This window comes from Rhamphochromis sp. 'chilingali' (genome assembly GCF_963969265.1).
Source record: "Rhamphochromis sp. 'chilingali' genome assembly, chromosome: 21".
Lineage (NCBI taxonomy): Eukaryota > Metazoa > Chordata > Actinopteri > Cichliformes > Cichlidae > Rhamphochromis > Rhamphochromis sp. 'chilingali'.
Window position 1 is genome coordinate 20,323,428 of NC_137949.1, and position 255,330 is coordinate 20,578,757.

Consider the following 255,330-nt stretch of genomic DNA (forward strand, 5'->3'; position numbering starts at 1 on the left):
GCAACTGATCGAGGGAATATTTGTCTGAAAACTTAAACTGAACTCCAAGGGTACCATTGCTCCAGCTTACCATCTTTACCTGAGTGAATCAGTTTGTTGAACAATCTAAATGATTCAGAAACTTCTGTGACATCAACTTAACTAAGGCTCATTACAAATTTCACAAAACACTGCTGAATACTTTTAATATTTTTTTATTAGTTATTTTTGTTTTTGTTGTTATTTTGATTTTAATCAAACAAAATAAAATAAAGAATTAAATCATTTCTTTGTTTTTTTAAATTTTATTTATTTTACAAATAAATTAATAATAACAACAAATTAGTGCTGTCAGCGTAAACGTCATTGGGTAAAATGACGTTAACACTGACAGCACTAATTTGTTGTTTCCAGAGAGCAAGCCAAACACTGGTCCAGAAAAGGACGATCTCTAGTAGTGCTGCACTACTAGTAGATTTTGTTTTAACCTCCTAGGACCTGGTGTCCACATATGTAGACATAACATTTTGGGTTGTCTAGACCAAAATACAAAATTTTGCTCTTCAAAAACCTGATATCCACTTATGAGGGAGGACATTACACTGCCACTGTTCAATCGAAATTTAAAATGAATGTCCTCATATGTGGATCTCATTCTTTTGAGAAACAAAAAAAAGATAGTCCGAATCTGATGTCTTTGTTTTTACATTCATCAGGTCCCAATCAACCCAAATGGCACAGAGAAATTAAAAATGCATGCCATGAAAGTTCAGGTCTTAGGAGGTTAAAAATGTCCCTGCTGATGAGACCAGTGAATGTGGGGCGACGGTGGCAAGAAAAAACTCCCTCCTGGAGGAAGAAATCTTGGGAGGACCAGGCTCTCTGGGAGGACCCTTCCTCCTGAGGGCAATACTTACCTATACTTGTCCTCCAGTGTGCGATGGTGGGCTGGGACGACTGCTTTTCCTTCTCAGCATGATGATGACCTTAACTTCCTTCCTTCCTTCCATTTCCTGTTTCAGAACTGAGAACGAAGACAAAACTGGTTAACAAGGTAACAGGACATTTAAAAATTCTCTCACTTCAGGATGAGATGCTGTGTCTTCTTACGTTTCTCTTGTAAAACAGGATGTAGGCCGATTGCTGCTGTTCCTCACAAACTGCAGATCCAGTTGTGTGGAGCACCTGTGCGTCATTATAGGTGAGCCAGCGATCTGATGTAGAGTGCTGACTCTCCTCAGGATGGACAGAACTACAGATGTAGTGTCCTGAAATCACATTAAGACAAATGAATCCAACTTCTGGAAGTCAACTGATTCAAGCAAACAGTGATTTTGACTTAGTGCTTCTTAGAACATCAAAAGCTTTTGTGTGTGAGTCCTTCACTGAAAAGTAGCAAGTTTTCATTTTCTGTTTGTCACAAGTCTGTTGTTTTACCTGACTCTGTGCCTCCATAATGACTGATGCTGCTGACAAGACTATAACAGCCACCACCCTGAGAAGGAACAAATCCAAAGAGTGTTAGTTTCATAAAGTCTCACATCAGTGCCATAATTAAGCTGATTTGCTGAGGCTACGTCCACACTCGTTTTCTCTCCACTTTGACCTCCCGTCCACACTGAGACGGCGTTTTCCTCAAGGAAAAACACAGCATCTTGAAAACGCTCTCGAAAACGCATACATTTCAAAACGGAGTTGTCCCGTCGCAGTGTGGACACTTGAAAACGCAGACTTTCTAAAACGATGACGCATTTTAGTCATGTGATGCAGTCATGTGAGCAATTAAACAAAGATAAACTGAGTGCATTATACAGCAGTTGTTTTGATTGCTCTCAACTTTGACAGCCCTAAAAAAGATTAATATCAGTTTGTACATGCTCCGGATAGCTTTTCTTCAAATTCTGTAATTCTCACTCACTTTTGCGCATGCGCAGGACTGGAACGTAAGCGTTTTCGGCCGTTTCAATGCAGACGCACAACTATTTGAAAATGACTGAAAACGCTAGTGTGGACACGGAGTTTTCAAATCTATCCGGGCTAGTGTGGACGTAGCCTGAGATGTTCTGCAGTCTGTTTTTACCTGATTGGATGACACCACCAAGTCCCTCTGCAGCCTGACGGGGTCATCCACCTTCTTAATGTTGTAGGTTTGTGTAAAGCCAAACCTCTTCAGATGCAAGATCAGGACTCTGGCAGAAAAGAAAAAAAAAACACAAACAAGGTAGAAAATAAGAAGAATGAGTGTCAAACACAAACAGAAGATGGGAGAAAACGACTGCTCAAATATTGTCTCGAAAAACTCTGATATTTGATGCGCCACAGTTTGGAAACCTGGTCAGTCGATCAATTCTGATGTGACCTTACTCACCTTGGCAGTGTATCAAAAGACGACTTCAGTTCTGAGGCCGTCCCTCCACAATCACAGCGAAATTCTATTTCTTGTTCCTGAACAACAGCACAGAGAAAACAGGCTTTATGGTAGAAAGAAATCTCAACATATGCACACACACACATACACACAAACACTAACAAAAAAGGTGTGTTAAGATCGCTGATACGACAACTCTATTGGAATTTGTGATCTTACCTTCAAGTATGTCTCTAACATGTTTATAATAGACCCCTCTGGAACAAGGTCAAGAGACAAGCTGGTGAATTCCTCTTGCTGTGTTGATTGGTGACCGCAGCTACACATTTCAGGAGTAACGTAGTTAAAGTAAAGATCAGGTACGTGGAAAAGAGGTATATGAAAATATTGCAACCAGCTCTGCGTTTCTGAAAGACAGGCTTACCTCTTGCATGTCCTCATGTTTTCCATTTTAAAAATGTGATGCTCTTCTACTGGGCAGGTATAACTTTGGCCCAGGAGAGCTGCGTTCCTCTCCAGGTGAGGTGTGAGCCTTTTGACCTCATTGAGGAACAATGTTAGGAATTCATGAGCGTCCTGAAAGAAAAGCAGAGAGATTTAAAACAGTACATCAAAATCAGAAGGTAAAGCAAAAAACGAAATGTCCAAATAGCTGACGCACTTTCTGTGCACTGCCGGTGTATTCAGGAGCTTGACTGCTGAATGCCTTCTTAAAAGCTCTTAGGTGGTGATCTTTAAGGCCATAATCTGTTGACTCATGACAGTCCCTGACATCAATAAGCCTTCTGTAGAAAGGAAGGGTAAACAGACATTTCTGCTGTTAGATCTCTTTGTTCTTCAGGTTTTTGAAGAAAGTAGAAGGTTGACGTAGCGCACCTTAAGAGCTGAGCTTCTGGATCTGTGCTCCACAAAACCCCCTGACGCCTGATGTCTCTTATGAACTCCTCAATGTTGAGGAGGCTCTGCAGGCAGGAGTTCATGTAGCAGGTGTTTCCGATGTTTGGAAACCTGACACACACGCGCAACGTTTACAGTATCAGTGTAAAATAATTCATTTTCTCCACTTTGACAAAGTGAGCTTTGGTCTTTGTGCACCACGTGTACTCACCCGAAGCAGTCTATAGTCCCAGTTTGACTTTCTATTTTTTTCCCACCGCATGCTACACTGCTCCAAAAAGGTAAAAACACAAACACAAAATTAGGAAAGATGTCAAGATTCTGAGCAGTGTATGTGCATGTATGCATGAGCTTTGAAGTTGAAACATTTTGGAGGACGTCCAAAAGTAGTAAAAAAGATGTAAATACACAAGGTGGAAGAAAAATGCCAATAAAAGGGAAATAAAACAGCTCCAACTAAACCACTGCTATAAATATCTCCAGCAGCATTAAAGAGTGGCGCATTTCTTTACCTCTGATGAGACGTAGAAGGAATTTCCTTCTCTGCCACATTTTGTTTGTGTAATTTCTGTTTAGAAACAAGAAAAGCAACATCAGTAATGGCATAAAACAAACATACCAAGGGAGTCTCTCCATGAAAAGTGTCCAGTTAGAAAATTTGGTATTATTTCATATTATTTATCACTTTAGTGAGCTGTCAGCTCATGAAGCAGATATATAGGAATATCTTTAAATAAAATAAAAACAATTTATTCATGCTTTAAATTGAGTTTTAAAGTTTGTCCTATGAAATACAAAATCCTTCATTTGGTTCTGATCAAAATTCAGTTTTTACAGAAATCATCCATGAAGCTTCATTAAAAGATTCAAAAATGCTTATTTACCATAAAAAATATTTAGAGAAACATCCTGCAAGTCTCTTCAAACTTACCTTTCTGTGAAAAAAAAAAAACGTTTAAACATCTTTGAACTTAATTTGAGGACATAGATGTGCTAAATTGCTCTTAATTCTTCGCATTTAACTGTGATGAGTAAATGCTTGATGACAGTGACTCTTTCCATAAAACATACCTTCCAGAATTTAAAAAGAAACCAGCGACACTTTTTTTGTGTCTTCACAGTGTTGCTCTCTGCCTCTGCATCGCTGTCAGTTTGCTGCAGAGGACGAACAAACATAAGTTTATTAAAAAAGTAAAGTCACTTTAAATTAACAAGTGCAATTTAAAGAGAATGTGCATTTCATATGTTTTGTGTAAAAGCAAACCGAGGAACAGCAGAGGTGTCTCCATTTTCTCTTCTTCTTTTGACCATTTTCAGCAACACAAGCATCCGGGATGCTGATGAGGACAAAAGTGTAAATGTTATTTTTCAAAGTGGAAATTTTTAACAAGGAGTACATGCTGAGATTGCAGATAAAAATTAATAACTGTAATGGAACAAAATCATGTATTTTGTACATTTACACTCTACATTTTCAAACGCTAATCTCTGAATCAATATAAATTATAGACAAGACTAGAAGTAGTAAAAAAGATGTAAATACAAAACACCAATAAAAGGGAAATAAAACAGCTCCAACTAAACCACTGCTATAAATATCTCCAGCAGCATTAAAGAGTGGCGCATTTCTTTACCTCTGATGAGACGTAGAAGGAATTTCCTTCTCTGCCACGTTTTGTTTGTGCGATTTCTGTTTAGAAACAAGAAAACCAACATCAGTAATGGCATAAAACAAAGTATATGGTAAGAAAATACAATATCCTTCATTTGGATTCAAAATTCAGTTTTTACAGAAATCATCCAAGAAGCTTCCTTAAAAGTTTCAAAAATGCTTATTTACCATAAGAAAATATTCAGAGAAATGTGCTGAGAGTCTCTTCAAACTTACCTTTCTGTGAAAAAGAAGTTTAAACATCTTTGGACTTGATGAGATCACAGCGAAAATCTCCTCAGCTTTGCAAAAGTTCAACTGAAAACAAGCAGTCAAAGGTTGTATATTTATAAACTTTCAGCATAGAACGTTCATACCCTGAACAGCAAACATCAGCATTATGATGTATGGGACTAATTTGCATATTTTGGAATGTATGCTCATTTGAACTGTATGGCACTCGTCTCCAAGCAACTGCTACAAAATACAGGTCAAGTCAAGTGGCTTTTATTGTCATTTTAACCACGTGCAGAGGTACTGTACAGAGTGAAATGAGACAGCGTTCCTCCGAGACCCTGGTGCTATATATGACATATACGGACAAACCCAGGACTACATAAAGTGCAGTGTGCATAAATTGCAAAAATAAACAAGACAAAACAGTGCAAAACTAGACAGAACAGGACGATACAGACACAAGACAATGGAAATGTGCAAAATGCTGCAAAAGTAACTTGGTGTCTGTATGTATGTGTATGAGTGTGAGATACTGCAGATAAGTGCTTGGTAGTGGCGTGTGTGAAGGTGTGCGTGTGCCAGTGCAGTCACGAGTGTTCAGGGGTCTGATGGCTTGTGGGAAGAAACTTTTCAGTAGTTTGGTAGTGAGGGCCCGGATGTTCTGGGACCTCTTTCCAGAAGGCAGCAGGGTGAAGAGTGTGTTTGAAGGCTGTGTGGGGTCCTCCAGCAAGCGGGTGTTATAAGGAGGGGAGAGGGACTCCAATGATCTTCTCAGCTGCTCTCACAATCCGTTGTAGGGTACTGCGATCTAATACGCTGCAGTTACCATACCAGACAGTGATGCAGCTACTTAGGATGCTCTTGTTAGTCCCACTGTAAAAGGTGGTGAGAATGGATGGTGGGAGATGGGCTTTCCTCAGCTTCTGCTTGAAGTAGAGACGCTGCTGGGCCTTCTTGGTTATGGAGCTGGTGTTGAGGGAGCAGGAGAGGTTCTCCGCCAGGTGGACACCAAGAAATCTGGTGCTCTTGACGACCTCCACAGAGGATCCATTCATGTTAAGTGGGCAGTGATCCCACTGTGCTCTGCTGAAGTCAACAATCTCTTTTGTTTTGTCCACATTCAGAGACAGGTTGTTGACTCTACACCTCTACAGATGGCCCGCAGTGCAACCCTTCAGCTTCCTAGGAGATTCACCTATATACAAATTTAAAGACCTAGGAGACTTACTTCTCGTCACGGAGTTGTAGCATTCACAAGATTTTCAGAAAACTTGAACTCAAGGTCAAGGTCACTGATATTCAAACTGACCCCAGAACTTTAGTAGATGCACCAATGGTATCAATTCAAAATCCTACGCTTCTCGTTCTTGAATTACTGTCTTGATCAAGCTGAGTATACAATTATGAACCAATCATTTTCCATTTTTATTTCACTATCTGTAACTAAGACAAATAAACAGTATTTGGGACACAAGTCACTATTAAAGTGGTTAGTGAGACTCCACATCTGATAACAGTATAACACACTGCTTATTTATGTAAAATTGTCATCAATAAATGTGTTCAAAACAGAAGCTACACTGGCTTTAAAAGTTTTTATTAACTCTGACTACCTGTCTGCTCTTACCAGTTTCTTTTGCTCTCTGCTGTCTTCATCCTCCATCCAACTCTACAGCTATTGTTAGGGATGACATGATGAAACTGAAGGGTGTCTGGGCACCGAAAAAAGAAAAAAAGAGAGAGACTGGATTAGGCTGCAGCTGGCGTGCCATTCTCTCACTTCAGGATGAGATGCTGTGTCTTCTTACGTTAATCTTGTAAAACAGGATGTAGGCTGAGTGCTGCTTTTCCTCACAAGCTGCAGATCCAGTTGTGTGCAGCACCTGTGCGTCATTATAGGTGAGCCAAGGATCTGATGTAGAGTGTGGACTCTCCTCGGGATGGACAGAATTACAGATGCAGCAGCTGTTTCCGATGTATGGAAACCTAACACACAAACAAAAGTTTACAGTATCAGTGTAAAATAATTCATTTTGTCCAGGTTGAGAAGGTGAACTTTGGTCCTTGTGCACCACGTGTACTCACCTGAAGCCGTCTGTAGTCTGAATTTTATTTTCCATTATTTATCCACCGCCCAAATGTTTCACTACGCTACTGCAAAAAGACAAACAAACACACAATTAGACACTGAGCACTGGATGTGCATGTATGCATGAGCTTTGAAGTTTAAACTTTTTTTTATCATCAACAATTTTTATTTATTTCATTTTAAACTTCAATAACAGAGCTTAAGGATAACTACATAAATAAATAGTTTAAAAACAAACAAACAAAAACAAAACAACAACAAAAAACTAAACAAAACAAAGGGAAGTTATCCTATTCTTTCTTCGCACACCAATTCCCACACCACCACTCTGTCATTACTGCTCTGTTCTTCAAGTTACAGAAAGCCAGCTTGTAAAGGGGGACCAAATACAATCATATTGATGCAATTTGTCTAATAAACCATAAGTCACTTTTTCGTAAGACGCCAACTTAGCCATTGTCTTTAGCCACTCTTCATAGGGAGGGGGGGTTCTTTTTCCGCCAATGTCTTAGCAGGACCCATTTGGCCGTAGTAAGAGCCAAAATAATCCATCTTTTTGTATAACTGGAAAAATCTACATCAGAAAGTTCTGTGGTTATACCAAGTATGGACAGTTTTGGTGAGATACCAAATCTCCTTTTTAAAACACTGAAAATTACCTCCATTATATTTTCCCACCAATCCCGAAGTGCCGAACAGCTCCATAAGATATGTAAAATCAAAGCATTTTGACCATCACATCTCCAACATTCGTCCGTAGAGGCCAGGTTCCATTTATACAATTGTTGCGGTGTTCGATGCCACCTATGGATTATCTTAAGTTGAATAAATCTACTGCCTTTTTCTTTATACATAGTATTAATATTTTGAAAACATGAATCCCATTCAACTGAAGATATGTCCAATGCCATGTCCTGGGCCCAGTAGCCCTTAACTTTAAGGAGAGGGTCAGCTGACCGTTCTTGCAATAAGTGATAAATTTTAGAGGTAATGCCTTTACCCAAGGGTGATCTTGAGAGCAGGACTTCCACAGGGCTGCTCACAGGACAACTCAAGGGGGTTCCCAGCCACTTTGATAACGAACTATGTATTTGGACATATCTCCAGAATTGATTACGCTGCAACTTATATAACTTTACAATTTTATCAAAGCTTAAAAAACATTTAGTCCCACAGTCAAATAAATCTGATACATTAAGGATGCCTGCTTTACGCCACTGTAACCAGTCAACCGATGTCCCTCCAATTAAAATTCTTTTATTACTCCATAAGGTTGCCGAAGGTGATTTAATAAAGTCCCAGCGACCTGCCCTATGTAATTTAAACCACAATGTCTTTGCAATTATAGGATGGGTAGTTTTATGACTGGTATCAAACAGCTCCCTCCAAGGAGAAATACCGCCATTAACTTCCGTCTCTATATGGGACCAGATGGGTTTAACTGGTGCAGTAGGTAACCAAGCTCTAAGTTGTTTCGCGTTCATCACCCAATAATACCATTGGAAATTAGGCAATGAAAAACCTCCTTGTTTTGCACTCGCTTGAAGTTTCTTAATACTTAAACGATGCGGTGAGCTATCCCCAAATACGTCAAACCATTCACGGACCACCGAAATTCCCACTGTTTAAATAAAGTATGGGGGCAGTGTCCTGACATAGGCATTGCCTCTGATTTATCCCAGTTGACGCGATACCCTGAAAGCAGCGTAAAGCTTTCTATACATTCTAATAGGGCTGGAATTGACTTCCCAGGCTGGGTCATAAGTAACAACATATCATCTGCATATAATAGAGGCTTATGTTGACTATTACCCATCGAAATTTCAAATATATTTACATTATTTCTCAGTTTTTGTGCCAGAGGCTCTATAGCAATTACAAAAAGACCGGGGCTAAGGGGACAACCCTGTCTTGTGGATCTCTGTAAAAGGAATAGGTCTGATATGAGCCCATTCGTCAATACTCGCGTTGAAGGCGAATCATATAATATCTTTATCCACCTAATAAAATTGTCACCAAAACCAAACTTTTATAATGTCTTAAACAGATAATCCCACTCAACACAATCAAAAGCTTTTGCAGCATCCAGCGATAGGGCCACTGTTGGATATACTGAATCATATACATAATTTTGCAAATTAACCAACCGCCTAATATTATCTGAACCATCGCGGTTTGGAACAAAACCAGATTGGTCTGCATGAATTATTTTCACCATTACTACTTTTAATCGACCCGCTAAGACCTTTGCCAAGATTTTTTGGTCAGAATTCAGCAAAGATATGGCGCGGTAACCACTTGGGTCTAAAGGGTCTTTCCCAGTTTTAAGAATAAATGTTATAAGTCCAGAGTGCATTGACTGAGGTAATGAGCCTACTTTGAACGCCTCATTATAAACATCGAGCAACAGGGGACTTAACATATCCTCAAATGCTCTATAGAAATCCAATGGTAACCCATCTAATCCTGGAGCTTTATTAAGTGGCATACTGTTAATTGCACGGGTAATCTCCTCCACTGTAATTGGAGCATCTATTATCTGCTGGTCAGTAGTAGAAAGCTGTGGCAGGTTTAAATCAGTAAAGAATGCTTCGAATTTCTGTTCATCTAAACTCCCTTGTGTAGAATAAAGATTATTGTAAAAGGCCCTGAATCCATCATTTATATGTCTAAAAGAAGTTAAAATAACCCCATCTGATTGTCGTATGCCTGGGATATGGTTCATACTGTCTTTCTGTTTAAGAGGGTATGCTAATAAACAGAGATGGGCAGTAACGCATTACTTGTAAAGCGTTACTGTAATCCAATTACTTTTCAAGTGACGAGTAAAGTAAGGCATTACCATTGCAAAAACGGTAATTAGATTACCGTTACTTCCCGCAGGAACGCTGCGTTACTACATTACTAAAACCGTGATTTTTTGCGAGAATGTCTCATGACAGTGACGTAAGCAAGTGCGACGTTCGTGACAACAGCTGTGTGCAGATCAACAATGGATGGACTGCAGGAGAGAGTATGAGCGTGTAGCGTTTAAAGCTTGGAAGTACTGACCTTACTTTAAGTTTGATTCCATAAAAAGTGACAAAAACATTAGTGTCCACTGTGCGTGGGAAGAAAACTTCTTTTTACAGCGAAAAAACCCCCTAAACTTCCAAGCAAGCACCGAGTGCGCTACAACGTAACGGGAAATTCACAGAGAAACTCGCGGATTCTTCCACTGACCGCTGCGGCACACCTGCACCAGGGTAAACCTACGCCTACGCCACTCCTGCTTTACAGGTGAAAATAGAGCAAAAGGACCGCTAGTCTTTGACTTTATTTATTTTCTGCTGTGTTTTACTTGCATTTATTTGAAAGACTGAGTGTAAACACACAAAAAATATATATTTTATGTGCTGGAATGTGCAGAAAATAGGTTTAAATAGGTTTAAAACAAATTTCTTCCAGTCAGAGAATGTTGCATATAATTACATTTTTGCTTGATGCATAAAGTTAAAAGATTAAAACTAATAAAACAAGTTTTAAAAAGAGACTTTTCCATTTGATTACATTTTGTATGATGGATTGTAGAAAAAGTAGAATTGGGCTGAAAGATCTATCGCTTTATCACCTATTCAGGTTGTAAATCGTGTTTTTAAAAAGTAACTAAGTAATTATAAGTAATCAGCAAAGTAACGGGATTACTTTTTGGGGGAAGTAATCAGTAATTAGTTACTGATTACTTTTTTCAAGTAACTTGACCAACACTGTCAGTTACACAGCTCCATTGAAGCCATTCACTGGTTAAATACAAATAACTGTGATTAACTGAAAAAAGCCACTTACGGGGCTGAGTGCTCAGAGAAGCCTGTGGGATAAGCTGCTCAGCCAGAGCACCAGTGAGCTTCAGTCGGGAGAGTGGTGACAGGAGAGATGGAGGTGGGAGTGAGGCATTTAATCCTGTCTGTAAAATAAATATAACAACACTTAAGTAACTTGCATAATAATTCAAAATGGCAATAATTTAATAGATTATTGAATTATTTGCTCATGCTAAAGTCAACATAGAAAGACTACATATTTCTACATATATCTGGTTTACTTTAATCTGCCAGACTGCGGAGGGCAGTAATGGGATGGGACTAACTTAGTTATTACTTAGAAGAAGAAGAGGGTCAGTCTGGAAGTGTTGGGTAGTCCATGCTCATGATTGTTTTCACCTAGCGGAGGAAGCTGTCAAAAATATTTACTTGTCAGGATTTATCCTCTGCTCTTTCAGTTGTTCTGTCACCGTCTGTATTTCTCAGCCACTGGATACAGACCCCTGAATATTGAAAATGGATCAACATGCCGATCCTCCGACGAGAGGTTTGTGACCTTTGTAACCTGTGGAAATTAAATTACTGTGTAAAATAAACTGAGAAGTGTTGGCAGATACTCAGCTCAACATAGCTGACCTTTTGACTTTTTTCCTTATCTCTGTCAAAAGTTTAACCGCAAACTTTATATTCTTTCAACTCAGCGTGGCCTAATCTCATTATTCATGTTTCTCTTCCCGTTTTCTCTTCAGATAACAACACAGATAACAACACCACAGCTGAATCAACAGATCCTCCTCACAGGTTCACAAGAAAAGAGATTCTCACCTTAATATCAGTGGCATCTGTCAACTTTGGCTCTATGATTTGCTACTCAATATTGGGCCCATTTTTTCCCACCGAGGTAAGCTCAAGGAAGCCAGCATCATAGGGTACAAATCACATGTTACAGCACAAGAGGTTAAAGGTTCAAGATAATAAAAACTTTAAAAAACTTAGCTTATGAATGCAGCTTTTGACTGAAGAAATAAAACACGTTCTCTCATACATGCAAGTCATATATCTGCAAACAAATCTTTTCTAGCCAGAGGAAACTGGGAACAAGCATCTCCTTCTACTAAAATGTATTTGTGCTCCCATGTAGTTGTACAGTTCACAGGTTAGACTATTGTTCACCTTAAGAACTCAGTAATGTCTTCTGAAGGGAATGAATGAGTAGTCATGCGCTACCAACAGACATCCTCCCTGAAGGCCAGTGAAGACTGGCTCTTTTGTAATCAGCCGTTCAACTTAAGGTCTGTCATGAGCTAGAAATGCAAATGTTGGAAAAGAGTGGCACAACAAGCTGGCTAGTTAAAAAGACATTATATTATCCTTGCTGTTTTTGTTGTTGTTATATAGATCCCCTAACTTTATCTGTTGTCCTGTTTTAATATTTAGGCAGTGAAGAAAGGAGCCAGTCAGACTGTAGTTGGTCTCATATTTGGGTGTTATGCTGTCTCCAATTTAATTAGTTCATTGATATTGGGAAAATATGTAAGTATACACTTTAACTTCATGCCATATGCATGGCAATTTGGAGCACAGGTGTAACCAAAGAGTCTGTAACAGTGCAACTGACCCATTCTTTGTGTATCAGATTGTCCAGATTGGTGCAAAGTTCATGCTTATTGCAGGACTTTTTGTATCATCGTGCTGCACTATTATATTTGGGTAAGTGATCTGTGTTTCGTGTTAACTATGATAATGATAAAATTGGAAAAAATCCAGAATCTCATTGTGACAAAAGGACCCAACAACTCCAAGGATCATGCTGACGTTCTGTCACTTTATTTGTTTTACACACACCTTTTCAGTGTGCTTTTGGAGTTCGCTTTTCAGCATGACTCAGCGAGTTGCTGCTGCTGCTTCTGCTCTCCGACTCTCCACACAGCGTGCTGCTTAAATAGGGGAGGCATGATTAAACAGTGGTTACCAGCTGTCAGCCATCCTCCCCTGGCACTGCCTCCTGAACCTGCTGCTCTATCCCTCTTCAGTAGCCGAAAAACAAACAACACCCCCGCCACACTCCCACAAATTTCCTGAAAATACCAAACTAACAATGAATTTATTCATGTAAAAAATAATGTTTTGTGCTAAATAAACAAAATTAAAACAGCTGTGTAGCAGGCAGATTGTGGAAACAAATACAAAACTTGGGAAGTAAGGCGTAAACTCAAAATATAGCTTTAATGTTGCCCACTCATAAGGACACAAAAGGTTCAAGATAAACCATGACAGAAAATATAACAAAGTTCATGGGGAAAGATGATACGACAACACAGAAAGAATAAGACAAGAAAGACAAGACTGGAGGAACAGAATCAAAAGGAGATGAATGAACTTGGAGAACTGAAGGTATATAAAAAAGGAACTTATATGAAGCGTCAGGACATAAACAGGACACATAAAAACAAAGAAATCACAATGTGAATAGAAAGCTAGATTCCATGAATACAGAACCCTAATCCAAACATAACCCATAATACAAAATGAGAAAGAACCCCTCTGGGGCCAAGGCCCAGAGACCATGGCACAATCACCTTTGTTTCAGATCACACGCAGTTCCTCTGAGCTTCTTTATTTCATCTGCATTTCCTTTAATCTTGGCTGGCTCTTGTCTTCTTTGCAGATTTCTTGATCGGGCTCCTGCAGGACCTATATTCATCAGTCTGTGCTTTGTTGTGAGGTCGCTTGATGCTGTCGGCTTTGGCGCTGCTACAATGTCTGCTTTCGCCATCACAGCACAAATATTCCCAAACAATGTGGCAACTGTTTTGGTGAGGGTGGACAAACTTGTCAGACTGGCATGCTGTTTAGACATTAGAATCACAAGAAAACAGAAACTATAGGTTTAAGTTGTTATGTATCTCTCACAAAACAACTGGCTCTTGGCTATGATGTAAGAAATTCCCACAGTATAGTAATCTGGGTCACTACTGTTTTAGGGTATTTTGGAGATTTTTGCAGGACTCGGCCTTATCCTGGGACCACCACTGGGAGGGTGGCTCTACCAGACTTTTGGATACAATGTCCCTTTTTTAAGTCTTGGATGCTTGCTGTTGATTATGGTTCCTTTCAACATTTACGTCCTGCCGTCCATTGGTATGTAACACTTGAGATTTAGGTGTATTGTTTGGGTTTATTATTTAAAAATTGCCATTTTGTGTTTTTTCATTTTTCTCACATTATAACTGAGCCGTATTTTGTGCTTCCCTCCTCTCAGAGGCAGTCCCATCGAAGGATTCATTCTTTCGACTACTCACCCACGTGAAAACAATCCTGGTTTGCTACGTGGTATTCACTCTCAGTGCAGGTGTGGGCTTTTTGGATGCCACTTTGTCACTGTTTGCTATTAACAGGGTAATGATATCCTTTATGATAAAGTCAGCTTACGTTTCCTAGAGTTTTTGTGCATTCCTTGAACAACTTTTTTTCCTATCCATCATCCTTAGTTTGGTCTCTCAAATGGCTACGTGGGACTAATAATGCTTGGTTTGCCTTTAGTGTATATTCTGGCATCACCGCTGATTGGGTATTTCACAGATAAATATCCTGTATGTATCCAAGAAATCAAAATCATTAAATGTGTATAATTATCTTTTTTCTTTTCTTTTTAAATAAAATTTGATCTTGTGCACCAGGCCACTAGGATCACTTTCTTGGTGACAGGCGGCATCGCTGCTACAATTGGCTTCTGTCTTCTTGGTCCCGCCCCTTTTCTTCACATCCAGAGGTTAGTGTGGGATTCAGGTAAAACTAACACTTCTGTATTTTAAAATGATGGACATTTTAAGAAATATGTCTATCCCCCTCTGAGCCAAGAGTCATATCTAACGTCATTTTTACAATGTCTAATTCCAGGAAATAATTGCACCTGCCAGGTAACAGTCACACTGTGAATAAGTGTCTTAAACCCTTAATATTTTTCACGGGTAGCAGGGAGCGACTCCTGTGGTAGCAAAAAAGAAAGCCCATTGTGAGGAATAAACTCTACTTTAAATGTTATTATATAACACTAAATATTGTGCTAATTACTTTAGGGTCTCAATTTCCAGGTTTAAGTTTAATATTGGTTACATGTCCCAGAGTAACTGGCACCTCGACCAGACACTTTTGGCAGCCATCAACAAGCTTTAGGCATATTTCAAGTTGCATATTTGACCAATATTTTGAAGGCGTTGATTTTGGAGCACGAGCTTCTTTCTAGGTGATTTAAAGCTTGTTTCACCGCAGATGCTGGTGTTTCAGGAGTTTCTAGTTAATGGCATGTTTGAGCCTTGGTTCCTGGGCTGTTCATGAACATCCTAACCAATTTCCTCTCAACTAAAGGTGACAGTTTGGGTCTTCTTCCAGACCTTGGCAAAGTGGTGACATATTTTGATAAGAGACCTTTCCACCTTGTGTAAATCTTCAACTCTCCTTGTTAGATGTCACTGAGTTCCTTGGACTTGCCATTGTTCTGAGTATTGGTCAGTGCTTCTCACCGCTCTCCTTCTGTCACAAATCACCCCCTAAAACTCCTTTCCACCACTCCCTCCTGTCTGTACTCTCTTCTTCATTGTGCATTGCTTTGGATGGTTGAATCCAGGTATTTAAATTCATTCACCTTCACTGCCTCTGCTCTTGGCAACTTCACTATTATGTCTGTCTTCCTATCATTGACACATAGGTCGGTTACTTTGGATGGTTAAGCCCTGGTATTTAAAATCTACACCGCTGCAAGGGGAGTGGGACATGTTGCCTCGACAAGTCATATACTGAATTAATCCCTTTGCCTTAAAAAGCCAAACTTCTGTATCCTTTTTTTGTTTGTTTTTTTACATTTAGTCAGCTGTGGTTGCTGGTCGTCATGCTTGGTCTAATTGGGCTTTCTCTGGCAATAAGTGTAATCCCCATATTCCCTGAGCTCATTTCATGTGCACAGTGAGTTGCTTCACATAATGCTCAACATTCATGAACTACAGTTTGTTTTTTGTGGGGTTTTTTTCATAAATATGGCTGGATGAAACAAATATTCTACAATTTAGTTTTTCCTCATAGTGAAATAGGATTTGAAGAGGGGCTAAGTACACTTGGAATGGTGTCTGGGTTATATGAAGCAGTGTGGTGCACTGGGTGAGTCCCTAATTTATCTCTTTTCTGGCATTTAGCTTTTTAGTGCCGTGATTTTTGCTCTAATTTTGTGCTCGTTTTTAAGGACGTTTTATGGCCCCATTGTGGGAGGAATTATTGTTCAACAGCTCTGCTTTGAATGGGCTGCTGTAGTTCAAGGAGCGTTGGCATTTTTGGGTGTAAGTATCAGTGGCTGCAGCGTTTAGATATTTTATGTCAATACAATGTTAATGATCACTCTGTCCTCAGGCATTTCTCATCTTCATGTATTCTCTCTGTCAACGGACAAAACGACAAAGGTAGGCCTAAACTTTAAATGAACATAATAAGTTCTTTCATAGTATTCATTTCGTTTCTCACTATGGGAACGCCTTCTATGTGACCTCATCAGAAGCTGAAATGCCATTACGTTAGCTCTTACAGGCTTTTTAAGTGACGCTCATGTCAGGAGGGGCTAGGGCCTCCCCATATAATAGACTGACATAGTGTCAGATGTCATTCAAAAACTCTTCTCACTTCTTACAGAAGTCTGTCGATAACTGTGCTGTTGGGTTTAAGCTAAACTGTCCACTGTCCTTGCAGCAGATTTTCTGTCCAGGGGCAACCCACTGAACGCAGACTAGAGGCTTCAACCCTCCGCTATACTTTCCCACCAGTGGCCCTCCTGACAGCCCTGTGCTGGGAAGAGAAACACTGACTGGCTGAGATTTTTTTAGCTGCTTTCCAGCCCATCTTGACCTCATCTTCATCCCAAAGGTTATCAGTACATGTTCCCCAATAGTATTGCCTGACTTTTACCAGCTGGCCTCCATGCACATTCCACTAGGGGCCTGGCTACCTTATAGGCTCTAAGGGAGTTTTATCCAGTAGGTGTGTGCAACTCCATGCTGGGCCTCATCTCACACATTTGTTAGGTTTTATAAGCTAGATGTGACAGCGCCTAACCTAGCGCATTCAGTCCTCAGTACAGGTTCTTTGTTCACCAAACAAATGCTTTGAAAAATAACTTAAGGTTATGTATATAACCCTGGTTCTCCAAGTAGCATGAGTGTCTCACCAGACCATTCTCTCTATAAAAAATGAAAAGGTGGGCTTGTTTTGAATGACATGTGACACTATTTCAGCCTATTATATATGGAGGCCATGGCCCCTCCTGACATAGGCAGGTGGCATTTGAGCTTCTGATGAGATTCTACAGGAGGCGTTCCCATAGTGGGACACTCATTTGTGCTACTCAGAGGTTATACATGTATAACCTCAAGATCTGTGATTTATTCTAAATAGATTTCTTTTTTTAACGTCTGCAACAACAGCAAAAATTGTACCTCTTTTTTTAACTTTTACATTTCAGGGTCCAAGAAAACAACCAACAAGCAGATGAAAGAACCCCTCTCCTATGATCCTGTGTTCCAGCTCCAAGTTACACAACTTTTTAAACATCTTATCAGTCATTATTTGTTATCAAGCTGATATTGTTTTAATGTTGTGTCTTTTAGTTATTTTTATCTGGTCCTAGGGCATGTGCTATAGTGGGAATTCCCTGAGAGGTATTTTAAGAAAAAAGCTAGATACATTCATGGAGTGGGTCCAGCTGCATTCCCAACGGGTTCCCAGATATATTTGAGCATTTATTTGGGGAGCAACATGCACATTAAAATTTAAACAATAAGTTAGGATCCCATGCAGGTATCCACAAACACCTGCCAAAGTACTTTAAACTGCCTTGTAATAGTTTCTCCAACACTGCCATGATGACTCACACAATAACACCAGCCACCCACAGTTTGGTTAGTAAGAATGAGTTTTTATGGCCAATGGCTTAAAAGTAAAGCAGTGCAAGTTATACAGGTCAATATGAACCTTTCATACTGTGCTAATTCTTCAAACAGGGAATTTATTGCAGATTTCACTGCAGTTAGAAATGTTGAATGTTTTACCTTCTTTTCTGCCTGCATTATAGATTTATTTAACACTGATATTGAGGTTTTTTCACTAATTTTTTGTACATTAGCATTCAAATGTGACAATGTAAGGGACTGCAAAGACTGCTTATTATAAAGATGGAAATAAAACTATAAAGGAATTTGTTTATGTTGTGAAGAAATATATATATATATATATATATATATATATATATATATATATATATATATATATATATATATATTAGGGGTGCAACGATACACAAAATTCACGGTTCGGTTCGGTTCGATACTTTGGTGTCACGGTTCGATATTTTTTCGATACAAAAAAAATGTTCATGCCTTCTTAATTTGTCATTTATTAAAATTATAAATATATATTTTAACTCAAAAGTACAGTTTTTAAATTTAACCCTAACCCTTGTACGTGTTTTTTATTTTGACAGCGAATGCGCACCTGCGGACCACTTATGTGCAGCCCTGGTTATTTAGCTCGTCATATTGCAGCCACAGAAATTCTTTTGTCCATGAAACCATAAAGCTGCACTTTCTTTTTGCCTTATAGTCTGATTCGTCATAACTTCTCCGTTTTGTGGTAAGCTTTTCTTTGGCTGTCACTTCTTCACCCTGACCTGTCTTATTTGGCTCAGCAGAACTGAAATGCTTTTACACACGCACTCACATAAGCTCAGCGATTCTCTGCGCGATCAACCTCTCACATGTTTAAGCTGCGGGAGATTTCACTTGTCATGTTTGCATAGTAAGCTAACGATTAATAAGACGATGTCAGAGGAATTGGTGCACAAATTATCATCACTCACAGATCAGTGCTGTCGCTCTCTATACACAGTTCGCACGATTGCAAAGTGAAAGCAAAAAAACAAGCGCAAATTCAAACGCGATTTCAATATGTCACATATTGACAGTGGCTCACCGATGCCAATGACATAATTACCCAGCTACATTTCCGAAAGAATGCAAAAGCATTGACATATATTTTTCTTCCTACAATAGCCCGACTGGAAAAATCGCTAGCTCCGGGACGTCGGGCTAGCGATATTGCAAGCCCTGTATCTGATTGAGGAATCACTCATCTTTGGAAAAGAGAGTTTATTACAGAGAAATGTCTCTTTCCAAAATAAAAGCTATACTATACGCTTCTTCTGGGCTATATTCTCAGCAGCATAAGGAGAATCATGTGCTAACAGCTGTCTAAATGACTCGGCTAAAGTTAGTAGCATGCTTGTTGTTTTTGTCTTTGCACTAGGATGATGTCGGCGTAAATGTGCAGTCATATTCGTTGTGTTCCCACTAGTGCTTTCAGGTTAATCTCGTTGAAATGACCTTAACGCCGCAACACGGCAAATCTCCGTTAACGAGCTACCGCCAATCGCCCCGTGCATGGGGCTAGACGGCCAACACGTTAACGAGCTAACTGTGCTAACACACTAGTTCCCACCCATGTAATTGAGCATTGTGTGGCACATCCAACATACTGTTTTACTTTAGTCCATGACTCGCTTACCTTCAGGGTCATACGCCACATGAAAACCAAAATAATTCCAAACACCACATCTGAATGAGGGTGGGGGAGGTGCCCTGCGCTCTTCCTTCTGACGATGCTGTCTGTGTTGAGCGCTCAGTGGATCTGCGCTCGACAGTGCAGCCTAGGCGGAGTAGTCGAACGCAGATTCACTGAGCGCTCAACACAGACAGCATCGTCAGAAGGAAAGTTGATAAAATAAACTAGAAAGTGCATTTTCTGAAGAAACTGCAGTGTGAATGCTTGAATCTGAATGTATGGACTGAAATGAATTAATTGCTGAATTTAAGTTAAAAATTTTGAATGAGATAAAAAAAAAAACCCGAATTTAACCTGAAAACAAAAGTGCTGAACTGCTAAAAGCTGAAGGTTACACAGAAGAAGGAGTTGGAAAAAAACTGAAAATGTTTTAAATGTAAATTAGAAAACCCTAAGAAATGAGAAAAGAACATTTAGAGTCAGAAAACATCTGAATGAATATTAAAAGGTCATATTCTTTGAATCACTGAATGACTCAAATGTGATCCCTCCACTTTGATCCACACAGTTTAAAAAGTTTAAATGCCTGAGCTTTGAAAGATACGGTGTTGGAAAGAGAACAATAATGGCGATGTTTTGAGGGTAAAATGATGGCTGTAACACTGTGGACACAGCAGCAGTTGAAAGAGAAGTGCTTAAGATGAATCTTGGTACAGTGGCAGGCAGAGCTTGTTAAGCAGGCAGGTGTGAGCCTGGTTGCTATAGTGACCGCACCCAATGGCTCCATACACACGTACACAGACATGCGCCTCACTTTTGCTGCTTAAAATGAACAGAAAAGTCAGGCCGAAACAAATCGTTCCCAAATGAAAAGTAAAAGTCGTATTGACAAAATTCTTTCACCGTGAGCGACAGCAATGTCTAGTCTACCAAATTCTCAGTTTTCATGCCTGTGGAGCTTATTATATGGACGTGGTGACAGTGGAAAGACACCATGCTCTTCTGATTTTCAAACGAACCTTCTGAGCCATTTTAACATTAGAGTCTATGGAAGAGTTGGAGGGAGGAGGCTGTGCATTGGTGACATTTACGAAAGAACCATAACACCTAGGACAATAGTAAACACATTGGATGAAAGAGGACAGCGATGGCTACGTTTTGAGGGTAAAATCATACCTGTAGAGCAAACGCTGCGGACACAGCAGCAGTTTTAAAAAAGATTTTAAGATTAATTTTTTTGCTCCTCTCACTCTAGCAGTTGAGCTGCCTCACTCTAGCCCCAACATTCCGTCCCATACACACCCATTATAAACTCTGAAACGGGTGAAAAAACATCATGAAACTTAAACTGGAACTGAAGAAAAAGTATAATAGATATTGAAAAGATAAATACAAGTTGAATAGTTGAATGTCTTGTCTTCGTTTTAAAGTTTGAATGGTGGCTCTATGTCAATGTATGTGGAAGTAGTAAGAGTTTAAAAATGAGTAAATTGAATGAGAATTTGAAGGGTCTCCCCATTGAAATACATGGGAAATTTTTGTTGAATAAAGTTGAATAAAATTAAAAATATAAATGTTAAAAATGAGAAAAATAGAAGCACACCATTCCAAAAGAAGAGGAATCTAATGGTGTTTGAATGGTTTTTCTAAGTTGAACGGTTTTGAAGGAGATAGTCGGCGAAAAATGTACGGAATAGGAAAAAATAATAATAAAGATTACAACAACAATACTGTGAATGCTTTTCAAGCATTCACACTAATTACAAATGTTGTATTGTTCGATACATATGCGTACCGAACCGAAAGCACTGTATCGAACGGTTCAATATCGATACGAATATCGTTGCACCCCTAATAAATATATATATATATATATATATATATATATATATATATATATATATATATATATATATATATATATATATATATATATATATATATATATATATATATATATATACACACACACACACACACACACACACACACATATATCTCTATATATATATATACACACACACACACATATATGTATATGTATATTACATACGTTTACACAGTATTATCTGTTTTCTTACATGGATAAGTTATTCAAAATATTCAATGTACAAAAAATATGTTTATCAGCATTATACAATTACAATATTTTTATAAACATATTTAACAAATTTAATCTGTATTAGGTGCAATATAAACTGTGACTTTTCAAAACTAAAAAAATATTTACAAACAAAAAAAAGTGAAAAATAGATCACAGCTGAAATAAAAATCAGAATAAAGCAGACATACGGTTGCTGTTTGTTTCCATGAGTTTATGGATCAGGCTCAAAGGCACTGTTTGTATTGTCTGTTGGCCTCTTTGGCAGAGGTCGCCCTGCTGATCTGCCTATCCTCCTGGTGCTACTGGTCGACGCTGATGCGTCTGCATCTGAAAACGTGGCTTGAGAGGAAGCTGCAGGGACTCGTGGCTTTTTCACCTTCTTTTTTCTTCTACTTCTATGTGGGAAACGTATTTCACAATCAGCACTTAATATCTCTCCACCACAATACAGCTTCATCAGCCTGTGTAGTTAGGAGTAGTTCAGAGTGAAGCAAAGAGAGCCACTTACCTAGTAACTGCCATCTCAGGTTCCGTGTCGGAAAGCGTCGGCTCGGAAAGAAACCTAAGTTCTCCAGAAGAACTAATGGCAGCAGACACCTTGGAGATACGAGTATAAAGAAAAAAGTGATGGCCCATGGGAACAGGAAAATCACGCATATATAAAACCAGACCACATTTGTGAATTTATGAAATGAAAAGCAATCAAAGTGACACTTGCCCACTGTAGGCTTTAAAATGACTCACGGTTTGTCATAGTTTCGCCAAAATAGCTGCTTACAGCAGAACATGGAAGTTGTAGCTACAGCTAGATTTGCATCAGAAGACTGAAAAATACAGAAACTGATATTTTGTTCCAAATCTCTTATTTTCATGCACAAAAGGTGGAATGACAAAGACCACTGCTGTTCAAAATATTGTTGTAGCTGTAGTATGTAAAAGGAGAACCAGGAACCACAGAGCAATATATTGATATTTTTCAGTCTTCTCTTCTTTTTTGTAACTGACATGAAATCAAGCTGACAATTTTTTTGACAAAAGGCCTACAGTGGGTATAAAAAGATTAATTAATGAGATGTGAACTCCACCCCCACTTCACCTTTTAGCCAAAATACATTAATGAACACGTCCCAGTCAGACGCCACTCTGATTTTTTTGTTCTCTTACCCTAGTAGGTGTTGACCTCTCATCAGGCTCTTTAGACAAAGGCATGTGAGTCCCCTCTTCATTGTAATCCCCTACAACAATAACATGTTTTTATCATTTTTATAAACAATTTTTTAAAAGCATATCTACCACAAGAAAAGATAATCCACCTACTCTGATCTGCTACGTAAGAAGCAAGAAAATATCCCTGCTGCCCATTTTCAAGGCGTCCAAACCACCAGTTCTCGTTGTCTTTGTACAGTACTTGGATGACATCACCACGGCGAATGGTCAATTCATCAGAGCGATTTGCTTTGTAATCATAAAGAGAAACAACCTATGAATGGAACAGAAAGGTAGGACAGTTGAATAAGTGTGAAATAAGGCTGCGGCTGAGCTTTAAATTACACTGGATACTTACTACTTGCTGAACAGGTGCAGAATCAGTTTCCACGTGGATCCCTGAAGAGACGTGGTCAAGAAGAGTCTGACAAGGAAAAAAGGAAATAATTTCATTCTTATAGCAACAAGCAGGCAGACACCACTGCAGTCCTTGCCTATCTCAGCAGCATTAAGATTAATTGGAAACATTACAAAATCTTACCGTCTGTAGTCTAAAAGACGAAGCACCTTTTAGAAAATGACCAACAGGATTGAACCCACCTAAAAGTATAAGAAAAAACATCAAGAATTGAAACTGCAGTAATATTTTATGTATTACCACGGTAAATATTGTACATTACTGCAGTAACTGCAATTTGCAGTAGTCACTTCAAGAGATGGGTAACAATTGCCAGCAGTCCATCTGTGTTTCTGTTCATAGCATACATGCTGCACAGTGCTGAAAAGACTTGGCCCAAGTTGTACGTAGCACAGTTATAATCTTCATAATCATTTGAATTCAGTTACACAGCTCCACTGGTTAAATACAAATAACTGTGTGATTAACTGAAAAAAGCCACTTACGGGCCTGAGTGCTCAGAGAAGCCTGTGGGATAAGCTGCTCTGCCAGAGCACCAGTGAGCTTCAGTCTGGAGTGTGGTGACAGGAGAGATGGAGGTGGGAGTGAGGCATTTAATCCTGTCTGTAAATAAAAGAAATAAATAAATACATAACAGCATTAAGGTGCAATAAATCAATTAATGCAATTTTCTGTTTTGTATTATAATAAAAGTAAAATTCACATTTGTGTATTTCATGTAAACCCTCTAATACAATTCTCACTGTCAGGAACACAGATTTAAAATCAAGGTTAAATAGAAATCCATACATTTCTTTGAAATATGAAAACATAAATTAACACAGAGCGGGATTGGCATATTACACAAAGGGGAAAAATGGCTGAGTTTACAATTAAAGTATATAAACCCGGTTCTATGCTGTTTCCCTTGTCAACACATTGAGGGCAACTGAGCAATAAAGCGATTGGAGGCAGATTACAGAAAACAAAATCAATATTGACAGAAAAGACTCATAAAGCTTGTTCACCATCTGTGACCTCAGCAATGCTTCAGTATATAAAGGTGTGTATTTTGATATAGTACTGATAAAAACTCACTGTGCCGACATCTGATGTGAAGCTCCGGCCTGTGTGAGTACTGCTTAATTTATCTGCAAACCAGAAAAATAGGTTAAAATACCAAATCTAATATAGCTAATTATATAAAGTCCTTCTCATCTAAACTGCTTAGAGTACCTTGCTCATAAATGAATCCAGTAGCAGAAGATCTTTGACGTGGTTCCTGAAAAAAATATGTAAAAGAATTTCAGTTAATTTAACTGCACACTTATTTCACTCTACATTTAAAAATTAACATGAGCATTTACCAGAACTGAGTCCAGTTGTTCCTTCACACACTGCATTTTCAGTGCAAGTCTTGTTGCTTGGGCAAACTGATCCATGGCTGCAGAAATAGATGTGTCCTGCAAAGCTAGAGGGTCAGGTGTGTTTAAAACAGTTTTGATATCTTCAGAAGCTGATCTGCTTGCTGCTTTCATACTGTGCACCTCCATCTGGGAAACTAGAAAAAATAAGAGAAAAATAAGGCAGATATGAAGCCGTGCAAGTCTGTACAATACTACTGACTAACTTCTTCTTTTGTCAAACAAAACACAAACCTTTGCGGTCATACAGGTACACGTGGACGGGCTGGCTCTGACCGAAGGCACAGAAAGCTACCATGTTCTCGTAGGGGTGAAATGACACGCCGTGGAGAGCCGTGGGGTAACAAAGCTCTGAATATACTGCAACTTGATCACCTGGGAAAAGAAACGGCTGGAGCAACTATGCAGAATACTGTCAAAAACATTAAGAACCGACTAGTGTCTTTGTTACGGGAAAAAATAAAAATTTCATGCTCACCTGTATCAGTATTCCAGACATACGCCATCCCATCCTCACTGCCAGAAAAGATGAAGTTCCCACATGGTGTAAAAGTACTGTAAATCCTCTCTCTGTAGTTAATGGCTCCAGTGTATTTCTTTACAGCCAGACTTAAAGAGGGAAAGCCAAACACATATTCAAACACACATACAATAATATAATAATCACTCCTCATTTATATGCAGAGTATAATACAATACTTTAATATTTGTCTTTGCTTTATTATAATTTCGTCTTACATTCTCAAATCCATCATCCTCAGCACACTGTCTTTGGCATGTATGAGCAGGCACCGCCCATTCGGATGGAGCTGCAGCATGTTGATGGGGATACCACTGAGATCACTCTCATCAATTTTCTGCCAAAAGAAAACATGGGATTTTAAAATGACCATAAACTAACATTAGCTAAATAAAGTGCAGTGAATAGTATCAATTCTTGTACCCTCTCTATACACCAGTGGCGACATGGCTGCTGCTGTTGCCTGCTGTCATTTACTGAGGTTTTCCACACAATGATGAGGCCCATGTTGTCTCCAGAAAACATTCGTCGACCTATTTACAATGAAAACAACATCAGATATGGCATAAGATATACAAGAGAACAAGCCTCACATTCATTATAAAAGACCAAACACAACACCCCTTCACAGAAAGGCACACATGTTCCTCATAGACACAAAACCAGAATTAGTTGGCTGGCTTTGAGTTTTTCTTTGCTTTAAAAAGAGCAGCTTTCCTTCTCTCTGAACTGGGCCTTGAAGTAAATGACAGTGACCGTAAACAGTCTAAGACAAATTTAAATCTCAGTTACTCTCTCTAATAATGGAAAAAAATAGTCCAAGGCAAGTCAAAGCAAATCAGTCAGTCTGGCATAAAGGTTATACTGGCAGGAATGTTTGGGGAAAAATTGGAGCCAGTGGATTTATAAAAACAGAGCTATACATAAAGTTCACATTAACCACCATTTTATTTACAGCTATTAATAACAAGATTCATTAAAACATATACAAGAGACATCATTCTTTAAGAGACTACATTTACTCTTATCTTGTTCCAAGTTTTCCTAACTCACAGTAGCTGACAACACAAACACACACACATCGGGGACATGTTTCCATAACAGGGCTTACAGTACCTTCGGAGTCAAAGCAAACTGTGTTAATGAAACTGCCGTGACCCTCAAACTCCTGCAGCAGCTGGCCATTCACATCACCGACATCAACTCTCCACACTCGTATCAGGCAGTCGTAGCCCCCAGTTACCACCAGGTTCTGGGCTGTAGGATGGTACCGAGCACTGTACACAAACGATGGATGAGGGAGCACCTTCTGGGCTGTTACTTGAAGCCTCTCTACATTCCACTCCCTGAGGGAAACAATGTAAAAATACAAAAACTATTTTATATAAAGAAAATGCGTTTGCTAGTTTTTAAATCAGAACATCACCAGTATTGTTGAGGCCGTTTCTCAAAAAAGCAATATATTACACACACTACAACTTAGGTAACTTTATTTAGAGCTAAAATATAATAGATTATACAAAAACTGAGTCACTACAAGAAACAGTGAAACCTCATTCACTTCTAATCACTTTTATTTAATCTTACATTGTACAATGACAAAGTTACCTGACAGTTCCATCAGAGGAGGCAGACAAAAGGCTGCAGTCATCTCTGGACCAGCAGAGATCATACACTATTTTGAGGTGACCATTGAAGGCAGCCAAAACCTTGCCAGAGGGAATCTCATACACTGAAATAAAAACAGCATTTTATTTTATTTATTTATTTTTTACCTGATTTTTTAAAAATATATATGCACAGACAAGGAAGAATCCAGATGTCATCAAAGAGGTGTTCGTGGCATACAAACAGCAAAGAAATTACCTGGTTGGAGTCAACAAAGCATTAGAAGGGGGACTTTTACACCGATGAGATGTGACCTACCTACAACAGGGAACGCATCTTTGTCAGCACAAGCAGCAGCCAGTATGGTTCCAGCGTGAGAAAAGAGTACTGTGAAACAGCCCATCTGACCACCACGAAATGCCAGCATTGGCTTGTTAGGAATTCGACAGATCTGCAACAGTAAAACTCTCTTTAGTTCTTTGACTGCCACTCTTTGCTACTTACCCATGTTCAGGCTAAAAATATGAACATGTATATTTGTATGTAATATTGATAGGAGCAGTTTAAACCCTTCTACAAACCTGACCAGGCAGCCTGCTCCATCTCAAGGTTAGAGGTTTGCTGTCTAGAGGTTGTGTCAGACTTCTCTTGGTGATCTCATTCTGCAGTTCACTATAGGAGGTGCTGCCTCTCTCCTCCTGCAGTGCCATCATAGACCGAATACTAGGGTCCACCTGAAGAACATAACCAGCTCAGCTACAACATACTCCATCCATGTACATATGAAGATTTATTAACCTTCCAACAACTAGACAGTAGCAGCTAACTTACATGCTCAGGGAGTTTAATGCCTTTTACTGTAACATAGAGGGTAGATGCATATTTGGTTCTTGGGTACTTTCTCCACCATTCAACCACCTCAACTGTTTTAGGTTGGCTCTTTGCCCGATGTGGAGGGCAAAAGAGCTGGAGACGAAGTTTACTGTCAATATTCAAGACACCATTTGTGCCAACAAGCTGAAAAATGGAGGGGCATACATATTAACAGGGGAGATTAAAATACAACCAGACTGATCTTTTCTTTCTAAATGATCAGATTAAACACATTACCTTCAGAAATGCCCAGGCAATCTTTCGGAAACCTCGATCATGCTTGTCAACATCAATGTTGGCTCTTGCTTCTTCCATAGTCACAAAATCAAGGATCTTTGCAAAACATTTCAATAAAGGAAATTACTGTCACAAATGTTAAAATATGGTTTATTAACTGTTATTGAAATAACTCTTACTTCAAAGAACAGTATGACTTTGGGGCCTTCGTCATGTTGTTGAACAAAGTAGCCAAAACGTTCATTGAAGATGATCTGCTCCTGCCACTCAGGGACAACTGATTTGTTCTTCTTGAAGTCATAAGGCTGGGTCATGATGGGGAGAACATGGTCAACGTTTTCCTGCTCATAAAATGAGGATACGGGGCGATGACTACAAAAAAGAAAAACAAATTTGAACTGAAGGCAAAATGTGTTATAATTCAAAGGTTTTGGCACAGTTAAGTGGCTTATAAATACAAATATCTATAGATCGTGCCTAAATTTAACTGAAAAACAAGTAACCATGGTCCAATTATTTTAAGGTAAAAATTTCTAAATAAAAAATGTGCCCAGAAATTGAAACACACCACTAAACTTAATAGCAGAAATGTCTCACCAGTCTTCTTTCTTCACATATTGCCCTGTGGCTTCATCAACAACGTGGATCTTCACCATGGGGTGTGAAATCATCAAGTCGGTCTTGAGGCGGTCTGTTCTGTGAATGTACACTCCAAGAACAAGGTTGTCATCAAAAACTGGTTTCTGAGGTGCTTCTGACTCCGCTTCACTCTGGTCTTTGACAACTACAAGGGGAGAAAACAAAATATGAAATGCATCACCATCAACACCTTTCTTCACCTTTAACTGGAACTTGGTGAATCCTGAGAATTATCGTGCAATCACCATGTTTTTTCTTCCTCTTTTTCTTCTTTCCCTTGGATTCTGTTTCATTTTCCACATCAGCATCCAGGTCTGTATCTTCATCTTGATCCCTGGAGGCAAAAAAAGAAGTAGAAAGAAATCAAACACTGTTGCTTTATCACTAAATATAACTCCATAGTACACTAATAGTTATACACACCCTGCATCTGAATCTGTGACTACAGATTTCATCTTTTTCTTTTTCTTCTTCCCCACATCATTACTAAGCGTAACACTTTGTGAGACAGCACTCTCATCTTCTCCTTTGACCCTTGTCCTCCTTGAAGTCCTCTGGTCCTCCTTTACTATCTTTTGCTGGTATTCATGCAATAGGTTATCTTCTGTGTCCTCCTCCTGGCTTGCTTCTTTAACCTCTGTATCACCTTTGCTTTTTCCCTTTTTATTTTTCTGCTTTGGGGCCTTTCCACCTACAGAATCATTTGGATCCAATGGAATTTCAGACTTTGATGCATTTGCATCCTCTTGGATGTGACTTCCGATGTCCTCGGGCATAGGAGGAGAGGGAAGGTCCCTCTTACTTTTTCTTTTAGATTTTGATGTTTTAATCCCCTCTTGGTTTCTATTGTTGTTAAAATTAACCTTCTCTGAAATTTCTCTCTCCCTTCTTTTATTCTTTGTGTAGCGAGGGCTGCCCTCTTCTGGGTCATATGTGTTCTGGAGGATGGTCTCATTGTCTTCTGTGTCCTTCTCAAGGTTGAGATTTTTTTTTAGATTCTGAAGCTAAAGAGGAAAAGGTAAAGAGGTGTCAGTACTTACAGTCTTTTTATTTTGTTATTTATTAAAACTTCCGCAATTAAAATATGTCCGACATGTTGTCTGTTTTGGAAGAAGGGCATCATGACAGCCTTGTTTACATAAAATGCAGAATCCACAAGGATTCGGAACTATTCAGAAATAGTTTTAAGACATGTCCTGCAAGTTCTATATGTTTTTGCCAACATATAGAGCATCTGATGTAAAATTATCAATAGAACACAAGAATGACATACCACAATAGTCTCCGGAGTTTCAGTGCTTTTCTTTTTCAACTTTTTCTTCTCAGATTCTGTGTACTTCTTGAAGACTTCATTAAATCTTTCCCGGGTTTTTGCCCGGTCTTCACTCTCACCTATAAAAGGGAACATTTTAAATAGATTACGTGACAATGCAGATTAGACTTTATAACATAAATAAGATTAACTACACGTTGTTGATAACACTTCTGTAGATTGATCAAATCTTTTTGCAAAACTTGTAACTGCATTTTTACGCTACTGCATCACACCAAGTAAGAGAAGTAAGAGTAGCAATGCAACAGACAGGGGGCAAGTGAGGTGAAGAAGAGAGTGCAGGCATGGTGGAGTGGGTGGAGATAAATATGAGAGGAAAGAAGGACACCAACAACATTTTGCAACATTTTAGTGAGACCTAATATGATGTATGGTTTGGAGATGGTGGCACCAAGAAAAAGACAGGAATCTGGGCTGGAGCTGGTGATGGAGTTGAAAATGTTAACAATGTTAAGGGAGTGACCAGAATGGACAGGATTAAAAATGAGTACATCATAGGGACAGCTCAAGTTTAAGAGTTTGGAAACGCTACCGAAGTTAACGAAACAAGACCGAGGGGGTTTGGGCATGTCCAGAGGAGGGGACAGCGGATAGATTGGAAATATGTTAAACATAAAGCTACCAAACAGGAGGAAAAGAGAAAGACTACAGAAAAGATCCGGGAATGTAGTGAAGGAGGAAATGCAGAGGGATAAGGAGAGATGCAGGCAGATGATGTACTGTGGCGACCCCAAATGGGAGCAGCCGATACAAAACGACATTGCTACTTTAATTTAAAGAACCTTCCACCATTGGAGTGAGGAGGGAACAGCAGGAAACGTACCTGCTGGCATTCTCAGACAGCGTGATGTTTCTCTTTCCGAGCGCAAAATGAGAATAATCCAGGACTTAAGACTCTCATTCTAAAAGAAATGCATGACAACGACGTTAAAGTTGCACAACAAAACCTCTACTGGGTTAGCTAGGTTTTGCTAGCCAAGCGTTTAATTATATAGTTTAGCACTCTAGTAAAATAAACCCGTATTAAGTCTCCCATGGTGTTTTTATTTGCTGAAGTCAGAGTATAGGAAAAAGTACAGTTTGTGTGAACCACTAACCTTAGCCACTTTAGCAGCTAGCTTGCTAAATGCTTCTGATAGCTCACTGACTTTACAGGGTTACTACATTTGGTAAGATAATATTTAGGAGCTTCAACGAACAGTCTGAGTATTAAAACAAACCTCGCCCCACAGAAGCAGTCCGTAAAAGTATGTATAAGAAGCAGAAGAGTTGGCCGAGGGTCAGCGCATGTATCTACTCTGCAGTGATTGTCCTGTCCTCCATCTTTAACAACAACGCTTCGACGGTTTCCAAGTCAACAAATCTGAAAAAGAGAGGCGGAGCCGGTCAAACGTAATCTGACGTAATACAAAAACAATAACCAATCAAGCTGAAGACAGAATTTCATAACAGAAATACATTTTCATGTTTTTTCTGTTATGATTAACTTCATTTTCTTCTTATTTTATGTCTACCTCTAAAAGCCTGATGTTTATCTGTCCATAATGTTAAAAATAGAAAAATAAGTTATTGCATTAATACAATTGCCACAAAAGAAGTATCCTATTAATTTATTCAAGTAATGTAATATTTTTACCCGTGTTGCACTTTTTTTGTAAGCTGATATATACTTTACGCAGTTCACATGGAATATCATACAATTCTACATCACAGTCACAAAGGCTTGCACACAAAGACAGAATACAATAAATTTGTAGCCTAGAACAAAAGAAACGCAAACGAAAATACGACCAACTTAATATGAAGGCTGCACAATTCCACAAACTTGCACAGCCACGAAACGCCTAAAATATTTAGATATTAATATTTATTAAGTGTCACAATAAGTTTTACTTTTAAAGTTGTGTCGAGATGCAAAAAAAAAAGAAGCTAGAAGAGCAAGATACTTTCCATAGTCTAAATTTACCTTGCAGTCACGTGACACAGCAGTAGGCGTGTCTACGTGCAGGTTGTGTAAAATAGACAGGTGTGGGGACCTTGTGCAAGATGCAGTCATGGCTTCAGGGTTTTGTAACACCTGCTCGCAGTTGTTGAAGGAATTTGCGGATCACTTGAGGAGCGCTTGGAGAGAGCTGGAGATCAAGATAAAGGAAGCTTTCAGAGAGATTGGACGGTGCAATTGCTTTAGGATTTCATCCGAGAGAAGGACGGCTTTTGATTTGCCTTCCTTACGCCTCAACTGTGGTAGGAAAATTGCAGCCATGCATATTTTTTTATGGAAATCGCAGTGGAAGAACAAAAACCGAGGCAGTGTGTTATTTGGAAAATTGAAAAGCATCAAAGTAAACGTTTAGACAGCAACTTCTTTAAACTTTCATACTGCATGTGCTATTACTCTTCAAAGTTGTACACAAGTTTATATGATCAATTCAATTAATCTCTTTCCCCCCTCCCAGACAACGAAACTCAACTTCTCAGCCAGGAAAGTCTGCAAACACTGAACAAACTTGCAACCTCAGAAAACACTGATCTACAAATGACTTCAGCCATGTATTATCTACACCTCAGTCATCATCGTGAGTATAAAGATTTCACGTTTTTGTTTCATCTGACAGTATTCCTGATAGCATTGGCTTGCAGATGATCAGCTGTTGTTTGCACTTCAGGTTTCTTCATAGGCCTCTATCAGTTACTGCAGAGATATTTTCTCTAACGGGTGTGACCAGCATGCAAATTTCCAACTGTATTTTTTCCCCAAGGTTGGCAGATAAAACGCCCACTTATGGACCCATGTGTTACAAAGAAGGAAGAATAAGAGGATTTTACTGTGGAATTCACAGTATGCTTTATTATAATCTGCCAACCAAGAGCCCTATCGTGCATATTAGGCTGAGGCTTCTTCTTTCAATACAGCATAGACAGTGTTCTGTAGTATGTAAATGGGTGACCAGGTGTTTTGTGTATAGGTGGCAGTTGACAGATTGCTGTGTTTAGATGCTTGAGATTATAGCACAACTCATGAGGGATATATCTTTTGAATTCATAATCAGCTACAAGTATGTAATTCAAATTTGTAACATTTAGCTCAACTCGAACATTGTTCATTCTGACAGCAAAAAATATGACTTAAGTTTCAAAATGTGTTATTTTTCCCTTGTTTGTGTGTTACAGTGAACTGTCCATTACCAGATGCCTTCATGGAGCCCATCGTGGCTCTACTTTTATCATCTGATCTCGATGTTCAAAAGACTGTCTCTCTCGCCCTTGTAAATCTGTTACTAAAGAATAATGGTAAGAGATAATAATAGTAAGATATTTACATTATTATAATTTTTTTTTTAATTAATCCAGAATTTTAGTGATTTTGATAGTATGATTCTAAAAACTCGTGTTCTTTTGGATCAAATGGCTTATTTATCATTTGCCATTCATAAAATTTGATTTCAGTGTGTAAAGAATTGGTGATAGAAATGGGGATGCTGGTGCCCATAATTGAGTTGTTCCGGTCAGGTGATCCCACTGCTCAGTGTCACTCCTGTGCCTGTGTTGCCATGTTGGCCTCCTCAGGTTTGTACAGACCTTAATTTTTAAAGTATTTTTCGACACGGTTTAGAAAGTACAAACACTTAATTTTAAAAACTTATTATGTATTGCAAAATAAATAGCAGGACTTTCAGGATGGCAAGAGAACTGAAGCCTTATGAGAAAAGTAGTTATTTTGTTCCATATGCTTCTTGAAATGACCTCTCCTCTGTCTTGCTGAAATTCTGCTAATTTGTTTTGGGCCACTAGCACTCCAAAATTGTCCCTGCATGCATGGTTGCTATTTCATCTTTCTTTCCAGAGTCAAATCGAGATTCTTTGATGGTTGATGGAATCATACCACTCTTGGCTTTAGCAAAATCTTTTGATCCAAAGGTCCAACGGAATGCAACTTGGGCTCTATTACACCTCACGCAGTCAGGTGGGACCATTTCATTTGAATGTCACTGTGCACTTACAGTTGTGTTTAGAAGTTTAGATACACTCATCATTGGCATCAATGCCATTGTAATTTAGGGATTACTTTGAACTGTTCTTTTTCTAGGAATGATTGTGCAGTATACATGTTTATTGAGTTTAAAAAAAAAACAAAACAAGGAGTCTGTGCACAGTTTTGAATTTATTTGGGGTTTTGTCTAATCGACCCAGGGTCAAAAGTATAGATACAGGCTCAGATATACACACATCCTTACATTAGTGGAGGTATTAATGTTTTGTTAGATGCCCTTTAGTAAGTTGCACCTCAACCAGATATTTTTAGTAACCATCAACAAGCTTCTGCAATAATTCTGGATGGATATTTTACCAATTCTGCCAAGAGAGGTAGTTGAGTTTTTATTTGTTTGATTTCTTGTGGGGTTTGTTTGTTTGTTCGTTTTTGTTTTTAAATAGGGTTGAGGTTTGGGAAACCCACTCCAGAACCTTAATCTTAGCCTCCTTCATCCTTTCCAAAAACCAGTTTTGATGTGTGTCTTTGAGATCATTGTCCCTTTGGAAGACCCAACTGACTCCAAGTTTCAATCATCTAGTTGTTAATTTTAGGTGAATTTGAAGGTAGTCCTCCCTTCTTTATTATTCCACCCACTTTGTGCCATGTACCAGTACCACTGGAAGCAAAACAGCCCCAGAGTATGGTGATACCACCACCACCATGCTTGACAGTTGAGTTGATAGCCTCACCTTTATTGCTCTAAGCACACCTCTTGTCTTTGTGGTATTCTCTTTCTTGGTCAGCACCCCCTCAGCCCAACTGATGTAAAACTTGCTTCACATGAGCAGTGATGCTGACGTTCCTGCGGTTTTCAGGCAGGCTTGAGCCTTGGTGGTTCCTGGGTTGCTGAACCAATTTCTTCTCATCTGAGGGTGATAGTTTAGGTCTTTTTGTTTTCCAGAGATGGGCAAAGTGGTGACAAATCCTAATAACTTGTACTTATGTACAGTTGTTTGAAGTAATGCTCTATAAACCCGCAGTTGACTCCAAGAGACCTTCCTAACTTGTGCAACAGTTCTCATTGTTTGTTCTTCACTGAGTTCCCAGGAGTTTCCATTGTTCTGAGTATTGGTCAGTCCAACATATGCTCTCAAACAAATGCTCCTTATGCAGGCAAAAAGAAACTGAGTTGTAGTCAATCATGATCACTAACAAGGAGTTAATTTGCCATGGCCTTAGGCCTAGAAGCTTGTTGATGGCTACTAAAACCATCTGGTCGATGTGTAACTTAGTAAGGGAGGATGTTTACCCATTACCAGGAAAGCAGCAGGACCAGACCTAAGCATTTCACTGCATATCGTACTGTGTATGACTGTGTACGTGACAAATAAAATTTGAATTTGATTTATTGGGGGTGTAATTATATATTTGAGACTTTATCTATACACTTTTTTCTTGGTGTGGATTAGAGAACTGCACCCAATTTGTGTGTTTTTTATTTATTTATTTATTTTTTTATATAAATCATTAAAGACGTATGCTGTACAGTCTTTCCACCCTGGAAAAGAACAGTTTAAAGAATTAAAAAGCCAAAATTCCCGTGACATCCATGCCGATGACGAGTGTATGTAAATTTTTAAGCACAACTGTATTTTCCAGAAACTTCTCAATTTCTTCCAGTGTTACATTTCCTTTTATTTTATGTTTTTACTCTTCAGATTGGTCAACAAGGCTGTTATGCCAAGCAGGAGCGATTCCTGTTTTGCTTCTTCTCCTACAGTCCTCAGATTCAGAGGTTCAGTTTTATAGCTGCACTGCTCTTTGCAACATTTCTGCTATCCACGAGCATCACCCAAGATTGCTCAGAATTGGGGGTCACTATTTATCAAGGTCTCTTTTGACTCTTATGTCTTCACCTGTGAAAAAGGTAACTCTGAACATGAGTTATTTTAACTTAGTTTAAAGAAAATATATTTTTAAAGAGGGGGGAAAAAAAACCAACTTCCTTTTCAGAATTCAGCCCAAGCGTGCCGGTGCCTGCAGACTCTTTCAAAGAATGGTAATAAAAATGGTATAAAAAGTAAATTCAAAAAAGGTATCATACCTCTGGCAGATGGTGTTTATTACTTTTATGTGTAGTTCTCATTCAGGACCAGCTGATGGAGCTTGACTGCGTGTTGCCTCTGAAGGCGCTGTTAAAAACCTCTACTTCAGTGTGGATTGAATCGGCACTAACGCTACTGTCTACACTGTCGGCACACCCGTCAAACACCGTATGTTAGCCTAAATAAATAATTAACAATAAAGCTGGGAGCAGTCCTGGTTTTATTATACAACTGCTTAGTGGTTGAGTATGGTTTTATTTTTGCATTGTGCCAATATTTATTGAAATTTTACTTTAGTGGCATTCAGTGTCACCTAAAGTAATTGCACAGTTTTTATTTAAATTCTAATATTGACAGTAGTTTTGTAATTTGATTCCAGGACATCCTGGTAAGTGAAGGACTATTGGAGGAAATTGGTCAGGTGCTTCATCATCCCAGATCAAACTCTGTTATAGTCACATACAGCTGCAAGATAATCACCAATCTGTGCACTTCCCACGTTGGTGAGCAGGTACTTGCAGACTACAATTCTTTTTTTTCTTTTTGTTTTCCTACCTCTGCTTTATTGATTTGTCCAAGACTGATAAAGTTATCCTAAATCCAACCATTGTAATCTAGGCTGTGATGGAAAGTCTGTGCTTACCAGGACTCCTCTGTGCGCTTGTGTCTAACACCCTGTCAGATGAGACATTGCTTCATGTGACATCATGCTTGCATCACCTGATGGCCTGTGGTGAGAGATCTTGACTTGAAATAATGACTTATTTATTTTGAATGTTTGCGGTGGAAAACTTTTTAATAATCTATTACAATTACTCACTGTTTCAGATGTACTCCGGACAAAATTGTCAGCAACCATAACATCAGAAAAAGTTTCAGGCTTAGTGAAGCTGTCAGAGCAAATCAGAAATTCCCAGCTGGCGTACAACTCTGCAGCTATCATAAGCGAATTAGAAATGACTGGTAATGCAATGTGGCAAGAGAAAAGAATACCTTCCTTTTGTGTTTTTACGCTGGATGTATTAAATGTTTCTGTTTTCATTACAGAAGAGATGATCCGTTTGTTGAAGCCACATTACACTTCCATATCCAAGTACCTGTTGGGATTCCTCAAAAAGAAAGATGTTAAATTCCAGCAGCTTAGCGTAGTTACCATATTTAACCTCAAGAAAGGTTTGCATTAATTGCACATTTATTTAAGAACTGAAAATACTGCATAAAATTTAAACAGTCTGTCATTGTAAGAGTTCAGAGTTTCTTCCTGTCTTCCTCTGCAGATGGAGACTTTTCATCTCTGTTGACTAACAGTGAGCTAAAGGTTCAGCTATTGAAGGTGCATGCACAGACGGAGGAAACTAGACAGCTGCTTCAAATGATTCAGCCCCTTTCTCCATCTCCTGTCAACTCTGGACTTTCTCAGTGAAGTTACAAAGAGACGCGCACAGACTTTGCATGAACATAACCACGTTGCATGTAAAAGCTACATTTTTATATAATGTGTTGTTTTTTTGTTTTTTAGCCTGGGGTTTTAAAATCCTTGGTAGTTTTTATTTTTACAGTTTATTTATGTTTTCAACTGGAAAAACAAGGCGAAGACGTGGCATAGTATTAACTTTAATCAAATATGGCATATAATAGGCTAACGTGATAGTCATAAGCAGTACTTGAACTATAAGATCAAATATTGTGGCTCAGATACATCTGGTTTTGTTTTATGCTTTTATATTAATAAACTCTTAAACTCTATGCATCAGACATTGCTTGTAAAGTGATTATGCAATATCAAACAAAGCAGTCAGTGCAAAAAAAAAAAAAAATACACTGTGCATTGTATCCTCTAAATTGGCACAAATACACACACACACACACAACAAAAATGAAGCACAGTCTTTGGAAACTATATTCCATAGCAGCTTTGAATTACATGATTGCTATACTTTACAAAATCCAAGGTTAAGGTACAGTGGGAATGCAGGAAGTCATCTTTTGCTAAGACATTAAACTCTTGTATTCTCTGAGCAAACTGCCACTTTTGCTATTCTAACTCCACAGTGACAAAACCGAGGAAGAAAAAGTGCAAGGGTGGCAAGAAATATCAGGAATAAGCAAAAAGCATACGGCATATTGTGACTGTTTAGAGTTCCTATTCCTAATATTTCAACAGAGGCAACACTCTCCTTAACTGATACACTACGTTTGCCAGCACAGTCTACATCTACTGCTTTTTGGATAGTTATTAGATCAGAAAACTGCTGTACTGAAAAAGCTCATATGCGATTCGCTTTATGCTTGTGCCACTGGTTACACACAGAAAAGTGACCAAATGCTGACATCCTCATCGGGAGGCAAGGTTATAATTTTACATGCTCTTTCAAAGTGCCGAAGGGGAGCAAAATAGCTGTGCAGCAGTAATTCTTGTGTATTCACCGGTCTCCAACAAAGGCTTTGAAAGTCATCCTGCAGGCATTCAGATGACCTCTAAAAAAAGCAAAGGAAGACGACGAATGATAGATATTAAATCAAAAACAGCAAATATAACATTTTGAAAGCAGCATTATGAGCATAGAACTGTTCACCATCAACCTGAATACGTTTTTTTCAAAGCTTGCATAACTTTCCCCCATTTATAACTGAGTTTTTATGAGTTGGTTGCTGCGGGCCTGCCTGCACAAATCACTGTGGATCATCAATCACGAGTGAGTGAGCCTGCCTGTGTGGGTAGTACAGCCAATTGGGAATTAATATGGCAAATTCTAACATGTAAATGAGTAACTGGTAACTTAAGGTGGGTGATTCTACAAACACACTCGCTGATTATTAGACTGATGGTTGGTTTCGCTTTCCCACCCTGAGGACAAGTGTTTTTAAATACTATGCTGGTTGTTTCTCACCTGCACGTTGGTGGGTCTGGATTTCCTCCAGGCCAGTGAGAGTTCTAAGAGACCTGCGTTCTTTGAAGGCCACAACAGGTAGCATATCCTCCTGACTGTTCAGGCCCAGCTGTGTGGTTTTATTTCCCACTGGCACCTTGGCTGTATCTTCTATCGTTCCATTGTGCACAGGCTGCGTGTTTTCCTTTGGTTGGGCATCATTTGACATAATCCTCACTGGAACAGATTTCTGTGATAAAAGACATTAATCATTTTAGTCAAGGACAAGTTGTGTGGCTTTTAAAAGTTAAACAGATTGTTTAATAGCTGATGCAGAATGTGCGTCATGACAGACCTGAGGCAGTAGACTTTTTAAAAAAACGAAACACTTAATCTCACCGTATCTGGAGAATCAGTCCTTCTGGTTCTCCGCATGATCTCCTCAAGTCGCTGCAAAAGAAAACAACATTCACTAAAATACTTTCACTCAGAGAATACATTCAGTGTCTTTCATAAAACAGATTTTTCAGCACATCTTGTTTCCATAATAAATTTAAAAATGCTTACAAGTTAAAGGTAAAATAGTAAAACATCCACTTTTAAAAATACTGTTTGTAATATTTTTTTTTTGACAACCGTGGCAATGGCTAAAAGCTAAAATGAGGCAACTTTTATTGCAGAGTCTCCTGATGTTCCAAGGAACAAGGGTACCGATTTTCAGCCTCGTCCCTTGTGTACAGAAATGTCTTCGGGCTCTGTAAAACTCTGAAAGATATTAGTGATCACAGTGGATGAAATCTCCAAATTATTTAGAATTAAAAAGGTTCTTCTTAAATGGCTGAAATATTCTGTCCATGCAGTCTTACACAGAGTGATGAACCCCTGTGCAGCTTTATTTCTCAAAGTTTCTTGCTCTTTTTATACTCATTGATTTTTCTTCTTAACTTTATAAGTTGTCAGATTTTGGTATTTCGTTTTTTTTTGGGGGGGGGGGGGGGGGGGGGGGGGGTTAGCATTATACAACAGTGCCATTTTCAACATGTTGCAGGAATCAAGTTCAAACAATGAATGGAAACAATAAAATCTCAGTTTTTTAAGTCTTTTAAATATTTTCAGTTGCACAGTGTCCATTTTTATCATTGTAACTTCTTTTGCTAAGTGGGGTGTATTATTATTTTTTGATTAATTCAGTTAATGTGTGGCCCGAGCTGTATACAGAAATGACGGCCGTACTTTAAAATCCTAGTTGTCACCTTTTTCCTTGCTTGGCGCTCTGCCTCCTCTTTCTGTGCGAGCATTTCCCGCTCTTGTTTCAACTGCTCTGCTCGTGCTTGCTCTTTGGCTAGTTCCTCCTCTCTCTGCACAGACGGGTAAAAAACATTAAGTAAGAACGTGAATAGAAAACCTATCTACGAATATAATGCATGATAACAACAAACTTTTCTGTTTCCCACCTGTTTCTGCAAGAGGGCAGCTTCCCTCATAGCCTGAGCTCTCTCTTCCTCAGCTCGTCTCTGCTCTTCTTGCTCCCTTCTCCTCTTCTCCTCTATGAGACGCTGAGCCTCAGCCTGCTGTCGTGCCCGCTCCTCTGCCCTCCTGCGCTCAAGTTCTTCATGGCTCTGCCTGGATGTTATTTCTAATGTTCTTAAAAGCTTGCTAATGAATATTGTTACCATATACTTGGATGTGCTTTTTTACCTTTCAGCCTCCTCCCTCTGTAAGCGCTCCTGCTCCTCTTTCTCCCGCTGTAGTCGGGCCTCTCGCCTCTTTTCAGCCAGGAGACGTGAGGCTTCCTCTGGGTCAGTAGTTCCAGCTGAGGGGCGGGACATGACTTCAGGAGTCTGTGGAGCTGGACAAGGAGGCATTTTGGAGAGACCTAAAGAGAAATAATTTACACTTCACTATAAATATCCCAGAAACACATTGACACACTTTGTGCTAGATACATTTTTCTAGCTTACCTCCATCTCCTGCTGTTCTCTTTGATGTCACTTTGTCTTTGTCAGGCAAGTTTGAACTTGGAGTCTCCTGTGGATTTTTACCCCTCAGTTTCTCTTGCTGAGATTCAACTGATTTCCTGACAGGCCTGGAGTTAGCAGGAGAGAGGGCAGAGTTGCAAGCAGCAGCATCTTCCTCAGGGAGTGATGGGAGCTCAGGCTGGAGCAGGGTTGGCTGTTTGATGACTGATCTTTGTGAGGTCCTTTAAGAAAAATTAAAAGGGAGCATTTTGTTCACATTACTGCCGCTCTGTCTCTGATGCACAGTTGTGGCACTTTACCTACCGTTCTGATGATGGAGAGGATGTTCTGCTCGGCATCAGAGCTGATTTTACACAGACGCTGATGGTATTTGATTGAACGTTAGAGAGAGTACTTGAGGTCCTCTTAACAATGTTTTGCTGCTTTGCTGCTTTTATCTAGATCAAAAGAAAATGTTATTTCCAATTCAAAACTGACTGAAAAAAGAGACAGCTGGCTGATCGTAAAGATTTCTAATGAAAAGAAACAGCTAGCTGTACCTGTGCCACACTGATGCTTCTGTGCTGGCTGTTGCGAGAACCAGAGGAAGCAGATGGCCTGTTGTGGACTGAACCAGAGTGATGCCGGGGTTTGTGAGTGGTGGTGGTATTCATGGAGTGGAATGAAACTGCACGGCGACAAACATGGACAACTGAGCCAGTGTTTTGCGCCATAATTATGGCAAATTGGAGAGCAATGCAGAAACGGTGGGAACAGTGAAAAGGGTGGAAATATGAAGTAGTGTATCAGCAGAGAGAAAAACAGCAGCGTTAGAGACCAGAGGGCCCTGAGATATTAGTTGTTGTAGCAACAGAAGTTCCTTAATGTTAAATTAAAATAAGTACATTCTTCTGTTATGGGGGAGAGTACCTTGTTCTCCTGACTGACAACCAGCACTCTTGCTCCTGGCCAGATAAGAGCATGTGGGGGTAAGGAGACGACTGACCAGGTTCTTCTCCCATGTGGTCAGTGGCAAGCGATGTGGAACTAGTGTATTAATCAGTGTAAAGTTTTAAATGCAGCAAAAACAGAAGATAGGGTTTGCCAAGAATTGTTGTGTTAAGATATCGTACAGAGACAACAGATACTGCAAGCAGGTTGTTATGAGTTTAGTAAGATTATGTTAGAAAAAAAGAAAGGAGAGAGAAATGAAAGCACATTCGCCTAGCTTACCATTTTTAGTGAGTTTCCTTCCTCTTGCATTTTGACTGAGGCTCTGCTGGGCCTTTTGGCTCTTCTTGAGTGTCCTACGCACTGCAGATTCATATCGTTCCTTAATTCAGAAACACCTTTGAGTTAATTTTACTGAATTTAGCCTGAACAGTGAACTCATCAGCATTGCTGGAAATAAAATACTCGATATCCACCATCAAAACTCACTCTCTCCTCTTTGAGCCTCTGCTTCCGCTTCTCTTCCACAGCAGCACGCCTCCTCTCCTCTTTGAGCCTCTGCTCCAGGAGTTTCTTCTTGCGCTCCTGCAGTTGTTGTTCATAGTAAAGCCTAGCCCGCTGCTCCCGCTCTAACCTGCTCAGTTCCCGAGAGGCTAAGAATGAACAAAGCAGTACAACATGGATTTTTGTTTATGTAAATATTATTAGAAATTGAGGTAAGTGTACTTGCAAGGACATGTGAATATTACCATCATGTAGGGGCCCACATACCAAGTAGCTTCTGGTGCTCTTCTCTTCTTTCTCGTGCGGCTTTCAGCCTCTCGTCAACATTTTGTCCATTACCTGCCAGGATGCAAGGATACGATATAATAGCAATTTTACTTACAGAAGTAAAAAAACATGGCCTGACATCCTAAAAATATGACAGCGGGGTGAGTGTGCTCTCAAAAACCTGCAGCAGCCCGAGGAGTAACTGTGTTGCAGATGTTGACAGAACAGGTTGCTTTCTTCACTGTCGCTGAAATCGGTTTGTGATAAGAGCCATTTTCTGTTAGAGAGAGGAAAAAAAACTTATTCTGTAGAATATTCCTTCATCAAGGCTTTATTTTTTGTAATAAAACTCATACTCATTACACAGATACTTGGAATTGTCTCCGTCTGTAAACAGACACAAGTTTATAAAACTAAATTGTTTGAGGTGGCCCTTGGACACAAACTCAAATCAAATCAGCTTTTAAGAAGCTGTCCCAAACAGTGGTGGTTCAGGACTGTTTGGCCCCAGGGTCAGCTCCACATGAAAGAGCCTTTATAAATTGCCTACATATAAAAGGCTAGCACCTGATCAGTCCTCATGAGTGCAGCTGAATCAAACACTGTAAAAGGTTAAGATAGAGTGGCACACGTAAGACTGAAGAGTAATTAGTTTAAACAAGGTGTTTCTTTAGGGCTGTACCGTGTACTGGTGTTGTTAGTTTATTTTGTAATATGTACAAACAGATGCCTTGTTATTTAGTTCACGGTAGTCATGTGCAAAGATTTCTTAAGAGAGATGCATAATCTATACGATCAACTAATAATCGATATGGTGCAATGATCCTATGGTTCTAATCTACAATCTCTGATTCAATGAAAAGGCAGGTTTGATAAGATAATCATAGAAAGCGCAGAAAAAGGCTACCAACCTTCTGTTTTTTCATATCTGTTTCTCTTCCTTTGGCTTTCGATGGTACGTGTAGAAAGAGGTCCCTGCGATGGAGGGATGACACACTGTTTCTTCTGCACAGCCATGCTATGTACTGAACCTGGCATACCAATGCTCTCCCTTAAAAACCCCCTTCCTTTCTCTCCTCCTCCTCCTCTTTTGAATTTCTATTTCAAGATGCCTCTGGGTCCTCGGTTAAGTGTGCTGTGCATGGAACTGCCTCCTGCATCAGCTGCTTGTCCATCTGTGCCTCACAAATAAACAGGGAGAGAAGCAAGAATACAAAGCCTTTAGTTATACCCGTGTCCAATGGATTGGAAAATATTAAGGCAGGGTTGTTCACATTGAAAATTTCCTCCAGTCTCGTTCAGGATTACGAAAGTCTGAAGAGATTCTGAGCCTCTGTGAGTCTCATCTATAAAAAGGCTACTCGCCCTTTAAAGATCTCACCCTTGTGAGCTGCTCTGCTTTACTTTCACATAATATAGCTGTGTCACTTTAATTCCCCCACCTCACTGCCTGTTTGCTGGATGGAAGCAGGCAAAGGGATGCAGCATTTCCTGGAGGCCGTAAAAAATTGAAGCAAACCTCAGAGCTTGCCATCATGCATAATTACCATTGCATCACGGCTGCAATATCCAATGACATATATTGCCTGGACATTAACAGGCAATATAGTGATGCAGTTAGTGTTCATAACAGATGAGACGAAAATTGCCTTTTTCCCTATGATTCATCCTTGGCGAATGAAATAGTCTGGCCACTAGATGGCGGGCTTTCTTTAAAGAAACAGATTCAGCTATAGCCACCCAGATTTGACACGTGACATTTTTACATGTGACATTTTTACTTAATGGTTTGTTGTTGTTAATTTATGTGCTTTACCACTTGGATTTGTAAACAGTGCATTATAACTTAGCTGACCAGCAGTCCCTGTGCTACACTTATTTTTAACCTTAACCTGTCACCTTAATTTTTCTTACAAGTTTAAAAGATAGCAATGCCATTCAATAAATTTTCAATCTACTTAGAAATCGACTGAAAACAGAAAGTGTGTATATCTCACATGGATATTTAATTTAAGGCTACAACATGATTTAAATGCAAAGTTTGATACCAGAGTGTTGTTTTCTAATATTCTTTGTAAAACTGTTATTTATGACAAAGCTAATCACAAATGTATGAAAGCTTAGTGGCATAAAAATTGCTTACACATTTTTATGCATTTAATCTTTGATTATTTTGCAAAGTTTATATGCTGATATGTAACTTTTTTAAAGTATTATTACAAAACAATAAATGAGTACAATCAAATGAATGCATTCATTTTACATTACAGCCTTGTGTTCAATAATCAATATTAGCTGAGAACAGGTTGTTTAACCTGCTCATTTCTTCCTTCCTAGTTGCCATCATAACATAAAACACCATTAAAGATGGAAATCATCTGCCAGCTTAAGCAAGAGATAATTCTCCATCCATGGTTAGCTACAAAAACACTAAGCTAGCATGCCTATTAGCTTACTTTCTTCATGAAGCTAAACTATCAGCTGAACTTTTTCTAAAAAGTATAAAACGTTTAGCTTTTTATTAGCAAATATCTACTGATAAATAGTTAGTTTTGAGAGAAAAGAAAACATTTTATAGGCATCTTACATACAACTGTTAGCATTAGATTTAGCTAAAATAAAGTCTATACTGTCTCTGAGTAAACTTAGAATGACCCAATCAGGAACCAGAAAAGAACTGTGCTGGTGCAGTTTGAGTTGAACTGTTAATACTACTACTACTACTACTACTACTACTACTACTACTACTACTACTACTACTACTACTACTACTAATAATAATAATAATAATAATAATAATAATGATATTGATAATAATAATAACTAGACAATGAAACTGTTTTTCACTAGGGTAAACTAATCCATATCTGTAGGAAATAATTACTAATAACACTAACAAGGCTGGCAATGTTGTGTTATGTGCATAATTACATGCAACTCCACTCTTTTAGCTAGAAGGAACGACTGCTACTAACAGCTGCAATGAAAACAACTTTACAGCTTCTCAAAATGTATTTTTCTTTTCAAGCCCTACATACTTTATGGTGAATGTGTCCCCGTCTGGCAGCTTAAACATATAAACTTTCTTTTGTGCTCACTATAGAGACACAAATGAGTCCAAATTATATGTTATCTTGTATAACATATCTTGATTTGGATCAGAAAACCTTGCCTTTTGACTCTCACTCCAAAGGCTTTTAAAAAAAAAGTCAGGTATGTTTAACAGTCCTTCTAAATTCGGTCTCCTCTGCACTGTGAGCAGTATTTTGGGTATCAGCTGACTGTTAAGAGTAGTGAAAGGATATTTGTTCCTTGTCTTTAGTTCCCTTCCAGGTATGGTCCTCTTTTTTTCAGCTGTGTAGTGAGCCAAACACAGTACAGCCAACTGCAGTGACAGTTCTTCGGCCACCAGGTGGTGTTTCCATTCCTTTCTTGGGGATTAAAGAGAGAAACATGGTAAGATGCAAAAATGTATAGACTCTCCAAGCACTGTCCATGATGTGCTCACACAATTTGACAACACAAACGCTCTCACATGATTTTTGTTTGCCCATTATATGATAATAGGGTGTTTTATTATATATAGTACACATTTCTATCCACAGACATTAAAAATAATCACTCAGATTCTGAGTATTTCTTTAGTTTCTGAGGTCATATAGGGTCAAATACACCCAGGCCCTACGTGCTGACTAGTTAGCACAATGCCAACTCAACACCACCACCAACAATGCCCTGTGGCTGTGTTTCACTGGTCAAGCTTGCCAGAGTCGTCATCCAAACAGTCTGAAATGTGCCCCAACGATATAGTACACCACAGTCAGCTGGTGTCCCCACAGAGTCAGTGGAGCATGAATAAGATGTTGATAACCAATCTACAACCAACAGCCAAAAGAGGTCTTTGGACACTGGACCTACATGGGATAAGGTTGCATGATTGGTATCAATTCATTCTGTGACTCATCTGTGACTCATCCTAGACGACATTGTCAAAGGTGTCACTTTCTCATGCATATTCATAAGTGTTACCTAAATATTCATCCATAATATAGATAATGCTTTCTTTTATTGCACAGATATTGTGTTTTGAAACTCTTATGTTGTATAAAGAAGTCCACTTCAATCTGATTTTATTCAAGGCGCTTAATATTGCAAGGTCAAAACCCTACAAAATTAGCGAGAAATGCCCAACAATCAGATGATCCCCTATGAGAAAGCAATTGTGACAGTGGGAAGGAAGAACTCCCTTATAACAGGAAGAGACACCCAGCAGCACCTGGATTAGCCCTCTGCTCTAACAAGCTAGAAGGTAAGAGGAAAAAGAAGAGAAAAAAAGAAGAGCACAGAGACACTAGAACAAAACAAAAACTATGGGAAATTATTAAGTCATGTTAATTTTTGTTCTTTGTCAAAACAGAAACACCAGCGATGGCAGACTGGTTTGGTCCCTAGAGTCATCTTCTGTGCTTAAAGTTGAATTTGATGACAACATCCATCAGAGAATGAGGTTAGTATATGAGACAGCAGGGGCAACCAGTAACTTTGCACTATTGGTGACACGGTTAGCTCTCCTGGAGGAACTAGGACATCTCCTCAACCCCTCTTAGCTGGTATTGAATCATGTAATTAACAGCAGAATCCCTCAACAGACACCAGTGACACCACAGGCTGGTGTCACTGAGCTGACACTTCCCACTGCGCAGGTGGGAAAAGAATATATCTGTTACGGATCTAGGTAAAAACAAGGAAGCTACTGCACAAAGTTAAAAACAGTGTTTTGTTTGAAATGCATTTACCCAAAATAGTTTCATACATGCATCACTTAAAATAGTCTTTGCATCATTTAATTAAGAGTGTTATCCATAGGCATTTTTCCCTATATGATAACAAAGATACTGTGTTTGTGTTATTTCCTGCAAGCAAATCTATTTCTTTTATTGTGAACAGCGATACTGCCTCTTAATGAGGTTGCCACATGCAACACTGACTGGGCCATCTAAATAATTTAGGGACTTGTTTCATCGGATACTAGGAACTTTAGACTTTGACGTATAGCTTACAGACTGGCTGTATGTGTAATTGATGAGATGATGAGTTGTACTTCAGCATGCAAGAGAAGTTGCATTGAATAGAAGTTGCTAAAGCATATCTCAGCTCGGCAAAATAATGCAACACAATCAAGGCTTTTGGCAAATACTTCTACTCCCCCTGTTAAAAACACATGCTGGTTCCTTAATCTTTCAAGTAAATAGCCCTAATGGTAAATGGCCTGTATTTATATAGCGCTTTACTAGTCCCTAAGGACCCCAAAGCGCTTTACATATCCAGTCATCCACCCATTCACGCACATTCACACACACTGGTGATGGCAAGCTACATTGTAGCCACAGCCACCCTGGGGCGCACTGACAGAGGCGAGGCTGCCGGACACTGGCGCCACCGGGCCCTCTGACCACCACCAGTAGGCAATGGGTGAAGTGTCTTGCCCAAGGACACAACGACCGAGACTGTCCAAGCCGGGGCTCAAACTGGCAACCTTCCGATTACAAGGCGAACTCCCAACTCTTGAGCCACGATCGCCCCAACAACAGAAATAACAACAGTGACTCAAAATTCAGGTCATCTTTGAAATTGCTCAAACTTAAATGGATTTGAAACGCAAGGCATTGCAAATATGGTTTGACATCATTTGGCAATTTCACGATGATGATAAAAGAAAATGCATGTGTGCCCCAGGACCAAATTGGGCGCAGCACCTTATTAATGATTAAAGGGCAGCATTCTTTCGGCTAGGATGGGCTGACATTTTGGTTACTTCCATGAAATCCTATCACTCGTTACACAGCAATATACTGATTACCCAAAGTTCACACAGTTTAAAGCACTTCCAGTAGATTTTTTTATACAACCCTAACTTATGGTAACACTATGAAAATCTTAGAATTGTCTTTATCTTCACATTGTAGCAAACTTGATTATTATTTAGTGCAACATACTTTCTAAATTGTACTTAAAACATACTTTCCAGTAGTGGTATTGAAGCTTTGCAGGCTATGTTAGGAAGATTCACTACAATAGAATGATCATGAACTATCTCGTTCATTTGAAATATTTTAGATATATTTATATATATATTTAAAAAAAGAAGCTTAATACATATATCCTTTGTAGCAGACAGAGCTTGTGTGGATTGGCAGACAGTGACGTCTCTCAGCGGTCCCTAGTTATAGTTACCAGTCTCGGGTTCAACACTCATGCACTATTCATTGGTGTATCACATCACTCCTGCCCAACTTTAGACTTAGACAAACCAAATTCTTTTCTGCGCAACTTTACTTTGTAGCCTTATTCTTTGTGCTGCGCAAATGTCTAAAATGTTTACGTAGTGTTTCTGCCATTTCCAGAGGGAAAAAAAGAGGAAAAAATAACAGCCTGCTTAGAGGAAGGACACAGGGGAATCATTCCTTCTGTATGGTATGTATGATCAGATTATTTGAAGTCCTTAGCAACACCAAGTTAAGTGAAAGATCAGCTGTACTGTGCAAATAACTTTGGCAATTAGGCCTCAGTGTTTTTGCAATATACTTGAAAGACTGTTTCTTTGATGAGGAACCCTTTCGTGGCTTGGTAGATTAGATTCAGTTGAGTTAAAAAAAAGTTATGTTTCAGAGCTGCAAAAATATTCATTCTTTTAGTTATTCTAAATTTTCTAAGTGTGCATCTCATAAGAGTGCTTAAGTTGGTATTGGTTTGAGCAGTTTGAAGCATTGATGCTTGTTTTATACATTCAACAGAAAGTGTTGTAATATATTGCTTTGTTTTTGGATATTAGTGAAAACTGAAAATATAAAAAAGCAAAATTCAAAACAGCTAGAAAAGGTGACACATGCTAGTTAATTGACACCACAGAAATCCAATTTTCCGTATATTTTTTTAAATCTCGGATAAATGAGGGGAAAATTGAATTTTCCATTGTCCAAGCTGTTAATCATGTCCTTACGTTTTCGTTTATCCTGGCACCTGCCCCACAGTGTGCCACTTCCAAAATTAATTATTTTAAGTGTATTATTTTTCACAATGCATGTGAAATGTATCCCCTCCAATTCATGTATTAAGGTCAGCCAATCTAAATAATTGAAAAGGCCCTTTTAAAGGGTAATCCGGGGTGTGGTAGTATGGTGACACCCTTCTTCTTACACACCTTCTGTGCTGTGTTCTGTCCTTACACTTGCTTTTTGTTTGCTGTTTGTTTTAGCATTTAATTTAAACAGTCCTAATAATTTAGCCTCTATCTGCAGCACAGGCCAATAGTAAAGTGCCATGGTTTATTCTGCTGTGGTTTTGCAGGTGTGTTACTGAAGAATGGGTTTGGTTGCTGTTTCTGGCAACAGAACATGCACAGAAAATATACAAAAAACAAAAAAACAAAAAACGCACAGACCATTAGTTCACTCATATTGATAAAAAGAAAAGTACAAAATTGTTATGAAATTTTTATTGTTTTATTTTTTTCACAGAGCACTCGATGATTGTCGTGAACCATGAAGCGCAGTAAGAACCGTGGACAAAAGGAGGACAGAAATGGAGGTATTGGCCATCATGGATGATTAGGTCAAAATAACTCAAAACCCAGCAACCACTCAAAATGTATTAGTATCCTGAATATAAAATACAAAATATCAGCTTTTATATGCCAATCTTGTTAACATTTCAATAGCCTAATAGCTATTTGGATATTAGATAATTAATCCTGCACTGTTGCTTCTAATTGGTAGATGTATCATATCAAAAGGTCAGCAGGATGGGTTTCAAATTATGTTCTATGGTTTCATCTCTCTGTGTCCTCTTGGTGAAAACAACTAGTATAATGTCGCTACTATTAATGGTGTAAGGAATTGGTATCAATCTGGGAAGGGTAGTATTTTGGCTTTATTTCCTGAAGTAAATACTGGACTGCCACTGTCACAGCAGTCAGGCTACCTGCTGTATTCTCTTTTGTCTCTGCTGGGAGAGGCTGAAGGTATTTTGGGGTCTTCTCTTGTAATGACATTCTTGGAATTAACGCTGCTACTAAAATAACACGTTTTCCTCACTCTGTGTCTTTTATTTGATCTACAGATGAGCCAGCAATTTTGGAGACAGAGGACCTGGATCGCCAGGGCATGTTCATGGGAGGAGGCGTGGACCCTGACACCATCTCACTGGCCTCAGTCACAGCTGTCACCACCAACGTGTCTAATAAGAGGCAAGAGTTCTGTAGTGCATGAACAGCAACAGAGATACACACCCTGGATCTCTGTTCAAACTGTTCAAACTGCTGCCAACCTGCAAAACCATTCAGAACAATAAAAATGAGAACGAGTGGACTGAGGAACAGTTTATCCTAGCATTTGCTTCCACTACTGAAGTTTCCACCTCACTACACACTTGACTATAAACACTTTACGCTAGCTAAGTTGTGTACAATGCCGCTGTGTTTATTTTTTATCTTTAGTTACTTACCTATTTGTATTAATTCTAATTATTTATTATTTTTATTTTAATTATACATTGTATAATGACAATGAAGATCATTTATTTGCGTCTGTCTCACTCTACATTAACCACGTTCACATTGCGATGCAGGTCAAAGCCAGACATCAAGATGGAGCCCAGCTCTGGAAGACCAGTAGACTATCAGGCAAGGGAAAGTTGTTATTGAGTGTATTTATGTTTTTATATTTAATGTAGTGCTTCTTAAACAATAGCAGACAAACATTTGATTATTTAATTCCAGGTCAGTGTGACAGTGATTGAAGCCAGACAGCTGGTGGGCTTGAACATGGATCCAATGGTTTGCGTGGAAATCGGAGAAGATAAAAAGTACACCTCAATGAAGGAATCAACCAACTGCCCATATTACAACGAAGTGAGTCTGTCATTACATCATGTATAATACTTTATTAAAGTTTATTAAAAGGGCAACTGTGCATCATTGTCATTAAAACTCTTTTAATCTCCAGTATTTTGTGTTCGACTTCCACGTCCCTCCAGATGTTATGTTTGACAAAATCCTGAAAGTGTCTGTGAGTCGTCCCGTTCCTTATAGTTAAACGTAAAAGTCACTGATAGCAGTTCCTTTTCACAAGCGCACTAAACCCTGTGTTGTTTACTTCCCTAAACCAAACTATAGGTAGTGCACTCCAAAAATCTTCTACGTAGTGGGACCCTGGTTGGAAGTTTTAAAATGGATGTAGGCACAATCTACTCCCAGCCTGGTAAAGAATTAATCGAGATCAGCTTTTTAAAAATATCACTACGTTAATGATACAAATGCATTAATAAATATGTCTCCCTTGACTTGTAGATCATCAGTTTTACCACAAATGGGCTCTCTTGTCTGACCCTGATGACATCACAGCTGGCTGTAAGGGCTACGTTAAATGTGATATTGCAGTTGTGGCTAAAGGGGACACTATAAAAACTCCACACAAGGCAAATGAATCTGAAGAAGATGACATAGATGGGTAAATAAAACACAGATGTATTCTTTTTTTTAACATTTGAAACTAGTGAAGAAAATATATTAACTCTCTATTTCAGGAATCTCTTATTACCTGAGGGGGTGCCTGCAGAGAGGCAATGGGCTCGTTATTACTTGAAGATCTACAGAGCTGAGGGGCTCCCCAGAATGAACACCAGCATCATGGCGAATGTGAAAAAGGCCTTCATAGGAGAAAATAAGGACCTGGTTGATCCTTATGTCCAAGTACAGTTTGCTGGGCAGAAGGTGAGTGCTAACAAAGCTGCCATGCGTTCGTTCCCCTATGTAGCATTTTTTTTTTCTCATCCAGCTCAAAATCTAAATCTCACTGACATAACATAAGTTTACAATGTGTGATTGCTACAGGGGAAAACATCAGTTCAGAAGAGCTGCTATGAGCCTATCTGGAACGAGCAAATTGTTTTCACTGAGATGTTTCCACCACTCTGCAAACGTATAAAGATCCAGCTCCGAGATTCGGATAAAGTGAATGATGTTGCGATAGGAACGCACTTCTTAGACCTGCGCAAGATTTCTAACGATGGGGACAAAGGTGATGCAACTTTAAATGTTTGAAGAAATATCTTCTCCACAAATTAACTGCAGAAGATTTTCTTTTGACATGTCAGTTAGTTTTGCTCTTGCAAATTATTAGATTAAAATCCCCTTTTCTCTTTGTTTTTCAGGCTTCCTTCCGACTCTTGGGCCTGCTTGGGTGAACATGTATGGCTCCACTCGTACCTACACCCTGATGGACGAATACCAGGAGTTAAATGATGGACTTGGAGAGGGCGTGTCCTTCAGAGCCCGTCTGCTCATCAGCCTTGGCATGGAGCTCCTGGACACCTCCTCCCCTGAAATTACCAGCTCCACGGACGTGCAGATGGAGGGAATACCCAACATCTCAGAGGTGAATGCCTGACTGGATGGGCAGTCATGCAGATGGAGCCAACTGTTTCTCCTACTGATGGGTTATGTGCCTGCAATTACTGTGAATTATTAATAGTACCTGGTGTATTATTAATAGCTGTTTGCATCAATGTGGCTAAACTCAGTGGTATCCCTCATAATATGGGATAAATTGATTGTTGTCAATATGTAATGAATTACAGTGCTTTAACCTTTTTTTTTTGTTTTACATTGATGCCACCTTTATATAAGTCTTTATTCTTAAACAGATGATTATACTTGTCCATTTTTTGATTTCACAGACCGCCACTGGAAAGGTTGAGGAATTTTTCCTCTTCAGTTCCTTCCTGGAGGCCACAATGGTTGATAGAAAGATTGGTGATAAGCCCATACACTTTGAGGTCACCATAGGTACTTTCCATCACCTCGTTGTCAGTTTTAGTGTTTAGCAGACTTTCTTTTGAGAAATTAGCATGCCTAATGACCTTTATTAAATATCTTTACACTGTTTTATCCTTTACTATATTAGAATAATAGCTGTGTTGCTGTAGTTTTTTAAAAATATAGAATCATATATATACTATTATTGTAGTAAGTACCGCATCTTTTATGGTTTAACTGTTAACATCATGGTTGTTGCCAGGTTATTATGGAAATGAGAACGATGGAGTTGTCAAACCAAAAACAAAGGGGAAGAAGGGTGATGGAGATGAAGAGGAAACTGAACTGATCAACAATTCCAGTGAAGAGGAGATGGACGACGATGGAGACCTGCAGTCAGTGGCAACAACCCCACCCATGAAACCTGTCATCACAGACCGGTCAGAGCAATAATATCACATACAATACAAAAGTTTTTAGTTCTTGCTTTGATTTAAAAGATTGTAAAAACAGTTTAGAAGTATTGATTTAGGTATTTTAAAAAACAACATGTTAGATACGCTCTAATTTTAATCCACAGAAATTATTTCCATCTGCCATATTTTGAGAGGAAGCCGTGCATTTACATCAAGAGCTGGTGGCAAGACCAGAGAAGGAGGCTGTATAATGCCAACATCATTGACAACATTGCTGATAAACTGGCAAGTCATGCATTAACTTAAAGCTAAGTTTGTCTAAGTCAACGCCAACATAATTTAAATCATTATCGTTATGTTGCTTTCATAGGAGGATGGGCTGAATGATGTGCAAGAGATCATTAAAACAGAGAAGGCCTATCCCGAGCGCAGGCTTAGAGGTGTTCTTGAGGAACTCAGCCAAGGATGCAGGTCCGTGGTTACAAACCTAAGCTGCACATGAAGTGTTTTTAATGATTGTAAACATTTGCACTCACCAAACCTTAACTCTTTCAGTCAGTTTCTTTCATTGGCAAACAAGGACCAGAGTCAGTCGGGCAGAACCAAACTTGACAAGGAGAGACTGAAGCTGTGCTTGTCGGAAGTGGTACGTAAACTCAAAAGAGTAATCTTTATTGTTCCCACCTATTGATTATATTTGTACTGTGCTAACTGCTGAACCTCTTCCTCCTTTTAGGAGGCCATTGGTCAGCAAGCTAAGACCATGAGGTCACAGGTGAAAAAAAGCACAGTGAGAGATAAGCTGAAGCTGGCTCAGAACTTCCTGTCGAAGCTGCGCTTTCTGGCTGAGGAAGTGAGATCTATGTCTATGTCTTTATTTACAAATAATCTTTTTTGGTGCATTTGTATGTTCTATAGTGGTTATTCAGTAACATATTTAAATGAGGACTCATTCTTATTGCAGCCTCAACACAGCGTTCCAGATGTTTTCATATGGATGATAAGCAATGGAAAGCGTATTGCTTATGCACGTGTCCCCTCTAAGGACATCCTTTATTCCAGCATATACGAGGAGAAGGGAAAAGACTGTGGGAAAGTCAAAACAATCTTTCTCAGGGCGAGTACCTAATCTATTCTGATACAAACTCCCAGTCTATAATGAAACTTTTCCTTATCTGTATTCTGTGTTCTTCAGCAGCTAAAGTGTTTTGTATTTTCCTCTTGTAAAGATTCCTGGTAAAAAGGGCTTTGGACCAGCTGGGTGGACAGTGCAATCCAAGATAGAGATTTATCTGTGGCTGGGTCTGAGCAGGCAGCGCAAAGACTACCTGAGTGGCTTACCTAATGGATTTGAGGAAAATAAGTTGTCCAGAGGACCCGGCTTGCCAGCCTCACCACCCATCAGCCTCACCTACATGAGTAAGGCCATTTTGCAGCTCACCTTACACCAGCTTTTCTCATAACAAATATCTACCATTCACACTGTGGCTAAAGGGACAAATTATACCCATTCACAGCTGTGTAAATTTATTCTTCAACTTTACTAGATTAGCTTTGTGAGAATCTCAGTTCAAAATTATCCTTTACCATATAGTTATATTTACTCTTTTTATGGCCTTCCTCGCTTTAAGCCAGCTTTCTTCTGATTGGCTGCAGGTGGGTGGACATGCTATGCTCACAAAATAGACTCTGTTTAGATTGTCATAGTCACTATGCTGTCACCCACTGGATAGTGAGGTCTTGTCATGAAGCCTTAGAGAGATTTGTATCTTGGTGTAAAACTGGTCTTTATGAGTGAGAGGTGGCTGTGACTGACATTAATCACCCATTCAATAGAAACTCATCAATCACAAAGTTTTCATTTCTTTAAGGTGGCCTTTATTGTCTTTCTGAACCTTAATAGTAACGAACAATCACACATAATTTCCAAACCATAACAGCACCTCCTGCTGGTCATTAGAGGGATTTGCTACTTGGCTTCTTTTTTTACACCTGGAAGCTGCAACCTGTCTTTTATATGGAGTGCATGGCAAAAAAAGAAAAAGTATATCTCTAAATCTAACGTAGGCAAGAATTACATATACTGTTATATACTTCTATAGTCACTTATGAGACTTTACTTCTCTGTAGTGAAACAAATCTTCCAGCTGAGGGTCCACATGTACCAGGCTCGCAGCCTGTTCGCCGCTGACAGCACAGGTCTGTCCGATCCATTTGCAAGAGTTTTCTTCTCATCGCAAAGCCAAGTCACTGAGGTGGGCAAGATCAAAAGTTGTTTTAATGAGATCACCTGTTAGCATGAAATTTTATGTACTTGAAAACCTGTCCTCGATCACTTTAAACGTTTTGTCTTCTTGCAGGTGCTGGCTGAGACCCTCTGCCCCACGTGGGACCAGCTGTTGGTTTTTGAGAATGTGGAGTTGTTTGGGGAGGCCAGTGAACTGAGAGATGACCCTCCTATTATTGTCATTGAGCTCTATGATCAAGACACAGTGGTAAGGGTTATTTTGATATACAGAGGCCTCTCTGTTTATAATAATGTGGGCAAAACCTCGACAGCAGTCTTACCATGATCCTTCATCTTTATATGTTGAAATGTATGACTAACCTAGTCACGAGAGACTAAAAGTAGCATGCGGTATACCCGCAATATTTTTATTTTTATGATTAAATTTTTTTTGCATAAATGGTTGTGGGTTGATTTCATTGAGTTTGTCTTTGTCTCCATAGCAACCTGACATGAATTATATCTGAAGGAATTTGTTTGCTGACTGACTATTTTATATTATCTCCTGACAAAAACACCATTGTTTTGGATGACCCTTTGGATAAGTAGAGTGTGGATTGGCTTGATGTACTGTAGCAGCACTGTCATGTGTGCAGAGTAGATTCCTTTGAAAGGCATGCAAGAGGAATAAGGACCTGATGGACCCTCGTGATTAACTTATCCCTGTTGCATTCCTTTAAGTAAAACTTGTGCTTTTGTATGTGACCAACAGGATTTTTGACTTTTTTATAACCACTAACTGCAAGAAAGATTAAGTTGCTTTTGTTCTTTTTTTTCTTTTTTTTTAGAAACAATGATTAGATATTCACTCATTTTCTGAATGTGCATAAATGCATATCTGTTTTGCAGTTCACTGGTTATTTTAGGGATCTTTCATTGTTTACTTTGTCTTTTATCTTCAGTCCTTTTTATCTAGTGTGAAACATGTGCACCTTGAGCCATGTTTCTTCCTGCTAATGGGACTACTTACTTCACAATCAGCTCTCTAATTGCTTTTTTAAATGCACTCATTGTAATATAAACACTAATACGGTAAGCCAAGAAGAGCATTTTTTAAAATAATCAGATTTTTCACTGCGTCTGGTCCTTTGCTTTCAGGGTAAAGCTGACTTCATGGGCAGAACCTTTGCTAAGCCTGTGGTCAAAATGGCTGATGAGCACTACGGTCCCCCACGTTTTCCTCCCCAACTGGAGTACTATCAGATCTACCGTGGAAACTGCACTGCTGGAGAAATGCTGGCAGCCTTTGAACTGCTGCAGGTTAGCTTTCCAAAGTACAGACAACATCAACCCGTGAGCTTATGCTTCCATCACTTCATTTGCTTCATAGTTCTTTATATCGTCCTTTAGATTGGCCCCAATGGAAAAGCTGACCTACCTCCCATAGATGGTCCTACAGATATAGACCGTGGCCCAATCCTCCCAGTACCACTGGGGATCAGACCAGTGCTCAGCAAGTACAGGATTGAAGTAAAGACTTCAGAATAGCTTTGACTGTTAACTGACGGACATTCACTGAAAGAAAGTAAAACATCTGTAATGTCAGCTAACCTTTCTTTTCTTTAGGTTTTGTTCTGGGGCTTGAGGGACCTGAAGAGGGTGAATCTCGCCCAGGTGGACCGGCCTCGTGTGGACATTGAATGTGCTGGAAAGGGAGTTCAGTCTGCCCTCATCTCCAACTACAGGAAAAACCCCAACTTCAGCACTCTTGTCAAGTGGTTTGAAGTGGTACCGTACTGGCACTATTGATATATTTTTCCGTTATGCATTTGCGTTCAAACATAGAACTGAAGCTTGGGTTGACTCATGTCAGCCACCACACCTGCTCTGCAAGAACTCACTCTGGATTTTGTGTGTCAGGACTTGCCTGAAAATGAGTTGCTTCACCCGCCGCTGAACATCCGAGTAGTGGACTGTAGAGCTTTTGGCCGCTACACTTTGGTTGGCTCTCATGCTGTCACCACTCTGCGGAAGTTCATCTACAGGGGAGCTGACAAGCAAGCCAACAACTGGTCCACTACAGGTATCAAATAACAGAAAAGTAGAATATATGTTTGCGCCACACAGTATTGTCTGACAGTTTGTGATGATGATTTTTTTTTTCTTTCAGAGGAAATTATTGTTGTCAGCATGGATTCTGAGCCTTCTTTTAAGAAAGTGGAAACTGTTGTCAAACTTGACTGTGTAAGTGTAACTTTTGAAAATTTGAAAATTATAGAGATAAAAAATACAAAGTAAACACAATCTGGTGTTCCTTTGTAGGGCTCTGATGCTGTGGTCAAAGTTGAGGTAAGTAGAGATCTGTACTTGCTTGATTTATAAATCAAACTGCATTATTTTATTTCACGGTGAATCAAGATGTCTCAAAGCCTTAATCAAAAGATCTGTGTTACTTTTATACAAAGGATGATGACAAGGATGGCAAAGGGAAGAAAAAGAAGAGGAAGAAGGGTGATGAGATGGAGGAGGAGGAACTTGACGAGAGCATGCTGGACTGGTGGTCCAAATATTTCGCTTCCATTGAAACTTTGACAGAGGTAACAAGCCTTCTTTTGACTGATTATATAATGTTAACAATGTTGCAAAGTATGATGATGCAGTACTACACGAAAGTTTTGAGTTGTGTCTCATTTCTTTATGTTTTGCTTACTGCCTGTCTTTTAAATTTTTTTTAAAGTGTTCTTGAGCAATAGTGCTCCAGGATTTCTGTGGGACTTTCAGAGTTTTTCTTTGGATATTGGCTGCTTTTTCACTTATTTAGAGTCCAGTTCTTCTATGTGACCATTTTCCGAGAAACTGCTTTTTCTTTATTTGGTATCAATGACCTATATAACATAAAAAGACCTAGGGTGGAACGAGGGATGAACAAGTGTTTTGAACGAAAAAGGCGTTTCCCAAAGAGTTATTAGCCAAAAACTTTGCATATATCGCCATTATGTGCAATGTGTCCTTTAAAAAATTAAAGAAACTGGTAAAAGTGGAGGACAAAATCAAAAGCAGCAGGCCTAAAGACTATCGTCATATCATTAAGAAGTAGGAAAAAAGGCCAGCAAGAAATCACACAGAATCTGCGAGATGCATCTCCTTAGGTCTATCTATCTACTGCTCATTCAAGCCTCATCAGAAATGCTCTCGGTGGAAGGATGGCTGTCAAGAAGCCATTCTTAAGGAAGAGAAACAGGGAGAAAAGGCTGCGGTGTGCCAAATAACACAAGACCTGAGCTGAAAATCAGTAATAATATGTCTAATAGGGTTATGAATTCTAATTTGAAGCTTTTGGATCAAATCATTGTCAGTATGGATCAAGGAGATCGGGAGAGAGGTACAACACTGAGACACTATCAGTCATGGACTGGCCTTCCCGGACCTCAACATTACTGATGCATTGTGGGATAATCTTTGCAAAGAATGGAACAAAAGGCAGTCAACATCCAGAGAAGAGCTTTGAATGTCCTTCATAAATCCAGGAGAACTATTCCTGAAAATGATTTAAAGAAATAACAAGAAATCTTGCCTAAGAGAGCTTTGGCTGTGTTGAAGAACAAAGGTGATCGTATCAAATATTAACTTTCAAGCTCATTCAATCTTTACAAACAGTTCTTTCTTTATATACAACATTTCTGTATTTGTTTTCATGTTTCAGTAAATCATTGCAACTATTTTCAAATTTCCTTTCAAAATAAAGGGCAGCTAAAGACTTTTGCACAGTGCTGTAGATTGAATTTTTCTTCAAGACATTTTTTTAGACTTAATGGATCTTAACCTTGATACTATAGCTGATAAGTAGGAGGTTTTGTTTGGTCTAGACAGTTAAGAAATAGAGCTTTACTCTTTCAGTCACTCAAGGCTCAAGAGGCAGCTCTCTCAGACTCAGAGGACAAAGATGACATGGACATTGCAGATGGTGGAGGTAAAAAAAAAAAAAAAAAAGAAACCTTAAATTTCTTCTTTTTGTCATCAGTTTTAAAATCCACTAATTGCATCTCCATATGTTTTTGTGTTTGCTGAATATTGTTTTTATGTGCTTTAATAAAAATCTGTGATGTTCATAGTTTGACACGTGTGCCTAAGTTTAAAATTCATCCTTTATTAGCTCACTAACTCTGTTGTTTTGTTCTACAGTGCAGTAGTGAACCTCATAGCCTTCATAGCCCAAGAATGCCTCCATGTAGATGCTGACATGAATCCAAATTTCCATTCGTAGGACAATTGCTTGTTTTCTTCTCCCGTACATGCATATTTGTCATATGCTAGCCATGAAAGTTGTCAATAACAAGACAGTGACTAAAAACACAAAGATGATGGAGCATGGCACACAATAAAGAATTAGCCAATACCTACAGCGTCACAATACCAAGCATTCTCACTGAACTCTATACTTCAGGAGTTCAATGGCATGCTTGCTTTGTACCGTAATGGCAACTTTCATGTGGAATTCATGTCTCGAGCGCTCTGCTCCTTCTCCCTGTCCCTGTGTCCTCACCACTAACCTGTACTCAGATATCAAACCTGATGACTCTCCTGTGAAAGGCACAAAGAAGGGAAAAGGAAAGAAAGATAAGAAGAAACCGGCAGTCGACCCTTATGAGAAGAAAAAGCCAAAGCTGGATGAGCTGAAGGTATACAGTTGTGACTGCGACATACAGACACGGTCTTAGAAAACAAGTCATTCCAAACCTAATTTATGTGTTTATATATACACTTATCTGTGTTCAGGTGTATCCTAAAGAACTGGAAAGCGACTTTGGTAACTTTGAGGACTGGCTGCACAGTTTTAACCTGTACAGGGGAAAAGCAGGTGATGATGATGATCAGAATGTGACAGATGAAGATAGGATTGTTGGAAAATTCAAAGTAAGAAATTGTCTCTTCTTTTTCATTGATGATGAAAGTCAAAGCTCTTTAAATAATTCTTTCATATTTTCCTCTGAATGCCCTTTCATTTGTATCGCTGTGTCAATTCAGGGTTCGCTGTGCATGTACAAAGTGTCGGATGATATGCCAAGAGACATGAACTTTGATTCCAACATGGGAATGTTTAATAACATTCCTAGCAATGATCCCATTAACGTCCTTGTTCGGATCTATGTCATCAGGGTAAGCTATGTGCTCTGCTGTGAATATTTATTTCAATATCCTGGGAAGAGGTCCTTTAGCTCCTTTGAGTGCTCATAGTCAGGTTCATACCAAGGGTGCTAGCTTGTGGATGGTTCTGAGCTCTGCATACGTTAGCTTTAGCCACTTTGCCTTTGAGAGTTTCTTTCAAATACCCACCCACATTTGGAAATGTTTAAGGCTGACTGGCTGGTTACCGGTCATAGCCGAGAATGCTAGACTTACTTATTATTATCATACTCAAATTTATCCTTTTTTTTTCGTAGGCAACTGATCTGCATCCAGCAGACATAAACGGTAAAGCCGACCCCTACATTGCAATAAAACTGGGAAAAACAGAGATAAAAGACAAAGAGAACTACATCTCAAAACAGCTGAACCCACTGTTTGGCAAGTAAGTAATTTTAGAGCATGGCCTTATCTATACGATCTTACAAGTTTTTATTTTTTGTGAATATACTGAATTTTAATTAAAACCTTAAAACTAAAATCTGTCTCTTATTAGATCTTTTGATGTGGAGGCCACATTCCCAATGGATTCCACATTAACTGTGTCAATTTATGACTGGGACTTGGTGGGAACTGATGATCTCATTGGAGAAACCAAAATTGACCTCGAGAACCGTTTCTACAGCAAACACAGAGCCACGTGTGGTATCACACGCGCCTACGCAATGTAAGGATCACACAATCTGTTTGACTCAAGTAGCATTAGCCAACATGAAAGCAAAAACAAAAAAAACCAGTACTTTAATTTGTTCATTTTCAATAGATGCACTGCTCTTCACCACAAACTTTACTACAAATTCAATCAAATGAAAGCGTTCAGCTAGCTAACATTATAGCTCACAGCCACCATTAATAGTTAACCTGTTGCTAGTCTGTCTCCATAGATGTCAAGAAAAACCTAGTTCCTGTTGTACTTAAAACTGCTTATGATAAAGTTTGGAGCAAAGACATCATGATTTCTCGAGAAGCCCAACTGGGTAACAAGGCAATTAAATTCATCTCCAGAACTGGGCAACTTACATCAAATCAGTCTGGATCAGGGGTGTCACAAGCCAAGGCTCGGGGCCCAGAATTGGCCTGGCAAAGGGTCCTAATCTGGGCCACTGGATGGGTTTGTAAAATGTGAAGGAGGCATACATTTTGTACTTTTACTTTCATACGTTTTACAGCTTTTTCTGCTGATAAAGACATCCACATGGCCAGTTGTACTTTACCAAAGTAGTTAAGTCACGGTTAATTAACATAAAAGTGGGCTGTGGCCCATGATGTAAAATGAGTTTGACGTCCTGGTCTAGATGAATTTGATTTGTGTTAAAGTCTTCCTTTAATATTAAACCCAACATATCTGTGTGTGTGTGTGTGTGTGTGTGTGTGTGTGTGTGTGTGTGTGTGTGTGTGTGTGTGTGTGTGTGTAGGTTTTTTACAGTTTTAAAATGTCACCATTTACTTTCATTTGATTCTAGTTTTAAAAATGTTGTTTTTTTTAACCCTTTTTTGTAGCCATGGTTACAATGTGTGGCGTGACCCGATGAAACCCACCCACATCCTGGCTAAGCTGTGTAAGGATGGCAAACTGGACGGGCCTCACTATGGTCCTGCAGGAAGAGTGAAGGTGGAGAATCGTGTCTTCATGGCGCCAACAGAGATAGAGGATGAAAATGGTATTCAATGACCTTCTGTTTCTTCCACTTCATTTTCTCAGTAACTTACTAAAGAAAGGCAATATTGCTGTAGTGGGACATACTCTCTCCAATACTTGTTGTGTGCTTGTTTTCATGCTGGTACTACTGACAAACTGGTCTGATAAATGCCAAAAAAGTTGATTCTGTTCATCAACTTTTTGGCATTTACTTACCTTGATGATTGAGCACGCATCAAGTCTGATAAATGCTTAAACAGTTTAAAGGGAAAGCTTAATTTCATTTGCTAGCATTCGCTTTAAAAAATACATATATTTTTGTGATGATGTTTGTCAGGTCTGAAGAAGCAGACAGATGAACACCTTGCCCTTACTGTGCTGAACCACTGGGAAGAAATTCCACGAGCTGGCTGCAAGCTCGTCCCAGAACACGTGGAGACCAGACCGCTGCTCCACCCTGATAAACCAGGAATTGAGCAAGTGTGTAAACTTATTTAAATATAAAAACTTTTGATGAAAAAGGCTTGTATGTTGGAATTATCTTCTACAGATTATTTGCATATTGAAAAAAAAATCTCATCCTGTACATTTTTTTAGGGAAGAATTGAGATGTGGGTGGATATGTTCCCTAAAGATATGACAGCACCTGGTCCTGCACTTGACATTTCACCAAGGAAACCAAAGAAGTATGATTTCAACAGTCATCTTGCAGCTTTAACACACACAGTATAAAGTTCAAAACCATCTTAATGTATTTGAATAAATTATGCAGTTTAATTTGAGGTTTTTACCAATCACTATTGATCATTGATTAGTGTTTTTGCGTTTGTACAGGTTTGAACTGAGGGTCATAATTTGGAACACAGATGAAGTCGTTCTGGAGGATGATGACATCTTCACTGGCGAGAAATCTAGTGATATATTTGTGCGAGGGTAATAATGTATCTTTTGTTTTTTGTTTACTTGTTTATGAGCAGAAATCAGTCAAATCAGATTCCCGATACGGAAACATTTACAAACCCTCCCCCTTTTCTCACAGTTGGTTAAAAGGGCAGCAGGAGGACAAACAGGACACTGATGTTCATTATCACTCCATCACTGGGGAGGGGAATTTCAACTGGCGCTTCATCTACCCGTTTGATTACCTCATGGCAGAGGAGAAGATCGTCATCTCAAAAAAAGAGTCCATGTTTGCTTGGGATGAGACTGAGTACAAGATCCCTGCTCGTCTTAACCTGCAAGTGTGGGATGCCGACCATTTCTCAGCAGATGATTTCCTGGGTATTGTCAAAAATCATTAAGCTAAAAAACATCGCTACTCATAAGAGATTGTTTGTGAAACACCACTAACACAGCAGGCAACATTGTAAATTTAGGCGTAATGACATTAAGATGGCTTAACCTTCGTACTTATTCGACATTTACTGTAGAAAAAATGTCTTCATAGGTGCAATTGAGCTGGACTTGAACCGTTTCCCACGTGGCGCCAAGACTCCCAAGCAGTGTACCATTGAAATGGTGACAAATGAAGGAGAGATGCCCATGGTCTCCATCTTCAAACAGAAGAGGATCAAAGGCTGGTGGCCCTTTGTGGCCAGGAATGAAGATGATGAGTTTGAGCTTACGGTCAGTCACACCAAAGCACCACCTGAAATTATGGTTCTAAATAGGGAATGACTCATTTTTGTAATGCTAATGCAAGCAGTAAAGCACACTGTTTCGTAACATATCTCCAGGATTAAATGTGTAGTTAAACCTTTGTATGCACTGGTTCATACTGGTCTCACCCACGTTATAAAATGAGTTTGACATCTTTGCTTTAGGTAATAGCGTGAATCCACATCACTCATACTGTTTTTTGTCTTTACAGGGAAAAGTGGAAGCAGAGCTGCACCTTCTGACAGGAGAGGAGGCAGAGAAAAGTCCAGTTGGTGAAGGACGAAATGAACCAGAACCACTGGAGAAACCCAAGTATGAAGGATGTTTTCCTATCATCCATTCTTTTGATCTAATTTTTTCAGCGGCATGGTCCAGTATATTCTTTTGGCTTCTACATAAACCCCTCCTATAAACAGAAGCAGTCACATACTAAATGTTGTGTCCATGTACACATACCTTACATGCACAGATACATGCAGGTTTAAAGGTTGACAGTCCGAACAAACATCATTCAACAGGTAAGCGGAAAAAAAGAAAAACAGAGAACATAATAGATATAGTGGTAAATTGAATTGTTAAATCAATTGTTGTAAAAACAACAACAACAAAAAACCCACCTGTTACACAGTCATTAAAAAAAACATAAAAAACAATATTAAACTTGCATAAAAAGCATTAAGAAATTTCATGAACTGAGGAAAGACAGTTGAAGGAATTTGCTTCAGTCAAACGCTGGACTTAGACCTAGGATCTTCTTTCTTTACATGGTAAGTTGCTGTTTCTTATCCTTATTTCTAACTAGAATTATTTTTCCCCATCCTGCTTTCTGCTTTATTGTTGTTTCAGGGAGTCCACTAACTTTCAAAGCATTAATTTAGTTTGTAGTAGAAAAACAGTAAAATGCTCCAAAGTCCTTAAAATCTGTAATACTGAACGTGCACATTTCTGTCCTTCTAGCCATCCTGACACCAGCCTTCTGTGGTTCCTCACTCACTAATGAGACCATTAAACAATTGTTCTGCACACAGTACAAGTGGCTGGTCATCAGGATTGTCACTGCTCTCCTGCTGCTGGCTGTGCTCACTCTTTTTCTCTACAGCATGCCCGGTTACATGGTGAAGAAAATGCTGGGAGCTTAAGATGTTCTGCACATGGTTCCAGCAGACTAATCTTAGAACTTCTGACTCACTCTCTCCTCCAAACTTCCTGTGCACTTTTTCTATTGAGCCAGCACTTTTAAACTAAATAAAAGCAATGAAGCAATACATTAAAATGTACAAAGTTATACCAAGAAAACAACATGCACTAAGAAAAGGATTCAGAAAACCATGTTCTTTAAGAAATCTACCAAATTAACTTTCACACACCCACGCTACAGTACTGTTTGGCCTGTTCATGCTGTTCATAAATCAATATCTTAATAATAGTGAAAAAAGTTGGTTGCCAGGTGGTTGCTAAGCATGTAAAATGCAATTTTTATGGATTTAAATGAGATGTTATTGTCATGAAAATAAAAGGATAGATTGGAGTTGCAGGCTTAATACACGTAAGTTTAGCTCATTGCTAGGTTAACAGGCAATGTGATGCGTCATACAGTAATATCTGGTGTAGATAAAAATCTGCAGGGGCACTTATGTAACAAATTTGGTTACTCGGCTCCTGATGATGTGTTTGTGGACAAAGAAAAACACACACACACGGATTTCTTTCAATATAGAGTTTTATTCCTAAAGTAGAGTTTTAATAAAAATGCTTTACAATGGAAAAGAAAAAAGAAGTATAGTCACTGGAAGAACGATAATCAAAAGCACCACCTCAACAGATGAAACAAGTTCATTTCTTCTGAGATATAAGAACTAAGCCTTGTGATGGATTGGCAGCCTGTTCAGAGTGTGGCAGCTGAAATTGGTTTCAGCAACGCTCACAACCTTAAACTGGACAAGCAAAGGAAAATGGATGAGTGGATCCATGGATAAGTACTAAACATATAATGCACCTGAAAAAATAAAACAGAGAGGTCAGCAGTCACTTCAGAAAAGCAGAAGCTCATTTCTGAAATAAAACCCCCCACCTAATACCTTTAGCAGTTGCTTAAGTATATTTTACTATGGTAAAAGTGGAAAGAAAAAGGCTGCTAAATACAATATGTTGAAAAGGTAGAAGAATTATTTTCTAGTGTTTCTATTGGTGGCTCAGGAGGTAGAGCAAGATGTTGACTAAGTAGAAGGTTGGTGGTTTATTCCCTGGTTGAATCTGTATGCCAATATATACTTGTGATACTGAAGCCCAAGTTACTCCTGATTCATTCATTGGAGTGTGAATTGCAGATGGCCCCTCCTCCCTGAGTCTGGTTCCTGTAAAAGAGAGTTCGTTAACAAACACCTGAATGCTCCAGACCAGCAAACTACCAAAATAATGCTTTTATAGAGGTGCTCACATTTGCTGATGATCAATTAGCCAAGTGCATTTTGACTAGCATCACCTGGCTGCTACTTAACTCTTAATTCCTATGGAATCAGTTATGGTGTTAAACAGGTAACCAGTAACATTTGCTTGTTATATCATGTGGGTATTTCCATCATGCAAGTAATCGATTATTTTGCATATATGTGGGCCACAATGGCTTTGGCTTCTTTAACGTCTTTTTACATCTCTGTACTCCACCAGCCGTCCAGATGTTGCCCTCCTCTGGTTCCTCATCCCCTTCAAAGCTGCGAAACACCTGATTTGTGACCAGTACAGGTGGCTTACCATCAAGATTGTCACTGCTCTTCTCCTGCTGGCCATCTTTGCTCTTTTCATATACAACATGCCTGGATACATGGTGAAGAAGATGCTGGGAGCTTAAGAGAAACAGCTGAGGTTTTTACCTTGTATTCTGTTGTGAATGGTTTCAGCTTTACAATATCATAAACTAACCACCGCATTGTTAAACAGGCGCTATCACAGTAACACTACTGATAATACTTATTACTTGAGTGTGTCTAATATTGTGTATTAATGTGTACAAATCATATTAGAGGGTTTTTTTGTTGTTGTTGCAGTTTTTCTTGTTTGTTGAAATAGTGTTTTCTGTATTTTTAGTGCTTGTTTTTAAAATAACTGAACATTAGTCACCTTCATATGTTGTACTGGTTTAAAAGTGAGTATATTGTGTTTGAATTCAGTTTTTTGCTTTGCATCTGTGTATGATATTTTAAATTTGTGAATAAACTGAGATCTGGACAATCCATTTATCAGAGGGTTATGTCATCTCTATATGAATGCCTTCTTTGTTTAGTGCTCAATAGAAAACAAAAAAGAGTGCAGTGTTGTTTTGTCATCAGTGAGTATGAGGTTCAAATATGTTGGTTTTTTCTCATTTATATTTTTAATGTAGTACAAGCCAATTGGTGACAACCTCTAGATGTTCGGAAAGAAAATTGGTTTGTCAGTTATTTGATGTTATTTGTCTAACGCAGTGTTTATAACTCTGTACTCCACCAGCCGTCCAGATGTTGCCCTCCTCTGGTTCCTCATCCCTCTCAAAGCTGTGAAACGCCTGGTTTGTGACCAGTACAGGTGGCTGACTATCAAGATTGTCACTGTTCTCCTGCTGCTTGCCATCATGGCTCTTTTCCTGTACAACATGCCAGGATACATGGTGAAGAAGATGCTGGGAGTTTAAAAATAAACAAATAAACACGGTACTGAGTCTGTAATCCAGTGTTTTTGTATTTGGACTCTCTGGATTCTCCTTTATTTAATATTCAAAGATTTAGTGTATACACCTGGTTTTGCTTTTAGTTGTTTTTCTGGTTTGTGTACTATTTGTAGTTTCTAGTCTTGGCCTTGTCTTCATTTTGTTTGGTGTTCTCTTTCTGTCTCCCCAGTCAGTCTTGTTTCCATGTCTGTTTCTCTGTGGTTATCGTACTTCCTGTTTTATTTTGAAAATATTTCACCTTGTGTTCAGTGTGCTCAGTTCCACTTCCCCTGTCATGTTAGTCTGTATTAGTTCCAGTGTGTTTCCTCCTGTTTCCCATCCTCTCGTTATCCTGTGTGTATTTAAGTCGTCTGTCTTCATCTGCTTGTTTTTGCGTTGTTCTCTCTCTCCCTGTGTCTTTTCTTGTGTGCTGTTTCCCTTGTAATCTAGTTGTTATCTCTTAATTTCTTAGTTCCCAATTCCTAGTAGTTCCCCTTTTGCTATTGGGTCCTACCTCCACCTGTCACACAGTAATACAATGACATTTGACATATTATAAAGTTTTGATTACAAGCATATATACTATATATCATCCCCTTTTGCAAAAATTATTCTCATACCATATAATCTAATCCATTACTGTGGTGTGGTGGTGTAAAATATCATTGTTTCACAATGACGGTTATATTTGCTGAAATGATTACCATTAGTTTTAGTGTTGTGATTGTTGCTTCTCCAAGGCAAGACTGTCACATTTGTTCTGATTTATTGTAATATGAAAAGCTTGTTAAAGTGTGCAGTAATTTGTGTAGTTACGAAACAACAATAAACATTATTATCATCATCTGTCAGCACTTCTTTCCCTGGAGGATTAACTCACCCTTTCAAGAAAACCCTCGAAGTTTCAGCATTTTCTTTCACTGCATATACTGACCTGCATGTGCATGATCCTTTCCAGTCTATAACATGTTAAAATCTAAAATCTTTATTGTAAAACACTTTAAAAGAGTTTAAAATCTCGCCACAATAGTGTTCCATAGCATGCAATGCGTGTCCAAGGAACTCTAAAATCATCAGTTGAGAGAGGATTCTGTATTATAAAGCTTCTGGCCTGTTTGCATCCATCCTGTAATGTGTGTAAATGCTCATATTTATTAATGGTTTCAATTCTTTCTGCCTTCTATTTCTATTCTTTTACCATATTTAGGGCAAATTTTTAGATCCAGGTCTTTATTTCCATTTTTCTTTCAGAATAAGAATCAGCACTTTATTCACATTTCATTTAACAGAACAGACAATCAATACCAAATTAATACCAACAATAACAAAATCACACAGATAATAAAAATACATAAAGCATATTTGTATTTCTTTGTATATAATCTAATTAATTAAACTACTTTGGCCATGTTGGTCCTCCATTTGACGTGTTCGCTCCTTATAATAAAAAAAATACACAAACCTACCTGAACACGTGGCTCTAAATACACGCTCATTTTAAACTAAATGAATATAGACAGAGGAGAGATCAATCGTTTATGAGTCTATGCTGCCATCTTCTGGTTTTCTGTGGAATTAACAGTAACAGTGCTATACACGTGCGACTGCTCCGCGTAATTCGCTGATCATTTGACACAGTTTGTTAAGAGGTCATCGGTTGCTTATAGTTAATGTATGAATGAAAATGAAAGAACAAATATTCAATAACAAAATTAAAAAAAAAAAAAAAACATTGGAGGATGCGGGCATCGATCCCGCTACCTCTCGCATGCTAAGCGAGCGCTCTACCATTTGAGCTAATCCCCCTGGCTGTACGAAACCTCACGTCACTTTCTTTTATCATTGCATCCACAGCCTCGTCTGCTTCCTGTTTTGAATCATCGGGTGTTTAACTCTTTATACAACACGTGAACGTTAGTAAACACCACAAGATAACTTCTGCAGAACTTCCTCACTACTCTTGTTATTATCTTACTTAAGTTTTCTGCATACCATCCTTTTTGGTCGTTTTTTCGTAGTCAAGACAAAAAATGCTAACAGTCACTTCAACTTTAGTTACATCTATGATTCATATTAACCGAGACACAAATCTTTAAGGCTCACCTTTATTATAATTTCTGCCGAAATTACACACGTTTTTACCGCATCAAGGATATGTTACAAGCAACGTTTCATTGTTTCCAGTCGTTGTCTAAACTTGAACTATGAAAAATGAGGTAGTAGAAGCCAATCGCAGCTGTTATTCCAATCACGCTAAAACAAACACTTTTTTTCCCCATTTTATTTCTAAATGATGCCTAACACAGGTCTGAGCATCTCAGGGTTCTCAATACATGATATGATTTTGAGGTAATATTTTATAATACGGCCATAATTTCTAATACTACAAGAAATTATATTTTCTAATACTATTATAAATTATATTTTCTAAATGAATACTTATATAGCAATTATATTTACCTACACATAGGCTACTAAGTTAACTACACTAGAATAAGAGGGTAACAAATCAGGCTTTTACAGGAGATTTTCAAAACGACATTGTTGGTCAGAAACAAAGAAATCATTGTAATGTAAGTAAATTTAACTATTTTGTAATGAATGAAAGAAGAAGTAGTGCATACATAATTTGAAGTGCTCCTTAAATTTCAAAGGGAAGGAGACTCAAATTACACGCTAAGTACTGCGTAACTTTTTTTTGTAATCGTTGCAGAAAAACTATATTTCCCCATCTGACACTGTAAGCACACTTTAGTTTTGGGCGTGTGAGCTAAATTATGAAGTGGCTTAACCTTGTTTAACATCCAGTCATTTTACAGGAAAGGAGACATGCCTTACACTACTTTTCAAAATTACGTTTGAACAGTTTTTGTGAGAAAAAAAAGACTTCATCATCGAGCTTACATAAGCCTGCAATTATTGATGGTATTTATTTTTTCTTGCAAGTTGGTAAGGGAGAACAGTTCTCATCACATGTATTTTGGTAAAATAAAAGGATAATAGAACATCCATCATGCAACATCAACATAATGAATATTAAATAAGGATGTAAAAAGGCAAGATTAATCCACTCTATAATACGGCCCCACCATGAAAAGTACGATGGGGAATCGCTGTTTGTCAAATTGCACACTGCCTAAACTTAATTATTTAACAATTTCTTTGTTTCTTGTAAAATTCTGACTGATTGCCCTCATATTCCAGCCTACCAAGCTATCTGGATCCAACTATAAGTATTTTTAGGTAAATAGAATTATATTGTAATTTCAAATAAAAAACACTAAAATTCCTTTTAATTACAGGTGAAAGACACCTTTAAATCGTGGGCCGTATTATATAGTGTTACTAATTTCTGAGCTCATAATTGCACAGTTCAGGAAACCAATGATGAGTTGATAAACAAGAAAAAAAAAATTCTGGAAAAAAAAAACCCCTGAAATGCTCTTCTGTTATGTTAGTTACAAATATAAAACAATGTACATACTAAAAGCTGTTCACAATACAAGACACTACACAAATATACAAAATGTAAAAATAAAAAAAATCCTCCAGTTTAACGCTGTCAAACAACTGCATACAGCATTTCTGTTGCACTACTACCAACAATAAGGCATCAATTAGAAAAGACAAAGAGAAACAAAGAAAAAATGACGACAAAGCTTTCTGAGAAAAAGTGTGGCTGAACTGATAAGCTAAAAAGTATTGGTGATGCAGTAAACAGTGTTCAGATCCATAATCTGTAGGAGATCCTGCAGATGTGTTTTCATGGCAAAGCTGTATGCGTAATTTTGTTTTTTGGTGCCTGCAATACCCCCAACTACCAACAGAGGGCCGAAACATGAAGTGTGGACATTATTCATCTTCCAATTTAAGATAATTAAAAAAAGCAGACTGCAAACAAAAATATATAACAAAGACCCGACTTTACTGGAATGGGAATATTTTCATTCAGATACAGTACACTGGACTTGTTTTTCACTCCATAAAGACTGCATTGTCCCATCCTCGGCCACAGTTTTAGCACACCATGATTTTTAAATGTCACATTTAAAAGTTTTGGATCCAGTTAGTCACAACGCACATGTGCAACCACAGCAGAAATAACCACAGAAACCAGCTGCATGGTCACATGGTAGAATGATAAACAAAACCATGTTGTGCTCCTGTCATAACACTGAGATCTAAAGAGAAGAAAATAATTTAAACGTGAAGCTCCTGGCATTTATTTTTCCATTTTAATTAGGATATGTCACTTTACTGACACAGTGTTCACAAATAAAAAGATCAATGTAAAGATAGCAATTTTATTAATTAAGCGTAAGGTTCACCTCTGTTCTGTTCTGGGCTTTTTAGTGGAACAAGTCGTAAACCAAGATTCTTTACGAATATGGCCCTCGGTGTCTAAATTAACAATGATAATGCATCGGTTATGCACAGATAACCAGTTTCAACATCACTTACATACAAACACAAAACAAATGGATAACATATTATGGCTATATGCAGCTTTAGAACAAGGCACAAAGGTAAGATAAATATCTGTGTGGAAACACCGGGAAGAGTGGAGCAGCATTTTATGCCCTTTTGGAAAAAAAATCATTAACACTAACACACTGCAGATAGTCGTCATATGTGGACCAGCAGGAGATGCTGGCTTGGAGTCTTTGCAGGCCAGGATTTAGCGATTGCTCCTGATGGCTTCCTTGGCTGCCAGGATGAGCGGGGTGAGGCTGGATAGAGGCTTCGCCACCTTCAGGAATGGATGCTGAATGGAAAAAAGTGGATATGTGAAATTTTATAAGTTAGGGGGTGAACTTAGATAACGGTGTACATAATTCACTGAGATGCATAAGAAAAAAAAAAAAAATCTAGATTCAACATTTAAAGACATCTTGAATTTGGGTCGGATGAATAGGTCTTTTCTACCTGCAGCAGCTGTCTGCCTGACCCTCGTTTCTCCACGTCCATCTCCAGACAAAGGTTAAGGAAAGATCTGAACACAGGAGACAGCTTCTCTGGGTTCTGTAGCTCAGGGGTCCCATTGGTGGCGATTAAATACAATGCCTAAAACCAGGATAATGGCAAAGTAAGAAATGTAGGGCAAAATATTTTTAAGCACTAGTCTTTAAACACAAATGTAATTTCTTATAAATTGGATTGGGACAGTCAAAACACCAGATTTTTACCTTCACGGTTATTGTGATAAATTTCACATTATTGAGGTTTTTTTAAAGCAATAATGCTATCAGTTCAGTTATTTCCTATCTTTGCTTACTGTGTGTAATCTTTTGTGGAAAATCAGTAAAAACTGCCATAACTGCACAGAGCTGGATTGGATAGAAGCCAGACTCCAGTCATTACAGCCCTGCTATGAGCTCTGTAAGCCTTTCATATTTGACCAAAACTGCAACAATAACATGCTTGCGCTGACACATGCTTAGTGATAAGAAGGTGTAATGTTCCCCATGTTCATCATCTTACTTTAGGAAAGATTTTCCCATAAATTACTGTGCAAACAAAGAGAATCATCAACCTCAAGGTGGTGCTATAGGAAAAGTCAGAATTCTTCATTAAGGAATTGTTTTAAAAAAAATGTTCCTGTCCATCTAGTAGATGCTGTCATATTTTTAGGTTTAAGTGAAGTGAAAAAGCGAACATCTATCCAAAAATAGAGGATCGCAAATGTCATCAGGGTTCAGCGTCTCAGCCACGAGGTTATAATGTAATGGTTTTCCATTCGGTAGTTGCTGAGGTATTTTAGCCTGGATCAACACGGTTGACGTACTGACCAGCAGAATGTGCACATTTCCATCCACAGAGCTGTGACACATGTTCTATTTCCAACATCTTAAATGTCAGGATTTTCTCCTTTTTCTGCATTATTTCATTCTGAAAAAAATAGACTAACATTTCCTTTTTTATGATTTTCAAGATAAAACTTTAACAAAAAACTTGCAGCTTAAATCTCAGGTTCACATATTGAACCTGTAGTGGAGGTATTAGTGTAGGTAACTGTACAAACATCACAACAGGCATTGCTGCTCCTAACACACACTCACCCTGAGAGGATTTTCATTTAGGTATGGAGGCTCTCCCTCCACCATCTCTATGGCCATAATCCCCAGAGACCAAATATCCACTTTGGGTCCATAGGCTTTCCGGGTTACTACCTCTGGAGCCATCCAGTAGGGTGTACCCACCATGGTGCTGCGCTTGCTCTGCTCTGGGGTAATCTGAGCACAGAAACCGAAGTCAGCTGCAAAGAGAGAGAAAAATAAATTGAGATTAGAAGAAAAAGCAGTGTGTTGTTCTGTTCGAAGTATATTATCAATCCGTGGATGTGTACACATCTGCGTGCGTTCTCACTCACTGAGTTTGACTGATCCGTCCATCCCAAGGAGAACGTTGTCACTCTTGATGTCCCTGTGGATGACCTGGTTTGCATGGAGAAACTCCAGGGCCTGAAGGACCTGAACGTATGTAGGTAGGAAGATTATAATCCACCAAAATTGCAATAGACAAACTGTTTTCATTAGCTCGGCTGTCTGAGAAAGATCCTACCTCTCTGCAGACAGCAGCAATTTGAGCTTCATCCATACAGGTCTCTGTCACAACATCGGTTAGCGACCCGCCGGCCAGGTATTCCATTACCACGAAAAGCTCGTCTCCAACAAGGAAACTATAAACACGCACAGACGGTCGGATTTACAGAGCGGTCCACTCACAGCTGGTGTTGTGAGGTGTATTGTATGTTTTTCTGTGCAGCATGTTACCTGTCTACGAAGTTGACAATGTTGGGGTTCTTCAGCTCCTTCATGACCAGGATCTCATTGATAATTAGCTCCTTCTTTGGCTGCTTCTGCAAGTTGATTTGTTTGATGGCAACCTGCAGAAGACAAGATATTGTACATTTGCTTCAAAACACACACAAAACCTATCTGAGCAATCACAAGGTGCAACTAATTTTTTCCTGAATTTGGACAGTCAAATCTAGGAGATGTAAAATTGTAAAAACAAAAGAAAAAATAAACTGCTTTGTCAGCCATAACTGCAATATGAAAAATGTATATTCTTCTGATAAGGACTAAATGCTGGGGTTTGAAGTCTTGGCACAGACCCGGTAGTGTACTTGTACTATTAAAACACAGATTAAACAAATTTCATTAGCGATGGCTCATTTTTATCAAATCTCTCAGCTAGCAATGAGTGCGACAGCCAGCACGCCCAAGACTCGGCAGCATAAACCGCTGTAGGCAAGGACAAGATTAAAAGTATGATAAGCTTTCTGGTTTCCAGCTGTAGTCTGAGATTGATTGATTAATCACAAGATTCACAAGTTGCAAATGTTATTTGCAACTTTTTACATCAGAAATCTCTATAAGCTAATTCAGCAGAATGCCAGAATCATGAAATTCGATATCGAAATTAAACAAACTAAGTTTAATACAGTCAGTGAAGTACCACGTGTGGCTTTTGTGATAAGGCATATCAAAGTGTGTGCTGTGAAAAAAAGCATTTTTTTCCACTGTGATCTCCTAATATCTTCTTGGGGAAAAACCTACAGGGTGACGGAAACAAAACAGCAATATTGCAACATAGTTTAGTGCTTCTAACATATTAAAACTAGTGCTGTCAAAATTATCGCGTTAATAGTTAAGATCAACGCGAAATGTTTAATGCATTAAAAAATTTTAACGCTGATTTTGTTTTTTTATTAATTTCCTGTAATCTAAGACCTTTAAATTCATGAGCACCTCTGGAGGAGGGGGCAACAGTGTGCTATGCTGGCGTTTGGCCTGACAGAAATGATTAGAAGAAGAAGAAGAAGAAGAAGAAGAAGAAGAAGAAGTGACACCATGCTACTATCTAGCTAACACTAGCTAACACACGCAAGCATGGACGAGGGCAGACTTTTGGGTGGAAAGTTTCTCTTTAAGAAGTTGCCTGATGGCTTGTTGGACAAAACGAGAGTAAGATGCACAATTTGCAACGCTGAATTCAAGTACCACAGAAGCAGTTCATCACTGGCGTATCACCTGAGAGCAAAACACCCAACTGAATCCACCTCTACGGGACCTCGCCAGTCTACGCTTCAGGAGTATGGTGCTTGTGGACGAATAACAAAAAATGTGAGAGAAAAGGTAACCAATTCCTTGGTTGTTTGGATAGCTAAAAACTGCCGACCAGTTAGCATAGTAGAAGATGATGGACTGAGAGAAGTCATTCGTGCTGCATCAGGAGATGAGTGTTACAATCTGCCCTCGAGAGGAACCATTGTGTCGAGACTGCACACTTTGTATGGGGACCAGAGGACTCAGCAGTCCAGCAAGCTTGTGCAAGTAAGGAATGTCGCTCTCACCGGAGACCACTGGACTTCGGTGAACAACGATAATTACTTAAAATATAAAGAATAAAAAAATGTAATTGGAGCCAGGCTATTAATAAAGTAATTGAGATTAATCGCAATTAATAACAGAAAATTGTGAGATTAGTTAGTTAATTTTTTTTAATCTATTGACAGCACTAATTAAAACCACTGAAACTAAAGTGAGTATGTGCTGCGATTGTGTTTCTCTCACCTCAAGTAACTTCATGAACTAAAAAAACCCCACCAGAATGTGTTTCATAATATATTAATAACTTGTAAATAAATAATTAAATAAATAAATCCCAATCCAACTTCATTCTGAAAACTGAGGTAAATGTGAGGTAGACATTTTGGTAGTGGCTCCAACACTTACCTCTTGCCCTGTGGCAACATCGATGGCTGTGTAAACTGTGCCAGACGCTCTAGAAGTGAAAATTTCAACAATTACTGTACATAATTTATTCTACTAAACTTGTCATTTTGAACCAGCAACTTGCTACACATTCTCACATTTTTCAGTATACACAGTGGCCAGAATTAAAACTCACCCCTGACCGATCTTGTCATAGCGAGTGTATTTCTTCTTAGGATCTCCAATGCTCACAATCGTTCCTGAGAATCAGGAAAAAATAAATAAAGTGAATAGTGCTTCACCAGAGCCAAAAATACTGTTGGGCTGTGATTCATGATTTTTAGTGTGTGGGTGCTTTGCATACTTAGTTTTTCCATGATTTCATCATCAGTCATCTTTCTTGGCGTATTGTTCTGCTTGTCAGCTGCCTTAGAGGTGGCATTTCCAACTGGAGCTGGGATTGGTTCAACTGTCTTCGTGTACATCTGACACACACACACAAAAAAATAAATAAATAAATAAAACAAACAAAAAAACCCCCATGAGTCCTGAATAAATACTAAACTTCGACTGAACCTGCTAGCAATTTTGACTATTAAATTCTTACAATATATTTATTTTAATTTACTGTCTAATTTTAGTTGTGAAAACAAAACATCAAACTCACTGATTTCGTGTGTTCTGGCCGTGGTGCCACGATTGGTGGCGGCGAATCAACTTCATCGTCGTCGTCGTCATCCTTGCCTGATGGGGAGGTTGCAGTACCCTGCTTGCCTGGCTGCAACAATAAACGCATAAATAGCACTTTAGTCTGAATTTGCTGATGCAAATAAAGGCAGTGAATAAAAGTAGGAAAAAAATGAATGGAGCTACTCACCGACTGTGATCCTTTGTCTGAAAGAGACAAAATAATTCAAAGTTTAAGAACAGAAAAGTGAGCCTGAACCAAACCGTGCTTTTATTTATCTGCTGAGAAAAAGAAAACTAACCCGCGCCAGAAAAACTGAGGTATTTCTGTTTTCCACTGGTGGAGTCGAAGAACTTGAGAACATCAAGGACGGCCTGAGGATTTTGTTTCTGTTCTGATTTACTGATGTTGGAAGTTTGAAGGAGACGGGCCCACTGCTCTGGCATGCCCTGCACAAAAAGACCCACAGATACAATTTTTTTACAGTGAAGAGTATTTCATGCAGCTGGACATCCATTCTTTTTTAGCCAGTAGTTCCTTTCTCTCACTCTTACTTCCTTTAGCTTATGTCAATAATCTCTTTTTGAATAAAACAAGAACAAAAAAAAAAAAAAAGTCACCCGTCTTCTGACTTCCAGTTTTCAAGGGTTAAAGAATATAATACTTATGCTGACTCCACACAGAGGAGGGCATGAAATATTGCACGCCTGACCAAGAAATCTTACAGCAGCACAACAGGAAATTCCTGGGACTTTCCATGGCTCGTCACAGTGGAATCACTGGATCAACTTCTCTGGAAGCTCAGCTCCAGCTCTAGTTACACATGAGTGCACCAACCACCAAAAAACATCTAGAACATTTCTGAGTGAAGCTCCATGTGCAGGGGTCTTACAGTCACAAATGCATGCTACAAATTCGTCTTCTTTTTTTAAAAATCTCAGACAGCTGCAGCGATCTCATCTTGTCCCAGCAAGCACTGCAGCTGACAATCTCACAAGTTATCTTATTTACAGCAAGTATTTCCTAAGTGGAGATTTACATGGTAAACAAAGCTAGTCCAAATAAACCAGATCTTACAGAGATTAACAGTAATAACTTTTGCATACCACACTGAACTAACTGACAAATCTGAAGTTAGATTGCTGACATACCTAACCTATAATGGACTGCAAGTAAAAGATGTAATGCGATAATTGCATCTTTTACACAGCGACAGTAACTTTTAACTGCTTGCCTAGTATAAATCAGATATCACTCCAATTATTAGATACTGAACCTGTAATTAACATGCTATAATAGGATTAATGCCTAAAATGTTTACATTAACAAAATGAATCAGGTAATTTAGTTTCTGCTCATACTACTGACTCTGAATCCACATAAGCACATATTAATAAACCAACTATGTTTAGAAATTATTTACTATTAAAATTTGCCTGTTCAACCTGCTCACGTCAAAATGCCTCTCGATGGAAAATCATAAACTGATAAACAATTAGACCAAATAAATATATGATGTGGCACTGAGGAATGTAAAAAGATGACAGCATGCAGAGATCTCAGCTGTCTAATTAAGGGCTTTTTGCAGTGCTGGTGAAACTGGCACTGCAAAACCCGTCTCGCTTTGTTAGCCCTGTGACTGACTGCTAAGTGCCAACGATGGACGGATGGATGAAAAAAAAAATTGACAACACAAACGTGTTTATTTTATTTTCATCTCATCATTTAACATTTTATCAATGAATAAGAAAAGTCATATTTTAATCAAGCCTGATGTTTACTCAAACATAAAAGAAGCATTCCCAGACTCTTCCTTAAAGATATGATTACAGTTCATTAATTTAACACTCGATGTACTCTGAAGATACCTTAAGCCAAGGTATCAGTGAGATCAGTGCATGAATTAAAATCTCATTTTGCAAGTGAACACTGGTCATTGTTTAAGGTACTTACCGTGAATTCTCCAGTAACAGCATCAAAACCCACATGGATGGTGTGTTCAAAGTCTGATGGGGAGGAGATTTCAGGTCTGTCCTTATCCCGGTCCTTTTTCTTGCCTGCTGCAGACAAAGGTCAGAGGTCAAAGTTACATTCTTCCATGGCCACTCGTGTGGTCTTTTATTGTGGTACTGTGCAGTATATTAAATGTCTGGGTTTACTTATGTGTGTGTGCTCCACGTCTCACCTTTCTCTCCAAAGATGGAGATGATCTTGTTTCTAGGCTTCTTCTCCTCTGGTGCAGACGGAAGTGGCCGAGAGTTGTGATTGGTCGATTGGGCGTCTTTGACTCCTCCTTGGCTGCTCATCCTGACAGGGGGGGCGGGGGGCTTATCCTCACACACTCCGCTGTCACACATCTACACTCACCTCGACCTGCAGAATCAGGGTCCACAAATTTAACAGACATCCAGAAAAATCCACAAATTTCACAAACATCCAAAAAGCGCAGTGCACACTAAAACTGCGGTCCTCTTCTTCCTGTTTTTTCACATGTCGCAATACTTCTATTGCACGTTAGGCCAAGCTGTTAGAGAGAAATGGTTGCTGCTTCGAATAAAGCTTAGCATACGCCACACACAGAAAAAGAAGTAGCCAAACAATACATTTAGAAAGAAAAAAAAAAAACTCACACAGACATAACTAATCCATCCATGCTGCAATGTGAGAATCGGCTCTGACTGTTGGAGCGAAGGGAACCAGCCAAATGTGAACAGGAAGCAACGCTGAACGGCAAAGTGACGTGCTGAGTCGGTTACAAATGAATGAGGAAGGAAAGCAGACAGAAAGAGAATAAGAGTGCGCAAATGAGTGTGACGCCAAATGGTATGACAAGTGTATAACAGGGGAAAAGACCAGCCCTAAAAAAGGGCCTGATCAGGGTAGTAGGGCCTAAAAACAGTGTTCAGACTGAACTTTAGAAGTTTGTTATTCCTTTCCTTATTTAGTTATATACTAGTCAAAAAAATAAATACATTTTATGTCATGAAATGTGTTTTCAACCTTTGTTTTGGTATGTCATTATAATCTCATAGAGAACCCAAACATATTCTGTTAGTTTGTTGTTTCAGTCAATTGGGTTTTTACTTTTTACCAAACACAAATGAACTCACTTGTGCAATTCAGAACTGGGTCAGTTTAGCACTTTATGTTGTCTTCAGTGCCACTGTGACTGACTCACATTAAAATCTGGTATTGGCATGTCGGCATGCTCAGACCGTTGCTGGTGGAATTCTGACTGGACAAAGCTACTGGGACGAGGTCTTCTAACCTATACTTCTGCCATTCATTCTGGATGACAAGCACATCCAGACACTTCCTGGCTAGCATTTAGTCCTGATATACCTCCTACTGAACACGCCTGAGATATGGCATGATGATATGTTCATTAGGGGCAGCCACGGCCCACGCCCACTGAACAGCTGCAGGTTGCATTCATCCAGTAATGGAGAGAAATTTGAGGAGTCCATGCACAGATAAAAGACAGTTTGGATCACATTCAGAAGAGGCTATACCATATATTTTCCATCATCAATATTTGAATAATATAGTGTCTATTTATAAAATCCATTTAAAACACAAACATGTTTCTTTTACATGTTGGATGGTCAAATTAACGACTGCCAAAGTCTCAAATGTTCAAGTACCTCCAGTGAGGCAAAAGCTCAGGATTCAGACTGTTCTAAGCACACCGTTTCAGACAGTTTCTGTACTCTTAGATCTGCATGATGTCAATGAAAGCACATGTCCTTATATGGTCATCTCAGACACACAAGTTGTCAGCACAGAAACCTTCTATTTGCAAGAAGCAGCCAATCAGAATAACGTTTAATGCTTCAGACAGAAGATGACCAAGGCTGTATATAATATAGATTAGCATTATTTTTAACTGTGAGTGATGCACTCAGAAAGTTATGCTGTTGAAGAATTCAAGAATATTAGTATTATAGAAAATGGGAGTAAGCAGAGGTACTGTACTTGTTAGGGCTGTTACGCTATGACAAAATATATCGGATGACGATATGGAAACATCCGTCGTTTCAAATTATACATTATCGTTTGCTTTGTTGTGTTGCAAAATACACTGTTTATGGCAATATTTTTTCACCAGGGCACAGAGAATACCAGCATAACCAGTGAAGAGGAGGCAGAACCAAGTAGCTCCAAACAGAAGGAACAGTGAAAACAAATCAAGGCCCTTATTCCTAAACGAGGGGCTACCTCTGTAGCATTGACATGGTTTGGTTATGAAAAGTCTGACACAAACCAGAAAACTCTACTATGCAAATTATGCCGCAAACCAGTCCCCACCAGACTCAAACATGACAAACCTCTTCTACCAGCTACGCAAGAATTACGTGAAAGACTATGGAGAGAGTTTACAGATGAGAAACAAAAAAGAGCCATCAGGTGCTCAAAATAAACCTTAGACTCAAATGTTAGAACAGGCTTTTCCTCGCAGCAGTTTCATGCATCGGTCAAAACACTCGACTCCGGGTACACGACGCCCAGCTGAAAACACTTCACACAAGTTGAGTTGCACGAGATGCACAGAATTTGGTCATATCGCACAGCCCTAGTACTTGTTTATACATCCATGTTTCAGTTTTCAGGGAACCTCAGAAAAAAATTAACTTTTCTTACACCACCACATCTGAAATGCACTGTTATTAGATACTTTTAAGATCAATATTTTGCATAAAAGACCATCTCTTTAGAAATAGTGTGCAATAACAAACAAACAGGGACTAGAAATTGATGTAAGAAACTTTGTTTTGCTTCTTTATTGGCATGTACAGCATGATCATTAATCATTAAGCATCTCTTAATCTGTTGCATGAATAAAGTCCCAAACTATATAAAGCAACAACCAATGTCCGTATTTAACATGTGGCAAGTGCAAATTGCAGCTGTATTTTCTGTCCACCCCCCAAGTACATCTGACACATTGGTGCATTCATGCGTGTACCTAAATAGTCTTTTCACTCACCCACACATGCACAGACACATGTATATCATGAGGAGGCACTCCTAACCATCTAACCATAAAGAAGTGGCAAAAAACTAGCCAATCCAAGGCACAGTAGTAGCCGGCGAGAAAAATGTTTGCTTGGAGAATCACAAAAGGTCATTTCAAACGCTGGCTACAAGAGTAAAAAGTTTCTTAGTCATCTCTGAATTGTATTAACAACATAAAATTGTCTTATATATTAAGATATTTATCGTAGGGCCAATCTTCTTATGCTCAAAATAGTCAATTATTTTGGTCCCAATTTAAACACTACCACTTCTTACTTCCCCATAGGTACACATACTTGGGTTTATCCTAATATGGTGAAAACTGAGATTGCAGACAGACACGCGCAAACACAGAAACCCTGAACCTCAAAAGCACCTTTTAGGCTCTTGCAAAGCAAGAAGTTCGATCGGCTCTGACCTGCTGCTTGCATTCTTGATGACATCACAGACAGGAAATAGGAAGCAAACAGAGGTTTCCTCACTTCCTGCGTCTGACCGCAGATGACACAGCTCGTACTAAAACAATATAACAAACGTGGCTCAGCTAGGTATACCTATGACCTCTTCTTTACACAGAAACCCTCCCCCTTGCCATAGAAGCTCTGCAGACTTGACTCGGTTGTAAAGTAAAATCAAAACACAGAAACTAAATCACTGGATTTCAACACTGATCCATTTCCATGATACATTAATCAGAGCCTTTGTGGGTATAAAATTAGTTCTATGTAACAGCCAAGCCCTCAGGCCCCAACATGGATACAGGCTAACATTTAACTGTCAAGGCTAAATACTTCCCTTTCTGCATAATGTCTGAATCACTGTACTGTAGGTGAGAGGCTTTCTCCTCTTCAGAGTGACTCAATGGATGGCTGTGTGTTAACTCTAGTTGGTTTTCACACTTTAGGTCAAGCTTTCTATTGTGGCAAGAGTAACATCAGCAACAAAGTCCACAAAAGTCCACCCACTCAAAATGAGGCACCCCCCTTATGCTCTTTAAGCCCTGAAATCTCTTTAAGCTGTGAGCACTAACCTGTTTTGTGCTTCTTCTGCCCCTCAGAGAAGACCAGGTAAACAATAAAAACTGCTGTACTCCTAGTGGATCTGTGCACCTCTTTCTCTGGTGCTCATTTATCTACTTAGCTCTCGCCCTTTTCCTTATACCCCTCTCTCTATCTTTTCACCCTCACAGGGCAGGTCTTAGCAGGCTGCCTCATTCCTCAGTTATCCTAAAGTGGACAAGTGTATTCTTGCCCAAGCGGGAAAAACTAGACTCCATCCATCGTTGATATCCAATTCCACAGAAAATGTGTGTGTGTGTGTGTGTGTGTGTGTGTGTGTGTGTGTGTGTGTGTGTGTGTGTGTGTGTGTGTGTGTGTGTGTGTTGGGATGAATTTTGGGAGCAGGCTGTTCAGGCTGAGACACGTTGTCTCTCTGTAGGAATTCCATAGCCTGCAGGGCTGCAGCAGGAGCTGGGTGTGTTGCCCTGTTCATCACAAACACACAAGCCTTGTGCATACCTCACACACACACATTCCCTGCCCTAAAACACACCCTCCTTCTGCCAATAGACGCTTCAATAGAGCATTTGATCGTGTTTCATGTAGCTTTGGGGTAAAACATAATAGGGTGGAGGTAAAATATCAATATGTCAGTATCACACTGCTTCCTCTTGCGGTACAATAATAAAACACAATGGTTAGGAAGGACAGCCACTATAAACCCAACAATCTGACGTACTAGAGTTACTGCTCATTCGTGGTGGAACTTCTCAAATGAAAAAGAAAGTGAAAAAGTGAAAAGAAGTTCTAGTACAAAAAACTCACAAGGGGAAAGATATCAGCGGAAAACAAATCAGCATACTAATAATCTGACATCTTTTCTTCCTGCCTAGCAGCTCCATTTTCAGCATTCCTTTATCCAGTATATCGCCTACCTTTGCACATGTATAAACCCTCTCACCCTTCCCTCTTTAACTTAATCTTCAAACCATTAAACCTGAGCTATACCTCTGATGCACTCATTTCTAATCCTGTCCATACCGGTCCCTCCCAGGAAAATTAGCATCTTTCGGTTAATCTCACCATCTCTAAGCAATCGTATTGATCGCATCATAGCAGGCCGCGCTACCATCTTGTAAATCAACCCTTTCACTCTTGCTTCTTTCCTTCTGTCATAAATCACTCTCAATTCTTGTCTCAACCTGCGCTTTCTTCTTCACTGTCCATTGCTTTGCATGGTTAAACCCAGGCATTTAAACTCACCCACCTTCACTACCTCTTCTGCTTGACCTCAACTGTCAACGTGTCCATCACCATCGCAAACAAGAAAGGGCTCAGTGCAGATCCCACCTCGACCTTAAACCCATCTGTCACTCCTCACCACTGTCTCGCTGTTCTCCTACATGTCCTGCACCACCCTCGCAAACTTCTCTGCCACTTCCTGATATAGTAATACAGTTCCTCTCTTGGCACCTTACCATATGCTTTCTCTAGCTCTATAAAGCGCAACCCCTGACCTTTTCTATACATTTCTATCAACACTTTCAAAGTAAACATTGAAGTTACAATCACAGAATGGCTGTATTACAATACCAACACTATTGTGGGCAACATGCAGTGACATTGTGGTGAGTCTCACTCCTAGCATAAACTGTGTTTGCATTTAGCTTTAAGCCTTTCAGCATAGCTTCAGGTAGCTGCTATTAGCATTTGCATTGTGCAGACTACTGAAACACACGGTGCACTTGTGTGTTTTTTACATGGCGGCATTGAGTACTGTAGAAATAATAATTTTAGACAACAGCCCAGGATCTAATGGTATTGAGCTTGCAATGATGTGAAACTGAAACAAAGAGAAAACTTTCACATTTAAGAAGCTAGACCCAATTGTTTTGCTTTTATGCTTTAAAAAAAAAAATACAAAATTATTAAAACTAGTCAGGTTTTCTTTCACCCAATCACCTAAGTTTTTAATTGAGCAGTTATTTCAGCTCTATTGAAATATGTTGCCTTTAAAATCCCGCCAAGCCAGCAACATGCCTGTGCCTATACCATTTCTATTCCTCATTCCCCACTCTCTCACTACATCAGGGTACTTTCTATTCTCTGTGGTTGGCTGTGATCAAGGGAAGCCTACTTCCTCATCCTGGAACTCCCTGAGCCACAAAGGGTCACAGGATCACTCTAGCCAACCAGAGAGCGGAGAACGCGGCCAGCAAGATGTTTACAGGAAGTGGACAACAAGTCTTTTGTATTCAGCTTCTATAAAAGGAAATTCTGTGGAGTACTTCCTGGAAGGAGTGATAATGAGTGATGGAAGGAGTGATGAAGCCATGCACACACACACAGCTTTCTTCCATCTTCCTTTCATTCAGTGACATAAATATGCAGAAACATACAGTTAGATGAGAAATCACACATTTATGTGCACCACACAGACAGACACACACACACACACACACACTGCATTTACGTTCTTCCTCTTCCCATTTACGTTCCTTCCCTGACCGTAAGTCTGACAGTAAATGAAGCATATACCCACATATGCCCAGCTGCACACCCACAATGAACACCTTATCCTGTTTTTCCAAACAGCTACTTCACCCCCGTGTCAACAGTTTAATGGCTCAAAATAATCAACCTGCAAGCAATCTGAGGGCTTTAGGCTTTGTATCAGGTACAGAACTAAACTCACAAATCAAAGTCGCAATGTTTTAGCTTCCTGCTCGACTACAAAAGTCAGTGTGGATGGAGAAATGACAGGCACAGATTTACAGATGTATAACACTTTTTGGCAAGCCCGGGTCACGTGACGCCCACATTGCTCCGATTTTCCAGGATGAAAGTTGTTTTGGCAAACACCTTTTAGAAAAAGTCATGTTTAGCTCTTGTTTTAAAAAAATGTCTAGAACTGACTATTTATAATTATCTGATTCATTTTTATACAGTCAGAATTGATCACGTGCTGGTTTACAGTGCAATGTCTACAAGTTTGTTAGAAAACTACTAAATTCGTGATTGTTCTTTATCAATTTTAATTAGAAACAACAACAAAAATACGTTTAAATGTCACAAAAATGCACTAATTAGGTTTAAATTTGACTTAAGTGTGTGATTTCTCTGCAAGTACAGGCTGTATTCATTTAAAGTAGGGCTGCCACAAACGATTATTTTGATAGTCGACTAGTCACCGATTATTTATGCGATTAGTCGACTAATCAGATCATCATCCACTGGACATAAAACTACAGCTTATTGCACCAGCAGCATCTGCTCTTATATAACTATCATTAGCTTACAGCTTTAAGCTTTTAAGGTGCTAACTAAAAATAAAGACAAGATGATAGTTTATTCAATTTTAATGAAATTTGCAGATTCTTTCGGTAAAGTTGAATAAACTCCTTGCTATCTAAAATATAACAGGACACCGGAGTATATTCTCCAGCATCTCACACTTCTGATAATCAGCTGTCTGCTTGACGTTTATTCAGCTGTGTAAAAACTATAACTTTAATCTCAGCCAAACCGATTTACTCAGGAACAAATAAAATACTAAAAAAAAAAAAAAAAAAAAAAAAAAGCCAAACAACAACATTTTTAATTTATCTAAGTGACTCATATATATTTAACCTGAGTCACGAAAGACGGCGGTGGGTTTGAAAACAATTTGCCGGGAGTCCGGTGTTCTCACGGCGCTAGTGACCTAGCCCCCGGCTAGCTATCGAGCTAGTGGGTAACAGACGTCTCCGAAAACGTCGGAGCGCTTTTGAAAATATGTGGTGTCCTGATAAACTGAGCCGATATTTGAGGTTTACACAGCTACATTCTCGCCTGAAAATATGTTAAACGTTTATTTTGTGACCCAGAAAGAATAATAAGAGTAATATTAAAACTAACTAGCTACCGCCATTGTTGGAAACTAAGCTGGGCCGCGCTATGAATTCTGGGACACAGCTGCTTCTTCTTCTTCTTCGGGGTTTAACGGCAGCTGGCATCCTTGTACATGCAGTGCTGCCATCTTCTGTTTCAGTCCGTTATTACACTCTTAAATCCTGCTATTATTCCTGCGTCTTTTGCGATCTTACAAAGCTTCAAACGACACGTCGACTATTAAATCAGTCGTCGACGATTTTGATAGTCGACGTAATCGTGACTAGTCGACAAATCGTGGCAGCCCTAATTTAAAGTCCATCTTACTTAAGTTAAAAATGTGGTCCTACAGATGTAAACCACATTCAAGAGTGCAACTTCAACACCTCACTCTCGGTACCGTCATTACTAAAGCAGGTTTTGCTTATTTATAGACTCATTTTTGTAGAATACATTCCAGCGGTTTGTGTGAACACAGTCCCTGTAGACTGACATCACTTGGGTTAATTATTATATTGCTCTGACAATATGACAATGTGGCGAAGCCAGCCACAAACCCAATTCACACTGGTATTTTGCCTCCTGTACTTTATTACAGTTTTTTTTTCAATCTCATCTAGTGATCAGTATGATCTAGTGCCTTCTCAGTAATTATGGAAGGAGATGCTATCCGGTTTGGGTGCTTCCTGTGCCAGAAAAAGATCTAACCGAAGCAAAAATGTTTAAGACAAGTGTTGCACTGACTAGTGAATGAAGAAGTCTTAACTTACCGGTTGCTCTCAACCGCAAAACTCAACCGCACTCCGGCCAAAACTACCGAAACTCTGCCCCGTGTCTGTTTGTTTTCAGTCCGTTTAAAGCCCCGATTTGACGCTGAGATTTCACGACAGTCCTCGCGGGTGCGAAAAACGAAGCCGTCTTTTATCACGCTACAGTTTGCCTTCTTTTCTCTCCCCGAGTGTTTTCAACTTGACTCCGTGCTCGGGCCGGGGAGGAACCTGACGGAGAGGAAGCGAAACAAACCGAGCAATCGGAACCACGCGGCTTCCGTAGTGTTTTTAGGGCAAAACTCAAAGGCGCGTAAACGCAGCTCCTGCGCAACATCCGTGGCAACCACACCGGAAACAACAGATCTTTAATTTTCAGAATAATACCAAAAAGGGCTGTTCTGATGATATAAACGTATTAATTTCTTTTTTTTAAAAAGGTGTTGATTAACTCATTCATAATTCTAAAACCTGGCACAATGATCAAAAACAAGAATTAGAATTTATTTTGTGGTTTTTGAAAAAAATGAACCCAAAATATACTGTCATTTGTTGTATTTTCTATGGTTAATAAAATATATTGGACTAAAATTATGATGAGATATTGAGCTGTCACATTAACAGTAAACGGATGTGTAAAGTAAAGTACTGTCTAGATCAAAGATTCAGGTTTTGATCCATCCCCCATTTTTTCATATTGTAAGAAAAAGGTGAAATGGTTTCTTTTAATTTCTTTAAAAATGCCATCAGGAATCGTTCTCCATGTTTCTTGAAGGACTTTCATGGCTCCTCTTTGGATAGTGGTAGATGATCCCACACTTTTTCAATAATGTTCTGGTCCAGGCTCTGGGGAGGCCAGCCCATGCTTTCTAGATGGTATTATTTGGTGGCTTAAAATCGGTTTGCACTTTTTTGTGTATCATAATTCTATAAATTTTGACAAGATCACCTGTACCACTGGGGACCAACACGCAGATCCTCCACTGTATTTTGCTGGTTTCGTTTCTGATTTCCTCTGTAGAAGTAGAGGGAAAAGAAAATATGTAGGCCCCAAAGCATGGTGGAACCTGTCAAGTGATGTGTATTATTTGGGTGTTTGGTTTTGGTGGTGGTAAAGCAGGATGTTGATACAGGATGAGAGGTGTCTTGAATAAGGTTATCGCTGTCTAATCGCTGTCTAATCTCTTTTTATTTTACAACTCATTTGATGACTAAACGTGAATGCTCTCATATAAAAATGTCTATTTATTGGGCGATCTTTTTAAACGAAATAATAATTTATTTTGAAAATTAGTACCGGATGTTATAGAGCAACTAAATCCGTTTTTACTTTTTGAATAAGCAGCGGATGAAAGTAGCTCAAACGTCAACAAAATACGTCAAAAACAACAAACTACAGTCTTCGCCGAGAAGAAGTTAAACAGTATGAACGATTTGTTTCATGTCGACACTCTGTAACAGTCTTTTATTTGTATGGACACACTACACATGCTAACTCTTAATAGCTTATAAGTCTGTGTGTAGGTATAGGTTGAGAAGCTAACTTTATTATATTGTTATTTATATTATAGTTTAATCCCACTGTTTACGTGCTATTTCTGCGTCTGCGTGTCTTCGAATTTAGAATGCGTATTTTCTGTCGTTACAGTCTGCAGCTTATCTTATCACATCAGTCCAGAGTACTCTGTTATCTAAACTCATGTTCTTTCATCTCTGCTGCAGTCATGCAGTTCAACCGCAGGTGGAAGTTTGGTTGGGGCAGGTTCAGTGAGGTGGACCTCTTCACAGATCGCCATGAATCCAATGCAGAGACTCTCTCACAGGCCATCAGAGCTGCAGCGTCTGAGGAGCCCGATGCAGACGGCAGCGTGCTGTTTGGTCAGCTCAAGGGAACCGTGGTCGGCCTCAGATATTACTCAGGGGTGGTGAGGATCAGTCAGGGTCTTTTTTTATTCCTCTAGTGGACAGAGGAGACAACACAGATCAGTTCTACCACACAGGTCAGAAACATGTGGAGAAACCTGAAAAGCAAAAGGTGTTTTTACTCTCTGGACAGGTGAACCAAGGGGAGATGGTCGGTTTAGTGCGGCAGCCTCAGAATCCATATGACCGCAACGCAGTGATGGTTGCCAACATTTACGGAAATCAAGTCGGACACATCAAGAAGGAGCTGGCAGCAGCAATGGCTTACATCATGGACAACAACTTAGCTAAAGTAGAAGGGTGAGCTGCTATGTGCCCGAAACTATTCTCCCTTTCAGAAAATAGGACTATCATTACTTGAACCCCTAAACAAAAGTACTCAGGTGTTGCAGACCACTAAAATCACATTATTAATCAAACCATTTACTCCTTTTTTTGTACATATATTCCTTATAGTGTACTGTTTTGGATAACAAATGTAGGATCCCTGGTTTGCTTCCAAGAGAAGAGACAAATCCCTTTGGGGTTGTGCAGGAAGGGCATCTTCCTGCAAAAATCTGCAAAACCAGACATGACATCGTCAAAGTGACATTGAGCTGAGGCGCATGTTCATTATTAGAGGATTAATGTTGGCAAATTGTAATTTCCTACATGTACTAGTACACTTCTCATTACTTTTTCAGGGTGGTATTCTCAGGGACGAAAAACACCTACACCATGCCGGTGATGCTGTCCTTCTGGGGGAAAGAAGAGAGTAAAAATTCTGTACTGGAACAAATGTCACGCCGAGGATATAAGCTGAACACAGAGGGAGGCAAACTGAAAGGTACGCCCTGCACAATCGCTGGACTTAATTTACTCAAATTTAATGTGTGTGTATGCTCGTGGTTCTTCATTTACCTGCATGCGTTGGATTTCAGGCGACAATCAGCAGTGGTATAATAGTCAAGATGCTCGGGCATTTTCATCCAAAAAAGGTGTGACCACTGCACTAACTGCCGACGAGGTAAATAAATTACATTAAACGTTTTAGTAGTACTCTGTAAGCCTTTATAGCTTATAATAAAATAATAATAATAATTATACATTTTATTTATAGGTCCGAAAACACTCAAGGACACCTTACAAGCAAATAAATAACAAACTCATGGGATGGACCAACATGTATCTGTGTTGAAAACAATGTTTTTTTACTTATATATTTTTTCCTTTCAGCTAAAAAATGCATTTGATAACCTTTTCGAAGGGTTGATGGAGAGTAAGGATGGAGAGAAAGAAGCTGCTGTGGTAGGTACTTAATCTGTTTATCTGTTTTTATTTATTACCTGCTTTTGTCTGCAATATGTTTGTTTTTAAACTTCATAAACAACAGTTAAATGCAATGATTGAGATCCATTTATTTTTTTTATACTGGAGTTAAGGAAAGAGTTTTGTATTTCTCTCCAAGCTGTCACTACATTTTGCTTTTCTTTATATGGGAGTGCAGCTTTAGTGTTTAACATACAACCGTCTCTCTTTCCAGTCTGTGGCTACTCCCCTCCTGCTCCATCAGAAGCAGGCGCTGTCCTGGATGTGCGCTCGGGAAAACAAAGCTGCCCTGCCGCCGTTCTGGGAGAAGAGAGGCGAGCTATACTACAACACCCTCACGTGTTTCTCTGCCAAAGAGCTACCAGAGAGGGTTCGTGGAGGCATACTGGCAGATGACATGGGGCTGGTAGGTGACACACAGATAGACATATTAAACTGCACACATCACATGATCATATTCTAACAGCATCCACAGTCAGCGTATATTGCACTGTTTCCTTTCTTTTAGGGTAAAACACTGACTGTAATTGCACTGATTCTCACCAATTTTCACAAAGGAAAGCCGCTGCCTGTGGAGAAATGTGTAAGTAGGCGTGTGTTGCAGTCTTTTCAGGCAATATGCTTCATGAGTAACTTGTTTTCACCAATTACAAAATGTGTGTTTATATGTGTGCAGGTTGAGAAGGTTTCGCCCATTAAAGCTAAAACGACGTCACAAATGGCCCTAACACTGGAAGGTACTGAAAACTTTTAACACATTTTATGATTTTGTCGAAATTAAATAAAAGATGTGGTGTGTTTGCTTCAGGAAGCAGCAGTGCAGTTGGAGCTGGAGTGAGTGGCACATCAAGTGGTTCTAACCTGTGAGTGTATTATTGATGTACATTTCACTCAAATTATACAACCTCAATTCCAAAAAAGTTGGGACTCAGCGTAAAATACATGTCTCAAAAATAAACTGGGACAGTGGGACAGGGCCATGTTTACCACTGTGGAGCATCCCCTCTACAGAACTGTAAACATCCATACACCTTTCAAATTAATGATGCCTTTCCCAATGTGCACGCTTCCAATTCCACAGGCACTAAATCTTACCCAAGTCCATGCATTGATTATAGTGGGAAAATAATGTCTGTTTTAATGCAGTGCCAGCTGAGGACCCAAAGATCACAGACTTCAATAACGATTTTTAGCCTGTGCACAGAGATTTCTCCAGATTCTCTGAATTTTTTGATGATATTATGTACTGCAGATAATGAGGTATTTAAAGTCTTCACAATTTTGCATTGAGGAACACTATTTTGAAGTTGTTCCACAATTTGTAGACAGTTTTTACAGATTGGTGACCCTCTGCCTCCCTAAGATGCTCTTTTTATGCCCAGTCATGTTACTGATGTTTTGCTAATTAACATAATTAGCTGCTAAATATTCCCCCAGCTTTCTTTTTAGTACCACTTGCTTTTCCAGAGATTTGCAAGTCATTGCATTGTGTTTTTATATACATTTTACACAGTGTCACAACCTTTTTGGAATTGGGAATCTATTTTCTGCACTATTATATTCTGTGTTAGCTCATGACCCAATTCCCCTGTGTGAATCAGTACCCAGGAGGAGGTGATCTGTGTTGATGAACCACATGCAGTGAAGGCAGCAGATAAGTCAGAGAAAAGTAAGAATTGTCATCTCCACATGTTTATTTTAAAACTTTTGTTTGTGCATTTGTGACTCACTTGCATTTTTAACCTGACTTAACCTTAACCTGACCACTTAACAGGTAAGAGCAAAGAGAAGATGAAAGCAACCAAGAGAAAACCAAGCAAAGGTATAACTGTAACCTGTAGAACTGTGTACTTGTGATGTGGCTCAGGAGGTATAGAACATCATCTGCTAATTGGAAAGTTGGTGGTTCGATCTATGGCTGCTCCAGTCTGCATGCAAAATTATCCTTGGTGTAGATACTGAACTCCAAGATACACAGATTTACAGACAGTGTATGTGAATCTGTGCAATGAGTGTGAATGTACGATAGAAAGAACTTTGGTAGAATGAATGGGCGAATGAGGCATGTTGTATAACTGTGAGTGCTCAGATAGAGTAGAAAAATGCTTTAAAAGAACCAGTCCATTTACTGGTGAGAAAGTAGATGCATGATTGCACTGAACTGATTTCTTGTTTTGCTTCTAAACACTCTTAATAATCATTTCTTGTGAGTAAAATTATTGACTTGTATGCTCTTGGTGCAGAGGGATCGGTGTTGTTTGAGGATCTGGACTTTGCTGCTGCTCTGAGTGGCTCAACATCTGGCACAGGCTCAAAGAAGAAGAAAACAGACAAGAAGTCCAGTCTCACTCAGAGTGAGTTCCAACAGTGCATTTTTATTGAGTGTTTTATGTTTCTGTTTCTGTTTAAAGAAATAGAACTTGGACAGTCATTTAATATTTGATTTGGGCTTCTTTTTTATTTTTTTACATGTGCAGTTGCTGAATCCTCCATCGCTGAAAGCCCAGATGACTTAAAAGCAAGAACAACTCTCATCATCTGCCCCCTCTCTGTGCTCAGTAACTGGCTGGTAAGAAGGCACACTTTGAAAGAACTGTATTTTTGCATGCCATAATAATTGGCTACAATTAAAGTTAAGAAATGTGTAGTTTTTTTCATCATTTTCCTCTCTTCTTTTATGCAGGACCAGTTTGAGCAGCACATGGACCCTAATGTGAAGCTGAATGTGTATTTGTATTACGGTCCAGAGAGAAACAGGAGTAAAAAGTTTCTGTCCTCTCAGGATGTGGTGATCACCACGTACAATGTCCTCTCTTCTGATTTTGGGGTGAGTATATACACAAATGTGTTGCAGTGTGGACTGAAATATTCACACAAATTAAAACTGAAGATAATCCAGCCATTGGGTACATTTTTTTAAATAATTCATAAGTAACTGGACTGGATTTTTCTCCTAGGAGATCCCTAATGTACTATAATGATTTCCTTTCAGAATAAGAGTCCCCTCCATGGGATCAGCTGGCTGAGGGTTGTGCTAGATGAGGGACACATCATAAGAAACCCAAATGCACAGATGAGTAAAGCTGTACTTGACCTGAAAGCTCAGAGACGCTGGATTCTTTCAGGTATCCCATGTCTAAATACACACACAGATTTCAATAGATGACAGCGATGGTATTGCAGGGTTTCTACCGGTCATTTAAAAGTCTGAAATGAAACTCAAGGAGATACAAGTTTTAAAATATTTAATATTTTCTGTAAATTTGTTATAGGTATAACATTTGAAGATGAACTGTTTCAGACTCATAAAAATATAAACTTTGTTAAACCAGTTTTTAAAGTGTCTACTTGCATTTATTTGTAATGCATTTATTTTAATGTGTATTTTTGTAGACTGGCACAGTAGACAGCTCTAAACTAATACCATAATTGTGACTATTCTGTGCTGTTTCATTAGCGTCTTCATCTACAGAATGAAAATAACAGAAATTATGGTAATTTCTGTTACATCACAGAATGATATTGGTTTGATAGATCTTAATACCACAACTGTAAATACCCAAATAAACAAATCCTCGACGACATCACAGTACGCCATTATGTTTTTTGAATATGTAGTAAACAGGCACACTCATTCCTCTTCCTCCTTCTCTTCAGGTACTCCCATCCAGAACAGTGTGAGGGATCTGTGGATGCTGGTGGCCTTCTTGGGTCTGAAGCCCTTTGATACGAGAGAGTGGTGGAACAGAGTGATCCAGAGACCCGTTACGCAAGGAGACAGGGCCGGCCTGCAGTGAGTGCTCAGAGAGCCTTTAACTTCTAGACTGCAGCACCGCATCAATCCTGCAGAGGGTGCCATTCACTTAAGAGTAGCAATAATCTTTCTGTTTAAAGCCTATTTGCTTTGCTTGCGTCTCCTTACTTTAATTTTAATATTGTTTGTGTTCCCTACTCCTTGCTCATTGTTGCATTTCTTGACTTTTAAAGTTTTTCTTTGTCTAAAAAAAAGCTTAAAGCTCAAGGGTCTAATCTCTTGTACAGAGAGCCTCGTATCCAAGTTTTTAATCAGAATCACTTTGCCAGAATCACTTTCACGTTACTGTGAAAGATCCACGACAGACCTGACCACTCGTTCATGCTTTTCAGCATACTTTTACTATAGCTCTGCAGCTCACTGCTGGACATATACCAACAACAGTCACTCAGCACAGACTTTAAGCCGGCCTGGCGTGATTGCGGTTGCCATGCAGGTGCGCCCGCCTCCCCTGCAGTGGCACCGCAGATCATGCCCCGCATTTTATGTGAGGGTATGATAAAGTTGTTTTTTGTTTTTTACAGTATTAGTCTGTGATACTTGCTACTGTGTGCAGACACCTTCAGACACTAGTGAAGTGCATCACCCTGAGACGGACCAAGAACAGTGAGGTGAACGGGCGGCCTCTGGTGTCACTGCCTGAGAAGAAAGTCTACGTGGAGCAGGTAGAGCTCAGCCAACCAGAAAGGGAGGAGTACGAGCTGGCACGCACTGAAGGAAAAAACACCATTGGCAGGTACGTGTGGAGCGTGTCAGTGTACTTGCGCAAGCATGCTTGAGAGTGACGAGTGTTTTTGCTAAGACAGAAAGTACCTGTGTGAGATTATTTGACGGGACATGTGACTGTTGATTCATCCATTCATGTCAAACGTTATAATAAAATACGATTTTACGTTCATTTTTGCAGATATGTAGCTGAAGGTACAGTCTTGAGGAATTATGCTGATGTGCTTGCCATTCTCATGAGGCTCCGACAGCACTGCTGCCACCCTGACCTGCTGGCAAAGATGTCCTCAGATTTAGGTAAAATCTGAAATTTGTGAATTAACGAGATCAAAACTTTTGAAAACACCCGATGATCAACCTTATCAATGAGGAAACTCATTAGTGGGGATTTTGTTGTTTTTTGCTTGATAATTAGGATGTTTTTTACTTTGTTCTGCTGCTATCTTGAGCTCTAACGTGTTGAGTTAAAATATAAAGATACTTTAGGCAAACAGTTGACTTTGCTGGTAAAACCTTTTTCTTAACACTACCTGTTCTGAGATAATCAGTCAAACAAGTACTTGTATAATACAAACATTAGAAATGTTTCTCCTTTTTCCAATTACTTCGTTTGCTTATTTCTTTCCCTCCTCATCACTTTCTGGCTTTAGGTGCTGCAGCAACACCGGCAGAGCTGCGGGAGCGTCTCATAGAAAAGCTGCGGTTGGTGCTGGCCAGCGGCTCTGATGAGGAGTGCTCCGTGTGTCTGGACTCGGTCCGTCTGCCCGTCATTACACACTGCGCCCACGTATACTGCCGGCCATGCATCGCACAGGTCATCAGCACTTCGGGACAGGTATATGTGCATCAGGCATTTGTAAATTAGCTGTCATTCTACATAAAACAAATACATATTCAGTTTAATTTAAATTCATATTCCTCTCTTTGCTGATGCTCCATATGTTGGCACAGGAGGTGGCGCACTGTCCTCTGTGTCGAGGTGAAATCAAGACCAGTGAACTGGTGGAGTTTCCACAAGAGGAAATGGAAGAAGAGAATATTACAAAGCCTGAGAGGTGGAGGACAAGCTCAAAGGTACTCACTTTAAGTAGGAGAAAATAACAAACGCACTCAGTAGACCCTAAAACAGGAGCCATCCCTTAAGCTTAATTTTCAACACATGGTAAAGCTTCAGCTAGTCTTCGCTTGCTTTTGGTACTGGGTACTTTTATATCAAACAGAACATGAACACAAACACTGGAATATAACCAAGGTTAAGGTTTTTCTGATTCTCAGCATGTGGCTGTTCATCACACCTTGTGTCATTAAGCCCATGGTGCACACATGGAAACTCAAGTGACTGCTAATCTCTAAGCAATCAGTGGTCTGATATTTTGTATATAATAGAGCAGATTAGTTCTCTTTCACAACTTTAGCTGAGGTGGTGCCAAAAACTTAAAGCAAGCAGGTAGCTCCACGGTTTTGATTTGGCAGGGGTGGAAAATGGGTTTGTTCTGTGCCGTGTGAAAATCTGTGTGTTTGCAGGTGCAAGCGCTCATGGGAAATCTGCTCAGGTTGCGATCTAAAGACAGCAGCATAAAGTGTTTGGTCGTCTCTCAGTTTACACGCTTCCTCACCATCCTGGAGACTCCACTCAGGTAAACAACACTAAGATCATAGATTCAGGATTTGCAGTGATTGCTGTGGCTTTGATGGAGGACGGCAAGACAATAATGACGTAAGCAGTATGAGTGACAGATGGGATTAAGTTGGAGAGGGGCTTACATCAGGGATCAGCACTGAGCGCCATCTTGTTTGTTTGGTGATGAGCAGGTTGACAGATGAGATCAGGCGGGAGTATCCGTGGACTATGATGTTTGGACATTGTGATCTTAAGTGAGAGCAGGTAGCTGGTGGATTGAAAGTCAATGGAAGCAAAAAAGAATACATGTTCGTATTCTCGTATTAGAGGGAGGCTGGAGGAATGGTGAAGATGCAAGGAGCAGAGGTAGTAAAGATGGATGAGTTTAAATACCTGGGATCAACCCTCCACATCAACGCACTGCACATAAGAGAGTGTAAGAGTGAAAACAGTAGTGAGACATGCTTTAATGTATGGTTTGGTGACATTGGTACTAACAAAAAGCAGTAGGCTGAGCTAAAAAATGCCAAGATTTATATTGGCAGTGACCATAATGAACAAGAAATGGTTATATGAGAGCAGTTTGGAGACAAAGTTAGAGAAGTACAGTTCAGGTACTTTGGACATGTAGCTTAGTGGAGGGTTAGTGGATAAATTAAACAAAGGATGATGGATATGGAAGCAGGAAGAAAAAAGGAAGACCTGCAGAGGACATGCAGAGAGTTGGTGTGACAGAAGAGGATGCTGGGGTAGGATGAAAATGAGGCGGATGATCTGCTGTGGCGACCCCTAAAGGGAGCAGCCGAAACAAAAAGGAGTAGGAGCAGCTGTGGCTTTGATGACCAGGGAAAAAATACAGTGCAATAAATAAAATTTATGAAGGAAGCTCTAAATGTGTCTTCTATTTCAGTAAAATTCAGCTAATCATTTCAGTTACTTTTACTATTATTAATGATTGCTTTAAAGCCTATTGATTTATCTGCTACAAGACAGAAACTAGCACTGAAAACATACAGACTGTGGTGTAAATGTAATTGATTGTATTAAATATTTTATTTGATTGGTCATCATGGAAGTGTTTCCTCCTCACCAGAGAGCATGGCTTCAGTTTTGTGCGTTTGGACGGCACCATGACCCAGAAGAAAAGGACTCAAGTCATCCAGGAGTTTCAGAGCTCAGCGGCCGACAGCCCCACCATCATGCTCCTGTCACTCAAAGCCGGAGGAGTGGGGCTTAACTTGACCGCTGCCTCTCACGTTTTTCTCATGGACCCCGTAAGTACAAAGCCTGGTGGAAGCAGACATTCAACCACATAGGTTGGTGGCCAAAGACTAAGTTATGTAACAAATTGATAACATCTAGGAATCATGTTATCAAAGATTGAGATTTTCTTTGGTGTATGTAGTGGAGGTAGACTGACTGGAATAGGCGAGGAACAGGTCTCTGAACATTAATTAAAGTTTGTTAATCTTTTTTTAATCATTAAAAAAAATGAAAGGAAAAAAGAAAACAACACAAATACCATACATGGCTGTGTGACTAGGTCAGGACTTGGGCTCTTATCTCATAACTAAACTGATAGAACTGGTATGCATCAGGATCTGGCTTGCTTTACCACCTAAGGATAATGTTGAGGTAATGCTCACCGGTCATTACTTGTGCAGATGCCAACACTGTGACACAATCATGTATATTCACACCGGATGGATGCTTGACTCACTGAAGTTTATTAATGATCAGTTCTGCTGCTTAAAATAATCATTAGTTAACTGAAATAAAGTGATGGTAGATTTTCTGCAGAACATCTGATCTTTTTCAGCTGTTGCAGCGGGGAATCCCTGTGGCTGCATTGATGTTTCACAGACTGACCTACTTGCACATTTGTACCTCCAGCCTAGCCCAGCAAGCTGCATTGGTTGCACCGATGTAGCTAGCAATGTCATGGGGGTTGCATCACAAGTCAAAATGGCATCAGAGTGCACCACTACTCAGCATTCATTACATCCCGTTAGATGTTTGTGCACAAGGATGACAAAGACGATCTCTAAGGATCTCGAATCTCGAAATCTATCTTGTCATAGAAGGTTTTCAGGAATAAATATTGCATATTTTCAGTTACCGTGAACTCTCTCTCTCTGTGTTTGTGTCTTAGGCATGGAACCCAGCTACTGAAGAGCAGTGCATTGACCGCTGCCACCGTTTAGGCCAGAAAAGGAAAGTTGTAGTCACTAAGGTCAGTAATTTGGCTCTCACTATTTATAGTATTGGAAAGACATATTTTGCTTTTTTCTGATTAGTGATTTTTTTTTTTTTTTAAATTTAAAAAAAGATGCTAGATTACTAGAGAACTAATCATGTGACCATGTTTGTGTTTTTTTTGCTGCAGTTCATTGTGAAGGATTCAGTGGAGGAGAATATGGTGAAGATCCAGAGGAAGAAACAGGACCTGATGGAGAAGGCATTCGGATCCACCAACACTGACAGGAAGACATCTCGCATCGATGACATCGTAGCTCTGATGGAGCTGTAGACGTCTGGTACTGGACTTGAACTGAAGCGTTAACACGAGTTACAAACAATGATTTGCATTTGAACCGTAACCATCAGTTATTGTGTATTCGTTCGCCATGGTCAGGCATAGTTTCTGTTGATGATAAATGTGCTCAACGGTTTTTAAGTCACCATTTTGATACAAAGATGCAGGACGTACCACTTGGCAAGCATTCATATTATTCAGCTGTGATGTTTAGCAACTGCTACTCTTGATTTACATGTTTTAACAAGCCAATACTGTGCTGATTACTGGAAGCGGCTGATAAAGAGATTAAGGTTAATAATTAAAGGAGGTGAAGGTTGGACAAACCTAACTACCTTGTAACAGTTAACTTTTCAGTTTTCCCCATGCAAAACTGAACAGTTGTGAGAGTGTTTTTTTTTATGACTCTAAAATTAAAGAAATGCACATGACTGATGTAGTACATCTGTATCTGCTATATATAACTAAATACAACAGCTTCCAGATGTTAAATGAAAACTTAAATGAAGAAAAAAGGATCTGTGACACATCTGTTGTCACACCACGTAAAAGAAAAGTAGAACAAATGACATGTTCAGTAAACGTCTGAACCATCTAACCAACCTCTAAAATGGATTGGTTTCCAAAATAAAATGCAGCTTTAAATAGTTTCCAAATCTCTTAGTCAATATAAAACCAGACATTTTGGCTGTTTACACTTGATTCTCCACAGCCTTGACATTTGACAGAAATCAAATAGCACAGTTGCAGCACGACATCCAATAACAAGTACAGTAAAAATTAAACAACACAAGAGGTGGATTAAAGGTGGGTTTTTTTTGTTTTTTTTTATTTGAGCTTTCAGAGGGATGTACAGCTAACAGCTGGGAAACAGGACAGATGTGCACTAACTCACAACCTAGAAAGCTACATATGGACTTCTCCCATAACCTTGCCAGCTTGTTTTAGGAGTGTTTTACAGCTGTGGGTAACAGTTTTGAGGGGCACTCGGCAGGATTGAAGCAAAGAGGGTATTGGCAACAGCAAGGGATGGAGTCAACGTTCAATCTGTTGTGCCACTAGCAGCAGTTACAGTAAGTGAGGTTTTGTAAACAGTGAACAGCAATAAGGCAGCTGGTTACACTACAGAAAGGAAGTAAAGAAGTTAAACCCAGTTAATGGCACAGACGCACTGATGCAAGTTTGACAGGGACGTACATGCAGGAGACGGATGGACGGTAACAGATGTCTGACGAGTGCGCTGTGGTTCAATCCCACGAAAACACAAGACAAACCTGACTGTTAACAAGATGTGGGTGGAAGCACCTCATTACTGATCCATGTTTTAACTCTGTGCCATGCAAATACAACACAACACGTCTTGCTCTAATACGATACCAGACAACACAAAGCTGAAGTCACAGGGAGCTGGTGAGTGTCAGAGGCACAGACAGGAACGCTCATCTGTGCACTCCAGTGAGGTGAACTGTCATGTAAAGCGGGATTTTAATAACTGTCTGCATATCTGCTTTAAAGTGGTTTAGACATAGAGGTTTATTGTCAGTAGGATAGATGGAAAAATCCTGAAGCGACTGCATTTCTGCTGAGCTGCTCAGATTTTCCAAAGATCAGGAAGACTCGGAACTGTGAGTCCGTTTTCAACAGGTGCACTTAAAAGGAACAGACATTTTAGGAAGTAGCTACAGCTTTTTTCTTTCTTGTCAAGAGTTTGGTGAGAGGATTTGCTCCACACAGCTGGATAACCTCGCTTAGCATGAAGACTCGAACTGCAGAAACAGCCAGAGCACAACTGACCAACCAGCACCTGGAGGTCCATCGATTGCAGTTCATTTTCTCATCATAAAATTCATCTGTGAACGCTAAAGAAAAAATAAAAATCAGCGTTTATGTATATATGTGGCTCAAGGTGCTTGGCCAAGAAAATTGATACGTTACAGGTTATAAAACAGAACCGTTGTTTCTTTACACTTCTGCTTTTGTAGGGAGTTTCCAATCAATCGCTAGTCTTTGTTAACTTTGGACACAGACTAGCAGCTTCCACTCAATATTTTTGACCTCGATACATCACTTGGCGATTGGGTCACATAACCTTGGGCAGGGAAATAGGATGGAAAAGAAAGTTAAAATTTAATTTAATTTTTTTTTTTAATTTCAGTTGTAAAAAGCATCTCCAAAGATATTTTATACAAATTAATACATGTTCAGTCTCTACCCAGACTTTTAAAATGTTTGCATGGGGTGAAGCTGATGTCCACAACCTCTGTCTTTCATTGCTAATGTAAGGGATTAGTGAAAATACTGGATTAAGCTTTGTTTTTTTCAACATAACAAATACTCCATTATACTACTATACTGTAATACTCCAGATAGACAATACACATCTCTAGGATTCTTTAAAATATCTCTCTCTACATATTTTTTGTACCGTTAGCAATGCAACTAAATTACATCTCAGAATATACACAGCACTTAATAACGGGATAATAACGACTATTTGCAGTCTCTGTGCTAAGGGAGTTAGTTGGTCAGCTGCTGCTATAGCTTCACACTTACTATAAAACCATGTGAATCTTCTCCCCTAACTCTCAGCAAGAAAGTAATTTATCCTAAAATGTCCAATTTTTCCTTTAAGAGGAAAAAAAAGTGGAAGGTGGAGTGCATGGGAATTTTGTTTTAGTCACACTTAACCCTCTGCACACTAACAGGATGCAGAGGTGGAGACCGAAATTTGCTCAAAAGCATTCATCCAGTCACCTGCCAATCAAGCCCCTGTGATTCACTGAGTGGTGGTTTACACTCCCACCTTCCACCCCCACCCAACCTCACAGAGCTTCAACTAGTGTCCGTCACGCTCCCTCGGTCGCCCACTACTTTAGGAAAGAGTTAAGTTTTTCCTCGATGTTGGCAAACGAGTCGTCACCCATGTAGTCGATCTGGCCCGCTTCCCAACGCTGCTTCCGCTCCGACGATGAAATCTTCTGAGGCACAGAAGGAGGAGAGGACACCGACTCCTCTCTTACATCCTCGTGAAGCTTACCCTGCATGACATGGAGAGTGAATGAATGAATCATCAAGTGAAACTAGAGCAATACTTTATAAGGACTGCTTTCCTCAAGCCCGGCCATGCTCCGCTGGAATTACCGCACAGAGGAATTTGCTCTTTTCTGGCCTTGAGACACGTTTGGTACGTGCAGGCATTTCTTAAGGACAGTAAAAATATAAACGAGACATTTTGCAGGAGATAAGAGTAGCACTATTTTCTGAGATAATTTATCATAACACTATAAAAATAAACAGTTCTAGATGCTGGATGTGCACTTAATAAACTGCATCAGGTGAAGAATCAGGTAGAATTTATAACTTAAACAAATATTTTAATACCAGAAGTTGTTTCCTGATTCACAACAGTCTCAAATCAGTTTATCCCCCTTAATTTAGTTTTTTTGTTTGTTTTTTTTACACATCATAATCCTTTCAGACTATCATACTCATAGATATACAATTATGAGTATGAAGAGAAAAATCTTCAAATATCAAACTTTAAACATGCATTCTAATCACTTTTTTAGTGAGATTTCTTGATACTGTCATTAATGCAGCTGGATCAAAAATTATGTCGAATTTCTACTCATCATTTAAAGTCTTCTATAAAAATGCCAAATAAAAGAGATCCGAGTCCAGATCTAAAGAACTACACCACTATAGTCTTAAAAAGTTAGTCATAGCAAATGGAAAATTACGTTTCTCCTCCTGCTTGTCTGTATAAACATGTAAGTGTGACACAACATGGCACAGTTTCAGGCTGTTAGGCAAAGCCACAGGCTTTTGGCAGCGCTCCTTTGTGACAGAGCTATTTCACTACAGTGCTGTGACTTACAGACTGCACGACAACTTCCTGCTATTCTGTGTTAAACAGTTGAAGGTCCCAGCACGGCTCACTGATGACGTAAGCTATTCATGCAGTTGTGGCACTGCTGAGAGGAATGACACTAGCGACAGACATCGTCTGTTGCTGAGGAATGTGGAACCAATCAGCTCTTATTTACTATCACTATTATGACTAAACCTAGCATTTTAAATGCAGCTTTACAAGAAATTGAAACAATTTAAAGATATGGTAATTGCTCAACATGACGGAATTTCACACTTAAAAGATATGTGCAATATAAAGAAGAGTTGCTATGCAATTAGAAGTTTTGAAACAGTCAGGAAATGCTGATTATGCAACATGCTACAACACCTAAAATCACATACATTCATAGTCATTAATGTTTCATCACATTCCCACCAGCCACACCCGAGACCCACAAACCGTTAACATACCTCATCGCTCTGCTCTATAAAGCCGCTGAGGAAGGGAGTGTCTCCGTAGGCCTTCTGCAGTAAAGGCAGCACAGATTTGGTGTACACCTGCCACCACATCAGCAGATAGTCAGGGTGCAGCACGCAGGGGTCAAGTGAGGACTGACCTTTGACCTCGCCACTCTGAGCATCGTAGGAGTAGTTCCACGGTTTCACTTTGCCCAGGAAGTGCACCACCTTCGCACCTTGGCCGTACCTGTGCAAACAAACAGAAGACCGTGAGAGGGGGAAAGGAGAGCGAGAGAAACATGCAGTGAGAGGGCTCTAAACACTTCATCCATCCATCCATTCTCTTCCACTTATTCTTGGGAGTGCTGGAGACTATCCCAGTTGGGATGGAGTGTTGTGAGAGATCAGTAGTCTAACACAGAGAGACAGACAACCGTTGACACTCACATTCACACCTATGTCCAAATTAGAATGTTGCACCAAATTTGCAACACACAAACTACAGTTTACAGCATGAGATTATTTCCTGTCAATTCTGGAAATGACCAGAATGCACAAGATTACAGATGAGTACATCAGAGGAACAGCTCGAAATTAGAGAGGCATGTGCAGATGAGGGATAGTGGCTATACTGGACAAAGGATGATGGATATGGAGCTGCAATGCAGGAGGTAAAGAGGAAAATCTAAAAAGGAGTTAATGGATATAGTGAAGGAGGACATGCAGAGAATTGGTGTGGGAGAAGAGGATGCTAGGGATAAGATGTGGTGAACATAGAAACTGTGGCTTTGCTGACAAAGAAGGGGGACAAGAAGAAGACATTTATTTTGAAGGGCTGAATTAAAATTATCACTGTACTTTTGTCCAGAGAATTTGTGAACTCCAGTAGGATTTTTTAAAAGTGGGAATGATCCAGTTTAGTCATACTGCAAACCAGTTTGAGACAACCTCCATTTCTTTCTTTCTTTCTTTCTTTCTTTCTTTCTTTCTTTCTTTCTTTCTTTCTAACTATTTGGACATGAACACAGCTTTGCTTCTGTGTATTGCTTCAACAGTGGTTTTGAAATGAAGCAATGAAGAAGTGACTTAAGGGTGCTCTTAATTCACTTTTCTTAAATTCAAGAGAAAAAAGTCCCTAATTATTTTCACAAGTTTAAAAGTCATTAAGCAACAGACTGACAGTTAGCTGTTCATGTAAACTCTCAACAGGGACCTAAAAAGTGAAAAAACATTATTGTAATCAGACCTCCTGATAGTGGAAACTCTAGAAGAGGAGAAAAAAATTGACTTGGATGAAAACAGGAGAAATATCAAGCAATGAGAGGGTTTACCCCAAGATTCAAACCAGCATGATGGAGTTATGTCGTGTTAGGACATCTATGGCTGCTAATAGAACTAGATGTTTATTGATGATGTGACTGCTGATCAAAGAATGACCAATGGATTCTAAAGTGTGTACTTAAAAAGCTGAATGACACACATCCTGCAACGGTTTCTTGCCACATTCCTATAAAACTCTACTAAACAGCAATTACATTTGTAAATCCAAAGATATGAATCATGACGACACACTACATCCACCGATCTCCTCCAAAAGGACACATACGGTTCCGATTTAAATAAAACGGCATATATAGCTGCTCTAGTTCCTCTTATTCGAGCCAGGTTTTGGTAAAACTAGCAATCTGTTTCAGTGGCTTCTTGTAATTTAACCCCCAACCACTGACACACACACAAACACAAGACCTTTGAACTGACCTTGATGAAGTTTTATGTCACCTTAACCACATAATGAGTGCATTGAGTATTTCCTCACATGTTCACATCTACTAGTTTCTGCAGTTTTCAAAGAGAAACTGTGCGCATGTGCTTGCATACTAACTGTTTGAAAGCCGGTAGGTAGGAGTAGATGGCAATGCTGCTGAGGTTGTAGATAAAGGGGAGGTGTTTGGAAATATCTGCCGTCGCCCAGGTGTTAAAGTAACTGTTGAGAACTCCCTGATCCCCACCTGAAGGCAAAGACAAGCAGACAAGCATTATCAAATACACTTCACGATATAACGCTTTTAATTTAGTGTCTTTCTAATAAAGGATAAAGATGTTATTCAGTTTCTGGCATTTTCACCTCATCTGACCGCTCTTCTCTCACTGCTGTAATACACACACACACACACACACACACACACACACACACACACACACACACACACACACACACACACACACACACACACACACACACACACACACTATGGTAGATACAAGAATACCCACCACCATTGCATTCTGTACATTCCCACAGGCTGTGTCCTATCTGACATGTAAAAATAGAAGCTGAAAGGGTGTGCTGACAACGCTGTGGGAAGATACAATGAGTAACAACATATGGCAAAAGCTTTTTTAGATTTCTATGATTTAGCTATTTACTGAGTCACAGAATCAATTCTGATCATAGAAGTAGCTTTGATCTTTCGTCCACTTGATTTCTTTTTGTTTTTAATTGATTTGGGAATTGCTTTGGTTGCTACCTTAGCTAAATCATTGATTTTGATATGGGACTTCCTGAAACGACATAGTAAAATAAAAGTAAAAAGGTTAACAAAAATCTCTTCGAACTTAAACTATTCTGGTGCCATTTTCCATCACGTTCATACACTGTCCAAATAGTGGACAGTGTACGCAAACAGTTTATTCAGATACTCAAACTTGTTTATTCAAAGAAACCCTCTGCAACGAGTCATTCTGCGGACAGATAAGTCTGAGTTCCTATTACTTTCGAGAGGTGAGAGTGTTTAGTGTTCACACTAAATACCACCAGCCATTCCCACAAAAGGCTGCCTACAAGGCCACTAAGGAGACATTTGGAAACCACTTTTCACTGAAAAATATAAATATTTTTCTCCATCATGGTGCCAGGAACAGTGATCTCAACCATATAAGTTGTTAACAGCTACTCGATATATTGCAGCAGTGATTTATACAGATATTCATGATTCCCAGAGATTTACTTCAGGAATGGCTTCCTTTTGCTTGATGAGCATATAACTACAGCAATGAGGAAATAGCTCTCGTCACCTTTACTGTTGTTATAATTTGCAGATGAGCAGGTTAAATAATGGAAATTGTAAACTTTTTATCTGCAGTTTAGCTGTTGGAGTTTAAGCACGATAAGACAAGAAGGACCACAGCTGGCCCTTACTTTTCACTGTAGACGATATTATGTTTGGATGTATTTACACAGATTCACTTGCCATCAAAGCTGCCATTTTCACCACAGAATGTGATGAGCTTCTCGTGGGTCTCATTGGATGGTCTGAAGACAAATACCCCAGAGTTGAAACAATCTGGCCAACCAGGATCTGGAGCAGCAGATAACTCCTCTCTCTCAAAGAGTTCATCTATGTTGGACAGCACCTGAATGCATAAATATAGATGTATTAAGAATCATTTATAAAAACGGGAGAGGTTCGACAAGGAAAGTATTTTAGATGTCCACTGTGTCTTTACATCGCTACAAAAAAGAGCCAGTGCTGTGTGGTTTTTGTGCTGTTAACAGATCTCTTTCTCACCAGTGTGTCAGCGTCCATGAACACACACTTGCTGTACTGCGTGAGCGTCCAGCAGTGCAGTTTGGTGAACGTCACCCCCAGGTCCGGACGCTTCATCAAGGCCAGATGAGCTGAATCGCCTGAATCCATCACGTCCACCATATGCACCTCATCAAAAATGGAGCGCAGCACATCTCTATAGAGCAGACGGTATGATTTACATCAGCATGTATGTCACCTCTTATCCTCCGGTAATGGCTAAACAGCTGATGCTGTTACCTGCAAGGTTCTGCAACATGTGGCCCCACGAGAGCGACCAGCTTCCTGGTTGTGTTGTGGCTTCGTAACGACTGGCCGAGGACCATCGCTCCCTTTGCATAGCTGTCATTTGTGGCCAGTGTCACAAAAGCTTGGTCTGTTTGCGGAAACACACACATTCACACACTGAGCCAGAAGAATAATGCATCATAACATTACTGCCATAACTTCATGTGTCTTTCAGTCACAGGCTAAAAACCTTTATACATTCCGACAACTTTAAATATGAATGTCTTAAATACCATCTTTCTGCAAAAAGACAGGAAAAAGTGCATTTTATTATGTCAACAGCAGGTCCCACAGGTCTTTTCATTCAACTCTGTATTAAATTAAGTAAGAGGTGAATTATCCTTGAAGACTGCATTTGATTTCGTTTTATTTTCTTTAGTTTCTTAAGATTCTGTTTTCTTTTTTAGTGAAGGCCTTAAAAAGCTGCCCTTTTCACCACAACATTTACATAAATGTATATAAAAAGTATTACTGCTAATAGAAGCAGTATTACTAATTTTGAGTAAAACCAACTAAACCCGTGGCCCCACTTCCACTTTTCCTCTAAAGCAGACATCAATTGAAGCCTCATGATCCCCTTCTGCAATTACGGTAATCTCCTGCATCAATACAATTCATTTTATCGAATTTTATTCATCCTAAAACCAGTTATGCAAAGGTCAGCGTATGATGAGTCCCTAGAGCATAAATTAGCAACCACAGGGGGCAAGCAATGTTGAGTGAAAGCAGGCCTGGAGCCAGCTGAGAGCATTTATCAAGCTGAACGTATGAGCTGTCGGGGGGCTTCTGGGAAACCTGACCCACGTGGCTGTGTTGTACAGTTGCTAAGATCTTATTCAAGGAATTCTAAGCGGACTGTTTCAGCGTACAAGAAAGGCTTCTCTCACCTACAGGGCAGTACAGGAAGCATGTGTTGCATTCTCACAGGGTTAAACGTGGCTACATGAAGCCTCGTGACCTCTAGGTATGATGTGAAGAATGGTGATTACCCAGTTCAAAATGTGAAGTCTGCTCAAAAGCCTCCTTTGTTTACGAAAATCACATTTGTCTTTATTTGATATAAACTAATCAGAACTGTTGCAATCAATGTGCAATGATTATATTAGATGAAAACAAGTATGGCTTTCTTTTAAAGAACACGTGATCCCAAACCTTTGTGTTGCAGTTGCTTGTTTCATGAGTAACCTGTACTGGAAGCAGACAATTGCATACATATGTAACTGTTAGTGTTACAGTGTTGTACACACATTATAATAGTAATTATATAACTATATGGTCCATATTAAATCGTTAGCCACATTAAGACTTTCACAGTAACACACAGAGAGACACTAAAGACGTTTTAGTGTACTGACAGGAAGGGGGAGGGGACAACTTCAAGCCTACATACAGCAGCGCACGTCCACATTGAGAGTTTACTGAACAAAAACAGGAAGTTAACAATGTATTTCTAAAAAAATAAAAGCACACGTAAGACGCTGAGGGATAAAGTCTAGAGAAAATTGTTACCTGTTTGAGTAGAGGGGAGGGCAAGCCACAAAACAATCAAAAACAGACTGAAAAGGTTTACACGGCTTCTAAACAAGTATTACATTTTGCTGTGCACACTGATTTTTACTGAAAAAGAAAAAAATATATCTAAAAATGCAAAAAGCAGATTTGCAGATCAAAACTTGTTCAGTTTTCTGGCTATAGACTAATCACTGCATGGATACAGCCTCATGCTTCTCTACAAGTAGTTGTACAAACTTTTGGTGAAAAATAAAATACCAAAACCACTCACATTTGTGTACTGTAAATATGCCACCAGCTGGCTTTCAGTCTTGGTCCTAGGCTCATCCAACTCACTACAGTTTGTATGATGAAATCATGACTGTGGGTGAGGTAACACAGGGAATTCCCACATGCCCACCCTGTGAAATCCAGATGTACTTATCAGCTATGGGCATACTAATTAACACTAATAAACATCCATGTAAGACTAAAAATGTTAGCTGATAGGGAGCAACTACAGTAGTAATTGTATTTAAGGCTATATTTTGGTCTAAGCACCTCACGTCTCAGTATTCAATATCCTTATATTTATGCTGCTTGTATATATAAAGTAGCATAACTTTGAAGACCGATTGTTTTTAAATGACTTTAAAATTACAGTAAAGCAATAATGAAAAAACTGCAGGTGTCTCATCTTTTTAAGAATCCTTTTCATGCCTTACTGAGGCATATGTACAAATTTATGTGGCGTTTGAATGAGTCAATAAATTCAACAGTAAGAGCTTTGACTGTTATAACACGTGGTGACACAAGGTACACCTCCCGCTTTTCTAAACATTGTAACAAGTGTCTGCATATTTTGTGATAGTTTCGTCTGCTTGAAGTTTTTGGGTTTTTTTTTTTTTATATGGACTAATGTTGCCTGAAATAAAGGTGAATTAAAAAAACAACAACAACAACAACGGTTTGTTAGATCCGTAGTTGTTTGTACGTTTGTACCTTTTTAATCGCTTAAAACTACTCCGATTTTGAAGCTTGTGACCGGATGTGCTGCTTTTCACCATCGCCAGCTTTACTTTGGTCCAAACCTCTGCAGAAACTCATCAAAGCAACTCTATGACTACACAACCATTTAAACCACTAAATCGCAACTTCTGTGCACCACATGAGCGTGGGAGCGGGTGCTGCAGCCACTCTAAAGCCCCAGAGTTTGACAAGTACGCGTTGATATTTCGGAGGATGCATGCAGTTCGTGCAGCTCAGCTCCGGACCGGTCCGATGCGGTGCGACCGGGTTCCGATGTCAGTGTAACGTCTGAGAGAGTCGGCCAGTCCCTTACCCGACATGGTGTGCTTAGGAGGGTCCACCCAAGGGTCGGGGGTCGTGATGGGGAAGACGAAGGGCTTGCACTGCGAAGGGCAGAAGCGCAGCAGCTGGGAGCAGTCCAACACAGGAATTAAGCCCCACATTTTCCGGGTCATGTGACCACTGACAGCCGACACGGCCCCCTACGTTTGTCTCTTTCCGTAAAACTTTATTTGTGATGGTCTTCATCACAGACAAAAGCCATCTTTTAAAAAAATTTTTAATCAGTTAGGTAATTAAGGATGGGTAAAAGCACAGCGCCATTAGTATAAAAATAGATTACAAATTAACAGATTAATAAAGACTAGATTAGTGTGTACTTAACAGTATTCTGTTGTTTAGGTCATTATAAGGGTCATATTTTATTTATTTTTTGTAAAAAATAAAAAATGTATGAACTATTAATATAATAATAATTAAACGGAAATGCGTTATTAGCTAAAGTACGAATACAGCACGCTGATTTTTCCCGATGTTGAGTTACGTTTTTTCATATGTTTAAAATAAAAATGAAATTAGAGAATTCATTTAAAAAAAATCAAATTAAATGGGGCAAACTATATAAAGTTTACAGTCTGACATTAATATGCAAAGGTGAAAGTGTAAGTCCCAAACATCATAAGTATTCCCATACGTCATCCTAAAGGAAAATTTAGCGTCCGTTGTCATGGAAACGATGACGCTGCAGTCCTTCGGGTGATGTCCATGGAAGAGCACCACTTTCACTTTGACATAATGACACCATTATACTCCCCTGCTGAGGTTATAAATGGGAACTGGCTTTAGTCGAAGGGCAGAGTTATTTCTGCCGAAATTCTCAGAGACAAAACTTCTGCTGAAATCAGGAAGTAACAGAGGTTTTTTTTGTTTGTTTGTTTGTTTGTTTGTTTTAGGTATTTTGTTCTGCAGCCTAAAACGTAGATGGCTGTGAATTTAAGCATGCATTAATTTTACGAATTTTGTGGGAAATTATGTATTTTGTGTGTTATAAGAGTATTCACCTATATATGCATTATAATATGCAATAATTATACCACTACACATTTCTTTTGTTGCTTTTAAATAAGTATATAAATATGTTCTCCACTTCAGTAATGCAGACAGACATTTGTTTTGCTGGAATTCTACCCTTGAGTATGACATGCTTAAGACTACACTCAAATGAGCAACATTTCATTACATTTCATACCTTAATAGAGTAACATTCATTAAGTTTATATATATATATATATATATATATATATATATATATATATATATATATATATATATATATATATATATATATATATATATATATATATATATATATATATATATATATATAAAAACACCCAGCACGCCCCTGCGGGCGGTTTATCCTTCAAGCTCGGGTCCTCTACCAGAGGCCTGGGAGCTTGAGGGTCCTGCGCAGTATCTTAGCTGTTCCCAGGACTGCGCTCTTCTGGACAGAGATCTCCGATGTTATTCCCGGGATCTGCTGGAGCCACTCGCCTAGCTTGGGAGTCACCGCACCTAGTGCTCCGATTACCACGGGGACCACCGTTACCTTCACCCTCCACATCCTCTCGAGCTCTTCTCTGAGCCCTTGGTATTTCTCCAGCTTCTCGTGTTCCTTATATATATATATATATATATATATATATATATATATATATATATATATATATATATATATATATATATATATATATATATATATATATATATATATATATATATATATATGTATACTCCAATGTTGTCAGGGCTAATCATGCCTGATTGAACAAATTGACTCTTAAGTACATTTTGGTGATAATAGTTTCCAACACACAGCTTTTACAGGAAAGAATATCTGCAGTAATCTTACCTTTGCAGGAAAATGATCTGGTGATTTATATAATTCAAGGACACAGGGTAGTAACACAACCTAATTTAGGCTAAACTTTAATTTTCCTTACAGTCCTGACTACAATCCAGATTTTGTTCGAGGCCTAATAAGCCTTAGAGTGTCAGAAATGACCTTCGCTATATTTGTCCATCTTTCCAACAAAAACAGGGAGATCCTTTGTACTTCAGCTGCTAAGTAGTTGAGTGTCAGATGTCAGATCATTAAGACTGAAGCAGCACTGCCTCACCGTGGTAACACATCCTCATTACAATGGAACAAAGCATGAAAGGCTCAAACGCACACCTTTAATGGCGCTACTACTGTAAAATGAACAAAGTAAAGTTTCTGTCTGTTTTGATGCAATACATGTCTGCAATACATTCAATAAACATAAGTAACTGTCTCTTCTTTGTACTGGCGTTTGGGTGTTTTTCTAAATTTCCTTTATTCTTGAGTGCTTGAAAAAAAGACAGCTGGACAGATTTTTGGCTGATGAAGACCGTCCACCTCCCTTTCACCTTCTAAGAGGCTTCTTCATTTCTAAAAACAGCTGATGCAGAGTCTCAGGCATTAGTGCAGTTGGCCCTTTAGAGGTGGTCCTGAGGGTTGTTGACCCACAACTAAGCACATGAGCTGTAACATGAGCCAAAGCCTTAAAACAAGTGTGGATCAGTGACCCCCAGGACATTATCCTAGTCAGGTACAAAATGCATTCGAATGAAACTGATAGGAGGCTTAAAATATTGTTCTAAGCATGAAATACGCTGTGTGTTTCACTTGATTCTGTTTTCATGCTGGGCTTCAGTTCAAGCACCAGTAGCAGTGAACAGACCATTTAGAAAATATCCACTTAAATAACTATTTCAAGCTTTGATCAGTTTGCCCCACTTTAATTAAAAAACTGTTTCTGTGTACAAGAGACAATTATGGGGAGAATGGTTGCTCTAATATGTCATATAATAGTCACACAAGTCAGTAAGCTGTCTCATTAGTGATACTTTCACAGCAACACATAAAAGTTAGTTACATTAACTATTATGAGCTAATAGTCCAAACATGTAAGAGTGCAGAATGTTGACTGCCAATGCACTAATTACTGAAGGGACATTTTCAAAATTTGGCCAAAGGGACTGAACTTGTTTGATATACACATTAACATGTGATAGATTGGCAACTATTTAAAAGAAAATGATGACAAATGATTAGACTAAGTCTACAAAAAGTGAGATTTGAATCTTTTAGTATTCTGATGAGCAAAAAATCTGGATTTTTATTGGATGTTGTCATGCCTGCATTCTGTGTAACAAATGAAAGTTTGATGATCTTTAAGAATTTGGGGCCTTAAAATCAAGTAATAATACACACGTAGCTCTTAATATCATTAGCAAAACAATAACAGCTGCTAAAGTAAAAGCAGCCTATAAGCCGCATGCTCAAATAATGCAAATAATTTGAATTTTAAATGTACCCTGTATTATAACTCCAAGCTATTTGAGTCTCTCTGTGTACTTTTGTATATCTGTGTGGCTTTTACTTGGTTCACCTTTTTGTGTATGTGCTTTTAGATAAAGTGAATAATGCAGGAGGCCCTTGAGAAAGTCTTTGATGGCTGGTACACTTTTACACTACCAACTAAACCAATACAGCAGCTCATACGTCAGCAGCTGACAGAGGAGTGCTTACCTGAGAGTAACCGGAGAGCACATCAGAGTCACCGAGTGAAAACAGGCCGATCAAGTGTCAGAGGAAGAAAAGACTCAAAGGGGAAACAGAATGATGGACTCCTTGGTCTGTGTGGATGCAGGGAGTAAATACTGTATCTTAGTGATCAGAGATAAAAATGCATTTAGTTCATCTTAGTCAAGAAGGGAAGATTTGTACAAACTTGTCTTTGTTCTGCCTGATTATGACACCGTATAAGTCTTTTTGACTGATACGATGGGAGAAATGGTAGAAGAACAAGCTCAGAGGTAAACAAAGAGAAAAGGAGAGAAGGAAAGTTTTTTTAAAAAAAAGGTTGCAAGGACAGAACGAAAAGGGTTAATAAAAAAAACAGAGGGTGAAAAAAAGTGGTGTGGAAAGGAGAACACGGAAGAAAGGAGTACAGAACTGACCCTCAGCAAGCTGATTTTCAACTCTGGCTTTGCTCAGGATCTTAAGCCCTTCAGCCTGCATGGGACTGGGAGTAAGCTCATTATTTTTGGTCTTTTCTCACATTATAATTACAATATGCGACAACATTCTCAAGTAGTAGTCTCAAGTGAATTTTACTGTTAAAGAAGTGCAATTATCTCCAACACTAGGCTCATTTGAAATGTGAAGCGAGGAACATGTTTTTAAAAATTTGCAAGTGACTGAAAACTTTTGTAAAGCTAAAAAAGCACCTAGTTGAACATGATCATTAAGACTGTTCGAGTCTCACTGTTTGAGAATCTTAAAACGGTTCCCTGTATAAGTTGTGGACGTCACTGCAAGGGATCCGAATCCTTTGTCAGTGAAAACAGTTCGGGGCTAAATCAAAAGTGATCCAGAATCAGTGCAGACTTCACTGAGCTGGGTCGTTTGACCTCTGACTAAATATTGGTGCTTCTTGAGGTTAAAGACACGATTAATCCTGAATGATATTTGGAGCAACATTTGCTGTTATCCAGTTATCTTGGTCAGACAATCATTTTCTCACCCAGTGAGAGTCAGGGTGCTAAACTGGCCTACATGTATAGTCCAGACTGATAAACCAGTGGAAATATGGGGTAAGCTCAGAAAAACAGAAAAAACTGAGCCCAGCTGAAATCATGAAGCAAGTAACAGTGGGAAGATTTGGCTTTCAGAACGCTTACAGTGTTGGTAGCACGATAAACACCTGTCCCAACTTTTTTGAAATGTCCTTTGACAAGACAATTAATTTTCTCAGTTTTAATGTAATGTATTTTGCAAATTATTTCATTCTTTTTTATATGTCATTTTTACACAGTGTCTCGGGATGAAAAAACATTGACTGGACTATAGCAGGTTAAATTTCACAAATTCTGCAGCAATTTATTAATATATAAAAAAGAAAGCAGAGATCTAAAAAGATATAGATAACGATAAAGGTGGAATAAAGTTGGAATGAGGAGGAGGTAGCAGTGTTGTTGTGACGTGGACCATTTTAATCTAGGTGATGCAGTTGGCTCCGTGCCTCAGGTTACAAGGCATTGTGTGGCAATGAAGCAAGCTGTGCGAGCCTCATGTTTTAAACATGTCTAACTTAAATGCTAAATGTGATCCTGCCTCCTTAAAAAACAGCTGCAAATGCAAAATATAGTCAACATTAGGCACACATGTTTCACATTCTTTTCTTTTTAAACATGTGTTACAATTCAGTTCATTGTGTGGCTTCATGCTTGGTGGCTTTGTAAAATAGCCTTTGGTAATAAATATGCTGATTTGTGCAGCTGTTTCAATGTGACTAAATTTAATGTTTATCTCCTCCTTGAATCGCTACCTTATTGTGGTAGAGGGGTTTGTGTGTCCCAGGGATCCCAGGGGCTATGTTGTCTGGGGGCTTTTGCCCCCTGGTAGGGTCTCCCATGGCAAATTGGTCCTGGGTGAGGGACCAGACAAAGAGCGATTCAGAAGACCCTAATGAAAAGAACATCGAGGGAACAGTTTACCTTGCCCGGGATAGGGTTACCGGGGCCCCGCCCTGGAGCCAGGCCCGGGGAGGGTGCCCGAGGGCGAGCGTCTGGTGGCCGGGCCTTAGTCCATGGGGCCCGGCCAGGCACAGCCCGAAGAGGAGACATGGGCCCATCCTCCCGCAGGAAGCGCCATAGGGGTCGGGTGCATTGTGTGCCGGGTGGCGGCCAGGAGCGGAGGCCCTGGCGGAATGACCCCCGGCTGCCAAGACTGGCAATAGGGACATGGAATGTCACCTCTCTGGTGGGGAAGGAGCCTGAGTTAGTGCATGAGGTTGAGAGAAACCGGCTAGATATAGTCGGGCTCACCTCTACGCATGGCTTGGGCTCTGGAACCTGTCTCCTGGAGAGGGGTTGGACTCTGTCTCAGTCTGGAGTTGCCCCTGGTGAGAGGCGGTGGGCGGTGGTGGGTATTCTATTATCCCCTCGGCTTGCTGCCGGTATGTTGGGGTTTTTCCCGGCGCCTTAGGGTCGGGGAACGGGTCCTGACTGTCATCTGCGCTTATGCGCCGAGTGGCAGTTCGGTGCTGGAAGGTGCTCCACCTGGAGACTCTGTTGTCCTGCTGGGAGACCTCAATGCTCACGTGGGTAACGACAGCGAGACCTGGAGACGTGATTGGGAGGAACGGCCTCTCTGATCTGAACCCGAGTGGTGTTTTGTTATTGGACTTCTGTGCAAATCACAGTTTGGCCATAACAAACACCTTGTTCGAACATAAGAGTGTCCATAAATGCACGTGGCACCAGGACGCTCTAGGCCATAGGTCGATGATCGATTTTGTAATCGTATCACCAGACCTGCGACCATATGTTCTGGACACTCGGGTAAAGAGAGGGGCTGAGCTGTCAACTGATCACCACCTGGTGGTGAGTTGGATCAGGTGGCGGGGGAGGACGCTGGACAGACCTGATGCACCTAAACGCGTAGTGAGGGTGTGCTGGGAACGTCTAGCAGAGGCCCCAGTCCGCGAGATCTTCAACGCACACCTCCGGCAGAGCTTCAACAGCATTCCGAGGGAGACTGGGGACATTGAGTCCAAATGGACCATGTTCAGCGTCTCCATTGCCGAAGCTGCTGCATTGAGCTGTGGCCGCAAGGTGGTTGGTGCCTGCCGTGGTGGTAATCCCCGAACCAAATGGTGGACACCAGAGGTGAAGGGAGACACCAGGCTGAAGAAGGAGTCCTATCGGGCTTGGTTAGCCTGTGGGACTCCGGAGGCAGCCAACAGGTATCGACAGGCCAAGCGGAATGCGGCTCGGGCAGTGGCTGAAGCAAAAACTCGGGTGTGGGAGGAGTTCGGAGAGACCATGGAAAAAGACTTTCGGACTGCCTCGAAGAGATTCTGGCAAACCGTCAGGCGTCTCAGGAGGGGAAAGCGGTGCTCTACCTGCACTGTGTATAGTGCTGGCGGAGCGCTGCTGACTTCGACTGAGAAAATTGTCAGGCGGTGGAAGGAATACTTCGAGGACCTCCTTAGTCCCACTGACACATCTTCCGAGGAGGAAGCAGAGTCTGGGGATGAGGGGAATGTCCCGCCAATTTCCGGGGGCGAGGTCACTGAGGCAGTTAAACAGTTCCTTGGTGGCAGAGCCCCTGGTGTTGATGAGGTCCACCCCGAGTTCCTGAAGGCTGATGAGAGTGATGTTGGGCTCTTCTGGTTGACACGCCTCTGCAATGTTGCGTGGAGATCAGGGGCAGTACCCGTGGACTGGCAGACCGGGGTGGTGGTCCCCATCTTTAAGAAGGGGACGCTGAGGTGGTTCGGGCATCTGACAAGGATGCCCCCTGGGCGCCTACTGGGTGAGGTGTTCCAGGCATGTCCTACCGGGAGGAGGCCCCGGGGCAGACCCAGGACACGCTGGAGAGATTATATCTCTCGGCTGGCCTGGGAACGCCTTGGTGTTCCCCCGGATAGGCTGGGGGAGGTGGCTGGGGAGAGGGAGGTCTGGGCCTCTTTGCTTAGGCTGCTGCCCCCACGACCCGGCCTTGGATAAAGCGGATGAAGATGGATGGATGGATGGATAACTAAAAATTATATACTATCCTACAACTAATGGCTGCTTATTAACCAAAGCATTAAAAAGTTAAATGTTTATTTTTAGTGATGTGAGCCACAATGGTAGCAGTCATAGTTTAGGCATAGCTGCTAAAAAAAAAGGCCAGCCAGCAATGTGTGAAAGATAAAATAAAACAGAGCTTCCAAGTTATTAAAAGTACTTGATATCACTCTAATCTGATCAATAAACTGAAGATGAAAAGTCCAAAGTATAAAAGCAACAAGTCATGGTTTTGCAAGGTGTGCGCCACATTATCTCTGTACTAGGATGAGCTGAAATGCTGGGCAACTGTGCCTGCATAAAGCCAAGCTAACTGTTTGCCCATGCGTCCTTTCTTCGTGCTTCATGCTACATTAAAAGTCTTGTGAATTGAGACTGGTATTCAATTTTATTCAGGTAATTTAAGCATGCTTATCTATCACTAAGCAAACGTCAGCTCTAACAGAGAAGTCAGGGTAAAAAAAAAAAGTAATATTTCTATTGTCAAACTGCAGGCTGTGCATTTGGAAAACATTTATTTATATATGCATGTGTTTACCTTTTTTCAGCTTCCACTACTCTGGGATGCACTGTAAGACAGGTGTGCGTTGACTGCAAATCAATGGCCCAGAAGGGGCAAACATTTGAGCTTCCACGACAGAGAATAACAGGATGAGGTGTTAAATGTTAACTGTCAGAAGACGCTTGTCTCAGGGTCCAGGCAGGCCAAAGGTCCATCGTGTGCCTCCACCTACTGACTCCTCCTAAAAGACATAATCAGCTCTCCGGTGACTCTACGATCCAGCTTCCTCTCTGTTCCGGTTTGAAACCTTGCAGAGCTCTGGAAGACTAGAGAGGCTTACTGCTCGAGACTCGACTGAGAGGGGAAACACAGGTAATGTGAAGGTAATTGTCCTTGACTTGTCTCACTTTGCCTTTTTAGTCCCTTAAGCAAAGACTCGGAGATTAATGAGGAATCTTTAACGTATTTTGGATGCTGATATAGTTATGGTTTGGACAAAGAGAGATGTTAGTTCAAATGAAACCTACTTTTTTTAAAATTTAGATTTAAAATGTATAGTAATTATATGTCTTTGCAGTAATAAAGTGTTACAACTCTCGTGTTAAGTTGTCAGGTTGATCAGACTTTGTGTCCGTTGCTGAAAACTGCCCTTGTTGTGTGTGTTTTGGGGTGGTGGGCGTGTATTTCAGGTGCACAAAGCTGCAGCTACTATGGACAGTCACATTATACAGATTTCCCGAGATGACTTGGAAGATCTAAAAGAAGCCTTCAACAAAATCGGTCAGTTTCGCACAGAGCCACGAACATGCATACACAAACACACAAACACAACACACACGCAAACTCTAACATGACCCTATAAAGGTACTGACAGTAATTCTGAACAAAGTAAGAGTTTTACTGCCATCATAAAATAAAAGACTCTTATGTAAGCCAGTTTTACTGCTTGTGTTGTACTTGTGTTTCACGTGTAATAAACGGTGCCAAATTTTATCAGTAACAATCACAGCTGCAGAGTTGCAAAGATCTTGATAATAATGAGTGGTGTAACAAAACAGACATTATCTTCCCATTTCTGCATGGCATAAAAATATCAAGCACAAAGGACAACAGGTCAAAGGCATCAAACAGCAATTTGGAGCAATTTAAAAATTATTTCTAACACCGTTCATCCTGGTCAAAGTTCATCTCTGACACTCATGTTTCTTGGAACCTTGAATGTCTGAACAAAACGTGAGAGAAATCCATCCAGTAGCTCCTTAGTTTTGACATCATCAGTGAAAACAACAAGCACCCATAAAGTGCCACAAATAGTTTTTGCCTCATTTTAGTAACAAACCAGAAGCCCAGGGGCCACTGACATGCAGCCCCAGTGCAATGAAATTTGTCCACATGAAACAATAAAGTTTAGAATCTATAGAAAAGAAAGTTTACAATAATAAACTTGTAATATGAATCTTTATTCTTAATGAAGGAAATGATTTGCCGTTTTTGTATTTTCTGTGTCTCTGTGTCCAGATATTGATAACAGCGGCTATGTGAGTGAATGGGAGCTTCAGGAGCTGTTCAAAGAGGCAAGCTTCTCCCTTCCAGGCTACAAGGTGCGAGAGATCGTCGAGACCTTCATTGCTGGAGATACAAACAAAGATGGAAAGATCAGCTTTGAGGAATTTGTCTCTGTAAGTTTTGGTACAGCCTGGGAGTAAATACACAAGTTTACATACCCGATTAGACATGAAGTAATGCATCATGTTTTGCTTTCAGATCTACCAAGACCTGAAGAGTAGACAGATCAGCGAGACATTTAAAAAAATTGTGTCACGGAGGGATGGGATTCGTTCTTTTGGAGGAACATCAGGAATCTCTAGCGAGGGAACCCAGCATTCCTACGCTGGTGAGGGACAGCAAGCTCTGTGTGTGTTTGCGTGCTTGTGCGTGTCCGTGTGTGTTAGTGATGAATTTTATCGCACCGGTGAACGATTTTTGTGTGCATGATTAGCTCCAGCTTGTAAAGCAAAGATGTTACTAAAAGCAAATACCTCAAATCTTAAATGACACCAACTGCTCTTCTGAAGGATATATTATATTATATTATATTATATTATATTATATTATATTATATTATATTATATTATATTATATTATATTATATTATATTATATTATATTATATTATATTACTGATGAAATCTCATTTTAGGGCCGTGTGAGCAGGTCTTTAAATCCACTTATAAGATATCCTTAATTGATCCTTAATTTAAAAGAATTATATAAAACATAATATATCAGTTATTACTGGATAAAAGGGTTTATAAATGTTAGCAACTGGACCTAATTTACTAGGAATTTATTTTCAGTATACGGATTATTTAATTTTTATTTATAGCTATTCTGTATCTCAAACCCTTGGTTAGTTAGTTAGTTAAATACAGCATATCAAAACAAAAACAAAAAAACTAAAGAGGAAGTCCTTGAAAAAAATTGAATTTTTGGCTGTAATGTAGATTATTAAATGAATTATAATTTAATGTAACAGCATGATAATGTTTATTTGAGGTGGCACAAAACAACTGTAGGCTTCCCTTCGATTTTCCTAGCTGTTTAATTATTATTTTTTGTCTATTAAATATCAGATAATAGTGGAAAAGGCTTCCCTGAGGCCTGTAGAGAGTTAATAGTCCATCTTTGTGATTTAACCGTTCAATCTAACACCATAATTTATTATAATAAACATCATAAACAGTCTACTAACCAGCTGAGCAGCTAATTGTTTACGCTCCTACATTACTTACTGCAGAAATTTATATGTGTGTTTAGATGAGGAGAAGGTGGCTTTTGTAAATTGGATCAACAAATCTTTGGCAAAAGATCCAGACTGCCAACATCTGCTGCCCATGGACCCTGATGATGAAAGCCTCTTTACCTCTGTCCGTGATGGAATCCTCTTATGGTATTAACACAAGCTCATGCACACAGGCAACCAAGAATAAGCGCCTCTATAAACATTTTTATTTTGCACTTTTATGTTGTAGCAAAGGTTAAAAGAGAAACGGTGTAATCTTGTTTTACTATTGTTTTATAGTGTTTCAGAGCGCCTTCCTGTTCACATTTTCTCAGTGGGTTTCTCTTTATTTTACACTTGTCTGCACAAGTATTTTACACTTGTCTTTATTTTACACTTTCACAGACGAAAGATAGCAAGTGAACTATCAGATGGCAGTCATAAACAGTAAATGCTGGATATAAAAAGGGGGAACTGGGAGCACTACAGGGTCAGGAATCAAACTTGTGACTACCCAGTGCCCAAATCTGGGTATCTTAGACTAGATTCAGAATCAATTCATTCTTTTACTTGTTTAAAAAACAAAAATCTCTTTCAGCAAGATGATCAACCATTCTCAGCCAGACACGATTGATGAAAGAGTCATCAACACTAGGAAACCCTCTACCTTTCATATGAGAGTAAGTAGCAGTTCTTAGTGAGTGGGTAAATACATATATTCATATCACCAATCCATGTTATTTGCAAAGAAAAAAATAGCTGCACAATTTCTGCCAAATTTTAGCTGAGAGCATCTGTAAAACTATATCATCAGCTTGTTAACTAAATGCGGACTCAGGTTGCCAGATTCTGTGCAGACTAAAAGAGTCTGCTGTTGTTTTTTTATAAGAGGCCAGCTTATGACCTTTGCTGCACCTAAAAAGTAAAAAGAAAGAAGAAGGTAGTAAAGGGAAATTCTCATTTAAGACACGACTACTTTAAAAGACCTGAATGTATTCGGTTAGATGTACTGTAGCTGGCACATGATAAGTCCTCTACTGAACATATGGATGTCAACTGAGATGACGATAGGTAGTAAATGTGTTATTGTGTTATTCTGAATATACTGATTCTCCCGGAATGTTGGACTTTGCAAAAAAGCCTGTAATATATTAACTTTTTACTGCATCGTCCTCTTCTTTTTCTTCTGCTGTGTTATATCTCATGAACACTTCTTCCTGGATGATATTTGTCCATCAGCAGTTCCATTTTCAGCTTCTGCTGATTTCTGCTTAGTTTCTTATTATTTGCAGGGTTCAATCTGTAGTCTTTATTTTCGCTGAGCTTTTAAAACAACAGAAACACTGCTGTATGACATGAGAGTGTTTCAGACTTTGAATTAAAAAATCTTGATGCAACGTGTGTTTGTAGGAGAATCTGGTCTTGGCCCTGAATTCAGCCTCAGCTATCGGGTGCACGGTGGTGAGCATGGATGCCCATGACTTGATGGCTGGAAAGCCCCACCTGGTTCTGGGATTGCTCTGGCAGGTTATCAAGATTGGCCTCTTCGCTGACATAGAAATCAGCAGGAACGAAGGTCAGCGCACACCTGCATGCAAACACACAACTTCACTTTTACAGCGCTCACCAATATGTGATGTAGTTCATGCAGGAGAGGTTTGAAATGTAAAGGTTTAGGCAAAACAGTGGAGCTTGTTAGGTTAAAACTGTATAACAGAGTGCCCATAACAGTGTTCATGATTATGTTTCTTTTCTCTAAGCATTCTGTAAGCATTTGGTGCTTTATTTGATTTTATTTTTATATGTCATATTATATTATCTGTAATCATACAGCCTCTAGGTACAAAAATATGTTACAAATTTTTGATTTTTTTGTGCTTTTTTTGTAACAAATTAGTGAATTCTTTTGCGCGTCTTCTTTACTTTGACCAGCATAACCACAACTGTATTACTTTTAATTGAGAGTATCTTGCTGCTTCTAGGTAAAAATGCAGTTTTTTATTAATTTCCTCTTTCTTGCTTTAACAGTTGATTAACTGCTGTTATGTGTTTTCAGGTCTGATTGCCCTCCTAGCAGATGGAGAATCACTGGAGCACCTAATGTCTCTCTCCCCTGACGAGCTGCTGCTCCGCTGGGTCAACTATCATCTACGCAACGCTGGAACGGAAACAATCAGCAACTTCAGCGAAGACATCAAGGTACCGTGCAGAATAAATACACACACACGTGAATACAGAGTCATCAGTAACCTCATCTTGTACTCTCCCACCGAAGGACTCACGGGCCTATTTCCACCTGATGGATCAGATCACTTCCTGTGAGGAGGATGAATTCCAAATGAGGATAAAAATTGACATGAGCGGTCTCAATGTGAGCCACAAACTTTTCACATAACAATGAGAAACTAATAAATAAAGCTAAATGTAAAGATAAACATTTCTGTTTGTCATTTTAACCTGTTTTCTTCACATTCTCATATTTACATAGCGTCTATACCGTTCTTCTATGCATACATGTCTCTGTGTGTGTTTGTTGTGAAGGAGTGGGATTTGGAGAAAAGGGCGGAGCTGATGCTGCAGCAGGCAGCCAGACTGGAATGCAGGCAGTTTGTTACTCCTCATGATGTCACATCTGGAAACAGCAAACTGAACATGGCCTTTGTGGCCAACCTGTTCAACATGCACCCCGGTCTGCAGAAGCTTCTGATGAACGGAGGCGATTTAGAGCACATAGAGAGTGAGATACATCCACCACTACATCTTGGCCTTACAATTACACGACAGAGTCATAAAATGCTGAAATGTACAGTACATAGAGGCATATTAGCCATAAAATGAGCATGGAGAAAACAGACGTAATGCTATGCTAGTTATACATGCCATAGACCAATAATAAGCCAGAGATGATAATAGGTGCTTGAGTTTGTGGCAGACGTCCAGACTATAGATGAAGTCAACTGTATGATAACATGTATGATGTCTTCATATCATTCTAGGGGAGACCAGAGAAGAAAAAACATTTCGCAACTGGATGAACTCTCTGGGTATTTCTCCACATGTGCACCATCTTTACCAGTATGTCATCAGTTATAAATAATCATGTTGACCATATCAGTTATTTAGGGTGAATGGAGCTGTAAATCAAGATCACGGCTTCATTTAATGAGGGTGAGAATGGATTAGCATGTGTCCTCATTTATCATTTCACTGAAGACTCCACAAGAGTAAGATATGGGCTTAGATATCCTAAATTTTAACGCTTTCCTCATGCAGACAGCATTGAAAATAATAAATCCCTTATTTAATTATAAGTGTAATTATTACTATTTGTTAGCTTTAAAGCACAGTAAAACATGAACTCCCCCTAAGGCTGCTAAAAGTCCATATTTCAACAAAAATAGAGATGACATGCTCTAAGTGTTCTCAGAGGTGGTCTTTTTTTTCCTTCTTCTTCTATTGAAATCCATTATCTGTGTCATTGTTTTTATCCAGTGACCTGTGTGACGGCTTGGTGATTCTGCAGCTTTATGATAAGGTCAATGTGTTTGTGAACTGGAAGAAAGTCAACCGCCCTCCTTATCCTGCTCTGGGGGCCAACATGAAGAAGGTACTAGACGCTAACAAGCAGAGCTGTCACAATGACAGGAAAAGCACAGCAGTGGGAAATATGAGAGATGTTTTTTTTTTTTTCCCTGTATCCCAGCTGGAAAACTGTAACTATGCTGTGGAGCTGGGCAGGGATGTCGCCCGCTTCTCCCTGGTTGGAATTGGAGGAGTAAATCTAAACGAGGGGAGTCGTGTACACACCTTAGGGCTGGTCTGGCAGCTGATGAGGAGGTATGTGCACGCAGAGCTGCAGGATGTTTTGCTTGCTGTAGTATATTGTTTGGTGAAAACAGATAGTCCATGCTTTGGCGACTGCTGCTCCTTGTATAGTTTCAGTTACCTGTACTTCTTACAATCCGCCAGGTACACAATTCAAGTTTTGTCTGATTTGGGTGATGGAGAGAGGGTGGTAGATCAAATCATCCTGGACTGGGTCAACAAGATGCTGAGTCAGAATAGAAAGGACACACAAATCACCAGCTTCAAGGTGTGTATCTTTGTTTGTGAAATGGTATGATATCAAAAGACTGTGTGCTTTAAACCCCTTTTTCCTGTTTTCTGCAGGACAAGCTGATCAGCACCAGCCTGCCAGTGATTGACCTGATTGATGTAATTGCTCCGGGGATGGTCAAGTTCCCCGTGGTGGCAAGAGGAGAAAATGGAGTGCTGAAGAAAGATGATAAAATCAACAATGCCAAGTAAGAAAAAAAAACGTTTTTAAACTCCCAACCTCTTTGGATTTTTCGCTCTTTTCTAATTTCCTTACTCCTCTCTCCTTTTTTGCTGCTCTTAGGTATGCAATTTCATTGGCTCGTAAGATTGGCGCTCGTGTCTACGCTCTGCCTGATGATTTGGTGGAGGTCAACCCCAAGATGGTGATGACTGTGTTTGCCTGCCTCATGGGGCATGGTATGAAGAAAGCCAAAAACTGAAGTAGGCACAAACAACACTGAATGAAGATGGAAAAATATATTTGTATTTTACTTTTAAAAATTTTCTTTAAGTTTTAACCTTGCCGTGCGTACAAAACAAAAACAGTCTAGCATTCTCTATTATTCGTTTGCAAGAAAAGAAAGCTGTAAATCTTTTTCCATCAATAAAGATTATTTTTTTTATACGTGATTTTATGGAAGATTGTTCTTTGCTTTAATAAACTTAACCAATTCTATTTACTTCTTCTGCAATATGAGCCAGAGATCCGGCAGAAGAAAAAGCAGAATTATACACACATCTGTTCTGTCAAATACATTTTATGTCTGTAAATGTTGTGCATTGAATATTGCTATTTAATTAATAAAGAGAATCTATCAAATGTACAAAGTACCTGTGAATTTTTTCTGTATCAAAACACAAGTAAAGAGCAAATTGGATATAACATGTATATTCAGAAGTGCATGAAATATAATTGAATCAAAAGCCATTAAAAGCAAAAATCTGGCTTTTCTACATAGCTTCTAAAATGAGCATAACTAAAAACTTTAAGGTTAAAAATACTTGAAAGATGGGAGGTGACAATAAACTGACATTACTTGATATTTATTTATTTATTTATTTATTTACTTATTACCCATTTTCAAATATGTTTCAGTCTCCCCTTTAGATAGGGGGAAGCATCTTATACATCTTAAGTGTTTTTAAAAAGCTGCATGGTGAATAAAGGGACTGAAACACTTGTGTTTCTCTTGTTCTGTTGTAGTTTCTTTACCTTACAATATAAAGTGTTTTAATGTGTCTTTTGTTGTGACTTTGTACTATATAAATGCCATTTAACTGATTTAAGGAATTCTACTGTAATTTTGAATTTAGCAACTTAATTAAAATATACATTAAATTCTAATCACAAAATACATACAAATGCCTCATGAATAGTTAAGTAACACATTTGTAGGTAGGCATACACAGTTTCACAAATATTTACATTGTACTATTTTGTATTATACCCTCTTGTTACATATTATTTACTACTGCAATTGCACTACTCTTTTGCACAGTCTCAATTAGATTTTTTATTTCACCTTTTTTACTTCTCCTTTAAAAAAATCACTGTTGTGTATATTTTTACCCTACCTACTTTTTAAGACCTTTACTATGGGCCTGTGGTACCTTTACTATTAACATTTTTTTAACAATTTTTAAAAACATTTTCCTGCCGTAAAACACATACTTTAACGTTACTTTAGCGACCAGAGGGAGCATTTACTAGTTTGCGTTTTGTTTGAGCTTATAGACCCTCGCTGGCTTCCGTATCAAAACAGAAACGTCATTTTGGAGCGAAAGTTTTGGAAAGACTTGACAGGCAGAAGGAGACGTGGAGATGTGTACTGGTTAAAATGATTAGACAGAGCTATATATTAATGTATTAAAGAGTTTTATCGAACAGCGACACAAAAAGTTTAAAAATGGAAGGTCTGGAAATGTCTGCGATGATACCGGCTCTTCAGGAGCTAGCTAGGTGAGTACACGGCTAAAGTTGGCTAAGAGCTAAGTAGTTAACAGTACCACTTATTTGGGCTAAAGTGAGTCCTCGTCTTTACTTATTGAAGTCGATAAAAACCTTTGCTTCGTCATGTCTCTGTGAATAACATCGTGCTGATATTTGCAGTGCGAGCGCTGCAGAGTACGGCCAGGTGGTACAGAAACCTCGACAGATTCTCTGCCAGTTCATCGACAGGATACTGACAGATGTGGATGTCGGTAAGCCGGGAATATCGACACATACTAGGGGTGGTCACCATAATAAAAGCCTCTGAAAGGACATCAATAAAAAACAAACAAACAGCTTTTTGGTGCACACTGTCAGACTTATCTGCTGAAACATTCCCTGAAGTTGTTGCTTACCATGACTACTATTCCCTCTTGTTAATATACTTCGCTGATTTCTTTTCCCTTTTTTTGTATATTTGTCAAACGTGCATGTTTTAGATCATTAGACAAATTTTAAAAATAGACAGAGATGGCCTAAGTAAATGTAACATGCAAATTATAAATTCCTGAAAAAATCCTGTTAAAAATAAATAAATAAAGATTGATGATGATGATGATAAAAATAGGAAAAAGAACCTATCTAAACCTGTGTGAAAAAGTAACTGCCCCCTAAACCCAATAACTGGTTGTGCCAACCTTAAAAGGAAGAACTGCAATCAAGTGTTGGTGATAAGTTGCAACAAGTCTTTCACATAACATCAGCCATAATGGAAGTTTTTCAAGCATGAGCGGTCTGTTTAAGGTCATGCCAAAGCATTTAAATTATATTTAAGCCTGTACTTTGACTAGGCCACTGCAGAACTTTCACTTTGATTTTTATGGGGTTTTTTTATGCATTTAAGACTTCCTGGTGGGTGTGGGATCACTGATCATTATTCGTGGTTCTTTTGTAACTTACTGGATGAGTTGTTGATACACTCTCTGAGCAATTTTGGTTGGCTGTCCACTCCTGGGAAGGTTTTCCACTGTTAAAAGCGTTCTCCATTTGTGGCTCATGGTTCTCGCTGTGGATCACTGGAGTCTCAAAGCCTTAGAAATGGTTTTGTAACCCTTTCAAGATCGATAGATGTCAATGACTTTCTCAGCAGATTCTTTAGATCTTGACATGATGTGTTGCTTTTTTAAGCTTTTTATCATTTAGTGACTTTTCAAGTTAATATTGCAAGAATATTTGACTTATCCTCTGTATGTGTACCAGCTCTTTTAACAAAGCAGTTGTCTTTTCTTCCAGTTGCTTTAGGGCTAAGTAAGAAGTCCACCTCAGAGCTAGCCTGTGTGATGCTGCTGGACTTTGTGCAGCACATAGTTAAATCTTCATCTCTGATGTTTGCCAACCCTGCCTGTCAGCCTGCTGAATACCCAGAAACAACACAGAGCTGCACTGGTAGGAAATTCTTCTCAAAATGCTGCCATAAGTGATTTCAGAAATTAGAGAAAATAAAGCTGAACATGTTTTGCCTTTTTAGTTTAGTCCTTTAATATCTTCTCATTCCTTGTCTTGATTTTAGACTTCAGTAAGTGGGTGGCGGTGCGTTTCCTTCGTGTGGCAGCAGCTCCAGGCTGTGATATCATCCATGGACGGGTCTCTGCTGTGTTGTGCTCTTTATTTCACACTCTGAGAGTCCGGGCACCATTTATCTTTAATTGCCTCATTCAGGAACTCATATTTCTGTCCCAGGAACTCAGCCATAACCTGTATGCACATATTTGCACACTTGCAGGACAGGGACATGTTTTGGACATTCACACAAAGAACCAGTGGCCTATAAACCTCAAGTGCTTCAGTTTATCCCCCCTCTGTGCCTCCTCATACCTCACCCCCTCTGCCCTTGTGCTCTCCTCACCTGCTGCCTTGGAGTCGCTGACACTCGTAACGATCAACATCATAACTGAGTCTCTGAGGGGAGTCATCTCCCGTCGTGACCTGAGTGTAGCCTGGGAAGCTGCATGCTTCATCCTGTCCAACGGGAACATCAGGCTGAGGAAAGCCTCCATGGTGATGCTGAGAACACTGGTGGAGCTCAGAGGATTTCCTGAGATGCAGGGCCACGAATTCTTTGCAGCCTACTTCCAGTTGCTGGAAACACATTCCTACTCTGCCACAGCAAACATAAATGAGAAGCAAGCTTACGAAGGAGAGCTGTTAAGCCTGACCCGCTGCGTGTTTCAGCAATCGTATGTTTCTCACTCACACTTTGAGCCCATCCACCTCTCACAGATGTTCGAGTGTGTTTGCACTCTTGCTGGAGCTGGTGTCAAGTTAGGTGTAGAAGTGACCGAGTCACTTTGCCTGCTGTTTAGCTTCTCGCTATCTGTAGCACCAGTTTATGAGAGCGCCGCGTTGCTTAGGAGGCAGCGGGTCACCGAAGTCTGCGGGACACTAGCATGCACCGTGGGGACAGCAAATCAAGCTGAAGTACAACTCTGTTCTTTGTGTTTCCTTTTAAATTATCCTTTTGATGTCCATACAGTGTTTCCCTCTTTACAATATGTGCTATGCTTGTTGTTCGCAGTGTGCAGAAGGGTTTCTCCGAGCTGCCCTGAAGGCTGAGACAGCTTTAGTGCTGCAGGAGTGTAAAGATGGAGCAACACCTGCCAAGAAGTCTTGCAAATCTGCCACCAGTTCAGTCGGTAAAACTACTAAAACATCCTCAAGGTGAGTGCATCAACATTTACTATTTGGCAATAACCATGAAAATCTCAAACAATTTTTTTTTAAAATGTCTCATATGTCGTATTGAAGTAATGTCTGTGTCTCTATCTTAAGCAAAGTGGACATGCGTGTTCACAGTAAGGTTTGGGCTGCGTTAAACAGTCGGCTGGAGGAGCTGCTGATGCTTTTGGACTCCAGTTCTGCTAAGCCTGAGACCACCCAGAGTGCGTCTGCTCTGCAGGGACTGGCCCTCATTCTCCATCAGGCAGCCCTCTGCTCCTCACCCGTTAGGTAATTCCCAAACATACACCCGTGCTCTTACACAAGCCCTCTCCTTTTTATCTTTTTTCTGCCTCTCAGAAAAACTTTTTCTCTAGTTTTTTATTTTAATAGTGTTTAATATTAGAGATTGCTTACTTTCCTGGCTCCAGTTTGACATATGTCGTTCACAGTGATTAATAGCATATTATTCACCTCAACATCTCTTTGTTATAGCAGCTTGTCACCTCTCCTTTGGGTTCCCACTGAGACGCTGAGCAGGGCCCTGAAGAGCTGTCAGTCAGTGTTAGAAGGAGGATCTCAGCCTGTGTCAAATCGGAGCTACTTTCAGTCTGCTGTCCAGATCACCGTCAGGGTCCTCGACTCTATACTTTACCTGACAAGTAAGGATCTAAATACAAAAATACCAGATGTTTTTGGTTTAGTTTGTTGTCAAAATAAAAGTTGATGTATTTTCCATATTTGTTTGTGTTTAATTTGAAGATAGAAATCAAGCCAGATACACATCCTTTATTATAATCATAATCTTCTTTTTTTTCTTTTTTTTTAGTGAGCAGCCAGAATGATGACAGGCTCCAACAACATGTGTGTGCTCTGTTGTCTCTTCCTTGGGTGTGTGAGAACAAGTCTGTCTCAGCCTATAAGACTTCAGGCTTCCCTTCCTGGTTGCTAGCCTTGGCGCAGAGACTCGGTTTCTGCTACTGTGAGTGTTCCTGTGTGCTTCTTTTTCTTTTAATGAAAACCTAAACGACTGCTTTAAAAGTCATTTAAAGACGTCTTTCTTTCCAGCACCTGAGGTCCAGGCCGATTGCGTGTCGCTGCTGGCCTTTTTACATGGTGGTGTGTGCGAGACGTGGCGCGTGTGTGTGTTTTCAAAGGCGCTGCAGAGTCAGGAGGAGGTGGTGAGAGTAGCAGCAGTCAAGGCTTTCCCTCTTCTTCTCCACCATCTGGGAAACATGCACTACAACCTCATTGGCACTACTTTGCTGTATGGAAACTCATACATTACTTAGTACTTGACCACTGATATTTTCTGTCTTTCTTTCATTGATATCATCAGTTACTTTGTTATATTTCATGGCGTATGTTTGATAATTGTAGTTCCAAGCTGGAGGACAGTTCGGAGCAGGTGAAGAAGGAACTTGCCAGGATCATTGGTCAGCTGAGCTGCCTCCAATCAGAGCTCTCCAGCCTTAGTGACATCCACACAGACTCTACTTGTCTTCCCAAAATCCTTTGCCTCTCTTGTAGTCTTGAAACAGATCATGCTGGGAAAGCAGTGCCATCCCTCAAGGCATCTGTTGTTAGACCCTTCCTACCATTGCTCAGACCACAAGCTCCAAGCACCGTGAAACAAGGTACCTTTTTACCATAAGTTTTTCACAACAGCTGATGCATTGAAATCAGTTCACAGCTGCTGTTTTCTTAAACATTTTATACATTTCACTGCCAGCTTTCCTAGAAGCTCTTCCCCACCTGTGCCAGCATGTGAATCTCACTGGTGCAGACAGCGATTCCCGAGCCGTACTCTGTACCCTGATTGGTCTAATGGAGGATTCCGATCCTGTGGTTAGAACACGCTTCAGCCAATCAGTGCGTTTCCTGCTAGCAGAGACCACTAGAAACTCTGAGCAGGGCTCTTTGAATGAGGTGAGCAATTCTGACTCCAGTTTTTCTTATATTTTTATTATTATAACCTAATTATATTTTTATCAGGGTAAAATTTCACCATATTCCCCTCAATCAATATAGTTTAATGTTGCATGTTTACTTGTTTTTTGATGTGGTGTGTGTCACCATCACAGCTCCTGGTTGCACGTCTTAAAGAGGCATTCAGCACTGCTAAACTTAACAGAGATGATGACCTGCGTAACACTCTGATCCTCACCACTGGAGAGATCGGCAGGTATATAAACAGCTTTTTTTTTTTATTCCACAAGCTGTATGAGTTATAGTAATTGTTTTTAATGAATAATATGTTATAAGATGGGAGATAAAATTATTGACCTTATATACAGAAATAAAATGTTGTGTTGCTAGTTGTTATTAGTTTGTATTATTTTCATATCCACTTAGATGTAGAAAACAGATGATTTCTTTTGTTAATACATTTAAAAAGACTACTTAATGAAGGAAATTTCTTCATTCCCCTTTCCTCTTCTGTCAGAGCCTCTCAGGGTAGTTTGGTGTCGTTCTCTCTGCTGCGTCTGCTCCACTGTCTCCTGTCCAAGTCGTCCCAGGTGTCTGTAGCTGCTTACACTCAAATTCGAGCCCTGGCCACCACTAAAGGCTTGAAACTGCAGACACTCTTCAGTCAGTACAAGAACCCTATCTGCCAGGTATCTAGTCTTTTGTTTAAATTGGACCAAACCCATCCTATTCACCTGCTTATTATGAGTTAGATGACTTGCTCTATAATACTGTTATTCATAGTATATATGTGGATTTAATGTTTGAAAATTGCATTGGTTTAGTTTTCATTTGGTCTGTTTTAGATACTGTTTTTTGTGGAAAATCTACAGTCCATTACTATATCTTCTTTGCCTTTTAGTTCCTGGTGGAGTCACTACATTCGCGCCATGCGTCAGCCCTGCGGAGCACACCAGATCAAGGAACCGAGTCAGCCAATCAGAGGGAGCTGGCTCTGGATATTCTTGCTCAGATCGCGCATGCTTTTGACTTTCCAGACCTCCACCGCTTCCTCACCGTATGTACAGTCATGCACACGCATCCACACACAGATAGTAAGCACTCTTTATGTGATGTACATTGGTGCTTTCTTGCATGTTTGTTAATGCAGCGGACCCTCCAGGTGTTGCTGCCTTACCTAGCAGCAAAAGCAAGCTCTACAGGCTCTGCTCTCATTCGAACTTTGGCCATTGAGTTGAAGGCAAACAGGAGAGAGATCCTGATCAACAACTTTAAGTACATCTTCAGCCATCTGGTCTGTTCTTGCACAAAGGAGGAGCTGGAGAGGGCCTTTCACTACCTACAAGTATGAACAACTTTACTTGCATTTTACAGCTGAAACATGATTTAGAGTCATGTACCTGAAGAGGTCATCTTAAAAACAAGTTTATTTTTCTTCTCCTTCATGTTCTTTCAGAGTGAGACAGAAATTGAACTGGGATCTCTGCTACGCCAAGACTTCCAGGGTCTTCATAATGAGCTGCTGCTGCGTCTTGGAGAGCACTACCAACAGGTTGACACACATATGTGGAAACAGATTTTCTAAACATTAAATCTATTTCAAAATATGTGGCTTTGAGGAAATTATTCTGCACAAGGCCTCCTCTTGAATAAAACTCACAAATGATCTAAAACACAGACTCTAGTTTCTGTTCTCATAAGTGTTTATTTCTTTGCAGGTATTCAATGGCTTGGCAATCCTGGCCTCCTTTGCATCCAGTGATGATCCGTACCAGGGACCCCGAGACATCACCACCTCAGAACTTATGGTACTTGGCATCCTCTGCATTTCATATCAGTGTTTTAGTTTCTTGTCTTTTTGACATTTGACTAGACAAAAATGCTTTATGAAACAATTTAGGCTTCAGAATCTGTGAGATATGTTTTATGTAATTAATTTAAAACAAAAATGTAATTTTTCTATGCAAAAAAAAAAAATTAAAGAGATAATAAGCAACTAATCATCTGCTAATTATCCATTAATGAATGTCTTGTTTTTATCTTTAGGCTGACTACTTACAGCCAAAGCTGCTGGGGATTCTTGCCTTTTTCAACATGCAGCTGCTTAGCTCCAGTGCAGGAGAAAAAAACCGCAAGAAACTGGTAATTGATCCTCTAAAATACCAGAATTTTAAATCTGATTGGTTAATTGTCCAATAAAGATCTCCTTGGCTCAAAGTGAACATGTCTGCCTGTTCTTCGTGCAGGTTTTGACAAGTGTGATGGCTCTGATGCGACTGATGGGCTCCAAACACATCAGCTCTGTCAGAGTGAAGATGATGACGACATTACGCACCGGCCTGCGATACAGAGAGGACTTCCCTCTCCTCTGCTGCCAGTCAGTACTTGTATACTTGCACATAAAGTCACATATTGTGATGCATTTATCTTTATTATTCGTTGGCATTTGCTCAGACATCTGTTTCTAATTCGTTTTTTTTTTTTTTATATACACTCCCTTTTCCTCTGGGTAGGACATGGGATTGTTTTGTGAGGAGTGTGGAGCCTGCACACCTGGGCCCCCTACTGAGTCACGTTATTGTTGCTTTGCTCCCCTTGATTCCACTGCAGCCCAAAGAAACTGCCGCCATCATCCGCTTCCTCATCCTGGACAACAGGTAGCAAACATAAGCACAAATGTGCACATTTGATCAGCGTGCAAACACAAAGACACATCTTTCGGTTACAGTTTTAACTTCCCTCATTAGTTAAACTGGTCAAAATGGTTTTAGAGTATGCAAAAGGATTGTGAATAATGTGGGAAAAGGATCTTATTCATTCCCATCTCATCCTCTTTTCAATCAACCAGATTTTTCTTGTGCACAACTGGTCTTATTTCCTTTTTGTGCTGAATGGACACTTGTGTAGACATACACAACAATGTGTAAAAGGGTACACATGGATGAGTATGTATGTATGCGTATGTAGGTACTTGAAAGAGTGTGTTTGTATATGTACATAGGTGTGGGTGTATGTGCGCTTTTAGATGCCTCACTTCTGTCATTTAATTACAGGGAAGAAGTCAGTGACTACCTCCATGAGATTTACTTTCTACCAGACCATCCAGAGCTAAAAGACATCCACACAGTAATGCAGGATTATAAAAAGGTCTGTATGAAGGGCACAACAGAAAGTAAAATGAATGTGAAACAAAAGGCTGGTTGACAGTGATCATACGTACAACACATTGTTGTGTTGTATTTTATCTTTTCTTCTTCCAGCTGGCGGCCAGCAGCAGTGACTTGGCTGCCGCACTGCAGCTCTCCATGAGAGCCGTCCAGCATGAGAACGTGGACGTGAGGATCCACGCGCTGACCAGTCTCAGGGACATGATGCACAGCAACCAGGTACACACTCAATGAAGTGCTACAGTGAAGTAACAGCTCCATGTTTGCAAAGAGAACTCAGAAAAGAATGCAAAATATATATAATGAAACCATTAGACTGCATCATTCCAAAATCACCGGCTGTGTTATCTTTTTCAAACGATTTGTTGTTGTGAAAGGTGTAAGCCTGAAAGTTGGGTCATTAGCATTAGGGCTGAACGATATATCGCATTTGCGATAATATCGCGACATGATCAAGTGCAATTTTCTAACCGCAAAGGCTGCGATTATACTCTGGACATGTCCAAATTCATGGGCTGCATCCTCCTGAGGCCGCATTTGTAGACCGATTACGTCACAGCGACGCGCCGAAGGCTGTCCAAATTACTACCATATCCCAGAATTCATAGCGCGGCCCAGCCAAACTCCAGTTTCCAGCAATGGCGGCCGCTACTAAGTTTTAAAATTACTCATACTAATCTTTCTGGGTCACAAAATAAACTTTTAACATATTTTCAGGCGAGAAAGTAGTTGTGTAAACATCAAATATCTGCTCGGTTTATCAAGATATCCCATATTTGCAAAAGTGCTTCGACGTTTTCAGAGGCGTCTGCTACCCACCAGCTCGACAGCTAGCCGGGAGCTCGAGGGTTACTGATGCGGCCGAGAACGGCACAACTCCCGGCACATCATTTTCAGATCACCGCGGAGTTTCGCTGCTCGGGTTAAACGTAATATATAAGTCACTTAGACAACCTAAAAATGTTATTGTTGGGCTTTTTTCAGTGTTTTGTTTGTTCGTGAGTAAATCGGTTTGGCTGAGATTAAAGTTATTAGATTAGATAAAATAAAACTTTATTAATCCCCCGGGTGGGTTCCTCCTTGGTTTTCACACAGCTGACTAAACGTCAAACAGAAAACTTATTAAACAGAAGTATGAGACAGTCGAGAATTTACACCAGTGTCTGGTTATATTTTAGATAGCAAGAAGCAGACGGCCGAGTTTATTAAACTCCACCGAGACAGCGGTGACGCTAATCAGAACTAGCCTTCTGATTAGCTAATCAGAAGGCTAGACCGTCCAATTTCACGCCTTTAAACTTTAAAGGCGTGTTTGTGTGTGTGTTTATACAATTGCTATTATGTTTGCACTTTATGTGTAATGTTACTGACTGCAGAGATCAGTAAGATGTGTGTATTTTTTATTTATTAGTTTTATTTATTTAATATTATTTTTTAATTGAATGACTGTCTAGTAGTTCACAGATGTCGAAAAACTGAGTGTGGTAAAGCCACTGATTTTTTTTATGTATATTTCTGCAATCTGCACATTGTACTGACTTTCATTTTAATGTTTACACCAGGGTTCCTTGTCAGCACTTTATGCTCAGATGTTTGTAAGCTAAAAATAAACTATTGTGTATGTTCAAATATACTGTTGTGATTGAAGAAGTTAAATAAAAATGTCAGTCATCAATTCATGCATCACCTCATGTCATCATAACAGAGGTCTGTCTTCCAGGAAAGAACAGTTTAAAATTAATGTAATATAGTATTGGCCATACTATATGATGTATTGCTTGTCTTTGTTTAATAATACAGAAGACAAAGACCTTAAAAAATAATCGCATATCGCATCGCAATCGCAATATTGGGGCAAAAAATCGCAATTAGATTATTTTCCATAATCGTTCAGCCCTAATTAGCATTAAGAATTATGTACAATGGATGTGTCCATAAATTAACATACTATAATACATCTTAGCACCTAAATTGGTGTTTCAGTTCTTAATTCTAATTCTTAGTTCAGTTCTTACTACACTTCTAGCATAGCCCATGTTAAATCCTCACCGTTACCCACAAATTTACTTTAACTTAACACATCTATAAATATGTTCCTCTGTTTTCTGGAGTGCAGGAGTGGCTGCTGCGGCAGGTTTGTGCGAGTGAAGCAGTGGAGCCGGTCATCTCCAACCTGGTATCAGTGCTGCTGAAAGGCTGCCAGGATTCATCCCCAGAGGCCAGGCTCCTCTGTGGGGAGTGTCTGGGGGAGCTGGGCGCCGTGGATCCGGGACGCTTGGATCTGTCGCAAACACACACCCACGGCAACCGCAACATCTTTGTGGTAAATAACTAACATAGATTGCAAATGTAATGATAATTATATGTGTGTGTGTGTGTGTGTTAGTTACTGTGTGTGAAGCAAAGATAACTGAACTGTATGTTTGTTTGTTTTTTCTCTGTGGCAGAGCGGAGTGGATGATCCTAACTTTGCCTATGATTTGCTGACCGAACTGACCAGAACATTTCTGGCGTACGCTGATGATGTGAGAGCCCAGGACTCTGCTGCTTATGCAATTCAGGTACGCAACAGCTTTAATTATTTGTGTTTGTTCCTCTATTGTATTTATTTATTTTTGCGGGGTTATGTTGAAATGTTTGTTTGTATTGGTGATTTTATATCCACTGTAGGAACTGCTTTCCATATTTGAGTGTCGCGAAGGTCGAACTGACTCAGCGGGCCGACGTCTGTGGAGAAGATTCCCCGAGCAAATTCAAGAAATACTGGAGCCTCACCTCAACAGCAGGTCTAAGTTTACACCTTCGTACACACATAGTCTCATTTGTAATGGTCTCAGAATTCAGGACTTAAAAATCCCTCAGACGACAGTTATTTTTCCTCTTCTCTCCTCCCTTCTCCAACATTTTATCTTCTTGCCTGCAATCTTTTAGTACTCACTAAGTCCTTCCATTTTTTTAACTTCTCTTTTTGTAAATCTGTTATTTTCTACTCTTACCTGCAGATATAAGAGCAGTCAGAAGGAGGTGAACTGGTCTAAGCTGAAGAAACCTGTGTACCTCAGCAACAGAGGCAGCAAATTCTCTGACTGGTCAGCCACCTGGGCTGGATACCTCATCAGCAAGGTTAACCCATCTCTTTTTGAAGTTTTTCCCCAGCTTTATCTTGTTTTCCAAGCCAGAAGTTAAGGGAAGTTTCTTTGCTCTCCAGGTGAGACACGAGTTGGCCAGCAAAGTGTTCAGATGCTGTAGTTTCATCATCAAACACGACTACAAGGTCACAATCTACCTGCTGCCTCATATTCTGCTCTACATGCTGCTGGGCTGCACTCCTGCAGAGCAACAAGAGGTGAGGACACATCTGAACCACCACAGTAGTTCAGTTGCCTCCATCTCACCTGATCCCTACCATCCTCCTCTGTCACACCAGCCCCTCTGCATGGCCTCATTCACTGCATCCATGAATCCTCTAATTTACTTCTTTCCTCCTGCCTGGCAGCTTCATATTCAGCATCCTTTGTCCAGTATATCCACTATCCCTCCTCTGCATATGTCCAAAACCACCTCAGCCTTGCTTGTCTAACTTTGTCTTCAAACCGTTCAACCTGAGCTGTCCCTCTGATGTCTTCAGTTCTAATCTTGTTCTAATTCTCATTCCTTGTTGTTCCATTCTTGTTTCTGTCAAAGGTTACAGAGGAAATGCTGGCTGTGCTGACAGAGGGAGATGGACAAGCCGAGGGGCTTGCCCAGAAGACGGCCTCCAGCCTGTCACAGCTGAGCACTCAGACTGTGTTCAGCATGCTGTCACACCTTACACAGTGGAGTCGCCACATCCTCTACTCCAAACCCAAACATGGTAAGAATTCAGTTCAGTTCAATTCAGTTTTATTTATCCATAACAACAGTCGCTTCAAGGCACTGTATATTGTAAGGTAGACCCTACAATAATCTACGGACTAATGAAAAGATGCATAGCTTCAGTCACTGTTGAAAAAGATGTATTTACTCAGTCAACTCTATAGCAATTTATATTGCTATTATTTACATGATAATATTGAGGCTTTTATGCATTATTTGCATTGAACTGTATAAGAAAATAACTAAATAAAATTCAGTTCTCCTCATTGTTCACTCACCTTGTTGCTTTAATAAAGTAAAGAATTATAACATGATATTGCAGAGAGTGGGGATTATCAGCGCGTGGTGGCCTTCCTGAAAGATATCCCGCAGGATGTCCTGGCCAAGGCCTCTCTACGATCCAAAGCGTACACTCGTGCCCTCATGCACTTTGAAGCTTACATCCTGGAAAATAAAGAGAACATACAAGACCATCTCTCATTCCTGCAGGTCAGAAAACAATTTGGTTATTAACCATTAAATAAAAGATTGACTCAGGACTTTTGACTGCATTATAAAAGTTATCTTGACAGCAACGAGTCCAATAGTACAAGTGCACTTGTCTTTTAACCACTCATCCAATTAATCTCTGTGGTGAACTTTAAGCTCTGTGATGTACGTGATTGCTTGCCACAGACGCTGTACGCTGCAATGCACGAGCCGGATGGAGTGAGAGGTGTCAACGCTCTGAGGAGGGAGGAGCCATCACTCCAGGAACAGATACTTGAGCATGAAAGCATCGGCCTGCTCCGTGACGCCACCGCGTGCTATGACAGAGCCATACAGCTGGAGTCAGACCAGGTACCCAAACACATGTAGTCCATAAACATGTACACCCAGTTGGTGCGACTGAGTATTTCAGTGGTGTGTTCAAAGCCACTTTAATCACCTTTCTCCTTGATTCTGATACTTGGTTGGGTTGAAATTGATCTTGTGTACCTGTCTAAATGCATTGAGCTGCTACCATGTGATTGACTGATTAGTTATTTGCATTTAAAATAACTGACATGCTTAATAAACCGGTATGTGTACATATACTATGCCAGTTTTATGTTTTCTTACAATATGTTATTTATGATATCGACATAAAAGATAATTAACTCACTGTTTTTTCTTTCTTGATCATTTCAATTATCGCTTTGTATAAAGATCGCTCACTATCATGGAGTGATGACCTCCATGCTCGGCCTGGGACAGCTGTCCACAGTCATCACGCAAGTCAATGGAGTACTGGCCAACAAGTAAGAAAAATACATATCAGTGTACATCTATTTCTTATTAAATGTAATTTTTAAAATTTAGGTTAATATAGGTTTGCCTAATGTAGCATTGTATGTCCATTTAGGCACCAGTGGAAGTCAGAACTCAACACCTACAGAGTAGAGGCAGCCTGGAAGCTTGGAAAATGGGACCTGCTGGAAGATTATTTGAGTTCAGGTAGTGCAGAAACACAGCATGTATTTGCAACATCTGAAATCACTGGTGACTACATGATGCATGGATCTGCTTAAAGCATAGTTTTCTATTCTGTGTCTCCAGACCAGCAGTCCAGCACATGGGGTGTGCGGCTCGGCCAGTTGCTGCTCTCAGCTAAGAAGCAGGATGCTGAAAATTTCTATGAGAAGCTGAAGCTGGTGAGGAAAGAACAGGTCGTCCCTCTGTCTGCTGCCAGTTATGAGTGTGGAACCTACCAGAGAGGATACGAGTATATTGTCAGGTCTGTGGATGTCAGCTCAGTTTGGAGTCAAGTGTGTTGTGTTTTAATAACTTTCTAAAAAAGCTTTTACGTGTGTTTAGACTCCACATGCTCAGTGAGTTGGAGCACACCTTCACTGAGCTGCTGAAACAGAGACAGGGATCCGGGTCCAACCTCAGCCAACTGCCTCCTCATTGGTCAGATCGGCTGGAGATGACGCAAAACTCTTTCAGGGCCAAGGAGCCAGTCCTGGCTCTCCGCCGTGCCCTGCTCAGTCTGGGAACGCAGTAAGGAAACATCACTTTTTAGTTGCACAGATTTTAACATGCTGTTTTTCTGAAACACACACATTAGAGAAATCAGTTTAAAATTTCTTCTTAATACAACATTTTCAAATCTTTCTGAACTCACATCTGCATGTATCATCTCACTCTGCAGACCTGTATGTCAGGAGCTGGTTGGGGAGTGCTGGTTACAAAGTGCCCGGGTTGCCAGGAAAGCAGGACACCATCAGACCGCCTTTAACGCCCTTCTCAATGCAGAAAATACAAATCTTGCTGAACTGGTCACAGAGAAGGCAAAGTGGCTTTGGTCTAAGGTATAACCAGGCTACAAATAAAACCAGCATTCAATATATGATGCAAAACTGTATGCAAATTATTCACATTTGTACAGGACCAGAAAACGTATTTTCTTTAGTGTCTTCCTATCTGCAAATTAGATTTTCATACATGTGCATAATCAAATTAAACTAATATAGCCTAATTTGTCTGCCTGAATGTCATCAGGGCGATGTCCACCAAGCCCTGATTGTCCTGCAGAAGGGTGTGGCTCAGTGTTTCCCTGAAGATCAGCCCCTGACAGATCCTCGCAGTCTCCAGACTAAAGGCAAAGCCATGCTGCTGGTGGGGCGCTTCATGGAGGAGACGGCCAACTTCGAGTCTAATGCCATCATGAAGACATACAGGGTTGATATATCTACACACTTTTAAACTAGATTCTGAAAATGTTTCATAAAAAGACAAAAAAGTGAAAAATGCAATGATGCAAATGTCAGAGATCACCCTCACAGTGATGTGGCACCAAAGCAGATTTCTGCATCACTTGTCTTTACCTTATGTGTTTTTTGTTTTGTTTTGTTTTTAGGATGTGACTAACCTCCTACCAGAGTGGGAGGATGGTAACTTCTACTTAGCCAAATACTATGACAAAGTCATGCCAATGGTGACAGATAACAAGCTGGAGAAACAGGGTAATCTGATCCGTTACATCGTCACATTCTTCGGGAAGTAAGTTCTTGTTCTTTCTGCTGATTTGCAGCCCTGTAGACCCAGAGTCTCCAACTCCAGTTCTCGGTCCTGCAGCTTTAATATGCATCTCTACTCCAACACAGCTGAATCAAATGGTTGGATTAATTCTTCAGCATGCCATCAAGTTTGCCAAAGGCCTGATAACAAGCCATTCATTGATGTGTCGGAACAAAGATGCATCTAAAAGCTGCAGGACAGTAGCTCTCGGGGACTGGAGTTGCACACCCCTGCTGTAGACTACAATCAGAGCTTCTATTAGCTACTTCACAGCTGTTAATTTCTTCATCAAACAACACACTTATCAACTTTCTCCCTCCTAGTGCTCTGCAGTTTGGAAACCAGTATATCTACCAGGCCATGCCTCGCATGCTGTCTCTTTGGCTGGACTATGGAGCTAAAGTGTGTGAATGTGAGAAAGGTGGGCAAATCACACAGGGCAGGGAGATATTTCTAGTTTCAGTCTAATTAATTTGCAAATTTTTAGCATTTCATTGGCTTTTCATTAACACTTGATATTATACCTATTCCTTCACCTCAGCTGGGCGAGCAGACAGACAGATGCGACAGGAGCTGAGTAAAATCAACACAGTAGTGAGCGAGCACTGTGCTAAGCTGGCGCCGTACCAGTTCCTGACCGCATTTTCCCAGCTGATCTCCAGGGTGTGTCACTCCAGCGATGAGGTCTTCAATGTCCTCATGACCATTGTGGCCAAAGTGTTCCTCACATACCCCCAGCAAGCTATGTGGCTAATGACTGCGGTGTGCAAGGTGAGAGAAATGAGCCACCCCTCATTTAAGGTTGATGGTGATTTCTATAAACATGGAAATATAGCCTTTGTAATCCTAATGAGCTTGAAAGTCAGTATTTGATATATCCACTTTTATTCTTCAACACAGCCTGAACTCTCTTAGGCAAGTTGTTTTGTCATTTCATTAGGTAGGATTAGGAATATTCAGGAATAGTTCTCCAGGCTTCTTGGAGGACATTCAAAGCTTTTCCTCGGATGTTGGCTGCCTTCCATAACAGATAATAAATGCATCTCTTCTTTTGTCATCCACTTATGTAGTAGCCACTGTCCAAACAAACCCTTTGAAATCCCTCCAGAAAGCCTGGGGAACTATTGCTCAAGACCACTTTAAGAAATTACTAGAAGGTCTGGGTCTTTGGAAGCAAAATATAAACAAATGAGGGGTGACTATAAAGTTTAACATTTGCAAGTCTGTTTATGTGGGGGGTTTTTTTTAATTTGAAATGTTATTTAGCAGATCAGTTCAAATCAAAATTACAATTTCTCTGTTAGTTTTTGTAATCAACTGCTTCTGCGTCCAAAATACAGCATTTATTTATGTCTGCTTTTCTTTTCTTTCCAGTCATCCTACCCCATGCGCATGAATCGCTGTAATCAGATCCTTAAGAAAGCCGTCAGTCTTAAACAGTCCCTGGAAAAATTCATTGGAGATGCCAACAGACTGACAGACAAGCTTTTGGAGCTTTGTAATAAACCGGTATACACGCCCATGCACAAATACACTTCAATAGTCTATGACTTCTCAATCCTTAAATCATCTTTAGGCAGGAGTAGAGATGTTTCTATATGTGTCTTACAGGTGAATGGTAACAGCACCACCCTCAGTATGAGCATTCACTTCAAGCAGCTAAAACGTTTGGTGGAGGAGCCGACATTCAGTCAGATCCTGATCCCTCTGCAGTCTGTCCTCATCCCAACGCTGCCCTCCACAGGCGGGGAAAACACACAGCATGATGCTTTTCCTGGACACTGGGCATACCTGGATGGTTTTGAAGACAGTGTAAGAGAAAGAGGGTGTTAACTATTCTGACCGGCCGCCACGGTATGTTTAACATTCGGCAGGAGTTGATTGACAGTTACAGAAAATAATCTTGTTTGTGTAGGTGGAGATCCTGGCCTCTTTGCAGAAGCCAAAGAAGATAAGCCTGAAGGGTTCGGATGGTCGGGGTTACACCATGATGTGTAAACCTAAAGATGACCTGAGGAAGGACTGCAGACTTATGGAGTTCAACTGTCTCATCAATAAGGTATCTGGGAGATTTCATTCAAACTAAATGGATATATAGTGAGTTCTGGCCATAGAGCGACTTGCATGTTAGGTCAGAATAAACAAACTTACTAACTTTTAGAGGTTCAATCTTATTTTATGTGTTGTTCTGGCCTCAAAGTTAAAATGAAATATTAGCCTCTTCTCATAATGTGAATAAAAACTGAACCTTTTTTTTTTTTCTTTGCAGTTAGGAGCTCATTATGTAGCAGAGCTGTACTAAATCAATCAATATGTGTGCAAATTACATGACAATACTTGAGAAAATGTGAGAAGAACAGCATTTATATGTGCTTGTTTGTACTGTGTGTGTACTGTTGTAGTGCCTCCGTAAAGATGCTGAGTCCAGACGGAGGGAGCTACACATCCGGACTTATGCTGTGATTCCCCTCAATGAGGAGTGTGGCATCATTGAATGGGTTAACAACACTGCCGGGCTGCGGCACATTCTCACAAAGCTGTACAAAGAGAGAGGTATCCCTTACTTATAACACCTACAATCAAAAACCTTTTCTTTTTTTTTTAAGTAAATGTTAGGAAGTAATTAAGTTGTTCACCTTTTCTGTGTTTTTAAGGTATCTACCTATCAGGTAAAGAGCTCAGGAAGCTTATTCTTCCCAAGACAGCTCCCTTTGAGGAAAAACTGCGAATCCACAAGGAGGTGCTGTGTGCTCGACACCCCCCTGTCTTCTATGAATGGTTCCTCCGGACCTTTCCTGACCCCACGTCATGGTATGACTTTCACTACAACACTGCTATAATTATACTCCTGGAAGTCACTGCTTTACCAGAAATGTTAGTCATTTTCATTTAACATCTTGACCACATTTGAAAGAAGTTATTTCAATTCAGAATTTTTCAAAAATCTGCTTCAAGTGTAACTTAAATCCAAGAATAAATCTTTGGAGTATTTGTGTGTTTACAGGTACAGCAGTCGTTCAGCATACTGCCGCTCCACTGCTGTGATGTCCATGGTGGGCTACATCCTGGGTCTGGGAGATCGCCACGGAGAAAACATCCTCTTTGATTCCTTCACTGGAGAATGTGTTCATGTAGACTTCAACTGCCTCTTTAACAAGGTTTTATTTTATTTTTTGCCTTAGATTCAATAAAATATTATTTAGGAATATTCATATATTTATTATTTATTATATGTATCCTTAACACCAGTGCATGTTGTTGCTTTTAAGTTTGCCTGTGCTTTTCTCTCCTTTTCCACTAGGGGGAGACATTTGACGTGCCAGAGGTTGTTCCCTTTCGTCTGACTCGAAACATGGTGCATGCTATGGGGCCCATGGGCATCGAGGGCCTCTTTAGGCAAGCCTGTGAGGTTACGATAAGACTAATGAGAGACCAGAGAGAGCCACTCATGAGGTACATTCACATAAAAAGTATTAATGTCAAATTCAACCATTCATAAATATTAAAAATCTGTTTTTGTTTTTAATTTTTCCTGCAAGCGTGCTGAAGACCTTCCTTCATGACCCACTGGTGGAGTGGAGCAAACAAGCCAAAGGACTATCAAAAGCTCAGGCCAATGAGACAGGAGAGATTGTTAATGAAAAGGTGGGCATGTTTCTTGAATTTTTACCTCTTAAATTATATTTACTTGCAAATCTAAACCAGAGAGACTTTATTAATCCCAGAGGAAAACTGGGCTAAATACAGCACATTCAGGTTCAATAAAACCTAATAATGTTTGTTCTTTACATTTCTCTGCTAGGCTAAAACCCACGTGTGTGACATTGAGCAGCGCCTGCAGGGAGTGATTAAGAGCAGGAATAAAGTGCTGGGTCTTCCTCTGTCAATTGAGGGGCACGTCCATTACCTCATACAGGAAGCCACGGATGATAAACTACTGTGTCAGATGTATTTAGGCTGGGGTCCTTACTTGTAGAAAGAAAAAGCACTCAATTCAGAAGATTATAATGCAATCCAAGCACTTTTGACTGTTTGTTCCTGAGCCTTTTTCCGTTTTGAAAACATTGAAAATGCAGCACTGTTGTACATTCCCTTGTAATAAATTATTTTGTTGGTTAAATGTGCTGTAGTGTGTATCTTCTAATCTCTTAACCCTCAAACTCTCAGAGCTAGACAGGCTTGTCAGCTGATTGTTTTAATCCCCTGTCTCCTGCTGCTTCTTCACTCCTGATTACAGCCAACTGGCCCAACTTTTTACATAAAAGCACCACTTAGAATTAAATGTCTGCTTAAAAAGCTGAAAGTGGACTGGGTGAAGGTGTGAGTAAGAAGTAGGTAGTAATTTGTTTTTGGCTAGCAATATTTTTCTTATCTAGTGATGAGTTCAGGTAGTCAGAAAATCACTGTATTTGTAATTATTACTTTTCTTTTTTGTTAATGCTTGGTTGTTGTTGCAGCTGGCTTTGGGATAGATCAGGATGAACTTGGTTGTATTTATGTATTTGCATATTTTTAGTGGGAAAACACTTTCCAAGATAATTGCATGAGAATATACTTTTATTCGGAATAATCTGAAATGGAAATGTATTTGTGATAATATTTATTATCACTTGTAATCTGTTGCTGTTGTCAGAGACGACCGGTTTAGCTCGACGATGCTGTTATTTTCCACGGTTCTGGAAACTCATATTAAAGACATCCAGCTCGACAGAAGAAGCGCTCGGGATTGTGAGGAGGATAAACTGTCAACAGACTCTAACCCTATATCAAATTCTACACTAATACATTAAAATACCAGTACTGATGACCAGAGTACACACCTGCAACACTTTTTTTTCTTTCGTGGTTAACATCAAGAACAGACAACAAAAGTCAACGTGTTTTTAATTTGGATTTTTTTTTTTTATTTCATTGTAATGACAATTAACTACAAAGTCTCCTGGAGGTGTTTTGAAATTTAAGGTGGAGGGCCTGCAGGACCTCTATCTTAAAGTTCAAAACACCAATTTTAGAAAATTCCAGCAATCAAATGATCCCTTATGAGCAAGCACAAGGCGACAGTGGGGAGGAAAAACTGCCATAAAAAGCAGAAACCTCCAGCAGAACCAGGCTCATGTAGGGGCAGCCATCTGCTGCGGCCGGCTGGACTCGATGGAAAACAAAAAGGAGACACAATGAAAATATAGTTTTTTAGGAAAACTATAAAGGAATTTGATTTGACACTATGATTGATGATTCAAGACCGTTTTTGGATCACTTCTGCTTCGAGATTTTGCGAGAAGCAAGGCAGTGGAAAAGTCAAGGTCTTTAGTCATCGCTGCCCATAAAACAGCATCTGAAGGGTTTCATTAAAGCTTTCTTCAATGCTGAAAAGAACCTGGCAACTCTGGACTTTTGGCGATAACTTGTGGGGACACCCAAATGGATTTTCAAGAGCTTCAAAATAGCCTCGTCAAATGAACTATCACATGCCAAAGCAGCATCCATGATCCTTTCTGGGGAGCCAAACTCCTTGATGAGTCCTTTAACCAGTTTTTTGGTCAATCCTCTCACGTCATTTTCCAGACGTGTTGTAGACTCCGCGCTGCTGATTTCTGGTTGCACCAAGTTTTTGAGACGCTCAATGATGTCAGCTAGTGTTATGCCATCTGGAGGAGTGAGACGGCCTTTTCGCCTGTTTTTGGACTTCTCGAGAAGTCCAATTAAAAGAAAGTAAACAAGGTTTTGGGATACTTCCTCCACTTGAGCAGATGACACTGACGCTTCTGAGAGATTTTCCTCTACGTTTTCTGAGGGTTTGTCTTCAGAAACTCTGTCCTCTGACTTTTCAGACACTTTCTCATCTGTGGAGGGTTTCTCCTCAGACTTCTCAGAGGGTATGTCCTCATGTTCTTTGGAGAATCTGTCCTCTGACTTGTCAGACAGTTCCTCCTCATCCTTTTTGGAGAATTTGGCCTCTGATTTTTCAGGCAGTTCTTCCTCCCTCCTCTCGGGAACAGGTGTTGAACTTAAACGAGAGGATGTTGAGCATTTCTCTGGAGACTTGGCCTGCGTTTCCAATGCTTAATTAGTGTGTAAGAATATTGCAGAATCTGCTGTGCTGTGTACTTTGGAAAAACCATGAGAAAAACAGCTGGCTGAAGAAGAAATGATAAATGTCCTTTTTTTTCAAGCCTTCTCTCGGCCTGGCTTGGGGGGCGGGGAGACGTGCACTCGCCTTTCCATTTTGCTTTTTCCTGCTCTTGCCAAGTCCTCTGCCGGCTCTACATCTCTCCTATTAGCTTTTATTAGGCTTGCACTCATGCCTTTGCCTTTCACCACTTCAAAAGTGCGCCTACTTGAATATTACCTTGATAGGCTCTCTTTGTTTTTGGCCTTCCTCACTACACCGTGAAGAGATGTTGAATAAAAAAAAGCAAAGAAAAGATGGTTTTGTTTTGTGTTTTATTGAAAGCACTTTCCAGAAAGTGTAATTGTTTAGAATGAAGACAGAAGTAGGTAGGTAGGTTTCCAATGCTTAATTAGTGTGTAAGAATATTGCAGAATCTGCTGTGCTGTGTACTTTGTAAAAACCATGAGAAGGGCTGGCTGGCTGGCTGGAGAAGAAATGATAAATGTCCTTTTTTTTCAAGCCTTCTCTCGGCCTGGCTTGGGGGGCGGGGAGACGTGCACTCGCCTTTCCATTTTGCTTTTTCCTGCTCTTGCCAAGTCCTCTGCCGGCTCTACATCTCTCCTATTAGCTTTTATTAGGCTTGCACTCATGCCTTTGCCTTTCACCACTTCAAAAGTGCGCCTACTTGAATATTACCTTGATAGGCTCTCTTTGTTTTTGGCCTTCCTCACTACACCGTGAAGAGATGTTGAATAAAAAAAAGCAAAGAAAAGATGGTTTTGTTTTGTGTTTTATTGAAAGCACTTTCCAGAAAGTGTAATTGTTTAGAATGAAGACAGAAGTAGGTAGGTAGGTTTCCATGTGTAATTGATGTGTAAGAATATTGCAGAATCTGCTGTGCTGTGTACTTTGTAAAAACCATGAGAAGGGCTGGCTGGCTGGCTGGAGAAGAAATGATAAATGTCCTTTTTTTTAACCGTTCTCTCGGCCGGCCGTTTGGCGTATGATGTGTGGCAGAGCACTCTGGTACAGAGCGCCGCCAGTTCGAACCCCCACGATCTCGCTGCCACGGCCCTAGCTTGGGGGGCGGGGATGCGCATTCGCGTTTCCCCTTTTGCCTTTTCCTGCTCCAGCCAAGTCCTCCGCCTGCTCGACATCTCTCCTATTACCTTTTATTACGCTTGCACTCATGCCTTTGCCTTTCACCACTTCAAAACTGCGCCTACTTCAATATTACCTTCATATGCTCTCTTTGCTTTTCGCCTTCCTCACTACACTAAGTACCATTTTTTAACGCTGTGTACTCACTCTTGCTAAGTACATGTGAACAGATCTTGAAGAAAAAAAACAAAACAAAACATACTTTTCTTTTCTCTTTAATTCAAACCACTTTACAGAAAGTACAATTGTTTACAATGAACAAAGAAGTAGGTAGGTTTCCAATGCTTAATTAGTGTGTAAGAATATTGCAGAATCTGCTGTGCTGTGTACTTTGGAAAAACCATGAGAAAAACAGCTGGCTGAAGAAGAAATGATAAATGTCCTTTTTTTTCAAGCCTTCTCTCGGCCTGGCTTGGGGGGCGGGGAGACGTGCACTCGCCTTTCCATTTTGCTTTTTCCTGCTCTTGCCAAGTCCTCTGCCGGCTCTACATCTCTCCTATTAGCTTTTATTAGGCTTGCACTCATGCCTTTGCCTTTCACCACTTCAAAAGTGCGCCTACTTGAATATTACCTTCATATGCTCTCTTTGCTTTTCGCCTTCCTCACTACACCGTGAAGAGATGTTGAATAAAAAAAAGCAAAGAAAAGATGGTTTTGTTTTGTGTTTTATTGAAAGCACTTTCCAGAAAGTGTAATTGTTTAGAATGAAGACAGAAGTAGGTAGGTAGGTTTCCATGTGTAATTGATGTGTAAGAATATTGCAGAATCTGCTGTGCTGTGTGTTAGGTATTTTAGTACCATGGTAGCATTTACTGGATATTGTTTTATAGTGACATTATGCAGGAAAACTCTGTCATTCAATAAGGCCCCTTTGTTTTAGTTATTTTTCTCTTTGACCCAAGAATTGATGTGTGAGAATCACAGGCTGGTACAAGGTTGAAATACCACAGAGATCACTCCCTCAGCTACATTAGTTTCTTAATCTTTTAGGAGACGCCTGTTGAGGCCAAATGGTTTGTTTCAGATTTCACTAATGTAAGAACTCTTTGTTTTGTGCCTTGAAAATATGTCGCTGAGATAATCACAATTGTAGCTGAACTGATAAACTACACAAAGGATGCTTCTTCACCCAAGGGCAGGAAGACGCTGCCTTATCTTGGTCTGTACTGGTTTAAACTGATAAATCTGCTGTCTCATGAATTTTACCCTCTATATAAACTGTTGTACTTGTGAATAAAGTTGAGTCACTTTGGGAAGACAATCTAAAGCAGTCTCTGTTTTCTTGTTCTCCCAAGCTGCTCCCGAGCTGCTCGTACTAACACGCTGAATGGCATGCTTGAATATTACTTGAGAATATATTTGACTGTGTTACAGACTAAGGGACATTCTCTGCTGATAGACGTCCACGCCTCGGAGGAAGCCGATCCACGGAGTAGGCCCTGGAAACAGTTTCCTTCACTGTGTACTTTGGAAAAACCATGAGAAGGGCTGGCTGGCTGGCTGGCTGGAGAAGAAATGATAAATGTCCTTGTTTTTAACCGTTCTCTCGGCCGGCCGTTTGGCGTATGATGTGTGGCAGAGCACTCTGGTACAGAGCGCCGCCAGTTCGAACCCCCACGATCTCGCTGCCACGGCCCTAGCTTGGGGGGCGGGGATGCGCATTCGCGTTTCCCCTTTTGCCTTTTCCTGCTCCAGCCAAGTCCTCCGCCTGCTCGACATCTCTCCTATTACCTTTTATTACGCTTGCACTCATGCCTTTGCCTTTCACCACTTCAAAACTGCGCCTACTTCAATATTACCTTCATATGCTCTCTTTGCTTTTCGCCTTCCTCACTACACTAAGTACCATTTTTTAACGCTGTGTACTCACTCTTGCTAAGTACATGTGAACAGATCTTGAAGAAAAAAAACAAAACAAAACATACTTTTCTTTTCTCTTTAATTCAAACCACTTTACAGAAAGTACAATTGTTTACAATGAACAAAGAAGTAGGTAGGTTTCCAATGCTTAATTAGTGTGTAAGAATATTGCAGAATCTGCTGTGCTGTGTACTTTGGAAAAACCATGAGAAAAACAGCTGGCTGAAGAAGAAATGATAAATGTCCTTTTTTTTTCAAGCCTTCTCTCGGCCTGGCTTGGGGGGCAGGGAGACGTGCACTCGCCTTTCCTTTTTGCTTTTTCCTGCTCTTGCCAAGTCCTCTGCCGGCTCTACATCTCTCCTATTAGCTTTTATTAGGCTTGCACTCATGCCTTTGCCTTTCACCACTTCAAAAGTGCGCCTACTTGAATATTACCTTGATAGGCTCTCTTTGTTTTTGGCCTTCCTCACTACACCGTGAAGAGATGTTGAATAAAAAAAAGCAAAGAAAAGATGGTTTTGTTTTGTGTTTTATTGAAAGCACTTTCCAGAAAGTGTAATTGTTTAGAATGAAGACAGAAGTAGGTAGGTAGGTTTCCATGTGTAATTGATGTGTAAGAATATTGCAGAATCTGCTGTGCTGTGTGTTAGGTATTTTAGTACCATGGTAGCATTTACTGGATATTGTTTTATAGTGACATTATGCAGGAAAACTCTGTCATTCAATAAGGCCCCTTTGTTTTAGTTATTTTTCTCTTTGACCCAAGAATTGATGTGTGAGAATCACAGGCTGGTACAAGGTTGAAATACCACAGAGATCACTCCCTCAGCTACATTAGTTTCTTAATCTTTTAGGAGACGCCTGTTGAGGCCAAATGGTTTGTTTCAGATTTCACTAATGTAAGAACTCTTTGTTTTGTGCCTTGAAAATATGTCGCTGAGATAATCACAATTGTAGCTGAACTGATAAACTACACAAAGGATGCTTCTTCACCCAAGGGCAGGAAGACGCTGCCTTATCTTGGTCTGTACTGGTTTAAACTGATAAATCTGCTGTCTCATGAATTTTACCCTCTATATAAACTGTTGTACTTGTGAATAAAGTTGAGTCACTTTGGGAAGACAATCTAAAGCAGTCTCTGTTTTCTTGTTCTCCCAAGCTGCTCCCGAGCTGCTCGTACTAACACGCTGAATGGCATGCTTGAATATTACTTGAGAATATATTTGACTGTGTTACAGACTAAGGGACATTCTCTGCTGATAGACGTCCACGCCTCGGAGGAAGCCGATCCACGGAGTAGGCCCTGGAAACAGTTTCCTTCACTGTGTACTTTGGAAAAACCATGAGAAGGGCTGGCTGGCTGGCTGGCTGGCTGGAGAAGAAATGATAAATGTCCTTGTTTTTAACCGTTCTCTCGGCCGGCCGTTTGGCGTATGATGTGTGGCAGAGCACTCTGGTACAGAGCGCCGCCAGTTCGAACCCCCACGATCTCGCTGCCACGGCCCTAGCTTGGGGGGCGGGGATGCGCATTCGCGTTTCCCCTTTTGCCTTTTCCTGCTCCAGCCAAGTCCTCCGCCTGCTCGACATCTCTCCTATTACCTTTTATTACGCTTGCACTCATGCCTTTGCCTTTCACCACTTCAAAACTGCGCCTACTTCAATATTACCTTCATATGCTCTCTTTGCTTTTCGCCTTCCTCACTACACTAAGTACCATTTTTTAACGCTGTGTACTCACTCTTGCTAAGTACATGTGAACAGATCTTGAAGAAAAAAAACAAAACAAAACATACTTTTCTTTTCTCTTTAATTCAAACCACTTTACAGAAAGTACAATTGTTTACAATGAACAAAGAAGTAGGTAGGTTTCCAATGCTTAATTAGTGTGTAAGAATATTGCAGAATCTGCTGTGCTGTGTACTTTGGAAAAACCATGAGAAAAACAGCTGGCTGAAGAAGAAATGATAAATGTCCTTTTTTTTTCAAGCCTTCTCTCGGCCTGGCTTGGGGGGCGGGGAGACGTGCACTCGCCTTTCCTTTTTGCTTTTTCCTGCTCTTGCCAAGTCCTCTGCCGGCTCTACATCTCTCCTATTAGCTTTTATTAGGCTTGCACTCATGCCTTTGCCTTTCACCACTTCAAAAGTGCGCCTACTTGAATATTACCTTGATAGGCTCTCTTTGTTTTTGGCCTTCCTCACTACACCGTGAAGAGATGTTGAATAAAAAAAAGCAAAGAAAAGATGGTTTTGTTTTGTGTTTTATTGAAAGCACTTTCCAGAAAGTGTAATTGTTTAGAATGAAGACAGAAGTAGGTAGGTAGGTTTCCATGTGTAATTGATGTGTAAGAATATTGCAGAATCTGCTGTGCTGTGTGTTAGGTATTTTAGTACCATGGTAGCATTTACTGGATATTGTTTTATAGTGACATTATGCAGGAAAACTCTGTCATTCAATAAGGCCCCTTTGTTTTAGTTATTTTTCTCTTTGACCCAAGAATTGATGTGTGAGAATCACAGGCTGGTACAAGGTTGAAATACCACAGAGATCACTCCCTCAGCTACATTAGTTTCTTAATCTTTTAGGAGACGCCTGTTGAGGCCAAATGGTTTGTTTCAGATTTCACTAATGTAAGAACTCTTTGTTTTGTGCCTTGAAAATATGTCGCTGAGATAATCACAATTGTAGCTGAACTGATAAACTACACAAAGGATGCTTCTTCACCCAAGGGCAGGAAGACGCTGCCTTATCTTGGTCTGTACTGGTTTAAACTGATAAATCTGCTGTCTCATGAATTTTACCCTCTATATAAACTGTTGTACTTGTGAATAAAGTTGAGTCACTTTGGGAAGACAATCTAAAGCAGTCTCTGTTTTCTTGTTCTCCCAAGCTGCTCCCGAGCTGCTCGTACTAACACGCTGAATGGCATGCTTGAATATTACTTGAGAATATATTTGACTGTGTTACAGACTAAGGGACATTCTCTGCTGATAGACGTCCACGCCTCGGAGGAAGCCGATCCACGGAGTAGGCCCTGGAAACAGTTTCCTTCACTGTGTACTTTGTAAAAACCATGAGAAGGGCTGGCTGGCTGGCTGGCTGGAGAAGAAATGATAAATGTCCTTGTTTTTAACCGTTCTCTCGGCCGGCCGTTTGGCGTATGATGTGTGGCAGAGCACTCTGGTACAGAGCGCCGCCAGTTCGAACCCCCACGATCTCGCTGCCACGGCCCTAGCTTGGGGGGCGGGGATGCGCATTCGCGTTTCCCCTTTTGCCTTTTCCTGCTCCAGCCAAGTCCTCCGCCTGCTCGACATCTCTCCTATTACCTTTTATTACGCTTGCACTCATGCCTTTGCCTTTCACCACTTCAAAACTGCGCCTACTTCAATATTACCTTCATATGCTCTCTTTGCTTTTCGCCTTCCTCACTACACTAAGTACCATTTTTTAACGCTGTGTACTCACTCTTGCTAAGTACATGTGAACAGATCTTGAAGAAAAAAAACAAAACAAAACATACTTTTCTTTTCTCTTTAATTCAAACCACTTTACAGAAAGTACAATTGTTTACAATGAACAAAGAAGTAGGTAGGTTTCCAATGCTTAATTAGTGTGTAAGAATATTGCAGAATCTGCTGTGCTGTGTACTTTGGAAAAACCATGAGAAAAACAGCTGGCTGAAGAAGAAATGATAAATGTCCTTTTTTTTCAAGCCTTCTCTCGGCCTGGCTTGGGGGGCGGGGAGACGTGCACTCGCCTTTCCATTTTGCTTTTTCCTGCTCTTGCCAAGTCCTCTGCCGGCTCTACATCTCTCCTATTAGCTTTTATTAGGCTTGCACTCATGCCTTTGCCTTTCACCACTTCAAAAGTGCGCCTACTTGAATATTACCTTGATAGGCTCTCTTTGTTTTTGGCCTTCCTCACTACACCGTGAAGAGATGTTGAATAAAAAAAAGCAAAGAAAAGATGGTTTTGTTTTGTGTTTTATTGAAAGCACTTTCCAGAAAGTGTAATTGTTTAGAATGAAGACAGAAGTAGGTAGGTAGGTTTCCAATGCTTAATTAGTGTGTAAGAATATTGCAGAATCTGCTGTGCTGTGTACTTTGTAAAAACCATGAGAAGGGCTGGCTGGCTGGCTGGAGAAGAAATGATAAATGTCCTTTTTTTTAACCGTTCTCTCGGCCGGCCGTTTGGCGTATGATGTGTGGCAGAGCACTCTGGTACAGAGCGCCGCCAGTTCGAACCCCCACGATCTCGCTGCCACGGCCCTAGCTTGGGGGGCGGGGATGCGCATTCGCGTTTCCCCTTTTGCCTTTTCCTGCTCCAGCCAAGTCCTCCGCCTGCTCGACATCTCTCCTATTTTATTACGCTTGCACTCATGCCTTTGCCTTTCACCACTTCAAAACTGCGCCTACTTCAATATTACCTTCATATGCTCTCTTTGCTTTTCGCCTTCCTCACTACACTAAGTACCATTTTTTAACGCTGTGTACTCACTCTTGCTAAGTACATGTGAACAGATCTTGAAGAAAAAAAACAAAACAAAACATACTTTTCTTTTCTCTTTAATTCAAACCACTTTACAGAAAGTACAATTGTTTACAATGAACAAAGAAGTAGGTAGGTTTCCAATGCTTAATTGTGTGTAAGAATATTGCAGAATCTGCTGTGCTGTGTACTTTGGAAAAACCATGAGAAAAACAGCTGGCTGAAGAAGAAATGATAAATGTCCTTTTTTTTCAAGCCTTCTCTCGGCCTGGCTTGGGGGGCGGGGAGACGTGCACTCGCCTTTCCATTTTGCTTTTTCCTGCTCTTGCCAAGTCCTCTGCCGGCTCTACATCTCTCCTATTAGCTTTTATTAGGCTTGCACTCATGCCTTTGCCTTTCACCACTTCAAAAGTGCGCCTACTTGAATATTACCTTGATAGGCTCTCTTTGTTTTTGGCCTTCCTCACTACACCGTGAAGAGATGTTGAATAAAAAAAAGCAAAGAAAAGATGGTTTTGTTTTGTGTTTTATTGAAAGCACTTTCCAGAAAGTGTAATTGTTTAGAATGAAGACAGAAGTAGGTAGGTAGGTTTCCATGTGTAATTGATGTGTAAGAATATTGCAGAATCTGCTGTGCTGTGTACTTTGTAAAAACCATGAGAAGGGCTGGCTGGCTGGCTGGCTGGAGAAGAAATGATAAATGTCCTTGTTTTTAACCGTTCTCTCGGCCGGCCGTTTGGCGTATGATGTGTGGCAGAGCACTCTGGTACAGAGCGCCGCCAGTTCGAACCCCCACGATCTCGCTGCCACGGCCCTAGCTTGGGGGGCGGGGATGCGCATTCGCGTTTCCCCTTTTGCCTTTTCCTGCTCCAGCCAAGTCCTCCGCCTGCTCGACATCTCTCCTATTACCTTTTATTACGCTTGCACTCATGCCTTTGCCTTTCACCACTTCAAAACTGCGCCTACTTCAATATTACCTTCATATGCTCTCTTTGCTTTTCGCCTTCCTCACTACACTAAGTACCATTTTTTAACGCTGTGTACTCACTCTTGCTAAGTACATGTGAACAGATCTTGAAGAAAAAAAACAAAACAAAACATACTTTTCTTTTCTCTTTAATTCAAACCACTTTACAGAAAGTACAATTGTTTACAATGAACAAAGAAGTAGGTAGGTTTCCAATGCTTAATTAGTGTGTAAGAATATTGCAGAATCTGCTGTGCTGTGTACTTTGGAAAAACCATGAGAAAAACAGCTGGCTGAAGAAGAAATGATAAATGTCCTTTTTTTTCAAGCCTTCTCTCGGCCTGGCTTGGGGGGCGGGGAGACGTGCACTCGCCTTTCCATTTTGCTTTTTCCTGCTCTTGCCAAGTCCTCTGCCGGCTCTACATCTCTCCTATTAGCTTTTATTAGGCTTGCACTCATGCCTTTGCCTTTCACCACTTCAAAAGTGCGCCTACTTGAATATTACCTTGATAGGCTCTCTTTGTTTTTGGCCTTCCTCACTACACCGTGAAGAGATGTTGAATAAAAAAAAGCAAAGAAAAGATGGTTTTGTTTTGTGTTTTATTGAAAGCACTTTCCAGAAAGTGTAATTGTTTAGAATGAAGACAGAAGTAGGTAGGTAGGTTTCCATGTGTAATTGATGTGTAAGAATATTGCAGAATCTGCTGTGCTGTGTACTTTGTAAAAACCATGAGAAGGGCTGGCTGGCTGGCTGGAGAAGAAATGATAAATGTCCTTTTTTTTAACCGTTCTCTCGGCCGGCCGTTTGGCGTATGATGTGTGGCAGAGCACTCTGGTACAGAGCGCCGCCAGTTCGAACCCCCACGATCTCGCTGCCACGGCCCTAGCTTGGGGGGCGGGGATGCGCATTCGCGTTTCCCCTTTTGCCTTTTCCTGCTCCAGCCAAGTCCTCCGCCTGCTCGACATCTCTCCTATTACCTTTTATTACGCTTGCACTCATGCCTTTGCCTTTCACCACTTCAAAACTGCGCCTACTTCAATATTACCTTCATATGCTCTCTTTGCTTTTCGCCTTCCTCACTACACTAAGTACCATTTTTTAACGCTGTGTACTCACTCTTGCTAAGTACATGTGAACAGATCTTGAAGAAAAAAAACAAAACAAAACATACTTTTCTTTTCTCTTTAATTCAAACCACTTTACAGAAAGTACAATTGTTTACAATGAACAAAGAAGTAGGTAGGTTTCCAATGCTTAATTAGTGTGTAAGAATATTGCAGAATCTGCTGTGCTGTGTACTTTGGAAAAACCATGAGAAAAACAGCTGGCTGAAGAAGAAATGATAAATGTCCTTTTTTTTCAAGCCTTCTCTCGGCCTGGCTTGGGGGGCGGGGAGACGTGCACTCGCCTTTCCATTTTGCTTTTTCCTGCTCTTGCCAAGTCCTCTGCCGGCTCTACATCTCTCCTATTAGCTTTTATTAGGCTTGCACTCATGCCTTTGCCTTTCACCACTTCAAAAGTGCGCCTACTTGAATATTACCTTGATAGGCTCTCTTTGTTTTTGGCCTTCCTCACTACACCGTGAAGAGATGTTGAATAAAAAAAAGCAAAGAAAAGATGGTTTTGTTTTGTGTTTTATTGAAAGCACTTTCCAGAAAGTGTAATTGTTTAGAATGAAGACAGAAGTAGGTAGGTAGGTTTCCATGTGTAATTGATGTGTAAGAATATTGCAGAATCTGCTGTGCTGTGTACTTTGTAAAAACCATGAGAAGGGCTGGCTGGCTGGCTGGCTGGCTGGAGAAGAAATGATAAATGTCCTTGTTTTTAACCGTTCTCTCGGCCTGCCGTTTGGCGTATGATGTGTGGCAGAGGACTCTGGTACAGAGCGCCGCCAGTTCGAACCCCCACGATCTCGCTGCCACGGCCCTAGCTTGGGGGGCGGGGATGCGCATTCGCGTTTCCCCTTTTGCCTTTTCCTGCTCCAGCCAAGTCCTCCGCCTGCTCGACATCTCTCCTATTTTATTACGCTTGCACTCATGCCTTTGCCTTTCACCACTTCAAAACTGCGCCTACTTCAATATTACCTTCATATGCTCTCTTTGCTTTTCGCCTTCCTCACTACACTAAGTACCATTTTTTAACGCTGTGTACTCACTCTTGCTAAGTACATGTGAACAGATCTTGAAGAAAAAAAACAAAACAAAACATACTTTTCTTTTCTCTTTAATTCAAACCACTTTACAGAAAGTACAATTGTTTACAATGAACAAAGAAGTAGGTAGGTTTCCAATGCTTAATTAGTGTGTAAGAATATTGCAGAATCTGCTGTGCTGTGTACTTTGGAAAAACCATGAGAAAAACAGCTGGCTGAAGAAGAAATGATAAATGTCCTTTTTTTTCAAGCCTTCTCTCGGCCTGGCTTGGGGGGCGGGGAGACGTGCACTCGCCTTTCCATTTTGCTTTTTCCTGCTCTTGCCAAGTCCTCTGCCGGCTCTACATCTCTCCTATTAGCTTTTATTAGGCTTGCACTCATGCCTTTGCCTTTCACCACTTCAAAAGTGCGCCTACTTGAATATTACCTTGATAGGCTCTCTTTGTTTTTGGCCTTCCTCACTACACCGTGAAGAGATGTTGAATAAAAAAAAGCAAAGAAAAGATGGTTTTGTTTTGTGTTTTATTGAAAGCACTTTCCAGAAAGTGTAATTGTTTAGAATGAAGACAGAAGTAGGTAGGTAGGTTTCCATGTGTAATTGATGTGTAAGAATATTGCAGAATCTGCTGTGCTGTGTACTTTGTAAAAACCATGAGAAGGGCTGGCTGGCTGGCTGGAGAAGAAATGATAAATGTCCTTTTTTTTAACCGTTCTCTCGGCCGGCCGTTTGGCGTATGATGTGTGGCAGAGCACTCTGGTACAGAGCGCCGCCAGTTCGAACCCCCACGATCTCGCTGCCACGGCCCTAGCTTGGGGGGCGGGGATGCGCATTCGCGTTTCCCCTTTTGCCTTTTCCTGCTCCAGCCAAGTCCTCCGCCTGCTCGACATCTCTCCTATTACCTTTTATTACGCTTGCACTCATGCCTTTGCCTTTCACCACTTCAAAACTGCGCCTACTTCAATATTACCTTCATATGCTCTCTTTGCTTTTCGCCTTCCTCACTACACTAAGTACCATTTTTTAACGCTGTGTACTCACTCTTGCTAAGTACATGTGAACAGATCTTGAAGAAAAAAAACAAAACAAAACATACTTTTCTTTTCTCTTTAATTCAAACCACTTTACAGAAAGTACAATTGTTTACAATGAACAAAGAAGTAGGTAGGTTTCCAATGCTTAATTGTGTGTAAGAATATTGCAGAATCTGCTGTGCTGTGTACTTTGGAAAAACCATGAGAAAAACAGCTGGCTGAAGAAGAAATGATAAATGTCCTTTTTTTTCAAGCCTTCTCTCGGCCTGGCTTGGGGGGCGGGGAGACGTGCACTCGCCTTTCCATTTTGCTTTTTCCTGCTCTTGCCAAGTCCTCTGCCGGCTCTACATCTCTCCTATTAGCTTTTATTAGGCTTGCACTCATGCCTTTGCCTTTCACCACTTCAAAAGTGCGCCTACTTGAATATTACCTTCATATGCTCTCTTTGCTTTTCGCCTTCCTCACTACACCGTGAAGAGATGTTGAATAAAAAAAAGCAAAGAAAAGATGGTTTTGTTTTGTGTTTTATTGAAAGCACTTTCCAGAAAGTGTAATTGTTTAGAATGAAGACAGAAGTAGGTAGGTAGGTTTCCATGTGTAATTGATGTGTAAGAATATTGCAGAATCTGCTGTGCTGTGTGTTAGGTATTTTAGTACCATGGTAGCATTTACTGGATATTGTTTTATAGTGACATTATGCAGGAAAACTCTGTCATTCAATAAGGCCCCTTTGTTTTAGTTATTTTTCTCTTTGACCCAAGAATTGATGTGTGAGAATCACAGGCTGGTACAAGGTTGAAATACCACAGAGATCACTCCCTCAGCTACATTAGTTTCTTAATCTTTTAGGAGACGCCTGTTGAGGCCAAATGGTTTGTTTCAGATTTCACTAATGTAAGAACTCTTTGTTTTGTGCCTTGAAAATATGTCGCTGAGATAATCACAATTGTAGCTGAACTGATAAACTACACAAAGGATGCTTCTTCACCCAAGGGCAGGAAGACGCTGCCTTATCTTGGTCTGTACTGGTTTAAACTGATAAATCTGCTGTCTCATGAATTTTACCCTCTATATAAACTGTTGTACTTGTGAATAAAGTTGAGTCACTTTGGGAAGACAATCTAAAGCAGTCTCTGTTTTCTTGTTCTCCCAAGCTGCTCCCGAGCTGCTCGTACTAACACGCTGAATGGCATGCTTGAATATTACTTGAGAATATATTTGACTGTGTTACAGACTAAGGGACATTCTCTGCTGATAGACGTCCACGCCTCGGAGGAAGCCGATCCACGGAGTAGGCCCTGGAAACAGTTTCCTTCACTGTGTACTTTGGAAAAACCATGAGAAGGGCTGGCTGGCTGGCTGGCTGGAGAAGAAATGATAAATGTCCTTGTTTTTAACCGTTCTCTCGGCCGGCCGTTTGGCGTATGATGTGTGGCAGAGCACTCTGGTACAGAGCGCCGCCAGTTCGAACCCCCACGATCTCGCTGCCACGGCCCTAGCTTGGGGGGCGGGGATGCGCATTCGCGTTTCCCCTTTTGCCTTTTCCTGCTCCAGCCAAGTCCTCCGCCTGCTCGACATCTCTCCTATTACCTTTTATTACGCTTGCACTCATGCCTTTGCCTTTCACCACTTCAAAACTGCGCCTACTTCAATATTACCTTCATATGCTCTCTTTGCTTTTCGCCTTCCTCACTACACTAAGTACCATTTTTTAACGCTGTGTACTCACTCTTGCTAAGTACATGTGAACAGATCTTGAAGAAAAAAAACAAAACAAAACATACTTTTCTTTTCTCTTTAATTCAAACCACTTTACAGAAAGTACAATTGTTTACAATGAACAAAGAAGTAGGTAGGTTTCCAATGCTTAATTAGTGTGTAAGAATATTGCAGAATCTGCTGTGCTGTGTACTTTGGAAAAACCATGAGAAAAACAGCTGGCTGAAGAAGAAATGATAAATGTCCTTTTTTTTTCAAGCCTTCTCTCGGCCTGGCTTGGGGGGCAGGGAGACGTGCACTCGCCTTTCCTTTTTGCTTTTTCCTGCTCTTGCCAAGTCCTCTGCCGGCTCTACATCTCTCCTATTAGCTTTTATTAGGCTTGCACTCATGCCTTTGCCTTTCACCACTTCAAAAGTGCGCCTACTTGAATATTACCTTGATAGGCTCTCTTTGTTTTTGGCCTTCCTCACTACACCGTGAAGAGATGTTGAATAAAAAAAAGCAAAGAAAAGATGGTTTTGTTTTGTGTTTTATTGAAAGCACTTTCCAGAAAGTGTAATTGTTTAGAATGAAGACAGAAGTAGGTAGGTAGGTTTCCATGTGTAATTGATGTGTAAGAATATTGCAGAATCTGCTGTGCTGTGTGTTAGGTATTTTAGTACCATGGTAGCATTTACTGGATATTGTTTTATAGTGACATTATGCAGGAAAACTCTGTCATTCAATAAGGCCCCTTTGTTTTAGTTATTTTTCTCTTTGACCCAAGAATTGATGTGTGAGAATCACAGGCTGGTACAAGGTTGAAATACCACAGAGATCACTCCCTCAGCTACATTAGTTTCTTAATCTTTTAGGAGACGCCTGTTGAGGCCAAATGGTTTGTTTCAGATTTCACTAATGTAAGAACTCTTTGTTTTGTGCCTTGAAAATATGTCGCTGAGATAATCACAATTGTAGCTGAACTGATAAACTACACAAAGGATGCTTCTTCACCCAAGGGCAGGAAGACGCTGCCTTATCTTGGTCTGTACTGGTTTAAACTGATAAATCTGCTGTCTCATGAATTTTACCCTCTATATAAACTGTTGTACTTGTGAATAAAGTTGAGTCACTTTGGGAAGACAATCTAAAGCAGTCTCTGTTTTCTTGTTCTCCCAAGCTGCTCCCGAGCTGCTCGTACTAACACGCTGAATGGCATGCTTGAATATTACTTGAGAATATATTTGACTGTGTTACAGACTAAGGGACATTCTCTGCTGATAGACGTCCACGCCTCGGAGGAAGCCGATCCACGGAGTAGGCCCTGGAAACAGTTTCCTTCACTGTGTACTTTGGAAAAACCATGAGAAGGGCTGGCTGGCTGGCTGGCTGGAGAAGAAATGATAAATGTCCTTGTTTTTAACCGTTCTCTCGGCCGGCCGTTTGGCGTATGATGTGTGGCAGAGCACTCTGGTACAGAGCGCCGCCAGTTCGAACCCCCACGATCTCGCTGCCACGGCCCTAGCTTGGGGGGCGGGGATGCGCATTCGCGTTTCCCCTTTTGCCTTTTCCTGCTCCAGCCAAGTCCTCCGCCTGCTCGACATCTCTCCTATTACCTTTTATTACGCTTGCACTCATGCCTTTGCCTTTCACCACTTCAAAACTGCGCCTACTTCAATATTACCTTCATATGCTCTCTTTGCTTTTCGCCTTCCTCACTACACTAAGTACCATTTTTTAACGCTGTGTACTCACTCTTGCTAAGTACATGTGAACAGATCTTGAAGAAAAAAAACAAAACAAAACATACTTTTCTTTTCTCTTTAATTCAAACCACTTTACAGAAAGTACAATTGTTTACAATGAACAAAGAAGTAGGTAGGTTTCCAATGCTTAATTAGTGTGTAAGAATATTGCAGAATCTGCTGTGCTGTGTACTTTGGAAAAACCATGAGAAAAACAGCTGGCTGAAGAAGAAATGATAAATGTCCTTTTTTTTTCAAGCCTTCTCTCGGCCTGGCTTGGGGGGCGGGGAGACGTGCACTCGCCTTTCCTTTTTGCTTTTTCCTGCTCTTGCCAAGTCCTCTGCCGGCTCTACATCTCTCCTATTAGCTTTTATTAGGCTTGCACTCATGCCTTTGCCTTTCACCACTTCAAAAGTGCGCCTACTTGAATATTACCTTGATAGGCTCTCTTTGTTTTTGGCCTTCCTCACTACACCGTGAAGAGATGTTGAATAAAAAAAAGCAAAGAAAAGATGGTTTTGTTTTGTGTTTTATTGAAAGCACTTTCCAGAAAGTGTAATTGTTTAGAATGAAGACAGAAGTAGGTAGGTAGGTTTCCATGTGTAATTGATGTGTAAGAATATTGCAGAATCTGCTGTGCTGTGTGTTAGGTATTTTAGTACCATGGTAGCATTTACTGGATATTGTTTTATAGTGACATTATGCAGGAAAACTCTGTCATTCAATAAGGCCCCTTTGTTTTAGTTATTTTTCTCTTTGACCCAAGAATTGATGTGTGAGAATCACAGGCTGGTACAAGGTTGAAATACCACAGAGATCACTCCCTCAGCTACATTAGTTTCTTAATCTTTTAGGAGACGCCTGTTGAGGCCAAATGGTTTGTTTCAGATTTCACTAATGTAAGAACTCTTTGTTTTGTGCCTTGAAAATATGTCGCTGAGATAATCACAATTGTAGCTGAACTGATAAACTACACAAAGGATGCTTCTTCACCCAAGGGCAGGAAGACGCTGCCTTATCTTGGTCTGTACTGGTTTAAACTGATAAATCTGCTGTCTCATGAATTTTACCCTCTATATAAACTGTTGTACTTGTGAATAAAGTTGAGTCACTTTGGGAAGACAATCTAAAGCAGTCTCTGTTTTCTTGTTCTCCCAAGCTGCTCCCGAGCTGCTCGTACTAACACGCTGAATGGCATGCTTGAATATTACTTGAGAATATATTTGACTGTGTTACAGACTAAGGGACATTCTCTGCTGATAGACGTCCACGCCTCGGAGGAAGCCGATCCACGGAGTAGGCCCTGGAAACAGTTTCCTTCACTGTGTACTTTGGAAAAACCATGAGAAGGGCTGGCTGGCTGGCTGGCTGGAGAAGAAATGATAAATGTCCTTGTTTTTAACCGTTCTCTCGGCCGGCCGTTTGGCGTATGATGTGTGGCAGAGCACTCTGGTACAGAGCGCCGCCAGTTCGAACCCCCACGATCTCGCTGCCACGGCCCTAGCTTGGGGGGCGGGGATGCGCATTCGCGTTTCCCCTTTTGCCTTTTCCTGCTCCAGCCAAGTCCTCCGCCTGCTCGACATCTCTCCTATTACCTTTTATTACGCTTGCACTCATGCCTTTGCCTTTCACCACTTCAAAACTGCGCCTACTTCAATATTACCTTCATATGCTCTCTTTGCTTTTCGCCTTCCTCACTACACTAAGTACCATTTTTTAACGCTGTGTACTCACTCTTGCTAAGTACATGTGAACAGATCTTGAAGAAAAAAAACAAAACAAAACATACTTTTCTTTTCTCTTTAATTCAAACCACTTTACAGAAAGTACAATTGTTTACAATGAACAAAGAAGTAGGTAGGTTTCCAATGCTTAATTAGTGTGTAAGAATATTGCAGAATCTGCTGTGCTGTGTACTTTGGAAAAACCATGAGAAAAACAGCTGGCTGAAGAAGAAATGATAAATGTCCTTTTTTTTCAAGCCTTCTCTCGGCCTGGCTTGGGGGGCGGGGAGACGTGCACTCGCCTTTCCATTTTGCTTTTTCCTGCTCTTGCCAAGTCCTCTGCCGGCTCTACATCTCTCCTATTAGCTTTTATTAGGCTTGCACTCATGCCTTTGCCTTTCACCACTTCAAAAGTGCGCCTACTTGAATATTACCTTGATAGGCTCTCTTTGTTTTTGGCCTTCCTCACTACACCGTGAAGAGATGTTGAATAAAAAAAAGCAAAGAAAAGATGGTTTTGTTTTGTGTTTTATTGAAAGCACTTTCCAGAAAGTGTAATTGTTTAGAATGAAGACAGAAGTAGGTAGGTAGGTTTCCAATGCTTAATTAGTGTGTAAGAATATTGCAGAATCTGCTGTGCTGTGTACTTTGTAAAAACCATGAGAAGGGCTGGCTGGCTGGCTGGCTGGAGAAGAAATGATAAATGTCCTTTTTTTTAACCGTTCTCTCGGCCGGCCGTTTGGCGTATGATGTGTGGCAGAGCACTCTGGTACAGAGCGCCGCCAGTTCGAACCCCCACGATCTCGCTGCCACGGCCCTAGCTTGGGGGGCGGGGATGCGCATTCGCGTTTCCCCTTTTGCCTTTTCCTGCTCCAGCCAAGTCCTCCGCCTGCTCGACATCTCTCCTATTACCTTTTATTACGCTTGCACTCATGCCTTTGCCTTTCACCACTTCAAAACTGCGCCTACTTCAATATTACCTTCATATGCTCTCTTTGCTTTTCGCCTTCCTCACTACACTAAGTACCATTTTTTAACGCTGTGTACTCACTCTTGCTAAGTACATGTGAACAGATCTTGAAGAAAAAAAACAAAACAAAACATACTTTTCTTTTCTCTTTAATTCAAACCACTTTACAGAAAGTACAATTGTTTACAATGAACAAAGAAGTAGGTAGGTTTCCAATGCTTAATTGTGTGTAAGAATATTGCAGAATCTGCTGTGCTGTGTACTTTGGAAAAACCATGAGAAAAACAGCTGGCTGAAGAAGAAATGATAAATGTCCTTTTTTTTCAAGCCTTCTCTCGGCCTGGCTTGGGGGGCGGGGAGACGTGCACTCGCCTTTCCATTTTGCTTTTTCCTGCTCTTGCCAAGTCCTCTGCCGGCTCTACATCTCTCCTATTAGCTTTTATTAGGCTTGCACTCATGCCTTTGCCTTTCACCACTTCAAAAGTGCGCCTACTTGAATATTACCTTGATAGGCTCTCTTTGTTTTTGGCCTTCCTCACTACACCGTGAAGAGATGTTGAATAAAAAAAAGCAAAGAAAAGATGGTTTTGTTTTGTGTTTTATTGAAAGCACTTTCCAGAAAGTGTAATTGTTTAGAATGAAGACAGAAGTAGGTAGGTAGGTTTCCATGTGTAATTGATGTGTAAGAATATTGCAGAATCTGCTGTGCTGTGTACTTTGTAAAAACCATGAGAAGGGCTGGCTGGCTGGCTGGAGAAGAAATGATAAATGTCCTTGTTTTTAACCGTTCTCTCGGCCGGCCGTTTGGCGTATGATGTGTGGCAGAGCACTCTGGTACAGAGCGCCGCCAGTTCGAACCCCCACGATCTCGCTGCCACGGCCCTAGCTTGGGGGGCGGGGATGCGCATTCGCGTTTCCCCTTTTGCCTTTTCCTGCTCCAGCCAAGTCCTCCGCCTGCTCGACATCTCTCCTATTACCTTTTATTACGCTTGCACTCATGCCTTTGCCTTTCACCACTTCAAAACTGCGCCTACTTCAATATTACCTTCATATGCTCTCTTTGCTTTTCGCCTTCCTCACTACACTAAGTACCATTTTTTAACGCTGTGTACTCACTCTTGCTAAGTACATGTGAACAGATCTTGAAGAAAAAAAACAAAACAAAACATACTTTTCTTTTCTCTTTAATTCAAACCACTTTACAGAAAGTACAATTGTTTACAATGAACAAAGAAGTAGGTAGGTTTCCAATGCTTAATTAGTGTGTAAGAATATTGCAGAATCTGCTGTGCTGTGTACTTTGGAAAAACCATGAGAAAAACAGCTGGCTGAAGAAGAAATGATAAATGTCCTTTTTTTTCAAGCCTTCTCTCGGCCTGGCTTGGGGGGCGGGGAGACGTGCACTCGCCTTTCCATTTTGCTTTTTCCTGCTCTTGCCAAGTCCTCTGCCGGCTCTACATCTCTCCTATTAGCTTTTATTAGGCTTGCACTCATGCCTTTGCCTTTCACCACTTCAAAAGTGCGCCTACTTGAATATTACCTTGATAGGCTCTCTTTGTTTTTGGCCTTCCTCACTACACCGTGAAGAGATGTTGAATAAAAAAAAGCAAAGAAAAGATGGTTTTGTTTTGTGTTTTATTGAAAGCACTTTCCAGAAAGTGTAATTGTTTAGAATGAAGACAGAAGTAGGTAGGTAGGTTTCCAATGCTTAATTAGTGTGTAAGAATATTGCAGAATCTGCTGTGCTGTGTACTTTGTAAAAACCATGAGAAGGGCTGGCTGGCTGGCTGGAGAAGAAATGATAAATGTCCTTTTTTTTAACCGTTCTCTCGGCCGGCCGTTTGGCGTATGATGTGTGGCAGAGCACTCTGGTACAGAGCGCCGCCAGTTCGAACCCCCACGATCTCGCTGCCACGGCCCTAGCTTGGGGGGCGGGGATGCGCATTCGCGTTTCCCCTTTTGCCTTTTCCTGCTCCAGCCAAGTCCTCCGCCTGCTCGACATCTCTCCTATTACCTTTTATTACGCTTGCACTCATGCCTTTGCCTTTCACCACTTCAAAACTGCGCCTACTTCAATATTACCTTGATAGGCTCTCTTTGTTTTTGGCCTTCCTCACTACACCGTGAAGAGATGTTGAATAAAAAAAAGCAAAGAAAAGATGGTTTTGTTTTGTGTTTTATTGAAAGCACTTTCCAGAAAGTGTAATTGTTTAGAATGAAGACAGAAGTAGGTAGGTAGGTTTCCATGTGTAATTGATGTGTAAGAATATTGCAGAATCTGCTGTGCTGTGTACTTTGTAAAAACCATGAGAAGGGCTGGCTGGCTGGCTGGAGAAGAAATGATAAATGTCCTTTTTTTTAACCGTTCTCTCGGCCGGCCGTTTGGCGTATGATGTGTGGCAGAGCACTCTGGTACAGAGCGCCGCCACTTCGAACCCCCACGATCTCGCTGCCACGGCCCTAGCTTGGGGGGCGGGGATGCGCATTCGCGTTTCCCCTTTTGCCTTTTCCTGCTCCAGCCAAGTCCTCCGCCTGCTCGACATCTCTCCTATTACCTTTTATTACGCTTGCACTCATGCCTTTGCCTTTCACCACTTCAAAACTGCGCCTACTTCAATATTACCTTCATATGCTCTCTTTGCTTTTCGCCTTCCTCACTACACTAAGTACCATTTTTTAACGCTGTGTACTCACTCTTGCTAAGTACATGTGAACAGATCTTGAAGAAAAAAAACAAAACAAAACATACTTTTCTTTTCTCTTTAATTCAAACCACTTTACAGAAAGTACAATTGTTTACAATGAACAAAGAAGTAGGTAGGTTTCCAATGCTTAATTAGTGTGTAAGAATATTGCAGAATCTGCTGTGCTGTGTACTTTGGAAAAACCATGAGAAAAACAGCTGGCTGAAGAAGAAATGATAAATGTCCTTTTTTTTCAAGCCTTCTCTCGGCCTGGCTTGGGGGGCGGGGAGACGTGCACTCGCCTTTCCATTTTGCTTTTTCCTGCTCTTGCCAAGTCCTCTGCCGGCTCTACATCTCTCCTATTAGCTTTTATTAGGCTTGCACTCATGCCTTTGCCTTTCACCACTTCAAAAGTGCGCCTACTTGAATATTACCTTGATAGGCTCTCTTTGTTTTTGGCCTTCCTCACTACACCGTGAAGAGATGTTGAATAAAAAAAAGCAAAGAAAAGATGGTTTTGTTTTGTGTTTTATTGAAAGCACTTTCCAGAAAGTGTAATTGTTTAGAATGAAGACAGAAGTAGGTAGGTAGGTTTCCATGTGTAATTGATGTGTAAGAATATTGCAGAATCTGCTGTGCTGTGTACTTTGTAAAAACCATGAGAAGGGCTGGCTGGCTGGCTGGCTGGCTGGAGAAGAAATGATAAATGTCCTTGTTTTTAACCGTTCTCTCGGCCTGCCGTTTGGCGTATGATGTGTGGCAGAGGACTCTGGTACAGAGCGCCGCCAGTTCGAACCCCCACGATCTCGCTGCCACGGCCCTAGCTTGGGGGGCGGGGATGCGCATTCGCGTTTCCCCTTTTGCCTTTTCCTGCTCCAGCCAAGTCCTCCGCCTGCTCGACATCTCTCCTATTTTATTACGCTTGCACTCATGCCTTTGCCTTTCACCACTTCAAAACTGCGCCTACTTCAATATTACCTTCATATGCTCTCTTTGCTTTTCGCCTTCCTCACTACACTAAGTACCATTTTTTAACGCTGTGTACTCACTCTTGCTAAGTACATGTGAACAGATCTTGAAGAAAAAAAACAAAACAAAACATACTTTTCTTTTCTCTTTAATTCAAACCACTTTACAGAAAGTACAATTGTTTACAATGAACAAAGAAGTAGGTAGGTTTCCAATGCTTAATTGTGTGTAAGAATATTGCAGAATCTGCTGTGCTGTGTACTTTGGAAAAACCATGAGAAAAACAGCTGGCTGAAGAAGAAATGATAAATGTCCTTTTTTTTCAAGCCTTCTCTCGGCCTGGCTTGGGGGGCGGGGAGACGTGCACTCGCCTTTCCATTTTGCTTTTTCCTGCTCTTGCCAAGTCCTCTGCCGGCTCTACATCTCTCCTATTAGCTTTTATTAGGCTTGCACTCATGCCTTTGCCTTTCACCACTTCAAAAGTGCGCCTACTTGAATATTACCTTGATAGGCTCTCTTTGTTTTTGGCCTTCCTCACTACACCGTGAAGAGATGTTGAATAAAAAAAAGCAAAGAAAAGATGGTTTTGTTTTGTGTTTTATTGAAAGCACTTTCCAGAAAGTGTAATTGTTTAGAATGAAGACAGAAGTAGGTAGGTAGGTTTCCATGTGTAATTGATGTGTAAGAATATTGCAGAATCTGCTGTGCTGTGTACTTTGTAAAAACCATGAGAAGGGCTGGCTGGCTGGCTGGAGAAGAAATGATAAATGTCCTTTTTTTTAACCGTTCTCTCGGCCGGCCGTTTGGCGTATGATGTGTGGCAGAGCACTCTGGTACAGAGCGCCGCCACTTCGAACCCCCACGATCTCGCTGCCACGGCCCTAGCTTGGGGGGCGGGGATGCGCATTCGCGTTTCCCCTTTTGCCTTTTCCTGCTCCAGCCAAGTCCTCCGCCTGCTCGACATCTCTCCTATTACCTTTTATTACGCTTGCACTCATGCCTTTGCCTTTCACCACTTCAAAACTGCGCCTACTTGAATATTACCTTGATAGGCTCTCTTTGTTTTTGGCCTTCCTCACTACACCGTGAAGAGATGTTGAATAAAAAAAAGCAAAGAAAAGATGGTTTTGTTTTGTGTTTTATTGAAAGCACTTTCCAGAAAGTGTAATTGTTTAGAATGAAGACAGAAGTAGGTAGGTAGGTTTCCATGTGTAATTGATGTGTAAGAATATTGCAGAATCTGCTGTGCTGTGTACTTTGTAAAAACCATGAGAAGGGCTGGCTGGCTGGCTGGAGAAGAAATGATAAATGTCCTTTTTTTTAACCGTTCTCTCGGCCGGCCGTTTGGCGTATGATGTGTGGCAGAGCACTCTGGTACAGAGCGCCGCCACTTCGAACCCCCACGATCTCGCTGCCACGGCCCTAGCTTGGGGGGCGGGGATGCGCATTCGCGTTTCCCCTTTTGCCTTTTCCTGCTCCAGCCAAGTCCTCCGCCTGCTCGACATCTCTCCTATTACCTTTTATTACGCTTGCACTCATGCCTTTGCCTTTCACCACTTCAAAACTGCGCCTACTTCAATATTACCTTCATATGCTCTCTTTGCTTTTCGCCTTCCTCACTACACTAAGTACCATTTTTTAACGCTGTGTACTCACTCTTGCTAAGTACATGTGAACAGATCTTGAAGAAAAAAAACAAAACAAAACATACTTTTCTTTTCTCTTTAATTCAAACCACTTTACAGAAAGTACAATTGTTTACAATGAACAAAGAAGTAGGTAGGTTTCCAATGCTTAATTAGTGTGTAAGAATATTGCAGAATCTGCTGTGCTGTGTACTTTGGAAAAACCATGAGAAAAACAGCTGGCTGAAGAAGAAATGATAAATGTCCTTTTTTTTCAAGCCTTCTCTCGGCCTGGCTTGGGGGGCGGGGAGACGTGCACTCGCCTTTCCATTTTGCTTTTTCCTGCTCTTGCCAAGTCCTCTGCCGGCTCTACATCTCTCCTATTAGCTTTTATTAGGCTTGCACTCATGCCTTTGCCTTTCACCACTTCAAAAGTGCGCCTACTTGAATATTACCTTCATATGCTCTCTTTGCTTTTCGCCTTCCTCACTACACCGTGAAGAGATGTTGAATAAAAAAAAGCAAAGAAAAGATGGTTTTGTTTTGTGTTTTATTGAAAGCACTTTCCAGAAAGTGTAATTGTTTAGAATGAAGACAGAAGTAGGTAGGTAGGTTTCCATGTGTAATTGATGTGTAAGAATATTGCAGAATCTGCTGTGCTGTGTACTTTGTAAAAACCATGAGAAGGGCTGGCTGGCTGGCTGGAGAAGAAATGATAAATGTCCTTTTTTTTAACCGTTCTCTCGGCCGGCCGTTTGGCGTATGATGTGTGGCAGAGCACTCTGGTACAGAGCGCCGCCAGTTCGAACCCCCACGATCTCGCTGCCACGGCCCTAGCTTGGGGGGCGGGGATGCGCATTCGCGTTTCCCCTTTTGCCTTTTCCTGCTCCAGCCAAGTCCTCCGCCTGCTCGACATCTCTCCTATTACCTTTTATTACGCTTGCACTCATGCCTTTGCCTTTCACCACTTCAAAACTGCGCCTACTTCAATATTACCTTCATATGCTCTCTTTGCTTTTCGCCTTCCTCACTACACTAAGTACCATTTTTTAACGCTGTGTACTCACTCTTGCTAAGTACATGTGAACAGATCTTGAAGAAAAAAAACAAAACAAAACATACTTTTCTTTTCTCTTTAATTCAAACCACTTTACAGAAAGTACAATTGTTTACAATGAACAAAGAAGTAGGTAGGTTTCCAATGCTTAATTGTGTGTAAGAATATTGCAGAATCTGCTGTGCTGTGTACTTTGGAAAAACCATGAGAAAAACAGCTGGCTGAAGAAGAAATGATAAATGTCCTTTTTTTTCAAGCCTTCTCTCGGCCTGGCTTGGGGGGCGGGGAGACGTGCACTCGCCTTTCCATTTTGCTTTTTCCTGCTCTTGCCAAGTCCTCTGCCGGCTCTACATCTCTCCTATTAGCTTTTATTAGGCTTGCACTCATGCCTTTGCCTTTCACCACTTCAAAAGTGCGCCTACTTGAATATTACCTTGATAGGCTCTCTTTGTTTTTGGCCTTCCTCACTACACCGTGAAGAGATGTTGAATAAAAAAAAGCAAAGAAAAGATGGTTTTGTTTTGTGTTTTATTGAAAGCACTTTCCAGAAAGTGTAATTGTTTAGAATGAAGACAGAAGTAGGTAGGTAGGTTTCCATGTGTAATTGATGTGTAAGAATATTGCAGAATCTGCTGTGCTGTGTACTTTGTAAAAACCATGAGAAGGGCTGGCTGGCTGGCTGGCTGGAGAAGAAATGATAAATGTCCTTTTTTTTAACCGTTCTCTCGGCCGGCCGTTTGGCGTATGATGTGTGGCAGAGCACTCTGGTACAGAGCGCCGCCAGTTCGAACCCCCACGATCTCGCTGCCACGGCCCTAGCTTGGGGGGCGGGGATGCGCATTCGCGTTTCCCCTTTTGCCTTTTCCTGCTCCAGCCAAGTCCTCCGCCTGCTCGACATCTCTCCTATTACCTTTTATTACGCTTGCACTCATGCCTTTGCCTTTCACCACTTCAAAACTGCGCCTACTTCAATATTACCTTCATATGCTCTCTTTGCTTTTCGCCTTCCTCACTACACTAAGTACCATTTTTTAACGCTGTGTACTCACTCTTGCTAAGTACATGTGAACAGATCTTGAAGAAAAAAAACAAAACAAAACATACTTTTCTTTTCTCTTTAATTCAAACCACTTTACAGAAAGTACAATTGTTTACAATGAACAAAGAAGTAGGTAGGTTTCCAATGCTTAATTGTGTGTAAGAATATTGCAGAATCTGCTGTGCTGTGTACTTTGGAAAAACCATGAGAAAAACAGCTGGCTGAAGAAGAAATGATAAATGTCCTTTTTTTTCAAGCCTTCTCTCGGCCTGGCTTGGGGGGCGGGGAGACGTGCACTCGCCTTTCCATTTTGCTTTTTCCTGCTCTTGCCAAGTCCTCTGCCGGCTCTACATCTCTCCTATTAGCTTTTATTAGGCTTGCACTCATGCCTTTGCCTTTCACCACTTCAAAAGTGCGCCTACTTGAATATTACCTTCATATGCTCTCTTTGCTTTTCGCCTTCCTCACTACACCGTGAAGAGATGTTGAATAAAAAAAAGCAAAGAAAAGATGGTTTTGTTTTGTGTTTTATTGAAAGCACTTTCCAGAAAGTGTAATTGTTTAGAATGAAGACAGAAGTAGGTAGGTAGGTTTCCATGTGTAATTGATGTGTAAGAATATTGCAGAATCTGCTGTGCTGTGTACTTTGTAAAAACCATGAGAAGGGCTGGCTGGCTGGCTGGAGAAGAAATGATAAATGTCCTTTTTTTTAACCGTTCTCTCGGCCGGCCGTTTGGCGTATGATGTGTGGCAGAGCACTCTGGTACAGAGCGCCGCCAGTTCGAACCCCCACGATCTCGCTGCCACGGCCCTAGCTTGGGGGGCGGGGATGCGCATTCGCGTTTCCCCTTTTGCCTTTTCCTGCTCCAGCCAAGTCCTCCGCCTGCTCGACATCTCTCCTATTACCTTTTATTACGCTTGCACTCATGCCTTTGCCTTTCACCACTTCAAAAGTGCGCCTACTTGAATATTACCTTGATAGGCTCTCTTTGTTTTTGGCCTTCCTCACTACACCGTGAAGAGATGTTGAATAAAAAAAAGCAAAGAAAAGATGGTTTTGTTTTGTGTTTTATTGAAAGCACTTTCCAGAAAGTGTAATTGTTTAGAATGAAGACAGAAGTAGGTAGGTAGGTTTCCATGTGTAATTGATGTGTAAGAATATTGCAGAATCTGCTGTGCTGTGTACTTTGTAAAAACCATGAGAAGGGCTGGCTGGCTGGCTGGAGAAGAAATGATAAATGTCCTTTTTTTTAACCGTTCTCTCGGCCGGCCGTTTGGCGTATGATGTGTGGCAGAGCACTCTGGTACAGAGCGCCGCCAGTTCGAACCCCCACGATCTCGCTGCCACGGCCCTAGCTTGGGGGGCGGGGATGCGCATTCGCGTTTCCCCTTTTGCCTTTTCCTGCTCCAGCCAAGTCCTCCGCCTGCTCGACATCTCTCCTATTACCTTTTATTATGCTTGCACTCATGCCTTTGCCTTTCACCACTTCAAAACTGCGCCTACTTCAATATTACCTTCATATGCTCTCTTTGCTTTTCGCCTTCCTCACTACACTAAGTACCATTTTTTAACGCTGTGTACTCACTCTTGCTAAGTACATGTGAACAGATCTTGAAGAAAAAAAACAAAACAAAACATACTTTTCTTTTCTCTTTAATTCAAACCACTTTACAGAAAGTACAATTGTTTACAATGAACAAAGAAGTAGGTAGGTTTCCAATGCTTAATTAGTGTGTAAGAATATTGCAGAATCTGCTGTGCTGTGTACTTTGGAAAAACCATGAGAAAAACAGCTGGCTGAAGAAGAAATGATAAATGTCCTTTTTTTTCAAGCCTTCTCTCGGCCTGGCTTGGGGGGCGGGGAGACGTGCACTCGCCTTTCCATTTTGCTTTTTCCTGCTCTTGCCAAGTCCTCTGCCGGCTCTACATCTCTCCTATTAGCTTTTATTAGGCTTGCACTCATGCCTTTGCCTTTCACCACTTCAAAAGTGCGCCTACTTGAATATTACCTTCATATGCTCTCTTTGCTTTTCGCCTTCCTCACTACACCGTGAAGAGATGTTGAATAAAAAAAAGCAAAGAAAAGATGGTTTTGTTTTGTGTTTTATTGAAAGCACTTTCCAGAAAGTGTAATTGTTTAGAATGAAGACAGAAGTAGGTAGGTAGGTTTCCATGTGTAATTGATGTGTAAGAATATTGCAGAATCTGCTGTGCTGTGTACTTTGTAAAAACCATGAGAAGGGCTGGCTGGCTGGCTGGAGAAGAAATGATAAATGTCCTTTTTTTTAACCGTTCTCTCGGCCGGCCGTTTGGCGTATGATGTGTGGCAGAGCACTCTGGTACAGAGCGCCGCCAGTTCGAACCCCCACGATCTCGCTGCCACGGCCCTAGCTTGGGGGGCGGGGATGCGCATTCGCGTTTCCCCTTTTGCCTTTTCCTGCTCCAGCCAAGTCCTCCGCCTGCTCGACATCTCTCCTATTACCTTTTATTACGCTTGCACTCATGCCTTTGCCTTTCACCACTTCAAAACTGCGCCTACTTCAATATTACCTTCATATGCTCTCTTTGCTTTTCGCCTTCCTCACTACACTAAGTACCATTTTTTAACGCTGTGTACTCACTCTTGCTAAGTACATGTGAACAGATCTTGAAGAAAAAAAACAAAACAAAACATACTTTTCTTTTCTCTTTAATTCAAACCACTTTACAGAAAGTACAATTGTTTACAATGAACAAAGAAGTAGGTAGGTTTCCAATGCTTAATTAGTGTGTAAGAATATTGCAGAATCTGCTGTGCTGTGTACTTTGGAAAAACCATGAGAAAAACAGCTGGCTGAAGAAGAAATGATAAATGTCCTTTTTTTTCAAGCCTTCTCTCGGCCTGGCTTGGGGGGCGGGGAGACGTGCACTCGCCTTTCCATTTTGCTTTTTCCTGCTCTTGCCAAGTCCTCTGCCGGCTCTACATCTCTCCTATTAGCTTTTATTAGGCTTGCACTCATGCCTTTGCCTTTCACCACTTCAAAAGTGCGCCTACTTGAATATTACCTTCATATGCTCTCTTTGCTTTTCGCCTTCCTCACTACACCGTGAAGAGATGTTGAATAAAAAAAAGCAAAGAAAAGATGGTTTTGTTTTGTGTTTTATTGAAAGCACTTTCCAGAAAGTGTAATTGTTTAGAATGAAGACAGAAGTAGGTAGGTAGGTTTCCATGTGTAATTGATGTGTAAGAATATTGCAGAATCTGCTGTGCTGTGTACTTTGTAAAAACCATGAGAAGGGCTGGCTGGCTGGCTGGAGAAGAAATGATAAATGTCCTTTTTTTTAACCGTTCTCTCGGCCGGCCGTTTGGCGTATGATGTGTGGCAGAGCACTCTGGTACAGAGCGCCGCCAGTTCGAACCCCCACGATCTCGCTGCCACGGCCCTAGCTTGGGGGGCGGGGATGCGCATTCGCGTTTCCCCTTTTGCCTTTTCCTGCTCCAGCCAAGTCCTCCGCCTGCTCGACATCTCTCCTATTACCTTTTATTACGCTTGCACTCATGCCTTTGCCTTTCACCACTTCAAAACTGCGCCTACTTCAATATTACCTTCATATGCTCTCTTTGCTTTTCGCCTTCCTCACTACACTAAGTACCATTTTTTAACGCTGTGTACTCACTCTTGCTAAGTACATGTGAACAGATCTTGAAGAAAAAAAACAAAACAAAACATACTTTTCTTTTCTCTTTAATTCAAACCACTTTACAGAAAGTACAATTGTTTACAATGAACAAAGAAGTAGGTAGGTTTCCAATGCTTAATTGTGTGTAAGAATATTGCAGAATCTGCTGTGCTGTGTACTTTGGAAAAACCATGAGAAAAACAGCTGGCTGAAGAAGAAATGATAAATGTCCTTTTTTTTCAAGCCTTCTCTCGGCCTGGCTTGGGGGGCGGGGAGACGTGCACTCGCCTTTCCATTTTGCTTTTTCCTGCTCTTGCCAAGTCCTCTGCCGGCTCTACATCTCTCCTATTAGCTTTTATTAGGCTTGCACTCATGCCTTTGCCTTTCACCACTTCAAAAGTGCGCCTACTTGAATATTACCTTCATATGCTCTCTTTGCTTTTCGCCTTCCTCACTACACCGTGAAGAGATGTTGAATAAAAAAAAGCAAAGAAAAGATGGTTTTGTTTTGTGTTTTATTGAAAGCACTTTCCAGAAAGTGTAATTGTTTAGAATGAAGACAGAAGTAGGTAGGTAGGTTTCCATGTGTAATTGATGTGTAAGAATATTGCAGAATCTGCTGTGCTGTGTACTTTGTAAAAACCATGAGAAGGGCTGGCTGGCTGGCTGGAGAAGAAATGATAAATGTCCTTTTTTTTAACCGTTCTCTCGGCCGGCCGTTTGGCGTATGATGTGTGGCAGAGCACTCTGGTACAGAGCGCCGCCAGTTCGAACCCCCACGATCTCGCTGCCACGGCCCTAGCTTGGGGGGCGGGGATGCGCATTCGCGTTTCCCCTTTTGCCTTTTCCTGCTCCAGCCAAGTCCTCCGCCTGCTCGACATCTCTCCTATTACCTTTTATTACGCTTGCACTCATGCCTTTGCCTTTCACCACTTCAAAACTGCGCCTACTTCAATATTACCTTCATATGCTCTCTTTGCTTTTCGCCTTCCTCACTACACTAAGTACCATTTTTTAACGCTGTGTACTCACTCTTGCTAAGTACATGTGAACAGATCTTGAAGAAAAAAAACAAAACAAAACATACTTTTCTTTTCTCTTTAATTCAAACCACTTTACAGAAAGTACAATTGTTTACAATGAACAAAGAAGTAGGTAGGTTTCCAATGCTTAATTGTGTGTAAGAATATTGCAGAATCTGCTGTGCTGTGTACTTTGGAAAAACCATGAGAAAAACAGCTGGCTGAAGAAGAAATGATAAATGTCCTTTTTTTTCAAGCCTTCTCTCGGCCTGGCTTGGGGGGCGGGGAGACGTGCACTCGCCTTTCCATTTTGCTTTTTCCTGCTCTTGCCAAGTCCTCTGCCGGCTCTACATCTCTCCTATTAGCTTTTATTAGGCTTGCACTCATGCCTTTGCCTTTCACCACTTCAAAAGTGCGCCTACTTGAATATTACCTTCATATGCTCTCTTTGCTTTTCGCCTTCCTCACTACACCGTGAAGAGATGTTGAATAAAAAAAAGCAAAGAAAAGATGGTTTTGTTTTGTGTTTTATTGAAAGCACTTTCCAGAAAGTGTAATTGTTTAGAATGAAGACAGAAGTAGGTAGGTAGGTTTCCATGTGTAATTGATGTGTAAGAATATTGCAGAATCTGCTGTGCTGTGTACTTTGTAAAAACCATGAGAAGGGCTGGCTGGCTGGCTGGCTGGAGAAGAAATGATAAATGTCCTTGTTTTTAACCGTTCTCTCGGCCGGCCGTTTGGCGTATGATGTGTGGCAGAGCACTCTGGTACAGAGCGCCGCCAGTTCGAACCCCCACGATCTCGCTGCCACGGCCCTAGCTTGGGGGGCGGGGATGCGCATTCGCGTTTCCCCTTTTGCCTTTTCCTGCTCCAGCCAAGTCCTCCGCCTGCTCGACATCTCTCCTATTACCTTTTATTACGCTTGCACTCATGCCTTTGCCTTTCACCACTTCAAAAGTGCGCCTACTTGAATATTACCTTGATAGGCTCTCTTTGTTTTTGGCCTTCCTCACTACACCGTGAAGAGATGTTGAATAAAAAAAAGCAAAGAAAAGATGGTTTTGTTTTGTGTTTTATTGAAAGCACTTTCCAGAAAGTGTAATTGTTTAGAATGAAGACAGAAGTAGGTAGGTAGGTTTCCATGTGTAATTGATGTGTAAGAATATTGCAGAATCTGCTGTGCTGTGTACTTTGTAAAAACCATGAGAAGGGCTGGCTGGCTGGCTGGCTGGAGAAGAAATGATAAATGTCCTTTTTTTTAACCGTTCTCTCGGCCGGCCGTTTGGCGTATGATGTGTGGCAGAGCACTCTGGCACAGAGCGCCGCCAGTTCGAACCCCCACGATCTCGCTGCCACGGCCCTAGCTTGGGGGGCGGGGATGCGCATTCGCGTTTCCCCTTTTCCTGCTCCAGCCAAGTCCTCCGCCTGCTCGACATCTCTCCTATTACCTTTTATTACGCTTGCACTCATGCCTTTGCCTTTCACCACTTCAAAACTGCGCCTACTTCAATATTACCTTCATATGCTCTCTTTGCTTTTCGCCTTCCTCACTACACTAAGTACCATTTTTTAACGCTGTGTACTCACTCTTGCTAAGTACATGTGAACAGATCTTGAAGAAAAAAAACAAAACAAAACATACTTTTCTTTTCTCTTTAATTCAAACCACTTTACAGAAAGTACAATTGTTTACAATGAACAAAGAAGTAGGTAGGTTTCCAATGCTTAATTAGTGTGTAAGAATATTGCAGAATCTGCTGTGCTGTGTACTTTGGAAAAACCATGAGAAAAACAGCTGGCTGAAGAAGAAATGATAAATGTCCTTTTTTTTCAAGCCTTCTCTCGGCCTGGCTTGGGGGGCGGGGAGACGTGCACTCGCCTTTCCATTTTGCTTTTTCCTGCTCTTGCCAAGTCCTCTGCCGGCTCTACATCTCTCCTATTAGCTTTTATTAGGCTTGCACTCATGCCTTTGCCTTTCACCACTTCAAAAGTGCGCCTACTTGAATATTACCTTGATAGGCTCTCTTTGTTTTTGGCCTTCCTCACTACACCGTGAAGAGATGTTGAATAAAAAAAAGCAAAGAAAAGATGGTTTTGTTTTGTGTTTTATTGAAAGCACTTTCCAGAAAGTGTAATTGTTTAGAATGAAGACAGAAGTAGGTAGGTAGGTTTCCATGTGTAATTGATGTGTAAGAATATTGCAGAATCTGCTGTGCTGTGTACTTTGTAAAAACCATGAGAAGGGCTGGCTGGCTGGCTGGAGAAGAAATGATAAATGTCCTTTTTTTTAACCGTTCTCTCGGCCGGCCGTTTGGCGTATGATGTGTGGCAGAGCACTCTGGTACAGAGCGCCGCCAGTTCGAACCCCCACGATCTCGCTGCCACGGCCCTAGCTTGGGGGGCGGGGATGCGCATTCGCGTTTCCCCTTTTGCCTTTTCCTGCTCCAGCCAAGTCCTCCGCCTGCTCGACATCTCTCCTATTACCTTTTATTACGCTTGCACTCATGCCTTTGCCTTTCACCACTTCAAAACTGCGCCTACTTCAATATTACCTTCATATGCTCTCTTTGCTTTTCGCCTTCCTCACTACACTAAGTACCATTTTTTAACGCTGTGTACTCACTCTTGCTAAGTACATGTGAACAGATCTTGAAGAAAAAAAACAAAACAAAACATACTTTTCTTTTCTCTTTAATTCAAACCACTTTACAGAAAGTACAATTGTTTACAATGAACAAAGAAGTAGGTAGGTTTCCAATGCTTAATTGTGTGTAAGAATATTGCAGAATCTGCTGTGCTGTGTACTTTGGAAAAACCATGAGAAAAACAGCTGGCTGAAGAAGAAATGATAAATGTCCTTTTTTTTCAAGCCTTCTCTCGGCCTGGCTTGGGGGGCGGGGAGACGTGCACTCGCCTTTCCATTTTGCTTTTTCCTGCTCTTGCCAAGTCCTCTGCCGGCTCTACATCTCTCCTATTAGCTTTTATTAGGCTTGCACTCATGCCTTTGCCTTTCACCACTTCAAAAGTGCGCCTACTTGAATATTACCTTCATATGCTCTCTTTGCTTTTCGCCTTCCTCACTACACCGTGAAGAGATGTTGAATAAAAAAAAGCAAAGAAAAGATGGTTTTGTTTTGTGTTTTATTGAAAGCACTTTCCAGAAAGTGTAATTGTTTAGAATGAAGACAGAAGTAGGTAGGTAGGTTTCCATGTGTAATTGATGTGTAAGAATATTGCAGAATCTGCTGTGCTGTGTACTTTGTAAAAACCATGAGAAGGGCTGGCTGGCTGGCTGGAGAAGAAATGATAAATGTCCTTTTTTTTAACCGTTCTCTCGGCCGGCCGTTTGGCGTATGATGTGTGGCAGAGCACTCTGGTACAGAGCGCCGCCAGTTTGAACCCCCACGATCTCGCTGCCACGGCCCTAGCTTGGGGGGCGGGGATGCGCATTCGCGTTTCCCCTTTTGCCTTTTCCTGCTCCAGCCAAGTCCTCCGCCTGCTCGACATCTCTCCTATTACCTTTTATTACGCTTGCACTCATGCCTTTGCCTTTCACCACTTCAAAACTGCGCCTACTTCAATATTACCTTCATATGCTCTCTTTGCTTTTCGCCTTCCTCACTACACTAAGTACCATTTTTTAACGCTGTGTACTCACTCTTGCTAAGTACATGTGAACAGATCTTGAAGAAAAAAAACAAAACAAAACATACTTTTCTTTTCTCTTTAATTCAAACCACTTTACAGAAAGTACAATTGTTTACAATGAACAAAGAAGTAGGTAGGTTTCCAATGCTTAATTAGTGTGTAAGAATATTGCAGAATCTGCTGTGCTGTGTACTTTGGAAAAACCATGAGAAAAACAGCTGGCTGAAGAAGAAATGATAAATGTCCTTTTTTTTCAAGCCTTCTCTCGGCCTGGCTTGGGGGGCGGGGAGACGTGCACTCGCCTTTCCATTTTGCTTTTTCCTGCTCTTGCCAAGTCCTCTGCCGGCTCTACATCTCTCCTATTAGCTTTTATTAGGCTTGCACTCATGCCTTTGCCTTTCACCACTTCAAAAGTGCGCCTACTTGAATATTACCTTCATATGCTCTCTTTGCTTTTCGCCTTCCTCACTACACCGTGAAGAGATGTTGAATAAAAAAAAGCAAAGAAAAGATGGTTTTGTTTTGTGTTTTATTGAAAGCACTTTCCAGAAAGTGTAATTGTTTAGAATGAAGACAGAAGTAGGTAGGTAGGTTTCCATGTGTAATTGATGTGTAAGAATATTGCAGAATCTGCTGTGCTGTGTACTTTGTAAAAACCATGAGAAGGGCTGGCTGGCTGGAGAAGAAATGATAAATGTCCTTTTTTTTAACCGTTCTCTCGGCCGGCCGTTTGGCGTATGATGTGTGGCAGAGCACTCTGGTACAGAGCGCCGCCAGTTCGAACCCCCACGATCTCGCTGCCACGGCCCTAGCTTGGGGGGCGGGGATGCGCATTCGCGTTTCCCCTTTTGCCTTTTCCTGCTCCAGCCAAGTCCTCCGCCTGCTCGACATCTCTCCTATTACCTTTTATTACGCTTGCACTCATGCCTTTGCCTTTCACCACTTCAAAACTGCGCCTACTTCAATATTACCTTCATATGCTCTCTTTGCTTTTCGCCTTCCTCACTACACTAAGTACCATTTTTTAACGCTGTGTACTCACTCTTGCTAAGTACATGTGAACAGATCTTGAAGAAAAAAAACAAAACAAAACATACTTTTCTTTTCTCTTTAATTCAAACCACTTTACAGAAAGTACAATTGTTTACAATGAACAAAGAAGTAGGTAGGTTTCCAATGCTTAATTGTGTGTAAGAATATTGCAGAATCTGCTGTGCTGTGTACTTTGGAAAAACCATGAGAAAAACAGCTGGCTGAAGAAGAAATGATAAATGTCCTTTTTTTTCAAGCCTTCTCTCGGCCTGGCTTGGGGGGCGGGGAGACGTGCACTCGCCTTTCCATTTTGCTTTTTCCTGCTCTTGCCAAGTCCTCTGCCGGCTCTACATCTCTCCTATTAGCTTTTATTAGGCTTGCACTCATGCCTTTGCCTTTCACCACTTCAAAAGTGCGCCTACTTGAATATTACCTTCATATGCTCTCTTTGCTTTTCGCCTTCCTCACTACACCGTGAAGAGATGTTGAATAAAAAAAAGCAAAGAAAAGATGGTTTTGTTTTGTGTTTTATTGAAAGCACTTTCCAGAAAGTGTAATTGTTTAGAATGAAGACAGAAGTAGGTAGGTAGGTTTCCATGTGTAATTGATGTGTAAGAATATTGCAGAATCTGCTGTGCTGTGTACTTTGTAAAAACCATGAGAAGGGCTGGCTGGCTGGCTGGAGAAGAAATGATAAATGTCCTTTTTTTTAACCGTTCTCTCGGCCGGCCGTTTGGCGTATGATGTGTGGCAGAGCACTCTGGTACAGAGCGCCGCCAGTTCGAACCCCCACGATCTCGCTGCCACGGCCCTAGCTTGGGGGGCGGGGATGCGCATTCGCGTTTCCCCTTTTGCCTTTTCCTGCTCCAGCCAAGTCCTCCGCCTGCTCGACATCTCTCCTATTACCTTTTATTACGCTTGCACTCATGCCTTTGCCTTTCACCACTTCAAAAGTGCGCCTACTTGAATATTACCTTGATAGGCTCTCTTTGTTTTTGGCCTTCCTCACTACACCGTGAAGAGATGTTGAATAAAAAAAAGCAAAGAAAAGATGGTTTTGTTTTGTGTTTTATTGAAAGCACTTTCCAGAAAGTGTAATTGTTTAGAATGAAGACAGAAGTAGGTAGGTAGGTTTCCATGTGTAATTGATGTGTAAGAATATTGCAGAATCTGCTGTGCTGTGTACTTTGTAAAAACCATGAGAAGGGCTGGCTGGCTGGCTGGCTGGAGAAGAAATGATAAATGTCCTTTTTTTTAACCGTTCTCTCGGCCGGCCGTTTGGCGTATGATGTGTGGCAGAGCACTCTGGTACAGAGCGCCGCCAGTTCGAACCCCCACGATCTCGCTGCCACGGCCCTAGCTTGGGGGGCGGGGATGCGCATTCGCGTTTCCCCTTTTGCCTTTTCCTGCTCCAGCCAAGTCCTCCGCCTGCTCGACATCTCTCCTATTACCTTTTATTACGCTTGCACTCATGCCTTTGCCTTTCACCACTTCAAAACTGCGCCTACTTCAATATTACCTTCATATGCTCTCTTTGCTTTTCGCCTTCCTCACTACACTAAGTACCATTTTTTAACGCTGTGTACTCACTCTTGCTAAGTACATGTGAACAGATCTTGAAGAAAAAAAACAAAACAAAACATACTTTTCTTTTCTCTTTAATTCAAACCACTTTACAGAAAGTACAATTGTTTACAATGAACAAAGAAGTAGGTAGGTTTCCAATGCTTAATTAGTGTGTAAGAATATTGCAGAATCTGCTGTGCTGTGTACTTTGGAAAAACCATGAGAAAAACAGCTGGCTGAAGAAGAAATGATAAATGTCCTTTTTTTTCAAGCCTTCTCTCGGCCTGGCTTGGGGGGCGGGGAGACGTGCACTCGCCTTTCCATTTTGCTTTTTCCTGCTCTTGCCAAGTCCTCTGCCGGCTCTACATCTCTCCTATTAGCTTTTATTAGGCTTGCACTCATGCCTTTGCCTTTCACCACTTCAAAAGTGCGCCTACTTGAATATTACCTTGATAGGCTCTCTTTGTTTTTGGCCTTCCTCACTACACCGTGAAGAGATGTTGAATAAAAAAAAGCAAAGAAAAGATGGTTTTGTTTTGTGTTTTATTGAAAGCACTTTCCAGAAAGTGTAATTGTTTAGAATGAAGACAGAAGTAGGTAGGTAGGTTTCCATGTGTAATTGATGTGTAAGAATATTGCAGAATCTGCTGTGCTGTGTACTTTGTAAAAACCATGAGAAGGGCTGGCTGGCTGGCTGGAGAAGAAATGATAAATGTCCTTTTTTTTAACCGTTCTCTCGGCCGGCCGTTTGGCGTATGATGTGTGGCAGAGCACTCTGGTACAGAGCGCCGCCAGTTCGAACCCCCACGATCTCGCTGCCACGGCCCTAGCTTGGGGGGCGGGGATGCGCATTCGCGTTTCCCCTTTTGCCTTTTCCTGCTCCAGCCAAGTCCTCCGCCTGCTCGACATCTCTCCTATTACCTTTTATTACGCTTGCACTCATGCCTTTGCCTTTCACCACTTCAAAACTGCGCCTACTTCAATATTACCTTCATATGCTCTCTTTGCTTTTCGCCTTCCTCACTACACTAAGTACCATTTTTTAACGCTGTGTACTCACTCTTGCTAAGTACATGTGAACAGATCTTGAAGAAAAAAAACAAAACAAAACATACTTTTCTTTTCTCTTTAATTCAAACCACTTTACAGAAAGTACAATTGTTTACAATGAACAAAGAAGTAGGTAGGTTTCCAATGCTTAATTGTGTGTAAGAATATTGCAGAATCTGCTGTGCTGTGTACTTTGGAAAAACCATGAGAAAAACAGCTGGCTGAAGAAGAAATGATAAATGTCCTTTTTTTTCAAGCCTTCTCTCGGCCTGGCTTGGGGGGCGGGGAGACGTGCACTCGCCTTTCCATTTTGCTTTTTCCTGCTCTTGCCAAGTCCTCTGCCGGCTCTACATCTCTCCTATTAGCTTTTATTAGGCTTGCACTCATGCCTTTGCCTTTCACCACTTCAAAAGTGCGCCTACTTGAATATTACCTTCATATGCTCTCTTTGCTTTTCGCCTTCCTCACTACACCGTGAAGAGATGTTGAATAAAAAAAAGCAAAGAAAAGATGGTTTTGTTTTGTGTTTTATTGAAAGCACTTTCCAGAAAGTGTAATTGTTTAGAATGAAGACAGAAGTAGGTAGGTAGGTTTCCATGTGTAATTGATGTGTAAGAATATTGCAGAATCTGCTGTGCTGTGTACTTTGTAAAAACCATGAGAAGGGCTGGCTGGCTGGCTGGAGAAGAAATGATAAATGTCCTTTTTTTTAACCGTTCTCTCGGCCGGCCGTTTGGCGTATGATGTGTGGCAGAGCACTCTGGTACAGAGCGCCGCCAGTTCGAACCCCCACGATCTCGCTGCCACGGCCCTAGCTTGGGGGGCGGGGATGCGCATTCGCGTTTCCCCTTTTGCCTTTTCCTGCTCCAGCCAAGTCCTCCGCCTGCTCGACATCTCTCCTATTACCTTTTATTACGCTTGCACTCATGCCTTTGCCTTTCACCACTTCAAAAGTGCGCCTACTTGAATATTACCTTGATAGGCTCTCTTTGTTTTTGGCCTTCCTCACTACACCGTGAAGAGATGTTGAATAAAAAAAAGCAAAGAAAAGATGGTTTTGTTTTGTGTTTTATTGAAAGCACTTTCCAGAAAGTGTAATTGTTTAGAATGAAGACAGAAGTAGGTAGGTAGGTTTCCATGTGTAATTGATGTGTAAGAATATTGCAGAATCTGCTGTGCTGTGTACTTTGTAAAAACCATGAGAAGGGCTGGCTGGCTGGCTGGAGAAGAAATGATAAATGTCCTTTTTTTTAACCGTTCTCTCGGCCGGCCGTTTGGCGTATGATGTGTGGCAGAGCACTCTGGTACAGAGCGCCGCCAGTTCGAACCCCCACGATCTCGCTGCCACGGCCCTAGCTTGGGGGGCGGGGATGCGCATTCGCGTTTCCCCTTTTGCCTTTTCCTGCTCCAGCCAAGTCCTCCGCCTGCTCGACATCTCTCCTATTACCTTTTATTACGCTTGCACTCATGCCTTTGCCTTTCACCACTTCAAAACTGCGCCTACTTCAATATTACCTTCATATGCTCTCTTTGCTTTTCGCCTTCCTCACTACACTAAGTACCATTTTTTAACGCTGTGTACTCACTCTTGCTAAGTACATGTGAACAGATCTTGAAGAAAAAAAACAAAACAAAACATACTTTTCTTTTCTCTTTAATTCAAACCACTTTACAGAAAGTACAATTGTTTACAATGAACAAAGAAGTAGGTAGGTTTCCAATGCTTAATTGTGTGTAAGAATATTGCAGAATCTGCTGTGCTGTGTACTTTGGAAAAACCATGAGAAAAACAGCTGGCTGAAGAAGAAATGATAAATGTCCTTTTTTTTCAAGCCTTCTCTCGGCCTGGCTTGGGGGGCGGGGAGACGTGCACTCGCCTTTCCATTTTGCTTTTTCCTGCTCTTGCCAAGTCCTCTGCCGGCTCTACATCTCTCCTATTAGCTTTTATTAGGCTTGCACTCATGCCTTTGCCTTTCACCACTTCAAAAGTGCGCCTACTTGAATATTACCTTCATATGCTCTCTTTGCTTTTCGCCTTCCTCACTACACCGTGAAGAGATGTTGAATAAAAAAAAGCAAAGAAAAGATGGTTTTGTTTTGTGTTTTATTGAAAGCACTTTCCAGAAAGTGTAATTGTTTAGAATGAAGACAGAAGTAGGTAGGTAGGTTTCCATGTGTAATTGATGTGTAAGAATATTGCAGAATCTGCTGTGCTGTGTACTTTGTAAAAACCATGAGAAGGGCTGGCTGGCTGGCTGGAGAAGAAATGATAAATGTCCTTTTTTTTAACCGTTCTCTCGGCCGGCCGTTTGGCGTATGATGTGTGGCAGAGCACTCTGGTACAGAGCGCCGCCAGTTCGAACCCCCACGATCTCGCTGCCACGGCCCTAGCTTGGGGGGCGGGGATGCGCATTCGCGTTTCCCCTTTTGCCTTTTCCTGCTCCAGCCAAGTCCTCCGCCTGCTCGACATCTCTCCTATTACCTTTTATTACGCTTGCACTCATGCCTTTGCCTTTCACCACTTCAAAACTGCGCCTACTTCAATATTACCTTCATATGCTCTCTTTGCTTTTCGCCTTCCTCACTACACTAAGTACCATTTTTTAACGCTGTGTACTCACTCTTGCTAAGTACATGTGAACAGATCTTGAAGAAAAAAAACAAAACAAAACATACTTTTCTTTTCTCTTTAATTCAAACCACTTTACAGAAAGTACAATTGTTTACAATGAACAAAGAAGTAGGTAGGTTTCCAATGCTTAATTGTGTGTAAGAATATTGCAGAATCTGCTGTGCTGTGTACTTTGGAAAAACCATGAGAAAAACAGCTGGCTGAAGAAGAAATGATAAATGTCCTTTTTTTTCAAGCCTTCTCTCGGCCTGGCTTGGGGGGCGGGGAGACGTGCACTCGCCTTTCCATTTTGCTTTTTCCTGCTCTTGCCAAGTCCTCTGCCGGCTCTACATCTCTCCTATTAGCTTTTATTAGGCTTGCACTCATGCCTTTGCCTTTCACCACTTCAAAAGTGCGCCTACTTGAATATTACCTTCATATGCTCTCTTTGCTTTTCGCCTTCCTCACTACACCGTGAAGAGATGTTGAATAAAAAAAAGCAAAGAAAAGATGGTTTTGTTTTGTGTTTTATTGAAAGCACTTTCCAGAAAGTGTAATTGTTTAGAATGAAGACAGAAGTAGGTAGGTAGGTTTCCATGTGTAATTGATGTGTAAGAATATTGCAGAATCTGCTGTGCTGTGTACTTTGTAAAAACCATGAGAAGGGCTGGCTGGCTGGCTGGAGAAGAAATGATAAATGTCCTTTTTTTTAACCGTTCTCTCGGCCGGCCGTTTGGCGTATGATGTGTGGCAGAGCACTCTGGTACAGAGCGCCGCCAGTTCGAACCCCCACGATCTCGCTGCCACGGCCCTAGCTTGGGGGGCGGGGATGCGCATTCGCGTTTCCCCTTTTGCCTTTTCCTGCTCCAGCCAAGTCCTCCGCCTGCTCGACATCTCTCCTATTACCTTTTATTACGCTTGCACTCATGCCTTTGCCTTTCACCACTTCAAAACTGCGCCTACTTCAATATTACCTTCATATGCTCTCTTTGCTTTTCGCCTTCCTCACTACACTAAGTACCATTTTTTAACGCTGTGTACTCACTCTTGCTAAGTACATGTGAACAGATCTTGAAGAAAAAAAACAAAACAAAACATACTTTTCTTTTCTCTTTAATTCAAACCACTTTACAGAAAGTACAATTGTTTACAATGAACAAAGAAGTAGGTAGGTTTCCAATGCTTAATTAGTGTGTAAGAATATTGCAGAATCTGCTGTGCTGTGTACTTTGGAAAAACCATGAGAAAAACAGCTGGCTGAAGAAGAAATGATAAATGTCCTTTTTTTTCAAGCCTTCTCTCGGCCTGGCTTGGGGGGCGGGGAGACGTGCACTCGCCTTTCCATTTTGCTTTTTCCTGCTCTTGCCAAGTCCTCTGCCGGCTCTACATCTCTCCTATTAGCTTTTATTAGGCTTGCACTCATGCCTTTGCCTTTCACCACTTCAAAAGTGCGCCTACTTGAATATTACCTTCATATGCTCTCTTTGCTTTTCGCCTTCCTCACTACACCGTGAAGAGATGTTGAATAAAAAAAAGCAAAGAAAAGATGGTTTTGTTTTGTGTTTTATTGAAAGCACTTTCCAGAAAGTGTAATTGTTTAGAATGAAGACAGAAGTAGGTAGGTAGGTTTCCATGTGTAATTGATGTGTAAGAATATTGCAGAATCTGCTGTGCTGTGTACTTTGTAAAAACCATGAGAAGGGCTGGCTGGCTGGCTGGAGAAGAAATGATAAATGTCCTTTTTTTTAACCGTTCTCTCGGCCGGCCGTTTGGCGTATGATGTGTGGCAGAGCACTCTGGTACAGAGCGCCGCCAGTTCGAACCCCCACGATCTCGCTGCCACGGCCCTAGCTTGGGGGGCGGGGATGCGCATTCGCGTTTCCCCTTTTGCCTTTTCCTGCTCCAGCCAAGTCCTCCGCCTGCTCGACATCTCTCCTATTACCTTTTATTACGCTTGCACTCATGCCTTTGCCTTTCACCACTTCAAAACTGCGCCTACTTCAATATTACCTTCATATGCTCTCTTTGCTTTTCGCCTTCCTCACTACACTAAGTACCATTTTTTAACGCTGTGTACTCACTCTTGCTAAGTACATGTGAACAGATCTTGAAGAAAAAAAACAAAACAAAACATACTTTTCTTTTCTCTTTAATTCAAACCACTTTACAGAAAGTACAATTGTTTACAATGAACAAAGAAGTAGGTAGGTTTCCAATGCTTAATTGTGTGTAAGAATATTGCAGAATCTGCTGTGCTGTGTACTTTGGAAAAACCATGAGAAAAACAGCTGGCTGAAGAAGAAATGATAAATGTCCTTTTTTTTCAAGCCTTCTCTCGGCCTGGCTTGGGGGGCGGGGAGACGTGCACTCGCCTTTCCATTTTGCTTTTTCCTGCTCTTGCCAAGTCCTCTGCCGGCTCTACATCTCTCCTATTAGCTTTTATTAGGCTTGCACTCATGCCTTTGCCTTTCACCACTTCAAAAGTGCGCCTACTTGAATATTACCTTCATATGCTCTCTTTGCTTTTCGCCTTCCTCACTACACCGTGAAGAGATGTTGAATAAAAAAAAGCAAAGAAAAGATGGTTTTGTTTTGTGTTTTATTGAAAGCACTTTCCAGAAAGTGTAATTGTTTAGAATGAAGACAGAAGTAGGTAGGTAGGTTTCCATGTGTAATTGATGTGTAAGAATATTGCAGAATCTGCTGTGCTGTGTACTTTGTAAAAACCATGAGAAGGGCTGGCTGGCTGGCTGGAGAAGAAATGATAAATGTCCTTTTTTTTAACCATTCTCTCGGCCGGCCGTTTGGCGTATGATGTGTGGCAGAGCACTCTGGTACAGAGCGCCGCCACTTCGAACCCCCACGATCTCGCTGCCACGGCCCTAGCTTGGGGGGCGGGGATGCGCATTCGCGTTTCCCCTTTTGCCTTTTCCTGCTCCAGCCAAGTCCTCCGCCTGCTCGACATCTCTCCTATTACCTTTTATTACGCTTGCACTCATGCCTTTGCCTTTCACCACTTCAAAACTGCGCCTACTTCAATATTACCTTCATATGCTCTCTTTGCTTTTCGCCTTCCTCACTACACTAAGTACCATTTTTTAACGCTGTGTACTCACTCTTGCTAAGTACATGTGAACAGATCTTGAAGAAAAAAAACAAAACAAAACATACTTTTCTTTTCTCTTTAATTCAAACCACTTTACAGAAAGTACAATTGTTTACAATGAACAAAGAAGTAGGTAGGTTTCCAATGCTTAATTAGTGTGTAAGAATATTGCAGAATCTGCTGTGCTGTGTACTTTGGAAAAACCATGAGAAAAACAGCTGGCTGAAGAAGAAATGATAAATGTCCTTTTTTTTCAAGCCTTCTCTCGGCCTGGCTTGGGGGGCGGGGAGACGTGCACTCGCCTTTCCATTTTGCTTTTTCCTGCTCTTGCCAAGTCCTCTGCCGGCTCTACATCTCTCCTATTAGCTTTTATTAGGCTTGCACTCATGCCTTTGCCTTTCACCACTTCAAAAGTGCGCCTACTTGAATATTACCTTGATAGGCTCTCTTTGTTTTTGGCCTTCCTCACTACACCGTGAAGAGATGTTGAATAAAAAAAAGCAAAGAAAAGATGGTTTTGTTTTGTGTTTTATTGAAAGCACTTTCCAGAAAGTGTAATTGTTTAGAATGAAGACAGAAGTAGGTAGGTAGGTTTCCATGTGTAATTGATGTGTAAGAATATTGCAGAATCTGCTGTGCTGTGTACTTTGTAAAAACCATGAGAAGGGCTGGCTGGCTGGCTGGCTGGAGAAGAAATGATAAATGTCCTTTTTTTTAACCGTTCTCTCGGCCGGCCGTTTGGCGTATGATGTGTGGCAGAGCACTCTGGTACAGAGCGCCGCCAGTTCGAACCCCCACGATCTCGCTGCCACGGCCCTAGCTTGGGGGGCGGGGATGCGCATTCGCGTTTCCCCTTTTGCCTTTTCCTGCTCCAGCCAAGTCCTCCGCCTGCTCGACATCTCTCCTATTACCTTTTATTACGCTTGCACTCATGCCTTTGCCTTTCACCACTTCAAAACTGCGCCTACTTCAATATTACCTTCATATGCTCTCTTTGCTTTTCGCCTTCCTCACTACACTAAGTACCATTTTTTAACGCTGTGTACTCACTCTTGCTAAGTACATGTGAACAGATCTTGAAGAAAAAAAACAAAACAAAACATACTTTTCTTTTCTCTTTAATTCAAACCACTTTACAGAAAGTACAATTGTTTACAATGAACAAAGAAGTAGGTAGGTTTCCAATGCTTAATTGTGTGTAAGAATATTGCAGAATCTGCTGTGCTGTGTACTTTGGAAAAACCATGAGAAAAACAGCTGGCTGAAGAAGAAATGATAAATGTCCTTTTTTTTCAAGCCTTCTCTCGGCCTGGCTTGGGGGGCGGGGAGACGTGCACTCGCCTTTCCATTTTGCTTTTTCCTGCTCTTGCCAAGTCCTCTGCCGGCTCTACATCTCTCCTATTAGCTTTTATTAGGCTTGCACTCATGCCTTTGCCTTTCACCACTTCAAAAGTGCGCCTACTTGAATATTACCTTCATATGCTCTCTTTGCTTTTCGCCTTCCTCACTACACCGTGAAGAGATGTTGAATAAAAAAAAGCAAAGAAAAGATGGTTTTGTTTTGTGTTTTATTGAAAGCACTTTCCAGAAAGTGTAATTGTTTAGAATGAAGACAGAAGTAGGTAGGTAGGTTTCCATGTGTAATTGATGTGTAAGAATATTGCAGAATCTGCTGTGCTGTGTACTTTGTAAAAACCATGAGAAGGGCTGGCTGGCTGGCTGGCTGGCTGGAGAAGAAATGATAAATGTCCTTTTTTTTAACCGTTCTCTCGGCCGGCCGTTTGGCGTATGATGTGTGGCAGAGCACTCTGGTACAGAGCGCCGCCAGTTCGAACCCCCACGATCTCGCTGCCACGGCCCTAGCTTGGGGGGCGGGGATGCGCATTCGCGTTTCCCCTTTTGCCTTTTCCTGCTCCAGCCAAGTCCTCCGCCTGCTCGACATCTCTCCTATTACCTTTTATTACGCTTGCACTCATGCCTTTGCCTTTCACCACTTCAAAACTGCGCCTACTTCAATATTACCTTCATATGCTCTCTTTGCTTTTCGCCTTCCTCACTACACTAAGTACCATTTTTTAACGCTGTGTACTCACTCTTGCTAAGTACATGTGAACAGATCTTGAAGAAAAAAAACAAAACAAAACATACTTTTCTTTTCTCTTTAATTCAAACCACTTTACAGAAAGTACAATTGTTTACAATGAACAAAGAAGTAGGTAGGTTTCCAATGCTTAATTGTGTGTAAGAATATTGCAGAATCTGCTGTGCTGTGTACTTTGGAAAAACCATGAGAAAAACAGCTGGCTGAAGAAGAAATGATAAATGTCCTTTTTTTTCAAGCCTTCTCTCGGCCTGGCTTGGGGGGCGGGGAGACGTGCACTCGCCTTTCCATTTTGCTTTTTCCTGCTCTTGCCAAGTCCTCTGCCGGCTCTACATCTCTCCTATTAGCTTTTATTAGGCTTGCACTCATGCCTTTGCCTTTCACCACTTCAAAAGTGCGCCTACTTGAATATTACCTTCATATGCTCTCTTTGCTTTTCGCCTTCCTCACTACACCGTGAAGAGATGTTGAATAAAAAAAAGCAAAGAAAAGATGGTTTTGTTTTGTGTTTTATTGAAAGCACTTTCCAGAAAGTGTAATTGTTTAGAATGAAGACAGAAGTAGGTAGGTAGGTTTCCATGTGTAATTGATGTGTAAGAATATTGCAGAATCTGCTGTGCTGTGTACTTTGTAAAAACCATGAGAAGGGCTGGCTGGCTGGCTGGCTGGAGAAGAAATGATAAATGTCCTTTTTTTTAACCGTTCTCTCGGCCGGCCGTTTGGCGTATGATGTGTGGCAGAGCACTCTGGTACAGAGCGCCGCCAGTTCGAACCCCCACGATCTCGCTGCCACGGCCCTAGCTTGGGGGGCGGGGATGCGCATTCGCGTTTCCCCTTTTGCCTTTTCCTGCTCCAGCCAAGTCCTCCGCCTGCTCGACATCTCTCCTATTACCTTTTATTACGCTTGCACTCATGCCTTTGCCTTTCACCACTTCAAAACTGCGCCTACTTGAATATTACCTTGATAGGCTCTCTTTGTTTTTGGCCTTCCTCACTACACCGTGAAGAGATGTTGAATAAAAAAAAGCAAAGAAAAGATGGTTTTGTTTTGTGTTTTATTGAAAGCACTTTCCAGAAAGTGTAATTGTTTAGAATGAAGACAGAAGTAGGTAGGTAGGTTTCCATGTGTAATTGATGTGTAAGAATATTGCAGAATCTGCTGTGCTGTGTACTTTGTAAAAACCATGAGAAGGGCTGGCTGGCTGGCTGGCTGGAGAAGAAATGATAAATGTCCTTTTTTTTAACCGTTCTCTCGGCCGGCCGTTTGGCGTATGATGTGTGGCAGAGCACTCTGGTACAGAGCGCCGCCAGTTCGAACCCCCACGATCTCGCTGCCACGGCCCTAGCTTGGGGGGCGGGGATGCGCATTCGCGTTTCCCCTTTTGCCTTTTCCTGCTCCAGCCAAGTCCTCCGCCTGCTCGACATCTCTCCTATTACCTTTTATTACGCTTGCACTCATGCCTTTGCCTTTCACCACTTCAAAACTGCGCCTACTTCAATATTACCTTGATAGGCTCTCTTTGTTTTTGGCCTTCCTCACTACACCGTGAAGAGATGTTGAATAAAAAAAAGCAAAGAAAAGATGGTTTTGTTTTGTGTTTTATTGAAAGCACTTTCCAGAAAGTGTAATTGTTTAGAATGAAGACAGAAGTAGGTAGGTAGGTTTCCATGTGTAATTGATGTGTAAGAATATTGCAGAATCTGCTGTGCTGTGTACTTTGTAAAAACCATGAGAAGGGCTGGCTGGCTGGCTGGCTGGAGAAGAAATGATAAATGTCCTTTTTTTTAACCGTTCTCTCGGCCGGCCGTTTGGCGTATGATGTGTGGCAGAGCACTCTGGTACAGAGCGCCGCCAGTTCGAACCCCCACGATCTCGCTGCCACGGCCCTAGCTTGGGGGGCGGGGATGCGCATTCGCGTTTCCCCTTTTGCCTTTTCCTGCTCCAGCCAAGTCCTCCGCCTGCTCGACATCTCTCCTATTACCTTTTATTACGCTTGCACTCATGCCTTTGCCTTTCACCACTTCAAAACTGCGCCTACTTCAATATTACCTTCATATGCTCTCTTTGCTTTTCGCCTTCCTCACTACACTAAGTACCATTTTTTAACGCTGTGTACTCACTCTTGCTAAGTACATGTGAACAGATCTTGAAGAAAAAAAACAAAACAAAACATACTTTTCTTTTCTCTTTAATTCAAACCACTTTACAGAAAGTACAATTGTTTACAATGAACAAAGAAGTAGGTAGGTTTCCAATGCTTAATTAGTGTGTAAGAATATTGCAGAATCTGCTGTGCTGTGTACTTTGGAAAAACCATGAGAAAAACAGCTGGCTGAAGAAGAAATGATAAATGTCCTTTTTTTTCAAGCCTTCTCTCGGCCTGGCTTGGGGGGCGGGGAGACGTGCACTCGCCTTTCCATTTTGCTTTTTCCTGCTCTTGCCAAGTCCTCTGCCGGCTCTACATCTCTCCTATTAGCTTTTATTAGGCTTGCACTCATGCCTTTGCCTTTCACCACTTCAAAAGTGCGCCTACTTGAATATTACCTTGATAGGCTCTCTTTGTTTTTGGCCTTCCTCACTACACCGTGAAGAGATGTTGAATAAAAAAAAGCAAAGAAAAGATGGTTTTGTTTTGTGTTTTATTGAAAGCACTTTCCAGAAAGTGTAATTGTTTAGAATGAAGACAGAAGTAGGTAGGTAGGTTTCCATGTGTAATTGATGTGTAAGAATATTGCAGAATCTGCTGTGCTGTGTACTTTGTAAAAACCATGAGAAGGGCTGGCTGGCTGGCTGGAGAAGAAATGATAAATGTCCTTTTTTTTAACCGTTCTCTCGGCCGGCCGTTTGGCGTATGATGTGTGGCAGAGCACTCTGGTACAGAGCGCCGCCAGTTCGAACCCCCACGATCTCGCTGCCACGGCCCTAGCTTGGGGGGCGGGGATGCGCATTCGCGTTTCCCCTTTTGCCTTTTCCTGCTCCAGCCAAGTCCTCCGCCTGCTCGACATCTCTCCTATTACCTTTTATTACGCTTGCACTCATGCCTTTGCCTTTCACCACTTCAAAACTGCGCCTACTTCAATATTACCTTCATATGCTCTCTTTGCTTTTCGCCTTCCTCACTACACTAAGTACCATTTTTTAACGCTGTGTACTCACTCTTGCTAAGTACATGTGAACAGATCTTGAAGAAAAAAAACAAAACAAAACATACTTTTCTTTTCTCTTTAATTCAAACCACTTTACAGAAAGTACAATTGTTTACAATGAACAAAGAAGTAGGTAGGTTTCCAATGCTTAATTGTGTGTAAGAATATTGCAGAATCTGCTGTGCTGTGTACTTTGGAAAAACCATGAGAAAAACAGCTGGCTGAAGAAGAAATGATAAATGTCCTTTTTTTTCAAGCCTTCTCTCGGCCTGGCTTGGGGGGCGGGGAGACGTGCACTCGCCTTTCCATTTTGCTTTTTCCTGCTCTTGCCAAGTCCTCTGCCGGCTCTACATCTCTCCTATTAGCTTTTATTAGGCTTGCACTCATGCCTTTGCCTTTCACCACTTCAAAAGTGCGCCTACTTGAATATTACCTTCATATGCTCTCTTTGCTTTTCGCCTTCCTCACTACACCGTGAAGAGATGTTGAATAAAAAAAAGCAAAGAAAAGATGGTTTTGTTTTGTGTTTTATTGAAAGCACTTTCCAGAAAGTGTAATTGTTTAGAATGAAGACAGAAGTAGGTAGGTAGGTTTCCATGTGTAATTGATGTGTAAGAATATTGCAGAATCTGCTGTGCTGTGTACTTTGTAAAAACCATGAGAAGGGCTGGCTGGCTGGCTGGAGAAGAAATGATAAATGTCCTTTTTTTTATCCGTTCTCTCGGCCGGCCGTTTGGCGTATGATGTGTGGCAGAGCACTCTGGTACAGAGCGCCGCCAGTTCGAACCCCCACGATCTCGCTGCCACGGCCCTAGCTTGGGGGGCGGGGATGCGCATTCGCGTTTCCCCTTTTGCCTTTTCCTGCTCCAGCCAAGTCCTCCGCCTGCTCGACATCTCTCCTATTACCTTTTATTACGCTTGCACTCATGCCTTTGCCTTTCACCACTTCAAAACTGCGCCTACTTCAATATTACCTTCATATGCTCTCTTTGCTTTTCGCCTTCCTCACTACACTAAGTACCATTTTTTAACGCTGTGTACTCACTCTTGCTAAGTACATGTGAACAGATCTTGAAGAAAAAAAACAAAACAAAACATACTTTTCTTTTCTCTTTAATTCAAACCACTTTACAGAAAGTACAATTGTTTACAATGAACAAAGAAGTAGGTAGGTTTCCAATGCTTAATTGTGTGTAAGAATATTGCAGAATCTGCTGTGCTGTGTACTTTGGAAAAACCATGAGAAAAACAGCTGGCTGAAGAAGAAATGATAAATGTCCTTTTTTTTCAAGCCTTCTCTCGGCCTGGCTTGGGGGGCGGGGAGACGTGCACTCGCCTTTCCATTTTGCTTTTTCCTGCTCTTGCCAAGTCCTCTGCCGGCTCTACATCTCTCCTATTAGCTTTTATTAGGCTTGCACTCATGCCTTTGCCTTTCACCACTTCAAAAGTGCGCCTACTTGAATATTACCTTCATATGCTCTCTTTGCTTTTCGCCTTCCTCACTACACCGTGAAGAGATGTTGAATAAAAAAAAGCAAAGAAAAGATGGTTTTGTTTTGTGTTTTATTGAAAGCACTTTCCAGAAAGTGTAATTGTTTAGAATGAAGACAGAAGTAGGTAGGTAGGTTTCCATGTGTAATTGATGTGTAAGAATATTGCAGAATCTGCTGTGCTGTGTACTTTGTAAAAACCATGAGAAGGGCTGGCTGGCTGGCTGGCTGGAGAAGAAATGATAAATGTCCTTTTTTTTAACCGTTCTCTCGGCCGGCCGTTTGGCGTATGATGTGTGGCAGAGCACTCTGGTACAGAGCGCCGCCAGTTTGAACCCCCACGATCTCGCTGCCACGGCCCTAGCTTGGGGGGCGGGGATGCGCATTCGCGTTTCCCCTTTTGCCTTTTCCTGCTCCAGCCAAGTCCTCCGCCTGCTCGACATCTCTCCTATTACCTTTTATTACGCTTGCACTCATGCCTTTGCCTTTCACCACTTCAAAACTGCGCCTACTTCAATATTACCTTCATATGCTCTCTTTGCTTTTCGCCTTCCTCACTACACTAAGTACCATTTTTTAACGCTGTGTACTCACTCTTGCTAAGTACATGTGAACAGATCTTGAAGAAAAAAAACAAAACAAAACATACTTTTCTTTTCTCTTTAATTCAAACCACTTTACAGAAAGTACAATTGTTTACAATGAACAAAGAAGTAGGTAGGTTTCCAATGCTTAATTAGTGTGTAAGAATATTGCAGAATCTGCTGTGCTGTGTACTTTGGAAAAACCATGAGAAAAACAGCTGGCTGAAGAAGAAATGATAAATGTCCTTTTTTTTCAAGCCTTCTCTCGGCCTGGCTTGGGGGGCGGGGAGACGTGCACTCGCCTTTCCATTTTGCTTTTTCCTGCTCTTGCCAAGTCCTCTGCCGGCTCTACATCTCTCCTATTAGCTTTTATTAGGCTTGCACTCATGCCTTTGCCTTTCACCACTTCAAAAGTGCGCCTACTTGAATATTACCTTCATATGCTCTCTTTGCTTTTCGCCTTCCTCACTACACCGTGAAGAGATGTTGAATAAAAAAAAGCAAAGAAAAGATGGTTTTGTTTTGTGTTTTATTGAAAGCACTTTCCAGAAAGTGTAATTGTTTAGAATGAAGACAGAAGTAGGTAGGTAGGTTTCCATGTGTAATTGATGTGTAAGAATATTGCAGAATCTGCTGTGCTGTGTACTTTGTAAAAACCATGAGAAGGGCTGGCTGGCTGGCTGGAGAAGAAATGATAAATGTCCTTTTTTTTAACCGTTCTCTCGGCCGGCCGTTTGGCGTATGATGTGTGGCAGAGCACTCTGGTACAGAGCGCCGCCAGTTCGAACCCCCACGATCTCCTGCCACGGCCCTAGCTTGGGGGGCGGGGATGCGCATTCGCGTTTCCCCTTTTGCCTTTTCCTGCTCCAGCCAAGTCCTCCGCCTGCTCGACATCTCTCCTATTACCTTTTATTACGCTTGCACTCATGCCTTTGCCTTTCACCACTTCAAAACTGCGCCTACTTCAATATTACCTTCATATGCTCTCTTTGCTTTTCGCCTTCCTCACTACACTAAGTACCATTTTTTAACGCTGTGTACTCACTCTTGCTAAGTACATGTGAACAGATCTTGAAGAAAAAAAACAAAACAAAACATACTTTTCTTTTCTCTTTAATTCAAACCACTTTACAGAAAGTACAATTGTTTACAATGAACAAAGAAGTAGGTAGGTTTCCAATGCTTAATTAGTGTGTAAGAATATTGCAGAATCTGCTGTGCTGTGTACTTTGGAAAAACCATGAGAAAAACAGCTGGCTGAAGAAGAAATGATAAATGTCCTTTTTTTTCAAGCCTTCTCTCGGCCTGGCTTGGGGGGCGGGGAGACGTGCACTCGCCTTTCCATTTTGCTTTTTCCTGCTCTTGCCAAGTCCTCTGCCGGCTCTACATCTCTCCTATTAGCTTTTATTAGGCTTGCACTCATGCCTTTGCCTTTCACCACTTCAAAAGTGCGCCTACTTGAATATTACCTTCATATGCTCTCTTTGCTTTTCGCCTTCCTCACTACACCGTGAAGAGATGTTGAATAAAAAAAAGCAAAGAAAAGATGGTTTTGTTTTGTGTTTTATTGAAAGCACTTTCCAGAAAGTGTAATTGTTTAGAATGAAGACAGAAGTAGGTAGGTAGGTTTCCATGTGTAATTGATGTGTAAGAATATTGCAGAATCTGCTGTGCTGTGTACTTTGTAAAAACCATGAGAAGGGCTGGCTGGCTGGCTGGAGAAGAAATGATAAATGTCCTTTTTTTTAACCGTTCTCTCGGCCGGCCGTTTGGCGTATGATGTGTGGCAGAGCACTCTGGTACAGAGCGCCGCCAGTTCGAACCCCCACGATCTCGCTGCCACGGCCCTAGCTTGGGGGGCGGGGATGCGCATTCGCGTTTCCCCTTTTGCCTTTTCCTGCTCCAGCCAAGTCCTCCGCCTGCTCGACATCTCTCCTATTACCTTTTATTACGCTTGCACTCATGCCTTTGCCTTTCACCACTTCAAAACTGCGCCTACTTCAATATTACCTTGATAGGCTCTCTTTGTTTTTGGCCTTCCTCACTACACCGTGAAGAGATGTTGAATAAAAAAAAGCAAAGAAAAGATGGTTTTGTTTTGTGTTTTATTGAAAGCACTTTCCAGAAAGTGTAATTGTTTAGAATGAAGACAGAAGTAGGTAGGTAGGTTTCCATGTGTAATTGATGTGTAAGAATATTGCAGAATCTGCTGTGCTGTGTACTTTGTAAAAACCATGAGAAGGGCTGGCTGGCTGGCTGGAGAAGAAATGATAAATGTCCTTTTTTTTAACCGTTCTCTCGGCCGGCCGTTTGGCGTATGATGTGTGGCAGAGCACTCTGGTACAGAGCGCCGCCAGTTCGAACCCCCACGATCTCGCTGCCACGGCCCTAGCTTGGGGGGCGGGGATGCGCATTCGCGTTTCCCCTTTTGCCTTTTCCTGCTCCAGCCAAGTCCTCCGCCTGCTCGACATCTCTCCTATTACCTTTTATTACGCTTGCACTCATGCCTTTGCCTTTCACCACTTCAAAACTGCGCCTACTTCAATATTACCTTGATAGGCTCTCTTTGTTTTTGGCCTTCCTCACTACACCGTGAAGAGATGTTGAATAAAAAAAAGCAAAGAAAAGATGGTTTTGTTTTGTGTTTTATTGAAAGCACTTTCCAGAAAGTGTAATTGTTTAGAATGAAGACAGAAGTAGGTAGGTAGGTTTCCATGTGTAATTGATGTGTAAGAATATTGCAGAATCTGCTGTGCTGTGTACTTTGTAAAAACCATGAGAAGGGCTGGCTGGCTGGCTGGCTGGAGAAGAAATGATAAATGTCCTTTTTTTTAACCGTTCTCTCGGCCGGCCGTTTGGCGTATGATGTGTGGCAGAGCACTCTGGTACAGAGCGCCGCCAGTTCGAACCCCCACGATCTCGCTGCCACGGCCCTAGCTTGGGGGGCGGGGATGCGCATTCGCGTTTCCCCTTTTGCCTTTTCCTGCTCCAGCCAAGTCCTCCGCCTGCTCGACATCTCTCCTATTACCTTTTATTACGCTTGCACTCATGCCTTTGCCTTTCACCACTTCAAAACTGCGCCTACTTCAATATTACCTTCATATGCTCTCTTTGCTTTTCGCCTTCCTCACTACACTAAGTACCATTTTTTAACGCTGTGTACTCACTCTTGCTAAGTACATGTGAACAGATCTTGAAGAAAAAAAACAAAACAAAACATACTTTTCTTTTCTCTTTAATTCAAACCACTTTACAGAAAGTACAATTGTTTACAATGAACAAAGAAGTAGGTAGGTTTCCAATGCTTAATTAGTGTGTAAGAATATTGCAGAATCTGCTGTGCTGTGTACTTTGGAAAAACCATGAGAAAAACAGCTGGCTGAAGAAGAAATGATAAATGTCCTTTTTTTTCAAGCCTTCTCTCGGCCTGGCTTGGGGGGCGGGGAGACGTGCACTCGCCTTTCCATTTTGCTTTTTCCTGCTCTTGCCAAGTCCTCTGCCGGCTCTACATCTCTCCTATTAGCTTTTATTAGGCTTGCACTCATGCCTTTGCCTTTCACCACTTCAAAAGTGCGCCTACTTGAATATTACCTTCATATGCTCTCTTTGCTTTTCGCCTTCCTCACTACACCGTGAAGAGATGTTGAATAAAAAAAAGCAAAGAAAAGATGGTTTTGTTTTGTGTTTTATTGAAAGCACTTTCCAGAAAGTGTAATTGTTTAGAATGAAGACAGAAGTAGGTAGGTAGGTTTCCATGTGTAATTGATGTGTAAGAATATTGCAGAATCTGCTGTGCTGTGTACTTTGTAAAAACCATGAGAAGGGCTGGCTGGCTGGCTGGAGAAGAAATGATAAATGTCCTTTTTTTTAACCGTTCTCTCGGCCGGCCGTTTGGCGTATGATGTGTGGCAGAGCACTCTGGTACAGAGCGCCGCCAGTTCGAACCCCCACGATCTCGCTGCCACGGCCCTAGCTTGGGGGGCGGGGATGCGCATTCGCGTTTCCCCTTTTGCCTTTTCCTGCTCCAGCCAAGTCCTCCGCCTGCTCGACATCTCTCCTATTACCTTTTATTACGCTTGCACTCATGCCTTTGCCTTTCACCACTTCAAAACTGCGCCTACTTCAATATTACCTTGATAGGCTCTCTTTGTTTTTGGCCTTCCTCACTACACCGTGAAGAGATGTTGAATAAAAAAAAGCAAAGAAAAGATGGTTTTGTTTTGTGTTTTATTGAAAGCACTTTCCAGAAAGTGTAATTGTTTAGAATGAAGACAGAAGTAGGTAGGTAGGTTTCCATGTGTAATTGATGTGTAAGAATATTGCAGAATCTGCTGTGCTGTGTACTTTGTAAAAACCATGAGAAGGGCTGGCTGGCTGGCTGGCTGGAGAAGAAATGATAAATGTCCTTTTTTTTAACCGTTCTCTCGGCCGGCCGTTTGGCGTATGATGTGTGGCAGAGCACTCTGGTACAGAGCGCCGCCAGTTCGAACCCCCACGATCTCGCTGCCACGGCCCTAGCTTGGGGGGCGGGGATGCGCATTCGCGTTTCCCCTTTTGCCTTTTCCTGCTCCAGCCAAGTCCTCCGCCTGCTCGACATCTCTCCTATTACCTTTTATTACGCTTGCACTCATGCCTTTGCCTTTCACCACTTCAAAACTGCGCCTACTTCAATATTACCTTGATAGGCTCTCTTTGTTTTTGGCCTTCCTCACTACACCGTGAAGAGATGTTGAATAAAAAAAAGCAAAGAAAAGATGGTTTTGTTTTGTGTTTTATTGAAAGCACTTTCCAGAAAGTGTAATTGTTTAGAATGAAGACAGAAGTAGGTAGGTAGGTTTCCATGTGTAATTGATGTGTAAGAATATTGCAGAATCTGCTGTGCTGTGTACTTTGTAAAAACCATGAGAAGGGCTGGCTGGCTGGCTGGCTGGAGAAGAAATGATAAATGTCCTTTTTTTTAACCGTTCTCTCGGCCGGCCGTTTGGCGTATGATGTGTGGCAGAGCACTCTGGTACAGAGCGCCGCCAGTTCGAACCCCCACGATCTCGCTGCCACGGCCCTAGCTTGGGGGGCGGGGATGCGCATTCGCGTTTCCCCTTTTGCCTTTTCCTGCTCCAGCCAAGTCCTCCGCCTGCTCGACATCTCTCCTATTACCTTTTATTACGCTTGCACTCATGCCTTTGCCTTTCACCACTTCAAAACTGCGCCTACTTCAATATTACCTTCATATGCTCTCTTTGCTTTTCGCCTTCCTCACTACACTAAGTACCATTTTTTAACGCTGTGTACTCACTCTTGCTAAGTACATGTGAACAGATCTTGAAGAAAAAAAACAAAACAAAACATACTTTTCTTTTCTCTTTAATTCAAACCACTTTACAGAAAGTACAATTGTTTACAATGAACAAAGAAGTAGGTAGGTTTCCAATGCTTAATTAGTGTGTAAGAATATTGCAGAATCTGCTGTGCTGTGTACTTTGGAAAAACCATGAGAAAAACAGCTGGCTGAAGAAGAAATGATAAATGTCCTTTTTTTTCAAGCCTTCTCTCGGCCTGGCTTGGGGGGCGGGGAGACGTGCACTCGCCTTTCCATTTTGCTTTTTCCTGCTCTTGCCAAGTCCTCTGCCGGCTCTACATCTCTCCTATTAGCTTTTATTAGGCTTGCACTCATGCCTTTGCCTTTCACCACTTCAAAAGTGCGCCTACTTGAATATTACCTTGATAGGCTCTCTTTGTTTTTGGCCTTCCTCACTACACCGTGAAGAGATGTTGAATAAAAAAAAGCAAAGAAAAGATGGTTTTGTTTTGTGTTTTATTGAAAGCACTTTCCAGAAAGTGTAATTGTTTAGAATGAAGACAGAAGTAGGTAGGTAGGTTTCCATGTGTAATTGATGTGTAAGAATATTGCAGAATCTGCTGTGCTGTGTACTTTGTAAAAACCATGAGAAGGGCTGGCTGGCTGGCTGGAGAAGAAATGATAAATGTCCTTTTTTTTAACCGTTCTCTCGGCCGGCCGTTTGGCGTATGATGTGTGGCAGAGCACTCTGGTACAGAGCGCCGCCAGTTCGAACCCCCACGATCTCGCTGCCACGGCCCTAGCTTGGGGGGCGGGGATGCGCATTCGCGTTTCCCCTTTTGCCTTTTCCTGCTCCAGCCAAGTCCTCCGCCTGCTCGACATCTCTCCTATTACCTTTTATTACGCTTGCACTCATGCCTTTGCCTTTCACCACTTCAAAACTGCGCCTACTTCAATATTACCTTCATATGCTCTCTTTGCTTTTCGCCTTCCTCACTACACTAAGTACCATTTTTTAACGCTGTGTACTCACTCTTGCTAAGTACATGTGAACAGATCTTGAAGAAAAAAAACAAAACAAAACATACTTTTCTTTTCTCTTTAATTCAAACCACTTTACAGAAAGTACAATTGTTTACAATGAACAAAGAAGTAGGTAGGTTTCCAATGCTTAATTGTGTGTAAGAATATTGCAGAATCTGCTGTGCTGTGTACTTTGGAAAAACCATGAGAAAAACAGCTGGCTGAAGAAGAAATGATAAATGTCCTTTTTTTTCAAGCCTTCTCTCGGCCTGGCTTGGGGGGCGGGGAGACGTGCACTCGCCTTTCCATTTTGCTTTTTCCTGCTCTTGCCAAGTCCTCTGCCGGCTCTACATCTCTCCTATTAGCTTTTATTAGGCTTGCACTCATGCCTTTGCCTTTCACCACTTCAAAAGTGCGCCTACTTGAATATTACCTTCATATGCTCTCTTTGCTTTTCGCCTTCCTCACTACACCGTGAAGAGATGTTGAATAAAAAAAAGCAAAGAAAAGATGGTTTTGTTTTGTGTTTTATTGAAAGCACTTTCCAGAAAGTGTAATTGTTTAGAATGAAGACAGAAGTAGGTAGGTAGGTTTCCATGTGTAATTGATGTGTAAGAATATTGCAGAATCTGCTGTGCTGTGTACTTTGTAAAAACCATGAGAAGGGCTGGCTGGCTGGCTGGAGAAGAAATGATAAATGTCCTTTTTTTTATCCGTTCTCTCGGCCGGCCGTTTGGCGTATGATGTGTGGCAGAGCACTCTGGTACAGAGCGCCGCCAGTTCGAACCCCCACGATCTCGCTGCCACGGCCCTAGCTTGGGGGGCGGGGATGCGCATTCGCGTTTCCCCTTTTGCCTTTTCCTGCTCCAGCCAAGTCCTCCGCCTGCTCGACATCTCTCCTATTACCTTTTATTACGCTTGCACTCATGCCTTTGCCTTTCACCACTTCAAAACTGCGCCTACTTCAATATTACCTTCATATGCTCTCTTTGCTTTTCGCCTTCCTCACTACACTAAGTACCATTTTTTAACGCTGTGTACTCACTCTTGCTAAGTACATGTGAACAGATCTTGAAGAAAAAAAACAAAACAAAACATACTTTTCTTTTCTCTTTAATTCAAACCACTTTACAGAAAGTACAATTGTTTACAATGAACAAAGAAGTAGGTAGGTTTCCAATGCTTAATTGTGTGTAAGAATATTGCAGAATCTGCTGTGCTGTGTACTTTGGAAAAACCATGAGAAAAACAGCTGGCTGAAGAAGAAATGATAAATGTCCTTTTTTTTCAAGCCTTCTCTCGGCCTGGCTTGGGGGGCGGGGAGACGTGCACTCGCCTTTCCATTTTGCTTTTTCCTGCTCTTGCCAAGTCCTCTGCCGGCTCTACATCTCTCCTATTAGCTTTTATTAGGCTTGCACTCATGCCTTTGCCTTTCACCACTTCAAAAGTGCGCCTACTTGAATATTACCTTCATATGCTCTCTTTGCTTTTCGCCTTCCTCACTACACCGTGAAGAGATGTTGAATAAAAAAAAGCAAAGAAAAGATGGTTTTGTTTTGTGTTTTATTGAAAGCACTTTCCAGAAAGTGTAATTGTTTAGAATGAAGACAGAAGTAGGTAGGTAGGTTTCCATGTGTAATTGATGTGTAAGAATATTGCAGAATCTGCTGTGCTGTGTACTTTGTAAAAACCATGAGAAGGGCTGGCTGGCTGGCTGGCTGGAGAAGAAATGATAAATGTCCTTTTTTTTAACCGTTCTCTCGGCCGGCCGTTTGGCGTATGATGTGTGGCAGAGCACTCTGGTACAGAGCGCCGCCAGTTTGAACCCCCACGATCTCGCTGCCACGGCCCTAGCTTGGGGGGCGGGGATGCGCATTCGCGTTTCCCCTTTTGCCTTTTCCTGCTCCAGCCAAGTCCTCCGCCTGCTCGACATCTCTCCTATTACCTTTTATTACGCTTGCACTCATGCCTTTGCCTTTCACCACTTCAAAACTGCGCCTACTTCAATATTACCTTCATATGCTCTCTTTGCTTTTCGCCTTCCTCACTACACTAAGTACCATTTTTTAACGCTGTGTACTCACTCTTGCTAAGTACATGTGAACAGATCTTGAAGAAAAAAAACAAAACAAAACATACTTTTCTTTTCTCTTTAATTCAAACCACTTTACAGAAAGTACAATTGTTTACAATGAACAAAGAAGTAGGTAGGTTTCCAATGCTTAATTAGTGTGTAAGAATATTGCAGAATCTGCTGTGCTGTGTACTTTGGAAAAACCATGAGAAAAACAGCTGGCTGAAGAAGAAATGATAAATGTCCTTTTTTTTCAAGCCTTCTCTCGGCCTGGCTTGGGGGGCGGGGAGACGTGCACTCGCCTTTCCATTTTGCTTTTTCCTGCTCTTGCCAAGTCCTCTGCCGGCTCTACATCTCTCCTATTAGCTTTTATTAGGCTTGCACTCATGCCTTTGCCTTTCACCACTTCAAAAGTGCGCCTACTTGAATATTACCTTCATATGCTCTCTTTGCTTTTCGCCTTCCTCACTACACCGTGAAGAGATGTTGAATAAAAAAAAGCAAAGAAAAGATGGTTTTGTTTTGTGTTTTATTGAAAGCACTTTCCAGAAAGTGTAATTGTTTAGAATGAAGACAGAAGTAGGTAGGTAGGTTTCCATGTGTAATTGATGTGTAAGAATATTGCAGAATCTGCTGTGCTGTGTACTTTGTAAAAACCATGAGAAGGGCTGGCTGGCTGGCTGGAGAAGAAATGATAAATGTCCTTTTTTTTAACCGTTCTCTCGGCCGGCCGTTTGGCGTATGATGTGTGGCAGAGCACTCTGGTACAGAGCGCCGCCAGTTCGAACCCCCACGATCTCCTGCCACGGCCCTAGCTTGGGGGGCGGGGATGCGCATTCGCGTTTCCCCTTTTGCCTTTTCCTGCTCCAGCCAAGTCCTCCGCCTGCTCGACATCTCTCCTATTACCTTTTATTACGCTTGCACTCATGCCTTTGCCTTTCACCACTTCAAAACTGCGCCTACTTCAATATTACCTTCATATGCTCTCTTTGCTTTTCGCCTTCCTCACTACACTAAGTACCATTTTTTAACGCTGTGTACTCACTCTTGCTAAGTACATGTGAACAGATCTTGAAGAAAAAAAACAAAACAAAACATACTTTTCTTTTCTCTTTAATTCAAACCACTTTACAGAAAGTACAATTGTTTACAATGAACAAAGAAGTAGGTAGGTTTCCAATGCTTAATTGTGTGTAAGAATATTGCAGAATCTGCTGTGCTGTGTACTTTGGAAAAACCATGAGAAAAACAGCTGGCTGAAGAAGAAATGATAAATGTCCTTTTTTTTCAAGCCTTCTCTCGGCCTGGCTTGGGGGGCGGGGAGACGTGCACTCGCCTTTCCATTTTGCTTTTTCCTGCTCTTGCCAAGTCCTCTGCCGGCTCTACATCTCTCCTATTAGCTTTTATTAGGCTTGCACTCATGCCTTTGCCTTTCACCACTTCAAAAGTGCGCCTACTTGAATATTACCTTCATATGCTCTCTTTGCTTTTCGCCTTCCTCACTACACCGTGAAGAGATGTTGAATAAAAAAAAGCAAAGAAAAGATGGTTTTGTTTTGTGTTTTATTGAAAGCACTTTCCAGAAAGTGTAATTGTTTAGAATGAAGACAGAAGTAGGTAGGTAGGTTTCCATGTGTAATTGATGTGTAAGAATATTGCAGAATCTGCTGTGCTGTGTACTTTGTAAAAACCATGAGAAGGGCTGGCTGGCTGGCTGGAGAAGAAATGATAAATGTCCTTTTTTTTAACCGTTCTCTCGGCCGGCCGTTTGGCGTATGATGTGTGGCAGAGCACTCTGGTACAGAGCGCCGCCAGTTCGAACCCCCACGATCTCGCTGCCACGGCCCTAGCTTGGGGGGCGGGGATGCGCATTCGCGTTTCCCCTTTTGCCTTTTCCTGCTCCAGCCAAGTCCTCCGCCTGCTCGACATCTCTCCTATTACCTTTTATTACGCTTGCACTCATGCCTTTGCCTTTCACCACTTCAAAACTGCGCCTACTTCAATATTACCTTGATAGGCTCTCTTTGTTTTTGGCCTTCCTCACTACACCGTGAAGAGATGTTGAATAAAAAAAAGCAAAGAAAAGATGGTTTTGTTTTGTGTTTTATTGAAAGCACTTTCCAGAAAGTGTAATTGTTTAGAATGAAGACAGAAGTAGGTAGGTAGGTTTCCATGTGTAATTGATGTGTAAGAATATTGCAGAATCTGCTGTGCTGTGTACTTTGTAAAAACCATGAGAAGGGCTGGCTGGCTGGCTGGAGAAGAAATGATAAATGTCCTTTTTTTTAACCGTTCTCTCGGCCGGCCGTTTGGCGTATGATGTGTGGCAGAGCACTCTGGTACAGAGCGCCGCCAGTTCGAACCCCCACGATCTCGCTGCCACGGCCCTAGCTTGGGGGGCGGGGATGCGCATTCGCGTTTCCCCTTTTGCCTTTTCCTGCTCCAGCCAAGTCCTCCGCCTGCTCGACATCTCTCCTATTACCTTTTATTACGCTTGCACTCATGCCTTTGCCTTTCACCACTTCAAAACTGCGCCTACTTCAATATTACCTTCATATGCTCTCTTTGCTTTTCGCCTTCCTCACTACACTAAGTACCATTTTTTAACGCTGTGTACTCACTCTTGCTAAGTACATGTGAACAGATCTTGAAGAAAAAAAACAAAACATACTTTTCTTTTCTCTTTAATTCAAACCACTTTACAGAAAGTACAATTGTTTACAATGAACAAAGAAGTAGGTAGGTTTCCAATGCTTAATTAGTGTGTAAGAATATTGCAGAATCTGCTGTGCTGTGTACTTTGGAAAAACCATGAGAAAAACAGCTGGCTGAAGAAGAAATGATAAATGTCCTTTTTTTTCAAGCCTTCTCTCGGCCTGGCTTGGGGGGCGGGGAGACGTGCACTCGCCTTTCCAATTTGCTTTTTCCTGCTCTTGCCAAGTCCTCTGCCGGCTCTACATCTCTCCTATTAGCTTTTATTAGGCTTGCACTCATGCCTTTGCCTTTCACCACTTCAAAAGTGCGCCTACTTGAATATTACCTTCATATGCTCTCTTTGCTTTTCGCCTTCCTCACTACACCGTGAAGAGATGTTGAATAAAAAAAAGCAAAGAAAAGATGGTTTTGTTTTGTGTTTTATTGAAAGCACTTTCCAGAAAGTGTAATTGTTTAGAATGAAGACAGAAGTAGGTAGGTAGGTTTCCATGTGTAATTGATGTGTAAGAATATTGCAGAATCTGCTGTGCTGTGTACTTTGTAAAAACCATGAGAAGGGCTGGCTGGCTGGCTGGCTGGAGAAGAAATGATAAATGTCCTTTTTTTTAACCGTTCTCTCGGCCGGCCGTTTGGCGTATGATGTGTGGCAGAGCACTCTGGTACAGAGCGCCGCCAGTTCGAACCCCCACGATCTCGCTGCCACGGCCCTAGCTTGGGGGGCGGGGATGCGCATTCGCGTTTCCCCTTTTGCCTTTTCCTGCTCCAGCCAAGTCCTCCGCCTGCTCGACATCTCTCCTATTACCTTTTATTACGCTTGCACTCATGCCTTTGCCTTTCACCACTTCAAAACTGCGCCTACTTCAATATTACCTTCATATGCTCTCTTTGCTTTTCGCCTTCCTCACTACACTAAGTACCATTTTTTAACGCTGTGTACTCACTCTTGCTAAGTACATGTGAACAGATCTTGAAGAAAAAAAACAAAACAAAACATACTTTTCTTTTCTCTTTAATTCAAACCACTTTACAGAAAGTACAATTGTTTACAATGAACAAAGAAGTAGGTAGGTTTCCAATGCTTAATTAGTGTGTAAGAATATTGCAGAATCTGCTGTGCTGTGTACTTTGGAAAAACCATGAGAAAAACAGCTGGCTGAAGAAGAAATGATAAATGTCCTTTTTTTTCAAGCCTTCTCTCGGCCTGGCTTGGGGGGCGGGGAGACGTGCACTCGCCTTTCCATTTTGCTTTTTCCTGCTCTTGCCAAGTCCTCTGCCGGCTCTACATCTCTCCTATTAGCTTTTATTAGGCTTGCACTCATGCCTTTGCCTTTCACCACTTCAAAAGTGCGCCTACTTGAATATTACCTTCATATGCTCTCTTTGCTTTTCGCCTTCCTCACTACACCGTGAAGAGATGTTGAATAAAAAAAAGCAAAGAAAAGATGGTTTTGTTTTGTGTTTTATTGAAAGCACTTTCCAGAAAGTGTAATTGTTTAGAATGAAGACAGAAGTAGGTAGGTAGGTTTCCATGTGTAATTGATGTGTAAGAATATTGCAGAATCTGCTGTGCTGTGTACTTTGTAAAAACCATGAGAAGGGCTGGCTGGCTGGCTGGCTGGAGAAGAAATGATAAATGTCCTTTTTTTTAACCGTTCTCTCGGCCGGCCGTTTGGCGTATGATGTGTGGCAGAGCACTCTGGTACAGAGCGCCGCCAGTTCGAACCCCCACGATCTCGCTGCCACGGCCCTAGCTTGGGGGGCGGGGATGCGCATTCGCGTTTCCCCTTTTGCCTTTTCCTGCTCCAGCCAAGTCCTCCGCCTGCTCGACATCTCTCCTATTACCTTTTATTACGCTTGCACTCATGCCTTTGCCTTTCACCACTTCAAAACTGCGCCTACTTCAATATTACCTTCATATGCTCTCTTTGCTTTTCGCCTTCCTCACTACACTAAGTACCATTTTTTAACGCTGTGTACTCACTCTTGCTAAGTACATGTGAACAGATCTTGAAGAAAAAAAACAAAACAAAACATACTTTTCTTTTCTCTTTAATTCAAACCACTTTACAGAAAGTACAATTGTTTACAATGAACAAAGAAGTAGGTAGGTTTCCAATGCTTAATTGTGTGTAAGAATATTGCAGAATCTGCTGTGCTGTGTACTTTGGAAAAACCATGAGAAAAACAGCTGGCTGAAGAAGAAATGATAAATGTCCTTTTTTTTCAAGCCTTCTCTCGGCCTGGCTTGGGGGGCGGGGAGACGTGCACTCGCCTTTCCATTTTGCTTTTTCCTGCTCTTGCCAAGTCCTCTGCCGGCTCTACATCTCTCCTATTAGCTTTTATTAGGCTTGCACTCATGCCTTTGCCTTTCACCACTTCAAAAGTGCGCCTACTTGAATATTACCTTCATATGCTCTCTTTGCTTTTCGCCTTCCTCACTACACCGTGAAGAGATGTTGAATAAAAAAAAGCAAAGAAAAGATGGTTTTGTTTTGTGTTTTATTGAAAGCACTTTCCAGAAAGTGTAATTGTTTAGAATGAAGACAGAAGTAGGTAGGTAGGTTTCCATGTGTAATTGATGTGTAAGAATATTGCAGAATCTGCTGTGCTGTGTACTTTGTAAAAACCATGAGAAGGGCTGGCTGGCTGGCTGGCTGGAGAAGAAATGATAAATGTCCTTTTTTTTAACCGTTCTCTCGGCCGGCCGTTTGGCGTATGATGTGTGGCAGAGCACTCTGGTACAGAGCGCCGCCAGTTCGAACCCCCACGATCTCGCTGCCACGGCCCTAGCTTGGGGGGCGGGGATGCGCATTCGCGTTTCCCCTTTTGCCTTTTCCTGCTCCAGCCAAGTCCTCCGCCTGCTCGACATCTCTCCTATTACCTTTTATTACGCTTGCACTCATGCCTTTGCCTTTCACCACTTCAAAACTGCGCCTACTTCAATATTACCTTGATAGGCTCTCTTTGTTTTTGGCCTTCCTCACTACACCGTGAAGAGATGTTGAATAAAAAAAAGCAAAGAAAAGATGGTTTTGTTTTGTGTTTTATTGAAAGCACTTTCCAGAAAGTGTAATTGTTTAGAATGAAGACAGAAGTAGGTAGGTAGGTTTCCATGTGTAATTGATGTGTAAGAATATTGCAGAATCTGCTGTGCTGTGTACTTTGTAAAAACCATGAGAAGGGCTGGCTGGCTGGCTGGCTGGAGAAGAAATGATAAATGTCCTTTTTTTTAACCGTTCTCTCGGCCGGCCGTTTGGCGTATGATGTGTGGCAGAGCACTCTGGTACAGAGCGCCACCAGTTCGAACCCCCACGATCTCGCTGCCACGGCCCTAGCTTGGGGGGCGGGGATGCGCATTCGCGTTTCCCCTTTTGCCTTTTCCTGCTCCAGCCAAGTCCTCCGCCTGCTCGACATCTCTCCTATTACCTTTTATTACGCTTGCACTCATGCCTTTGCCTTTCACCACTTCAAAACTGCGCCTACTTCAATATTACCTTGATAGGCTCTCTTTGTTTTTGGCCTTCCTCACTACACCGTGAAGAGATGTTGAATAAAAAAAAGCAAAGAAAAGATGGTTTTGTTTTGTGTTTTATTGAAAGCACTTTCCAGAAAGTGTAATTGTTTAGAATGAAGACAGAAGTAGGTAGGTAGGTTTCCATGTGTAATTGATGTGTAAGAATATTGCAGAATCTGCTGTGCTGTGTACTTTGTAAAAACCATGAGAAGGGCTGGCTGGCTGGCTGGCTGGAGAAGAAATGATAAATGTCCTTTTTTTTAACCGTTCTCTCGGCCGGCCGTTTGGCGTATGATGTGTGGCAGAGCACTCTGGTACAGAGCGCCGCCAGTTCGAACCCCCACGATCTCGCTGCCACGGCCCTAGCTTGGGGGGCGGGGATGCGCATTCGCGTTTCCCCTTTTGCCTTTTCCTGCTCCAGCCAAGTCCTCCGCCTGCTCGACATCTCTCCTATTACCTTTTATTACGCTTGCACTCATGCCTTTGCCTTTCACCACTTCAAAACTGCGCCTACTTCAATATTACCTTCATATGCTCTCTTTGCTTTTCGCCTTCCTCACTACACTAAGTACCATTTTTTAACGCTGTGTACTCACTCTTGCTAAGTACATGTGAACAGATCTTGAAGAAAAAAAACAAAACAAAACATACTTTTCTTTTCTCTTTAATTCAAACCACTTTACAGAAAGTACAATTGTTTACAATGAACAAAGAAGTAGGTAGGTTTCCAATGCTTAATTAGTGTGTAAGAATATTGCAGAATCTGCTGTGCTGTGTACTTTGGAAAAACCATGAGAAAAACAGCTGGCTGAAGAAGAAATGATAAATGTCCTTTTTTTTCAAGCCTTCTCTCGGCCTGGCTTGGGGGGCGGGGAGACGTGCACTCGCCTTTCCATTTTGCTTTTTCCTGCTCTTGCCAAGTCCTCTGCCGGCTCTACATCTCTCCTATTAGCTTTTATTAGGCTTGCACTCATGCCTTTGCCTTTCACCACTTCAAAAGTGCGCCTACTTGAATATTACCTTGATAGGCTCTCTTTGTTTTTGGCCTTCCTCACTACACCGTGAAGAGATGTTGAATAAAAAAAAGCAAAGAAAAGATGGTTTTGTTTTGTGTTTTATTGAAAGCACTTTCCAGAAAGTGTAATTGTTTAGAATGAAGACAGAAGTAGGTAGGTAGGTTTCCATGTGTAATTGATGTGTAAGAATATTGCAGAATCTGCTGTGCTGTGTACTTTGTAAAAACCATGAGAAGGGCTGGCTGGCTGGCTGGAGAAGAAATGATAAATGTCCTTTTTTTTAACCGTTCTCTCGGCCGGCCGTTTGGCGTATGATGTGTGGCAGAGCACTCTGGTACAGAGCGCCGCCAGTTCGAACCCCCACGATCTCGCTGCCACGGCCCTAGCTTGGGGGGCGGGGATGCGCATTCGCGTTTCCCCTTTTGCCTTTTCCTGCTCCAGCCAAGTCCTCCGCCTGCTCGACATCTCTCCTATTACCTTTTATTACGCTTGCACTCATGCCTTTGCCTTTCACCACTTCAAAACTGCGCCTACTTCAATATTACCTTCATATGCTCTCTTTGCTTTTCGCCTTCCTCACTACACTAAGTACCATTTTTTAACGCTGTGTACTCACTCTTGCTAAGTACATGTGAACAGATCTTGAAGAAAAAAAACAAAACAAAACATACTTTTCTTTTCTCTTTAATTCAAACCACTTTACAGAAAGTACAATTGTTTACAATGAACAAAGAAGTAGGTAGGTTTCCAATGCTTAATTGTGTGTAAGAATATTGCAGAATCTGCTGTGCTGTGTACTTTGGAAAAACCATGAGAAAAACAGCTGGCTGAAGAAGAAATGATAAATGTCCTTTTTTTTCAAGCCTTCTCTCGGCCTGGCTTGGGGGGCGGGGAGACGTGCACTCGCCTTTCCATTTTGCTTTTTCCTGCTCTTGCCAAGTCCTCTGCCGGCTCTACATCTCTCCTATTAGCTTTTATTAGGCTTGCACTCATGCCTTTGCCTTTCACCACTTCAAAAGTGCGCCTACTTGAATATTACCTTCATATGCTCTCTTTGCTTTTCGCCTTCCTCACTACACCGTGAAGAGATGTTGAATAAAAAAAAGCAAAGAAAAGATGGTTTTGTTTTGTGTTTTATTGAAAGCACTTTCCAGAAAGTGTAATTGTTTAGAATGAAGACAGAAGTAGGTAGGTAGGTTTCCATGTGTAATTGATGTGTAAGAATATTGCAGAATCTGCTGTGCTGTGTACTTTGTAAAAACCATGAGAAGGGCTGGCTGGCTGGCTGGCTGGAGAAGAAATGATAAATGTCCTTTTTTTTAACCGTTCTCTCGGCCGGCCGTTTGGCGTATGATGTGTGGCAGAGCACTCTGGTACAGAGCGCCGCCAGTTCGAACCCCCACGATCTCGCTGCCACGGCCCTAGCTTGGGGGGCGGGGATGCGCATTCGCGTTTCCCCTTTTGCCTTTTCCTGCTCCAGCCAAGTCCTCCGCCTGCTCGACATCTCTCCTATTACCTTTTATTACGCTTGCACTCATGCCTTTGCCTTTCACCACTTCAAAACTGCGCCTACTTCAATATTACCTTGATAGGCTCTCTTTGTTTTTGGCCTTCCTCACTACACCGTGAAGAGATGTTGAATAAAAAAAAGCAAAGAAAAGATGGTTTTGTTTTGTGTTTTATTGAAAGCACTTTCCAGAAAGTGTAATTGTTTAGAATGAAGACAGAAGTAGGTAGGTAGGTTTCCATGTGTAATTGATGTGTAAGAATATTGCAGAATCTGCTGTGCTGTGTACTTTGTAAAAACCATGAGAAGGGCTGGCTGGCTGGCTGGCTGGAGAAGAAATGATAAATGTCCTTTTTTTTAACCGTTCTCTCGGCCGGCCGTTTGGCGTATGATGTGTGGCAGAGCACTCTGGTACAGAGCGCCGCCAGTTCGAACCCCCACGATCTCGCTGCCACGGCCCTAGCTTGGGGGGCGGGGATGCGCATTCGCGTTTCCCCTTTTGCCTTTTCCTGCTCCAGCCAAGTCCTCCGCCTGCTCGACATCTCTCCTATTACCTTTTATTACGCTTGCACTCATGCCTTTGCCTTTCACCACTTCAAAACTGCGCCTACTTCAATATTACCTTGATAGGCTCTCTTTGTTTTTGGCCTTCCTCACTACACCGTGAAGAGATGTTGAATAAAAAAAAGCAAAGAAAAGATGGTTTTGTTTTGTGTTTTATTGAAAGCACTTTCCAGAAAGTGTAATTGTTTAGAATGAAGACAGAAGTAGGTAGGTAGGTTTCCATGTGTAATTGATGTGTAAGAATATTGCAGAATCTGCTGTGCTGTGTACTTTGTAAAAACCATGAGAAGGGCTGGCTGGCTGGCTGGCTGGAGAAGAAATGATAAATGTCCTTTTTTTTAACCGTTCTCTCGGCCGGCCGTTTGGCGTATGATGTGTGGCAGAGCACTCTGGTACAGAGCGCCGCCAGTTCGAACCCCCACGATCTCGCTGCCACGGCCCTAGCTTGGGGGGCGGGGATGCGCATTCGCGTTTCCCCTTTTGCCTTTTCCTGCTCCAGCCAAGTCCTCCGCCTGCTCGACATCTCTCCTATTACCTTTTATTACGCTTGCACTCATGCCTTTGCCTTTCACCACTTCAAAACTGCGCCTACTTCAATATTACCTTCATATGCTCTCTTTGCTTTTCGCCTTCCTCACTACACTAAGTACCATTTTTTAACGCTGTGTACTCACTCTTGCTAAGTACATGTGAACAGATCTTGAAGAAAAAAAACAAAACAAAACATACTTTTCTTTTCTCTTTAATTCAAACCACTTTACAGAAAGTACAATTGTTTACAATGAACAAAGAAGTAGGTAGGTTTCCAATGCTTAATTAGTGTGTAAGAATATTGCAGAATCTGCTGTGCTGTGTACTTTGGAAAAACCATGAGAAAAACAGCTGGCTGAAGAAGAAATGATAAATGTCCTTTTTTTTCAAGCCTTCTCTCGGCCTGGCTTGGGGGGCGGGGAGACGTGCACTCGCCTTTCCATTTTGCTTTTTCCTGCTCTTGCCAAGTCCTCTGCCGGCTCTACATCTCTCCTATTAGCTTTTATTAGGCTTGCACTCATGCCTTTGCCTTTCACCACTTCAAAAGTGCGCCTACTTGAATATTACCTTGATAGGCTCTCTTTGTTTTTGGCCTTCCTCACTACACCGTGAAGAGATGTTGAATAAAAAAAAGCAAAGAAAAGATGGTTTTGTTTTGTGTTTTATTGAAAGCACTTTCCAGAAAGTGTAATTGTTTAGAATGAAGACAGAAGTAGGTAGGTAGGTTTCCATGTGTAATTGATGTGTAAGAATATTGCAGAATCTGCTGTGCTGTGTACTTTGTAAAAACCATGAGAAGGGCTGGCTGGCTGGCTGGAGAAGAAATGATAAATGTCCTTTTTTTTAACCGTTCTCTCGGCCGGCCGTTTGGCGTATGATGTGTGGCAGAGCACTCTGGTACAGAGCGCCGCCAGTTCGAACCCCCACGATCTCGCTGCCACGGCCCTAGCTTGGGGGGCGGGGATGCGCATTCGCGTTTCCCCTTTTGCCTTTTCCTGCTCCAGCCAAGTCCTCCGCCTGCTCGACATCTCTCCTATTACCTTTTATTACGCTTGCACTCATGCCTTTGCCTTTCACCACTTCAAAACTGCGCCTACTTCAATATTACCTTCATATGCTCTCTTTGCTTTTCGCCTTCCTCACTACACTAAGTACCATTTTTTAACGCTGTGTACTCACTCTTGCTAAGTACATGTGAACAGATCTTGAAGAAAAAAAACAAAACAAAACATACTTTTCTTTTCTCTTTAATTCAAACCACTTTACAGAAAGTACAATTGTTTACAATGAACAAAGAAGTAGGTAGGTTTCCAATGCTTAATTGTGTGTAAGAATATTGCAGAATCTGCTGTGCTGTGTACTTTGGAAAAACCATGAGAAAAACAGCTGGCTGAAGAAGAAATGATAAATGTCCTTTTTTTTCAAGCCTTCTCTCGGCCTGGCTTGGGGGGCGGGGAGACGTGCACTCGCCTTTCCATTTTGCTTTTTCCTGCTCTTGCCAAGTCCTCTGCCGGCTCTACATCTCTCCTATTAGCTTTTATTAGGCTTGCACTCATGCCTTTGCCTTTCACCACTTCAAAAGTGCGCCTACTTGAATATTACCTTCATATGCTCTCTTTGCTTTTCGCCTTCCTCACTACACCGTGAAGAGATGTTGAATAAAAAAAAGCAAAGAAAAGATGGTTTTGTTTTGTGTTTTATTGAAAGCACTTTCCAGAAAGTGTAATTGTTTAGAATGAAGACAGAAGTAGGTAGGTAGGTTTCCATGTGTAATTGATGTGTAAGAATATTGCAGAATCTGCTGTGCTGTGTACTTTGTAAAAACCATGAGAAGGGCTGGCTGGCTGGCTGGAGAAGAAATGATAAATGTCCTTTTTTTTATCCGTTCTCTCGGCCGGCCGTTTGGCGTATGATGTGTGGCAGAGCACTCTGGTACAGAGCGCCGCCAGTTCGAACCCCCACGATCTCGCTGCCACGGCCCTAGCTTGGGGGGCGGGGATGCGCATTCGCGTTTCCCCTTTTGCCTTTTCCTGCTCCAGCCAAGTCCTCCGCCTGCTCGACATCTCTCCTATTACCTTTTATTACGCTTGCACTCATGCCTTTGCCTTTCACCACTTCAAAACTGCGCCTACTTCAATATTACCTTCATATGCTCTCTTTGCTTTTCGCCTTCCTCACTACACTAAGTACCATTTTTTAACGCTGTGTACTCACTCTTGCTAAGTACATGTGAACAGATCTTGAAGAAAAAAAACAAAACAAAACATACTTTTCTTTTCTCTTTAATTCAAACCACTTTACAGAAAGTACAATTGTTTACAATGAACAAAGAAGTAGGTAGGTTTCCAATGCTTAATTGTGTGTAAGAATATTGCAGAATCTGCTGTGCTGTGTACTTTGGAAAAACCATGAGAAAAACAGCTGGCTGAAGAAGAAATGATAAATGTCCTTTTTTTTCAAGCCTTCTCTCGGCCTGGCTTGGGGGGCGGGGAGACGTGCACTCGCCTTTCCATTTTGCTTTTTCCTGCTCTTGCCAAGTCCTCTGCCGGCTCTACATCTCTCCTATTAGCTTTTATTAGGCTTGCACTCATGCCTTTGCCTTTCACCACTTCAAAAGTGCGCCTACTTGAATATTACCTTCATATGCTCTCTTTGCTTTTCGCCTTCCTCACTACACCGTGAAGAGATGTTGAATAAAAAAAAGCAAAGAAAAGATGGTTTTGTTTTGTGTTTTATTGAAAGCACTTTCCAGAAAGTGTAATTGTTTAGAATGAAGACAGAAGTAGGTAGGTAGGTTTCCATGTGTAATTGATGTGTAAGAATATTGCAGAATCTGCTGTGCTGTGTACTTTGTAAAAACCATGAGAAGGGCTGGCTGGCTGGCTGGCTGGAGAAGAAATGATAAATGTCCTTTTTTTTAACCGTTCTCTCGGCCGGCCGTTTGGCGTATGATGTGTGGCAGAGCACTCTGGTACAGAGCGCCGCCAGTTTGAACCCCCACGATCTCGCTGCCACGGCCCTAGCTTGGGGGGCGGGGATGCGCATTCGCGTTTCCCCTTTTGCCTTTTCCTGCTCCAGCCAAGTCCTCCGCCTGCTCGACATCTCTCCTATTACCTTTTATTACGCTTGCACTCATGCCTTTGCCTTTCACCACTTCAAAACTGCGCCTACTTCAATATTACCTTCATATGCTCTCTTTGCTTTTCGCCTTCCTCACTACACTAAGTACCATTTTTTAACGCTGTGTACTCACTCTTGCTAAGTACATGTGAACAGATCTTGAAGAAAAAAAACAAAACAAAACATACTTTTCTTTTCTCTTTAATTCAAACCACTTTACAGAAAGTACAATTGTTTACAATGAACAAAGAAGTAGGTAGGTTTCCAATGCTTAATTGTGTGTAAGAATATTGCAGAATCTGCTGTGCTGTGTACTTTGGAAAAACCATGAGAAAAACAGCTGGCTGAAGAAGAAATGATAAATGTCCTTTTTTTTCAAGCCTTCTCTCGGCCTGGCTTGGGGGGCGGGGAGACGTGCACTCGCCTTTCCATTTTGCTTTTTCCTGCTCTTGCCAAGTCCTCTGCCGGCTCTACATCTCTCCTATTAGCTTTTATTAGGCTTGCACTCATGCCTTTGCCTTTCACCACTTCAAAAGTGCGCCTACTTGAATATTACCTTCATATGCTCTCTTTGCTTTTCGCCTTCCTCACTACACCGTGAAGAGATGTTGAATAAAAAAAAGCAAAGAAAAGATGGTTTTGTTTTGTGTTTTATTGAAAGCACTTTCCAGAAAGTGTAATTGTTTAGAATGAAGACAGAAGTAGGTAGGTAGGTTTCCATGTGTAATTGATGTGTAAGAATATTGCAGAATCTGCTGTGCTGTGTACTTTGTAAAAACCATGAGAAGGGCTGGCTGGCTGGCTGGAGAAGAAATGATAAATGTCCTTTTTTTTAACCGTTCTCTCGGCCGGCCGTTTGGCGTATGATGTGTGGCAGAGCACTCTGGTACAGAGCGCCGCCAGTTCGAACCCCCACGATCTCGCTGCCACGGCCCTAGCTTGGGGGGCGGGGATGCGCATTCGCGTTTCCCCTTTTGCCTTTTCCTGCTCCAGCCAAGTCCTCCGCCTGCTCGACATCTCTCCTATTACCTTTTATTACGCTTGCACTCATGCCTTTGCCTTTCACCACTTCAAAACTGCGCCTACTTCAATATTACCTTGATAGGCTCTCTTTGTTTTTGGCCTTCCTCACTACACCGTGAAGAGATGTTGAATAAAAAAAAGCAAAGAAAAGATGGTTTTGTTTTGTGTTTTATTGAAAGCACTTTCCAGAAAGTGTAATTGTTTAGAATGAAGACAGAAGTAGGTAGGTAGGTTTCCATGTGTAATTGATGTGTAAGAATATTGCAGAATCTGCTGTGCTGTGTACTTTGTAAAAACCATGAGAAGGGCTGGCTGGCTGGCTGGAGAAGAAATGATAAATGTCCTTTTTTTTAACCGTTCTCTCGGCCGGCCGTTTGGCGTATGATGTGTGGCAGAGCACTCTGGTACAGAGCGCCGCCAGTTCGAACCCCCACGATCTCCCTGCCACGGCCCTAGCTTGGGGGGCGGGGATGCGCATTCGCGTTTCCCCTTTTGCCTTTTCCTGCTCCAGCCAAGTCCTCCGCCTGCTCGACATCTCTCCTATTACCTTTTATTACGCTTGCACTCATGCCTTTGCCTTTCACCACTTCAAAACTGCGCCTACTTCAATATTACCTTCATATGCTCTCTTTGCTTTTCGCCTTCCTCACTACACTAAGTACCATTTTTTAACGCTGTGTACTCACTCTTGCTAAGTACATGTGAACAGATCTTGAAGAAAAAAAACAAAACATACTTTTCTTTTCTCTTTAATTCAAACCACTTTACAGAAAGTACAATTGTTTACAATGAACAAAGAAGTAGGTAGGTTTCCAATGCTTAATTAGTGTGTAAGAATATTGCAGAATCTGCTGTGCTGTGTACTTTGGAAAAACCATGAGAAAAACAGCTGGCTGAAGAAGAAATGATAAATGTCCTTTTTTTTCAAGCCTTCTCTCGGCCTGGCTTGGGGGGCGGGGAGACGTGCACTCGCCTTTCCAATTTGCTTTTTCCTGCTCTTGCCAAGTCCTCTGCCGGCTCTACATCTCTCCTATTAGCTTTTATTAGGCTTGCACTCATGCCTTTGCCTTTCACCACTTCAAAAGTGCGCCTACTTGAATATTACCTTCATATGCTCTCTTTGCTTTTCGCCTTCCTCACTACACCGTGAAGAGATGTTGAATAAAAAAAAGCAAAGAAAAGATGGTTTTGTTTTGTGTTTTATTGAAAGCACTTTCCAGAAAGTGTAATTGTTTAGAATGAAGACAGAAGTAGGTAGGTAGGTTTCCATGTGTAATTGATGTGTAAGAATATTGCAGAATCTGCTGTGCTGTGTACTTTGTAAAAACCATGAGAAGGGCTGGCTGGCTGGCTGGAGAAGAAATGATAAATGTCCTTTTTTTTAACCGTTCTCTCGGCCGGCCGTTTGGCGTATGATGTGTGGCAGAGCACTCTGGTACAGAGCGCCGCCAGTTCGAACCCCCACGATCTCGCTGCCACGGCCCTAGCTTGGGGGGCGGGGATGCGCATTCGCGTTTCCCCTTTTGCCTTTTCCTGCTCCAGCCAAGTCCTCCGCCTGCTCGACATCTCTCCTATTACCTTTTATTACGCTTGCACTCATGCCTTTGCCTTTCACCACTTCAAAACTGCGCCTACTTCAATATTACCTTCATATGCTCTCTTTGCTTTTCGCCTTCCTCACTACACTAAGTACCATTTTTTAACGCTGTGTACTCACTCTTGCTAAGTACATGTGAACAGATCTTGAAGAAAAAAAACAAAACAAAACATACTTTTCTTTTCTCTTTAATTCAAACCACTTTACAGAAAGTACAATTGTTTACAATGAACAAAGAAGTAGGTAGGTTTCCAATGCTTAATTAGTGTGTAAGAATATTGCAGAATCTGCTGTGCTGTGTACTTTGGAAAAACCATGAGAAAAACAGCTGGCTGAAGAAGAAATGATAAATGTCCTTTTTTTTCAAGCCTTCTCTCGGCCTGGCTTGGGGGGCGGGGAGACGTGCACTCGCCTTTCCATTTTGCTTTTTCCTGCTCTTGCCAAGTCCTCTGCCGGCTCTACATCTCTCCTATTAGCTTTTATTAGGCTTGCACTCATGCCTTTGCCTTTCACCACTTCAAAAGTGCGCCTACTTGAATATTACCTTCATATGCTCTCTTTGCTTTTCGCCTTCCTCACTACACCGTGAAGAGATGTTGAATAAAAAAAAGCAAAGAAAAGATGGTTTTGTTTTGTGTTTTATTGAAAGCACTTTCCAGAAAGTGTAATTGTTTAGAATGAAGACAGAAGTAGGTAGGTAGGTTTCCATGTGTAATTGATGTGTAAGAATATTGCAGAATCTGCTGTGCTGTGTACTTTGTAAAAACCATGAGAAGGGCTGGCTGGCTGGCTGGCTGGAGAAGAAATGATAAATGTCCTTTTTTTTAACCGTTCTCTCGGCCGGCCGTTTGGCGTATGATGTGTGGCAGAGCACTCTGGTACAGAGCGCCGCCAGTTCGAACCCCCACGATCTCGCTGCCACGGCCCTAGCTTGGGGGGCGGGGATGCGCATTCGCGTTTCCCCTTTTGCCTTTTCCTGCTCCAGCCAAGTCCTCCGCCTGCTCGACATCTCTCCTATTACCTTTTATTACGCTTGCACTCATGCCTTTGCCTTTCACCACTTCAAAACTGCGCCTACTTCAATATTACCTTCATATGCTCTCTTTGCTTTTCGCCTTCCTCACTACACTAAGTACCATTTTTTAACGCTGTGTACTCACTCTTGCTAAGTACATGTGAACAGATCTTGAAGAAAAAAAACAAAACAAAACATACTTTTCTTTTCTCTTTAATTCAAACCACTTTACAGAAAGTACAATTGTTTACAATGAACAAAGAAGTAGGTAGGTTTCCAATGCTTAATTGTGTGTAAGAATATTGCAGAATCTGCTGTGCTGTGTACTTTGGAAAAACCATGAGAAAAACAGCTGGCTGAAGAAGAAATGATAAATGTCCTTTTTTTTCAAGCCTTCTCTCGGCCTGGCTTGGGGGGCGGGGAGACGTGCACTCGCCTTTCCATTTTGCTTTTTCCTGCTCTTGCCAAGTCCTCTGCCGGCTCTACATCTCTCCTATTAGCTTTTATTAGGCTTGCACTCATGCCTTTGCCTTTCACCACTTCAAAAGTGCGCCTACTTGAATATTACCTTCATATGCTCTCTTTGCTTTTCGCCTTCCTCACTACACCGTGAAGAGATGTTGAATAAAAAAAAGCAAAGAAAAGATGGTTTTGTTTTGTGTTTTATTGAAAGCACTTTCCAGAAAGTGTAATTGTTTAGAATGAAGACAGAAGTAGGTAGGTAGGTTTCCATGTGTAATTGATGTGTAAGAATATTGCAGAATCTGCTGTGCTGTGTACTTTGTAAAAACCATGAGAAGGGCTGGCTGGCTGGCTGGCTGGAGAAGAAATGATAAATGTCCTTTTTTTTAACCGTTCTCTCGGCCGGCCGTTTGGCGTATGATGTGTGGCAGAGCACTCTGGTACAGAGCGCCGCCAGTTCGAACCCCCACGATCTCGCTGCCACGGCCCTAGCTTGGGGGGCGGGGATGCGCATTCGCGTTTCCCCTTTTGCCTTTTCCTGCTCCAGCCAAGTCCTCCGCCTGCTCGACATCTCTCCTATTACCTTTTATTACGCTTGCACTCATGCCTTTGCCTTTCACCACTTCAAAACTGCGCCTACTTCAATATTACCTTCATATGCTCTCTTTGCTTTTCGCCTTCCTCACTACACTAAGTACCATTTTTTAACGCTGTGTACTCACTCTTGCTAAGTACATGTGAACAGATCTTGAAGAAAAAAAACAAAACAAAACATACTTTTCTTTTCTCTTTAATTCAAACCACTTTACAGAAAGTACAATTGTTTACAATGAACAAAGAAGTAGGTAGGTTTCCAATGCTTAATTAGTGTGTAAGAATATTGCAGAATCTGCTGTGCTGTGTACTTTGGAAAAACCATGAGAAAAACAGCTGGCTGAAGAAGAAATGATAAATGTCCTTTTTTTTCAAGCCTTCTCTCGGCCTGGCTTGGGGGGCGGGGAGACGTGCACTCGCCTTTCCATTTTGCTTTTTCCTGCTCTTGCCAAGTCCTCTGCCGGCTCTACATCTCTCCTATTAGCTTTTATTAGGCTTGCACTCATGCCTTTGCCTTTCACCACTTCAAAAGTGCGCCTACTTGAATATTACCTTCATATGCTCTCTTTGCTTTTCGCCTTCCTCACTACACCGTGAAGAGATGTTGAATAAAAAAAAGCAAAGAAAAGATGGTTTTGTTTTGTGTTTTATTGAAAGCACTTTCCAGAAAGTGTAATTGTTTAGAATGAAGACAGAAGTAGGTAGGTAGGTTTCCATGTGTAATTGATGTGTAAGAATATTGCAGAATCTGCTGTGCTGTGTACTTTGTAAAAACCATGAGAAGGGCTGGCTGGCTGGCTGGAGAAGAAATGATAAATGTCCTTTTTTTTAACCGTTCTCTCGGCCGGCCGTTTGGCGTATGATGTGTGGCAGAGCACTCTGGTACAGAGCGCCGCCAGTTCGAACCCCCACGATCTCCTGCCACGGCCCTAGCTTGGGGGGCGGGGATGCGCATTCGCGTTTCCCCTTTTGCCTTTTCCTGCTCCAGCCAAGTCCTCCGCCTGCTCGACATCTCTCCTATTACCTTTTATTACGCTTGCACTCATGCCTTTGCCTTTCACCACTTCAAAACTGCGCCTACTTCAATATTACCTTCATATGCTCTCTTTGCTTTTCGCCTTCCTCACTACACTAAGTACCATTTTTTAACGCTGTGTACTCACTCTTGCTAAGTACATGTGAACAGATCTTGAAGAAAAAAAACAAAACAAAACATACTTTTCTTTTCTCTTTAATTCAAACCACTTTACAGAAAGTACAATTGTTTACAATGAACAAAGAAGTAGGTAGGTTTCCAATGCTTAATTGTGTGTAAGAATATTGCAGAATCTGCTGTGCTGTGTACTTTGGAAAAACCATGAGAAAAACAGCTGGCTGAAGAAGAAATGATAAATGTCCTTTTTTTTCAAGCCTTCTCTCGGCCTGGCTTGGGGGGCGGGGAGACGTGCACTCGCCTTTCCATTTTGCTTTTTCCTGCTCTTGCCAAGTCCTCTGCCGGCTCTACATCTCTCCTATTAGCTTTTATTAGGCTTGCACTCATGCCTTTGCCTTTCACCACTTCAAAAGTGCGCCTACTTGAATATTACCTTCATATGCTCTCTTTGCTTTTCGCCTTCCTCACTACACCGTGAAGAGATGTTGAATAAAAAAAAGCAAAGAAAAGATGGTTTTGTTTTGTGTTTTATTGAAAGCACTTTCCAGAAAGTGTAATTGTTTAGAATGAAGACAGAAGTAGGTAGGTAGGTTTCCATGTGTAATTGATGTGTAAGAATATTGCAGAATCTGCTGTGCTGTGTACTTTGTAAAAACCATGAGAAGGGCTGGCTGGCTGGCTGGCTGGAGAAGAAATGATAAATGTCCTTTTTTTTAACCGTTCTCTCGGCCGGCCGTTTGGCGTATGATGTGTGGCAGAGCACTCTGGTACAGAGCGCCGCCAGTTCGAACCCCCACGATCTCGCTGCCACGGCCCTAGCTTGGGGGGCGGGGATGCGCATTCGCGTTTCCCCTTTTGCCTTTTCCTGCTCCAGCCAAGTCCTCCGCCTGCTCGACATCTCTCCTATTACCTTTTATTACGCTTGCACTCATGCCTTTGCCTTTCACCACTTCAAAACTGCGCCTACTTCAATATTACCTTCATATGCTCTCTTTGCTTTTCGCCTTCCTCACTACACTAAGTACCATTTTTTAACGCTGTGTACTCACTCTTGCTAAGTACATGTGAACAGATCTTGAAGAAAAAAAACAAAACAAAACATACTTTTCTTTTCTCTTTAATTCAAACCACTTTACAGAAAGTACAATTGTTTACAATGAACAAAGAAGTAGGTAGGTTTCCAATGCTTAATTAGTGTGTAAGAATATTGCAGAATCTGCTGTGCTGTGTACTTTGGAAAAACCATGAGAAAAACAGCTGGCTGAAGAAGAAATGATAAATGTCCTTTTTTTTCAAGCCTTCTCTCGGCCTGGCTTGGGGGGCGGGGAGACGTGCACTCGCCTTTCCATTTTGCTTTTTCCTGCTCTTGCCAAGTCCTCTGCCGGCTCTACATCTCTCCTATTAGCTTTTATTAGGCTTGCACTCATGCCTTTGCCTTTCACCACTTCAAAAGTGCGCCTACTTGAATATTACCTTCATATGCTCTCTTTGCTTTTCGCCTTCCTCACTACACCGTGAAGAGATGTTGAATAAAAAAAAGCAAAGAAAAGATGGTTTTGTTTTGTGTTTTATTGAAAGCACTTTCCAGAAAGTGTAATTGTTTAGAATGAAGACAGAAGTAGGTAGGTAGGTTTCCATGTGTAATTGATGTGTAAGAATATTGCAGAATCTGCTGTGCTGTGTACTTTGTAAAAACCATGAGAAGGGCTGGCTGGCTGGCTGGAGAAGAAATGATAAATGTCCTTTTTTTTAACCGTTCTCTCGGCCGGCCGTTTGGCGTATGATGTGTGGCAGAGCACTCTGGTACAGAGCGCCGCCAGTTCGAACCCCCACGATCTCCTGCCACGGCCCTAGCTTGGGGGGCGGGGATGCGCATTCGCGTTTCCCCTTTTGCCTTTTCCTGCTCCAGCCAAGTCCTCCGCCTGCTCGACATCTCTCCTATTACCTTTTATTACGCTTGCACTCATGCCTTTGCCTTTCACCACTTCAAAACTGCGCCTACTTCAATATTACCTTCATATGCTCTCTTTGCTTTTCGCCTTCCTCACTACACTAAGTACCATTTTTTAACGCTGTGTACTCACTCTTGCTAAGTACATGTGAACAGATCTTGAAGAAAAAAAACAAAACAAAACATACTTTTCTTTTCTCTTTAATTCAAACCACTTTACAGAAAGTACAATTGTTTACAATGAACAAAGAAGTAGGTAGGTTTCCAATGCTTAATTGTGTGTAAGAATATTGCAGAATCTGCTGTGCTGTGTACTTTGGAAAAACCATGAGAAAAACAGCTGGCTGAAGAAGAAATGATAAATGTCCTTTTTTTTCAAGCCTTCTCTCGGCCTGGCTTGGGGGGCGGGGAGACGTGCACTCGCCTTTCCATTTTGCTTTTTCCTGCTCTTGCCAAGTCCTCTGCCGGCTCTACATCTCTCCTATTAGCTTTTATTAGGCTTGCACTCATGCCTTTGCCTTTCACCACTTCAAAAGTGCGCCTACTTGAATATTACCTTCATATGCTCTCTTTGCTTTTCGCCTTCCTCACTACACCGTGAAGAGATGTTGAATAAAAAAAAGCAAAGAAAAGATGGTTTTGTTTTGTGTTTTATTGAAAGCACTTTCCAGAAAGTGTAATTGTTTAGAATGAAGACAGAAGTAGGTAGGTAGGTTTCCATGTGTAATTGATGTGTAAGAATATTGCAGAATCTGCTGTGCTGTGTACTTTGTAAAAACCATGAGAAGGGCTGGCTGGCTGGCTGGCTGGAGAAGAAATGATAAATGTCCTTTTTTTTAACCGTTCTCTCGGCCGGCCGTTTGGCGTATGATGTGTGGCAGAGCACTCTGGTACAGAGCGCCGCCAGTTTGAACCCCCACGATCTCGCTGCCACGGCCCTAGCTTGGGGGGCGGGGATGCGCATTCGCGTTTCCCCTTTTGCCTTTTCCTGCTCCAGCCAAGTCCTCCGCCTGCTCGACATCTCTCCTATTACCTTTTATTACGCTTGCACTCATGCCTTTGCCTTTCACCACTTCAAAACTGCGCCTACTTCAATATTACCTTCATATGCTCTCTTTGCTTTTCGCCTTCCTCACTACACTAAGTACCATTTTTTAACGCTGTGTACTCACTCTTGCTAAGTACATGTGAACAGATCTTGAAGAAAAAAAACAAAACAAAACATACTTTTCTTTTCTCTTTAATTCAAACCACTTTACAGAAAGTACAATTGTTTACAATGAACAAAGAAGTAGGTAGGTTTCCAATGCTTAATTAGTGTGTAAGAATATTGCAGAATCTGCTGTGCTGTGTACTTTGGAAAAACCATGAGAAAAACAGCTGGCTGAAGAAGAAATGATAAATGTCCTTTTTTTTCAAGCCTTCTCTCGGCCTGGCTTGGGGGGCGGGGAGACGTGCACTCGCCTTTCCATTTTGCTTTTTCCTGCTCTTGCCAAGTCCTCTGCCGGCTCTACATCTCTCCTATTAGCTTTTATTAGGCTTGCACTCATGCCTTTGCCTTTCACCACTTCAAAAGTGCGCCTACTTGAATATTACCTTCATATGCTCTCTTTGCTTTTCGCCTTCCTCACTACACCGTGAAGAGATGTTGAATAAAAAAAAGCAAAGAAAAGATGGTTTTGTTTTGTGTTTTATTGAAAGCACTTTCCAGAAAGTGTAATTGTTTAGAATGAAGACAGAAGTAGGTAGGTAGGTTTCCATGTGTAATTGATGTGTAAGAATATTGCAGAATCTGCTGTGCTGTGTACTTTGTAAAAACCATGAGAAGGGCTGGCTGGCTGGCTGGAGAAGAAATGATAAATGTCCTTTTTTTTAACCGTTCTCTCGGCCGGCCGTTTGGCGTATGATGTGTGGCAGAGCACTCTGGTACAGAGCGCCGCCAGTTCGAACCCCCACGATCTCCTGCCACGGCCCTAGCTTGGGGGGCGGGGATGCGCATTCGCGTTTCCCCTTTTGCCTTTTCCTGCTCCAGCCAAGTCCTCCGCCTGCTCGACATCTCTCCTATTACCTTTTATTACGCTTGCACTCATGCCTTTGCCTTTCACCACTTCAAAACTGCGCCTACTTCAATATTACCTTCATATGCTCTCTTTGCTTTTCGCCTTCCTCACTACACTAAGTACCATTTTTTAACGCTGTGTACTCACTCTTGCTAAGTACATGTGAACAGATCTTGAAGAAAAAAAACAAAACAAAACATACTTTTCTTTTCTCTTTAATTCAAACCACTTTACAGAAAGTACAATTGTTTACAATGAACAAAGAAGTAGGTAGGTTTCCAATGCTTAATTGTGTGTAAGAATATTGCAGAATCTGCTGTGCTGTGTACTTTGGAAAAACCATGAGAAAAACAGCTGGCTGAAGAAGAAATGATAAATGTCCTTTTTTTTCAAGCCTTCTCTCGGCCTGGCTTGGGGGGCGGGGAGACGTGCACTCGCCTTTCCATTTTGCTTTTTCCTGCTCTTGCCAAGTCCTCTGCCGGCTCTACATCTCTCCTATTAGCTTTTATTAGGCTTGCACTCATGCCTTTGCCTTTCACCACTTCAAAAGTGCGCCTACTTGAATATTACCTTCATATGCTCTCTTTGCTTTTCGCCTTCCTCACTACACCGTGAAGAGATGTTGAATAAAAAAAAGCAAAGAAAAGATGGTTTTGTTTTGTGTTTTATTGAAAGCACTTTCCAGAAAGTGTAATTGTTTAGAATGAAGACAGAAGTAGGTAGGTAGGTTTCCATGTGTAATTGATGTGTAAGAATATTGCAGAATCTGCTGTGCTGTGTACTTTGTAAAAACCATGAGAAGGGCTGGCTGGCTGGCTGGAGAAGAAATGATAAATGTCCTTTTTTTTAACCGTTCTCTCGGCCGGCCGTTTGGCGTATGATGTGTGGCAGAGCACTCTGGTACAGAGCGCCGCCAGTTCGAACCCCCACGATCTCGCTGCCACGGCCCTAGCTTGGGGGGCGGGGATGCGCATTCGCGTTTCCCCTTTTGCCTTTTCCTGCTCCAGCCAAGTCCTCCGCCTGCTCGACATCTCTCCTATTACCTTTTATTACGCTTGCACTCATGCCTTTGCCTTTCACCACTTCAAAACTGCGCCTACTTGAATATTACCTTGATAGGCTCTCTTTGTTTTTGGCCTTCCTCACTACACCGTGAAGAGATGTTGAATAAAAAAAAGCAAAGAAAAGATGGTTTTGTTTTGTGTTTTATTGAAAGCACTTTCCAGAAAGTGTAATTGTTTAGAATGAAGACAGAAGTAGGTAGGTAGGTTTCCATGTGTAATTGATGTGTAAGAATATTGCAGAATCTGCTGTGCTGTGTACTTTGTAAAAACCATGAGAAGGGCTGGCTGGCTGGCTGGAGAAGAAATGATAAATGTCCTTTTTTTTAACCGTTCTCTCGGCCGGCCGTTTGGCGTATGATGTGTGGCAGAGCACTCTGGTACAGAGCGCCGCCAGTTCGAACCCCCACGATCTCCCTGCCACGGCCCTAGCTTGGGGGGCGGGGATGCGCATTCGCGTTTCCCCTTTTGCCTTTTCCTGCTCCAGCCAAGTCCTCCGCCTGCTCGACATCTCTCCTATTACCTTTTATTACGCTTGCACTCATGCCTTTGCCTTTCACCACTTCAAAACTGCGCCTACTTCAATATTACCTTCATATGCTCTCTTTGCTTTTCGCCTTCCTCACTACACTAAGTACCATTTTTTAACGCTGTGTACTCACTCTTGCTAAGTACATGTGAACAGATCTTGAAGAAAAAAAACAAAACATACTTTTCTTTTCTCTTTAATTCAAACCACTTTACAGAAAGTACAATTGTTTACAATGAACAAAGAAGTAGGTAGGTTTCCAATGCTTAATTAGTGTGTAAGAATATTGCAGAATCTGCTGTGCTGTGTACTTTGGAAAAACCATGAGAAAAACAGCTGGCTGAAGAAGAAATGATAAATGTCCTTTTTTTTTCAAGCCTTCTCTCGGCCTGGCTTGGGGGGCGGGGAGACGTGCACTCGCCTTTCCATTTTGCTTTTTCCTGCTCTTGCCAAGTCCTCTGCCAGCTCTACATCTCTCCTATTAGCTTTTATTAGGCTTGCACTCATGCCTTTGCCTTTCACCACTTCAAAAGTGCGCCTACTTGAATATTACCTTCATATGCTCTCTTTGCTTTTCGCCTTCCTCACTACACCGTGAAGAGATGTTGAATAAAAAAAAGCAAAGAAAAGATGGTTTTGTTTTGTGTTTTATTGAAAGCACTTTCCAGAAAGTGTAATTGTTTAGAATGAAGACAGAAGTAGGTAGGTAGGTTTCCATGTGTAATTGATGTGTAAGAATATTGCAGAATCTGCTGTGCTGTGTACTTTGTAAAAACCATGAGAAGGGCTGGCTGGCTGGCTGGCTGGAGAAGAAATGATAAATGTCCTTTTTTTTAACCGTTCTCTCGGCCGGCCGTTTGGCGTATGATGTGTGGCAGAGCACTCTGGTACAGAGCGCCGCCAGTTCGAACCCCCACGATCTCGCTGCCACGGCCCTAGCTTGGGGGGCGGGGATGCGCATTCGCGTTTCCCCTTTTGCCTTTTCCTGCTCCAGCCAAGTCCTCCGCCTGCTCGACATCTCTCCTATTACCTTTTATTACGCTTGCACTCATGCCTTTGCCTTTCACCACTTCAAAACTGCGCCTACTTCAATATTACCTTCATATGCTCTCTTTGCTTTTCGCCTTCCTCACTACACTAAGTACCATTTTTTAACGCTGTGTACTCACTCTTGCTAAGTACATGTGAACAGATCTTGAAGAAAAAAAACAAAACAAAACATACTTTTCTTTTCTCTTTAATTCAAACCACTTTACAGAAAGTACAATTGTTTACAATGAACAAAGAAGTAGGTAGGTTTCCAATGCTTAATTGTGTGTAAGAATATTGCAGAATCTGCTGTGCTGTGTACTTTGGAAAAACCATGAGAAAAACAGCTGGCTGAAGAAGAAATGATAAATGTCCTTTTTTTTCAAGCCTTCTCTCGGCCTGGCTTGGGGGGCGGGGAGACGTGCACTCGCCTTTCCATTTTGCTTTTTCCTGCTCTTGCCAAGTCCTCTGCCGGCTCTACATCTCTCCTATTAGCTTTTATTAGGCTTGCACTCATGCCTTTGCCTTTCACCACTTCAAAAGTGCGCCTACTTGAATATTACCTTCATATGCTCTCTTTGCTTTTCGCCTTCCTCACTACACCGTGAAGAGATGTTGAATAAAAAAAAGCAAAGAAAAGATGGTTTTGTTTTGTGTTTTATTGAAAGCACTTTCCAGAAAGTGTAATTGTTTAGAATGAAGACAGAAGTAGGTAGGTAGGTTTCCATGTGTAATTGATGTGTAAGAATATTGCAGAATCTGCTGTGCTGTGTACTTTGTAAAAACCATGAGAAGGGCTGGCTGGCTGGCTGGAGAAGAAATGATAAATGTCCTTTTTTTTAACCGTTCTCTCGGCCGGCCGTTTGGCGTATGATGTGTGGCAGAGCACTCTGGTACAGAGCGCCGCCAGTTCGAACCCCCACGATCTCCTGCCACGGCCCTAGCTTGGGGGGCGGGGATGCGCATTCGCGTTTCCCCTTTTCCTGCTCCAGCCAAGTCCTCCGCCTGCTCGACATCTCTCCTATTACCTTTTATTACGCTTGCACTCATGCCTTTGCCTTTCACCACTTCAAAACTGCGCCTACTTCAATATTACCTTCATATGCTCTCTTTGCTTTTCGCCTTCCTCACTACACTAAGTACCATTTTTTAACGCTGTGTACTCACTCTTGCTAAGTACATGTGAACAGATCTTGAAGAAAAAAAACAAAACAAAACATACTTTTCTTTTCTCTTTAATTCAAACCACTTTACAGAAAGTACAATTGTTTACAATGAACAAAGAAGTAGGTACACTCAAAAAAATGAAACGTTGACTTTAATTAAAATTATTTTGTCAACAGGTTCCACGAAATTGAATTATGTTAGTTTAAAGCAAAAATCTTTAGTTCATCTAATTTAAAAAAAACTACTTAAGATTAACAAGACATATTTAAGACTAACTAAATCAAGTTATGTTGTATGAACATAGATGATATATTTTCAGGTTAGATAGTTTAGATTAGTTACTTCAACACATTTCTTATTTGTGGCAGTAAAATGTTAAATTTAAGTTAGATTAATTCAAATATTATATTTTCAGCCACCTTGTGCTTTATTAATTAGTTTTACATAAATCTATTTTGTCAACAGGTTCCACACAAATGAATTAAGTACATCCAACTTATTTTTTAAAATTTATTTTATTGCCAACACATTCAGTGAGCATTTGTGTAAACCCAGTCCAAAATAAAACACAACAGCTCATTAGGGTTAGTAATTAACAGTATGTAGACAGATGCAACATCAAGACTTTAAATTAAATGTCTGTATCTACCAGAAATAGAAGAAGAAAAAAAAACCGCATTGAAGATCACATAACACATTGATAAGATGACACTTGAGTTAGGCACATGTGATGCTAGTAAGGTCTGTGAGTGTTTTTTTTCTTTTAGTGTCTAAAATGGATAGCAAAGTTGCTATTTGCAATGATTGCTTAGGGTCAGTCCAGTAACACAATGCCAATGAAGTGCTTTCCTTTAACAATGCAAAGTGAAGTGTCCACCTCAACAGCCACAATTTAAAAAAAAAAAAAAATTATGTAACAACAACAACAACAACAATAATAATAATAATAATAATAAATAGTCCACTGATATTAGCAATCAAAGAAAATTACATCACCATCCCAAATAAAACTTTAACAAAACATGCCAATATTATGGTCTAACAATAAAACAGCTTGTCAGCGTTCAGTTTTTTTGCAACAGCACAGCAGTAACCATTTAACACTTGCCACTGTCAACATTTATTTTACCAGTGTTTGGGCAAAAAACTTCAGATGTAAACATTTTAACATGGAAACAATTGTTCGTCTTTAAAAGTCCACAAAATATACATTCATCCTGCATTCCCAACTTGGATGATCTGATATCCTCGTGTTGGTGTTGTTCCCAGACCATCATGAAAATGTTGTTCCAGGTTCAACATTGCAAGTGACCAATCACATTGTTGTGACGTTATTCTATTCCAAGCCATTTGTGCATTTATGAAATTCCAATGTTGCAAGGACAATATCAATTCTGCTTACTGTTTATTAAAGGGTTAGGGTTAGGGTCAGTTGATCGGCGGACAGAGGCGGTTTCACGCAGCTTAAGTACAGTTTTTTGTTTTACGCCGGTTTTTCCCGAAGTCGCAAAAGTATGACGTCACAACATTCTGATTGGTCACTTGCAATGTTGATCCTGGAACAACATTTAGTATGATGATCTGGGAACAACACCAACACGGGGATATCAGATCAACCTCCTAACTTACCCTTATTTTTAGTATGTATTGCAATTACCTTTACAATGCACACAATGTAACACAAACTGAATATGAACATATTTCCACCTCATAACAATATGCCTTGAACGCTAATATACACACCACCCTTCAACATTTCTGGTGCAGTATCATCTCTCAATTAAATCCTTTAAATCTCAATACTTTTGATTGTCTCTTAGCTTTCAGTCTTGAGGTTAACTGAGATTCAGTGCATATATCCCACCCATTAAGAGTGCACATGCAGAGGCCAGGTCTTCCAGGTCATGCAGGACACACTAGATGGTTATACCCACATCGGCTGGAGGAGTGCTGGCATCAGCTCTTTCGATGGTAAAGATAGCAAGGGTAATTTGTTCCAGCTCCCTCTGAACAGCTGTAGCTTAGACACAAAAACATAGAAAAATGGCATCCAGTTTTTAAAAAAAGAAAGAAAAAGGGCCAAAGCTACCCTTTAATGACGTAAACACAATATTAGGAACATGCACCCCAGTGCGCCACTATTTCAGACTACAGATTCAACGATAAATATAAATAGTTTGGGTATACAAGAAGATTTCCCAAAACATTTAAACAGGTTCCATGCAAATTACAACAACAACAACATTACAACATGCAACAACATTAGTTATTCAAAATTAGTTTTTTATCTGTATTAAACCAAAACTAAAATTACCAACCAATTATTCTTTGAAGAGGATGCTTGGGTCTTCATTCAGGTAAAAAGGTAGTGCCCTGAGGACACACTCCCTCCCCTTTTCAATGGTTTCCTTCTGTAGAGAGTGGCAGAGATACAGGAAGAGAAAACAGAAATACTTTAGGATGACAGAAACTCACATTATACGCAAAATGAATGACATAGCCACTGCACAGATAGACATGTACACAAGACCAACTAATCATCACATGGACATGAATAGTTAACCTGTTGGGCAGGGTTTCCACCACATTATATATGTCCATAATGGAGGTAAAGACAAACTAATACATCATCTTTTTTGCATTCAAAACATAACATAAAAACATTCACTTCTGGTTTAACCTAAATCAAGGGATCAGATTTTACATATGTTTAGGTAATTTAAATTTTCCAACGTTTTGAGTACCAAACTTTGTCTTGCTTAATATAAATGTAAGTGCACTGTGCAGCTACCATACACTAGCTGTTTAAATTTGAAAATGATCTTATTAGCCATAATATTTTGCTACCAACAGAATAACGCACCTGTGTGGCTGGGGCCAAAGTTTGTCTAATTTTCTTCCCTGCAACGCCTCCTTTTTTCTTGAAGACTTTTATGAGCTGGTCAGTGTATTGGTCAAGTTGTGTAAAAAGCCTTGGAACATGTGCAGCAGTAGTAATCCTCACATATTCTGCTTCCACCTGAAAATATGTCAACAAACACAACATACTGTACTGTAAATATACATACTATATGTACACATATACAAACTAAAACTAATGTAGAAAGACCTCATTAAAGCTATAATTTTAACACAAACATTTACACAAAATGCTAATGGAGCCATTACAGCTTTTATTGTTATTTATCAAGTTCCAAAAAATATTGATCACAGCTGATCTGAAAAGAATTTCATGCCTCAGGCCCTTGAACTGCAACCTTTACCATGGTTCAGATGTGGAGACGAAATAACAGGGGCATGGGATGGGTCACAAAAGAAAACTTAACTTATAAAACAGTTTTGTTTTTAAAAGTATAACAGTTCACATACCACATACAAGCTCAGCAGTACCACATACACCACATCAGTATAGGAGGGAGCAGGTAAAGGCAGGATCTGAGATTTATAAAGTAAAACAAGAAATTCATTACTTAATTTCAAGAAGCAAATTATTGTTTGAATTACAACTAAATAAAATACTACTCAGAAGAAAAGCAAGAGATTGACACTGCCATGTGCTAACTTTCTATAGAAGCAATTATCACCAGGTCTGTCGACCTCCATTGTCTGTCCACTCATATGTCTTGAATAATTTTATTAAAAAAATTAAGTGTGTACTTTCACAAACTGTAATTTATAACTACATTGATATGTATAACTCCGCTAGGAAACATGCTGTATTTACAGACCATTTTTACATAATACAGATTACTGATAGAGCAGAACAATGGTGTCACAGTGGCTTTCGCCCTTGACTTTTTGGATTTTAAATGTCACTTTATGCTATCCTTGCTATCCTATTCGATATTTCCGACCCTCGGATTACAGAAAAGGAATCCCAAGAAAGCAAATGGAAAAATAACCCCTTGAAAGAATAACCCCATGAACCCCTGTAGCTAATCCCTTAATAAAACAAAAAACAATAAAAATGTTTCTTACACAGTCCACAAAATAAGCATGTCCAGGACCCAGTAAAACTAATGTAAAACAAGCACACGCAAACGATATAACATGTCTTGTAAGACAAACGCAAAATATAACCATGCTGGACATATAGATACTACACAACATAGTCAAAGAAAAAAGTGGTCTTACCTCTCAAAGAAACAGCAGCTTGGCGCCAAAACAGCCTTTTTCAGTTAAATTTGAAGTCTTGCGCATGAGCAGGCACAAGCCGTGAAACCTTCTTGTTCTGCGCGGTTTCATTACAACTGTTTTTGCATTACTGCCACCTTGTGGATATACAAGGTATATCGATCCTCATTGACTTAACTTAAATGTTATGCGATCAAGTAACACATTAGTATTATGTACGTTGAATAATAGACACAATTACGTAGACTTGATTAGAAAAACATATGTTAACTTAACAAAAACATATATTTTAAGTAAAATGAAAATAAATAATTAATATACACTGAACAATCCACCTCATTCATTTTTTTGAGTGTGTCTTTCTGGAGATGCTGGTCTAGAATGACAGGGTGTTCTAGATTCTCTGCCACTTTTTTGAGAAGAGTCTGACTCTGTATCTTTTGCCCGTGTCTGTGCTGTTGCAAGGAAGTTTTGGATATCTTTAATAGCATCGGACACTTTTTCGCTCTGAATAATTACATCAATTGCTTCATCATCAACCAAGAGCAGAATCTTTTGCAAAAACTTTGCAACTGCGTCTTCTATGATTACATAGAGGACTTCGGGAGAAAAGGAAACTCTTGATTCAGCTGCTGTCAGTGGTGTACTGGAGATAACAGAGTCTGATAGACTTCTACCCATAAAAGTATTGGGAATTTGGTATATACGACTTGTCATTAAATGGTCGTACATTTTCTCTGTTAATTCCCTTGAGAAATTTTTGATGTCCTCGCTTATTCTAATGTTCTCAAAGGTTTTTTGGATAATATAATGTTCTTCCTCTTTTGTGAACTTGTATATGTCAATAATTTCAGATCTGATGACATTAAAGTTAGCTGGAGTAGAACATTTTACCATGGTTTCCAGAGTAAATGAGCTTCTTGAAGGGGAACCCATTCCCTCAGTTTCAGGGGAGTGGCTTAGGTTTAACAGACTAATCAAATGTCTTTTGCTCTCCTCCACTGTGTTTTTCAGCCCCTCTTTCATCTTTTCATAATGTTTTTGTGCGAACTTCAAAAAAATGGTGTTTGCAGGATTTTTCTGGTGCGCAAGGAGCACGTGAGTTGAAAAACTCTCTCACTTTATCGAAGATGGCTCCCATAAATCCAGATTTGGGTGAGATACATTTCTCACTGTGGGAAGAAGAATCAGTGTCAGAAGAAAGGAGATTGTCAAATATAATATTGACAATGTCAGCTGCAAATTTTTCTACTGTGGCATCAGGTTCCAAACGTGCCTGCCTTTCAGCTTCTGCACATTCCCCACTTTCTGAACTTTCTTTCTTTTCTGAAAGTTGCTCTATTTTAGCAGGTGACTCAGTTTCTATATCTTCGTCGTCATCTGATAATTCATCATCTGCAGAATATGATTCTCGACTATATCTGGTCAGAATATCACTAACCTCCCTGATGGCGAATTCGCGTGAGATGCCGGACTCACTGCTGTCTGTGCTGGATTCAGATTGACTTGAATCGCTTACCGATATAATGCGTGAGCTTCGCCGTTTTATTGCGCATAATTTCAAGCATGAGAGAGCAAGAGAAACCATGACACGGAGTCTTCCAATATTCGGAATTTTTCCGCTGATGTAAACAGCAGGGTTTGGCGGTAAATTGCTCTGCCTGACCACGGTGGCAATCGACTTTACCTTATCTGAAATCTCCCTCTCAATCATCATTGTCAGCTGTGTAACACTCACACAGTACTGCTCAGGGATGCTGAGCGCTTTAGCAAAAGTGACTGAGATGGAGTCACCAAGAAATGGATTTTTTTCTAAATCCGTAGATGCACCACGCTGAATGGCGGGAAGCGCAAGTATCAAGATTTTGGCTGTGGCGATCTGTATGATTTCAGAAATCATGTCGGCCAAAACTGCTTGAACATCAGAATCCAAAAGTCCATTTTCTATTAAGATCCACTGTTCGTCAGAGAGCTTGTTGAAGGCATTATTGATAGTCGGTAACTGTCATGGTCCTGCGGCCATGACTGAGTGACTTTGTGTTTGTGTCCCTTATTGTTATTATTCTCTTTATTATTCATGGGCTGTTTTGGGATGGTTTGTGTTTTGGGATTTTAGATACTGGGTTCTGGGTTTGTGCTCCCTCTGTTGGTCCCTGGTGTTAGTGTTCCCCTGTCTCGTCAGGTTAATCAGATCCAGCTGTTTCCCCCACCTGTGTGTGATTTCCCAGTGTCTCTTTGTGTACTTATAGTGTGTGATTTCCTCTGCTCCTCGTCTGTGTTCATACCTGGTGTAATCCCCTGCGTGCTCTCCCTGCTGTTCTCCCTTCATGCTCAGGTTTGCTATTTCTTTGTGTAGTTTCTCCATCCTTAGTTCTGTTTTACCATCACTTTATATTTGATATTATCAATAAATCACCCTCACACCTGAATAAGTGCTGCGTTTTGAGTCCTCCTTCCACTCTCCACACGGCCGCTGCCCCGGACCGTGACAGTAACAGCTCATCTGGTGATAGGACCAGAGGAATATGAAAATTAGAATCCGGTGTTTGAGACATTGTTGTTCCACAGGGATTCCCTCTGTTAAAATCTTCCTGAAATGCTAAACTTTCTGATTTGAAAGACTGGGGAACGTTTCACGTGTATAAACTGCCAGGCGAACTCTGGAAGCTGTAACCTTTTGACTTAGCTTGGGTCCTATTTGAGGACTGTCCCGGATCAAAGGCAGATCAGACTTTTTTTTTTTTTTTAATTAAACTTTATTTACAAACAACAGTTTAACATACAAGGCACCATCATTAATCCGATTATGTTACATCCTCGGTTGAGCATTATAGCAAAACAAACAAACAAAACGATCAAAAAAAAACCCCAAAAACAACAACAATAAGCACAAAGTTAAAAGAGTTAGCACAAAAATAAAGAACAGTCATTGAAGGATTCGAACCAAAGGCAAAAACTAACGTGCAAAAAAAGGGCAGTCGTGATTATAAAATAGGGAGTTTTTTGTTTTTTTTTAACATAGGTTAAACTCTTTAAATAAAACAACAAGTTTATGGGCTTTCTTGTTATTCACAAGTTTCAGCGATTTAGCCCAGAGTCTAAAGTCATTCAGCCATCTGTTTATACATGGTTTAGCTTTAAAGTATCTGCATTTGTGAATAAAAATTTTTCCCATTAACAAAATCGTCCTAATCAACAGGTCAAAATCTGCATTCTCAGCAAGTATTCCAAATTTTATTACTGTCACCGTCAAATGTGGTAACTGAATTCTCCTGGACTGTAGCCAGCTCCACATGTCAGTCCAGAAGGAGTGCACTGATTCACAGTTGAAAAACAAGTGATCCAGACTTTCAATATCATTTTCACAAAATGTGCAGGCGTTCACATCTAAATTAAATTTCCGTCTTAAGAATTCATTGGTTGGATAAACCTCATTAATGATTTTAAAGTGAACCTCTTTTGCTTTAGGGGAAAGAGGAAGTGAAATATACTTTTTTCTTATCAAAGGCAGATCAGACTTCTTCTGTGACGGCACTTGTTCGAATGCACGAATATTCACGCATGCGCAAAAGCACCCGAGTTCCAGACACGTCATAAAGGGTGCGCAATCTCGGCAGATCATCGCGCAAATAAATCTGCAACTGACAATGAAGTCCATTTTCTGAGAATGAGAAACTATGGTGCAGTGAGCTCTCAAGCCAGCCGCACTTTGGATTTTGTTGAATTTTTTTTTTCCTTAATACGGTATGCGAGTTACTCTGAAACTACGGAGCTCCGCAGGGGACATGGGAGAAAAAAAATTAAGACGGACTTTTGCGAGATCCCGAGTTTGTTTTGCGAGATCTCGCAAAAGTCCGTCTTAATTTTTTTTCTCCCATGTCCCCTGCGGGGCCCCGTATGTATGAAACACAGCAGAGGTCGTTTTTTTTTTTTTTTTTTTTTTTTATCCTGCAAGTCTTTTCCTTATTTACTCCGGAGTGCAGCAGATGTTTTGCTGTGTTAACAAACACAATAGACTATAACCCTTACTTTAAATATTATATATATTTAAAAAACTATGTTAAAAATTCTTTAAGAGGTGACACAAATTTCACATTTTTGTAACGTGGCAATATGCTGAGTGGCAGCTTTTTCCTTCATCACTTCCACAGTTTTTCTTAATAAGTTAGGACTGTAACAACTTCCAGAATAACCACTGCCAATTTTATCTATAAAAAAAGTAATGTCACATAAATCAATCTTTATTTGTATTTATTGACAACATCAAGTAATAAAACACAGCTTTAGTGGTTTGCTGTGGAAATTAAAACATTTTTGTCACTGTATACAGAAAACCAAACAAAATGCAGTCCTTTGCTCAAATTACTGCAGCAGTTCAGTACCGCAGCTGTACATGTGTTGAGTTTGTCGAGTATGCCTTTGTGCTTGTCCTTTTCTTTCCATCAAGTTTGCCAATACGAACACACACACACTTGATTTAAGATGGTGTGTGCTCAGTCTTCTAGCAGTATGTCCAGTTCTTCTAAAGGCAGTCGCACACTCACTTCTTTCTCTGTCAACAGGTCTACAAACCCCTCAGCTGATCGGGAAACAGCTGAATTGTATGTACCAGTATACATACATACTGATTTAGTTTGCAGAAGCGGTAACTACAGCAGGGTGATAAGTGTAATTGGTCAATTTGGTAAATATGTGCTGAGCAAGGCAGGATATTGATCAAGTGGCACCATCTTTATTTTTTATTTCTTTTATTTAACCAGGAAGATTCCAATGAGATTAAAAACCTATTTTTCAAGGGAGACATTTAATGAAATCATCTAACAAATAGTGTCGCCTACTGTGTGATTATTTGTTCTAATGTACCATCAAAGAAGTGCGTTTCAGTAAAAGTTTAAACCCTGTCTCATCTATAGTCTGTTCATCTTTTATATACAGGTTATCTTTTTACTGAATTGTAACCAAAAAAAAGATAAGGAGGAGTGGCTATCAGCTACTGATTCTTGTTATGCTCCTGTTTTCTCTTCACCTCTCTCAGTTGTCCGTCCCTAAGCTTAGTCCTTTCACAGGTTTCTTCCTCTCAACAGTCGCCAAGTGCTACTCACTAGGGATCCTCTCTAACACTGTTGAGATTTATACATATACACATTCAATGGTTGCACCCTTAACGGTTACTGGTATATGTAACATGACCACTTCTGTTTTCTTAAAAGTAAAATCATAGTCCTCAAAACACTAATGTTAAGGTTTCAAAGCCATTTCCTCTTTTTTACAAATCTGAGCACCCCTGTATAAAGTCAGTTGGTTGGTAAAACGAGCTGTTGTTCGTTATTAATTAGCTCAGTTTCTCTCGTATAACCGCACCTAATGAGTCTGCAGGGACTATAACTATAAATTGAGTTTTGGGAAATATCACTTTCACAGTATGTGTGTGCCTCACCAGGGGACCAGGGGATATTCTGTAAGGCCTTGTAGAAGATTACTGTGGCTTTATCCACTTTTCCTTCAGACACCTACAAATTCAAACTTACACACTTTACATATACAATGTAATCACTGTGATATTTGTGTATCCACAGCCACAGAAGCTGTTCTACACTTCTGTCTCCATGTTCAATATTTGTAAACTGCGGACAATTCAGTCGTTATTCCTGAAATGCACATATTAATATTCTCCTTCTTTTTTAATGATACTGACGCTTTCAGAGGCATCATTTCTTTTTCTTATTTAAGCAAGATCAGGTCTCTACTTTCTTCCTAACAGGTTTAGTGCTCCAGAGCAGAAAACAGCATCAACGTGAGTTTGTATGACCGGTCTCAACTAGAAGGTGTACATCCTCCAAAGTAAAGAGCAAAGAGCCCCGGTTTCTGTTGCTATGGCATTTTCAAAAAGTCCACGGATGCGGTTGCTGAGGCCATTCTCTGGCCGGACAGATAAGGGATCATCATGGAAATGTGATCTATAAATATTGCAGACATGTACAGTAAGTGCTAAGTATCGTTTGATAATGTGCAACCCTGTTTCTATGAAAGCTGTATTAAGTAAAACTAAAAGCAAGACTGCAAATCACTTAAATCTGCATTTAAACAACATTAAACACTGGGACTTTTTGAGATGCTCATCTTTCATCATGCTACTAAATCTTATTTGTGTTGTGATGTTCCATCAGATGTATTTATTTAATGCTTTTGAGCATTAAACAACTTTTCCAATTTTTGTTGTCCCTCACTGGACTTTTCTGAAATGTAGTGTTTTGTAAATACTTTCGAAATCATCACCTTCTGTTTTTATTTGCAGTTTTTTGGGGAAACCAGGATGTAAATTATGTGAATTTTGATGTGATCCTGCTATCTGATGCTTGTGATTATCGTCTGTTACCTTACCTCTGAGCTGCATCTACCAGCTGCTTCCTTTGCTATTCAGCAACTATGGCAAAGAGGCGCGGCACCAACTGCTGCAGTCTCTGGTTACAGAGTGAAAAAAAACGGCGAGCCCAGCGAGCAGTATGGCAACGGTACTCCACCTGAAGCACACATCACATGGAGGTCAGCCAGACCAAAATAAACAAATAAGCTTAGGGCTCAAAAAGCTTTGAGAAACACATCTAGAGAAGAATGGGGAAAAGGAGCTTTTATTAGCCTGGCCTGTACATAAATGCTTCAAAGAAGGGCGCTGGTGGTCCAGACTGAGAGGGCCGATGGCAGTACTAACACCTCACACTGTGCCAATGAGACAGGAGAGATTGTTAATAAAAAAGTGGGCATGTTTCTTGAATTTGAGTTATCTAGAAAAACATTGAAAAACGCAGCACTGTTGTACATTCCCTTGTAATAAAGCCATTTAGTTGGTAAACGTGCCGTAGTGTGTATCTTCTAATCTCTTAACCCTCCTTAGACTCACAGAGCTAGACAGGCTTGTCAGCTGATTGTTTTAATCCCGTCTCCCGCTGCTTTTTCACTCCTGATTACAGCCAACTGGTTCAACTTTTTACATAAAAAGAAATCGCCACTAAGAAATGTCTGCTTAAAAGGCTGGGTGAAGGCGTGAGTATAGCAGTAGTTTCCTTTTCAGCTAGCAATATTTTTCTTATCTAGTAATGAGTTCAGGCAGTCAGAAAATCACTGTATTTGTAATTATTACTTTTCTTCTTTTTGTTAATGCTTGGCTGTTGTTTCAGCTGGCTTTGGGATAGATCAGGATGAGCTTGGTTGTATTTATGTATTTACATATTTATAGTGGGAAAGCAAGATAAATACATAGGAATATGCTTTTATTTTGAATGATCTGAACCGGAAGTGTGGATAAAGGCGCTCTCTTATCAGGTAAATCTTTTCTTTTTTTTTAATATACTAATAATTTTACTGAATTTTCGACACCTATAAATGTCCAGTTTAATTTATGTAAAAGCTTAATATTATTTAAACCTGTCGGTATTCAAAATAATCCGTTTTATCGTTGTAGTGAAGCTTTGAAAAAAAAAAATCAAAAACGCTAGCTAATATTTAATATCACTGTGAATCTGTTGCTGTTGTCAAAGCCGACCGTTTTGGATAGCCGATGCGATGCTGTTATTTTCCACGGTTCTGAAACACATGTTAAAGACATCCAACTCGACAGAAGACGCGCTCAGGATGCGGAGGAGGCTAAACGGTCAACATACGCACTTGCTTCGTCCTCTTGGGCTCGGCTGCTCGGTGTTAACGGACCGTAATCTTGCCAGCAGAAAGTGGGGCGGTTAGCCGGGAGGCTATGGCGAGGTCTTCCTCTTGTTGTTGGTTAGCTGTCTTTTCATAGCGTGGTTACCCCGGTCCTGCTTGGCCGCTGATTGTCAGTTGGTCCGCCGGAGACGACGCGACCTTGGGGACGCTGTCATGGATTTGACTCGGTTGGCCGTGGATGCTGGTCAGTTCATCAACCGCGCTGTTCAGGTAATAATAATAATAATAATAATAATAATAATAATAATAATAATAAAGGAAACTATTATGTGTTTTTCCTGGGCTTTAATTTCAACCCTAAATCAGCGACTGCCCTTACTAAAAGAAAAGTGCGCAGTTAAGCAGTTTGTTAATCAATGTTACCCTGAAATTCGCTCCAGTACACTGGAGAGAGTCTAGGACAGGCCGAGAGGACTGAGTTGGATCCCGGACTGGAGGAGCTTTTATCACGGGCGGACGCCACCAAGACGTGGACGGACCAGATAATCTCCCAGACTGAGGCTTTACTGCAGCCAAGCCTCGGTAGGAGAACATGAATTGATTTAATGAAGCTGCCCTGATTCATTGAGCAGTTACAGATGTATACATACCCACTTCACTAACAGTTGGTCCTGTTTTTGCCACAATTAGCCCTGTTTTTATGATCCTGAACTCTAACCTGTTCACTGTATCCAAATATATAAAAGGTGAGAAAAAAGATCTGAGCATCATAAAACATCATCTCATTAAGAGTAATGGAGATGGTTTCCCTCTTCCGAGGAAGGTATTCTATGGAGTATTTTTAAAGACATTTACAATGAAGATGAGAAATATTTAGATGACCTGTAAATATTTATGAAGAAAATGCATCTGGGATGATATCAAGCAATTTCCAGCTGCCAACATACAGATAAAAGCAGAGTCATCAAATCCCATCAACTTACTGTTGTGGTCCTGAGTTAGCTGAGAGTCTTTACCTCTGGGACCAATCGTTTCAGCTCTCTTTGTCCTCCCACAGTACATGCATACATCTTCCTTGATGTCTCTTGTTTACTTTGGTAGCAATTGGCCTGTTCGGATGAATAGAGATGCTTATTCTTTAGCCTGTTTGAATCCAATTACGTTTTCTAATGGAGTTATGAGTGGATGTGGTCTGCAATCTATCAAATAAAAGGTACATTCAGCTGCCAGATGCATCCAGGATACATTTTCAGGTCATGTCTCGCTGAATTTATCTTCCAAGGGTTTATAGTCTTCTTGTAAAATCATTTTTACAATGATATTTATTATATGAAACAATATTTTAGGACCTTCTCCTTGTGGAAGAAACTATGAAACCAATGCATTACAGTTTAAATCACAGGGATGAACTATGTTTTGAGAGGTGTTGTGTGTGTATTGTTTATTACCATTTTTATTAATTGTATTGTCACAGGTGCATCCTTTAACAAATGTACATGATAAAAATTGTCACATGGTGTATAGAAAATGTAGCCACTGAATTTTGATGTGACCTTTGACCTCTGATACACAGGAGTGCGGTTAGAGGACCGGCTGTATCAGCATCTGGAGTGGAGCGTCCCACCCCGGCCTCGTGCCGTTGAGTTACTGGGAGATCAGATGACTCAGGCCGGGCTGGAGATTGGATCAAACACACCTTATGGTGAGTACACACTCACCAGCCATTTTATTAGGTACATGCAGTTTGCCAATACAGGGTTGGTTACCAAGCAGTTGAGCAGGAATACCTAATAAAGTGGCTAATGAGTACGTGCATTTTATTGATCTGCGAGAAGGATCTCAACTATTTTCACATGTTCATTTCTTTGCTTATTCTTGTCTTTTTTGTGTTATGAGTATATATTGAAAAGTTGTCACTGTGTTGTATTTTTATGTTTCTCTGCTCAGGTACTGGATTGATAAGGTGTGGAGAGGCTCAGAAGCAGCTCGGCGAGGCAGAGAGGAAGTTTGTCCAAAGCACTAACGTTCACTTTCTCACTCCCCTGCGGAGTTTCACTGAGGGGGAATACAAAGCCATACAGGTAAACACATGCCTCTGTATCACATGCACACAAACTCGCACCTTTATTGTGATTATCACAGCAGTGATTAGGTTATTTTACGCTGTCACCCAAAATAATATTTAGTTTATAGGTTATTTGTAAAGTAAACAAGATCGCTTGTTCCTAGAATGAACGCAAGATGTTGGTGAATAAACGTTTGGACTTGGATATCACTAAGGCCAGGCTGAGAAAAGCCCACGAGGCTGAGCAAGAGGCCAGAGTGAGTTACACCTTTACATTATTACATACTTTTCAGTTAGTCATACTCTGACTAAAAGCTAAACATGTTGATATTTGACATTACAGTTCTTGTATCTTCTGTCTTTTTGTCAGAACCTAAATGCCAACCCACTGGAAGATGACTACTTGTCTCATGTCTCCTACATGTTCAGCTTCCTGCATGTTAAATGGCTAAAGGTCAGCAGTTCTGTGTAGGAACGTGCATATTAACAGACGCAGATGAAATTGTTGTTCAATCTTCAAATAAGGCATTGGTCTTCTTATGTCTCTTTCATGCAAACAGATCTGGGCTCAGGAAATCTCACAGGTGAGTTCCTTATCAGTTTAAAGAACACAGGATCTGAAATGGTCTTCATACAGTATATCAGTGAGGCTCTCAGCAGTAATTGATATGAATATGGAGCTGCTGTTAGCACAGACAATATTTCCTTTCTGTAGTTTTCTGTTTGTTTAGACTTGAGCTCATTTTAAATGTTGTATTATTTCGGCAGCCATTTTTAGAAAAATAAGAGAAAAACCATACAGATGTGTGTGTGTGTGTGTGTGTGTGTGTGTGTGTGTGTGTGTGTGTGTGTGTGTGTGTGTGTGTGTGTGTGTGTGTGTGTGTGTGTGTGTGTGTGTGTGTGTGTGGGTTTGTATGTGTAGGCAGAGATGGAGCTGAGGATTTGTCAGAGTCTTTACAATCGACAGTCAGAAATCACAAGAGCTGTTGTGGAAGGACTCAGCAACACACATGTACGTACACTTAACGAGTTCAAATTTGTGTTTGTTTTTTTTTACTATCTGTTTCTTAAAGGAACTGTTGCTTTTTATATTTAATGCTTGTGGCTCTTTACCTTGTTGGATATGTTTTCCTGCTATCTACCTCTACAGACCAACCATATGCGGAGCCTCACTGACTTTGTGGATGCTCAGGCTAGCTACTATGCTCAATGCAACCAACATGCTCAGGAGCTGCAAAAACAGCTGGCCAGGTCTGTGTAGTCTCATTTCCATCTTCAGAAGAGGAAGAAGAATAGCTTCATTTGTATAGCGCTTTTTAACACACAGTTCCAAAGTACTTCACAGTTCGAATTAAACCATACATGTACATGTTTCAGCATACAGACACACAGTCAGGCATACAGTCTTATGCCCAACTGGCCAAAAATAATGGGAGAAAGCTTAAGAAAAAGCAGTTTTTTAAAACAAATGACTCTTTTGCCTGACCTGACAGGGCGAGGAAGACTGTTCCAAAATTTAGGCTCTCCAACATCAGAAGTGTGGTCCCCTCTGGATTTAAAATAAGAGCAAGGAGCAGTTAAGATACATTGATAAGATGATTAGAGAGGCCAACTAAGGTTATAAGCTCTTGGTAGCTGAGCTGTATATACAGGAGCCTGGCCACGTAGGGCTCTGTATGTTATTTATTTCACTAGAAGCCAGTGAAGGAAAGCAGAAAGGTTGCATAAAAGGTTTCAAGATTTCATTTTTGCAGTGTTTCCTAGAAAAAAGATTGGATGAGCCTTCTGGTGTGAGATTAAATTTCTGTTTTTATTATATTTATACCTTGAGCTGTTTAGGTTTGTAATTTTTCATACAGCACAATGAATCTCCAAATCATGGCTGTCTAAGAAAACATGTATTTTCAGTTTTGGTGTTTAACAGTTATTTTATAACTACAGTGTGAATAAAACAGGTTATTTGCAAAATTTCTTTAAAAAAAATACAGTTTGTAGTGAGATTTGGGTCAAATCCATTATATTTTTGTATCGTTTTTCTTTTAATTGAAACTGAATAAATTAGAAGTTTTAACGAGCAGATTATATAACTTCAGTACAAAGTAGAAAATATTCAGGACATTTGGTCTTCTAAAGAAACCAGGACTACAAAGAATACTTTATGATTTGAACATGAGTGGATTATATTTATGGTTTTATTTCTCTGCAGCATTCCAGCTGTCTTCTGTTCCAATAACTGGCAGTCTGCAATTAGTAATCCCGTTGGTCAGCCATCAACAAGCAACCACGAGGCGAATGAACCCATCAGTGCAAATCACGTCACTCCGTTACCTGTGCTCGTCCACCAGCTTCCAGATTTCGACCAGGACTCGTGGACTTTAAACTCACCACCCCAAACTGTGAAAACCACAGCAGATTCATCTTTCAGTGCACTTCTGACTCACCAGACAAATAACAACAATAACAACATCATCATCTCCACCACCAGACAAACACCCAGCAACCATGCACCAATCTACAGCCAGTCAACAACTGTTCGAGCGATTGATCGTGTCTCTACACCAAACCAAACGGATCAGCTCCAAGCACCCGGCAGGACGGCCAGGATGTCTGATGCTTCTCCTGCTTCTACCCAGGTACTAACATTCAATACAACATCTTCAATAAGCAATGGTGCAGCAACAGCAGCCTCCCCGCCTTTACAACCCAGTGCAACCTGTAGCATCAATGAAGGAGATGTCCAGGAGTCTTCGTCAGGCCATCAGGATGTGGGCCAGTAGAGACGGCAGGTTGGGAACATGGCATCAACCCAGAGTATTTCAGCTTTGACTTTAGGAATATACACAGTGATTATATCATGTTCCAGTTTAATTAATCCCTTAGGGATTATAATGTGAAGTTGTTGAAGTTGCTTATTTTTTAAAAGCGTAATATAGTGCCACAATCATTTTAGACTTGAGCTTTATCCATGTATTATTCATGCTGTGTGAACATGATGATGGTAGATGTAAAGTCTGTTCTGTGTGTAACATTTCTTGGTTTCAGGCTGGAAGACGAAGCTAACAGACTGTTATCATTTTGCAGTGTAAAGTTGTTTTCAGTTAGTGTCTGTGAAACTGATCTTTTTTTCTTTCTTTTTTTTTACGTTCTGGTCAGTGAGAACTAAGCAAGCTCTGTGCCAAGTGTATGTGTTGGTGTGAATACATGAATTTTACTGTGTCTCAGTGACCGTGTGAACTTGTGGTAATACTTTGGCCCAAACATGTGACACCTTTAGAAAGAAGTGTATGTGCATATATGTGACTGCCACCTTCTGACTCTTGTTTGTTAAACATGAGGTCATTTTCCATACGAAACACAGTTTCACTTCTGTCTGAGCGCATTTGCATTGGGGAACCCAGAGGTGACTGGACCTTTGTGCTTCTTCATACGCGCGCTGGGTGTTTTCCCACGCATACACTCATTTTTCACCCTTTACCTTCTTAAAGCCCCCATTTGGTCAAATGGGTGGAAATTTCCACGTCCAGATGTTGTTAATTTTCTTCATGAGGGCAGACCTGCCTAACGTGGGTCTACTCTGGAGGGACTCTGGATGGAAACAAATATTAATGTAGCACTGGCTGTACTGAAATAATTGCCTACAAGCTCAATGCTTTTGTCCCAGTATGTAAAGATGTGTGTGGGTTTGTGTAGTCTTCATATCAGAGCTGCTGCCAGTTTCAAACTACACGCACGCAGTCATGATTCAGCCACGAGTCGTTGAGCTGACGTCAGTGTGGGTTTGAGTTTGCGCGTGATTCATGTGAAGATGTGGAAATAAATATGCAAACAGTGATGTCATGCCGGTCTAAATCAAGTGTGGCGTCTATCTTTGTTCTCCAGTCAAGGTGTTTCTGTAATTTCCTTGTTAAAACCACAGTTCATATAGCTCACTTTCCCATCATACCAGCCATCTGTCTTAGATTTACACGCAGTGACAATATTTTCAGACTGAGGTCTTGATCAAGCCTCCAAAAAATTCTGTTTGTTTCACTGTTTCTGACTCACTGCCAAGCTTGCAGTTAAGCTGGATTCGCTTCACTTTTTCTTTTTTACACAAGAGTGAGATCTCCTTTTGTTTTACATGAATCACAGCCTTTCAACACATGCACACAAGCTGTAATAGTTACCCAGAATTGCTGACAAAAGTGTGCATATGTGTGTCTGTTTTTCACTCCCACTTAACCTTTTTCCTGTCTAGAGCTGTCAAAATAGATTAGATCAATTAAGAGCAGTTGGTGTGATACTGATCAAAGCAGAGCCTGCGGTTCATTAACACTATAAACAGTTATATCTTACGTCTTTACAGGGGCTGAGGTGCAGCCATCGCTGAATGCAGATTCAGTTCTTGCTATTTTTTCCCCTACAACTCAGCAAGGAAAAATAAATCTGTCCCTAAATGTTCATGAGCGTTCTTCCTCTGCACCGACAAAACAAGTCCCTGTCACAATTCCAGCATATTTTTATATTTCCGGTTCGCACTTTGTCCTTGAGCAGATCTCTCATAAGTCTTGGTATGAATCTTTTGTTTGATACAGGAAGGAAAGAATAGAATAGAATAGAATAGAATTCAACTTTATTGTCATTGCACATGCACAGGTACAGGGCAACGAAATGCAGTTTGCATCCATCCAGAAGTGGTTTAGTGATATAGATATATTACAATATATATTAGCAATAATATAGATATGTGAGTATATTACAGAAATGGGTCTATTATGGTATGTTATAATGTACACGGTATGAAGTATGTTGTGAATATTCTATAACTATAAGTATGTACAGGCTGTAGTGAGTACAAGCTATGTACAGGATATGAACAGGATATAAATATGAAAAACTATACAGAATATGAAATAAATAACTTTACAGAATCTGGGATATACAGCTATACAGAAATGGGAACTATGCAAGTTGTAAACAGTTGTAGGATTAAAAATTATCGAATGTACAGAATGATTATTTACACAGAGCTATACAGTAGTGCAGTTAAGATAAGTGAGGGTGTAGATAGTTTTTAATAGATAGTAGATAGAAAGGGACGCTTTGTTCATGATGAGTGAGTTGGGGAAATGGATAAAGGAAATTTTGATTTTTGATTTTTTTTTTAGCTTATTTGGTTTCTTCTGATGCTACCTGAGGGGCACATGTTACAGATGGGTGCAAACCCTCATAGTTTAGTCTGTAAAGGCCTCATGCTAATGCATTGTTATTCAAAAATATAATTGAAATTCACTAAAGATAAAGGCCAGATTTTCCTACCCATGCTTAATAAAATAACAATAAAAAGAAAACAATCTGCATAATACATTTATTATCTTGTTATTTCTATCACATGATTTGTCTTCCCTTAAAAATATAAATGTCCCCAGTGTCTGTAAGAGCCCTCCTTATCTACATTCACCACGAGTTTGATTGCGAGACCAAGCAGAGAAAAATAATGAAGGTGGACTGATGTTTATTAGAAGATGTACTGATATTCAAAGCATCATGTCATCTGTGCAGTAAGAAAATCTAAGTGGACTGAGCTCATAACCTGGAACTACTCACCCAAGTACAGTAAGGTGCTCTAATTACTTTGATATTATTTTTAAACTATCTTAGCTATAAAGAAGATTGTTAGATAACCTATACATTAAAAAAAAACCTTTTAAAACAAATTCTAATGAAACCCCATCTACCTTGTTTTACATTTAGATAACTACACCTTCAGGTGAACTACAAAACATGACATATTGTTCAGCCATTGTTTATCCAAAAAATAAGCCAAAATGCAGAAGCAGTGTGTGGAGAAACTAAGTACAGCCTTAAAGCTTACACAGCAATTAAGACCGTAAACAGCAGCCAGGTGCTGTTAATAAAATGCACTTGATTATCAATCATTAGCTGCTCTAGAAACGCAGACGTTTTGGCAGCTTGCATGTCTGAAACATTAAGGTCTGTGTCAACACGGTGCCCTGAGGAAAGACATGAGCAGTGATCTTAGACATTTTTTGCCCGTTATTCTGGAAGAGTTATTTGAAGTCCATCATTCTATAGTAACAAAGATTATTCACAAGTGGAAAACATTCAACACAATTGCCACCATTCCTTGGAGTCGACCTCAGAGCAAATTCACCCTGAAGCCAGACCATGTAATGCTCAAAGAAATAAAATAAAAAAATGAAATAAGAGTAACATCTCAGACTCTACTGGCCTCAGGTAGCATGTTAAATATTAAAGTTCATGACAGTACAATTAGATAAAGACCAAACAAGGATGGCTGTCAAGAGAAAACCTCTTCTCTTTTTAAAAAGAAGCAGCAGAACATCTGAAGTCTCCAAAGTTGCATCTGAAAAAAGACTTCTGTAACAATGATCTTTGGACAGACGGGACCAAAGAGGTCATAATGTACAAAAGCAAACACAGCACATATAAATGCTCTATCATGGTAGAGCAGGAAGGAATGCTGAGCGTGCTTTCTTTTTCATTCAATGCTTCTGTATTTTGGCTTAGTAAATATTAACATGGTGTAATATGTCGCATATTTTTGTTCACGCAAAATTGTATTTACCTAATTTTAAAACCCGCTAAGGACCAGATATTTTTTTATTATGTCCTGATATGTAAACCCTTGGATCTAGTTTATTTTTAGCATCACTGTATCCTGTGCGGTGTTTTATTAAATCATGCAATGATGACTAATGCAATCATTTTAAATGATTAGACACTATTATAAGTCTGCTATATGATTTCAAGGACTCTACTGTTTTACGGCATGCTCTATTTTAATAATAGCGCCATATTTGCATGTTTTCCTTCCCTCCCTGTCCCACATATTGGTAACAAAAAGCGTGTACACCCAATAATAACACTCAGTTCTCATAAAATGGTCTGTGTGATTTTGCACTGTTACCATGTGGTTTGCGCAACAGTGAAGTCCTGTTGCTGTTTTACATTGCCTGTTTAATGCAAGCTTAGCTGACAACACCCATTGTCCCATTTTCCCTAACAGCCCTGTTTCGTCAGAATGAGCCAAATCACAGGATCTGTTTTCTTCTAATTTCCCGGCTCTGAAAATTAGAGTCAGGAAAATTAGAGTGAGAAAAGCAAAAAAATGGGGGGAAAATGCTTTAGAAATCTAACTCATCACCATCTTTCTCTCACTCTCTCCCTTCCTTTCCATCTTTTCCCACATCTCTGTATTTTTTGTCCTCCCTTCATCTCTCATCACCCCCCCCTCCCCCGTTGCCAGCTGGGAGTGTTTTACATGACAGCTAAACTGTCAGTGTGGTACGC

The 255,330-nt window shown here is 40.8% G+C and overlaps 12 protein-coding genes and 1 long non-coding RNA gene across 25 annotated transcripts; 7 read left to right on the top strand and 6 right to left on the bottom strand.

Annotated features, from left to right (window-relative positions):
* Positions 1 to 373: 373 nt before the first annotated feature.
* LOC308389179 (ubiquitin carboxyl-terminal hydrolase 37-like) lies at positions 374 to 11,894 on the bottom strand. The gene is made up of 21 exons (XM_080870380.1): positions 11,847 to 11,894; positions 11,451 to 11,586; positions 11,047 to 11,164; positions 7,218 to 7,286; positions 6,941 to 7,118; positions 6,760 to 6,844; positions 5,133 to 5,213; positions 4,879 to 4,934; positions 4,509 to 4,581; positions 4,316 to 4,399; positions 3,757 to 3,812; positions 3,456 to 3,512; positions 3,224 to 3,355; positions 3,009 to 3,132; positions 2,772 to 2,923; positions 2,567 to 2,666; positions 2,348 to 2,424; positions 2,060 to 2,168; positions 1,417 to 1,474; positions 1,090 to 1,247; positions 374 to 1,003 (listed from the first exon to the last, which is right to left on the bottom strand). The coding sequence occupies exons 6-21, from the start codon at positions 6,793 to 6,795 to the stop codon at positions 998 to 1,000; spliced, it is 1,359 nt and encodes a 452-aa protein (XP_080726506.1). The 5' UTR covers positions 6,796 to 6,844; positions 6,941 to 7,118; positions 7,218 to 7,286; positions 11,047 to 11,164; positions 11,451 to 11,586; positions 11,847 to 11,894; the 3' UTR covers positions 374 to 997.
* Positions 11,413 to 20,175, top strand: LOC308389180 (MFS-type transporter SLC18B1-like). Its single transcript, XM_080870381.1, has 14 exons — positions 11,413 to 11,568; positions 11,771 to 11,922; positions 12,459 to 12,554; positions 12,658 to 12,731; positions 13,690 to 13,837; positions 14,006 to 14,162; positions 14,284 to 14,420; positions 14,513 to 14,614; positions 14,702 to 14,793; positions 15,888 to 15,983; positions 16,101 to 16,175; positions 16,258 to 16,351; positions 16,422 to 16,471; positions 17,524 to 20,175. The coding sequence occupies exons 1-14, from the start codon at positions 11,538 to 11,540 to the stop codon at positions 17,570 to 17,572; spliced, it is 1,353 nt and encodes a 450-aa protein (XP_080726507.1). The 5' UTR covers positions 11,413 to 11,537; the 3' UTR covers positions 17,573 to 20,175.
* Positions 20,176 to 21,664: 1,489 nt separating this feature from the next.
* ahi1 (Abelson helper integration site 1) lies at positions 21,665 to 31,310 on the bottom strand. 2 transcript variants are annotated; one of them, XM_080871056.1, is made up of 27 exons: positions 31,178 to 31,310; positions 30,781 to 30,859; positions 29,898 to 30,016; positions 29,048 to 29,628; positions 28,870 to 28,958; positions 28,583 to 28,769; positions 28,165 to 28,357; positions 27,986 to 28,081; positions 27,707 to 27,892; positions 27,457 to 27,609; positions 27,194 to 27,326; positions 26,876 to 26,999; positions 26,384 to 26,613; positions 25,691 to 25,800; positions 25,486 to 25,604; positions 25,226 to 25,356; positions 24,982 to 25,122; positions 24,691 to 24,884; positions 24,560 to 24,605; positions 24,422 to 24,474; positions 23,830 to 23,947; positions 23,468 to 23,526; positions 23,285 to 23,350; positions 23,038 to 23,200; positions 22,885 to 22,955; positions 22,229 to 22,317; positions 21,665 to 22,115 (listed from the first exon to the last, which is right to left on the bottom strand). In XM_080871056.1, exons 2-27 carry the CDS (start codon positions 30,788 to 30,790, stop codon positions 21,932 to 21,934), a joined length of 3,645 nt encoding a protein of 1,214 aa, XP_080727182.1. In that variant the 5' UTR covers positions 30,791 to 30,859; positions 31,178 to 31,310; the 3' UTR covers positions 21,665 to 21,931. The 2 variants fall into 2 exon arrangements, 1 of the variants encoding a protein (XP_080727182.1); XR_013970308.1 differs by lacking the exons at positions 21,665 to 22,115; positions 22,229 to 22,317 and having other exon boundaries at positions 23,038 to 23,175.
* A 685-nt stretch (positions 31,311 to 31,995) lies between these two features.
* Positions 31,996 to 37,466, top strand: LOC308389717 (uncharacterized protein). 3 transcript variants are annotated; one of them, XM_080871222.1, is made up of 13 exons: positions 31,996 to 32,201; positions 32,414 to 32,533; positions 33,129 to 33,248; positions 33,405 to 33,524; positions 33,802 to 33,921; positions 35,649 to 35,857; positions 35,944 to 35,989; positions 36,070 to 36,203; positions 36,415 to 36,546; positions 36,654 to 36,768; positions 36,864 to 36,998; positions 37,083 to 37,208; positions 37,313 to 37,466. In XM_080871222.1, the coding sequence occupies exons 1-13, from the start codon at positions 32,012 to 32,014 to the stop codon at positions 37,456 to 37,458; spliced, it is 1,713 nt and encodes a 570-aa protein (XP_080727348.1). In that variant the 5' UTR covers positions 31,996 to 32,011; the 3' UTR covers positions 37,459 to 37,466. The 3 variants fall into 3 exon arrangements, with proteins under 3 accessions (XP_080727348.1, XP_080727349.1, XP_080727350.1); XM_080871224.1 differs by having other exon boundaries at positions 32,179 to 32,299; XM_080871223.1 differs by lacking the exon at positions 35,944 to 35,989 and having other exon boundaries at positions 36,081 to 36,203.
* Positions 37,467 to 38,373: 907 nt separating this feature from the next.
* On the bottom strand, positions 38,374 to 43,659 carry LOC308389716 (uncharacterized protein). Its single transcript, XM_080871221.1, has 14 exons — positions 43,497 to 43,659; positions 42,767 to 42,862; positions 42,586 to 42,657; positions 42,304 to 42,467; positions 42,097 to 42,196; positions 41,424 to 41,551; positions 41,188 to 41,321; positions 40,867 to 41,105; positions 40,604 to 40,781; positions 40,360 to 40,528; positions 40,159 to 40,263; positions 39,305 to 39,355; positions 38,927 to 39,155; positions 38,374 to 38,513 (listed from the first exon to the last, which is right to left on the bottom strand). Exons 1-14 carry the CDS (start codon positions 43,621 to 43,623, stop codon positions 38,503 to 38,505), a joined length of 1,803 nt encoding a protein of 600 aa, XP_080727347.1. The 5' UTR covers positions 43,624 to 43,659; the 3' UTR covers positions 38,374 to 38,502.
* A 5,222-nt stretch (positions 43,660 to 48,881) lies between these two features.
* Positions 48,882 to 67,741, top strand: LOC308390017 (otoferlin-like). The gene is made up of 42 exons (XM_080871676.1): positions 48,882 to 49,059; positions 50,103 to 50,172; positions 50,704 to 50,830; positions 51,211 to 51,265; positions 51,362 to 51,493; positions 51,588 to 51,650; positions 51,758 to 51,842; positions 51,932 to 52,091; positions 52,168 to 52,354; positions 52,475 to 52,661; positions 52,795 to 53,018; positions 53,320 to 53,428; positions 53,661 to 53,838; positions 53,979 to 54,099; positions 54,185 to 54,285; positions 54,370 to 54,460; positions 54,551 to 54,667; positions 54,779 to 54,931; positions 55,044 to 55,233; positions 55,945 to 56,069; positions 56,175 to 56,309; positions 57,200 to 57,361; positions 57,452 to 57,571; positions 57,668 to 57,829; positions 57,962 to 58,124; positions 58,212 to 58,285; positions 58,364 to 58,390; positions 58,507 to 58,638; positions 59,939 to 60,011; positions 60,602 to 60,720; positions 60,818 to 60,955; positions 61,067 to 61,198; positions 61,483 to 61,610; positions 61,722 to 61,892; positions 62,726 to 62,886; positions 63,202 to 63,344; positions 63,462 to 63,550; positions 63,699 to 63,797; positions 63,904 to 64,145; positions 64,312 to 64,490; positions 64,735 to 64,835; positions 67,191 to 67,741. Exons 2-42 carry the CDS (start codon positions 50,127 to 50,129, stop codon positions 67,369 to 67,371), a joined length of 5,382 nt encoding a protein of 1,793 aa, XP_080727802.1. The 5' UTR covers positions 48,882 to 49,059; positions 50,103 to 50,126; the 3' UTR covers positions 67,372 to 67,741.
* A 3,369-nt stretch (positions 67,742 to 71,110) lies between these two features.
* On the bottom strand, positions 71,111 to 88,548 carry LOC308390056 (serine/threonine-protein kinase PAK 2-like). Of its 4 annotated transcripts, none has more exons than XM_080871747.1 (15): positions 88,268 to 88,548; positions 79,799 to 79,986; positions 79,567 to 79,673; positions 77,915 to 78,062; positions 77,803 to 77,819; positions 77,593 to 77,703; positions 77,290 to 77,410; positions 77,122 to 77,185; positions 76,947 to 76,995; positions 74,979 to 75,091; positions 74,767 to 74,884; positions 74,576 to 74,675; positions 74,265 to 74,461; positions 73,132 to 73,269; positions 71,111 to 72,970 (listed from the first exon to the last, which is right to left on the bottom strand). In XM_080871747.1, the coding sequence occupies exons 2-15, from the start codon at positions 79,968 to 79,970 to the stop codon at positions 72,884 to 72,886; spliced, it is 1,542 nt and encodes a 513-aa protein (XP_080727873.1). In that variant the 5' UTR covers positions 79,971 to 79,986; positions 88,268 to 88,548; the 3' UTR covers positions 71,111 to 72,883. The 4 variants fall into 4 exon arrangements, with proteins under 4 accessions (XP_080727873.1, XP_080727875.1, XP_080727872.1 ...); XM_080871749.1 differs by lacking the exon at positions 88,268 to 88,548 and adding an exon at positions 83,660 to 83,828 and having other exon boundaries at positions 79,567 to 79,670; XM_080871746.1 differs by lacking the exon at positions 88,268 to 88,548 and adding an exon at positions 83,660 to 83,827.
* Positions 76,102 to 100,623, top strand: hltf (helicase-like transcription factor). Of its 2 annotated transcripts, none has more exons than XM_080871745.1 (25): positions 76,102 to 76,544; positions 89,987 to 90,189; positions 90,321 to 90,487; positions 90,871 to 91,013; positions 91,108 to 91,193; positions 91,403 to 91,474; positions 91,710 to 91,901; positions 92,004 to 92,078; positions 92,172 to 92,232; positions 92,304 to 92,358; positions 93,097 to 93,164; positions 93,270 to 93,317; positions 93,739 to 93,849; positions 93,973 to 94,064; positions 94,179 to 94,322; positions 94,488 to 94,620; positions 95,153 to 95,288; positions 95,866 to 96,045; positions 96,217 to 96,332; positions 96,686 to 96,870; positions 96,987 to 97,109; positions 97,560 to 97,672; positions 98,750 to 98,930; positions 99,809 to 99,889; positions 100,043 to 100,623. In XM_080871745.1, the coding sequence occupies exons 2-25, from the start codon at positions 89,989 to 89,991 to the stop codon at positions 100,184 to 100,186; spliced, it is 2,907 nt and encodes a 968-aa protein (XP_080727871.1). In that variant the 5' UTR covers positions 76,102 to 76,544; positions 89,987 to 89,988; the 3' UTR covers positions 100,187 to 100,623. The 2 variants fall into 2 exon arrangements, with proteins under 2 accessions (XP_080727871.1, XP_080727870.1); XM_080871744.1 differs by lacking the exon at positions 76,102 to 76,544 and adding an exon at positions 89,544 to 89,687.
* Positions 100,624 to 101,747: 1,124 nt separating this feature from the next.
* On the bottom strand, positions 101,748 to 111,353 carry gyg1a (glycogenin 1a; the record flags this gene model as incomplete). The annotated part of the gene is made up of 7 exons (XM_080871750.1): positions 101,748 to 103,230; positions 104,516 to 104,750; positions 106,386 to 106,512; positions 107,755 to 107,917; positions 108,073 to 108,247; positions 108,331 to 108,466; positions 111,212 to 111,353. 7 exons carry the CDS (start codon positions 111,351 to 111,353, stop codon positions 103,060 to 103,062), a joined length of 1,149 nt encoding a protein of 382 aa, XP_080727876.1. The 3' UTR covers positions 101,748 to 103,059.
* A 3,513-nt stretch (positions 111,354 to 114,866) lies between these two features.
* On the top strand, positions 114,867 to 127,023 carry pls1 (plastin 1 (I isoform)). Of its 2 annotated transcripts, none has more exons than XM_080871175.1 (17): positions 114,867 to 115,295; positions 119,391 to 119,727; positions 120,034 to 120,124; positions 120,863 to 121,023; positions 121,109 to 121,238; positions 122,161 to 122,293; positions 122,724 to 122,805; positions 123,536 to 123,701; positions 124,182 to 124,324; positions 124,401 to 124,496; positions 124,667 to 124,862; positions 125,122 to 125,200; positions 125,618 to 125,732; positions 125,829 to 125,962; positions 126,095 to 126,218; positions 126,296 to 126,429; positions 126,525 to 127,023. In XM_080871175.1, exons 3-17 carry the CDS (start codon positions 120,055 to 120,057, stop codon positions 126,661 to 126,663), a joined length of 1,902 nt encoding a protein of 633 aa, XP_080727301.1. In that variant the 5' UTR covers positions 114,867 to 115,295; positions 119,391 to 119,727; positions 120,034 to 120,054; the 3' UTR covers positions 126,664 to 127,023. The 2 variants fall into 2 exon arrangements, with proteins under 2 accessions (XP_080727301.1, XP_080727302.1); XM_080871176.1 differs by having other exon boundaries at positions 119,391 to 119,716.
* Positions 127,024 to 127,985: 962 nt separating this feature from the next.
* On the top strand, positions 127,986 to 146,997 carry atr (ATR checkpoint kinase). 2 transcript variants are annotated; one of them, XM_080870082.1, is made up of 48 exons: positions 127,986 to 128,183; positions 128,334 to 128,425; positions 129,447 to 129,599; positions 129,724 to 130,631; positions 130,729 to 130,871; positions 130,983 to 131,159; positions 131,364 to 131,530; positions 131,698 to 131,850; positions 131,937 to 132,135; positions 132,249 to 132,505; positions 132,601 to 132,797; positions 132,953 to 133,053; positions 133,315 to 133,486; positions 133,699 to 133,854; positions 133,948 to 134,142; positions 134,254 to 134,349; positions 134,516 to 134,605; positions 134,844 to 134,939; positions 135,044 to 135,174; positions 135,311 to 135,454; positions 135,851 to 135,944; positions 136,058 to 136,183; positions 138,081 to 138,287; positions 138,412 to 138,525; positions 138,635 to 138,750; positions 138,967 to 139,087; positions 139,173 to 139,310; positions 139,649 to 139,817; positions 140,142 to 140,308; positions 140,495 to 140,659; positions 141,008 to 141,099; positions 141,204 to 141,295; positions 141,398 to 141,575; positions 141,656 to 141,841; positions 141,993 to 142,152; positions 142,343 to 142,522; positions 142,701 to 142,843; positions 143,185 to 143,282; positions 143,403 to 143,632; positions 144,236 to 144,370; positions 144,473 to 144,673; positions 144,777 to 144,920; positions 145,264 to 145,414; positions 145,516 to 145,672; positions 145,866 to 146,019; positions 146,163 to 146,314; positions 146,401 to 146,506; positions 146,664 to 146,997. In XM_080870082.1, exons 1-48 carry the CDS (start codon positions 128,131 to 128,133, stop codon positions 146,835 to 146,837), a joined length of 7,830 nt encoding a protein of 2,609 aa, XP_080726208.1. In that variant the 5' UTR covers positions 127,986 to 128,130; the 3' UTR covers positions 146,838 to 146,997. The 2 variants fall into 2 exon arrangements, with proteins under 2 accessions (XP_080726208.1, XP_080726209.1); XM_080870083.1 differs by having other exon boundaries at positions 131,367 to 131,530.
* An 87,660-nt stretch (positions 146,998 to 234,657) lies between these two features.
* On the bottom strand, positions 234,658 to 238,409 carry LOC308389442. Of its 3 annotated transcripts, none has more exons than XR_013970270.1 (5): positions 238,296 to 238,383; positions 237,531 to 237,596; positions 237,025 to 237,180; positions 236,480 to 236,572; positions 234,658 to 236,181 (listed from the first exon to the last, which is right to left on the bottom strand). It is a non-coding gene; the product is annotated as an uncharacterized lncRNA (long non-coding RNA). The 3 variants fall into 3 exon arrangements; XR_013970271.1 differs by lacking the exon at positions 238,296 to 238,383 and adding an exon at positions 238,140 to 238,288; XR_013970269.1 differs by lacking the exon at positions 237,531 to 237,596 and having other exon boundaries at positions 238,296 to 238,409.
* A 6,932-nt stretch (positions 238,410 to 245,341) lies between these two features.
* Positions 245,342 to 252,048, top strand: LOC308389499 (endophilin-B1-like). 2 transcript variants are annotated; one of them, XM_080870950.1, is made up of 11 exons: positions 245,342 to 245,615; positions 245,911 to 246,221; positions 246,392 to 246,533; positions 247,525 to 247,653; positions 247,899 to 248,032; positions 248,181 to 248,273; positions 248,387 to 248,470; positions 248,577 to 248,600; positions 248,939 to 249,028; positions 249,167 to 249,267; positions 250,223 to 252,048. In XM_080870950.1, exons 2-11 carry the CDS (start codon positions 246,165 to 246,167, stop codon positions 250,791 to 250,793), a joined length of 1,425 nt encoding a protein of 474 aa, XP_080727076.1. In that variant the 5' UTR covers positions 245,342 to 245,615; positions 245,911 to 246,164; the 3' UTR covers positions 250,794 to 252,048. The 2 variants fall into 2 exon arrangements, with proteins under 2 accessions (XP_080727076.1, XP_080727075.1); XM_080870949.1 differs by lacking the exon at positions 245,342 to 245,615 and having other exon boundaries at positions 245,827 to 246,221.
* Positions 252,049 to 255,330: the final 3,282 nt, after the last annotated feature.

What these genes read in the sequence shown, in the direction of transcription:
- LOC308389179 (XM_080870380.1), bottom strand. Translation starts at nt 6,795, where the DNA reads ATGGAGGATGAAGACAGCAGAGAGCAAAAGAAACTG. An exon ending in ACACCGGCAGTGCACAGAAA is followed by an intron (nt 2,924 to 3,008) that starts GTGCGTCAGCTA and finishes CTTTTCTTTCAG; the next exon opens with GACGCTCATGAATTCCTAAC. An exon ending in TGTTAGAGACATACTTGAAG is followed by an intron (nt 2,425 to 2,566) that starts GTAAGATCACAA and finishes GCTGTTGTTCAG; the next exon opens with GAACAAGAAATAGAATTTCG.
- LOC308389180 (XM_080870381.1), top strand. Translation starts at nt 11,538, where the DNA reads ATGGATCAACATGCCGATCCTCCGACGAGAG. An exon ending in GCCCATTTTTTCCCACCGAG is followed by an intron (nt 11,923 to 12,458) that starts GTAAGCTCAAGG and finishes TTTAATATTTAG; the next exon opens with GCAGTGAAGAAAGGAGCCAG. An exon ending in CATTGATATTGGGAAAATAT is followed by an intron (nt 12,555 to 12,657) that starts GTAAGTATACAC and finishes TTTGTGTATCAG; the next exon opens with ATTGTCCAGATTGGTGCAAA.
- ahi1 (XM_080871056.1), bottom strand. An exon ending in TGTCTGGAATACTGATACAG is followed by an intron (nt 25,123 to 25,225) that starts GTGAGCATGAAA and finishes TTCTTTTCCCAG; the next exon opens with GTGATCAAGTTGCAGTATAT. An exon ending in AACAACTGGACTCAGTTCTG is followed by an intron (nt 24,606 to 24,690) that starts GTAAATGCTCAT and finishes TATTTTTTTCAG; the next exon opens with GAACCACGTCAAAGATCTTC.
- LOC308389717 (XM_080871222.1), top strand. Translation starts at nt 32,012, where the DNA reads ATGGCTTCAGGGTTTTGTAACACCTGCTCGCAGTTGTTGAAGGAATTT. An exon ending in TTCCTTACGCCTCAACTGTG is followed by an intron (nt 32,202 to 32,413) that starts GTAGGAAAATTG and finishes CCCCCCTCCCAG; the next exon opens with ACAACGAAACTCAACTTCTC. An exon ending in CTTCCCACGTTGGTGAGCAG is followed by an intron (nt 36,547 to 36,653) that starts GTACTTGCAGAC and finishes ATTGTAATCTAG; the next exon opens with GCTGTGATGGAAAGTCTGTG.
- LOC308389716 (XM_080871221.1), bottom strand. Translation starts at nt 43,623, where the DNA reads ATGCCAGGTTCAGTACATAGCATGGCTGTGCAGAAGAAACAGTGTGTC. An exon ending in CAGATATGAAAAAACAGAAG is followed by an intron (nt 42,863 to 43,496) that starts GTTGGTAGCCTT and finishes TCTCTCTAACAG; the next exon opens with AAAATGGCTCTTATCACAAA. An exon ending in AAGGAAACTCACTAAAAATG is followed by an intron (nt 41,552 to 42,096) that starts GTAAGCTAGGCG and finishes GTCGCCGTGCAG; the next exon opens with TTTCATTCCACTCCATGAAT.
- LOC308390017 (XM_080871676.1), top strand. Translation starts at nt 50,127, where the DNA reads ATGAAGCGCAGTAAGAACCGTGGACAAAAGGAGGACAGAAATGGAG. An exon ending in ACTGCCCATATTACAACGAA is followed by an intron (nt 51,494 to 51,587) that starts GTGAGTCTGTCA and finishes TTTAATCTCCAG; the next exon opens with TATTTTGTGTTCGACTTCCA. An exon ending in CATCAGCCTCACCTACATGA is followed by an intron (nt 55,234 to 55,944) that starts GTAAGGCCATTT and finishes ACTTCTCTGTAG; the next exon opens with TGAAACAAATCTTCCAGCTG.
- LOC308390056 (XM_080871747.1), bottom strand. Translation starts at nt 79,970, where the DNA reads ATGTGTGACAGCGGAGTGTGTGAGGATAAGCCCCCCGCCCCCCCTGTC. An exon ending in TAAATGAAAATCCTCTCAGG is followed by an intron (nt 73,270 to 74,264) that starts GTGAGTGTGTGT and finishes TCCTGGTTTTAG; the next exon opens with GCATTGTATTTAATCGCCAC. An exon ending in CAGGCAGACAGCTGCTGCAG is followed by an intron (nt 72,971 to 73,131) that starts GTAGAAAAGACC and finishes TTTTCCATTCAG; the next exon opens with CATCCATTCCTGAAGGTGGC.
- hltf (XM_080871745.1), top strand. Translation starts at nt 89,989, where the DNA reads ATGCAGTTCAACCGCAGGTGGAAGTTTGGTTGGGGCAGGTTCAGTGAG. An exon ending in CGCTGCCTGTGGAGAAATGT is followed by an intron (nt 92,079 to 92,171) that starts GTAAGTAGGCGT and finishes ATATGTGTGCAG; the next exon opens with GTTGAGAAGGTTTCGCCCAT. An exon ending in GAAGTCCAGTCTCACTCAGA is followed by an intron (nt 93,850 to 93,972) that starts GTGAGTTCCAAC and finishes TTACATGTGCAG; the next exon opens with TTGCTGAATCCTCCATCGCT.
- pls1 (XM_080871175.1), top strand. Translation starts at nt 120,055, where the DNA reads ATGGACAGTCACATTATACAGATTTCCCGAGATGACTTGGAAGATCTA. An exon ending in CCTCTACCTTTCATATGAGA is followed by an intron (nt 122,806 to 123,535) that starts GTAAGTAGCAGT and finishes GTGTGTTTGTAG; the next exon opens with GAGAATCTGGTCTTGGCCCT. An exon ending in CGATTTAGAGCACATAGAGA is followed by an intron (nt 124,863 to 125,121) that starts GTGAGATACATC and finishes ATATCATTCTAG; the next exon opens with GGGAGACCAGAGAAGAAAAA.
- atr (XM_080870082.1), top strand. Translation starts at nt 128,131, where the DNA reads ATGGAAGGTCTGGAAATGTCTGCGATGATACCGGCTCTTCAGGAGCTA. An exon ending in ACCACTGGAGAGATCGGCAG is followed by an intron (nt 133,054 to 133,314) that starts GTATATAAACAG and finishes CTCTTCTGTCAG; the next exon opens with AGCCTCTCAGGGTAGTTTGG. An exon ending in CAGAGAGAGCCACTCATGAG is followed by an intron (nt 146,315 to 146,400) that starts GTACATTCACAT and finishes TTTTCCTGCAAG; the next exon opens with CGTGCTGAAGACCTTCCTTC.
- LOC308389499 (XM_080870950.1), top strand. Translation starts at nt 246,165, where the DNA reads ATGGATTTGACTCGGTTGGCCGTGGATGCTGGTCAGTTCATCAACCGC. An exon ending in AGGCTGAGCAAGAGGCCAGA is followed by an intron (nt 248,274 to 248,386) that starts GTGAGTTACACC and finishes TCTTTTTGTCAG; the next exon opens with AACCTAAATGCCAACCCACT. An exon ending in AAGGACTCAGCAACACACAT is followed by an intron (nt 249,029 to 249,166) that starts GTACGTACACTT and finishes CTACCTCTACAG; the next exon opens with ACCAACCATATGCGGAGCCT.